This window comes from Mobula birostris, chromosome 7 (assembly GCF_030028105.1).
Source record: "Mobula birostris isolate sMobBir1 chromosome 7, sMobBir1.hap1, whole genome shotgun sequence".
NCBI lineage: Eukaryota > Metazoa > Chordata > Chondrichthyes > Myliobatiformes > Myliobatidae > Mobula > Mobula birostris.
In genome coordinates, this window is record NC_092376.1 from 1,679,100 (window position 1) to 1,921,813 (window position 242,714).

General features: G+C 48.7%; 2 protein-coding genes, 1 long non-coding RNA gene and 1 pseudogene across 4 annotated transcripts; 3 read left to right on the forward strand and 1 right to left on the reverse strand.

Moving 5' to 3' along the window:
• Positions 1-45,098: 45,098 nt before the first annotated feature.
• ilk (integrin-linked kinase) lies at positions 45,099-167,584 on the forward strand. Of its 2 annotated transcripts, none has more exons than XM_072262426.1 (13): positions 45,099-45,192; positions 48,678-48,926; positions 85,571-85,736; positions 89,883-89,978; positions 98,416-98,512; positions 106,066-106,149; positions 118,026-118,111; positions 138,308-138,417; positions 139,601-139,728; positions 154,686-154,807; positions 156,009-156,108; positions 161,159-161,289; positions 166,049-167,584. In XM_072262426.1, exons 2-13 carry the CDS (start codon positions 48,838-48,840, stop codon positions 166,196-166,198), a joined length of 1,359 nt encoding a protein of 452 aa, XP_072118527.1. In that variant the 5' UTR covers positions 45,099-45,192; positions 48,678-48,837; the 3' UTR covers positions 166,199-167,584. The 2 variants fall into 2 exon arrangements, with proteins under 2 accessions (XP_072118527.1, XP_072118529.1); XM_072262428.1 differs by lacking the exon at positions 45,099-45,192 and adding an exon at positions 45,215-45,292.
• On the reverse strand, positions 56,725-84,457 carry LOC140199931 (uncharacterized; annotated as a pseudogene).
• Positions 167,585-180,371: 12,787 nt separating the features above from the next.
• Positions 180,372-214,512, forward strand: smpd1 (sphingomyelin phosphodiesterase 1). Its single transcript, XM_072262425.1, has 6 exons — positions 180,372-180,591; positions 202,136-202,905; positions 203,682-203,853; positions 206,414-206,490; positions 206,590-206,735; positions 212,792-214,512. Exons 1-6 carry the CDS (start codon positions 180,403-180,405, stop codon positions 213,193-213,195), a joined length of 1,758 nt encoding a protein of 585 aa, XP_072118526.1. The 5' UTR covers positions 180,372-180,402; the 3' UTR covers positions 213,196-214,512.
• A 5,124-nt stretch (positions 214,513-219,636) lies between these two features.
• On the forward strand, positions 219,637-226,093 carry LOC140199939 (uncharacterized). The gene is made up of 3 exons (XR_011886532.1): positions 219,637-220,593; positions 224,123-224,225; positions 225,800-226,093. It is a non-coding gene; the product is annotated as an uncharacterized lncRNA (long non-coding RNA).
• Positions 226,094-242,714: the final 16,621 nt, after the last annotated feature.

Below are 242,714 nucleotides of genomic sequence, written 5' to 3' on the forward strand. Positions count from 1 at the left end.
ACCCATCTCTCCCCCAACAGAAACCTCACCCAACTCTCCCCCACAACACAGACCTCACCCATCTCTCCCCCCAACACAGACCTCATCCATCTCTCCCCCGCAACACAGACCTCACCCATCTCTCCCCCCAACACAGACCTCATCCGTCTCTCCCCCGCAACACAGACCTCACCCATCTCTCCCCCCAACACACCTCACCCATCTCCCCCAAACACAGACCTCACCCATCTCTCCCCCCAACACAGACCTCACCCATCTCTCCCCACCCAACACAGACCTCACCCATCTCTGCCCCAACACAGACCTCACCCATCTCTCCCCACCCAACAGACCTCACCCATCTCTCCTACAACACAGACCTCACCCATCTCTCCCCCCACGACAGACCTCACGCATCTCTCCCCAACACACACCTCACCCATTTCTCCCCCAACACAGTGCAGACCTCACCCATCTCTCCCCCAACACAGACCTCACCCTTCTCTCCCCAACACAGACCTGACCCATCTCTCCCCCCAACACAGACCTCACCAATCTCTCCCCCCAACATAGACCTCACCCATCTCTGCCCCCAACACAGACCTCACTCATCTCTCCCCCAACACTGACCTCACCCATCTCTCCCCCCCAACACAGACCTCACCCATCTCTCCCCCAATACAGACCTCACCCATCTCTCCCCGACCCAACCCAGTCCTTACCCATCTCTCCCCAAACACAGACCTCACCCATCTCTACCCCCAACAGAGACCTCACCCATCTCTCCCCCAACACAGACCTTACCCATCTCTCCCCCACAACACAGTCATCACCCATCTCTCCCACAATACACACCTCACCCATCTCTCCCCCCCAACACAGACCTCACCCACCTCTCCCCCAAACACAGACCTCACCCACCTCTCCCCCAAACACAGACCTCACCCATCTCTCCCTCAACACAGACCTCGCCCATCTCTCCCCCCAACACAGACCTCACCGATCTCTCCCCCAACACAGACCTCACCCATGTCCCCCAAACACAGACCTCACCCATCTCTCCCCAACACAGACCTCACCCATCTCACCCCCAACACAGACCTCACACATCTCTCCCCAACACAGACCTCACCCATCTCTCCCCCAACGCTGACCTTACATCTCTCTCCCCCAACACAGACCTCACCCATCTCTCCCCAACACATTGCAGACCTCACCCACCTATCCAACACAGTGCAGACCTCACCCATCTCTCCCCCAACAGAGACCTCACACATCTCTCCCCCCAACACAGACCACAACCATCTCTCCCCACCCAACACAGACCTCACCCATCTCTCCCTCCCAAGACCAAACTCACCCATCTCTCCCCCAATTCAGACCTCACCCATCTCTCCCCACCCAACACAGACCTCACCCATCTCTCCTACAACACAGACCTCACCCATCTCTCCCCACCCAACAGAGACCTCACCCATCTCTCCCCCAACACAGACCTCACCCATCTCTACCCCCAACACAGACCTCACCCATCTCTCCCCCAAAACAGACCTCACCCATCTCTATCCCAACAGAGACCTCACCCATCTCTCCCCCAACACAGACCTCCCCATCTCTCCCCCCAACACAGACCTCACACATCTCTCCCCAAAACAGACCTCACCCATCTCTCCCCCAACACTGACCTCACATCTCTCTCCCCGAACACAGAATTCCCCCATCTCTCCCCCAACACAGACCTCACCCATCTCTCCCCCAACACAGACCTCACACATCTCTCCCCGAACACTGACCCCACCCATCTCTTCCCCCAACACAGACGTCACCCATCTCTCCCCGAACACAGACCTCACCCATTTCTCCCCCCGAACACAGACCTCACCCATCTCTCCCCCAACAGAAACCTCACCCAACTCTCCCCCACAACACAGACCTCACCCATCTCTCCCCCCAACACAGACCTCATCCATCTCTCCCCCGCAACACAGACCTCACCCATCTCTCCCCCCAACACAGACCTCATCCGTCTCTCCCCCGCAACACAGACCTCACCCATCTCTCCCCCCAACACACCTCACCCATCTCCCCCAAACACAGACCTCACCCATCTCTCCCCCCAACACAGACCTCACCCATCTCTCCCCACCCAACACAGACCTCACCCATCTCTGCCCCAACACAGACCTCACCCATCTCTCCCCACCCAACAGACCTCACCCATCTCTCCTACAACACAGACCTCACCCATCTCTCCCCCCACGACAGACCTCACGCATCTCTCCCCAACACACACCTCACCCATTTCTCCCCCAACACAGTGCAGACCTCACCCATCTCTCCCCCAACACAGACCTCACCCTTCTCTCCCCAACACAGACCTGACCCATCTCTCCCCCCAACACAGACCTCACCAATCTCTCCCCCCAACATAGACCTCACCCATCTCTGCCCCCAACACAGACCTCACTCATCTCTCCCCCAACACTGACCTCACCCATCTCTCCCCCCCAACACAGACCTCACCCATCTCTCCCCCAATACAGACCTCACCCATCTCTCCCCGACCCAACCCAGTCCTTACCCATCTCTCCCCAAACACAGACCTCACCCATCTCTACCCCCAACAGAGACCTCACCCATCTCTCCCCCAACACAGACCTTACCCATCTCTCCCCCACAACACAGTCATCACCCATCTCTCCCACAATACACACCTCACCCATCTCTCCCCCCCAACACAGACCTCACCCACCTCTCCCCCAAACACAGACCTCACCCACCTCTCCCCCAAACACAGACCTCACCCATCTCTCCCTCAACACAGACCTCGCCCATCTCTCCCCCCAACACAGACCTCACCGATCTCTCCCCCAACACAGACCTCACCCATGTCCCCCAAACACAGACCTCACCCATCTCTCCCCAACACAGACCTCACCCATCTCACCCCCAACACAGACCTCACACATCTCTCCCCAACACAGACCTCACCCATCTCTCCCCCAACGCTGACCTTACATCTCTCTCCCCCAACACAGACCTCACCCATCTCTCCCCAACACATTGCAGACCTCACCCACCTATCCAACACAGTGCAGACCTCACCCATCTCTCCCCCAACAGAGACCTCACACATCTCTCCCCCCAACACAGACCACAACCATCTCTCCCCACCCAACACAGACCTCACCCATCTCTCCCCCAACACAGACCTCATCCATCTCTCCCCCACCCAACATAGACCTCACCCATCTCTCCCCCACAACACAGACATCACCCATCTCTCCCACAACACAGACCTCACTCATCGCTCCCTCCCAACACCAAACTCACCCATTTCTCCCCCAACAGACCTCACCTATCTCTCCCCACCTAACACAGACCTCACCCATCTCTCCCCCGATGACAGACCTCACCCATCTCTCCCCAACACACACCTCACCCATCTCTCCCCCAACACAGTGCAGACCTCACCCATCTCTTCCCCAACACAGACCTCACCCATCTCTCCCCGAACACAGAACTCACCCATCTCTCCCCCCAACACAGACCTCACCTATTTCTCCCCAACGCAGACCTCACCCATGTCTCCCCCAACAGTGACCTCACCCATCTCTACCCCAACACTGACCTCACACTGACCTCACCCATCTCTCCCCCCCAACACAGACCTCACCCATCTCTCCCTCAACACAGACCTCACCCATCTCTCCCCCACCCAACCCAGACCTCACCCATCTCTCCCCAAACACAGACCTCACCCATCTCTACCCCCAACACAGACCTCACCCATCTCTCCCCACCCAACAGACCTTACCCATCTCTCCCCCAACACAGACCTCACCCATTTCTCCCCCACAACACAGACATCACCCATCTCTCCCACAACACAGACCTCACCCATCTCTCCCCAACACAGACCTCACCCACCTCTCCCCCAACACAGACCTCACACATCTCTCCCCCCAACACAGACCTCACCCATCTCTCCCCCCAACACAGACCTCACCCACCTCTCCCCCAAACACAGACCTCACCCACCTCTCCCCCAAACACAGACCTCACCCATCTCTCCCTCAACACAGACCTCACCCATCTCTCCCCACCCAACAGAGACCTCACCCATCTCTCCCCCAACACAGACCTCACCCATCTCTACCCCCAACAAAGACCTCACCCATCTCTCCCCCAAAACAGACCTCACCCATCTCTATCCCAACAGAGACCTCACCCATCTCTCCCCCAACACAGACCTCACCCATCTCTCCCCCCAACACAGACCTCACACATCTCTCCCCAACACAGACCTCACCCATCTCTCCCCCAACACTGACCTCACATCTCTCTCCCCCAACACAGACCTCACCCATCTCTCCCCCCACGACAGACCTCACCCATCTCTCCCCAACACAGACCTCATCCATCTCTCCCCCAGCCAACACAGACCTCACCCATCTCTCCCCCAACACAGACCTCACTCATCTCTCCCCCAACACAGACCACACCCATCTGTAACCCCAACACAGACCTCACCCATCTCTCCCCCCAACACAGACCTCACTCATCTCTCCCTCCCAACACCAAACTCACCCATTTCTCCCCCAACACAGACCGCACCCATCTCTCCCCACCCAACACAGACCTCACCCATCTCTCCCCCAACACAGACCTCACCCATCTCTCCCCCCACGACAGACCTCACCCATCTCTCCCCAACACACACCTCATCCATCTCTCCCCAACACACACCTCATCCATCTCTCCCCCAACACAGTGCATACCTCACCCATCTCTCCCCCAACACAGACCTCACCCATCTCTCCCCCAACACAGACCTCACCCATCTCTCCCCCCAACACAGACCTCACCTATCTCTCCCCAACACAGACCTCACTCATCCCTCCCCAACACAGACCTCACTCATCTCTCCCCCAACACTGACCTCACCCATCTCTCCCCCAACAATGACCTCACACATCTCTCCCGCCAACACAGACCTCACCCATCTCTCCCCCAACACAGACCGCACCCATCTCTTCCCCACCCAACCCAGACCTCACCCATCTCCCCACAAACACAGACCTCACCCATCTCTCCCCCAACACAAACCTCACACATCTCTCCCCCCAACACAGACCTCACCCATCTCTCCCCCCCAACACAGACCTCACCCACCTCTCCCCCAAACACAGACCTCACCCACCTCTCCCCCAAACACAGACCTCACCCACCTCTCCCCCAAACACAGACCTCACCCATCTCTCCCTCAACACAGACCTCACCCATCTCTCCCCCCAACACAGACCTCACCCATCTCTCCCCACCCAACAGAGACCTCACCCATCTCTCCCCCAACACAGACCTCACACAGCTCTACCCCCAACACAGACCTCACCCATCTCTCCCCCAAAACAGACCTCACCCATCTCTATCCCAACAGAGACCTCACCCATCTCTCCCCCAACACAGACCTCACCCATCTCTCCCCCCAACACAGACCTCACACATCTCTCCCCAACACAGACCTCACCCATCTCTCCCCCAACACTGACCTCACATCTCTCTCCCCGAACACAGACCTCCCCCATCTCTCCCCCAACACAGACCTCACCCATCTCTCCCCGAACACAGACCTCACCCATCTCTCCCCCAACACAGACCTCAAACATCTCTCCCCCAACACTGACCTCACCCATCTCTTCCCCCAACACAGACGTCACCCATCTCTCCCCGAACACAGACCTCACCCATTTCTCCCCCCGAACACAGACCTCACCCATCTCTCCCCCAACAGAAACCTCACCCAACTCTCCCCCACAACACAGACCTCACCCATCTCTCCCCCCAACACAGACCTCATCCGTCTCTCCCCCGCAACACAGACCTCACCCATCTCACCCCCAACACAGTCCTCACCCATCTCTCCCCCAACACAGACCTCACCCATCTCTCCCTCCCAAGACCAAACTCACCCATCTCTCCCCCAATTCAGACCTCACCCATCTCTCCCCACCCAACACAGACCTCACCCATCTCTCCTACAACACAGACCTCACCCATCTCTCCCCCCACGACAGACCTCACGCATCTCTCCCCAACACACACCTCACCCATTTCTCCCCCAACACAGTGCAGACCTCACCCATCTCTCCCCCAACACAGACCTCACCCATCTCTCCCTCAACACAGACCTCACCCATCTCTCCCCAACACAGACCTCACCCATCTCTCCCCCCAACACAGACCTCACCAATCTCTCCCCCCAACATAGACCTCACCCATCTCTGCCCCCAACACAGACCTCACTCATCTTTCCCACAACACTGACCTCACCCATCTCTCCCCCCCAACAGAGACCTCACCCATCTCTCCCCCAATACAGACCTCACCCATCTCTCCCCGACCCAACCCAGACCTTACCCATCTCTCCCCAAACACAGACCTCACCCATCCCTACCCCCAACACAGACCTCACCCATCTCTCCCCCCAACACAGACCTCACCCATCTCTCCCCACCCAACAGACCTTACCCATCTCTCCCCCAACACAGACCTTACCCATCTCTCCCCCACAACACAGTCATCACCCATCTCTCCCACAACACAGACCTCACCCATCTCTCCCCCAACACAGACCTCACCCATCTCTCCCCACCCAACACAGACCTCACCCATCTCTCCCCCAACAGACCTCACCCATCTCTACCCCCAACACAGACCTCACTCATCTCTCCCCCAAAACAGACCTCACCCATCTCTATCCCAACAGAGACCTCACCCATCTCTCCCCCAACACAGACCTCATCCATCTCTCCCCCACCCAACACAGACCTCACCCATCTCTCCCCCAACAGAGACCTCACCCATCTGTAACCCCAACACTGACCTCACCCATCTCTCCCCCCAACACAGACCTCACTCATCGCTCCCTCCCAACACCAAACTCACCCATTTCTCCCCCAACAGACCTCACCTATCTCTCCCCACCTAACAGAGACCTCACCCATCTCTCCCCCAACACAGACATCACCCATCTCTCCCCCCACGACAGACCTCACCCATCTCTCCCGCCGAAGACAGACCTCACCCACCTCTCCCCCAAACACAGACCTCACCCACCTCTCCCCCAAACACAGACCTCACCCATCTCTCCCTCAACACAGACCTCACCCATCTCTCCCCCCAACACAGACCTCACCCATCTCTCCCCACCCAACAGAGACCTCACCCATCTCTCCCCCAACACAGACCTCACCCATCTCTATCCCAACAGAGACCTCACCCATCTCTCCCCCAACACAGACCTCACCCATCTCTCCCCCCAACACAGACCTCACACATCTCTCCCCAACACAGACCTCACCCATCTCTCCCCCAACACTGACCTCACATCTCTCTCCCCGAACACAGACCTCCCCCATCTCTCCCCCAACACAGACCTCACCCATCTCTCCCCCGAACACAGACCTCACCCATCTCTCCCCCAACACAGACCTCACACATCTCTCCCCCAACACTGACCTCACCCATCTCTTCCCCCAACACAGACGTCACCCATCTGTCCCCGAACACAGACCTCACCCATTTCTCCCCCCGAACAAAGACCTCACCCATCTCTCCCCCAACACAGTCCTCACCCATCTCTCCCCCAACACAGACCTCACCCATCTCTCCCTCCCAAGACCAAACTCACCCATCTCTCCCCCAATTCAGACCTCACCCATCTCTCCCCACCCAACACAGACCTCACCCATCTCTCCTACAACACAGACCTCACCCATCTCTCCCCACCCAACAGAGACCTCACCCATCTCTCCCCCAACACAGACCTCACCCATCTCTACCCCCAACACAGACCTCACCCATCTCTCCCCCAAAACAGACCTCACCCATCTCTATCCCAACAGAGACCTCACCCATCTCTCCCCCAACACAGACCTCCCCATCTCTCCCCCCAACACAGACCTCACACATCTCTCCCCAAAACAGACCTCACCCATCTCTCCCCCAACACTGACCTCACATCTCTCTCCCCGAACACAGAATTCCCCCATCTCTCCCCCAACACAGACCTCACACATCTCTCCCCGAACACTGACCTCACCCATCTCTTCCCCCAACACAGACGTCACCCATCTCTCCCCGAACACAGACCTCACCCATTTCTCCCCCCGAACACAGACCTCACCCATCTCTCCCCCAACAGAAACCTCACCCAACTCTCCCCCACAACACAGACCTCACCCATCTCTCCCCCCAACACAGACCTCATCCATCTCTCCCCCGCAACACAGACCTCACCCATCTCTCCCCCCAACACAGACCTCATCCGTCTCTCCCCCGCAACACAGACCTCACCCATCTCTCCCCCCAACACACCTCACCCATCTCCCCCAAACACAGACCTCACCCATCTCTCCCCGCAACACAGACCTCACCCATCTCTCCCCACCCAACACAGACCTCACCCATCTCTGCCCCAACACAGACCTCACCCATCTCTCCCCACCCAACAGACCTCACCCATCTCTCCTACAACACAGACCTCACCCATCTCTCCCCCCACGACAGACCTCACGCATCTCTCCCCAACACACACCTCACCCATTTCTCCCCCAACACAGTGCAGACCTCACCCATCTCTCCCCCAACACAGACCTCACCCTTCTCTCCCCAACACAGACCTGACCCATCTCTCCCCCCAACACAGACCTCACCAATCTCTCCCCCCAACATAGACCTCACCCATCTCTGCCCCCAACACAGACCTCACTCATCTCTCCCCCAACACTGACCTCACCCATCTCTCCCCCCCAACACAGACCTCACCCATCTCTCCCCCAATACAGACCTCACCCATCTCTCCCCGACCCAACCCAGTCCTTACCCATCTCTCCCCAAACACAGACCTCACCCATCTCTACCCCCAACAGAGACCTCACCCATCTCTCCCCCAACACAGACCTTACCCATCTCTCCCCCACAACACAGTCATCACCCATCTCTCCCACAATACACACCTCACCCATCTCTCCCCCCCAACACAGACCTCACCCACCTCTCCCCCAAACACAGACCTCACCCACCTCTCCCCCAAACACAGACCTCACCCATCTCTCCCTCAACACAGACCTCGCCCATCTCTCCCCCCAACACAGACCTCACCGATCTCTCCCCCAACACAGACCTCACCCATCTCTCCCCACCCAACACAGACCTCACCCATCTCTCCCCCAACACAGACCTCACCCATCTCTACCCCCAACACAGACCTCACTCATCTCTCCCCCAAAACAGACCTCACCCATCTCTATCCCAACAGAGACCTCACCCATCTCTCCCCCAACACAGACCTCACCCATCTCACCCCCAACACAGACCTCACACATCTCTCCCCAACACAGACCTCACCCATCTCTCCCCCAACGCTGACCTTACATCTCTCTCCCCCAACACAGACCTCACCCATCTCTCCCCAACACATTGCAGACCTCACCCACCTATCCAACACAGTGCAGACCTCACCCATCTCTCCCCCAACAGAGACCTCACACATCTCTCCCCCCAACACAGACCACAACCATCTCTCCCCACCCAACACAGACCTCACCCATCTCTCCCCCAACACAGACCTCACCCATCTCTCCCCCACAACACAGACATCACCCATCTCTCCCACAACACAGACCTCACTCATCGCTCCCTCCCAACACCAAACTCACCCATTTCTCCCCCAACAGACCTCACCTATCTCTCCCCACCTAACACAGACCTCACCCATCTCTCCCCCCATGACAGACCTCACCCATCTCTCCCCAACACACACCTCACCCATCTCTCCCCCAACACAGTGCAGACCTCACCCATCTCTTCCCCAACACAGACCTCACCCATCTCTCCCCGAACACAGAACTCACCCATCTCTCCCCCCAACACAGACCTCACCTATTTCTCCCCAACGCAGACCTCACCCATGTCTCCCCCAACAGTGACCTCACCCATCTCTACCCCAACACTGACCTCACACTGACCTCACCCATCTCTCCCCCCCAACACAGACCTCACCCATCTCTCCCTCAACACAGACCTCACCCATCTCTCCCCCACCCAACCCAGACCTCACCCATCTCTCCCCAAACACAGACCTCACCCATCTCTACCCCCAACACAGACCTCACCCATCTCTCCCCACCCAACAGACCTTACCCATCTCTCCCCCAACACAGACCTCACCCATTTCTCCCCCACAACACAGACATCACCCATCTCTCCCACAACACAGACCTCACCCATCTCTCCCCAACACAGACCTCACCCACCTCTCCCCGAAACACAGACCTCACCCACCTCTCCCCCAAACACAGACCTCACCCATCTCTCCCTCAACACAGACCTCACCCATCTCTCCCAACACAGACCTCACCCATCTCTCCCCCCAACACAGACCTCACCCATCTCTCCCCACCCAACACAGACCTCACCCATCTCTCCCCCAACACAGACCTCACCCATCTCTACCCCCAACACAGACCTCACCCATCTCTCCCACAACACAGACCTCACCCATCCCTCACCCCAACACAGACCTCACACATCTGTCCCCAACACAGACCTCACCCATCTCTCGCCCAACACTGACCTCACATTTCTCTCCCCCAACACAGACCTCACCCATCTCTCCCCCAACACAGACCTCACCCATCTCTCCCCAACACAGTGCAGACCTCACCCATCTCTCCCCCAACACAGACCTCACACATCTCTCCCCCCAACAAAGACCACAACCATCTCTCCCCACCCAACACAGACCTCACCCATCTCTCCCCCAACACAGACCTCACCCATCTCTCCCCCCAACACAGACCTCATCCATCTCTCCCCCATCCAACACAGACCTCACCCATCTCTCCCCCAACACAGACCTCACCCATCTGTAACCCCAACACAGACCTCACCCATCTCTCCCCCCACACAGACCTCACTCATCTCTCCCTCCCAACACCAAACTCACCCATCTCTCCCCACCCAAAACAGACCTCACCCATCTCTCCCCCAACACAGACCTCACCCATCTCTCCCCCCACGACAGACCTCACCCATCTCTCCCCAACACACACCTCATCCATCTCTCCCCCAACACAGTGCAGACCTCACCCATCTCTCCCCCAACACAGACCTCACCCATCTCTCCCCGAACACAGACCTCACCCATCTCTCCCCAAACACAGACCTCACCCATCTCTACCCCCAACACAGACCTCACCCATCTCTCCCCCCAACACAGACCTCACCCATCTCTCCCCACCCAACAGACCTCACCCATCTCTCCCCCAACACAGACCTCACCCATCTCTCCCACAACACAGACCTCACCCATCTCTCCCCCAACACAGACCTCACCCATCTCTCCCCCCAACACAGACCTCACCCATCGCTCCCCCAACACAGACCTCACACATCTCTCCTCCAACACTGACCTCACCCATCTCTCCCCCCAACACAGACGTCACCCATTTCTCCCCGAACACAGACCTCACCCATTTCTCCCCCCGAACACAGACCTCACCCATCTCACCCCCAACACAGTCCTCACCCATCTCTCCCCCAACACAGACCTCACCCATCTCTCCCTCCCAAGACCAAACTCACCCATCTCTCCCCCAATTCAGACCTCACCCATCTCTCCCCACCCAACACAGACCTCACCCATCTCTCCTGCAACACAGACCTCACCCATCTCTCCCCCCACGACAGACCTCACACATCTCTCCCCAACACACACCTCACCCATTTCTCCCCCAACACAGTGCAGACCTCACCCATCTCTCCCCAACACAGACCTCACCCATCTCTCCCTCAACACAGACCTCACCCATCTCTCCCCAACACAGACCTCACCCATCTCTCCCCCTAACACAGATCTCACCCATCTCTCCCCCTAACACAGATCTCACCCATCTCTCCCCCCAACATAGACCTCACCCATCTCTGCCCCCAACATAGACGTCACCCATCTCTCCACCAACACAGACCTCACCCATCTCTCCACCAACACAGACCTCATCGATCTCTCCCCAAACACAGACCTCACCCATCTCTCCCCCAACACAGACCTCACCCATCTCTCCCCCAACACATCGCAGACCTCACCCATCTCTCCCCCCAACACAGACCTCACCCATCTCTCCCCCAACACAGACCTCACCCATGTCCCCCAAACACAGACCTCACCCATCTCTCCCCAACACAGTCCTCACCCATCTCTCCCCCAACACAGACCTCACCCATCTCTCCCCAACACAGACCTCACCCATCTCTCCTCCAACACAGACTCACCCATCTCTCCCCCCGACAGAGACCTCATCCATCTCTCCCCAACACAGACCTCACCCATCTCTCCCCCAACACACACCTCACCCATCTCTCCCCAACACACACCTCACCCATCTCTCCCCCCAACATAGACCTCACCCATCTCTCCCCCAACACAGACCTCACCCATCTCTTCTCACTGCTGCCATCAAAAGGAAGTTACAGAGTCTGAGGACCCCACCACCAGATCAGTAACAGTTATCACCCCTCAATCAGCAGGCTCTGGAACCAAAGCCGATACCTACCAGTAGTAGTGAGGTCAGCGATGGTATTAAAGAGGAAATTAAAAATGTGTGCAATAAAGGAACAGCAGTTATAATGGGTGACTTCAATCTACATGTAGATTGGGTGAACCAAATTGGTAAAGGTGCTGAGGAAGAGGATTTCTTGGAGTGTATGTGGGATGGTTTTTTGAACCAACATGTCGAGGAACCAACTAGAGAGCAGGCTATTCTGGACTGGGTTTTGAGCGACGAGGAAGGGTTAATTAGCAATCTTGTCGTGAGAGGCCCCTTGGGTAAGAGTGACCATAATATGGTGGAATTCTTCATTAAGATGGAGAGTGACATAGTTAATTCAGAAACAAAGGTTCTGAACTTAAAGAGGGATAACTTTGAAGGTATGAGACGTGAATTAGCTAAGATAGACTGGCAAATAACACTTAAAGGATTGATGGTGGATATGCAATGGCAAGCATTTAAAGATTGTATGGATGAACTACAACAATTGTTCATCCCAGTTTGGCAAAAGAATAAACCAGGGAAGGTAGTGAACCCGTGGCTGACAAGAGAAATTAGGAATAGTATCAATTCCAAAGAAGAAGCATACAAATTAGCCAGAGAAAGTGGCTCATCTGAGGACTGGGAGAAATTCAGAATTCAGCAGAGGAGGACAAAGGGCTTAATTAGGAAGGGGAAAAAAGATTATGAGAGAAAACTGGCAGGGAACATAAAAACTGACTGTAAAAGCTTTTATAGATATGTAAAAAGGAAAAGACTAGTAAAGACAAATGTAGGTCCCCTGCAGACAGAAACAGGTGAATTGATTATGGGGAGCAAGGACATGGCAGACCAATTGAATAATTACTTTGGTTCTGTCTTCACTAAGGAGGACATAAATAATCTTCCAGAAATAGTAGGGGACAGAGGGTCCAGTGAGATGGAGGAACTGAGCGAAATACATGTTAGTAGGGAAGTGGTGTTAGGTAAATTGAAGGGATTGAAGGCAGATAAATCCCCAGGGCCAGATGGTCTGCATCCCAGGGTGCTTAAGGAAGTAGCCCAAGAAATAGTGGATGCATTAGTGATAATTTTTCAAAACTCATTAGATTCTGAACTAGTTCCTGAGGATTGGAGAGTGGCTAATGTAACTCCACTTTTTAAAAAAGGAGAGAGAAACCGGGGAATTATAGACCGGTTAGCCTAACGTCGGTGGTGGGGAAACTGCTGGAGTCAGTTATCAAGGATGTGATAACAGCACATTTGGAAAGCGGTGAAATCATCGGACAAAGTCAGCATGGATTTGTGAAAGGAAAATCATGTCTGACAAATCTCATAGAATTTTTTGAGGATGTAACTACTAGAGTGGATAGGGGAGAACCAGTGGATGTGGTATATTTGGATTTTCAAAAGGCTTTTGACAAGGTCCCACACAGCAGATTAGTGTGCAAACTTAAAGCACACAGTATTGGAGGTAAGGTATTGGTGTGGGTGGAGAATTGGTTAGCAAACAGGAAGCAAAGAGTGGGAATAAACGGGACCTTTTCAGAATGGCAGGCGGTGACTAGTGGGGTACCGCAAGGCTCAGTGCTGGGACCCCAGTTGTTTACAATATATATTAATGACTTGGATGAGGGAATTAAATGCAGCATCTCCAAGTTTGCAGATGACACGAAGCTGGGTGGCAGTGTTAGCTGTGAGGAGGATGCTAAGAGGATGCAGGGTGACTTGGATAGGTTGGGTGAGTGGGCAAGTTCATGGCAGATGCAATTTAATGTGGATAAATGTGAAGTTATCCACTTTGGTGGCAAAAATAGGAAAACAGATTATTATCTGAATGGTGGCCGATTAGGAAAAGGGGAGGTGCAACGAGACCTGGGTGTCATTATACACCAGTCATTGAAAGTGGGCATGTAGGTACAGCAGGCGGTGAAAAAGGCGAATGGTATGCTGGCATTTATAGCAAGAGGATTCGAATACAGGAGCAGGGAGGTACTACTGCAGTTGTACAAGGCCTTGGTGAGACCACACCTGGAGTATTGTGTGCAGTTTTGGTCCCCTAATCTGAGGAAAGACATCCTTGCCATAGAGGGAGTACAGAGAAGGTTCACCAGATTGATTCCTGGGATGGCAGGACTTTCATATGAAGAAAGACTGGATGAACTGGGCTTGTACTCGTTGGAATTTAGAAGATTGAGGGGGGGGATCTGATTGAAACGTATAAGATCCTAAAGGGATTGGACAGGCTAGATGCAGGAAGATTGTTCCCGATGTTGGGGAAGTCCAGAACGAGGGGTCACAGTTTGAGGATAAAGGGGAAGCCTTTTAGGACCAAGATTAGGAAAAACTTCTTCACACAGAGAGTGGTGAATCTGTGGAATTCTCTGCCACAGGAAACAGTTGAGGCCAGTTCATTGGCTATATTTAAGAGGGAGTTAGATATGGCCCTTGTGGCTACGGGGATCAGGGGGTATGGAGGGAAGGCTGGGGCTGGGTTCTGAGTTGGATGGATCAGTCATGATCATAATAAATGGCGGTGCAGGCTCGAAGGGCCGAATGGCCTATTCCTGCACCTATTTTCTATGTTTCCATGTAACTTCACTCGCCCCATCATTGAAATGTTTCTATCAGCTATGGACTCATTTTCAAAGACTGTTCATCTCATTTTCTCGATATTTACTGCTTATATTTTTGTATTTAAAAGTTTTTGTTCTTTTGCACAGTGAACGATCACCCAAGTTGATGCGGTCTTTCACTGACTCTATTATGATTATTTTTCTGTGTCAGTTTCACTGAGAATGCAGGAAGAAATTGAATCTCAGGGTGCCAAACGTGTACTTTGATAACAAATTTACTTTTGAACCACAGTCCCCATACACATTAAACTCACCCTCACCCTCCTCACCGTCTCGCAGTCCCAGTCCCTCAACGTCACCCTCTCCTCTCCGTCTCACAGTACCAGACCCTCCTGGTCTCATCACGATCTCTCACCGTCTCGCTTCAGCCAATTGATTCGGAAATCCGGGATCCACAAATCCGAGACAGCGTGGTTCAACGAGGGTAGAGCTCCGCCACAGCTCTTCCTCAGCCCGGGAGGTCGCACTGCCCCGCTCACAGCGCCACCTCAGCCCGGGAGGTCGCACTGCCCCGCTCACAGCGCCACCTCAGCGCGGGAGGTCCCTCTGCCCCGCTCACAGCGCCACCTCAGCCCGGGAGGTCCCTCTGCCCCGCTCACAGCGCCACCTCAGCCCGGGAGGTCGCACTGCCCCGCTCACAGCGCCACCTCAGCCCGGGAGGTCCCTCTGCCCCGCTCACAGCGCCACCTCAGCCCGGGAGGTCCCTCTGCCCCGCTCACAGCGCCACCTCAGCCCGGGAGGTCGCACTGCCCCGCTCACAGCGCCACCTCAGCGCGGGAGGTCCCTCTGCCCCGCTCACAGCGCCACCTCAGCCCGGGAGGTCCCTCTGCCCCGCTCACAGCGCCACTTCAGCCCGGGAGGTCGCACTGCCCCGCTCACAGCGCCACCTCAGCGCGGGAGGTCCCTCTGCCCCGCTCACAGCGCCACCTCAGCCCGGGAGGTCCCTCTGCCCCGCTCACAGCGCCACCTCAGCCCGGGAGGTCGCTCTGCCCCGCTCACAGCGCCACCTCAGCCCGGGAGGTCGCACTGCTCCGCCACAGCTCTTCCTCAGCCCGGGAGGTCGCACTGCCCCGCTCACAGCGCCACCTCAGCCCGGGAGGTCCCTCTGCCCCGCTCACAGCGCCACCTCAGCCCGGGAGGTCCCTCTGCCCCGCTCACAGCGCCACCTCAGCCCGGGAGGTCCCTCTGCCCCGCTCACAGCGCCACCTCAGCCCGGGAGGTCCCTCTGCCCCGCTCACAGCGCCACCTCAGCCCGGGAGGTCGCTCTGCCCCGCTCACAGCGCCACCTCAGCCCGGGAGGTCGCACTGCCCCGCTCACAGCGCCACCTCAGCCCGGGAGGTCGCACTGCCGCGCTCACAGCGCCATCTCAGCCCGGGAGGTCCCTCTGCCCCGCTCACAGCGCCACCTCAGCCCGGGAGGTCGCACTGCCCCGCTCACAGCGCCATCTCAGCCCGGGAGGTCGCTCTGCCCCGCTCACAGCGCCACCTCAGCCCGGGAGGTCGCTCTGCCCCGCTCACAGCGCCACCTCAGCCCGGGAGGTCCCTCTGCCCCGCTCACAGCGCCACCTCAGCCCGGGAGGTCCCTCTGCCCCACTCACAGCGCCACCTCAGCCCGGGAGGTCCCACTGCCCCGCTCTCAGCGCCACCTCAGCACGGGAGGTCGCACTGCCCCGCTCACAGCGCCACCTCAGCCCGGTAGATCCCACTGCCCCGCTCACAGCGCCACCGCTGCACGGGAGGTGGCACTGCCCCGCTCACAGCACCACCACGGGAGGTCCCTCTGCCCCGCTCACAGCGCCACCTCAGCACAGGAGGGTCCACTGCTCCGCCAATAGCTCTACCTCAGCCCGGTAGATCCCACTGCCCCGCTCACAGCGCCACCTCTTCACGGGAGGTCGCACTGCCGCGCTCACAGCGGCACCTCAGCCCGGGAGGTCGCTCTGCCCCGCTCACAGCACCACCTCAGCCCGGGAGGTCCCTCTGCCCCGCTCACAGCGCCACCTCTTCACGGGAGGTCGCACTGCCGCGTTCACAGCGCCACCTCAGCCCGGGAGGTCGCTCTGCCCCGCTCACAGCGCCACCTCAGCCCGGGAGGTCGCACTGCCGCGCTCACAGCGGCACCTCAGCACCTCCAACAGCGCCAGCTTGGGAAAGGGGGTCCCCATGGCCCTGTCGACAGAAACCGCCTGCGACGTGAGGAACAAGGGAGATGCGGCGTGGTGTTACACCGAGGTCTGTGTGGGACCAATTCTTTTTACATTATGTGTCAATGATTTGGATGTTGAAATTGATGGCTTTGTTCCAATGTTTGCAGACGATATGAAGATAGAATGGAAAACCTAGAGCACAATACAGGCCCTTCAGCCCACAATGCTATGCTAAACATGTCCTTGCCTTAGAAATTATCAAGGGTTACCCATAGACCTCGGTATTTTTCTGAGCTCCATGTACCTGTCCAGGAGTCTCTCAAAAGAACCTATGATATCCACCTTCACCACCACCACCAGCAGCCCATTCCATGCACTCACCACTCTCTGCGTAAAAAACTTACCCCTGAGATCTCCTCTGTACCTAACTCCAAGCACCTTAAAACTGTGCCCTCTCATGCTAGCCATTTCAGACCTGGGAAAAAGCCTCTGACTGTCCACATGGTCAATGCCTCTCATCATCTTATACACCTCTATCAGGTCACCTCTCATCCTCCATTACTGTAAGGAGAAAAGGCCGAGTTCACTCAACCTATTCTCATAAGGCGTGCTCCCCAATCCAGGCAACATTTTTGTAAATCTCCTCTGCACCCTTTCTATAGTTTCCACATCCTTCCTGTAGTGAGGTGACCAGAACAGAGCACAGTACTCCAAGTGGGGTCTGACCAGGGTCCTATATAGCTGCAACATTACCTCTTGGCTCTTGAACTCAATCCCACGACTGATGAAGGCCAATGCACCATATGCCTTCTTAACCACAGAGTCAACCTGCGTAGCAGCTTTGAGTGTCCTATGGACTCGGACCCAAAGATCCCTCTGATCCTCCACACTGCCAAGAGTCTAACCATTAATACTATATTCTGTCATCATATTTGACCTACCAAAATGAACCACCTCACACTTATCTGGGTTGAACTCCATCTGCCACTTCTCAGCCCAGTTTTGCATCTTATCAATGTCCTGTTATAACCTCTGACAGCCCTCCACACTATCCACAACACCTCCAACCTTTGTGTCATCAGCAAATTTATTAATCCATCCCTCCACTTTCTCATCCAGGTTATTTGTAAAAATCACGATGAGAAGGGGTCCCAGAACAGACCCCTGAGGCACACTACTGGTGACTGACCTCCATGCAGAAAATGACCCGTCTACCATCACACTTTGCCTTCTGTGGGCAAGCCAGTTCTGGATCCACAAAGCAATGTCCCCTTGGATTCCATGCCTCCTTACTTTCTCAATGAGCCTTGCATGGGATACCTTATCAAATGCCTTGCTGAAATCCACATACACTACATCTATTGCTCTACCTTCATCAATGTATTTAGCCACATCCTCAAAAAAAATTCTGTCAGGCTTGTAAGGCACGACCTGCCTTTGACAAAGCCACGCTGACTATTCCTAAACAATTTATGCCTCTCCAAATGTTCATAAATCCCACCTCTCAGGATCTTCTCCATCAACTTACCAACCACTGAAGTAATTTCCTGGGCTATCGCTACTCCCTTTCTTGAATAAGGAAACAACATCTGCAACCCTGCAATCCTCTGGAACCTCTCCTGTCCCCAATGATGATGCAAAGATCATTGCCAGAGGCTCAGCAATCTCTTCCCTCGCCTCCCACAGTAGCCTGGGGTACATCTCGTTTGGTCCCGGTGACTTATCCAACTTGATGCTTTCAAAAGCTTCAGCACATCCTCTTTCTTAATAACTACATGCTCAAGCTTTTCTGTCCGCTGTAAGTCATCCCTACAATCGCCAAGGTCCTTTTCCGTAGTGAATACTGAAGCAAAGTATTCATTAAGTACCTCCGCTATCTCCTCGAGTTCCATACACACTTTTCCACACTTGATAGGTTCTATTCTCTCACATCTTATCCTCTTGCTCTTCACTTACTTGTAGAATGTCTTGGGGTTTTCCTTAATCCTGCTTGCCAAGGCCTTCTCATGGCCCCTTCTGGCTCTCCTAATTTCATTCTTAAGCTCCTTACTGTTAGCCTTATAATCTTCTAGATCTCTATCATTACCTAGTTTTTTGAACTTTTTGTAAGCTTTTCTTTTCTTTTTGACTAGATTTACAACAGCCTTTGTACACCATGGTTCCTGTACCCTACCATCCTTTCCCTGTCTCATTGGAAGGTACCTATGTAGAACTCCACGCAAATATCCCCTGAACATTTGCCACATTTCTGCTGTTTATTTCCCTGAGAAAATCTGTTCCCAATTTATGCTTCTAAGTTCCTGCCTGATAGTTTCATATTTCCCCTTACTCCAATTAAACACTTTCCTAACTTGTGTGTCTGACCCTATCCCTTTCCAATGCTATGGTAATGAAGATAGAATTGTGATCACAATTCTCTTATGATCTGTGGAGGGGCAGGTAGTTTTGAGGAAGTAGAGAGGTTGTCGAAGGACCTAGACAGATTAGGAGAATGGGCAAGAAAGTGGCGATAGAATACAGTGTCAGGAAGTGTATGGTCATGCACTTTGGTTGAAGAAATAAAAGTGTAGACTCTAAATGGAGCGAAAATACAAAATACTGAGGTGCAAAGGGACTTGGGAGTCCTCTCGCAGGATTCTCTGAAGGTTATTTGCAGGTTGAATCTGTGCTGAGGAAGACAAACGCAATGTTAGCATTCATTTCAAGAGGATGAGAATATAGAAGTAAGGACAGACATCCCACCTCTCCTGTAAGTTCTGGGAGTCTCCCGCATATCGATAGTGGCTCCCTGATGCCCAGAAATTATATACAATATCCCGGAAATCGATTTTTTTGAGCAGGAGAGGGAGAGGGAGAGGGAGCATCCTGAATTGGTCTCTCTTCATGCTAAGAGTGGTCCCCAACCACCGGGCCGTGAGGAAACAATATCATTTGGCGATATGAGTTAGCTGCACCTTTCCTCATTCCCTGTCACGAACTGTTGAATTTTAATGCACACGAGGTCATCAGTGACCCAAGACGTCCCCGGTGAATCATCCATGTCAGCGCAGGAAAGAGATCAACTCCTCGAGCTTGCAAATGACGGCGGGCTGAAAAGTATGTTTGACATAACATCTCTGCCGGCATTCTGGATCAAAGTCAAGGCTAAATATCCTGAGATAGTCAGGAAAGCACTGAAAACGTTGCTTCCATTTCCAACATATCTCTGCAATGAATGCAACGAAAACCAAATTGCAAATAGACTGGACACAAGGAACCCCCTTCGAGTATCGCTGTCTCCCGTCACCGCTCGATAGGATCGTCTTGTTGCAGGAAAACAAGCCCAGGGCTCCCACTGATTCAGCGATATTGGTGCGTTGCAATGATCTTATATGTTCATATGGGGAAAATATATGCTGTGTGTTTAATATCCAAACGTTACTTAAAATGTTATGATGCTATTGACTTATAAGTGACTTATAATTCAGTGGTCCCCAACCTCCGGGCCGCGAAGAATACAGCGGTACAGCGGTAGCCAGAACGCACCCAGCACATCTTTAAGAAAAAAGCCGAAATAAACAAGCTAATTAATTACGTGCCGGGCGGCATGTAAACGTCGACCCAGATCAGAGACAACGCAATCGGCAATCACCTCTGATCTGGGCCGACATTTACGTGCTGGGCGGCACCTAATTAATTAGCTTGTTTATTTCGGCTTTTTTCTTAAAGATGTGCTGGGTGCGTTCTGGCTACCGCTGTACCGCTGCATTCTTCGCGGCCCGGAGGTTTGGGACCACTGTTATAATTGACTTGTCAGTACATTCATACGGGGAAAATATGAGCTGTGGGTTTAATATTAAATTCGTTAGATAAACCCCTTTAGAAATGAAATTGAGTGTATTAGCCACTTACAAGTGACTTATAGTTGACTTATCACCTATATTCCAGTCCCGTTTAACCCCCCCCCCCCACCGCCGGGTGGGCCAGTCCACAAGAATACTGTCAATATTAAACCAGTCCGCAGTGCAAAGAAGGTTGGGGACCCCTGATTTAAACTAGCTGGCTAGCTGCCAAGGAGCTACACTATTGATGTCCTACGTGATCAGGTCAAACTACCTGTAGACTTGCTTAAGGTTGTAATAGAATAAACATGATAATATAATATAAGTACATATTTGAATGTCACATTTGCTGCATATACCCAACTTGGTTTACAGATTAGACAAAATCACTAAACAAAGTATTACATATCTGGGAGCATGTGGAATCGATATGGGTCGAGCTGCATAACACTGAGGGTCAGAAAATGCTGGTGGGAGTTGTGTACAGGCCACCTAACAGTAGTAGTGAGGTTGGGGCTGGCATTAAACAGGAAATTAGAAATGCGTGCAATAAAGGAACAGCAGTTAAAATGGGTGACTTCAATCTACATATAGATTGAGTGAACCAAATTGGTAAGGGTGCTGAGGAAGGGGATTTCCTGGAATGTACGCGGGATGGTTTTCTGAACCAACACGTCGAGGAACCAGCTAGAGAGCAGGCTATTCTAAACTGGGTATTGAGCAATGAGGAAGGGTTAGTTAGCAATCTTGTCATGAGAGGCCCCTTGGGTAAGAGTGACCATAATATGGTGGAATTCTACATTAAGATGGAGAGTGACATAGTTAATTCAGTAACAAAGGTTCTGAATTTAAAGAAGGGTAACTTTGAAGGTATGAGACATGAATTAGCTAAGATAGACTGGCAAATAATACTTAAAGGGTTGACGGTGGATATGCAATGGCAAGCATTTAAAGATCGCATGGATGAACTGCAACAATTGTTCATCCCAGTTTGGCAAAAGAATAAACCAGGGAAGGTAGTGCACCCATGGCTGACAAGGGAAATTAGGGATAGTATCAATTCCAAAGAAGAAGCATACAAATTAGCCTGAAATAGCGGCTCACCTGAGGACTGGGAGAAATTCAGAGTCCAGCAGAGGAGGACAAAGGGCTTAATTAGGAAAGGGAAAAAAGATTATGAGAGAAAACTGGCAGGGAACATAAAAACTGACTGTAAAAGCTTTTATAGATATGTGAAAAGGAAAAGATTGGTTAAGACAAATGTAGGTCCCTTACAGTCAGAAACAGGTGAATTGATCATGGGGAACAAGGACATGGCAGACCAATTGAATAACTACTTTGGTTCTGTCTTCACTAAGGAGGACATAAATAATATTCCGGAAATAGTAGGGGACCGAGGGTCCAGTGAGATGGAGGAACTGAGGGAAATACATGTTAGTAGGGAAGTGGTGTTAGGTAAATTGAAGGGATTAAAGGCAGATAAATCCCCAGGGCCAGATGGTCTGCATCCCAGAGTGCTTAAGGAAGTAGCCCAAGAAATAGTGGATGCATTAGTGATAATTTTTCAAAACTGTTTAGATTCTGGACTAGTTCCTGAGGATTGGAGGGTGATTAATGTAGCCCCACTTTTTAAAAAAGGAGGGAGAGAGAAACCGGGGAATTATAGACTGGTTAGCCTAATGTCGGTGGTGGGGAAACTGCTGGAGTCAGTTATCAAGGATGTGATAACAGCACATTTGCAAAGCGGTGAAATCATCGGACAAAGTCAGCATGGATTTGTGAGAGGAAAATCATGTCTGACGAATCTCATAGAATTTTTTGAGGATGTATCTAGTAGACTGGATAGGGGAGAACCAGTGGATGTGATATATTTGGATTTTCAAAAGGCTTTTGACAAGGTCCCACACAGGAGATTAGTGTGCAAACTTAAAGCACACAGTATTGGGGGTAAGGTATTGATGTGGATAGAGAATTGGTTGGCAGACAGGAAACAAAGAGTGGGAATAAATGGGACCTTTTCAGAATGGCAGGCAGTGACGATGGGGTACCGCAAGGCTCAGTGCTGGGACCCCAGTTGTTTACAATATATATTAATGACTTAGACGAGGGAGTTAAATGCAGCATCTCCAAGTTAGCGGATGACACGAAGCTGGGTGGCAGTATTAGCTGTGAGGAAGATGCTAAGAGGATGCAGGGTGACTTGGATAGGTTAGGTGAGTGGGAAAATTCATGGCAGATGCAACTTAATGTGGATAAATGTGAGGTTATCCACTTTGATGGCAAGAACAGGAAAACAGATTATTATCTGAATGGTGGCCAGTTAGGAAAAGGGGAGGTGCAACGAGACCTGGGTGTCATTGTACACCAGTCATTGAAAGTTGGCATGCAGGTACGCAGGCGGTGAAAAAGGCGAATGGTATGCTGACATTCATAGCAAGAGGATTCGAGTACAGGAGCAGGGAGGTACTACTGCAGTTGTACAAGGCCTCTGTGAGACCACACCTGGAGTATTGTGTGCAGTTTTTGTCCCCTAATCTGAGGAAAGACATTCTTGCCATAGAGGGAGTACAAAGAAGGTTCACCAGATTGATTGCTGGGATGGCAGGACTTTCAGATGATGAAAGACTGGATCGACTAGGCTTATACTCTCTGGAATTTAGAAGATTGAGGGGAGATCTTATTGAAATGTATAAAATTCTAAAGGGATTGGACAGGCTAGATGCAGGAAGATTGTTCCCAATGTTGGGGAAGTCCAGAATGAGGGATCACAGTTTGAGGATAAAGGGGATGCCTTTTAGGACCGAGATGAGGAAAAACTTCTTCACACAGAGAGTGGTGAATCTGTGGAATTCTGTGCCACAGGAAACAGTTGAGGCCAGTTCATTGGCTATATTTAAGAGGGAGGCCCTTGTGGCTAAAGGGATCAGGGGGTATGGAGAGAAGGCAGGTACAGGGTTCTGAGTTGGATGATCGGCCATGATCATACTGAATGGCGGTGCAGGCTCGAAGGGCTGAATGGCCTACTCCTGCACCTATTTTCTATGTTTCTATACACCCTTGGAGGTCGATGGGGGGGGTGGATATGGGGTTGCGGGGGGCGGGGGTGCTACCTCTCAGAAATGAGTGTTTGCAGGGTGGGATGTCTGTAAAGATGTAATATTGAGACTTTATGAAGCACTGGTGAGGCCTCACTTGGAGTATTGTGAGCAGTTTTGGGTCCCTTATCTTAGAAAGGATGTGCTGAAACTGGAGAGAGTTCAAAGGAGGCTCACAAAAATTATTCCAGGATTGAATGGCTTGTCATATGAAGAGCGTTTGATGGCTCTGGAATTCTCTGGAATGTTCACTAGAATTCAGAATGAGGGGTGACCGAATTGAAACCCATCGAATGGTAAAGGCCTTGATAGAGTGGATGTAGAAAGGATGTTTTCTCTGGTGGGAGAGTCCAAGACTAGAGGACACAGCCTCAGAATAGAGGGGTGTCCTTTTGGAACAGAGATGAGGAGGAATTTCTTTAGCCAGGGAGTGGTGAATCTGTGCAATTCTTTGCCACAGGCAGCTATGAAGGCTGTCTATATGTTTATTTAAGGCGGGGATTGATGGAATCTTAACTGATCAGGGCATGAAGGGATCCCGGGAGAAGGGAGGAAACTGGAGCTAAGAGGAAAATTGGATCAGCTATGATGAAGCAGTGGAGCAGACCCGATGGGCCGAATGGCCTAATTCTGCTTCCATATATTATGTTCTTATAGTCTGTGCTAGCTGGCAGACTCAATGGGCCCAATGGCCTCCTTCAGTGGAGAAGCAGCACTACTCAGAACTCTGGCAGTGTCTGGTCTCTGGGATCAGGGATGAATTGTTTGCGTCCCAGTGTTGTGGTTCCATGGGTCACCGCTCCAGCAGATGGGTTAGGACGGGATGCTGGGTGGGCTGTGCAGATCCAATGATCCGGAGCCAATTACACCAGGCTTCTGTCTGCACTGTCTCTACATCACCTCAGTTACACCAAGCTTCTGTCTGCACTGTCTCTACGTCACCTCAGTTACACCAGGCTTCTGTCTGCACTGTCTCTATGTCACCTCAGTTACACCAGGCTTCTGTCTGCACTGTCTCTACGTCACCTCAGTTACACCAGGCTTCTGTCTGCACTGTCTCTATGTCACCTCAGTTACACCAGGCTTCTGTCTGCACTGTCTCTATGTCACCTCAGTTACACCAGGCTTCTGTCTGCTGTGGTCTCTGTGTTATCTCAATCGATCCTTCTCCATTGGCCATTGTTGGGTCAGAGGTTCCCAGCCATTCTTGGTGGATTCCATTTTTCCAAGGAAGCTCAAAGCACATTTTAAAATATTTTCCTGACAGCCTCTTTCCCCCCATCGGCGCTCAGAAGATGATATGTTCTCAGTGTGGTGACAGATGTGTGAACAATGTGATCGATCTCAGCATCGTAGACTCACAGCACAGACACAGGCCCCTCAGCCCATCTAGTCCATGCCAAGTTATTAATCTGTCTTGTCCCATCAACCTGCCTGCCATACTCCTTCCACCCACGTACCTGTCCAAATTTCTCTGAAATGTTGAAGTCAAACCCCCATCCACCACTTGTGCTGGCAGCTCATTCCACACTCTCACCACCCTCTGAGTGACGAAGTTCCCCCTCATGTTACCCTTAAACATTTCACCTTTCACACTTATAGATTCGTAGAATAGTTCAGCACAGTACAGGCCCTTCGGCCCACATTGTTGTGCTGACCCTCAAACCCTGCCACCAATATAACTCCCCCACCTTAAATTCCTCCATACACCTGTCTAGTAGTCTCTTAAATTTCACTAGTGTATCTGCCTCCACCACTGACTCAGGCAGTGCATTCCACGCACCAACCACTCTCTGAGTAAAAAACCTTCCTCTAATATCCCCCTTGAACTTCCCACCCCTTACCTTAAAGCCACGTCCCCTTGTATTGAGCAGTGGTGCCCTGGGGAAGAGGCACTGGCTATCCACTCTATCTATTCCTCTTATTATCTTGTACACCTCTATCATGTCTCCTCTCATCCTCCTCCTCTCCAAAGAGTAAAGCCCTAGCTCCTTCGAGTATCACTGTCTCCCATCACCCCTCGATAGGACTGTGTTGTTGCAGGAAACAAGCCCAGGGCTCCCACTGATTCAGCGATATTGGTGTGTTGCAATGATTTTATATGTTCATACAGGGAAAATATGCGCTGTGTGTTTAATATCCAAATGTCACTTAAAATGTTATGATGCTAGTGACTTATAATTCAGTGGTCCCCAACCTCCGGGCTGCGAAGAATACCTAATTAATTAGCTTGTTTATTTCGGCTTTTTTCTTAAAGATGTGCTGGGTGCGTTCTGGCTACCGCTGTACCGTTGCATTCTTTGCAGCCCCGGAGGTTTGGGACTACTGTTATAATTGACTTGTCAGTACATTCATGTGAGGAAAATATGAGCTTTGTGTTTAATATTGGAGGTGGCGGAAGTTATGGAGAATAATATGTTGGACCCGGAGGCTGGTGGGGTGGTAGGTGAGGACCAGGGGAACCCTATTCCTAGTGAGGTGGCGGGAGGATGGAGTGAGAGCAGATGTGCGTGAAATCGGGGAGATAAGTTTGAGAGCAGAGTTGATGGTGGAGGAAAGGAAGGCCCTTTCCTTAAAAAAGGAGGACATCTCCCTCGTCCTGGAATGAAAAGCCTCATCCTGAGAGCAGATGCAGCGGAGACGGAGGAATTGCGAGAAGGGGATGGCATTTTTGCAAGAGACAGGGTGAGAAGAGGAATAGTCCAGATAGCTGTGAGAGTCAGTAGGCTTATAGTAGACATCAGTAGATAAGCTGTCTCCAGAGATAGAGACAGAAAGATCCAGAAAGGGGAGGGAGGTGTCGAAAATGGACCAGGTAAACCTGAGAGCAGGGTGAAAGTTGGAGGCAAAGTTAATGAAGTCAACGAACTCAGCATGCGTGCAGGAAGCAGTGCCAATGCAGTCGTTGATGTAGCGAAGGAAAAGTAGGGGACAGATACCAGAATAGGTCTGGAACATAGATTGTTCCACAAAGCCAACAAAAAGGCGGGCATAGCTAGGACCCATACGGGTGCCCATAGCTACACCTTTAGCCTTTCCAGTACTTATCTTACTTATTTTCCAAGCCTTAGCTGTACCCTTTCCAATGCTTCCACATCCTTCCTATAGTGAGGCGACCAGAAATGAACATAGTACTCCAAGTGTGGCCTAACCAGAGTTTTATAGAGCTGCATCATTACCTCGCGACTCTTAAACTCTATCCCTCGACTTATGAAAGCTAACACCCCATAAGCTTTCTGAACTACCCTATCTATCTGTGAGGCAACTTTCAGAGAATCTGTGGACATGTACCCCCAGATCCCTCTGCTCCTCCACACTACCAAATATCCTGCCATTTACTTTGTACTCTGCCTTGGAGTTTGTCCTTCCAAAGTGTACCACCTCACACTTCTCCGGGTTGAACTCCATCTGCCTCTTCTCAGCCCACTTCTGCATCCTATCAATGTCTCTCTGCAATCTTTGACAATACTCTACACTATCTACAACACCACCAACCTTTGTGTCGTCTGCAAACTTTCCAACCCACCCTTCTAACCCCACATCCAGGTTGTTAATAAAAATTATGAAAAGTAGAGGTCCCAGAACCGATCCTTGTGGGACACCACTAGTCACAATCATCCAATCCGAATGTACTCCCTCCACCACGACCCTCTGCCTTCTGCAGGCAAGCCAATTCTGAATCCACCTGGCCAAACTTCCCTGGATCCCATGCCTTCTGACTTTCTGAATAAGCCTACCGTGTGGAACCTTGTCAAATGCCTTACTAAAATCCATATAGATCACATCCACTGCACTACCCTCATCTATATGCCTGGTCATCTCCACAAAGAACTCTATCAGGCTTGTTAGACACGATCTACCCTTCACAAAGCCATGCTGACTGTCCCTGATCAGACCATGATTCTCTAAATGCCTATAGATCCTATCTCTAAGAATCTTTTCCAACAGCTTTCCCACCACAGACGTAAGGCTCACTGGTCTATAATTACCCGGACTATCCCTACTACCTTTTTTGAACAAGGGGACAACATTCGCCTCCCTTCAATCCTCCAGTACCATTCCCGTGGACAACGAGGACATAAAGATCCTAGCCAGAGGCTCAGCAATCTCTTCCCTCGCCTCGTGGAGCAGCCTGGGGAATATTCTGTCAGGCCCCGGGGCCTTGTCTGTCCTAATGTATTTTAACAACTCCAACACCTCCTCTCCCTTAATATCAACGCTCCAGAACATTAATCTCACTCATATTGTCCTCATCGTCATCAAGTTCCCTCTCATTGGTGAATACCGAAGAGGAGTATTCATTGAGGACCTCGCTCACTTCCACAGCCTCCAGGCACATCTTCCCACCTCTATCTCTAATCAGTCCTACCTTCACTCCTGTCATCCTTTTGTTCTTGACATAATTGAAGACTGCCTTGGGGTTTTCCTTTACCCTACTCGCCAAGGCCTTCTCATGCCCCCTTCTTGCTCTTCTCAGCCCCTTCTTAAGCTCCTTTCTTGCTTCCCTATATTCCTCAATAGACCCATGTGATCCTTGCTTCCTAAACCTCATGTATGCTGCCTTCTTCCACCTGACTAGATTTTCCACCTCACTTGTCACCTATGGTTCCTTCACCCTACCATTCTTTATCTTCCTCACCGGGTCAAATTTATCCCTAACATCCTGCAAAAGATCTCTAAACTTCGATCACATGTCCATAGTACATTTCCCTGCAAAAACATCATCCCAATTCACACCCGCAAGTTCTAGCCTTATAGCCTCATAATTTGCCCTTCCCTAATTAAAAATTTTCCTGTCCTCTCTGATTCTATCCTTTTCCATGATAATGCTGAAGGCCAGGGAGTGGTGGTCACTGTCCCCCAGATGCTCATCCACTGAGAGATCTGTGACCTGACCCGGTTTGTTACCTAATACTAGATCTAGTTTGGTATTCCCCCAGTCGGCCTGTCCACATACTGTGACAGGAATCCGAACTGGACACACTTAACAAACTCTGCCCCGTCTAAACCCTTGGAACTAATCAGGTGTCAATCAATATTAGGGAAGTTAAAGTCACCCATGATAACAACCCTGTTATTTTTGTACCTTTCCAAAATCTGCCTGCCAATCTGCTCCTTGGTATCTCTGCTGCTACCAGGGGGCCTATAGAATACTCACAAGCGAGTAACTGCTCCTTTCGTGTTCCTGACTTCCACCCATACTGACTCAAAAGAGGATCCTGCTACATTACCAACCCTTTCTGCAGCTGTAATAGTATCCCTGACCAGTAATGCCACCCCTCCTTCCCTTTTCCCCCCTCTCTATCCCTTTTAAAGCATTGAAATCCAGGAATATGAGAATACATTCCTGCCCTGTGCCAGCCAAGTCTCTGTAATGGCCACTACATCATAATTCCATGTATGTATCCAAGCTCTCAGTTCATCACCTTTGATCCTGATGCTTCTTGCATTGAGGTACACACACCTTAGCCCTTCTACCTTACTGTCTTTACACCCTTTATTCTGCTTCTCTTTCCTCAAAGCCTCTCTGTATGTTAGATCTGGCTTTACTCCATGCAATTCTTTCACTGCTCTATCGCTCCGGGTCCCATCCCCCTTGCAAATTAGTTTAAACCCTCCAGAACCATGCTGGCAAACCTACCTGCAAGGATATTGCTCCCCCTCGAGTTCAGGTGCAACCCATCCAATCTGTACAGGTCCCACCTTCCCCAGAAGAGATCCCAATGATCCAAAAATCTAAACCGCTGCTCCCTGCACCAACTTAACCTCTGATCACTTATTCTTGTCTCACCCAAATGCAGTGGAAAAAGTTTATTTGCATCTACCCTAACTATAGCCGTCATCATTTTGTTATCCTCTATCAAACCTCCCTTTGTTCTCCTATGCTCCAGGAAATAAAATCAAACCTTCCGTATAATTCAGGTCCTCAAGTCTTGGCAACATCCTTGCAAATTTTCTCTGCACTGTTTCAATCTTATTGATAACTTTCCTGCAGGTAGGTGACTCCAAATTACGTCTCACCAATGTCTTCAATAATCTCAACATAACATCCCAACTCTGGTACTCAATACTTTGATTTATGAAGGTCAATGTACCAAAAGCTTTTGTTATGACCCTGTCTACCTGTGACGCCACCTTCAAGATATTAAGGATCTTATTGATATGTTTCTGCTCCGCTGCCTCTGTTTGTAGAACAGCCAGAGCCAGGGGAGGAAGCAGGCACTGCTGAAAACGCCGAATGTGAATGTGAACTTGAATGTGAATCTGAATGTGGAAGTGAATCTGGATCTGGATGTGGATTTGAATGTGAATCTATATCTGGATCTGAATCTGAATGTGATTCTGGATCTGAATGGAAACCTGGATCTGAATCAGAAACTGGATCTGAATCTGAATCTCAATCTCAATCTCAATCTGGCTCAGAATCTGAACGTGAATGTGAATCTAGATCTCAACATGAATCTGAATCTGATCTGAATCTGAATGTGAAACTGAATCTGAATGTGAATCTGGATCTGGATCTGAAAGAGCACGGCACAGAGGGATGAGGAATTTATGCAGGCAGGAGGAATTGGTGCAGGGTTTCCCACAGCATAAAAAAGCTCCTGGATCCACCAGGCACTGGGGTGAATTTCACTGGGATCCACCAGGCACTGGGGTGAATTTTGCTGGGATCCACCAGGCACTGGGGTGAATTTTGCTGGGATCCACCAGGCACTCGAGTGAATTTTGCTGGGATCCACCAGACACTGAAGTGAATTTCACTGGGATCCACCAGGCACTGGGGTGAATTTTGCTGGGATCCACCAGGCACTGGGGTGAATTTTGCTGAGATCCTCTGGGCCTCACAGTTCCAACACTTGCCCAATCCCTCGGCCCTAGTGACTGTCATTTTCTCAAATTCCTCCCTCCCTCCCAATCCCTGGTTGGCAGCTGTTACAGGGATGTTACATTCATCTGTGGCTAAGACTGATGCAAAATTTTCATCCAATGTATCCAGCATTTCCTAGTTTTCCATTAGTCATTCTCTAAAACTGTTCGCTGTCTAATCATTACTCACTCTAAACGTTTTAAATTATTCACAGAAGCTCTTCCTGTCTGGATATATATTTCTGTAAGCTTTATCGTGTTGCGATGTTTCCTTCCTTAGTCATCGTCTTTTTAGTCATTCTTTGCTGTTTTGGTATTCGATCCAACTGTTGACCTGCTAACTGATTTTGTGTCACTATAAGACCGTGAAATATAGGACGAGAAGTCGGCCATTCGGCCTATCGAGACTGTCCCGCCATTCATTCGTAGGCTGATCCAATTCTTCCAGTCATCCCCACTCCCCTGCCTTCTCCCCATACCCTTTGATGCCCTGGCTAATCATGAACCTATCTATCTCTGCCTTAAATGCACCCAATGACTTGGCCTCCGTAGCCGCTCGTGGCAACAAATTCCACAGATTTACCATCCTCTGACAAAGTGATTTCTCTGCATCTCTGTTCTAAATGGACGTCCTTTAATCCTGAAGTCGTGCCCTCTTGTCCTAGACTCCCCTACCATGGGATATAACCTTGCCATATCTAATCTGCTCAGCCTTTAAACATTCAGAATGTTTCTATGAGATCCACCCCCACCATTCTCCTGAACGCCAGGGAATACAGCCCAAGAGCTGCCATATGTTCCTCATACAGTAGAGCTACTAGGACTTGATGTTTCAATCCCTATGGTAAGTTGGCACTCTCGATGTTGGCAGTGGGTTTGGAGTGGTGACAAGGAGGGAGGGTAGGTACGTCATCGGGGTCATCAGGTGGGCACCCTCCTTCTTTGACGTTTCGTTGATAAGCCCACGATGTCTCCAGAGGGCTCAACGGTGCTACCTGGCGTCCCAGATACACCCCCCTCAGTTCCATACCCTCCTGTCTTCATCTTGCAGCCCAGTTGTTGTCTTTCCTTTTAATCCAAATCCAATTGCTGCTTTCTTCTGCTATATTTGACAAGGACTTGATTGCTTGTTGAAGGGAGTGACCCCTCACCCCCATCTTCTTCAATAGACTGGTCATAGATGTAGCAACAAATCCCCTGCATCCCACTTCTACAGGGAAAATCTTGGTCTTCCAGCCGTTCTGGGCAGCTTCAGTTGCCAGTTCAGAGTACCTGGTCTTTTTCCTCTCATAAGCTTCTTCAACACCATCTTCCCATGGTACTGTCAATTCCACAACATATGCCAGCTTGGCTGTTGTGGACCACAGGACCATGTCTGGCCGGAGTGTTGTAGCTGCAATGTCTGGGGGAAACACAATCCTTTTATCCAGTCCACGTCAATTTTCCAATCCCGAGCAACCTGCAGAATGCTTACGTCTTTTGATGTTATATGGTGCTGTGGAGGTTGGTCTGCTGGTACAAATCGTGTGATGTGGACGTTTCCTGCTGATGTTTGTGGGAGAGCATTTGTGGTGATTCGTCTCTGTCCCAAGATTGATGCCAGCTGTCTGAGAACTTGGTTATGCCGCCAAGTGTACCGCCCCTGGGTGAGGCTGGTGGTGCATCCTGCTAAAATGTGCCTTAGTGATCCAGGTGCTTTGGTGCATTTGAATTCTTCCAGAAGACTTGCAATTGGTAATTCTAATTTGCCGTTCCTGTACAGTCCAACAGGACTTAAGCATCGTGGAAGTCCAAGCCACTGTTCTACATGTGTGCTGATCATTCTTTCGAGCTTTACAACCTTGCTGATGGGGATTTCATACGCTGTTAAAAGCCACATGAGTCTTGGGAATATGCCGAACTGGAAGCACCACAACTTGAGTTTTCCTGGCAGTAAGGTCTTGTTGATGTGAGCTACGTACATGATGGTATCCTTTTTGAGTTGTTCAAACTGCTGTGTCCTTGAGCTTAGCATCATACCATCGGCCCAAGCTCTTCACTGGCATTTCTGACACAGCTGGGACAGGTGTTCCATCAGTATGAAATCTTTTATCCATGACTTGACCTTTGACAATGGAGATGCTTCTGCACTTGCTGGGCTTGATCTTCATCCTCGCCCATGAGATGCTTTGATGAAGCTTTTTCAGAAGTCTCTTGGTGCAGGGGACAGTTGTCGTCAGTATTGTTATATCGTCCATATCGGCTCGCATCGGTGGTAACCGTTGACCAAACTGTAGCCCTTTTCCTCCCACAACCCATTTTGAGGCTCTGATAATGGGATCCATTGCCATAGTGAAGGCCAATGGGGAGATGGTGCACCCCGCCATGATGCCTACTTTATACTTCATTGTCGCCAAACAATTGATACTTGAATTTACAATCATCACAGCGATATTTGATTCTGCGCTTCGCACTCCCTGGGTTACAAATATTAAATATTATAAATATTTAAAATAGTTAAAATTAGTAAATATTAAAAATTTAAATTATAAATCATAAATAGAAAATAGAAAAATAGGAAGTAAGGTAGTGCAAAAAACCGAGAGGCAGGTCCGGATATTTGGAGGGTATGGCCCAGATCCGGGTCAGGATCCGTTCAGCAGTCTTATCACAGTTGGAAAGAAGCTGTTCCCAAATCTGGCCGTACGAGTCTTCAAGCTCCTGAGCCTTCTCCCGGAGGGAAGAGGGACGAGAAGTGTGTTGGCTGGGTGGGTCGTGTCCTTGATTATCCTGGCAGCACTGCTCCGACAGCGTGCAGTGTAAAGTGAGTCCAAGGACGGAAGATTGGTTTGTGTGATGTGCTGTGCAGTGTTCACGATCTTCTGCAGCTTCTTTCGGTCTTGGACAGGACAACTTCCATACCAGGTTGTGATGCACCCTAGAAGAATGCTTTCTACGGTGCATCTATAAAAATTAGTGAGGGTTTTAGGGGACAGGCCAAGTTTCTTTAGTTTTCTCAGGAAGTAAAGGCACTGGTGGGCCTTCCTGGCAGTGAACTCTGCTTGGTTGGACCAAGTCAGGTCATTTGTGATATTGACCCTCAGGAACTTAAAGCTTTTGACCTGTTTCACTTGCGCACCACCGATGTAAATTGGGTCGTGCGGTCCGCTACTCCTTCTGAAGTCAACAACCATAAGACCATAAGACCATAAGACAAAGGAGCAGAAGTCGGCCATTCGGCCCATCGAGTCTGCGCCGCCATTTTATCATGAGCTGATCCATTCTCCCATTTAGTCCCACTCCCCAGCCTTCTCACCATAACCTTTGATGCCCTGGCTACTCAGAAACCAATTCCTTCGTCTTGCTGGCATTGAGGGATAGGTTATTGTCTTCGCACCATGCCACCAGGTTCTTAATTTCCTCTCTGTACTCAAACTCATCATTACCCGAGATACGGCCTACAATTGTTGTGTCTACAATTACTTCCAGTGGTTGCCACGCTGGTGTGATGTTGTGAGACAAACTTGCAGATCCTGGAAGTAGTGTTTTACCAGATTTGTTATTGTTGCAGCACCTGAAAGAATTCAAAAGCAGTCCGCAGTAGGGAATGAGGAACTGATCCATAGACGTTGGCCAGGTCGAGGAACAAGACATGCAGATCCTTTCTTTCTTTAACACAAAATACTCTGCAGATGCTGGGGTCAAAGCAACACTTACAACACACTGGAGGGACTCAGCAGGTCGGGCAGCATCCGTGGAAAAGATTGGTCGACGTTCCAGGCCGGAGTCCTGATGAAGGGTTCCAGCCCAAAACGTCGACCGATCTTTTCCACAGCTGCTGCCCGACCTGCTGAGTTCCTCCAGCGTGTTGTGAGTGTTCCTTTCTTTCTTTCTTAGCCATCTGGATTTGATGCCACATGATGCTGGTATGTCCGAGAAGCCTGCTATTCCAGCCTTTTGGATTGACACATCAATGAGATGATTTTGTTTCGGATACTTTGTAAGCCTTTGCGCCAACATGCTGAAAAGGATCTTGAACTCTATGTTCAGAAGGCTTATTTGGCGAAACTTGCTCGATGGTGGACGAATTCTTTTCTTTTGTGATCAGAACTCTCCCCGCTCTTCTCCAGGCTTTGGGGATAATTTGCTTTTCCCATCTTGTGAACCTCATCTGGACCCTCTCCAATCCCAACATGTTCTTTCTTAGATATGGGGAAAAACTACTAACAATGCTCCAAGTGAGGTCTGACCAATGCCTTATAAAGCCTTGGCATTATAGGAAAGATGTTGTTAAACTAGAAAGAGTGCACAAAAGATTTACCAGGAAGTTGCCTGGATTTGGGAGTCTGAGTTACAAGGAGAAGTTGTGTAGACCAGGACTTTATTCTCTGGAATGTAAGAGATTGAGGGGTTTCCTGATAGAGGGATACAAGATCATAAGGGGCATAGGCAGGGTAACTGCATGCAGTCTTTTCTAAGGAAAGGCGTGCTGAAAACAAGAGGCTTTAAGATCAGAGGTCAGAGATTTAAAAGGGACATCAGGGGCAATTTCTTCACACAAAGGGTAGTGCGTATTTGGAAAAAGCTGCCAGAAGTATTGGTTGAGAAGGGCACATCTGAAAAACCATCCCTTAGACATTACACAAATTCTTTCTCTTGTGGTCCAGTACTGGCCTGGTTGTCCCAATCCATTTTCATGTTAAAATCTCCAATGATTATCATGACATTGCCCTTCTGACACGCCTTTTCTATCTCCTGCTGTAACTTGTAATCCACATCCCGACTGCTGTTTGGAGACCTGTATACAACTGCCATTAGGGTCCTTTTACCCTTGTCATTTCTTAACTCAACCAATAGAGACTCTACACCTTCCTATCCTAGGTCATCTCTTTCTAATGATTTCATATCATTTCTTATACACAGGGCCACATACTAACCTGTCTTTCTGATACACTGTATATCCTTGGACGTTCAGCTCCCAATGGCAGCCATCCTTTAGCCAAGTTTCAGAGATGGCCACAACATCATGCTTGCCAATCTGTACTTGAAATTCAAGATTGTCCATTTTATTTCTTATGCGCGTACATTAAAATATAACAATTTTAGTCCAGTATTTTTTGCTTTCTGTTTTAACTGCACCATGCCTCCATTGCCCTGCAACTCATCCCACTGGCTGTGATTTTGCCTCACCTCCTGCCTGTCCTTTCTATCATCTCTGTTGCATGTTATCTTTGATTTATTTCTGTTTTCCCTTTCCTCAGCCCTATCACTCCAGTCCCCATCCCCCTGCCAAATTAGTTTAAACCCTCCCGAACAGCTCTATTAAACCTGCCTGCTAGGATATTGCACCCCTTTGGGTTCAGGTGTAACCCGTCCTTTTTGTACAGGTCGTACCTCCCCAGAAGAGGCCCCAGTGATCCAGGAACCCAAAGCCCTGCCCCGCTGCACCAGTCTCTCAGCCATACATTAATATGCCTGATCATGCTATTGTTGTGCTTGTTAGTACGTGGCACAGGCAGCAATCCTGAGATTACTACCCTAGAGGTCCTGCTTTTCACCTTCCTACCCAACTCCCTGAATTCTCTCTTCAGGACCTCCTCCCTTTGTATACCTATGTCATTGGTACCAACATGTACCAAGACTTCTGGCTGTTCACCCTCTCCCTTCAGAATACTCTGCACCTGATCTGAGACATCCCGTACCCTGGCACCTGGGAGGCAACATACAATGCGGGTATCTCTATCAGGCTGACAGAATCTCCCGTCTGTTCCCCTGACTATGGAATCCCCTATGAATACTGCATTCCTCATCTTCTTCTCTCTCTTCTGCACCATGGAACCAGGCTGTGTGCCAGAGACCTGATCGCCATGGCCGACCTCTGTCAGGTCACTCTCCTCAACAGAATCCAAAATGAGATAACGACTACTGAGGGGGATGGCCACAGGGGTGCTCTCTACTGTCTGAGCTCTTCCCTTCCCTTCCCTGACCGTCACCTACTTATCTAACTCCTGCAGCCTCGGGGTGACTGACTCCCTGTAGCTCCTCTCTGTCTCCTGCTCACTCTCCCTAATAACCTGTAGGTCATCAAACTGCAGCTCCAGATCCCTAACACGGTCTCTCAGGAGCTGCGTCTGGGTGCACCTGGTGCAGATGTGGCCATCCGGAGACTGGAAGATTCCCACATCTGACACCCGGAGCAAAGTATTAATCCTACAGACATGATCTCTATTCCTTCAAAAATGCGAGGGAAAAATGAAGTCGACCTACCCACTGACCTCGCCGAAGCTGGGATGAGCCAAAGCCTGACCAGTCTGACTTAGACCACTGCGTCAATAACTGCTTTTGAGAGCAGCTTGTTGTTGAGCCCACTAGGGGATCGGCTGTGCTGGATTGGGTGTTGTGCAATGATCCGGAGGTGATAAGAGAACTTCGGGTTAAGGAACCCTGAGGGAACAGTGATCACAATATGATCGAGTTCACTTTGAAATTTGAGAAGGAGAAGCTAAATTCCAATGTGTCAGTATTTCAGTGGAATAAAGGAAATTACAATGGCATGAGAGGGGAACTGGCCGAAGTTGACTGGGAAGGGACACCAGCAGGAAGGACAGCAGAGCAGCAGAATCCGAATCAGGTTCATTATCACTGGCATGTGACGTGAAATTTGTTAACTTAGCAGCAGCAGTTCAATGCAATACATCATCTAGAGGAGTAAAAAAATAAACATAATCATAATAATAAATAAACAAGTAAATCCATTACAATGTACATGTATTAAATAGATTTAAAAAACATGCAAAAAACAGTAATACCATATATTTTAAAAAATTGAGGTAGTGTTGAAGGGTTTCAACGTCCATTTAGGAATTGGATGGCAGGGAGGAAGAAGTTGTTCCTGAATCACTTAGCAGTGGCTGTAGTTTCTGTAAGAAATGAGGGAAATGCAAGACAGATATATTCCAAATAAGAAGAAATTTTCCAATGGAGGAAAGACACCACCATGGCTGACAAGTGAAGTCAGAGCCAAAGTAAAAGCAAAAGGGAGGGTATACAAGGAAGCCAGAGCTAGTGGGAAGACAGATGATTGGGAAGCTTTAAAAAATTTCAAGAAGGAAACTAAGAAGGTTATTAGGAAGGAAAAGATGGATTATGAAAGGAAGCTGGTGACTAATATCAAAGAAAATGCGAATAGTTTTTAAGTACATAAAGGGTAAAAGAGAGTTGAGGGTAGATATAGGACCAATAGAAAATGACACTGGAGATATTGTAATGAGAGACACAGAAATGGCAGAGGAACTGAATGTATATTTTGCGTTAGTCTTCATAATGGAAGACATCTGCAGTACAGCGGACATTCAAGAGTGTCAGGGAAGTGAAGTATGTGCAGTGAAAATTACGACTGAGAAGGTGCTTAGGAAGCTTAATGGTCTGAGGGTGGATAAATAACCTGGACCTGATGGAATGCGCCCTCAGGTTCTGAAGGAAGTAGCTGGAGAGATTGCAGAGGCATTAACAATGATCTTTCAAGAATTGATACATTCTGGCATTGTACCAGGTGACTGGAAAATTGCAGATGTTACTCTGTCACTTAAGAAGGATGGGAGGCAGCAGAAAGGAAACTATAGACCTGTTAGCCTGACATCAGTGGTTGGGAAATTGTTGGAATTGATTGTTAAGGATGAGATTTTGGAGTACCTGGAGGCACATGACAAGATAGGCCAAAGCCAGCACGGTTTCTTGAAAGGAAAATCCTGCCTGACTAACCTACTGCAATTCTTTGAAGGAAATTACAAGCAGGGTAGACAAAGGAGATGCAGTAGATGTGGTTACTTGGATTTTCAGTAGGTCTTTGACATGGTGCCGCACATGAGGCTGCTTAGCAAGTATAGATCCCATGGAATTACAAGGGTTACTAGCATAGGTGGAGCATTGGCTGGCAGAGAGTGGGAATAAAGGGATCCTATTCTATCTGGCTGCCAGTTACCAGTGGAGTTCCACAGGGGTCAGTGTTGGGACCGCTGCTTTTTACGATGTACGTCAATGATCTGGACAATGGATTTGTGATTAAATTTGCTAATGATACAAAGATAGGCGGAGGAGCGGGTAGTGTTGAGGAAACAGAGAGCCTGCAGAGAGAGACTTAGATAGTTTAGGGGAATGGGCAAAGAAGTGCCAAATGAACTACAACATTGGAAAGTGTATGGTCATGCACTTTAGTGGAAGAAGTCAATGGTCAGACTACTATTTAGATGGGGAGAGAATTCAAAATGCAGAGATGCAAAGGGACTTGGGAGTCCTTGTGCAGGATACCCTAAAGGTTAATCTCCAGGCTGAGATGGTGGTGAAGAAGGCGAATGCAATGTTGGCATTCATTTCTAGAGATATAGAATATAAGAACAGGGATGTGATGTTGAGGCTCTATAAGGCACTCGTGAGATCACACTTGGAGTATTGTGCGCAGTTTTGGGCTCCTTATTTTAGAAAGGATATACTGACATTGGAGAGGGTTCAGAGAAGATTCACGAGAATGATTCCAGGAATGAAAGGGTTACCATATGAGGAACGTCTGGCAGCTCTTGGGCTGTATTCCCTGGAGTTCAGGAGAATGGGGGGGGGGGGGAATCTCATAGAAACATTCTGAATGTTAAAAGGCCTGAACAGATTAGATATGGCAAAGTTATTTCCCATGGTAGGGAAGTCTAGGACAAGAGGGCACGACTTCAGGATTGAAGGACGTCCTTTTCAAACTGAGATGTGGAGAAATTACTTTAGTCAGAGGGTGGTAAATCTGTGGAACTTGTTGCCACGAGCAGCTGTGGAGGCCAAGTCATTGGGTGTATTTAAGGCAGAGATAGATAGATTCTTGATTAGCCAGGGCATCAAAGGGTATGGGGAGAAGTCAGGGGAGTGGGGATGACTGGAAGAATTGGATCAGCCCATGATTGAATGGTGGAGCAGACTTGATGAGCTGAATGGCTGAATTCTGATCCTGTATCTTATCTTATGGTCTTACTAGCAACATTTAAAATCCAAGTACTTGGATAGGTCAGGTTTACAGAGAACACAGAAAATCTGCAGCACATTACAGACCCTTTGGCCCACAATGTTGTGCGGACCATGTAACCTACCCTCGAGACTGTCTAGAGTTTCCCAACTGCACAGCCCTCTATTTTTCTAAGCTCAATATACCTATCTAAGAGTCTCTTAAAAGACCCTATTGTATCCACCTCCACCACCGTCGCTGGCAGTGCATTCCATGCAGCCACTACTCTGTGTGAAAAACTTACCTCTGACATCCCTCTTAAAACCATTCCCCCTCTTTTTAGCCATTTCAGCCCTGGGAAAAAGCCTCTGGTTATGCACACAATCAATGTCTCTCATCATCTTATACACCTCTGTAAGGTCACCTCTCAATTCTGTCGCTCTGAGGAGAAAAACATAGAACATGGAAAACCTGCAGCACAATACAGGCCCTTTGGCCCACGATGCTGTCCTGAACAAGTACTTACTTTAGAAATTATCTCGGGCTACCTATACCCTCTATTTTTCTAAGTTCCGTGTACCTATCCAGGAGACTCTTAAAAGACCCTATTGTATCTGCCTCCATCACCGTCACTGGCAACCCATTCCACGCACTCACCACCCTCTGCGTAAAAACACTTGCCCCTGACATCTCCTCTGTATCTACTTACAAGCACCTTAAAGCTGTGCCTTCTGGTGTTACCCATTTCAGCCCTGGGAAAAAGCCTCTGACTATCCACACGATGAATACCTCTCATCATCTTGTACACCTCTATCAGGTCACCTCTCATCCTTCGTCGCTCCGAGGAGTAAAGAGCAAGTTCACTCACCCTATTCTCAGAGGGCATGCTCCCCAATCCAGGCAACATCCTTGTAAACTTCCTCTGCACCCTTTCTATAGTTTCTACATTCTTCCTATAGTGAGGAGATCAGAATTGAGCACAGTACTCCAAGTGGGGTCTGACCAGGGTCCTATAAAGCTGTAGCATTACCTCTCAGCTCTTAAACTCAATTCCATGGTTGATAAAGGCCAATGCACCGTATGCCTTCTTAACGACAGAGTCAACCTACACAGCAGCTTTGAGTGTCCGATGGACTCAGACCCCAAGATCCCTCTGATCCTCCACACTGCCAAGAGACTTACCATTAATTCTATATTCTGCCATCATATTTGCCCTAAAAAAATGAACCACCTGACTTTTATATGGGTTGAACTCCATCTGCCGCTTGTGTCCGCTATAACCTGTGATAGCCCTCCACATTATCGACGACACCCCCCTTTGTGTCATCAGCAAATTTACTAACCCACCCCTCCACTTCCTCATTCAGGTCATTTATAAACATCATGAAGAGTAGGGGTCCCAGAACAGATCCCTGAGGCACACCACTGGTCACCGACCTCCATGCAGAATATGACCCTTCTACAACACTCTTTGCCTTCTGTGGGCAAGCCAGTTCTGGATCCACAAAGCAATGTCCCCTTGGATCCCATGCCTCCTTACTTTCTCAATAAGCCTTGCAAGGGGTACCTTATCAAATGCTTTGCTGAAATCCATATACACTACATCTACTGCTCTTCCTTCATCAATGTGTTTAGTCACATCCTCAAAAAATTCAATCAGTCTTCTAAGGCATGACCCGCCTTTAGCAAAGCCATTCTGACTTTTCCCAATCATATTATGCCTCTCCAAATGTTAATAAATCCTGCCTCTCAGGATCTTTTCCATCAAATTACCAACCACTGAAGTAAGACTCACTGGTCTAAAACTTCCTGTGCTATCTCTACTCTCTTTCTTGAATAAGGGAACAACATCTGCAACCCTCCAGTGCTTCGGAACCTCTCCCATCCCATTGATGTTGCAAGTATCATTGTCAGAGGATCAGCAATCTGCTCCCATACCTCCCACAGTAGCCTGGGGTACATCTTGTCCGGTCCCAGTGACTTATCCAACTCCAAAAGCTTCAGCACATCCTCTTTCTTAATATCTACATGCTCAAGCTTTTCAGTCTGCTGCAAGTCATCACTACAATCACCAAGATCCTTTTCCATAGTGAGTACTGAAGCAAAGTATTCAGTAAACAACAGGAATTCTGCAGATGCTGGAAATTCAAGCAACACACATAAAAGTTGCTGGTGAACGCAGCAGGCCAGGCAGCATCTCTAGGAAGAGGTGCAGTCGACGTTTCAGGCCGAGACCCTTCGTCAGGACTAACTGAAGGAAGAGTGAGTAAGGGATTTGAAAGTTGGAGGGGGAGGGGGAGATCCAAAATGATAGGAGAAGACAGGAGGGGGAGGGATGGAGCCAAGAGCTGGACAGGTGATAGGCAAAAGGGATACGAGAGGATCATGGGACAGGAGGTCCGGGAAGAAAGACAAGGGGCGGGGGGGGGACCCAGAGGATGGGCAAGGGGTATATTCAGAAGGACAGAGGGAGAAAAAGGAGAGTGAGAGAAAGAATGTGTGTATAAAAATAAGTAACAGATGGGGTACGAGGGGGAGGTGGGGCATTAGCGGAAGTTAGAGAAGTCGATGTTCATGCCATCAGGTTGGAGGCTACCCAGACGGAATATAAGGTGTTGTTCCTCCAACCTGAGTGTGGCTTCATCTTTACAGTAGAGGAGGTCGTGGATAGACATGTCAGAATGGGAATGGGAAAATTTTAATTCCACATCCCATTCCGGGGCAGGTGTGACCTGTACAAAAAGGACGGGTTGCACTTGAATCCGAGAGGAACCAATATCCTGGCAGGGAGGTTTGCTAAGGTTATTGGGGAGAGTTTAAACTAGAATTGCTGGGGGGTGGGAACTGAACTGAAGAGATGGAGAAAGGTGCTGTTGGCTCACAAATTGAGAAAGCTTGGAGACAGTGTGAGAGGGAGAATAGGCGGGTGATAGAGAAGGGATACAATCAGACCATTGGTTGGAGGTTCCTCTATTTTAATGAAAGAAGCGTCATGAGCAAAGCAGATGAGCTTTGAGCATGGATCAGCACTTGAAGCTATGATGTTGTGGTCATTACAGAGACCTGGATGGCTCAGGGGCAGGAATCGTTACTTAGAGTGCCAGGCTTTAGATGTTTCAGAAGGGACAGGGAGGGAGGCAAAAGAGATGGGGGCGTGGCACTGTTGATCAGAGATAGTGTCATGGCTGCAGAAAAGGAGGAAGTCATGGAGGAGTTGTCTACTGAGTCTCTGTGGGTGGAGGTTAGGAATAGGAAGGGGTCAATAACTCTACTGGGTGTATTTTATAGACCACCCAATAGTAACAGGGACATCGAGGAGGAGATAGGGAGACAGATTCTGGAAAGGAGTGATAATAACAGGGTTGTTGTTGTGGGAGATTTTAATTTCCCAAATATTGATTGGCATCTCCCTAGAGTAAGGGGTTTAGATGGGGTAGAGTTTGTTAGGTGTGTTCAGGAAGGTTTACTGACACAATATGTAAATAAGCCTACAAGAGGAGAGGCTGTACTTTATCTGGTATTGGGAAATGAACCTGGTCAGGTCTCTCAGTGGGAGAGCATTTTGGAGATAGTGATCACAGTACTATCTCCTTTACCATAACATTGGAGAGGGATGGGAACAGACAAGTTAGGAAAGCCTTTAATTGGAGTAAAGGGAAATAGGAGGCTATCAGGCAGGAACTTGTTAGCATAAATTGGGAACAGATATTCTCAGGGAAATGTACGGCATAAATGTGGCAAATGTTCAGGGGATAAATGTTCTGCATAGGTACATTCCAATGAGACAGGGAAAGGATTACATCTGAATCCCTGCCCCCTGCTCCAATCCCTCAGCCACACATTTATCCTCCATCTCACTCTATTCCATAACTCACTGTCATGTGGCACAGGCGGTAATTCCGAGATTACTATCTTTGAGGTCCTGCTTCTCAGCTTTCCTAACTCCCTGTTGTCTGTTTTCAGGACCTCCTCCCTTTTCCTACCTCTGTCATTGGTACCAATATGTACCACCACCTCTGGCTATTCACCTTCCCACTTCAGGATATCATCGAGATAAAGCCAAGTTCACTCAACCTATTCTCATAATAGGTATGCTCTCCAATCCAGGCAACATCCTTGTAAATCTCCTCTGCACCCTTTTTATAGTTTCCACATCCTTCCTGTAGTGAGGTGACCAGAACTGAGCACAATGCTCCAAGTGGGGTCTGACCAAGTTCTTGTCTAGCTGTTACATTACCTCACGGCTCTTGAACTCAATCCCACGGTTGATGAATGCCAACTCCCCTCCTACCATGTGTTCACTCTTGCCCAGACTCAAACCCAGCAACCTGCCGCAGACACAGGGCTCTCAGACCTTTCACCAGTCTGAATAGACACATTTGCAGCCCTAACACAGGTCGTCCATCTGTTCTGTCCGAGCAGTGTGCTCCCTGACTGAACCTCGTCGTGCCCTGTCTGTGATTGTTTCTGTGTCTGGTCGTTCCTGCCTCCGCGTCCAGCTCAGTTTCACTGTCTGTCTGTGCCCTGTCTGTGATTGTTTCTGTAGTTGGTCGCTCCTGCCTCCGCGTCCAGCTCAGTTTCACTGTCTGTCTGTGCCCTGTCTGTGATTGTTTCTGTAGTTGGTCGCTCCTGCCTCCGCGTCCAGCTCAGTTTCACTGTCTGTCTGTGCCCTGTCTGTGATTGTTTCTGTAGTTGGTCGCTCCTGCCTCCGCGTCCAGCTCAGTTTCACTGTCTGTCTGTGCCCTGTCTGTGATTGTTTCTGTAGTTGGTCGCTCCTGCCTCCGCGTCCAGCTCAGTTTCACTGTCTGTCTGTGCCCTGTCTGTGATTGTTTCTGTAGTTGGTCGCTCCTGCCTCCGCGTCCAGCTCAGTTTCACTGTCTGTCTGTGCCCTGTCTGTGATTGTTTCTGTAGTTGGTCGCTCCTGCCTCCGCGTCCAGCTCAGTTTCACTGTCTGTCTGTGCCCTGTCTGCCCTTGGGTGCTGTCTGTCTAGCTCGGCGGCGGCGGCGTTTCTGCGCATGTGCGACAGAGGCAACGGCCGGAGGGTGTGGACGCGGCGCTGAGAGTCGGGCCGGAGCGCGGAGCCGAACCGAGCGGGTGAGAGCGGAGACCGGGGACCGGGAAAAGGGAACTGGGAACTCGAGAACAGCGACTTACGCCCGCGGGAAGCTCGGTCTATGGAGGGGGAAGAGCAGAGGTGGGACCCAGAGCGGGCGCTGCCGGTTCGGTGGAGGGGCCTTGGGGTCCGGGACTAAACCAGGACCCGGCACGGGAGTGGCCGCGGACTCCGGGCCGCCTGCTGGTCCCCGTCCTTTATCGGGCTGGTGGTTGGGTACGTAACCCCCCTCCACTGCTGCGTGGGATCTTTCTGTTGACTATCTGGGATCTTGCCGTGCACTCTAGATCTTATTAACTAATCCAGCGGTGCGTGGGATCTTGCTGTGTACTTGACCGAGGATGGGTGGGATTTCGCTGTGTACTCGTTGACTGGGCGTTTTTGCTCATACAGCTGGTGCCTCCCTCGGGTCCAAGGGGCACCCGTGCTCCCAGCGGGCAGGGCTGCTGTCAGGGGGTCGTGCCTTTTTCCAAACTCCTGGTACAGTATTGCGCGGGATCTGTCCACCTGAGGGTACAAGGTCAGCTCTATAAAGTTCTCCTGTGGCTTCCATCGGTAGGAGAATCCAGGGTGGCTGAGACCCGTGGTATCCCCGCATGTGGGAGATGCCACAGCCCTTTGTTGTCGGATTTACAGCGTGTACCTTGTGTGCCCCGTCTGAACCTGATATGGGTTGTAGGAAGGAGGATGAGGGATGGAGGCACGGTCCTACTTGAGGTCAGGCATGCTGCTGTTGAATGGGAGAGCATCCTTAAGGACCACATCACTGTGTCGTTAAGTTCACTGTCTCCCTCTTAACCTGAAATGCAGGTTTGTTTTGAACTTCAGCTGGCAGCCCAGTCTAATATACACTGTGAATTCAGAGGCACCCTGCATGAACTGTGCCCTCTTCCAATGGGATTCGTTCCTGTTTTGTCTCCCCACACCACGCTATCGAAAAAATGCAGGGCTAGGTGGGAGGGAAGTGTTAGATTGATTTTAGAGTAGGTTAAAAATTTGGCACAACATCAGGAACTGAAGCGCCTGTATTGTGCCATCTGTCACCATCCCTGACAATGTGTTGGTCTGTTCCACTCTTTAAAAAAAATCTACCTCTGACGGGGGCCGAGTACTTTCCTCCAGTCAGCTGAAAATGATGTGCTCTTGCATTAGCCATTTTTGCCCTGGGAAAAGGTTTCTTGATCTTTGCCTTCTATCATCAGATTCAGGTTAATTTCTACACCTTGAGGTAAATTTCTTCGGAAATGTTCTGGAAGAGAAGTGTGGACATGAACTTCCCTCCATTGAGGACATTTACAGCAGCAGGTGCGGAAAGAAGGCCTGGAGGATCATCAGGGACACCAGTCACCCCAACCTTAAACTGTTTCAGCTGCTTCTGTCTGGCAAACTGTACTGTAGCATAAAAGCCAGGACCAACAGGCTACAGGACAGCTTCTTTTTACAAGCCATTAGACTTATAAATTCACATGTCTGTACATTGTGATCGATTCATAACGCAAAGAACTTTACTCCCTCACATTGTGGGATGGATGTAAGATTTTAAGTAAATTCTAAATTCTTTTGAAATATGGTGACGTTGTAGGAGTGTGAATTGAACGATTTTTTTCTGAGGCTCGTGACCAAGCGACAAAACATTGTGTTTTTCTACAATAGAATCTGGGGATTGGAGAAATGGGGTTTAGTACAGGAATGTGGGGTCAGGTAAAAGAGCAGCCATGATCTAATTGTAAGTCAGGAGCAAGGTGCCAATCATTCATTACAAAGAACACAGAACATTACCACACAGTACAGGTCCTTCGGCCCATGATGTGCCGAACATTACAAAGTTCAAAGTAAATTTATTATCAGAATACATATGTGTCACCATATACAACCCCGAGGTTTGTTTTCTTATGGGCATACTCAATAACTTGATAATAAAATATAAACAATAATAGAGTCAATGAAAGACCCCACTAATGTGGGTTTTCAAACAGTGCGCAGAAGACAGCAAACTTACAAATGCCAAAACAAAATCATAAAAAGCAGTAAGTATCAAGAACATGAGATGAAGAGTCCTTGAGAGTGAGTCCATAGGTTGTGGTTCAAGAGCCTGATGATTGAGGGGTAATAACTGTTCCTGAATCTGGTGGTATGTGTCTGCCTGTACCTTCTTCCTGATGGCAGCAGTGAGAAGAGAGCATGCCCTAGATGGTTGCTGCTTTCCTGTGCCAGTGCTCCTGTAGATGTGCTCAGTAGTGGGGAGGGCTTTACCCGTGATGGACTAGGCCATATCCACTGCTGTTTGTAGGATTTTCCATAAGTGTTTCCATATGAGGCTGTGATGCAGCCAGTCAATGTACTCTCTACCTTCATACATTCACATGAGTTTGTCAAAGTTTTCGATGTCATGCTGCATCTTTGCAAACTCCTCAGGAAGTAGAGGTGCTGTTGTGGTTTCTTCGTAATTGTACCTATGTGCTGGACCCAGGACAGGTCCTCTGAAATGATAACACCAAGTTATTTAAAGTTCCTGATGTCTGATTTCCATCCCCCCCCCCCATAATGAGGACTGACTGATGGACTTCTGGTTTCCTCCTCCTGAAGTCAATAATCAGCTTCCTGGTCTTGCTGACATTGAGTGAGAGGTGGTTGTTTTGGCACCGCTCAGCTAGATTTTCAATCTCCCTCCTATATGCTGATTTACTCTAACATCGATCTAATCCCACAGAGTCCCCTATTTTTCTACCATCCATAAGCTGACCTAAGAGTCTCTTAAAAGTCCCTAATATATCGACCTACCACCACCCCTGGTAACGTGCTCCATGCCCCCATCACTCTCTGTGTAAAAGCCTATCTCTGACATCCCCTTATACTTTCCTTCAATCACCCTATAAGTATGCCCCCTTGTATTAGCCATTTCCACCCTGGGAAAAAGTCTCTGGCTTGCCTCTTATCATCTTGTACACCTCAATCAAGTCACTTCACATCCTCCTTCACTCCAAAGAGAAAAGCCCAAGCTTGCTCAATCTATACTCATAAGACATGCTCCCTGATCCAGGTATCATCCTGGTAAATCTCCTCTGCACATTCTCTCCAAAGCTTCCACATCCTTCCTACAATGTAGTGACCAGAACTGAATAAAGTACTCCCATGTTCCTAGAAGAATGCAGATCTTGGTTGAACCAAGATGCTTCTCCAGGGTGTTTCTGAATGTTGGTGAAGGCTGTAGTTTGAGTACTCAGTCAGGGATTAAGTGTGTGGCAGAGGTGGTGGATGATTTGGGGTGGAGAGACACGGCGAGGGTGGGTGGTTAGGGAAGGGTTTTTTTGGGTGCTGCTCGATGGAAGACAGAAGAGGGTGGTGTCTGTCTCCTGTACAAATGGGGTGAAAGGGGAGGGAGGCAGGTGATCAGTTCTAGAGGGCTCGGACTGTGAGCATGGGCAAAGTTTCAGTGCAAGACTCACGATCTCTGGCTTCCTTTCAGGTTGTGCTTGGGACAGGATCTGGTGGCTGTCTCAATCCACTCTGGAATAACGAGTTCAGATTCGCTCCAGATTAACCAGCATCGAATTTGCTCCAGATTAAAGTATCTTACTGCCTGCGACTCTTCGTGTTAACGGGATTGGCTGGGACAAGAGAGTGGGATGGATGACATCTTCACCCAGTGTCGGGAAGGCAATGCGGTTGCTGTCCGTCTGTGGCTGGACAACACAGAGAATGACCTGAATCAGGGGTAAGTGCCGGGGAGGGCTTCCCACCCCTCTTCTGTGCTGGAGGGGGGCCTTCCACCCCCTCCTTCAGCACTTGGGGGGGGGGCTTTCTACTCCAGCCCGCAGCATTGGGAGCCATTTGCCACCCATCTCCCTCAACACCTGGGGGGAGGAATTCCCACGCCTCTCCCTCAACACTGAGGGTGGGGGATCCTCCCAACCCTCTCCCTCAGCACTGGGGACACCATCAGTCCTGGTGCTGGGGTCAGGTTCCCAACCTTCCCATATCCTGTGCTGTCTACTATATGAATTTCAAATTGTATTTTATTAACTTATGGTCATATTTTTTTATTTTAATATTTTAAATTCATTGCTGCAGACGGCTGTGGAGGCCAAGTCATTGGGTTTATGTGAAGGTTGATAGGTTCTTGATAAATTGAGGTGTCAAAGGTTATGGGTTGAAGGCAGGAGGATGGAGTTGAGAGAGATAGTAAATCGACCATGATGGAATTGCAGAGCTATTTCGATGGGCCAAATGGCCTAGTTCTGCTGCTATGTCTTATTGGATGAATAGACGGATCCATTTACTGGGAAGTACAGGAGTATGTGTGAGCACGTGAGCGATGGGTGTGGTGATGGGAGCAACAGGGTGTGTACGACAAACCACATCATGGGCCTTGGGGCCAAATGTTTCTGTGTTGCAGCTCCTGAATGATCCCTTACTGAGGCATGCTGGACTGAAACACGGCTGAGTGTAGATCGCAGCTGGAGATTATGTAACTTGACAGTGATTGGTGGTTCCATCAAATGCTAGGCATTCTGTTAGGAGTGATAAAGGTGCAGTGGAACTTTGAATAGATAGCAGCCAGCATGACAGTGTTTAAAAGACATTTGGACAGATCTGTGGATAGGAGGGTTTTCCAACGATATGGACTAAGTGCAGCATACGGTGCTGGCTTTGGCAGGGATCTTGGTCAGCATGGGCAGTTTGGGCTGATGGGCCTGTTTGACGCTAGGGCTTTTTTGCCAAGGTATTTCAGTACCTTTGTATCGAACAGACCAGATTACTGCAATGCATTGATATTCTTCATCAAGATATTTAAATATCTGTTTATCAAATGGACCAGGTTACTGAAATGCATTTTCTACTGGCCTTCCAAAGCAATCTATTGACAAACTTCACCTCATTCAGAATTCTGCTGCTAGACTTTTAACTAAAACCAGGATGAGGGAGCATATCACTTCCCTCCTAGCCACTCTGCATTGGCTTCCTGTGTCTTTTAGAATTGATTTTAAACTCCTGTTTCTTGTTTTTGTCTGGGACCGGAGTACATCACAGAACTGATTTTGTCTTATAATCCAGCTTGAGCTCTCAGGTTGTCTTCCACTGGATTTAAACAATCTCCCTCAACAGATAATTGTTAGGTCAGCTTTTTTGATAGACTCAGTTGACATTTTTAAACACCAGCTCAAAACCTATTTATTTAACAGCCCTTTTAACTGAAATCTTTTTAATTTTATGTTTATCCCATTGTAAAGCATTTTGAACTACATCATCTGTATGAAGTGTGTTGTTATTATTGTAAGAGTATTTACCTCCACCAGCCCTCAATTCCCTCTGTCCCCGTGTGACTTCAGATCATCAACACCTCTGTGCCCTCCTACTATTACTGTTAAAAGCCACTGTCGCTGTGGGGCAGAGGCTGCTGGTAGCAGCTCATCAATGTCCTCTGTCCCAGGCCGAAGGTTGATGAGCCCTGTAGCTTCTGCTTTTACCACATGACTTTGTAAGTCTTCTAGATGAAGATCTTTCATTTCCCAGGGATGAGGTCTTTGGAGTTTCTGTATTGGTAGGTTTTTATATGATGGGATTGCTAACCCCATACCCAACCCATGGCACCTGAAACCTATGTCCTCTGATTATAAACACTTGCCAAGAGGAAACAATTCTCTTTGCCTTCACTCCTCATTTTAACTATCTGTGTCAGTCTCTCTTTGTAACTGAAATCTTCTATCTCAGGCATTGTCCTGTTGAACACAAGATTCTGCAGATGCTGGAAATCCAGACAAACACTCACAAAATGTTGAAGGAACTCAGCAGGTCAGGCAGCATTTATGGAGAGGAATGAACAGTTGACATTTCGGGCTGAGCTCCTTCATTGGGACTGGAAAGGAAGGGGGAAGAAGCCAGAATAAGAAGGCAGGGAGAGTGAAGGAGGACAAGTCAGAAGGTGATAGGTGAAACCTGGGGGATGGGGAAGGGGATGAAGTAAGAAGCTGGGAGGAGATAGGTGAAAAAGGTAAAGAACTGGAGAAGAAGGAATCTGATAGGTGAGTGGACCATGGGAGAAAGGGAAGGAGGAGGGACGGGGAGATGATAGGCAGGTGAGGAGAAGAGAAGAGGTAAGAAGGGAGTCAGTGCAGGGGATTGAAGAAGAGGGAAGGAGAGGGATTACCAGAAGTTGGAGAATTTGATGTTCATGCCATCAAATTTGAGGCGACCCAGACAGAAGAGGAGACCATGGACCAACACCAGAATGGGAATGGGGATTGGAATTAAAATGATTGGCCATTGGAAAATCCCGATCTATTAATTAATTTATTTTTGCGGATGGAGTGGTGGTACTTGATGAAGAGGACCCTAGTTTGCGACGTCTCGCCAATGTAGAGGAGGCACCGGGTACAGTAGACAATTCCAACAGATCTCTCGGTGAACTGTTGCTTCACCTGGAAGAACTGTTTGGGGCTTTAATTGGAGGTGACGGAGGAGCTGAATGGCAGGTGTAGCACTTCTGCCACTTGCAATTGTCGTCTCCTAGTGAATCTCCTCTGCACCCTCCACATGCTGTCCCATCCATCCCAGAGTGTGCTCCTGGAGCTGTGCTGAGGGGTTGAGGGTTCTGCCTGAGGCTCAGCTAATGTCTTGTGTAGTTATCCTGTGACCTCCCTGCTACATTACCATGCCATGCCATGCCACGCCACGCCACAGTTAACGAAGGCAGTATCCTGTCTCCCTTTTGCACCACCCTATCCACCCATGTTATCTCATCCAGAGGTTCTTGGATTTGTATGCCAAGGTCTTTCTATTGGCCAATAATTCTAGGGCCTTAAATGTCCTGCCCAAAATGTAACACCTCTTATTTTTCAGGATTACATTGATCTGTTTTTTTCTCTGCCTGCTTTGACGTAAAAGAATGGGACAAAGATGGAATGCACTGCCTGGGGTGATGGTAGAGGTAGTAATTATTTATTGATGTAGTGGTGTGGTGCAGGGTAGGTCCTTCGAACCACGCTGCCCCAGCAATCCCACATCCCCAGTTAACCCTAACTTAGTCATGGAACAATTTATATGACCATTTAAACTTTGGACTGTGGGAGAAAACTGAAAACCCACACATTCCATGGGGAGGATGTATCGATTCTCCTCTCAGAATGGCGCTGGAATTAAATCCAAACTGCAGAACACTCTGAGCTGTAATAGCGTCACGCTACTGTGGTACCTCTTTTACGAGACGTTTAGATAGGCGTATGAATGTGAGGGAGGACGTGGACATTGTGTGGGCAGGAAGGAATAGCTAGTTAGCCATTTTAATTTAAATGGCATGTCACAATGTTGTGGGCCAAAGGGCCTGCTCCTGTGCTCTACTGTTAATGACACAGTTAATGGCAGGACCCTCTGCAGTGCTGATGATCCTGGGGTCCAAGCCTACTGCTCCCTGAAAGTGGCTGCACAGCTTGATCGGATGGATAGGACGGCATATAACATGCTTGCCTGTTAGTCGAGGTATTGAGTTCAGGAGTCAGGAAGTATTGTTTGCCTCCTGATGAAGGATGTCAGCCCAGAAAGTTGACTGTTTATTCCCCTCCAGAGATGCTGCCTGACACCTGCTGAGTACCTGCAGCATTTTGTGTGTGTTGCTCTGGATTTCCAGCACCTGCAGAACCTCCTGTGTTTAGGAAGTTACATTACAGCTTTCTAAAACTCTGGCTAGGCTGCAACAACCAGTCTTCTGGAGGGAGTCAGTGGGTCAAGAGGCATCCATGGGAGGAAGGAATGCTTAGGCCACGGGTGCAGAATTCACTCTGTGCTCTCGGATGCACTCGGGATTCACTCTGCATGCCCTTGGATTCACTTCAAGGTTTTGGCATGTGGTGTGTTCTTTCTTACGTGGGGTTTTCCTTAAAAACAGTAGCCACTGCACAGATGCGGGGAGCATCAGCGCCATCGGCGGCAGTGGAAGGCAGGCGGAACACCACCAAAGTTCTTTCTCCTTGCGTGGAGGCCTTTCTGATTTCATAAACCATGAAAGAGAGATAGGGTCTAGCGGAGTAGTCATCATCGGAGTGGGTGCTAGTGTCAAGAGTGGGAACTTGGAGGCTTTGGCTCAAGAGGATTTGGTAAGAAGAGGCTGGGGCCAAAGAAACGGGTAAGAAGTGTAGGTTTTTCCCTTCATTATTGCTGATTTGGTCTTCATTGTTCATTGCGCAGTGCAAGCAGGATGTCAGATATGGCAGTGGAAAGCTCCTCCTGTAGGATGTGGGAATTCATGGAACTCGATGGTCTCCCTGATGACTACACCTGCAGGAAGCGCAGCCAACTCCAGCTCCTGAAAGACCACATTAAGGAGCTGGATTGACTGTGGATCATCCGGGAAGCAGAGCAATTGATGGATAAGGCTTATGAGCAGGTGGTTGCACCCAGAGTGCAGAATTCAGGAAGTAGATGGGTGAGCACCGAGAGAGATAAAGGGAGAAAGAAGTCAGTGCAGGGTCTCCCTGTAGCCATTCCCTCGGCAATTGATGAGGGGAATGACCTATCTGGAAAAGGCAGCAGCCAGACCAATAGCACTGTGGTCGGCTCTGAACCTTAGAAAGGTAGGGTGAAGTCTGGTGGAGCCATAGTCATAGGGCACTCGATAGTTAGGAGGCCAGATAAGAGATTATGTGGCAGCAAAAGAGACGCCAGGATAGTGTGTTGCCTCCTGGGTGCTAAGGTCTAGGATGTCCCTGAACATTTGTAGAATATTCTTGAAGGGGAGGGTGAGCAGCTGGAGGTCGTGTTACATGTTGGTACCAATGACATAAGCAGGAGAGGGGTAGATGTGCTGCGCATGAGGTGGGAGTTGGGAAGGAAGCCGAAGAGCAGGACTTCCAAGGTGGTAGTCTCTGGATTACTCCCAGTGCCATTAGCTGGGGAAGGTCAGAACGGAAAGATAGTGCAATGAATGAGTGGCTGAGGAGATGGTGCAGGGGGCAGGATTTCAAGTTCTTGGATCATTGGAACCTTTTCTGGGGAAGGGGTGACCTGTACAAATGGGATTGGTTGCACCTGAACTAGAGGGGAACCAATATCTTGGGAAGGGTGTTTGCTAATGCTATTGGGGAGGGTTTAAACTAGATCTGCAGAGGATGGGAACCAAAGTGAAGAAACAGAGGATGGGGAGCTTGGTGCACAAGTAGTGACAGCTTGTAGGGAGTTTGTGAGGAAGGATAGGCAGATGATAGAGTAAAAATTCACTCAGCCTGATGGTTTGAGATGTGTCTATTTTAATGCAAGGAGTATCATAAACAAGACGGATGAACTTAGAGCGTGGATCAATACGTGGAACTATGAAGTTGTGGCCATTCCAGAGACTTGGAAGCCTCAGGGACACGAATGGCTGCTGAGTGTGCCGGGCTTTAGATGTTTCAGAAAGGACAGGGAGGGAGGGCAAAGAGGTGGGGCTTGGCATTGTTAATCAGGGATAGTATCACAGCTGCAGAAAAGGAGGAACTCATGAGGGATTGTCTACTGAGTACGTGTGGGTGGAAGTCAGAAACAGGAAGGAGGTAATAACTCTACTGGGTGTTTTTTATAGACTCCCACCCCAATAGTAACAGACATCGAGCAGCAGATAGGGAGGCAGATTCTGGTACAGTGCAGTAATAATAGGGTTGTGATGGGTGATTTTAACTTTCCTACCATTGATTTGCATCTCTTTAAGGTAAGGGATTTAGATGGCATGGAGTTTGTTTGGTGTGTCCAGGAAGGTTTCCTGACCCAGTATGTACTAAGTGAGCCGGATGGAACTCTTTGAGGATGTAACAAAACACATTGATGAAGGTAGAGCTGTGGATGTAGTGTATATGGGTTTCAGTAAGATATTTGATAAGGTTCCCCATGCAAGGCTCATTCAGTAAGCAAGGGGGCATGGGATCCAGAATTGGCTTGCCACAGAAGGCAAAGAGTGGTTGTAGATGGTTTGTATTCTACATGGTGGTCAGTGACCAGTGGTGTTCTGCAGGGATTTGTTCTGAGACCCCTCCTCTTTGTGATTTTTATAAATGACCTGGATGAAGAAGGAGAAGGGTGGGTTCATAAGTTTGCTGATGACACAAAGGTTGGGGGTGTTGTGGATAATTTGGAGGGTTGTCAGAGGTTACAACGGGACATTGGTAGGATGCAGAACTGGGCTGAGGAGTGGCAGATGGAGTTCAACCCAGATAAGTGTGAGGTGGTTCATTTTGGTAGGTCAAATTTGAAGATAGAATATAATATTAGTGGTAAGACTCTTGGCAGTGTGGAGGATCAGGGGGATCTTGGGGTCCGTGTTCAGAGGACACTCAAAGCTGCTGCGCATGTTGACAGTGTTGTAAGAAGGCATATGGTGTGGCCTTCATCAACTGTGAGATTGAGTTCAAGAGCCGTGAGGTAATCTTACAGTTATGTAAGACCTTTTTTAGACCCCACTTGGACTACTGTGTTCAGTTCTAGTCACCTCACTACAGGAAGGATGTGGATGCTATAGAGAGAGTGCAGAGGAGATTTACAAGGATGTTGCCTGGATTGGAGGGCGTACCTTATGAGAACAGGGTGAGTGAACTTGGCCTTTTCTCCTTGGAGCGACAGAGGATGAGAGGTGACAAAATAGAGGGGTTTAAGATGCCGAGAGATATTGATCATGTGGATAGCCAGAGGCATTTTCCGGGCTGAAATAGCTAACACAGGAGGACACAGTTTTAAGGTGCTTGGAAGTAGGTACAGAAGAGATGTCAGGGTTAAGTTTTTCACACAGAGTGGTGGGTGTGTGGAATGCACTGCCAGTGACGATGGTGGAGGTGGATACAATAGGGTCTTTTAAGAGACTTAGATAGGTACGTGGAGTTTAGAAAAAGAGAGAGCTATGCAGTAGGGAAATTCTGGGCAGTTTCTAGAGTAGATTACATGGTTGGCACAACATTGTGGGCCGAAGGGCCTGTAATGTGCTGTAGATTTCCATGTTCTACGTTCACTCTGCTCAGTCTCAGACTCACTCCGAATTCTCTCTGCTCTCTCTCAGACCTGCTCCGAATTCTCTCCGCGCTCGCTTGGACTCGCTCCGAATTCTCTCTGCTCTCTCAGACTCACTCCGAATTCTCTCCACTCTCTATCAGACACATTCCGAATTCTCTCTACTCTCTATTGGACTTGCTCCGAATTCTCTCCGGTCTCGCTCGGACTTGCTCCAAATTCTCTCTACTCTCTATTGGACTCATTCCGAATTCTCTCTACTCTCTATTGGACTTGCTCCGAATTCTCTCCGCTCTCGCTCGGACTCAATCCGAATTCTCTCTGCTCTCTCAGACTCGCTCCGAATTCTCTCCACTCTCTATCAGACACATTCCGAATTCTCTCTACTCTCTATTGGACTCGCTCCGAATTCTCTCCACTCTCTATCAGACACATTCCAAATTCTCTCTACTCTCTATTGGACTTGCTCCGAATTCTCTCCGCTCTCGCTCGGACTCACTCCGAATTCTCTCCACTCTCTCAGACTTGCTCCGAATTCTCTCCACTCTCAATCAGACACATTCCGAATTCTCTCTACTCTCTATTGGACTTGCTCCGAATTCTCTCCGCTCTCTATTGGACTCGCTCCGAATTCTCTCCACCCTCTTGGACTCGCTCCAAATTCTCTTCACTCTCTCGGACTCGCTCCGAATTCCCTCTGCTCTCTCAGACTCGCTCCGAACTCTCTCCGCTCTCTCAGACTCGCTCCGAATTCTCTCCACTCTCTATCAGACACATTCCGAATTCTCTCTACTCTCTATTGGACTCGCTCCGAATTCTCTCCGCTCTCTATTGGACTTGCTCCAAATTCTCTCCGCCCTCTCAGACTTGCTCCGAATTCTCACCGCCCTCTCGGACTCGCTCCGAATTCACTCCGCTCTCTCGGACTCGCTCCGAATTCTCTCTACTCTCTATTGGACTCGCTCCGAATTCTCTCTACTCTCTATTGGACTCGCTCCGAATTCTCTCTGCTCTCTCGGACTCGCTCCGAATTCTCTCCGCCCTCTCGGACTCGCTCCGAATTCTCTCCGCCCTCTCGGACTCGCTCCGAATTCTCTCCGCCCTCTCGGACTCGCTCTGAATTCTCTCCGCTCTCTCAGACTCACTCCGAATTCTCTCTGCTCTCTATTGGACTCGCTCCGAATTCTCTCTACTCTCTATTGGACTCGCTCTGAATTCTCTCCGCTATCTATTGGACTCGCTCCGAATTCTCTCTGCTCTCTCAGACTCGCTCCGAATTCTCTCTACTCTCTATTGGACTCGCTCCGAATTCTCTCTACTCTCTATTGGACTCGCTCCGAATTCTCTCTGCTCTCTATTGGACTTGGTCCGAATTCTCTCTGCTGTCTATTGGACTCGCTCCGAGTTCTCTCTGCTCTCTATTGGACTCGCTCCGAATTCTCTCTGCTCTCTCGGACTCGCTCCGAATCCTCTCTGCTCTCTATTGGACTTGCTCCGAATTCTCTCTGCTCTCTATTGGACTTGCTCCGAATTCTCTCTGCTCTGTATTGGACTCGCTCCGAATTCTCTCTGCTCTCTATTGGACTCGCTCCGAATTCTCTCTGCTCTCTATTGGACTCGCTCCGAATTCTCTCTGCTCTCTATTGGACTCGCTCCGAGTTCTCTCCGCCCTCTCGGACTCGCTCCGAATTCTCTCCGCCCTCTCGGACTCGCTCCGAATTCTCTCCGCCCTCTCGAACTCGCTCCGAATTCTCTCCGCCCTCTCGGACTCGCTCCGAATTCTCTCCGCCCTCTCGGACTCGCTCCGAATTCTCTCCGCCCTCTCGGACTCGCTCTGAATTCTCTCCGCTCTCTATTGGACTTGCTTCGAATTCTCTCTGCTCTCTATTGGACTTGCTCCGAATTCTCTCTGCTCTCTATTGGACTCGCTCCGAATTCTCTCTGCTCTCTCGGACTCACTCCGAATTCTCTCTACTCTCTATTGGACTCGCTCCGAATTCTCTCTGCTCTCTATTGGACTCGCTCCGAGTTCTCTCCGCCCTCTCGGACTCGCTCCGAATTCTCTCCGCCCTCTCGGACTCGCTCCGAATTCTCTCCGCCCTCTCGGACTCGCTCCGAATTCTCTCCGCCCTCTCGGACTCGCTCCGAATTCTCTCCGCCCTCTCGGACTCGCTCCGAATTCTCTCTGCTCTCTCGGACTCGCTCCGAATTCTCTCTACTCTCTATTGGACTCGCTCCGAATTCTCTCTGCTCTCTATTGGACTTGCTCCGAATTCTCTCTGCTCTCTATTGGACTCGCTCCGAATTCTCTCTGCTCTCTATTGGACTCGCTCCGAATTCTCTCCGCCCTCTCGGACTCGCTCCGAATTCTCTCCGCCCTCTCGGACTCGCTCCGAATTCTCTCCGCCCTCTCGGACTCGCTCCGAATTCTCTCCGCCCTCTCGGACTCGCTCCGAATTCTCTCCGCCCTCTCGGACTCGCTCCGAATTCTCTCCGCTCTCTATTGGACTTGCTTCGAATTCTCTCTGCTCTCTATTGGACTTGCTCCGAATTCTCTCTGCTCTCTATTGGACTCGCTCCGAATTCTCTCTGCTCTCTCGGACTCGCTCCGAATTCTCTCTACTCTCTATTGGACTCGCTCCGAATTCTCTCTGCTCTCTATTGGACTTGCTCCGAATTCTCTCTGCTCTCTATTGGACTTGCTCCAAATTCTCTTTGCTCTCTATTGGACTCGCTCCGAATTCTCTCTGCTCTGTATTGGACTCGCTCCGAATTCTCTCTGCTCTCTATTGGACTCGCTCCGAATTCTCCCTGCTCTCTCGGACTCACTCCGAATTCTCTCTACTCTCTATTGGACTCGCTCCGAATTCTCTCTACTCTCTATTGGACTCGCTCCGAGTTCTCTCTACTCTCTATTGGACTCGCTCCGAATTCTCTCTGCTCTCTATTGGACTTGGTCCGAATTCTCTCTACTCTCTATTGGACTCGCTCCGAATTCTCTCTGCTCTCTATTGGACTCGCTCCGAGTTCACTCTGCTCTCTTAGACTTTGTTGTGAATTGACATTGACCTCCCTCAGACTGGGTTTTGCATACTTCAGCCAGCCTGTCATTTTGTTGAACATTTAGAATTTGGCATTCTGCCAGTTGCTGCAGAGTTCCTGCCTGCATTCCTGCGATCAGCTTCCTGTGGCGTACACTTGGGATCTGTCCGACTGTTAGACTGGCTTTGAGGGAAAAGGACTCTATATTTGCTGGGTCGTGAGGCACACAATTTAATCCACAGGACAATTAACTTCCTTTTCATAGACTCTAGCATTCAAAGTGTGCTTAATTATCTTTAAATGTGGAGAGACCTTAAGCCACGCCCAGGATTAGAGATGAGGCAGTATGGAGCAACCTTCCCTCTAAACCCAGCCTGTACTGTATTTTGCATAAAACTATAAGACATGGGAGCAGAATTAGGCCATCTGGCCCATTGATTCTGCTCTCCTATTCCATCATGGCTGATTTATTATCACTATCAGCCCTATTCTGCAGCCTTCTCCCCATAAACTTAGATGCACTGACTAGCCATCGACGTCCACTTTAAATTTACTCAATGACTTGGCTTCTTCAGCTGCCCATGGCAATAAATTCCACAGATTCGCCCCCTCTGCTAAAGAAATTCCTCCTCATTTCCGTTCTCAATGGGCGTCCCTCCATTCTGTCCTCTGGTCCTAGATTCGTCCACGATAGAAAACATCTACACGAGCACTCTATCTAAGGCCTTTCAGTATTTGGTAGGTTTCAATGAGATCCACCTCTCATTCTTCTAATCTCCAGTGAGTACAGGCTCAGAGCCATCAAACACTCCTCATACATTAACCTTTTCATTCCCAAAAAATATTCCTGTGAACGTCCTTTGAACCTTCTTCAATGTCAGCACATCCTTTCTTAAATAAGGGGCCCAAAACTGCTCACAATACTCCCAAGTGCAGTCTGACCATTGTCTTATAAAGACTCAGCATTACATCCTTGTTTTTATATTCTAGTCCTCTCAAAGTGAATGCTAACATTGCATTTGCCTTCCTTATCACTGACTTTAACCTTCCAGAACTCCTGCATGAGGACTCCCAAGTCTCTTTGCACCTCAGATTTTTGAATTTTCTCTCTATTTAGAAAACAGCTTATGTCTTTATTTCTTCTACCAAAGTACAGGAGCATACACTTCCTGACACTGTACTCCACCTGCCACTTCTTTGGCCATTCTCCTAATCTGCCTAAGACCATCTACGTACTCCCTGCTTCCTCAACACTACCTGCTTCTCCACCTGTCTTCATATCGGCCACAAAGCCATCAATTCTGTTATCTGTATCATTGACGACTAATGTGAAAATACAAGGGGTGATTGAAAAGTTAATGACCGAAGGAAGAAGGAATCAATTTTAGAAAACCTAGCACACTTATTTTTCAACACAGCCCCCTCCTGCATTTACACACTTAGTCCAGTGGTCGTGGAGCATATGGATCTTGGACCTCCAGAAAGTGTCCACAGCATCGGTGATTGATAAGTTTGTGGCCTAAGGTAGAAGGAGATGACTTATACAGCTCTCGTTACATGCACAAGCAGTTCAGCTCTTTGAGTGATTATGCAGAAAGTTTGAAGTTAATAACTCATCTCCTTCTACCTTAGGCCACAAACTTATCAATCACCCCTCGTAAGTGGTCCCAACACTGGGAGAGCCTCAGGTTATAAGAAACAGGAGCAGAGGAGGACAGGACTTGTTTCCAAAATGCATCAGGCTTGCTTAGATGTTCCATTGAACTTTTTGAATAGAACTTTTTGGCCGCAATGAGCAAAGGTATGTTTGGAGAAAAAAGGGTGCAGAATTTCATGAAAAGAACACCTCTCCAACTGTTAAGCACGGAGGTGGATCGATCATGCTTTGGGCTTGTGTTGCAGCCAGTGACACAGGGAACGTTTCACTGGTAGAGGGAAGAATGAATTCAATTAAATACCAGTAAATTCTGGAAGTGAACATCACACCGTCTGTAAAAAAGCTGAAGATGAAAAGGGGATGGCTTCTACAACAGGATAATGATCCTAAACACACCTCAAAATCCACAATGGACTACCTCAAGAGGCGCAAGCTGAAGGTTTTGCCATGGCCCTCACAGTCCCCCGACCATCATTGAAAATCTGTGGATAGATCTCAAAAAAGCAGTGCATGCAAGACGGCCCAAGAATCTCACAGAACTAGAAGCCTTTTGCAAGGAAGAATGGGTGAAAATCCCCCAAACAGGAACTGAAAGACTCTTAGCTGGTTACAAAAAGCGTTTACAAGCTGTGATACTTGCCGAAGGGGGTGTTACTAAATACTGACCATGCAGGGTGCCCAAACTTTTGCTTCGGGCCCTTTTCCTTTTTTGTTATTTTGAAACTGTAAAAGATGGAAATAAAAAGTTTTATTGCTTAAAATATTAAAGAAATGTGTCATCTGTAACTTTATGCCTTTTGGAAATCAGTTCATCTTTTACTCCCTTAGCTACTCACAGTAACAGAAATTTTGACCAGGGGTGCCCAAACATTTGCATGCCACTATAACTAGGACTTGTGAAATCCACCATCTGCTCATATGAGCTGCTCCCATGGCTTTGCGTAACCCTAATCAGGGATGAGCCAGTGCTGTACTTTGCCCAAGGGTCACCTGCGGGCTAGCGAAGGTAAGGAGTGCCTTCCAACTCCTGAGGTCGAGACATATCTCTATCCCCGACTCCAATTAGGCCTTTCAATATTTGATAGTTTTCAATGAGATCTCCTCTCGTGAGACCACATCCGGGAAGCTGTGGATAGATCTGGTCTCCTAAGCTAGAGGGAGTGTGGTGAAGGTTCATGAGATGGTGGACTTGCTGCATCAGAGTGTGGAGATTGAACTTCCATTCTGTGGAGTGGAGAAGACCAGAGTTGCTTCTCAACTGCTTGGGTTGAACAGTAATGTCATAAGTAATGACATTTCTGATATAATTTCTGTCTAATGATGCCTTTTTTTGAAAGATGATATTAGAAAATTAGCTTTCAGTTTCTTAAGAAAATCTGCAGCATACCAGAACACTACAATTGCAATGCTAATGGTGGATTAGCTTTTTAAGTAGTTTGACTTTGAAATCGGTTTTAATTAGTAATTAACTCAGTGGAAGTTCGGTTGGGCTGAAGAGCCTAGAATCTGTGCTGTGTGTTAGCTTGAGGAGAAATGTCTTCAGTCGAGGTGGTGAATCTTTAGAATCAGTGCCCTGCAGGCCTGTGCAGAGTGTTGTTGAATTCATTTCAGTGGTATGTTTCTGAATGTTCAAAGAATTGAGGTTTTTTTTTTCTTCATTCGTTCAAGGATGTGGACTTCGTCGGCTGAGCCAGTTTTTATGCCCCTCCCTAGTTGCTCTTGGTGGGGGTGAGCTGCCTTTGTGAATTGGTACACCCATAGTGCTGTAGGCATGGAGTGCCAGGGCTTTGTCCCAGCACTGATGAAGGTACAGCCAGAGACTTTCTCCCAGGATGGAAAATGGCTAATATCAGGGGTATTATTTTAAGGTGACTGGAGGAAAGTATAGAGGGGATGTCAGAGGTAGGTTTTTTTACACAGAGAATAGTGGGTACATGGAACACACTGTCAAGGGTGTTGGTAGAGGCAGATACGTCAGGGACATTTAAGAGACTGTTAGATAGACACATGGTTGAAAGAAAAATGGAGAGCTATGTGAGAGTGAAGGGTTAGGTTAATCTTAGAGTAGGTTTAATGGTTTGTGGGTCGAAGGGCCTGTACCGTTTTATGTTCTATATTTCTGACTCAGGATGATGTGTGGCTTTGATAATTTCAAGAAGGTGGTGTTCCTCATTTTTGTTGTGGCTCATGTCCTTTCTGGTGGTAGAGGTGGTGGGTTTATCTATTTTGGTATTTGGGTAAAATTGTTTTTTAATATATAGTAGAGGTTGATCGGTACTTGGTTAGTCAAGGCAGCAAAGGTTACGGGGAGAAGACAGGAGAACGGATTGAGAGGTATAATAAAACAGCCATGATTGAAAGTTGAAGCAGACATGATGGGCTGAATGGCCTTATTGTGCTCCTGTGTCTTCTGGAAACACATACAAAATGCTGGAAGAGCTCAGCAGGCCAGGCAGCATCTATGGAAAAGAGTATAGTCAGCATTTTGGGCTGTGACCCTTCATCAGGAGTGGAGAAAAAGATGTGTCAGGATTAGAAGGTGGGAGGAGGGGAGGAAGAAGCACAAGGTGATACGTGAAATCAGGAAGGAGGGAGGGGTGAAGTAAAGAGCTGGGAAGTTGATTGGTGAAAGAGATACAGGGCTGGAGAAGGGGGAATCTGAAAGGAGAGGGCAGAACGCTGTGGAAGAAAGAAAAGGGGGAGGGGCATCAGCGGGAGGTGATGGGGAATGGTGAAAGAAGGGGTATTACTAGAATTTTGATAAATTGATGTTCGTGCCATTACCTCCCTCTGGTGCTCCTCCCCATCCTCACTGTCTACATCGAAGTTGCAGTATGCAAGCCAGGGCAGTATGATATGGAGAGTAAGTTGTTGCCCGTGTAACGGGCTCCCCCTTTCTAAGCAGCGGATGAATCCAAAGGAACAGCAGAGACCAATGCAGTTTGGCACCAGGAATGTCGCAGGAGTTGCCAATCAGCATTGAGCTCAACATCGGACTGCTCCAGACTTCTCGGGGCTTACTCCTGAAGTCGACCGCATGAGTGGGCATAGCTACAGCTAGTGGAGCTTTGAGATTAGAGTTTTCCTTCTCCTAGCTGAGCTGCCAACCACAGCTGATAAGCCCCATCTGAGCGAAGCAATTGGTTTTGAGGTGCCAGTAAATTGCCTTTGCCCCTTCTCCTGTCAGCAGAAAAGGAAGCAACACACACAAAGTGCTGGAGGAACTCAGCAAGCCAGGCCAGCATCTATGGAAAAGAGTATAGTCGACATTTCGGGCTGAGACCCTTCATCAGGAGTGGGGAAAAAATGAGAAGTTAGAACAGGGGAGGGGAGGAAGAAGTAAAAGGTGGCAGGTGATGGGTTAGAGAGTGTTAGGGGTGAAGTAAAGAGCTGGGAATCTGATAGGAGAGGGTAGAAGACTATGGAAGAAAGGGAAGGTGGCGGAACACCTGAGGAGGTGATGGGCAAATAAGGAGATATGGTGAAAGAGGGAAAAGGAGATGGGGAATGGTGAAGGAGGGTGGGGGCATTACTGGAAGATCGAGAAATCGATGTTCATGCCATCAGGTTGGAGTACCAGAAGGGAGATCAGTGAGAAGGGATGAATGGAAAAGGGAGTCTGGTAGGGAGTGATCCCTACAGAGAGTGGGGGGGGGGGGGAGGAAAAATGTGCTTGGTAGTGGGATCCCATTGGAGACGGCAGAAGTTACAGAAAATTATGTACTGGATGTAGAGGCTACTGGGGTGGTAGGTGAGGACAAGGTTAGGATTAGTGCGGAGAGAGTGTAGAGCAGGGGTAGGGAACCTTAAGCAGAAGTGATTTACTAGCATGCGTTATTCATTAATTTGAGGCAAAACATAACTAGATGTATTTAAATGGATAATTCCTATATTTCAAGTTTTTTATGGCATTTATCTGGCCCACCATCCGCTCATTAATATACGATCTGGCCCACAGAGGCAAAAAGGTTGCCGACCCCAGGTGTAGAGTAATGCGTTCGGAAAGAGTGAAATTTGAGTTGGAGAGAGGAGTAGTAAAGTTGAGACGGTTGATGTCTGGCTTATCGGTAGTTAGAAATGAAAAGATTCACAGCAAACAGAAGACCAGAGTGGGGTGTCCAGGGTGAGGAGAACAGTTGAAGATGGGAGGGGGTCATCGGTGTGTGCTGGAGGGACCTTGCCAAAGAAGTAGGCAGGGAGATGGAGGCAGCGGGGAAGGTAGAAAAGGATCTGCTGGCCATAATAGCTTGAAGGAATTGATAATGAAGAGCAGGAGTTGTGCCTTTGGTAGAACAGACTAGATGGGCCAAATGTTCTGCTTCTGTTCCCATTGCTGCTGATGTGCCCTCAAAGTGCTAGGTCATTGTAACTGAGTACTGTGTTCTGTTCTGTCAACGGTGGGAGGATATGTCATCAGTCTTTGGAACTGCTTGTTAATTTCAGTGAGATGTGCAGATTACAGTGTTCGTGCAGTTATACTATTTACTCTGGGAGAAAGCTTTTGGCTAGTTTCCTGCTAATTCTCCATCGACCATGCACGATCTTTGCCATTTAAGGATGTTTGGAGAGCTGACTGCCTGAGTTAACTGTGGGCCATGCACTGAGAGAGGTGCTGAACACAAAAAACGTCTGTCCTGCAGGAATGTAATCCACTGTTGAGAATGAGCAGCCCTTCACCCTTCCCTCTGTCTCTATCCCCACCTCACACTCCCTGACCCATCCCGCCCCACCTCAGTGAACTGAGCAGAGGTCAACACCCATTGACCACGGGGCTGAGTTTTCAATATCTGTCGAGCCCTTGGCTGACCATCAATCTGCACAGTCCCTGAACAGCCCAGCACACCTTCACTTAATTTGTCCTCGGGGCAAGACACTGCTGCAATGTATTTAACACAGCAGCCACCATACACAGCAATGCTGCCACAGACAACAGCACAGCCCCTTTTCTAAATGGGGAGAACATTTAAAAATCAGAGGTGTAAAGGGACTTGGGATTCCTGGTGGAGGATACCCTAAAGGTTAACTTGCAGATTGAGTCGACAATGAGAAAGGCAAATGCAATGTTAGCATTCATTTCGAGAGGACTAGAATATAAAAACAAGGAAGTAATACTTGTTATTATCTTAAAAGTTGCTGGTGAACGCAGCAGGCCAGGCAGCATCTGTAGGAAGAGGTACAGTCAACGTTTCAGGCCGAGACCCTTCGTCAGGACTAACTGAAGGAAGAGTTGGTAAAAGATTTGGAAGTGGGAGGGGGAGGAGGAGATCCAAAATGATAGGAGAAGACAGGAGGGGGAGGGATGGAGCCAAGAGCTGGACAGGTGATAGGCAAAAGGGATATGAGAGGATCATGGGACAGGAGGTCCGGGAAGAAAGACAAGGGGCGAGGGGGGGACCCAGAGGATGGGCAAGAGGTATATTCAGAGGGACAGAGGGAGAAAAAGGAGAGTGAGAGAAAGAATGTGTGTATAAAAATAAGTAACAGATGGGGTATGAGGGGGAGGTGGGGCATTAGCGGAATTTAGAGAAGTCGATGTTCATGCCATCAGGTTGGAGGCTACCCAGACGGAATATAAGATGTTGTTCCTCCAACCTGAGGGTGGCTTCATCTTTGTAGTAGAGGAGGCCGTGGATAGACATGTCAGAATGGGAATGGGAATGGGATGTGGAATTAAAATGTGTGGCCACTGGGAGATCCTGCTTTCTCTGGCGGACAGAGCGTAGGTGTTCAGCAAAGCGGTCTCCCAGTCTGCGTCGGGTCTCGCCAATATATGAAGGGCCACATCGGGAGCACCGGACGCAGTATATCACCACAGCCGACTCACAGGTGAAGTGTCGCCTCACCTGGAAGGACTGTTTGGGGCCCTGAATGGTGGTAAGGGAGGAAGTGTAAGGACCATTTCCGACACCTCCCTCCCCTTTCTAGATCTTTCTGTCTCTGTCTCTGGAGACAGCTTATCCACTGATGTCTACTATAAGCCTACTGACTCTCACAGCTATCTGGATTATTCCTCTTCTCACCGTCTCTTGCAAAAACGCCATCCCCTTCTCGCAATTCCTCCGTCTCCGCCGCATCTGCTCTCAGGATGAGGCTTTTCATTCTAGGACGAGGGAGATGTCTTCCTTTTTTAAAGAAAGGGGCTTCCCTTCCTCCACTATCAACTCTGCTCTTAAACACATCTCCCCCATTTCACGTACATCTGCTCTCACTCCATCCTCCCGCCACCCCACTAGGAATAGGGTTCCCCTGGTCCTCACCTACCACCCCACCAGCCTCCGGGTCCAACATATTATTCTCCGTAACTTCTGCCATCTCCAATGGGATCCCACCACTAAGCACATCTTTACCTCCCCCCCCCCCCCCCGCATTCCGCAGGGATCGCTCCCTACGCAACTCCCTTGTCCATTCGTTCCCCCCATCCCTCCCCACTGATCTCCCTCCTGGCATTTATCCGTGTAAGCAGAACAAGTGCTACACATGCCCTTACACTTCCTCCCTTACCACCATTCAGGGCCCCAAACAGTCCTTCCAGGTGAGGTGACACTTCACCTGTGAGTCGGCTGTGGTGATATACTGCGTCCGGTGCTCCCGATGTGGCCCTTCATATATTGGCGAGACCCGACGCAGACTGGGAGACCGCTTTGCTGAACACCTACGCTCTGTCCGCCAGAGAAAGCAGGATCTCCCAGTGGCCACACATTTTAATTCCACATCCCATTCCCATTCTGACATGTCTATCCATGGCCTCCTCTACTGCAAAGATGAAGCCACCCTCAGGTTGGAGGAACAACACCTTATATTCCGTCTGGGTAGCCTCCAACCTGATGGCATGAACATCGACTTCTCTAACTTCCGCTAATGCCCCACCTCCCCCTCGTACCCCATCTGTTACTTATTTTTATACACACATTCTTTCTCTCACTCTCCTTTTTCTCCCTGTGTCCCTCTGAATATACCCCTTGCCCATCCTCTGGGTCCCGTCCCCGCCCCTTGTCTTTCTTCCCGGACCTCCTGTCCCATGATCCTCTCGTATCCCTTTTGCCTATCACCTGTCCAGCTCTTGGCTCCATCCCTCCCCCTCCTGTCTTCTCCTATCATTTTGGATCTCCCCCACCCCCTCCAACTTTCAAATCCCTTACTCACTCTTCCTTCAGTTAGTCCTGACGAAGGGTCTCCGCCTGAAACGTCGACTGTACCTCTTCCTACAGATGCTGCCTGGCCTGCTGCGTTCACCAGCAACTTTTGTGTGTGTTGCTTGAATTTCCAGCATCTGCAGAATTCCTGTTGTTTGCCTTGTTATTATCTTGCTTGATAAGGCGTTGGTCAGACTGCATTTGGAGTATTGAGAGCAGTTTTGGGCTCCTTATCTAAGAAAGGATGTGCTGGCATTGGAGAAGGTTCAAAGGAGGTTCACAAAAATTATTCTGGGAATGAAAGGATTGATGTATGAGAAGCTTTGATGGCTCTAGACCTGTACTTGCTGGAGTTTAGAAGAATGATGGGGGAATCTTATTGAATCCTATTGAATATTGAATATTCCTGCTGAAGGGTCTTTGCCCGAAAGATCGACTGCACTTTTTTCCACAGATGCTGTCTGACCTGCTGATTTTGTCCAGCATTTTGTGTGTGTTGCTTGGATTCCAGCATCTGCAGATTCTCTCTTGTTTGAATATTGAATATAGAGTAGATGTGGAGAGGATGTTTCCTACAGTTTGGGAGTCTAGGACTAGAGGGCATAGCCTCAGAATAGAACATAGAAGTGTACAGCACAGGAACAGGCTACTTGGCCCACAATGTTGTGCTAAACCAGCTAAAAAGCAAATCAAAAACATCCAAACACTAAACCCTCTTCCCTACACCATCTCCATATCCCTCCATCTTCCTTATATCCATGTGCTTATTGAAACATCTGTTAAAAGCCTCTAATGTATTTGCCTGTACCACCATACCAGGTAGTGCATTCCAGGCATCCACAACTCTGAGTAGAAAAAACTTACCCCTCACATCCCCTTTGAACCTACCCCCTCTCACCTTCAATGCATGCCCTCTGGTATTAGCTACTCTCTGTCCACTCTGTGCCTCTCATAATCTTGTAAACCTCTATCCGATCTTTCCTCAGCTTCTGATGCTCCGGAGAAAACAACCCATGTTTATCCAGCCTCTCATGATAATATATGCTCTCAAAACCAGGCAGGGTCCTGGTAAACCACTTCTGCACCCTCTCCAAAGCTTCAACATTCTTCCTAGAATGGGGTGAACAGAACTGTATGCAATACTCCAGATGTAGCCTAACCAGAGTTTTATATCATTGCAATATAACCTCTTTACTTTTGAACTCAATGCCTTGACTAATAAAAACAAGCATTCCATAAGCCTTCTTAACCACCTTATCAACCTGTGTAGCCGCTTTCAAGGAGCTATGAACTTGGATCCCAAGATCTCTCTGCTCAGCAATACTGTTAAGAATCTCTGCTTAACGGAGTGCTGCCTCCTTGCACTTGCTCTACCAAGGTGCAACACCTCACATTTATCTGGATTAAACTCCACCTGCCATTTCTCTGACCATATCTGCAGCTGATCTATGTCCTTTAGTATTCTCTGCCAGTCTTCTACACGATCCGTAACTCCACCAATCTTGGAATTATCCGCAAACTTACTAACCCACCCACCTACATTTTCATCCAGGTCATTTATATACATCACAAACAACAGAGGTTCCAGCACAGATCCCTGCAGAACACCACTAATTACAGATCTTCAGCTCAAATAAGTCCCTTCAACCACTGCCATCTTCCTACACGCAAGCCAATTCTGAATCCAGACAGCCAATTTGCCGCGGATCCCATGCATCTGAATCTTCTGGATTAGCCTCCCATGAGAGACTTTATCAAATGCCTTACCAAAATCCCTGTAGACAAGATCCACTGCCCTATCCTCATCAATCTCTCGTCACCTTGTCAGAAAACTCAATCAAGTTGGTAAGGCACGACCTGCCCCACACAATGCCATGCTGCTCTCCCTAATTAGCCCATGGGTTTCCAAATGCTCATATATCCTATCACTAAGAATTTTCTCCAGCAATTTCACTGCAACTGACGTGAGACTCACTGGTCTATAGTTCAAGGATTATCCTTTGTTCCCTTCTTAAATAGAAGTACAACATTAGCCACTCACCGGTCTTCCAGGACCTCGCCTGTGGCTGGAGAGGACACAAAGATAATGGTCAAGGGCCCAGCAATTTCATCTCTAGTCTCCTCCAATAACCTGGGATAAATCCCATTAGGCCCTGGGGACTTATCCACCTTAGAACTCATGACGAGACCCAACACCACCTCCTCCTTGACCTCTGAGTGCCCTAGTGTATTTATACACTCTGTACTGATCTCCTGGTCCTTCATATCTTTTTCCTTGGTAAATACTGAAGTAAAGTACTCATTAAGTACCTCACTCACATTCTCTGCATCCAAGGAAATGTTCCCCCTTTTGTCTTTGAGTGGTCCTATCTTCTTCCTAGTTATCCTCTTGCTCTTGTATGTATAGAATGTTCTGCTTGCCAAGGACTTTCCTTGGCTCCTCCTAGCTTTCTTAATTGCCATCTTTAGTTTATTTTGGCTTCTTTATACTCCTCGTGCTTCGTTTGATCCTAGCTTCGGAAGCTTTACTCAGTGGAAGGATGTCCATTTGGAACAGTGACAAGGAAAAATGTCTTTAGCCAGAGAGTGGTGAATCTGTGGAATTCATTGCCACAGGCAGCTCTGGAGGCCAAGTCATTCAGTGTATTTAAAGCAGAGGTTGATAGGCTCTTGATTAGTCATAAATGATAATAAGTCAGCCGTGATCGAATGATGGAGCAGATTCAGTGGCCCAACTGTCTAATTCTGCTCCTATTTATTATGGTCTTATTTCTGAAAGTGGGCACGTGGCCAAGTGGTTAAGGCATTCAACTAGCGATCTGAAGATCATGAGTTCAAGCCCCAGCCGAGGCAATGTGTTGTGTCTTTGAGCAAGATACTTAATCACACAGTGCTCTGTGATGACACTGGTGCCAAGCCGTATGGGTCCTAATGCCCTTCCCTTGGACAACATTGGTGTCGTGGAGAGGGGAGACTTGCAGCATGGGCAACTGCTGGTCTTCCATACAACCTTGCCCAGGCCTGCGTCCTGGAGAGTGAAGACTTTCCAGGCGCAGATCCATGGTCTCGCCAGACTAACGGATGCCTATTTCTGAAAGCCTCGTCAGGCTGTGGGACATGTAGGTGATATGACTTTGTTGAGTGTTGGTTACCGGATGCAACCAGAGCCACGGGTGCTGATGTGACTATCTCAAAGTTCAAGGTAGATTTATTATGTGTCAACTTATACAAGACTGAGATTCATTTTCTTGTGGGCATTCACAGTAAACCCAGAATAGAATCATAAACAATAATACAATCAATCAAGACCACACCAACTTGGGCATTCAACCAGTGTGCAAAAGACAACAAACTCTGCAAATATGAAAAACTAATAAAAATAAAAAATCAGTAATAAATATTGCCAGCATGAGAAGAAGAGTCCTTGAAGGTGAGTCCTTAGTTTGTGGGAACAGTTCAGTGATGGGGCAAGTGAAGTTATCCCTTCTTATTCAACAACCTGAAAGTTGAGAGGTAGTAACTGTTCCTGATCCTGGTGGTGGAGGTCCTGAGGCTTCTGACCGTTCTTTCCAATGGTGGCAGTGAGAAGAGAGCACGACCTGGAGTGCTGGAGGTCCCTGATGATGGATACTGCTTCCCTGTGACAGCGCTTTGTGTAGATGTGCTCATTGGCGGGGAGGACTACCTGTGATGCACTGGGCCATATCCACTACTTTTTGTCGGACTTTCCATTCAAGGGCATTGGTGTTTTTGTACCAGGTTGTGATGCAGCCAGTCAGTATACTCTCCGCCACACATCTGTAGAAGTTTGTCAGATTGTGGATGTCATGTTGAATCTTCGCAAACCTCTAAAGAAGTAAATGCGGAGCCCAGGACAGATCCTCTGAAATAACAATGCTGAGGAATTTAAAGTTGATGACCCTCCCCACCTCTGACTCTCCAATGAGGACTGGCTCATGGACCTCTGGTTTCCTCCTCCTGAAGCCAGTAGTCAGCTCCTGAAGGTAACCACAGAACAACTCCACAGACACAAAGCAGTGCAGCTCAGGAACAGGCGGTTTGGCCCAGAATGTCTTGTGTTGAACACAGTGTTAAGTTAAACTAAACCTCTCCCTGAACATGATCCATATCTCCCCATTCCCTGCACATCCATGTGTCTGTCAGACTCTTACGTGTCTCCATCATGTCAGTTTCCACCAGCACCCTGGCGGCTGTTCCAGGAACCCATATTCTCTGTAAAATAATACAAAACATCCCCCTTAAACTCCCCCTTAAACCCTTCCCCTCTCATCTTTATTGTATGTACTCTGATATTTGGCATTCCTACCTTGGAAAAAGATACTGTCTGTCTACTCTATCTATGCCTCTCATAAACTTCTATCTGACCTCCCCTCAGCCTCACTGCTCCAGAGAAAACCAAACCAAGTTTGTCAAGCCTCTCATTATAGCATATGCCCTCTAATCCAGACAATATCCCGGTAAACCCCTTCTGCAACTTCTCCAAATCCTCCACGTTGTTTGTGTAACAGAGCAACCAGAACTGCACGCAGTACTCCTAAGTGCGGTCTGACAAAAGTTTTGTTCAGCTTCAACATAACTTGCTGAGTCATATACTATACCCAGAGTGATTAAGGCAAGCGTGCAGTATGCATTCTATACCACTCTGTCTACATGCACAGTCACTTTCAGAGACCTATGGACTTGGACCCTGAACAACAACGGATGCAGACAGGGTCGTAAGAAGGATTTTTGTCAGCTTCATGAAGTACTGAGTACAGGAGATGAGATGTTATGTTGAAGTTGTGTAAGATGTTGGTGAGGCCTAATTTGGAATATTGTGTGCAGTTTTGGTCACCTGCCTACAGGAACGATATAAATAAGATTGAAGGACTACAGAGAAGATTTACAGGGATGTTGCTGGGTCTGGAGGACCTGGGGTATGGGGAAAGATTGAATAGGTTAGGACTTTATTCCATAGATTGAGGAAAGATTAAGAAGAAATTTGATAGCATATACAAAATGATGAGGGATATAAAAAGGGTAAGTATAAGGAGGCTTTTTCCCACTGTTGGGTGGAACTAGAATTAGAGGTCATGGGTTAAGGATGAAAGGTGAAATGTTTAAGGGGAACATGAGGAGGGAACTTCACTCAGAGGGTGGTGAGAGTGTAGAACGTGGTGGATGAGGTTCGATATCAACATATAATAGAGGTTTGGATAGGTACATGGATAGTAAGAGTATGGACGTCTGTGGTGCAGGTTGATGGGACTAAGCAGATTAACGGATTGGCACAGACTAGATGGGCCAAAGGGTCTGTTTGTGGTTGTAGTGTCCTATGACTATATGTTTATTTCCCTCATGGATGCTGCCTGACCTGCTGAGTTGCTCCAGGATCTTGTATGCATACCCCGAAGTGAAACACCTCACATTTGTCTAAATTAATTTCTTGTCTACCTCTTCTCCGCCCATATCAGTATCTGATCTATATTCTGTTGTATCCTTTGAAAGCCCTTGACACTGTCCATAGTTCCACAAACGTATTGATGCATCCACCTATATTTTCTTCTAAGTCATTAGAGACAGAGGCCGCAGCACTGATCCCTGTCCAGCCAGAAATTCGCCCTTCCTTTCTGCCCTTCGCTGGTAGCTTCCAACTGTTCACCATCCCAAGGCCCCATCCGTCCATCTTGGGAACCGCCATGGACTTGGCGTGATACATTCATGCCAGAAGCATGGTGACACTTCTGCACACAGCTGCCACCTGACGTAACAGTGTAACACTTTGCGCCACCAGCAATCTGGATTTAATTCCTGCAGCTGACTGTAAGGAGTTTCTACGTTCTTCGCATGACTGCGTGGGTTTCCTCTGGGTGCTCAGGTTTCCTCCCACGTTCCAAAGATGCACAGGTTAGCTTTAGTGAATGATGGGCATGTTGTGTTGGGCCCCAAAGCGTGGCGACATTTGTGGGCTGCCCCCAGCACGTCCTTGGACTGTGTTGATGATTGACACAAAATGATGCATTTTCCTGTGTGTTGTCTGATGAAGAGTCTCAGCCCGAAATCTGTGGAATTGTTTATTCATTTCCATAGATGCTGCCTGACTTGCTGACTTCCTCTTGCATTTTATGTGTTCTGGATTCCCAGCTTCTGCAGAATCGCTTGTGTTCACTGTACGTTTGATGTACATGTGCCAAACAGAGCTCATCTCTATAATATCTGTGTCCCTTCCACTCCAGGCATGCCTCCATTCCAAGTGATCGAGCCTAGTTGCAGTCAGAGACCACACTCCACTGCTGAAACCCTAGCTAGTCTCTCTTCTCCATTGCGAATCCATCAAAAATAAATCTAAACTTCACTAGTACAAAAATATCTGACTCTATTCTGGCTGTGACCAGTTGATACTGGGAAAGGGATGTCTATCTATATTGCTTGCTAAACAAGGAGCCGTTGCACAGACACTCTGGCACGCCCTAATCTCATGGTCTTGGTGACCAGTGTCCAGTGACCTTAGGCCTGTGTTGTGTATGTACCTGTCCCTGTGTGCAGCTTTGGGTATGTGACTCTGCAGGTACCTGTGTGTAGCATCATGCACATGTATGCTGCGGGCAAGCCAATAGATCCTCCCCTCTGTCCCCAGCCTCCTCAGTGCCTGCCCCTCTCTCTGTGACAGAGTGTGGGATGTTTCCTTCTATAGATGGGCCGCTGCTGTGAAATTCCATTGTCTGAATTTGGTGTTGGATTTGCTGGAAGTGCAAAGGATTCTGCCCTGCTCTGGGCTGGCTCTGTGTAGCTGGCTGCCTCCCCTTGGAGCCAGTCCTGTACTCCCCATGGCATGATCCCCAAGTGGGAAAGTGACGAGATGGGAGTGATGGATCCAAGTGCTCCGATCTCTGCCTTTCCGTGACGTGATCTCCAAGGGGGCGGGGGCAGTGATGAGATTAGGGTGAAGGATCTGGATGCTCCGATCTCTGCCTTTATGTGACATGATCTCCGGGGGGGGGGGGGGGGGGGGCGAGATTAGGGTGGTGGATCTGCATCACTTTATGTAACAGATGTAAAAGCTGTTGTTTTGCAGCAGTATTACAGTGAAAAGACATAAGAGTTAATTACAATATAAAAAGAGCATAGAACACCACAGCCCAGTGCAGGCTATTCGGCCCACAGTGTTGCTCCAACAATTTAACCGACTCTAAGATCGATTTAACCCTTCCTTCCTAGATAGCCTGCCATTTTTCTTTCATCCATGTCCCCAAGAGTTTCTTAAATGCCTCTAATGTATCTGCCTCTGCCACCACCCAGGCAGCGTGTTCCACGCACCCACCACTCTGTGTTTAAACAAAATCTTCCTCTGACATCCTTCTTATACTTTCCTCTAATATCCTCTGGTATTGGGCACTGTCACCTGTGATAAAGGCGCTGGCTGCCTCATCCCCTCCCCTAAAACCTATCTCTTCCTCCCCTTATCCCTTCCCTGCACACCCACTCTCCATCTCCAGCGAAGCTGAAGTGGTGGAGAAACTGAGTAAGTATTTTGTGTCAGTCTTCACTGTGGATGAGACAAGAAGAATGCCGGAATGCGAGTGTGGCTGTTGCTCAGGAGGAGGTACTTGTGAAGCTGAAAAGTCACCTGGACCAGACGGACTATGCCCAGGGCTCTGGAAGAGGTGGCTGAAGAGATTGTGAAGGCATTAGAGGCATTAGTAATGATCTTTCAAGAATCACAAGATTCCGGAATGGTTCCTGTGGATTGAAAGATTGCAAATGTCACTTCAATCTTTAAGAAGGGAGAGATGCAGAAGAAAGGAAATTAAAGGCCAGTTAGCCTGACCTCAGATATTGGAGGCTATTATTAAGGATGAGTTGTCAGGGTACTTCGAAGCACATGGGCCAAGGTCAGCATGGTTTCCTTAAGGGAAAATCTTGCCTGACACAAATCTGTTGCAATTCTTTGAAGAAATAACAAGTAGGATAGATGAAAGAGAATTAGTGGATGTTTTATACTTGTATTTTTAGAAGGCCTTTGACAAGGTGCCACACATGAGGCTATTTAACAAGTAAAGACCCATGGTATTACAGGAAAGATTCTAGCATAGATAAAGCAGTGGCTGATTGTCAGAAGGCAAAGAGTGGGAATAAAGGGGGCCTTTTCTAGTTGGCTGTTGGTGATTCTAGTGGTGTGCTGCAGGGGTTGGTGATGGGGCCGCTTCTTTTCACATTGTATGCCAATGATTTGGATAAAGGAATTGTGGCCAAGTTTGCGGACCATACGAAGATAGGTAGAGGCGCAGGCAGTGTTGAGGAAGCAGAGAGAGACTACTGAAGGACATAGTCAGATTGGGGGAATGGCCAAAAAAAGTGGCAGGTGGAATGGCCAAAGAAGTGGCAAGTGACAGGAAGTGTATGGTCATGCACGTGGTAGAAGGAAAAAAGGTATAGAATATTTTGTAAATGGGAAGAAAATTCAAAATTCTGAGGTGCCAAAGTGCTCTTATTACAGATTGCCAGGTATGATGTTGTGGCCATCACTGAATCATGGCTGAAGGATGGTTGTAGTTGGGAGCAGAAGATCCAAGGTTCCATGTTGTATCGGAGGGATAGGAAGGTAGGTAGAGAGGGAGGCGTAGCTCCACTGGTAAAGAATGGCATCAAATAAGTACGTTTGTAGAAAGATGTGACATAGGATCGGAAGATGTTGAATCCTTGTGGGTTGAGTTAAGAAACTGCAAGGGTAAAAGGACCCTGATGGCAGTTATATACAGGCCTCCCAACACTGGCTGGGAGGTGGACCACAAATTACAACAGGAAATAAAAAAGGGGAGTCAAAAGGGCAATGTTATGATAGTCATGGGAGATTTTAACATGCAGGTTAATTGGGAAAATCAGGTTGGCAATGGATCTCAAGAGAGTGAGTTTGTTGAATGCCTAAGAAATAATTTCTTAGAGCAGTTTGTCGTTGAGCCTACTAGGGGATCAGCTATACTGGATTGGGTGTTATGTAATGAACCGGAGGCGATGAGGGAGCTTTAGGTAAAAGAACGGTTAGGTACCAGTGATCACAATATGATTGAGTTCAACTTGAAATTTGATAGGAAGAAAGTAAATTCTGACATAGCAGTATTTCAGTGGAGTAAGGGAAATTACAGTGGTCTGAGAGAGGAGTTGGCCAAAGTAAATTGGAGGGAGCTGCTGGCAGGGATGTCAGCGGAGCAGCAATGGCGTGTGTTTCTGGGGAAAATGAGGAAGGTGCAGGGCATGTATATTCCAAAAATGAAGAACTACTCAAATGGCGAAATAGTACACTGTTGCTGACTAGGGAAGTCAAACCTAATGTAAAAGCAAAAAGAAAGAGCATACAAAAAGCAAAAATTAGTGGGAAGGTAGAGGATTGGGAAGTTTTTAAAAACCTGCAGAGAGCAGCTATAAGAATCATTAGAAGGGAAAAGATGAAATATGAAAGCAAGCTAGCAAATAATATCAAAGTGAATAGTAAAATTTTTTTCAAGTATGTGAAAAATAAAAGGGAGATGAGAGTGGATATAGGACTGCAAGAAAATGAGGCGGGAGAAATAATAATGGGGGACAAAGAGATGGCAGATGAACTAAATGAGTATTTTGCATCAGTCTTCACTGTGAAAAGTACTGGAAATGTGCCAGATATTGGAGTGTGTGAAGGAAGAGAAGTGGGTGCACTTACTATTACAAGGGAGAAGTGCTCAAAAAGCTGAAAGATCTGGAAGTACATAAGTCACCTAGACCCGATGAACTGCACCCTAGGGTTCTGAGAGAGGTAGCGTTAGAGATTGTGGTGGCATGGTCCCACAGGACTGGAAAATTGCAAATGTCACTCTACTCTTTAAGAAAGGAGGAAGGCAGCAGAAAGGAAATTATAGACCAATTAGCTTGACCTCAGTGGTTGGGAAGATGTTAGAGTCATTTGTTAAGGACAAGGTAATGGAGTCCTTGGTGACACAGGACAAGATAGGACAAAGCCAGTATGGTTTCTGAAAGGGGAAATCCTGCTTGACGAACCTGTTAGAATTCTTTGAGAAGATTACAGGTAGGATAGATAAAGGGGATGTAGTGGATGTTGTATATTTGGATTTTCAGAAGGCCTTTGACAAGGTGCCACACATGAAGCTGCTTACCAAGTTAAAAGCCCATGGTATTACAGGAAAGTTACTAAGATGTTTAGAGCATTGGCTGATTGGAAGGAGGCAGCGAGTGGGGATAAAAGGATCCTTGTGTGGTTGGGTGCCAGTGACTAGTGGTGTTCCGCAGGGGTCAGTGTTGGGACCGCTTCTTTTTATGCTGTATATAAATTATTTAGATGATGGAATAGATGGCTTTGTTGCTAAGTTTGCAGATGATATGAAGATTGGTGGAGGGGCAGGTAGTGTTGAGAAAACAGGTAGGATGCGGAAGGACTTAGACAGATTCGGAGAATGGGCAAGAAAGTGGCAAATGAAATACAATGTTGGAAAATGCATGGTCATGCACTTTGGTAGTAAAACTAAATTTACAGAATATTTTCTAAATGGCGAGAAAATCCAAAAATCTGAGCTGCAAAAGGACTTGGGAGTCATTGTGCAGAACACCCTAAGGGTTAACTTGCAGATTTAGTTGGTGGTGAGGAAGGCAAATGCAATGTTAGCATTCATTTCAAGAGGTCCAGAATACAAGAGCAAGGATGTGATGCTGAGGCTTTATAAAGCACTGGTGAGGTCTCATCTTGAGTATTGTGAACAGTTTTGGACCTGTCATCTTAGAAAAGATGTGTTAGCATTGGAGAGAGTCCAGAATAGGTTCAGAAGGATGATTCTTGGAATGAAAAGGTTATCATATGAGGAACATTTGATGGCTCTGGGTCTGTACTCATTGGAGTTTGAAGGATGGGGGGGATCTGATTGAAATCTTTCGAATGTTGAAGCCTACACAGAGTAGATGTGGAAAGAGGCTAGGAAAAGAAGGCACAGCCTCAGAACAGAGGGGCGTTCATTCAAAACAGAGATGCGGAGAAATTTCTTTAACCAGAGGGTGGTGAATTTGTGGAACTTGTTGGCACCTGCAGCTGTGGAGGCCAGGTCGTTGGGTGTATTTAAGGCAGAGATTGATAGGTTCTTGATTGGAAACAGCATCAAAGATTATGGAGAGAAGGCTGGGAACTGGGTTTGAGGAGGAGAAAAAAAAAGGATCAACCATGATAGAATGGCAGAGCAACTGGATGGGCCAAATGGCCTAATTCTGCTCCTATGTTTTATGGTCTTATGGACCGAGTCCTTTTCCAGGATTCCCTAAAGGTTAACTTGCAGTTTGAGTTGGTGGTGAGGAAGGCAAATGCAGTGTTAGCATTCACCTTGAAAGGACTAGAATACAAGAGCAGGGATGTAATGCTGAGGCTTTACAAGGCATGGGTCAGGCCGCACTTGGACTACTGTGAGCAGTTTTGGGCTGTCTCATACCCCTCTCGCCCACCACCATCTCCAATTCCTCCAACACTCCATTCTGAGGCATTGACCTGTTCAAGATTCAGGATTCAAGATTGTTTAATGTCACTTCTGGTACTTAATGCAAGAAGTGTCTACATAAGGTGATTCTGACAGGAAATGATAGAGTAGTGGTGGTGGGGGTGTATGGAGGGGTGGGTGAGTGGGTGGAGGTGTTGATCAGTCTTACTGCTTGGGGAAAGTAACTGTGGTGATCCTGGTGTAGATGGTAGGTAGCCTCCTCCATGATGGGAGTGGGACAAACAGTCCGTGAGCAGGGTGGGTGGGATCCTTCATAATGTTACTAGCCCCTTTCTATATATAAAGTTGCCAAAAAAAGTTTGTGAACCCTTTGCAGTTACTTGATTTTCTGCATTAATTACTCATAAAATGTGGTCTGAGTAATAGAAACCACTTAGATGAAGATCAGACTACATTTTAAGAGTAATTAATGCAGAAAACCAGGTAATTACAATGGGTTCACAAACTTTTTCTTGCAACTGTATGTCCTTGATGGTGGGATGTTTCCGACTGGTTTCCAGGCTCTGATCTCTGGAAGGGTACTTATATGAGGAGTGTTAGATGGCTCTGGGCCTGTATTCACTGGAATTCAGAAGAATGAGGGGGGGATTCATTGAAACCTACTGAATATTGAAAGGCCTCAAAAGAGTGGATGTGGATAAAAGATGTTTCCAATCGTGGGAGAGTACAGGCTCACAACAAAAGGCCATCCATTTAGAACAGAGATGAAGAGGGATCTGTTTAGCCAGAGGGTGATGAATTTGTGGAATTCATTGTCACAGGCAGCTGTGGAGGCCAAGTAATTCGGTATATTTAAGGCAGAGGTTAATAGGCCGTTAGTTAGTTAGGGCATCAAAGGTTATAGGGAGAAGGCAGGAGAGTGGGCTCTTTTAAGCCCGTAGATGGAGATAGCTGGCGAGTCTCTGTTTGCAAAAACGTGGACTTTCATTCTACAGTCGATGACACTGTTAGTTACGTCGTTGTCCCTGTAGCACAGAAACCTGAGGTAGTTCTTGTGGTCACCTCAGACGAGAAAACAATGGAACATTTGTGGTACGTCCGCAAGGAGAACAACCTGTTCCTCCCAAAAGCAGATGAAAACCCCCAGAAGGAAATTATTAAAGTCTGAGCCTGTAAGGAGCACGTTGTTGAAAGATATGCCAGAATACTGGGTGTTGGAGTCAGATACCACTTGGACCTGACCAGGCTCTTGAGAATGGTTGACTCCAAAAATTGGTCGGTTTCAGCATTCCTCATTCTGTCTCAGTGCTGGTGCTACCTCAGCATGGTCGTACTCCAAAATCTTGCCCAGAAACTGCTCTGTTATCTCTGGCTTTCTTTTCAGAGTTTGCTGTAGGGAGGTGAGATGCGTCAGGGGCCGTTTGTGATTGTTGGGCAGGTATTGCTGGGGAACTCTAAAGGGGAGAGGAGCAACCCAACAATTTGTTTCATCCCTGTAGACTTCTTTGTTCACTGTTTTCAGGATGGGGGAGGTTTGTTGTCAGACTTTGTCTAGTTAAAAATGGTTTGTCCAAGTGTCTCTTCTCTTACCCTGCTAAGCTTGGACGGACTACTGTGTCACTCTTCATTGTGACTGACTTTCTCCTTTGGCCACATGAAGTTGTTGCAGGGAGTGAAGATAGAAGGATGGACATTTTCCAGAACACTCGTCTTGGACGTGCCCACACTTGGCTTATGTGCGTTTCCCAAATGCACATTGCCCACCAGCACCCAGCCCAGATCCGGCCTCTGTGCAAAAGGGACATTGTGCTGCTGACTGACTTTATGCAGGATCTCTGCACTGCGGCTGAGTGCCGGAATGTGTGCTGCTGCACTTTTCAGATGTGGATGATGAAGAGCTGCATGTGGTGTTGGTATTTCAGAGCAATCATTAATTATCTTGTTGCATTCAGTTAGTGGTGGGAGAGAAAGTCTGACTGAGTGATTCAATCTGGAAGCTGTTTGCCTTCCTCCCAGATATCTCAGTTGTACCAGCTTAGGTTCTGAGTAAGTATGCAGATGAGTGGCTTTTAACGTCAAACAGCGCCAAGAAGTCTGACCTGGCCAAAGAATGAATACTTTGGTCGTTGAGTATGACATGCTGTACATGCTGATAGCTCTTTCACTTTGGTCTTGAGGATACATTATAAAAAGGCAAATCTTTGAACAAGGCCTAGCTACCTGCTCCAGACCACAAACCGCGGTGCATTGGGAGTTAACAGCAGTCTTGATGGGAGGGTTTCCTTCTTTCTCCCTATCATTGTCTGATGAGGGTATAGAAAGCTTGAGGGATGGAGGTGCTGGACGTGGCTGCATGCCTGTGTGATGCTGAGTACCATCACCCTCAGTGCACTTCTCTGTTGCTTTGCAGTTGCTTTGCCAAGAGAGTCACTGAGGCTCAGCACAGAGCAAGTTCCATTCTCTTTGGGAAGAGCCTTTCTTTCATTGAGAGTCTTTGTTCTAAAGCCGGTGCATTTCCTGAGTGGGTGTGGCTTAGTATGAATGGGACAGTTCTTCTCTGGCCCATCGCCCTTTTTGACAGAGTTCACATGCAGAGATCTCTGTCTTGTAGAGAGATGGATCTGTCTAATTTCCCAGGTACACTGCTGCCACTCAGAATGGTGGAGCTAGGATTATTTCTTTTGCGTGCCTCATGGCAGATGAATCTGGCGAAGTAATCGAATGGAGGAAGATGGCCACCATTCACTTTCTTGATCCTTGAGCCAACGGATATCCACTTTTTCTGGAGTCAGTCGGGGAGTATCTCCACTACGGGGCTGACGAAGTGGGCAGTGTCTAGATAGGTCAAACTTAGCAGGTATCCCTCTTCCTTAGCACACTGAAGTTCCATGAGAAGGTCTCCTACTTCCCTTAACTTGACGTGGTCCTTGGCAGAGGTTCCAGAAAAATCATCTAATTTCTTAAATTCAGCCTCCTTAATAATTTCTGGCTGGTGTAGTAGTCCTGGAACCATTCCCTGGCCTTCTCTCGAATGGTAACAGGGCTGCCCATGTGCCCTGAGTGCATCCTCTTGATGTGCTCACTGGATTCTTTGCTGAGCCACTTTGTCAGTAGATCCAACACTTCTGTCCGTGTTGTCCCTGTTCTGGCATTGTTGAATGGTGACTGCCACGCTCCTTAGCTCCTAGGTTTATCATCAAAATGGTAAAAGCTTATGCTCACTAAGTCATGGGGAGCCATCTATCATACAAGATGTTCTGTTGCTGGTACTGGGCTGGTAGAAGCTGCCTTGTACTGGGGAACAAACGATTGGGCTGTAGCATTCGGTTGTGAGCTGCGGTGCTGGCGAGCTGTCTTAGCGTCTGCCCACTGCTCATTCTCCCTTTGTATTGGAATCTTTTGGGAGTGGTGTGAAGGTATCGTCAGCAACAAGTGACTTAATGTTTCTGTTGGATTGTCAACGTGAGCCATCTTCCGAAGGAGATTGTCACGGAATAAAGCTGCCATTGGAAAACACTGAAGTTAGGGACGCGGCAGGAAAAGCTGTTCGGTTCTGTGATTCATGAAGTTCAGGCTGTGCTTTCACATGTTTGCCTCCTCAAAGTCCTTGACACTGCGCTTTGCTGGCCCTTTTTGTCTTCATGGCTCCCTCGCTGCCTGAACCCATCCTGTGGTTGCAGCTGCTTCCTGCTGAAGGGTAAGTGCTCTTTGTTCGGCCTCTAATTTTACATTTTCCATTTCAAGCTTTGTCTCCTCTTCAGCAACTGCAGCATGTGTTTTTCTGCCTCTTCCCTGGCGTGAGCTCTTGCTGCTGCACAAGCAGGTGAGTCTGATGTACGGAAGCTCTTAACCTGGATATGGAAGCAGTATCCCCTTGTTTCTGATCCAAAATGCAGTTTTTAGATGCAAGGAGGTTGTTGAAGCACCAGCTGATCTCTGCTCTTTCACTGTACTGCCCTCGCTGCAGTGTTGTAAAATTCAACAAAGGCATGCAAGTCAGGGTGCAGCCTCCGAGCTTCTCAGGTTTTATTGCAGACTCAGTGGCATGACGTAGTGATTAAAGAGTGAAACTAAAAAAAAACCGACAAAATACCGTGCATTGTTCTTTTCGCACAAGTAAGTGTATGTATGTATGTATATATATATATATATATATATATATATATATATAGAACAGAGAGAACTTAGTTAAGTTTCTTGCAGGTAAATATTATAGGATTCTGACAAGTAAATGCTACAGGCAAATAGTATGCATAAACCTTCAGCATTTAGGTTAGTGTCTAATAAACTCTAAAATAGCATTCTATTTCAGCAAGATCTTATTGATACCTCTAGGTTAACTTCTAAACAATACAGCATCAACTTAGAAGTCCTGCTCCTGCTGGGGAAACAACTGGGTGGCTTTAGATGGGAACTTCTTTAGCTCCTAACGTACACCTCTGGCCTTCTGCCTGCCAAAGTGCTTTACTGCGTACTATGTCCTGACTGCACTGGAAGTGACCTAATACAGATCTGAAACTGTTCATTTCAAAATAAAAGCTGAATGTACTTAATCACATAGTAAAAGCATAAATCGATTGCCCAAAGGGCAGAACAAGACTCCATGGACTGAATGGCCTAATTCTGCTCGTATCTCTAAGGAATCAGATTCTTCGTGATGGATCCTTTAAGCCCTTCACTTGACGTCTTTAGCAACACTCCCCTCTGTGAGCCAGTTGATGTTAATCACCTTGGGAAGTGTGATGTTGGAGATGACTTTCAATGTGCCACTGCCTTTGGGAACAGAGCTGCGACTTTGCAAGTTTCTCTCTGATCCAGGGCCGTGTTTTATCCTGTGGTCAGGTAACTGCAATATGCTTACTTACTTAAGCCCATCACCCCTGCCAAGACAAATCGGCAGTGTCCTCTTATCCTCGGCCAGGCATTCACTTCTGGGTGAAGGTCCTTCCTCTCCCAGCGATGAGGGCTTTGGAGCTTCTGCAGCCATTTTGGCAGCACTGGGCACTGAGCATGGGATGGGGTTACTAGCCCTATGCCCACCCCTCCTCCTTTTGGAGGCGGGCAAAGTTGAGATACGATATGCTCTGTGTTTTCCATAGATGCTGCCTGGCCTGCTGAGTTCCTCCAGCAATTTTTGTGCGTTGCTATGTGTGAGATTGATGTCCCTGTTCCACAGAAACTACTAAATATTGAAAATTAGGATGAATGTAGGGATAATAGTAGGTGAATCTGGGACTAGAGGGCACGGCCTCAGCAGAGAGGATGTCCATTTAGAACAGAGGTGAGGAGGAATTTCTTTAGCCCAATGGTTCCCAACATTTTTTATGCCATGGACCCCTACCATTAACCAAGTGGTTCATGGACCCCAGGTTAGGACCCCCTGCTTCAGGCAGAAGGTGATGAATTTGTGGAATTCATTGCAGCAGATGGCGGTGGAGGTCAAATCATTGGGTATATTTAAAGTGGAGGTTGATAGGTTCTTGACTAGTCAAAGGTTATGAGGAGAAAGCAGAAAGAATGGGGTTGAGAGGAATAGTAAATCAGCCATGATAGCAGAGCACACTTGATGGGCTGAATGGCCTAATTCTGCTCCTATGTCTTACAGACACTCTTGCTGGGTGAATGTTAAACACCCTGCCCGGTGTATGCTGTTCCACCAGAGAGTTCTGTAGCACTGTGCACTTCAAACACATCTCTCTGATCCACCTAGGCTCATCATAAATATGCCTGGCGTCTGAGGGCCTGCGTGTGTGCGTGCATGCGTGCATTCGTGTGTGTATGTGTGTGTATGAGTGCATTTGTGTGTGTGTGATGTTTCTTCCTGGTGGATCAGTCTCGCTGGGACCCTTGAGGTGACTTGGTAGTATAAAACTATTACAGTGCAAGTGACCCTGGATCAGTGTCTGTAAGGAAATTGTAAGCTCCCCCTGTGAAATGCATGGGTTTCCTCCAGGTGCTCTGGTTTGTTCCCACATTCCAGAGATGATGGGTGAGAGGTCACGTCCGTGTAGTGGGGTGGCATTGGCTCGTTGGGCTGAAAAGGCCTGTTACTGTGCTCTATCTCTGAATAAGTAATAAGTAAAGCCTTGTGATTCGGCAGGGATGACCATGGATTCAGTCCCCTACACTGGGCGTGTCGTGAAGGCCGGTCCAACGTCGTTGACATGTTGATCATGCGAGGAGCTCGTATCAATGTGATGAACAGGGGCGATGACACCCCCTTGCACCTAGCTGCCAGTCACGGACACCGTGATATCGTTCAGAAGGTAAGGGTCAGACGCTAGGTCTCAGAGAGCTGGTATGAGTCAGGGTCTCAAAGAGAAGATGTGAGCCAGGGCTTTGGGTGTTGGGCCAAGTGAGAATAGGACCAATCAAGTGTGACAGTGGAAAAGTGTGTATGGAACCTGAGGAGATAGCGGAGGTACTTAATGAATGCTTTGCTTCAAAATTCACTACGGAAAAGAACCTTGGCGATTGTAGGGATGACTACAGCGGACTGAAAAGCTTGAGCATATAGACATTAAGAAAGAGGAAGTGCTGGAGATTTTGGAAAACGTCAAGTTGGATAACTCACTGGGTCTGTACGAGATATACTCCAGGCTACTGTGGGAGGGGAGGGAGGAGATTGCTGAGCCTCTGGCAATGAACGTCTCAATGGGGATGGGAGAGGTTCTGGAGGATTGGGGGATTGTAGAAGTTGTTCCATTATTCAAGAAAGGCTCTAGAGATACCCCAGGAAATTATAGACCAGTGAGTATTACTTCAGTGGTCGGTAAGCTGATGGAGAAGATCTTGAGAGGCAGGATTTATGAACATTTGGAGAGGATTAATATGATTAGGAGTAGTCAGCATGGCTTTGTCAAAGTCAAGTCGTACCTTACTAGCCTGATTGAATTTTTTGAGGCTGTGATGAAGGTAGAGCAGTAGATGTAGTGTATATGGATTTCAGCAAGGCATTTGATAAGGTACCCCATGTGAGACTTATTGAGAAAGTAAAGAGGCATGGGATCCAAGGGGACCTTTCTTTGTGGATCCAGAATTGACTTGCCCACAGAAAGCAAAGTGTGGGTTGTAGACAGATCATGTTCTGCATGGAGGTCGGTGACCAGTGGTGTGCCTCAGGGATCTGTTCTGGGGTGTCTTCTCTTCATGATTTTTATAAATGACCTGGAGGAGGAGGTGGAAGGCTGGGTTAGTAAATTTGCTGATGACACAAAAGTTGGGAGTGTTGTGGATAGTCTGGAGGGTTGTCAGAGGTTACAGCACGACATCAATAGGATGCAAAACTGGGCTGAGAAGTGGCAGTTGGAGTTCAACACAGGTAAGTGTGAGCTGATTCACTTTGGTAGGTCAAATATGATGGCAGAGTATAGTCTTACATAGAACATAGAATAGTACAGCACAGTACAGGCCCTTCGGCCCACAATGTTGTGCCAACCCTTAAATCCTGCCTCCCATATAACCCCCACCTTAAATTTCCCCATATACCTGTCTAGTAGTCTCTTAAATTTCACTAGTGTATCTGCCTCCACCACTGACTCAGGCAGTGCATTCCACGCACCAACCACTCTCTGAATAAAAAATCTTTCTCTAACATCCCCCTTGAACTGCCCACCCCCTACCTTAAAGCCATGTCTTCTTGTATTGAGCAGTGGTGCCCTGGGGAAGAGGCGCTGGCTATCCACTTATTATCTTGTATACCTCTATCATGTCTCCTCTCATCCTCCTCCTCTCCAAAGAGTAAAGCCCTAGCTCCCTTAATCTCTGATGATAAGGCATACTCTCTAAACCAGACAGCATCCTGGTAAATCTCCTCTGTACCCTTTCCAATGCTTCCACATCCTTCCTATAGTGAGGTGACCAGAACTGGACACAGTACTCCAGTTGTGGCCTAACCAGAGTTTTATAGAGTTGCATCATTACATCGCGACTCTTAAACTCTATCCCTCGACTTATGAAAGCCCATAAGCTTTCTTAACTACCCTATTCACCTGTGAGGCAACTTTCAGGGTTCTGCGGACATGTACCCCCAGATCCCTCTGCTCCTCCACGCTACCAAGTATCCTGACATTTACTTTGTACTCTGCCTTGGAGTTTGTCCTTCCAAAGTGTACCACCTCACACTTCTCCGGGTTGAACTCCATCTGCCACTTCTCAGCCCACTTCTGCATCCTATCAATGTCTCTCTGCAATCTTTGACAATCCTCTACACTATCTACAACACCACCAACCTTTGTGTCATCTGCAAACTTGACAACCCACCCTTCTACCCTCACATCCAGGTCGTTAATAAAAATCACTAAAGGCAGAGTCCCAGAACCGATCCTTGTGGGACACCACTAGTCACAACCCTCCAATCTGAATGTACTCCCTCCACCATGACCCTCTGTTTTAAGGTGCTTGGAAGTAGGTACAGAGGAGATGTCAGGTATAAGGTTTTTACGCAGAGGTGAGTGTGTGGAATGGGCTGCTGGCGACTGTGTGGAGGTGGATATGATAGAGTCTTTTAAGAGGCTCCTGGATAGGTACATGGAGCTTAGAAAAATAGAGGGCTATAGGTAACCCAGGGTAATTTCTAAAGTAAGTACATGTTTGGCACAGCATTGTGTGCCAAAGGACCTGTATTGTGCTGTAGATTTTCTATGTTTCTAAGTGGTTTGCAGTAGTGTGGTGTATTGACTTGTCTGGTGCTCTGGGCTGTACTGTCAGGAGTTTAGTAGAATAAGGGGGGAATCTCATTGAAATCTGTCAAATATTGAAAGGCTTAGATAGAGTGGATGTGTTGAGCATGTTTCTGTAGTGGTGGAATCTAGGACCAGATTAGAGGGACATCCATTTAGAACAGAGATGAGGAGGAATTTCTTTAGCTAGAGGGTGGTGAATCTGAAATTCATTGCCACAGATGGCTATGGAGGTCAAGTAGTTGGATATATTTAAAGTGGAGGATGATAAGTTCTTGATTAGTCAAGCTGTCAAAAGGTTACAGGGAGAAGGCAGGAGAATGGGGTTGAGAGTGATAATAAGTCAACTGTGATAGAATGGTGGAGCAGACACAATGGGCTGAATGGCCTAATTGTGCTCCTCTGTCCATATTGTCTTCTGGTCTTGATGAGGACGCACCAGGAGTGTGTGCACAGACTGGTCCCCCTGCCTGAGAAGGGAGAGGGCAGACAGTTACCAAGGTAGTGGGCTTAAAACAGGAGAGCATGAGCAGTCTGAGAGTGTGTTCTGTCTAGTTCAGAATTCATCATCGGAAAGGAGTCTATACCTCCTGTGGATATTCCAGTTTCTTCCCACACTCCAAAGACAGATTGGTTAGGAGCTTAATGATTATTGTAAGTTGTCTTACGATTAAGCCGGGGTTAAATCGGTGGGCACCTGGGCAGTGTAGCTCGTTGGACCAGCAGGGCATGTTCGACACTATATCTCTAAACAAATAAAATATAATTAAAATAAAATGAAAACCTGGCAGGGGTGGGGTGAACCTCTGGGATTCTCCACCATGGATAACGTAGAGGTTCAGGCTTTGAGTTTATTCCGACCAAGGTGAATGGATTTGTGGATACTGAAGGTGGAGGGGTGTGCATGTCATGCAGCAAGGTCAGCCTGAAGCAAGTTCTGCCTGAGCCGACTGCCTCGCTTGCAGGGTTACATTCGTACTTGGATGTCCTTGGAGTGCGAACATGTTCTCTGTGGGTATAGTGGGGCATTTCCAGGAATTGTGGGTCCTCAGGGAGTTCATTGTTTTTTCAAGAGCAGTAATCATATTTTAATTTGAAAGTGTTCACACTCTTATAAATCCCTGATTTTGTTTTTGTGTGAATAAATTGTAGTTTTTTTAAAAGAAAGGCACAGATCCACACAGATTACTTCCGTTCCCTGTTCACAGTATTCCTCTGTAAGCTCCAGGCTGCAGGAATGTTGGACAGAAGCTGTGTGTGTGTGGTGGGGGCAGGCTGACGATGAACATGCCGCTGGTGTCGAGCGTGTGACTGACGTTGGACTTGCCGCAGACTTCGAACGTGTGACTGACGTTGGACATGCCGCAGACGTTGAGCGTGTGACTGAGGTTGGACGTGTCACACACGTTGGGCGTGCGACTGACGTTGGACGTGTCGCAGACGTCAAGTGTGTGACTGACGTTGGATGTGCCGCAGATGGTGAGGGTGCGACTGACGGACGTGTCGCAGACTTCGAGCGTGCGACTGACATTGGATGTGTTGCAGATATTGAGAGTGTGTCTGACGTTTAACATGCCGCAGACTTGTGTTGAATGTGTGGCTGATGATGAGTGGGTGGCATTGCTGGGGACAGACCACATGGTTCTCACTGTCTTCCCTCTCCTGGAACAGAGTGTCGAGAGCTTAGCATGAACCTGTTGTGTTTCTCACCGTTTGTCTTTGTGTTCACAGCTGATCCAGTGTAAGGCAGACGTGTGCGCCGTGAACGAACATGGGAACACACCATTGCACTATGCCTGCTTCTGGGGCCATGACGAAGTGGCGGAGGTGAGAGACGGTGCATTCATTGTGACGTGGCCGTTCGGCATGTTCCCCACCCCATACCTTACCACCACTCTCTGCCCCATCCCCCTCCCTCCCCGCTGCAGGCTGTCCTCTGAGTGGAGACATCTCAGATCTGCCAGCACAGTAATGCAGTCAGAGACCACTACAGCAGGGAAACAGGCCCTGCAGCACATCTCGTCTGGTCCGAAATATTATTCTGCCTTGTCCTATCAACCTGCACCCAGACCGTAGCCCTCCCTACCCTTCCTATCCTTGTACTTATCCAAACTTCTCTTGAATGCTGAAATTGAGCCTCCATCCACCACTTGTGCTGGCAGCTCGTACCACAATCTCACCACCCTCTGAGTAAAGAAGTTCTCCTTCATGTTCCCCTTAATCATTTCACATTTCACCTTTCACCCTTGACCTCTAGTTCTAGTCTCACCCAACCTCAGTGGAAAAACCCTAGTTTAATTTACTGTTTGATACCCCTCATAATTTTGTTTACAGTGGATTTTGGTTAATTTGCGACAACTCTTAAGGAATAAAAACTAATTGAAAAAGTAGCCAGGATTCCCTCTGCTTATTTGGGACACAGTGCCACTTGACTGGGGCAGGAGTCTGTTACCGAACAGTTTCTAACTTGCATCATTCACCTGCGCTTGTGTGGCCATTAGTTACTACAGTTTGCTTGGAGTCGAACGGTTTTTAAGTAGTGTTGGTTTCGTGTATTTGTGGTCTAAAATCAGTGATTTTTGTCACTGATATTCAGCAAGAGAAAAGCAGTAAGACAATTCAAACACAAACAAGGGGAAATTTGCAGATGCTGGAAATCCAAGCAAAACACACAAAATGCCGAGGAACGAAGCAGGCCAGGCAGCATCTATGGGAAAGAGGACATTTGATATTTCAGGCCGAGACCCTTCAGCAGGACTGGAGAAAAAAATCTGAGGAGTAGATTTAAAAGGTGGGAGGAAGGGAGAGAAACACAAGGTGGTGGGTGAAACCTGAAGGGGGAGGGATGAAGTAAAGAGCTCAGAAGCTGATTAGTGAAAGAGATACTAAGCTGGAGAAAGGAGAGTCTGATTAGAGAAACACAGAAAACCTACAGCACAATACAGGCCCTTCGGCCCACAATGCTGTGCCGGACATGTACTTGCTTTAGAAATTACCGAGGGTTACCCATAGCCCTCTATTTTTCTAAGCTCCATGTACCTATCCAGGAGTCTCTTAAAAGACCCTATTGTATCCACCTCCACCACAGTCGCCGGCAGCCCATTCCACACACTCACCACTCTCTGAGTAAAAAACTTACCCCTGATATCTCCTCTGTACCTACACCTAAGCATTTTAAACCTGTGTCCTCTTGTGGCAACCATTTCAGCCCTGGGAAAAAGCCTCTGACTATCCACACAAACAATGCCTCTCATCATCTTATACACCTCTATCAGGTCACCTCTCATCCTCCGTCACTCCAAGGAGAAAAGGCCAAGTTCACTCAACCTATTCTCATAGGGCATGCTCCCCAATCCAGGCAACATACTTGTAAATCTCCTCTGCGCTCTTTCTGTAGTTTCCACATCCTTCCTGCAGTGAGGTGACCAGAACTGAGCACTGTACTGCAAGTGGGGTCTGACCAGGGTCCTGTATAGCTGTAACATTACCTCTTCGCTGTTGAACTCAATCCCACAGTTGATGAAGGCCAATGCACCATATGCCTTCTCAACCACAGAGTCAACCTGCGCAGCAGCTTTGAGCGTCCTATGGACTTGGACCCCAAGATCCCTCTGATTTTCCACACTGCCAAGAGTTACCATTGACACTATATTCTGCCATCATATTTGACCTACCAAAATGAACCACCTCACACTTTGCAGTGGCCTCCTGCCTAGCAGGCCAGACAGTGACCACGCGGCGATTGCTACACCGGGAAAGGAGAGGCGATGTATTGCGCGTACACTTCCCTGGGTGAGCGGGATGTCAGGCCCAGACCTCACCCGCCCTCCAAACCCGGGCAGGTGGGGCTCGTTGCCCTTGTCAGGTCATCCACCTTGGAGAAGAACACTCTGACGTAACTGCTACGACCCAAGGACCTCACTGTCACCGTCCCAGCTTGCTAGGCTATGGCAGATGAACCCTGGGTGTAAAGTGTGGGGCCAGTACCGTGCACACTGCACTCCACCCAAAATACCATTGCGCAGGCCGAAGGACACACCCATGTCTACGACCATCCTCCTCGACCATTCATCAAGCCCTGCAGTGATGGGAAAGGGGCGAAAACGGCAGGAGGAAGATGACACTGGAAGCCGCAATTCCGATCCTGCATGCAGGCGGTTCAGGGGTATGGGTCGTCTGATGTTGACCCCGGAGACGACGATATCATTCAGCAGCACCCTGAACGACCAATCAGCCTTCTCTAAGGACAGCACTGCTTGCTCCACACGGAGAAGGGCCTAGAAAAGGTGGCCTAACCAAAGCTCGTTTCCATTTCCCCCATTTGGCTAGCCACGGTCAACAGGCATCCTCAAAGGCAGTCGAACAACAACAAAAAAGAAAAGATACACACCTGCCTCACAAAAAGTGCAAGGACTAAAGCTCGCATGCTGGAACATCAGAACCATGCTCGATACAGCAGACAGTGGTCGCCCAGGACGACGATCCGCTGTAGTTGCACATGAACTTTCAAGACTGATTGTTGACATCGCTGCTCTCAGTGAAGTCCACTTCCCAGAGGAAGGCAACCTTCAAGAACATGACGCCGGCTACACCCTCTGCTGGTCAGGCAAGGCAGAGACTGAGAGACGCCTTTCTGGCGTTGGGTTTATGGTCAGGAACTTCATTGCTTCCAAACTTGAAAAATTGCCAACAGGTCACTCCGACCGCATCATCTCCATGCGCCTCCCACTTCGAACCAAGCAGCATGCCACACTCTTCAGCGTGTACGCCCCCACTCTTCAAGCAGATCCTGCAGAAAAGGACAAGTTTTACACTGATCTGCGCAAACTCGTATGGAACGCCCCTGCAGACGACAATGTCTTCATCCTTGGCGACTGGAAAGGAGTACTTGGCAAACATGGTGTTGGAAACTGCAATGACAACAGGCACATTCTGTTAGAGTTTTGCACAGAGCAGCAACTCACCATCACTAACACCATTTTCCAGCAGAAAGACAGTCTGAAGACAACCTGGATGCATCCTCGGTCCAAGCATTGGCACCTCATAGACTGAGTCTTGGTGTGCCAGAGAGACCTCCGGGATGTCTTACTCACCCGAGTGATGTCCAGCGCAGAGTGTCATACGGACCATCGTCTTGTTCGCTGCAAACTCAGTCTCCATTTCAAACTCAAGCCGAAGAGAGGAGGTGCTCCAAGGAAGAAGTTTCAGGGTGGCAACCTCCAGTCAGCTGAAGTGAAAGCTGACTTTCAGATGAATCTTCAGTCGAGGCTTCAGGATCCCGGTTTCCCCACAGACTCCTCTCCAGGAGTGCTTTGGGAACACCTAAAAACCACCATCCTGCAAACCTCTGAAGAAGTGCTGGGGTTTTCCACAAAGAAGAACAAGGACTGGTTCGGTGAAAACAACCAGGAGATCCAAGAATTGCTGTTGAAGAAGAGATCTGCCCGCCAGGCGCACCTTGCTCAGCTGTCTTGTCCTGATAAGAAAGCAGCCTTTCGCCTTGTATGCAGCAACCTCCAGCGCAAGTTTCGAGAGATTCAGAACGTGTGGTGGACCAACCTCGCAAAGAGAACTCGGCTTTGCGCAGACACTGGTGACTACAGGGGGTTTTATGAAGCCCTGAGAGCGGTGTACGGCCCTTTGCACCAGGTCCAGAGTCCCTTGCGCAGTGCAGTCAGCCAAACGCTCTTCACAGACAAGGCGTCCATCCTGAACCAGTGGTCGGAACGTTTCCAGACTCTCTTCAGTGCCAACCGCATGGTCCAAGACTCAGCAATTCATCGCATCCCACAACAGTCAGAGAAAACAGAACTGGACAAGATTCCAACCCTAGAAGAGACAGTCAAGGCCATAGAGCAACTAAAAAGTGGCAAGGCAGCGAGAGTTGATGGAATCCCACCTGAGATTTGGAAGCATGGGGGCCCAGCATTACACACCAAACTCCATGAGTTCCTTGTCTGCTGCTGGGAACAAGGTAAACTACCACAGGCCTCCGTGATGCAGTCATCATCGCCCTGTATAAGAACAAGGGGGAAAAGTCGGACTGCTCCAACTACGGGGGGATAACTCTTCTCTCTGTTGCAGGAAAAATCCTGGCAAGAGTGCTCCTGAACAGATTGGTGCCCATCATTGCAGAAGAACACCTCCCAGAGAGCCAGTGTGGCCTCAGAGCCAACAGGAGCACCACCGACATGGTATTTGTTCTCAGGCAGCTCCAAGAGAAATGTAGGGAACAGAACAAGGGATTGTACGTGACGTTTGTCGACCTTACCAAAGCGTTCGACACCGTGAGCAGGGAAGGTCTGTGGCAAATCACGGAACGACTGGGATGCCCCCCGAAGTTCCTCAGCACGGTCATCCAGCTACACGAAGATCAGTGTGGCCAAGTCAGACACAACAACGACCTCTCAGAACTCTTCCCAATAGGCAACGGAGTAAAGCAAGGCTACGTCCTCACGCTGACTCTCTTCACCATCTTCTTCAGCATGATACTCGAAAGGGCCACAGAAGACTTTGATGACGGGGACGGTGTCTAAATCCGATACCGCACCGATGGCAGCCTGTTCAACCTGAGGCGATTACAGTCCCACACCAAGACATTGGAGCAACTCATCCGAGAGCTACTCTTTGCAGATGATGATGCCCTTGTTGCCCACACAGAGACAACCCTGCAGTGTATAACATCCTGCTTCGCAGAGGCTGCCGAGCTCTTTGGACTGGAAGTCAGCTTGAAGAAGACAGAAGTTCTCTATCAGTCTGCACCTCAGGAAGATTACTACCCTCCCCGCATCACCATTGGTGAGGTAGAGCTGAAGACAGTCCACTCAGCTACCTGGGGTGCACCAACTTGTTAGATGCCAAGATTGACAGAGATTGACAACAGACTGGCAAAGGCAAACAGCGCATTCGGCAGGCTGTACAAAAGAGTCTGGAACAACAAGCATTTGAAGAAAGGCACAAAGATCAGCGTGTACAGAGCCATTGTACTGACCATCCTCCTGTACAGCTCCGAGTCGCGGGTCACCTACCGTCACCACCTACGACTCCTTGAGCATTTCCACCAGCGCTGCCTCCACACCATCCTCAACATCCACTGGAGTGACCTCGTCACCAACATCGAAGTCCTCGAACAGGCGGAGGCCACCAGCATTGGGGCCATGCTGTTGAAGACGCAGCTGCGCTGAGCAGGGCACGTCTCCAGGATGGGGGATCATCGCCTGCCCAAGATTGTGCTGTATGGCGAACTCTCCACTGGCCACCGTGACAGAGGGGCACCGAAGAAGAGGTACAAAGACTCTCTGAAGAAATCCCTTGGTGCCTGTCACATTGACCATTGCCAGTGGTCTAATCTAGCCTCCGATCGCGAGGCCTGGTGACACACCATTCACCAGTCTGTCTCCTCCTTCGAGGACGCACGCAGGGCTGGCATTGAGGACAAAAGGAGAAGGAGGAAGAACCGTGACACAGCTGCACCAAACCCAGAACAGAAATTCCCTTGCAGCCGCTGTGGCCAGGCCTGCCTGTCCCGTATTGGCCTCATCAGCCACCAGTGAGCCTGCAGCAGACGCGGGCAGCCCGCTTCCTAAATCTTCATTCACGAAGCCAAGCCATGACTGACATCTACTGCTCTACATTCATCAATGTGTTTAGTCACATCCTCAAAAAATTCAGTCAGGCTCGTAAGACACGACCTGCCTTTGACAAAGCCATGCTGACTATTCCTAATCATATTATACCTCTCCAAATGTTCATAAATCCTGCCTCTCAGGATCTTTCCCATCAAGTTACCAACCACTGCAGTAAGACTCACAGGTCTATAATTTCCTGGGCTATCTCTATTCTCTTCCTTGAACAAGGGAACAACATCTTCAACCTTCCAATCCTCCGGAACCTCTCCCGTCCCCATTGATGATGCAAAGATCATTGCTAGAGGCTCTGCGATCTCCTCCCTCGCCTCCTACAGTAGCCTGGGGTATATCTTGTCCTGTTCTGGTGATTTATCCAACTTGATGCTTTCCAGAAGCTCCAGCACATACTCTTTCTTAATGTCTACATGCTCAAGCTTTTCAGTCCACTGCAAGTCATCCCTACAATTGCCAAGATCCTTTTCCGTAGTGAATACTGAAGCAAAGTATTGAGTAAGTATCTCTGTTAGCTCCTCCAGTTCCATACACACATTTCCACTGTCATACTTGATTGGTCCCATTCTCTCACGTCTTATCCTCTTGCTCTTCATATGTTTTTAGAATGCCTTGCGGTCTTCTTAAACCCTGCTCGCAAGGCCTTCTCATGGCCCCTTCTGGCTCTCCTAATTTCATTCTTAAGCTCCTTCCTGCTAGCCTTATAATTTTCTAGGTCTCTATCATTACCTATTTTTTTGAACCTTTCATAAGCTTTTCTTTTTTTCTTGACTGGATTTTCAACACCTTTGTACACCACAGTTCCCGTACCCTACCATAACTTCCCTGTCTCATTGGAATGTACCTCTGCAGAAAGCCACGCAAATATCCCCTGAACATTTGCCACATTTCTGCTGTACGTTTCCCTGAGAACATCTGTTCCCAATTTATGCTTCCAAGTTCCTGCCTGATAGCCTCATATTTCCCCTTACTCCAATTAAATGCTTTCCTTACTTGGCTGTTCCTATCCCTCTCCAGTACTATGATAAAGGAGATAGAGTTGTGATCACTATCTCCAAAATGCTCTGCCACTGAGAGATCTGACACCTGACCAGGTTCATTTCCCAATACCAGATCAAGTACAGCCTCTCCTCTTATAGGCTTATCTACATATTGTGTCAGGAAACCTTCTTGAACACACCTAACAAACTCTACCCCATCTAAACCCCTTACTCCAGGGAGATGCCAGTCAATACTGGGGAAATTAAAATCTCCCACCACGACAACCCTGTTATTATTGCGTCTTTCCAGAATCTGTTTCCCTATCTGCTCCTTGATGTCCCTGTTACTGTTGGGTAGTGTATTAAAAAAAACAGTGGCGTTATTGACCCCTTTCTGTTCCTAACTTCCACCCACAGAGACTCAGACAACCCCTCCATGACTTCCTCCTTTTCTGTAGCTGTGACACTCTCTCTGATCAACAGTGGTACCCCCCCCCCCTTTTACTTCCCTCCCTGTCCTTTCTGAAACATCTGAAGAAGACAGAAGGCCATGGAAGAAAGAAAAGGGGGGAGGAGCACCAGAGGGAACGATGGGCGGACAAGGAGATAAGGTGAGAGAGGGAATGGGTAATTGTGAAGGAGAAGGGGGAGGCATTACCAGGAGTTTGAGAAATCAATATTGGGTAACCCTAGGTAATTTCTAATGAAGGTACATGTTCGGCACAGCATTGTGGGCTGAAGAGCCTGTGTAGTGCTATAGGTTTTCTGTCTTTCTATGATATTCATGCCATCAGGTTGGAGGCTACCCAGACAGAATATAAGTTGTTGTTCCTCCAACCTTAGTGTGGCCTCATCGCGACTGTAGAGGAGGCCTGGATTGACATATGGGAATGGGAAGTGGAATTGGAATTAAAATGAGTGGCCACTGGGAGATCCGGCTTCTTCTGGCGGAGGGAGTGTAGGTGCTCGGTGAAGCGGTCTCCCAGCCTACATCAAATAAGAGGCCACACTGGAAGCACCGAACACAATGTATGACCCCAACAGACTCACAGGTGAAGTGTCACCTCACCTGGAAGTGCTGTTTAGGGCCCTGAATGGTAGTGAGGGAGAAGGTGTAGCATTCTGGTGCTGCTGGGATGGCCTCCTGTGTATCGGTGACACCTGATGTAGATCGGGAGACTGTTTCGCCAGGAACTGACAGATAATGCCTCCCTCATGTCCTTCACCATTCCCCATCCCCTTTTCCCTCTCTCACCTTATCTCCTTGCCTGTCCCTCACCTCCCTCTGGTGAATTTAATTTAAATATATAATTTTTTACTTGGTTAAATGGCAGTTAGTCTTCGTTAGACATGTTTAACTATTTCCATGCAGCTTCTGCTGATTGGGGTAGCTGCTTATTTAGGCCAAATGTACTGATCCCATCTGTTCCAATTAACTGTAATCCACAGTAACTCTATCAAGACACTCTGTATACCCCATTCTCCTACAGTCCAGGGAATAAGGTCCTAACATTTTCAACCTTTGCCGAGAACTAAAATCCCTGGAGAATGAGTTTTGACTGGGATAAGAAGCCCGACCTGATGTGTGAGCCAGTGACGCTGTGTGACCATTGCCCCACTCACTGTGAATGTTCTCTTTGTCAGGACCTGGTGAGCAATGGAGCTCTCGTCAGCATCTGCAGTAAGTATGGAGAGTCCCCCCTGGACAAGGGGAAGGCACATCTGCGTGAGCTGCTGAAGGGTACGTGTGTGCTGGTCGCGACAACTCATGGCCTGTGTGTCTCCTATAACACCCGTTTTCTCTCATGTACATATTCTGGACACCTGTATCTCTCAGCGTGCACGCCTTTGCATCGCCTCCACAGCTGCCTGTAACAAAGAATTCCACAGACTCACCACTCTCTGGCTAAAGAAATTCCTCCTCTTCTCTGTTCTAAAAGAACACCCGTCTATTCTGACGCTATGTCTTCCAACTTAGACTCTCCCGCCATTAGCAACATCTCCTCCATCAAGGCCTTTCACCACTTGATAGGTTTCAGTGAGTTCACCCCTCATTCATCGGAATTCCAGCAAATACAGGCCCAGAGCCGTGAAACGCTTCTCATATGACAAGTCATTCAATCCTGCATTTTCATTAGCCTCCTTTGACCCCTCTCCAGTTTCTAAGATAAGGGGCCCAAAGCTGCTCACAGCGCTCTTAAGTGAGGCCTCATCAGTGCTTTATGAAGTCCCAACATTACATTCGTGCTTTTATATTCTTGTCTATAAGAGATATGAGCAAAATTAGGCAATTGGGCCCATTTAGTCTGCTCTGCCATTCCATTGTGGCTGATCCTGGACCCCACTCAACCCTATACACCTGCCTTCTTGCCATAACCTTTGATGCCCTGACCAATCAGAAAACTTAATTTTCACTTTAAGTATACCCATAGTCTTGGCCTCCACTGCTGTCTGTGGCAGAGCATTCCACAGACTTACTACTCTCTGCCTAAAAAAATTCCTCCTTACCTCTGTTCTAAAGGGTTGCTCCTCAATTTCGAGGCTGTGCCCTCTAGTTCTGGATACCCCCACCACAAGAAACATCCTCTCCACATCCATCTTACTTAGTCCTTTCAACATTTGGTAGATATAATTGAGATCCTTTAGCATTCTTCTAAATTCCAGAGAGTACAGGCCAAAAGCTGCCAAGTTCTCCTCATATGTAAGCCTCTTTAATTCCAGAATCATCCTCGTGAACCTCCTCTGGACTCCCTCCAATGACAACACATCCTTTTTGAGATATGGGGTTCAAAACTGTTGACAATACTCTATGTGGCCTGTCTAGTGTCTTATAAAGGCTCAGCATTATCTCCTCGCTTTGATATTCTATTCCCCTTGAAATAAATGCTAACATTGTATTTGCCTTCTTTACCACAGTCACAGCGTGTAAATTAACCTACTGGGGGTCTTACACAAGGACTCTTTAAGTCCCTCTGCATCTCTGATGTTTGAATCTTTTCCCCATTTAGATAATAGTCTGCACTATTGTTCCTTTTACCAAATGCATTATCATACATTTTCCAACACTGTATTCCATCTGCCACATTTTTGCCCATTTTTCCAATCTGTCTAAGTCTTACTGCAATTGCATTGCTTCCTCAGCACTACCTACCCCTCCACCTCTCTTTGTATCATCTGCAAACTTTGCCACAAAACCACCAATTCCATTATCTAAATCATTGACTAACAATGTGAAAAGTAGCGGTCCCAATACTGACCCCTGAGGAGCACCACTAGTCACTGGCAGCCAAACAAAAAAGGCCCCTTTTATTCCCAGTCACTGCCTCATGTCTGTCAGCCATTTCGCTATCCAATCCTGTATCTTTCCTGTAACACCACAGGATTTTCTCTTCTTAAGCAGCCTCATGTGGCACCTTACCAAATGCCTTCTGAAAATCCAAGTAAATGACATCCATTGCCTTTCCTTGTCCACCCTGTTTGTTACTTCCTCAAAAAACTCGTAACAGATTTGTCAGGCAAGATTTCTCCTTGAAGAAACCATGCTGACTTTGACTTAATTTAACATTAATCTCCAAAGACCCCAAAACCTCGTCCTTAATAGTAGACTCCAACACTTTCCAAACCACTGAGGTTAGACTAACTGGCCTATAATTTCTTTTGCCTTCCTCCCTTCTTAAAGAGTGGAGTGACATTTGCAATTTTCCAGTCCTCTGGGACCATGCCAGAATCAAGTGACTCTTGAAGGGTTATGACCAGTGCATCTGTTATCTCTTCAGCAACTTCTTTCAGGACTCCGGGATGTAGTCCATCTGGTCCAGTTGACTTACCCACCTTAAGACTTTTCAGTTTGCCTAGCACTATTTCCTTTGTAGTAGCAACATTACTCAGTCCTGACATTCAAGGACCTCTGGCACACTGCTGGTCCTAGTGGCAGTCTTCCACTGTGAAGTTAAATGCAATGTACTCATTAAGTTCATTTGCCATTCTTTGTCCCCCATTACTACCTCACCAGCTCATTTTCCAGTGGTCCAATATCAACGCTCACCTCCTTTTTACTCTTTAAATAACTGAAAAAACTTTTAGTATCCTGTTTTATATTATTGGTTCGTCTGCCATCATATTTCATCTTTTCCATTCTTACTGCTTTTTTAGTTGCCTTTTGTTAGATTTTAAAAGCTTCCCAATCATTCAACTTCCCACTCACTTTTGCTACCTTATATACTGTTTCCATGGCTTTTATGCAGTCCTGAACTTCACTTATCAGCCACAGCTGCCATTAGAGAACTTTTTCTTTTGTGGAACATAACTATCCTGCACCCTGTGAACTATTCCCAGAAACTTCAGCCATCACTGCTCTGCCATCATCCCCACCAGTATCCTCCTCCAATCCACTTGGGCAAGCACCTCTCTCATGCCTCAACAGTTCCCTTTATTCCCTTGCAATAAAGATACATGTGACTTATGCTTCTCCCACTCAAACTGCAGTATGAATTCAATTAGGATCACTGTCTCCTAAGGGTTTCTTTACATTAAGCTCCCTAATAAGATCTGGGTAATTACACAACACCTAACCAAAGATAACCTTTTCCCTAGTAGGATCAAGCACAAGCTGCTCTATAAAGCTGTCTCATAGGCACTCAACAAATTCCCTCTCTTGTGATCCGACACCAATGTGATCTTCCCAATCCCCTTGCATATAGAAGTCCATTACAATTGTGACATTACTCTTATTACATGCCTTTTCCAGCTCCCTTTGCAATCTCAGCCCCGCACCTTGGTTACTATTTGGAGGCCTGTATATGATTCCTATAATATCTGATAGTCATATTGGATACAATAGACTGACCCTTCTGAACATTGGAAAGATGGCATTTATCCATTATGTGCCGCCTTTCCTACACTGGGAACCTCTGCTTGCGCGATCCATGGGAGATCCATCTCTTACACCACCACTACCTTGGAAGAAGCGCTGGAGGCGAGGGAAAAGGGCCGGTGTCCTGGTGAGGCTGAGACGGCGTGCAAATCAATTGCCGCTCCCTAGCATACTCCTGGCTAACGTTCAGTCCCTGGGCAACAAGCTTTGTGAACTGAGAACCAGAATCTCCCATCAGTGAGAAACAAAGGAATTCCACATTTTTGTGCTTAGTGGAGACCTGGCTGATGGAGGAGATACTGGATCACGCCATCGAGCCCTCTGGGTTCTCCCTGTTCCGGGCAGACAGATCGAAAAACTTCTTTGGGAAGAGTAAAGGAGGAGGGGTATGCTTCATGGTCAACAATGCTTGGTGTGACCCCCAGAATGTGCATGCACTCAAATCCTTTTGTTCCCCAGACCTGGAATACCTGGTCCACCTGGTGCTGCTGTGCAGACCCTACTGGCTGCCGAGGGAGTTCACGGCTGTTATCATCATAGCAGTGTACATTCTGCCGCAGGCTGATACTGACCTGGCTCAAGGAACTGTACGAGACCATCAGCACCCCGCAGACTGCACACCAAGGGGCTGCCTTCATCGTCTCTGGTGACGTTAATTGAGCATCGCTGACAAAAATCTCTCCCAAGTTTTGTCGGCACATCCAGGTGAGCACTAGTGGAGATAACACACTTGACCACTGCTACGCTCCCTTTTGCAACGCTTACAAAGCTCTCCTTCGCTCAGCTTTTGGAAAATCAGATCACTCTTTGATCCTGCTTTTGCCGACGTACAGGCAGAAGCTGAAAGAAGAGGAAGCCATAGTTAAAACAGTCCACTGTTGGTCCGACCATTCGGCCTCCATGCTGCAGGACTGCTTCGATGACATCGACTAGAATGTCTTCCATGATGAAGATGTCTCCAAGTTCACTGATGGAGTCATGTGCTTCATCCGGACGTGCATCAACGATGTTGCCCCCAGAAGTCGATCAAGGTCTTCCTGAACCAGAAACCCTGAATCACTAGTTCCGTGCGAGCAGCACTGACGGCATTGCCGGCAATCAGCAGGAGCTCAAGCACAACAGATACAATCTGCACAAAGCTATCGAGCCTGTGAAACAACAATACAGGGACAAGATTGAGTCACGATTCACAACGAATAGCATACATGACTTGTGATGAGGGTTGCATACCATCGCAGACTTCAAAGCCAAATGTTGTGGTGCTGCCAACATTGTGGCCTCTCTCCCAGATGAGCTCAATCGATTTTATGCTTGGTTCGATGTCACTAACTCTGATCCTCCGAGGAAAGCCACCACTACAACCTACAACCTGGTCACCTCTGAGACTGAGGTACGTAGATGTTTCCAACGAGTGGACAGCCACAAGGCTGCGGGACCGGTCGGCATCCCAGGGCGAGTACTCAGGATGTGCGCAGCACAACTGGCAGGTGTATTTACAGACATTTTTAATCTCTCCTTCTCCCAGTGTAGAGTGCCCTCCTGCTTCAAATTATCCACCATTGTCCCTGTACCAAAAAAGTCCAAGGTACCATGCCTGAACGACTGGCGTCCTGTCGCACTCACCTCAATAATAAACAAATGCCTTGAGAGACTGGTCAAGGATTACATCTGCAGCATGCTACCACCCAAACTGGACCCCCCACAATCCACCTACTGACACAACCAATCAACAGATGACGTAATAGCCACTGCTCTACATACCGTCTTTACGCGTCAGGAGAAGAAGGATGCTTATGTGAGAATGCTGTTCTTGGACTATAGTTCAGCATTCAACACCATAATTCCATCCAGGCTTGATAAGAAGCTCAGAGACCTTGGCCTTAACCCTGCCTTGTGCATCTGGTTCCTGGACTTCCTGTCAGATTGCCAGCAGGTGGTAAGAGTGGGCTCTCTCACCTCCAACCCTCTGACTCTCAATACAGGAGCTCCTCAGGGCTGCATACTGTCCCCTTCTTTACTCTCTGTATACCCATGACTGTGTCACCACCCACAGCTCTAATCTGCTAATTAAATTTGCCGACAACACTACATTGGCCTTATCTCAAACAATAATGAGGTGGCCTACAGGGAAGAAGTCATCTCTCTGACACAGTGGTGTGAAGAAAACAACCTCTTCCTCAATGTCACAAAAACAAAGGAGTTGGTTGTGGATTACAGGAGGAATGGAGACAGGCTAACCCCTATTGACATCAATAGATCTGGGGTTGAGAGGGTGAACAGTTTCAAGTTCCTGGGCATCCACATCACTGAGGACCTCATGTGGTTTGTACACATCAGCTGTGTGGTGAAAAAGGCACAACAGTACCTCTTTCACCTCGGATGGTTGAGGAAGTTTGGTATGGGCCCCCAAATCCTAAGAACTTTCTACAGGGGCACAATTGAGAGCATCTTGTCTGGCTGCATCACTGCCTGGTACGAGAACTGTACCTCCCTTAATCGCAGGACTCTGCAGAGAGTGGTGTGGACAACCCAGCGCATCGGGAGTTGTTAACATCCCATGATTCAGGACATTTACTGAGACAGGTGTGTAAAAAAAAAAGGAGCATAGGATCATTGGGGACCCAAGCCATCCCAACCACAATCTATTCCAGCTGCTACCATACGGAAAATGGTACCGCAGCGTAAAGGCCAGGACCAACAGGCTCCGGGACAGCTTCTTCCACCAGGCCATCAGAGTGATGACATCGACTGTTCTACTTATTATAAATTACTATGATTGCACATTGCACATTTAGATGGAGACATAACGTAAAGATTTTTACTCCTCATGTATGTGAAGGATGTAAAAAATGAAGTCAATCAAATTCACAATTGTGTTTAGGAATATGAACTGTAAGTTAGACAGTGAGTCTGGAATGAGCTGTACAGAGAGTCAGGAGCATGTTGTTGGGAATATGAACTGTAAGTTAGGCAGCGAGTCTAGGACGTGGTGTACAGAGAGTCGGGAGCACATTGGGAATATGAACTAAGTTAGACAGAGAGTCTGGAACAAGGTGTACAGAGAGTCGGGAGCACGTTGTTGGGAATATGAACTGTGAGTTAGACAGGGAATAGTTTTTAACTTACCACTGTTTTACGGGACTGCTACAGAGAGAGATTGACTAGATTTTCTGCAAAGTAGACACCCTCTCTGCCTGTGGGTTTGTTAATTTTGTCTGTGCCGGTAGCTCAACTTCCTTCTCTGCTCCATGGAGCATGTTACTGTAGATTGTGGTTTGAAATTGGTTGTGGAGTTTGTTCTGAAGGAACGAGGGATGGAGGGAGTGCTATGTGCTTGCCTGTAGAGGGAGAGCTGAGAAACCCTAAGACTTTTACACAGTACTGTAGGAGCAGAATTTCACCATTTGACTCATGGAGTTTGCTTCACCACTGCATCATGACTGATTTATTATCCCTCTCAAACTCATTCTCCTGCCTTATCAAGAACCTATCAACCTCCGCTTTAAATATATCCAATGACTTAGCCTGCACATTGGTCCATGGGAATGAAATCCACAGATTTGCCACCCTCTGCCTAAAGAAATTCTTCCTCATCTCTGAGCTAAATGGGCGTCTCTCTATTCTGAGGCTGTGCCCTCTGGTCTGGGCTCACCTACTGCAGGAAACACCCTCGCCACATCCACTCCATCCAGGTCTTTCAATATTTGATAGGTTCAATGAGATCCCCCTTTTCTCTTCTGATCTCCAGCCAATACAAGACATGATATTAACCCTTTCATGTTAATCATTAATCTTTTCATTCCTGAGATCATTATCATGAACCTCCTCTGAACCCTCTCCAATGCCAACCCATCCTTCCCTTGATAAACACTAAGGATCGGTGGTGGGAGTTCTTTTCTCACCGCCGTCCATAAAGAGCTTGTTCGTTCTGCCAGTGACTCTGCTGGCTTCCTCCAGATGCTCCTTTTCTCTCACCTTCCACAGACGTACAGGTTAGGGTTAGTAACTTGTGGGTGTTCTATATTAGTGCCAGAAGTACGCCGCCACTTGTGGGCTGCCCAGTACAATCCTCGCTGATTTCATTCGACACAAATGATACATTTCTCTGAATGTTTTGATGTACATGTGACAAATAAAATTAATCCTTAATTTTCTTCATCTTTATGCAACCCCACTCACAGTATACTCTGCTTACTCTGCTCAATACCTCTCTCTCTCTCTCTCTCTCTCTCTCTCTCTCTCTCTCTGCCTCTGCCTTTGTCTCTGTCTCTGAAACATTCAGAGAAATGTATCATTTGTGTTCTCACAACTCTCCCTTTTTCTCTCTCTGTCTGTCCCTCCCCCTCCCCCCACGTCTCTAACCCTCCCTCTCTCTGTCTCTCCATCACACAGCTCTAACTCTGCCCTTCTTTCCCCCACAGAACGTGCAGAAAAGCTCGGCCAGAGTCTAACCAAAGTTCCCTACAAGGACACCTTTTGGAAAGGAACAACTCGTACTCGACCAAGTGAGTGTCCAGTAACCTGTGTTCATACTTAACCTGAGGGTGTTTCACCTTGGGCCATCCACACCACATGGAAGGATTTTACGGATCACTGGGTGGAAGGAGCCTATTTGCTACCTCAGAGGAGCGCAGAGGTGGGGCTGTAGCCTTGCCCTCCCTCCATCTTCTTATTCTGGCTTTTTCCCCTTTCCTTTCCAGTCCTGACAAAGGGTCTTGGCCTGAAACGTTGGCTGTTTATTCGCCGACCTGCTGAGTTCCTCCAACACTTTGTGTGTCGCTCTGGTGCTGTGGACTGATCTATCTCACACAAATGGGAGGTGGCTGCAAACCTTGGGTACCTCACTTCAATTCCTATCATCATAGCTTCTGAAAGCTCTCGTCTTTTTCCTCCTAGATCTAGAGGTAACACACAAAATGTTGGAGGTACTCAGCAGGCCAGGCAGCATCTATGGAAAACAGTAAACAGTCTGTCCTAATGAAGGGTCTCGGGCCAAAGAGTTGACTGTATTCTTTTCCATACACGCTGCCTGGCCTGCTGAGTTCCTCCAGCGCTTTGAGTGTGTTGCCCGGATTTCCAGCATCTGCAGATTTCTCGTATAGAGCTGGACCTCATGGGTTGAGGTGAACCTGAGGGGCAATTTCTTCACTTGGAGGGTGGTGTGAGTGTGGAAGTGGTGGATATGGGTTCAATTGCACTATTTAAAAAAGGTGTGGCTCAGTAAGTACATGGATGATGCAAACACGAGGAATTCTGCAGATGCTGGAAATTCAAGCAACACACATCAAAGTTGCTGGTGAACGCAGCAGGCCAGGCAGCATCTCTAGGAAGAGATAGAGTCGATGTTTCGGGCTGAGACCCTTTGTCAGGACTAACTGAATTTCAGTTAGTCCTGACGAAGGGTCTCAGCCTGAAACATCGACTGTACCTCTTCCTAGAGATGCTGCCTGGCCTGCTGCGTTCACCAGCAACTTTGGTGTGTGTTGCAAGTACATGGATGAGAAGGGTCTGGAGGGCTATGGTCCGGGTGCAGGTCACTGTACTAGGAGTTTTCTGTAACTCTAAAACTCTGTTTATGAGTATGCATTAGGGTTGCAGGTATTGTGAAATTCTTGCAGCAGATTCAAGGGCACATGGGTACACACAACTCACAGAACAGAAATTATCCATAAATAATGCAAGACAGGGAAGAAAGAGAAAAATACCTTAGTGCAAACACAAAACCTCAGTGCAGAGGAAGACACATCAGAGACAAATACCAGGCAGCACCATAGGTGGTCTATAGTGTTGTGGTGCTGAGGTGGTGATCAGGATTGTGTCAGTTAGTTCACCGGTAGGTTCCTGTAGTGATAGAGCTTTGACCAGAGACTGATGCGGTCAGCAGAAGTTTGAAAGGACTTGATTTTTCCAAAGTAGAAAAAGGGAGCAGCAGGATGTGGCAGAGTAATGAATCTTTGACCAGTGACCAATCTGCCTTTGAGGTTGATTAGGAGGAGCAAATGTAAGGTAGAGAGGAGCAAGCACAGCAGCCATTGTTGCTGCAGCTGTGTTCTGAGTGGACAGTCAGAGTGGTGATCTTGACACTTTAGCTCTTGGAAGCTTCAGCCAGAGAAAGAAAAGAAAAGCTCTTGGTTAAGCTTTATTCCCTTCCCTTTTTTATATCTGCTCAGCTGGGACAGTAGAGGTGACAGGCAGGATAGTGGAATGCTCCTCTTGAGGGATGTGGGAAGCAGGGAGACCTCCATTGTCCCTGATGACTACAACTGCGAAAAGTGCATCCAGCTGTAGCTTCCAACAATCGTGTTCAGGTGTTGGAGCTGGAAATGGAGGAACTCCAGATCACCTTGGAAGGGTGGGGGGCTGAAAGGATGATAGGACATATAGAGAGGTAGTTACACCCAAGGTGCAGGACACAGCAAACTGGGTGATAGAAGGGGGAAAGGGTTCAGGGCCAGCGCAGAGTGCTCTGTGGCCATCGCCTCAACAATATCTGTATGACTTTGGATACTATGGGGGAGGGGTGGTGTGACCTAACGGGAAAGTTACAGTGGTTGGGTCTCTAACACTGAGTCTGGCTCTGTGACTCAAGGGAAGGGAGGAGAAGAGGCATACTGTGGTGATAGGAGTTTCATTAGTTAGGGGAACAGACAGGGGATTCTCGGGGTGAGAACAAGATTCCCATATGGTATGTGCTTCCCAGATGCCAGCGCATGGGACATCTCATATCGAGTCCTCAACGTTCTTAAGTGGGAACCGCCAGAAGTCATGGTCCATGTAGGTAGGACGAGTGACGAGGTTCTGCAGAGGGAGTTAAATGCTAAGTTAAAGGGCAGGACCTCCACAGTTGTGATCTCAGGATTGCTATCCGTGCCATGTGCTGGTGAGGCCAGAACTATGAAAATTATTCAGTTTAGCATGTGGCTAAGGAGTTGGTGTGGGAGGGAGGGCATAAGATTTTTGGATCATTGGGCTCTCTTCCAAGGGATGTGGGACCTGTATAGAAGGGACGGTTTGCACCTGAACTGGCAGGGGACTAATAGCCCAATGAGAAGGTTTGTTAATGCTGCACAGTGGGGTTTAAACTAGAGTTGCAGGGGGATGGGAACCAGAGTGCCAGAACAGTTAGTGGAGAGGTTGTGGAGGCAGATTTTGATAAGATCTCGGTCAGGAATCAAAAGGTTGAGCATGGTGCAACTAGTGTCCTGAGCTGTGTATATTTCAATGCAGGAAGTATCGTAGGAAAGGTGGATGAGCTCAGGGTATGGATCAACACCTGGAATTATGACACAGTAGCTATTAGTGAGACGTGCAGGAGGGGCTGGACTGGCAGCTCAGTATTCCGGGGTTCTATTCTTTTAGCTGTGACAGAGCAGGAGGGATGAAAGGACCAGGGGTGGTGTTACTAGTCAGGGAAAACATCATGGCAGTGCTCTGTCAGAACAGATTGGAGAACTCAACTAGTGAGGCATTATGGGTGGAACTGAGAAATGAGAACGGTGTGACCATGTTAATGGGGCTATATTACAGAACACCCATAGGTCCTAGGGATTTGGGGACCAAATTGTAAAGAGATCACAGACTGTTGCAAGAAACATGAGGTTTTATATTAGATGATTTTAACTTTCCACATCTTGACTGTAATTCCCATACTGTAAAAGGACCAGATGGGATAGAGTTTGTTCAAATTTGTCCAAAAAAGTTTCCTTCATCAGTACATGGAAGTCCCAGCCAGAGCGCGTGCAATACTGGATCTGCTATTAGGGAATGAGTCAGGGCTGTTGACAGTAGTTTGTGTAAGGGAACTGTATAGAGACCATGGTGCCATTAGTTTCAAAGTATATTTGAAAAGAGATAGGTCTGATCCAAGTGCTGAAATTCTAAATTGGAGAAAGGCAGTTTTGATGGTTATCAGAAATGATCCAATAAGGTAGATAGTAGGGCACTGAGGAGTGTGGTGGAACAAAGGGATCAGGGAATATAGGTACATCTTTTGTTGAAAGTGGCATCATAGCTAGATAGGGTCCATAAAACCATAGAAACTACAGCACAGAAACAGGCCCTTTGGCCCTTCTTGGCTGTGCCGAACCATTTTCTGCCTAGTCCCACTGACCTGCACACGGACCATATCCCTCCATACACCTCCCATCCATGTATCTGTCCAATTTATTCTTAAATGTTAAAAAAGAACCCGCATTTACCACCTCGTCTGGCAGCTCATTCCATACTCCCACCACTCTCTGTGTGAAGAAGCCCCCCCTAATGTTCCCTTTAAACTTTTCCCCCCCTCACCCTTAACCCATGTCCTCTGGTTTTTTTCTCCCCTTGCCTCAGTGGAAAAAGCCTGCTTGCATTCACTCTATCTATACCCATCATAATTTTATATACCTCTATCAAATCTCCCCTCATTCTTCTACGCTCCAGGGAATAAAGTCCTAACCTATTCAACCTTTCTCTGTAACTGAGTTTCTCAAGTCCCAGCAACATCCTTGTAAACCTTCTCTGCACTCTTTCAACCTTATTTATATCCTTCCTGTAATTTGGTGGCCAAAACTAAACACAATGCTCCAGATTCGGCCTCACCAATGCCTTATACAACCTCATCATAACATTCCAGCTCTTATACTCAATACTTCGATTAATAAAGGCCAATGTACCAAAAGCTCTCTTTACGACCCTATCTACCTGTGACGACACTTTTAGGGAATTTTATATCTGTATTCCCAGATCCCTCTGTTCTACTGCACTCCTCAGTGCCTTACCATTAACCCTGTATGTTCTACGTTGGTTTGTCCTTCCAACGTGCAATACCTCACACTTGTCAGTATTAAACTCCATCTGCCATTTTTCAGCCCATTTTTCCAGCTGGTCCAAGTCCCTCTGCAGGCTCTGAAAACCTTCCTCACTGTCTACTACACCTCCAATCTTTGTATCATCAGCAAACTTGCTGATCCAATTTGCCACATTATCATCCAGATCATTGATATAGATGACAAATAACAATGGACCCAGCACTGATCCCTGTGGCACACCACTAGTCACAGGCCTCCACTCAGAGAAGCAATTCTCTACCACCGCTCTCTGGCTTCTTCCATCGAGCCAATGTCTAATCCAATTTACCACCTCTCCATGTATACCTAGCGACTGAATTTTCGTAACTAACCTCCCATGCGGGACCTTGTCAAAGGCCTTACTGAAGTCCATGTAGACAATATCCACTGCCTTCCCTTCATCCACTTTCCTGGTAACCTCCTCGAAAAACTCCAACAGATTGGTCAAACATGACCTACCACGCACAAAGCCATGTTGACTCTCCCTAATAAGCCCCTGTCTATCCAAATGCTTGTAGGTTCTGTCTCTTAGTACTCCCTCCAATAACTTACCTACTACTGACGTTAAACTCACCGGCCTATAATTTCCCGGATTACTTTTCGATCCTTTTTTAAACAACAGAACAACATGAGCCACTCACCAATCCTCCGGCACTTCACCCGTAGGCAGCGACATTTTAAATATTTCTGCCAGGGCCCCGCAATTTCAACACTAGTCTCCTTCAAGGTCCGAGGGAACACTCTGTCAGGTCCCGGGGATTTATCCACTTTAATTTTCCTCAAGACAGCAAGCACCTCCTCCTTTTCAATCTGTATAGTTTCCATGGTCTCACTTCTTGATTCCCTCAATTCCATAGATTTCATGCCAGCTTCCTTAGTAAATACAGACGCAAAAAACCTATGTAAGATCTCCCCCATTTCCTTTGGTTCCGCACAAAGCCGACCACTCTGATCTTCAAGAGGACCAATTTTATCCCTTACAATCCTTTTGCTCTTAATATACTTGTAAAAGCTCTTTGGATTATCCTTCACTTTGACTGCCAAGGCAACCTCATGTCTTCTTTTAGCCCTCCTGATTTCTTTCTTAAGTATTTTCTTGCACTTCTTATACTCCTCAAGCACCTGATTTACCCCCTGTTTCCTATACATTTCATACAACTCCCTCTTCTTCTTTATCAGAGTTGCAATATCCCTTGAGAACCAAGGTTCCTTATTCCTATTCAATTTGCCTTTAATCCTGACAGGAACATACAAACTCTGCACTCTCAAAATTTCCCCTTTGAAGGCTTCCCACCTACCAATCACATCTTTGCCAGAGAACAACCTGTCCCAATCCACGCTTTTTAGATCCTTTCTCATTTCTTCAAATTTGGCCTTCTTCCAGTTCAGAACCTCAATCCTAGGACTAGATCTATCCTTGTCCATGATCAAATTAAAACTAATGGTGTTATGATCACTGGAACCAAAGTGCTCCCCTACACAGACTTCTGTCACTTGCCCTAATTTGTTACCTAACAGGAGATCCAAAATTGCATCCCCTCTAGTTGGTCACTCTATATATTGATTTAGAAAACTTTCCTGAACACATTTTACAAACTCTAAACCATCTGGACCCCAAACAGTATGGGAGTCCCAATCAATGTATGGAAAATTAAAATCCCCTACCACCACAACTTTATGTTTCCTGCAGTTGCCTACTATCTCTCTGCAGATTTGCTCTTCCAAGTCTCGTTGACTATTGGGTGGTCTGTAATACAATCCCACTAATGTGGCCATACCTTTCCTGTTTCTCAGCTCCACCCATAAGGACTCAGTAGACAAGCCCTCTAATCTGTCCTGCCTGAGCACTGCTGTAATATTTTCCCTAACAAGCAATGCTACTCCCCCACCTTTCATTCCTCTGCCTTGATCAGATCTGAAACATCGGAACCCTGGAATATTAAGCTGCCAGTCCTGGCCCTCCTGTAGCCAAGTTTCACTAATTGCTACAACATCATAATTCCACATGTCAATCCACGCCCTCAACTCATCCTCCTTCCCCGCAATACTCCTAGCATTGAAATATATACACCTCAGAAGATTTTTACCACCACTCACAACCTTTCTATCAGCGGATTTGCTTAAACTTTCAACATCATTTATTTTCACCCCAGCCACACTGTCAGCTCTGGCATTCTGGTTCCCATCCCCCTGCAAATCTAGTTTAAAGCCTCCCCAATAGCACTAACAAACCTCCCTGAAAGGATATTGGTCCCCCTGTGGTTCAAGTGTAACCCGTCTCTCTTGTACAGGTCCCACCTGCCCCAGAAGAGGTCCCAATGATCCTGAAATCTGAAACCCTGCCCACTACACCAGTTCCTCAGCCACTTGTTCCTCCTCCAGAGCATCCTATTCCTACCCTCACTGGCACCTAGCACAGGTAGCAATCCTGAGATTACCACCCTTGAGGTCCTGCTTTTCAACTTCCTACCAAGCTCTCTGTACTCACTGTCCAGGACCTCTTCACTCTTCCTTGCTATGTCACTGGTACCGATGTGCACCACGACATCTGGCTGGTCACCCTCCCACTTCAGAATGTCATGCATAAAGAAAGTCATAAAGAAAGCTTTTGGCATATTGGCCTTCATAAATCAATGCATTGAGTACAGAAGATGGGATGTTAGGTTGAAATTTGGTGGCGTCTAATTTGGAGTATTGTGTGCAGATTTGATCACCTACCAACAGGAAGGTTGTAAACCAGGTTGAAAAACTCCAAAGAAAATTTACAGGGGTGTTGCTGGGTTTGGGGGACCTGAGTTATAAGGAAAGATTGAATAGGTTAGGATTATATTATTAAGAACGTAGAAGATTGAGAGGATATTTGATAGAGGTGTACAAAATTATGAGGGGTACAGATAGGGTAATCTAAGAAGACTTTCCCCACTGAGGTTGGATGGGACTACAACCTGAAGTTCTGGCTTGAGGGTGAAAGGTGAGAAGTTTAAGGGAAACACGACATCCTGATAGGAGAGGGAAAGCAACCAGAAGTCATGATGCATGTTGGCACCAACGACATAGGCAGGAAAAGGGATGAGGTCCTGAAGTGTGAGTTTCGGGAACTAGGCAGAAAGCTGAAGAACAGGATCTCAAGGGTGGCATTCTCAGGATTGCTGCCAGTGCTATGTGACAGTGATGGTAAGAATTGGAGGAGATGACAGTTGAATGCGTGGCTGAGGAGTTGGTGCAGGGAACAGGGTTTTAGATTTTTGGATCATTGGGATCTCTTCTGGGGAAGGTGGGACCTGTACAGATTGGATCGGTTACCCCTGAACTCGAGGGGGAGCAATATCCTTGCAGGTAGGTTTGCTGGCATGGTTCGGGAGGGTTTAAACTAATTTGCAAGGGGGATGGGACCCTGAGCGATAGAGCAGTGAAAGAAATGCATGGAGTAAAGCCAGATCTAACATACAGAGAGGCTTTGAGGACAGAGAAGCAGAATAAACGGTGTAAAGGTAGTAAGGTAGAAGGGCTAAAGTGCGTGTACTTCAATGCAAGAAGCATCAGGAACAAAGGTGATGAACTGAGAGCTTGGATACATACATGGAATTATGATGTAGTGGCCATTACAGAGACTTGGCTGGCACCAGGGCAGGAATGGATTCTCAATATTCCTGGATTTCAGTGCTTTAAAAGGGATAGAGAGGGTGGAAAAAGGGGAGGAGGGGTGGTGTTACTGGTCAGGGATACTATTACAGCTACAGAAAGGGTGGGTAATGTAGCAGGATCCTCTTTTGAGTCAGTATGGGTGGAAGTCAGGAACAGGAAGGGAGCAGTTACTCTATTGGGAATATTCTAAAGGCCCCCTGGTAGCAGCAGAGATACAGAGGAGCAGATTGGGAGGCAGATTTTAGAAAGGTGCTAAAATGACAGGGTTGTTATCACGGGGGACTTTAACTTCCCTAATATTGATTGGCACCTGATTAGTTCCAAGGGTTTGGATGGGGCAGAGTTTGTTAAATGTGTCCAGGATGGATTCCTGTCACAGTATGTTGACAGGCCGACTAGGGGGAATGCCAAACTAGATCTAGTATTAGGTAACGAACCTGGTCAGGTCACAGATCTCTCAGTGGGTGAGCATCTGGGGGACAGTGACCACCGCTCCCTGACCTTCAGCATTATCATGGAAAAGGATAGAATCAGAGAGAACAGGAACATTTTTAATTGGGGAAGGGCAAATTATGAGGCTATAAGGCTAGAACTTGCGGGTGTGAATTGGGATGATGTTTTTGCAGGGAAATGTACTATGGACATGTGGTCGATGTTTAGAGATCTCTTGCAGGATGTTAGGGATAAATTTGTCTGGTGAGAAAGATAAAGAATGGTAAGGTGAAGGAACCATGGGTGACAAGTGAGGTGGAAAATCTAGTCAGGTGGAAGAAGGCAGCATACATGAGGTTTAGGAAGCAAGGATCAGAGGGGTCTATTGAGGAATATAGGGAAGCAAGAAAGGAGCTTTAGAAGGGGCTGAGGAGAGCAAGAAGGGGGCATGAGAAGGCCTTGGCGAGTAGGGTAAAGGAAAACCCCAAGGCATTCTTCAATTACGTGAAGAAGAAAAGGATGACAGGAGTGAAGGTAGGACTGATTAGAGATAAAGGTGGGAAGATGTGCCTGGAGGCTGTGGAAGTGAGCGAGGTCCTCAATGAATACTTCTCTTCGGTATTCACCAATGAGAGGGAACTTGATGATGAGGACAATATGAGTGAGGTTGATGTTCTGGAGCATGTTGATATTAAGGGAGAGGAGGTGTTGGAGTTATTAAAATACTCTAGGATGGATAAGTCCCCGGGGTCTGATGGAATATTCCCCAGGCTGCTCCACGAGGCAAGAGAAGAGATTGCTGAGTCTCTGGCTAGGATCTTTATGTCCTCATTGTCCACGGGAATGGTACCAGAGGATTGGAAGGAGGCGAATGTTGTCCCCTTGTTCAAAAGAGGTAGTAGGGATAGTCCGGGTAATGATAGACCAGTGAGCCTTACGTCTGTGATGGGAAAGTTGGTGGAAAAGATTCTTAGAGAAAGCATCTATAGGCATTTAGAGAATCATGCTCTGATCAGGGACAGTCAGCACGGCTTTGTGAAGGGCAGATCATGTCTAACAAGCCTGATAGAGTTCTTTCCGGAGGTGAGCAGGCATATAGATGAGGGTAGTGCAGTGGATGTGATCTACATGGATTTTAGTAAGGCATTTGACAAGGTTCCACATGGTAGGCTTATTCAGAAAGTCAGAAAGCATGGGATCCAGGGAAGTTTGGCCAGGTGGATTCAGAATTGGCTTGCTTGCAGAAGGCAGGAGGTCGTGGTGGAGGAAGTACATTTGGATTGGAGGGTTGTGACCAGTGGTGTCCACAAGGATCGGTTCTGGGACCTCTACTTTTCGTGATTTTTATTAACGAGCTGGATGTGGGGGTAGAAGGGTGGGTTGGCAAGTTTGCAGACGACACAAAGGTTGGTGGTGGTGTAGATAGTGTAGAGGATTGTTGAAGATTGCAGAGAGACATTGATAGGTTGCAGAAGTGGGCTGAGAAATGGCAGATGGAGTTCAACCTGGAGACACTTTGGAAGGACAAACTCCAAGGCAGAGTACAAAGTAAATGGCAGGATACTTGGTAGTGTGGAGGAGCAGAGGGATCTTGGGGTACATGTCCACAGATCCCTGAAAGTTGCCTCACAGGTAGATAGGGTAGCTAAGAAAGCTTATGGGGTGTTAGCTTTCATAAGTCGAGGGATAGAGTTTAAGAGTTCCGATGTAATGATGCAGCTGTATAAAACTCTGGTTAGGCCACACTTGGAGTACTGAGTCCATTTCTGGTTACCTCACTATAGAAGAATGTGGAAGCATTGGAAAGGGTACAGAGGAGATTTACCAGGATGCTGCCTGGTTTAGATAGTATGGATTATGATCAGAGATTAAGGGAGCAAGGGTTTTACTCTTTGGAGAGAAGGAGGATGAGAGGAGACATCATAGAGGTGTACAAGATATTAAGAGGAATAGAGTGGATAGCCAACGCCTCTTCCCCAGGGCACCACTGCTCAATACAAGAGGACATGGCTTTAAGGTAAGGAGTGGGAAGTTCAAGGGGGATATTAGAGGAAGGTTTTTCACTCAGAGAGTGTTTGGTGCATGGAATGCACTGCCTGAGTCAGTGGTGGAAGCAGATACACTCGTGAAGTTTAAGAGACTACTAGACAGGTATATGGAGGAATTTAAGGTGGGGGGTGAAATGGGAGGCAGGGTTTGAGGGTCGGCACAACAATGTGGGCCGAAGGGCCTGTACTGTGCTGTACTATTCTATGTTCTATGAGGGGAAGCTTCTTCACTCAGAGAGTCATGACAGTGTAGAATGAGCTGCCAGCACAAGTGGTCCATGTGAGCTCAACTTCAATGTTTTGGAGAAGTTTGGACAGGTACATGGACAGTAGGAATATGCAGAGCTGTGGTCCTGGTGCAGGTCATTGGGAAGGTTTTGGCATGGACTAGATGGGCTGAAGGGCCTTTCCCTGTGCTGTACTTATTTATGACTCCAGTTGTTCCTGAATGTGGTTGTGTAGGACTTCAGGTTTCTATACCTCCTGCCCGATGGGAGCTGAGAAGATGGCATGGCCCGGATGGTGGGGATCTTTGATGGTGGATGTTGCCTTCTTGAGGCTGTGCCTCATGTACTGTAGATGCTACCGATGGTCGGGACAGATGTGTCCATGATACATTGGGCTGAGTCCCGTACTCCCTGTTCAACCCACGAGTTCCCGTTTGTGTGGGTCAGTCTGTGAGTTACAAAGTAGGTCTTAGTCAATGGCTGTTGGTTGGTCTTTTGGTGTTGAGTCAGTCTGTGGAGTGTGGGTTGGTCTGTGAATGACATGGTAGGTCAGGGTCGTTCTGTGGGCTGCGGATCAGTCTGTGGTGCAGGTATGTCCATTTATTACATCCTAGGGGTGGTTTGGTCTGCGGGTTGTGGGTCAGTCAGTGGTGTGATTTGGTTGTGGGTCAGTCGGTGGTGTGTTTCGGGTTGTGGGTCAGTCGGTGGTGTGGTTCGGGTTGTGGGTCAGTCGGTGGTGTGTTTCCGATTGTGGGTCAGTCGGTGGTGTGTTTCCGATTGTGGGTCAGTCGGTGGTGTGATTCATTTCGCAGGGAGTGGGTCAGGTCAGCTCGTGGTGTGGATCAGTTCATGGGGTATTGGTGGACTTCTGGGGTGGGGGTGTGGGTAGGTGTAGCCACACTGGGGTTACACTGAGTTGGTGGGTGTGTGTCGGACTGGTTACACTGGGTTTCACCACAGCTGTGGGTCAGACTGCGGGGTGATGTTAAGTATCTTCAGGGTGTGGACAAGTCTCGTTGCACTGGGGTTACACTGGTTGGTGGTGTCACTGTGGGTTACAACACGTGTGGGTCTGTTGGTGGTGTAGATCATTCTCTAGGGTGAGGGTCAGTCTACAGGTTTGGTCAGTGTCTGGGGTGTGATTTGGTCCAACAACACCACAGCGAAGGCAGTGAACATGTACCTGTTGTACTGTTTGCAGGAAATGGAACACTGAACAAACACGCTGGCATTGACTACAAACAGCTCACCCTGAACCATAAACTCAACGAGAACCACTCAGGGGAGGTAACATCTTTCCTCACGCTCCTAAAACCCCGATGTCTGAGTAATCACTGTGACCGAAGCACAGTGTTCGAGTTAGTCCCTGTGACCTCGATACCCCTGCTGTTCTAGTTAATCCCTGTGACCCCGATACCCCCGGTGTTCTGCTTAGTCCCTGTGACCCCGATACCTCCGATGTTCGAGTTAATCCCTGTGACCCCCGATAACCCCGGTGTTCTGGTTAATCCCTGTGACCCTGATACCCCCGGTGTTCTAGTTAATCCCTGTGACCCCGATACCCCCAGTGTTCTGGTTAATCCCTGTGACCCCGATACCCCCGGTGTTCTGTTTAGTCCCTGTGACCCCGATACCCCCGGTGTTCTAGTTAATCCCTGTGACCCCGATACCCCCGGTGTTCTAGTTAATCCCTGTGACCCCGATACCCCCGGTGTTCTAGTTAATCCCTGTGACCCCGATACCCCCGGTGTTCTGGTTAATCCCTGTGACCCCAATACCCCCTATGTTCTAGTTAATCCCTGTGACCCCGATACACCCGGTGTTCTGGTTAGTCCCTGTGACCCCGATACCCCCGGTGTTCTAGTTAATCCCTGTGACCCCGACACCCCCGGTGTTCTAGTTAATCCCTGTGACCTCGATACCCCCGGTGTTCTAGTTAATCCCTGTGACCCCGATACCCCCGGTGTTCTAGTTAATCCCTGTGACCCCGATACCTCCGGGTTCGAGTTAATCCTTATGACCCCTATTCCCCCCGGGTGTTCTAGTTGATCCCTGTGACCCCGATATCCTCAGTGTTCAGTTGATCCCTGTGACCCCGATACCCCCAGTGTTCTAGTTAATCCCTGTGACCCCGATACCCCCGGTGTTCTGGTTAGAGCCTGTGACTCCGATACCCCCTGAGTTCTAGTTAATCCCTGTGACCCCGATACCCCCGGTGTTCTAGTTAAACCCTGTGACCCCGATACCCCCCGGTCTTCTAGTTAATCCCTGTGACCCTGATACCCCCGGTGTTCTAGTTTATCCCTGTGACCCCGATACCCCCGGTGTTCCGGTTCATCCCTGTGACCCCGATACCCCCTATGTTCTAGTTAATCCCTGTGACCCCGATACCCCCGGTGTTCTGGGTAGTCCATGTGACCGTGATACCCCCGGTGTTCAAGTTAATCCCTGTGACCCCGATACCCCCGGTGTTCTAGTTAATCCCTGTGACCCCGATACCCCGTTGTTCTGGTTAATCCCTGTGACCCCGATACCCCCGGTGTTCCAGTTAATCCCTGTGACCCCGATACCCCTGGTGTTCTGGTTAATCCCTGTGACCCCGATATCCCCGGTGTTCTAGTTGATCCCTGTGACACCGATATCTTGTGTTCTAGTTGATCCCTGTGACCCCGATACCCCCTGGTGTTCTGGTTAATCCCTGTGACCCCGATACCCCCGGTGTTCTAGTTAAGCCCTGTGACCCCGATAACCCTGGTGTTCTAGTTAATCCCTGTTACCCCGATAACCCCAGTGTTCTGGTTAATCCCTGTGACCCCAATACCCCCGCTGTTCTGGTTAGTCCCTGTGACCCCGATACCCCCAGTGTTCTAGTTAATCCCTGTGACCCCGAGACCCTCGGTGTTCTGGTTAGTCCCTGTGACCCCGATACCCCCTATGTTCTAGTTAATCCCTGTGACCCCGATACCCCCGGTGTTCTGGTTAGTCCCTGTGACCCCGATACCACCGGTGTTCTAGTTAATCCCTGTGACCCCGATACCCCTGGTGTTCTGGTTAATCCCTGTGACCCCAATACCCCTGGTGTTCTGGTTAGTCCCTGTGACCCCGATACCCCCGGTGTTCTAGTTAATCCCTGTGACCCCGATACCCCCGGTGTTCTAGTTAATCCCTGTGACCCCGATACCCCCGGTGTTCTGGTTAGTCCCTGTGATCCCGATACCCCCAGTGTTCTGGTTAATCCCTGTGACCCCAATACCCCCGGTGTTCTGGTTAGTCCCTGTGACCCCGATACCCCCGGTGTTCTAGTTAATCCCTGTGACCCCGATACCCCCGGTGTTCTAGTTAATCCCTGTGACCCCGATACCATCGGTGTTCTGGTTAATCCCTGTGACCCCGATACCCCCGGTGTTCTGGTTAATCCCTGTGACCCCGATACCCCCGGTGTTCTGGTTAGTCCCTGTGACCCCGATATCCCCGGTGTTCTAGTTAATCCCTGTGACCCCGATACCCCCGGTGTTCTACTTAATCTCCTTGTCCCCGATACCCCCGGTGTTCTGGTTAGTCCCTGTGACCCCGACACCCCCAGTGTTTTGGTTAATCCCTGTGACCCCGATACCCCCGGTGTTCTGGTTAGTCCCTGTGACCCCGGTGTTCTAGTTAATCCCTGTGACCCCAATACCCCCGGTGTTCTAGTTAATCCCTGTGACCCCTTTACCCCCGGTGTTCTAGTTAATCCCTGTGACCCCGATACCCCCGGTGTTCTAGTTAATCCCTGTGACCCCGATACCCCCGGTATTCTACTTAATCACCTTGTCCCCGATACCCCCGGTGTTCTGGTTAGTCCCTGTGACCCCGATACCCCCGGTGTTTTGGTTAATCCCTGTGACCCTGATACCCCCGGTGATTTGGTTAGTCCCTGTGACCCCGATAGCCCCGGTGTTCTAGTTAATCCCTGTGACCCCGATATCCTCAATGTTCTAGTTGATCCCTGTGACACCGATATCCTGTGTTCTAGTTGATCCCTGTGACCCCGATACCCCCTGGTGTTCTAGTTAATCCCTGTGACCCCGATACCCCCTGGTGTTCTAGTTAATCCCTGTGACCCCGATACCCCCGGTGTTCTGGTTAGTCCCTGTGACCCCGATACCCCCGGTGTTCTAGTTAATCCCTGTGACCCCGATACCCCTGGTGTTCTAGTTAATCCCTGTGACCCCGATACCCCCGGTGTTCTAGTTAATCCCTGTGACCCCGATACCCCTGGTGTTCTGGTTAATCCCTGTGACCCCGATACCCCCGGTGTTCTGGTTAGTCCCTGTGACCCCGATACCCCCGGTGTTCTAGTTAATCCCTGTGACCCCGATACCCCCGGTGTTCTACTTAATCACCTTGACCCCGAGACCCGCTGAGTTCCAGTTAATCCCTGTGACCCCGATACTCCCGGTGTTCTAGTTAATCCCTGTGACCCCGATACCCCCGGTGTTCTGGTTAGTCCCTGTGATCCCGATACCCCGGTGTTCTAGTTAATGCCTGTGACCCCGATACCCCCGGTGTTCTGGTTAGTCCCTGTGATCCCGATACCCCGGTGTTCTAGTTAATCCCTGTCACCCCGATGCCCCCTGGGTTCTAGTTAATCCCTGTGACCCCGGTACCCCCGGTGTTCTGGTTAGTCCCTGTGACCCCGATGCCCCCGGTGTTCTGGTTAGTCCCTGTGACCCCGATACCACCGGTGTTCTAGTTAATCCCTGTGACCCCGATACCCCCGGTGTTCTAGTTAATCCCTGTGACCCTGATACCCCCGGTGTTCTAGTTAATCCCTCTGACCCCGATACCCCGGTGTTCTAGTTTATCCCTGTGACCCCGATACCCCCGGTGTTCTGGTTAATCCCTGTGACCCCGATACCCCCTATGTTCTAGTTAATCCCAGTGACCCCGATACTCCCGGTGTTCTGGTTAGTCCCTGTGACCCCAATACCCCCGGTATTCTAGAAATCCCTGTGACCCCGATACCTCCGGTGTTCGAGTTAATCCTTATGACCCCAATACCCCCCGGGTGTTCTAGTTGATCCCTGTGACCCCGATATCCTCAGTGTTCTAGTTGATCCCTGTGACACCGATATCCTGTCTTCTAGTTGATTCCTGTGACCCCGATACCCTCTGGTGTTCTAGTTAATCCCTGTGACCCCGATACCCCTGGTGTTCTAGTTAATCCCTGTGACCCTGATACCCCCGGTGTTCTGGTTAATCCCTGTGACCCCAATACCCCCGGTGTTCTGGTTAGTCCCTGTGACCCCGATACCCCCAGTGTTCTAGTTAATCCCTGTGACCCCGGTACCCCCGGTGTTCTGGTTAGTCCCTGTGACCCCGATACCCCCTATGTTCTAGTTAATCTCTGTGACCCCGATACCCCCGGTGTTCTGGTTAGTCCCTGTGACCCCGATACCACCGGTGTTCTAGTTAATCCCTGTGACCCCGATACCCCCGGTGTTCTAGTTAATCCCTGTGACCCCGATACCCCCGGTGTTCTAGTTAATCCCTGTGACCCCGATACCTCCGGTGTCGAGTTAATCCTTATGACCCCTATTCCCCCCGGGTGTTCTAGTTGATCCCTGTGACCCCGATATCCTCAGTGTTCTAGTTGATCCCTGTGACACCGATATCCTGTGTTCTAGTTGATCCCTGTGACACCAATACCCCCGGTGTTCTGGTTAATCCCTGTGACCCCGATACCCCCGGTGTTCTAGTTAATCCCTGTGACCCCGATACCCCCGGTCTTCTAGTTAATCCCTGTGACCCTGATACCCCCGATGTTCTAGTTTATCCCTGTGACCCCGATACCCCCGGTGTTCTGGTTAATCCCTGTGACCCTGATACCCCCGGTGTTCTCGTTAATCCCTGTGACCCCGATACCCCCGGTGTTCTGGTTAATCCCTGTGACCCCGATACCACTGGTGTACTAGTTAATCCCTGTGACCACGATACCTCCAGTTTTTGTGTTAATCCTTATGACCCCAATATCCCCCCGGTGTTCTGGTTAATCCCTGTGACCCCAATACCCCCTATGTTCTAGTTAATCCCTGTAACTCGATACCTCTGGTGTTCTGGTTCGTCCCTGTGACCCCGATACCCCCGGTGTTCTAGTTAATCCCTGTGACCCCGATACCCCTGGTGTTCTAGTTAATCCCTGTGACCCCGATACCCCCGGTGTTCTAGTTAATCCCTGTGACCCCGATACCCCTGGTGTTCTGGTTAATCCCTGTGACCCCGATACCCCCGGTGTTCTGGTTAGTCCCTGTGACCCCGATACCCCCGGTGTTCTAGTTAATCCCTGTGACCCCGATACCCCCGGTGTTCTACTTAATCACCTTGACCCCGAGACCCGCTGAGTTCCAGTTAATCCCTGTGACCCCGATACTCCCGGTGTTCTAGTTAATCCCTGTGACCCCGATACCCCCGGTGTTCTGGTTAGTCCCTGTGATCCCGATACCCCGGTGTTCTAGTTAATGCCTGTGACCCCGATACCCCCGGTGTTCTGGTTAGTCCCTGTGATCCCGATACCCCGGTGTTCTAGTTAATCCCTGTCACCCCGATGCCCCCTGGGTTCTAGTTAATCCCTGTGACCCCGGTACCCCCGGTGTTCTGGTTAGTCCCTGTGACCCCGATGCCCCCGGTGTTCTGGTTAGTCCCTGTGACCCCGATACCACCGGTGTTCTAGTTAATCCCTGTGACCCCGATACCCCCGGTGTTCTAGTTAATCCCTGTGACCCTGATACCCCCGGTGTTCTAGTTAATCCCTCTGACCCCGATACCCCGGTGTTCTAGTTTATCCCTGTGACCCCGATACCCCCGGTGTTCTGGTTAATCCCTGTGACCCCGATACCCCCTATGTTCTAGTTAATCCCAGTGACCCCGATACTCCCGGTGTTCTGGTTAGTCCCTGTGACCCCAATACCCCCGGTATTCTAGAAATCCCTGTGACCCCGATACCTCCGGTGTTCGAGTTAATCCTTATGACCCCAATACCCCCCGGGTGTTCTAGTTGATCCCTGTGACCCCGATATCCTCAGTGTTCTAGTTGATCCCTGTGACACCGATATCCTGTCTTCTAGTTGATCCCTGTGACCCCGATACCCTCTGGTGTTCTAGTTAGTCCCTGTGACCCCGATACCCCCAGTGTTCTAGTTAATCCCTGTGACCCCGGTACCCCCGGTGTTCTGGTTAGTCCCTGTGACCCCGATACCCCCTATGTTCTAGTTAATCTCTGTGACCCCGATACCCCCGGTGTTCTGGTTAGTCCCTGTGACCCCGATACCACCGGTGTTCTAGTTAATCCCTGTGACCCCGATACCCCCGGTGTTCTAGTTAATCCCTGTGACCCCGATACCCCCGGTGTTCTAGTTAATCCCTGTGACCCCGATACCTCCGGTGTCGAGTTAATCCTTATGACCCCTATTCCCCCCGGGTGTTCTAGTTGATCCCTGTGACCCCGATATCCTCAGTGTTCTAGTTGATCCCTGTGACACCGATATCCTGTGTTCTAGTTGATCCCTGTGACACCAATACCCCCGGTGTTCTGGTTAATCCCTGTGACCCCGATACCCCCGGTGTTCTAGTTAATCCCTGTGACCCTGATACCCCCGGTGTTCTGGTTAATCCCTGTCACCCGGATACCCCCGGTGTTCTGGTTACAGCCTGTGACTCCGATACCCCCTGAGTTCTAGTTAATCCCTGTGACCCCGATACCCCCGGTGTTCTAGTTAATCCCTGTGACCCCGATACCCCCGGTCTTCTAGTTAATCCCTGTGACCCTGATACCCCCGATGTTCTAGTTTATCCCTGTGACCCCGATACCCCCGGTGTTCTGGTTAATCCCTGTGACCCTGATACCCCCGGTGTTCTCGTTAATCCCTGTGACCCCGATACCCCCGGTGTTCTGGTTAATCCCTGTGACCCCGATACCACTGGTGTACTAGTTAATCCCTGTGACCACGATACCTCCAGTTTTTGTGTTAATCCTTATGACCCCAATATCCCCCCGGTGTTCTGGTTAATCCCTGTGACCCCAATATCCCCTATGTTCTAGTTAATCCCTGTAACTCGATACCTCTGGTGTTCTGGTTCGTCCCTGTGACCCCGATACCCCCGGTGTTCTAGTTAATCCCTGTGACCCCGATACCCCTGGTGTTCTAGTTAATCCCTGTGACCCCGATACCCCCGGTGTTCTAGTTAATCCCTGTGACCCCGATACCCCTGGTGTTCTGGTTAATCCCTGTGACCCCGATACCCCCGGTGTTCTGGTTAGTCCCTGTGACCCCGATACCCCCGGTGTTCTAGTTAATCCCTGTGACCCCGATACCCCCGGTGTTCTACTTAATCACCTTGACCCCGAGACCCGCTGAGTTCCAGTTAATCCCTGTGACCCCGATACTCCCGGTGTTCTAGTTAATCCCTGTGACCCCGATACCCCCGGTGTTCTGGTTAGTCCCTGTGATCCCGATACCCCGGTGTTCTAGTTAATGCCTGTGACCCCGATACCCCCGGTGTTCTGGTTAGTCCCTGTGATCCCGATACCCCGGTGTTCTAGTTAATCCCTGTCACCCCGATGCCCCCTGGGTTCTAGTTAATCCCTGTGACCCCGGTACCCCCGGTGTTCTGGTTAGTCCCTGTGACCCCGATGCCCCCGGTGTTCTGGTTAGTCCCTGTGACCCCGATACCACCGGTGTTCTAGTTAATCCCTGTGACCCCGATACCCCCGGTGTTCTAGTTAATCCCTGTGACCCTGATACCCCCGGTGTTCTAGTTAATCCCTCTGACCCCGATACCCCGGTGTTCTAGTTTATCCCTGTGACCCCGATACCCCCGGTGTTCTGGTTAATCCCTGTGACCCCGATACCCCCTATGTTCTAGTTAATCCCAGTGACCCCGATACTCCCGGTGTTCTGGTTAGTCCCTGTGACCCCAATACCCCCGGTATTCTAGAAATCCCTGTGACCCCGATACCTCCGGTGTTCGAGTTAATCCTTATGACCCCAATACCCCCCGGGTGTTCTAGTTGATCCCTGTGACCCCGATATCCTCAGTGTTCTAGTTGATCCCTGTGACACCGATATCCTGTCTTCTAGTTGATCCCTGTGACCCCGATACCCTCTGGTGTTCTAGTTAGTCCCTGTGACCCCGATACCCCCAGTGTTCTAGTTAATCCCTGTGACCCCGGTACCCCCGGTGTTCTGGTTAGTCCCTGTGACCCCGATACCCCCTATGTTCTAGTTAATCTCTGTGACCCCGATACCCCCGGTGTTCTGGTTAGTCCCTGTGACCCCGATACCACCGGTGTTCTAGTTAATCCCTGTGACCCCGATACCCCCGGTGTTCTAGTTAATCCCTGTGACCCCGATACCCCCGGTGTTCTAGTTAATCCCTGTGACCCCGATACCTCCGGTGTCGAGTTAATCCTTATGACCCCTATTCCCCCCGGGTGTTCTAGTTGATCCCTGTGACCCCGATATCCTCAGTGTTCTAGTTGATCCCTGTGACACCGATATCCTGTGTTCTAGTTGATCCCTGTGACACCAATACCCCCGGTGTTCTGGTTAATCCCTGTGACCCCGATACCCCCGGTGTTCTAGTTAATCCCTGTGACCCTGATACCCCCGGTGTTCTGGTTAATCCCTGTCACCCGGATACCCCCGGTGTTCTGGTTACAGCCTGTGACTCCGATACCCCCTGAGTTCTAGTTAATCCCTGTGACCCCGATACCCCCGGTGTTCTAGTTAATCCCTGTGACCCCGATACCCCCGGTCTTCTAGTTAATCCCTGTGACCCTGATACCCCCGATGTTCTAGTTTATCCCTGTGACCCCGATACCCCCGGTGTTCTGGTTAATCCCTGTGACCCTGATACCCCCGGTGTTCTCGTTAATCCCTGTGACCCCGATACCCCCGGTGTTCTGGTTAATCCCTGTGACCCCGATACCACTGGTGTACTAGTTAATCCCTGTGACCACGATACCTCCAGTTTTTGTGTTAATCCTTATGACCCCAATATCCCCCCGGTGTTCTGGTTAATCCCTGTGACCCCAATATCCCCTATGTTCTAGTTAATCCCTGTAACTCGATACCTCTGGTGTTCTGGTTCGTCCCTGTGACCCCGATACCCCCGGTGTTCTAGTTAATCCCTGTGACCCCGATACCCCCGGTGTTCTAGTTAATCCCTGTGACCCCGATATCCCCGGTGTTCTAGTTAATCCCTGTGACCCCGATACCCCCGGTGTTCTAGTTAATCCCAGTGACCCCGATACCTCCGGTGTTTGAGTTAATCCTTATGAACCCCTATTCCCCCCGGGTGTTCTAGTTGATCCCTGTGACCCCGATATCCTCAGTGTTCTAGTTGATCCCTGTGACACCGATATCCTGTGTTCTAGTTGATCCCTGTGACCCCGATACCCCCTGGTGTTCTAGTTAATCCCTGTGACCCCGATACCCCCGGTGTTCTGGTTAATCCCTGTGACCCCGATACCCCCGGTGTTCTAGTTAATCCCTGTGACACCGATACCCCCGGTGTTCTAGTTAAGCCCTGTGACCCCGATACCCCCGGTGTTCTAGTTAATCCCTGTGACCCCGATACCCCCGGTCTTCTAGTTAATCCCTGTGACCCTGATACCCCCGGTGTTCTAGTTTATCCCTGTGACCCCGATACCCCCGGTGTTCTGGTTAATCCCTGTGACCCCGATACCCCCTGAGTTCTAGTTAATCTCTGTGACCCCGGTACCCCCGGTGTTCTGGTTAGTCCCTGTGACCCCGATACCCCCCATGTTCTAGTTAATCCCTGTGACCCCGATACCCCCGGTGTTCTGGTTAGTCCCTGTGACCCCGATACCACCGGTGTTCTAGTTAATCCCTGTGACCCCGATACTCCCGGTGTTCTAGTTAATCCCTGTGACCCCGATACCCCCGGTGTTCTGGTTAATCCCTGTGATCCCGATACCCCCAGTGTTCTGGTTAATCCCTGTGACCCCAATACCCCTGGTGTTCTGGTTAGTCCCTGTGACCCCGATACCCCCGGTGTTCTAGTTAATCCCTGTGACCCCGATACCCCCGGTGTTCTAGTTAATCCCTGTGACCCCGATACCCCCGGTGTTCTGGTTAGTCCCTGTGATCCCGATACCCCGGTGTTCTAGTTAATCCCTGTGACCCCGATACCCCTTGAGTTCTGGTTAATCCCTGATACCCCCTGAGTTGTGGTTAATCCCTGTGACCCCGATATCCTCAGTGTTCTAGTTGATCCCTGTGACACCGATATCCTGTGTTCTAGTTGATCCCTGTGACCCCGATACCCCCTGGTGTTCTAGTTAATCCCTGTGGCCCCGATACCCCCGGTGTTCTGGTTAATCCCTGTGACCCCGATACCCCCGGTGTTCTAGTTAATCCCTGTGACACCGATACCCTGGTGTTTGAGTTAATCCTTATGACCCCTATTCCCCCCGGGTGTTCTAGTTGATCCCTGTGACCCCGATATCCTCAGTGTTCCAGTTGATCCCTGTGACCCCGATACCCCCGGTGTTCTGGTTATTCCCTGTGATCCCGATACCCCGGTGTTCTAGTTAATCCCTGTGACCCCGATACCCCTGAGTTCTGGTTAATCCCCGATACCCCCGGTGTTCTAGTTAATCCCTGTGACCCCGATACCCACAGTGTTCTGGTTAATCCCTGTGACCGCAATACCCCTGGTGTTCTGGTTAGTCCCTGTGACCCCGATACCCCCGGTGTTCTAGTTAATCCCTGTGACCCCGGTACCCCCGGTGTTCTGGTTATTCCCTGTGACCGCAATACCCCTGGTGTTCTGGTTAGTCCCTGTGACCCCGATACCCCCAGTGTTCTAGTTAATCTCTGTGACCCCGATACCCCCGGTGTTCTGGTTAATCCCTGTGACCCCGATACCCCCGGTGTTCTAGTTAATCCCTGTGACCCCGATACCCCCGGTGTTCTAGTTAATCCCTGTGACCCCGATACCATCGGTGTTCTGGTTAATCCCTGTGACCCCGATACCCCCGGTGTTCTGGTAAATCGCTGTGACCCCGATACCCCCGGTGTTCTGGTTAGTCCCTGTGACCCCGATATCCCCGGTGTTCTAGTTAATCCCTGTGACCCCGATACCCCCGGTGTTCTGGTTAGTCCCTGTGATCCCGATACCCCCGGTGTTCTAGTTAATCCCTGTGACCCCGATCCCCCCGGTGTTCTAGTTAATCCCTGTGACCCCTTTACCCCCGGTGTTCTAGTTAATCCCTGTGACCCCGATACCCCCGGTATTCTACTTAATCACCTTGTCCCCGATACCCCCGGTGTTCTGGTTAGTCCCTGTGACCCCGATACCCCCGGTGTTCTGGTTAGTCCCTGTGACCCCGATACCCCCGGTGTTCTAGTTAATCCCTGTGACCCCGATACCTCCGGTGTTCGAGTTAATCCTTATGACCCCAATACCCCCCCCCGGGTGTTCTAGTTGATCCCTGTGACCCCGATATCCTCAGTGTTCTAGTTGATCCCTGTGACACCGATATCCTGTGTTCTAGTTGATCCCTGTGACCCCGATACCCCCTGGTGTTCTAGTTAATCCCTGTGACCCCGATACCCCCGGTGTTCTGGTTAGTCCCTGTGACCCCGATACCCCCAGTGTTCTGGTTAATCCCTGTGACCCCAATACCCCCAGTGTTCTGGTTAATCCCTGTAACCCCAATACGCCCGGTCTTCTGGTTAGTCCCTGTGACCCCGATACCCCCGGTGTTCTAGTTAATCCCTGTGACACCGATACCCTGGTGTTTGAGTTAATCCTTATGACCCCTATTCCCCCCGGGTGTTCTAGTTGATCCCTGTGACCCCGATATCCTCAGTGTTCCAGTTGATCCCTGTGACCCCGATACCCCCGGTGTTCTGGTTATTCCCTGTGATCCCGATACCCCGGTGTTCTAGTTAATCCCTGTGACCCCGATACCCCTGAGTTCTGGTTAATCCCCGATACCCCCGGTGTTCTAGTTAATCCCTGTGACCCCAATACCCACAGTGTTCTGGTTAATCCCTGTGACCGCAATACCCCTGGTGTTCTGGTTAGTCCCTGTGACCCCGATACCCCCGGTGTTCTAGTTAATCCCTGTGACCCCGATACCCCCGGTGTTCTGGTTATTCCCTGTGACCGCAATACCCCTGGTGTTCTGGTTAGTCCCTGTGACCCCGATACCCCCGGTGTTCTAGTTAATCCCTGTGACCCCGATACCCCCGGTGTTCTGGTTAGTCCCTGTGATCCCGATACCCCGGTGTTCTAGTTAATCCCTGTGACCCCGATACCCCCTGAGTTCTAGTTAATCCCTGTGACTCCGATATCCCAGGTGTTCTAATTAATCGCTGTGACCCCGATACCCCCGGTGTTCTAGTTAATCCCTGTGATCCCGATACCCCCAGTGTTCTAGTTAATCTCTGTGACCCCGATACCCCCGGTGTTCTGGTTAATCCCTGTGACCCCGATACCCCCGGTGTTCTAGTTAATCCCTGTGACCCCGATACCCCCGGTGTTCTAGTTAATCCCTGTGACCCCGATACCATCGGTGTTCTGGTTAATCCCTGTGACCCCGATACCCCCGGTGTTCTGGTAAATCGCTGTGACCCCGATACCCCCGGTGTTCTGGTTAGTCCCTGTGACCCCGATATCCCCGGTGTTCTAGTTAATCCCTGTGACCCCGATACCCCCGGTGTTCTGGTTAGTCCCTGTGATCCCGATACCCCCGGTGTTCTAGTTAATCCCTGTGACCCCGATCCCCCCGGTGTTCTAGTTAATCCCTGTGACCCCTTTACCCCCGGTGTTCTAGTTAATCCCTGTGACCCCGATACCCCCGGTATTCTACTTAATCACCTTGTCCCCGATACCCCCGGTGTTCTGGTTAGTCCCTGTGACCCCGATACCCCCGGTGTTCTGGTTAGTCCCTGTGACCCCGATACCCCCGGTGTTCTAGTTAATCCCTGTGACCCCGATACCTCCGGTGTTCGAGTTAATCCTTATGACCCCAATACCCCCCCCCCCGGGTGTTCTAGTTGATCCCTGTGACCCCGATACCCCCTGGTGTTCTAGTTAATCCCTGTGACCCCGATACCCCCGGTGTTCTGGTTAGTCCCTGTGACCCCGATACCCCCAGTGTTCTGGTTAATCCCTGTGACCCCAATACCCCCAGTGTTCTGGTTAATCCCTGTGACCCCAATACGCCCGGTCTTCTGGTTAGTCCCTGTGACCCCGATACCCCTGGTGTTCTGGTTAATCCCTGTGACCCCAATACCCCTGGTGTTCTGGTTAGTCCCTGTGACCCCGATACCCCCAGTGTTCTAGTTAATCCCTGTGACCCCGATACCCCCGGTGTTCTAGTTAATCCCTGTGACCCCGATACCCCCGGTGTTCTGGTTAGTCCCTGTGATCCCGATACCCCCAGTGTTCTGATTAATCCCTGTGACCCCAATACCCCCGGTGTTCTGGTTAGTCCCTGTGACCCCGATACCCCCGGTGTTCTAGTTAATCCCTGTGACCCCGATACCCCCGGTGTTCTAGTTAATCCCTGTGACCCCGATACCCCCGGTGTTCTGGTTAGTCCCTGTGATCCCGATACCCCGGTGTTCTAGTTAATCCCTGTGACCCCGATACCCCCTGAGTTCTGGTTAATCCCTGATACCCCCTGAGTTCTGGTTAATCCCTGTGACCCCGATATCCTCAGTGTTCTAGTTGATCCCTGTGACACCGATATCCTGTGTTCTAGTTGAACCCTGTGACCCCGATACCCCCTGGTGTTCTAGTTAATCCCTGTGGCCCCGATACCCCCGGTGTTCTAGTTAATCCCTGTGATCCCGATACCCCCGGTGTTCTAGTTAATCTCTGTGACCCCGATACTCCCGGTGTTCTGGTTAATCCCTGTGACCCCGATACCCCCGGTGTTCTAGTTAATCCCTGTGACCCCGATACCCCCGGTGTTCTAGTTAATCCCTGTGACCCCGATACCATCGGTGTTCTGGTTAATCCCTGTGACCCCGATACCCCCGGTGTTCTGGTTAATCCCTGTGACCCCGATACCCCCGGTGTTCTGGTTAGTCCCTGTGACCCCGATATCCCCGGTGTTCTAGTTAATCCCTGTGACCCCGATACCCCCGGTGTTCTACTTAATCACCTTGTCCCCGATACCCCCGGTGTTCTGGTTAGTCCCTGTGACCCCGATACCCCCAGTGTTTTGGTTAATCCCTGTGACCCCGATACCCCCGGTGTTCTGGTTAGTCCCTGTGACCCCGGTGTTCTAGTTAATCCCTGTGACCCCGATACCCCCGGTGTTCTAGTTAATCCCTGTGACCCCTTTACCCCCGGTGTTCTAGTTAATCCCTGTAACCCCAATACGCCCGGTCTTCTGGTTAGTCCCTGTGACCCCGATACCCCCGGTGTTCTAGTTAATCCCTGTGACACCGATACCCTGGTGTTTGAGTTAATCCTTATGACCCCTATTCCCCCCGGGTGTTCTAGTTGATCCCTGTGACCCCGATATCCTCAGTGTTCCAGTTGATCCCTGTGACCCCGATACCCCCGGTGTTCTGGTTATTCCCTGTGATCCCGATACCCCGGTGTTCTAGTTAATCCCTGTGACCCCGATACCCCTGAGTTCTGGTTAATCCCCGATACCCCCGGTGTTCTAGTTAATCCCTGTGACCCCAATACCCACAGTGTTCTGGTTAATCCCTGTGACCGCAATACCCCTGGTGTTCTGGTTAGTCCCTGTGACCCCGATACCCCCGGTGTTCTAGTTAATCCCTGTGACCCCGATACCCCCGGTGTTCTGGTTATTCCCTGTGACCGCAATACCCCTGGTGTTCTGGTTAGTCCCTGTGACCCCGATACCCCCGGTGTTCTAGTTAATCCCTGTGACCCCGATACCCCCGGTGTTCTGGTTAGTCCCTGTGATCCCGATACCCCGGTGTTCTAGTTAATCCCTGTGACCCCGATACCCCCTGAGTTCTAGTTAATCCCTGTGACTCCGATATCCCAGGTGTTCTAATTAATCGCTGTGACCCCGATACCCCCGGTGTTCTAGTTAATCCCTGTGATCCCGATACCCCCAGTGTTCTAGTTAATCTCTGTGACCCCGATACCCCCGGTGTTCTGGTTAATCCCTGTGACCCCGATACCCCCGGTGTTCTAGTTAATCCCTGTGACCCCGATACCCCCGGTGTTCTAGTTAATCCCTGTGACCCCGATACCATCGGTGTTCTGGTTAATCCCTGTGACCCCGATACCCCCGGTGTTCTGGTAAATCGCTGTGACCCCGATACCCCCGGTGTTCTGGTTAGTCCCTGTGACCCCGATATCCCCGGTGTTCTAGTTAATCCCTGTGACCCCGATACCCCCGGTGTTCTGGTTAGTCCCTGTGATCCCGATACCCCCGGTGTTCTAGTTAATCCCTGTGACCCCGATCCCCCCGGTGTTCTAGTTAATCCCTGTGACCCCTTTACCCCCGGTGTTCTAGTTAATCCCTGTGACCCCGATACCCCCGGTATTCTACTTAATCACCTTGTCCCCGATACCCCCGGTGTTCTGGTTAGTCCCTGTGACCCCGATACCCCCGGTGTTCTGGTTAGTCCCTGTGACCCCGATACCCCCGGTGTTCTAGTTAATCCCTGTGACCCCGATACCTCCGGTGTTCGAGTTAATCCTTATGACCCCAATACCCCCCCCCCGGGTGTTCTAGTTGATCCCTGTGACCCCGATACCCCCTGGTGTTCTAGTTAATCCCTGTGACCCCGATACCCCCGGTGTTCTGGTTAGTCCCTGTGACCCCGATACCCCCAGTGTTCTGGTTAATCCCTGTGACCCCAATACCCCCAGTGTTCTGGTTAATCCCTGTGACCCCAATACGCCCGGTCTTCTGGTTAGTCCCTGTGACCCCGATACCCCTGGTGTTCTGGTTAATCCCTGTGACCCCAATACCCCTGGTGTTCTGGTTAGTCCCTGTGACCCCGATACCCCCAGTGTTCTAGTTAATCCCTGTGACCCCGATACCCCCGGTGTTCTAGTTAATCCCTGTGACCCCGATACCCCCGGTGTTCTGGTTAGTCCCTGTGATCCCGATACCCCCAGTGTTCTGATTAATCCCTGTGACCCCAATACCCCCGGTGTTCTGGTTAGTCCCTGTGACCCCGATACCCCCGGTGTTCTAGTTAATCCCTGTGACCCCGATACCCCCGGTGTTCTAGTTAATCCCTGTGACCCCGATACCCCCGGTGTTCTGGTTAGTCCCTGTGATCCCGATACCCCGGTGTTCTAGTTAATCCCTGTGACCCCGATACCCCCTGAGTTCTGGTTAATCCCTGATACCCCCTGAGTTCTGGTTAATCCCTGTGACCCCGATATCCTCAGTGTTCTAGTTGATCCCTGTGACACCGATATCCTGTGTTCTAGTTGAACCCTGTGACCCCGATACCCCCTGGTGTTCTAGTTAATCCCTGTGGCCCCGATACCCCCGGTGTTCTAGTTAATCCCTGTGATCCCGATACCCCCGGTGTTCTAGTTAATCTCTGTGACCCCGATACTCCCAGTGTTCTGGTTAATCCCTGTGACCCCGATACCCCCGGTGTTCTAGTTAATCCCTGTGACCCCGATACCCCCGGTGTTCTAGTTAATCCCTGTGACCCCGATACCATCGGTGTTCTGGTTAATCCCTGTGACCCCGATACCCCCGGTGTTCTGGTTAATCCCTGTGACCCCGATACCCCCGGTGTTCTGGTTAGTCCCTGTGACCCCGATATCCCCGGTGTTCTAGTTAATCCCTGTGACCCCGATACCCCCGGTGTTCTACTTAATCACCTTGTCCCCGATACCCCCGGTGTTCTGGTTAGTCCCTGTGACCCCGATACCCCCAGTGTTTTGGTTAATCCCTGTGACCCCGATACCCCCGGTGTTCTGGTTAGTCCCTGTGACCCCGGTGTTCTAGTTAATCCCTGTGACCCCGATACCCCCGGTGTTCTAGTTAATCCCTGTGACCCCTTTACCCCCGGTGTTCTAGTTAATCCCTGTGACCCCGATACCCCCGGTGTTCTAGTTAATCCCTGTGACCCCGATACCCCCGGTATTCTACTTAATCACCTTGTCCCCGATACCCCCGGTGTTCTGGTTAGTCCCTGTGACCCCGATACCCCCGGTGTTTTGGTTAATCCCTGTGACCCTGATACCCCCGGTGTTCTGGTTAGTCCCTGTGACCCCGATACCCCCGGTGTTCTAGTTAATCCCTGTGACCCCGATACCCCCGGTGTTCGAGTTAATCCTTATGACCCCAATACCCCCCCCGGGTGTTCTAGTTGATCCCTGTGACCCCGATATCCTCAATGTTCTAGTTGATCCCTGTGACACCGATATCCTGTGTTCTAGTTGATCCCTGTGACCCCGATACCCCCTGGTGTTCTAGTTAATCCCTGTGACCCCGATACCCCCGGTGTTCTGGTTAGTCCCTGTGACCCCGATACCCCCGGTGTTCTAGTTAATCCCTGTGACCCCGATACCCCTGGTGTTCTAGTTAATCCCTGTGACCCCGATACCCCCGGTGTTCTAGTTAATCCCTGTGACCCCGATACCCCTGGTGTTCTGGTTAATCCCTGTGACCCCGATACCCCCGGTGTTCTGGTTAGTCCCTGTGACCCCGATACCCCCGGTGTTCTAGTTAATCCCTGTGACCCCGATACCCCCGGTGTTCTACTTAATCACCTTGACCCCGATACGCCCGGTGTTCTGGTTAGTCCCTGTGACCCCGATACCCCCGGTGTTCTAGTTAATCCCTCTGACCCCGATACCCCCGGTGTTCTGGTTAGTCCCTGTGACCCCGATACCCCTGGTGTTCTAGTTAATCCCTGTGACCCCGATACCCCCGGTGTTCTAGTTAATCCCGGTGACCCCGATACCCCCGGTGTTCGAGTTAATCCTTATGACCCCAATACCCCCCCGGGTGTTCTAGTTGATCCCTGTGACCCCGATATCCTCAGTGTTCTAGTTGATCCCTGTGACACCGATATCCTGTGTTCTAGTTAAGCCTTGTGACCCCGATACCCCCGGTGTTCTAGTTAATTCCTGTGACCCCAATACCCCCAGTGTTCTGGTTAATCCCTGTGACCCCAATACGCCCGGTGTTCTGGTTAGTCCCTGTGACCCCGATACCCCCGGTGTTCTAGTTAATCCCTGTGACCCCGAGACCTGCTGAGTTCTAGTTAATCCCTGTGACCCCGATACCCCCGGTGTTCTAGTTAATCCCTGTGACCCCGATACCCCCGGTGTTCTGGTTAGTCCCTGTGATACCGATACCCCGGTGTTCTAGTTAATCCCTGTGACCCTGATCCCCCCTGAGTTCTAGTTAATCCCTGTGACACCGATACCCCCGGTGTTCTAGTTAAGCCCTGTGACCCCGATACCCCCGGTGTTCTAGTTAATTCCTGTGACCCCAATACCCCCAGTGTTCTGGTTAATCCCTGTGACCCCAATACGCCCGGTGTTCTGGTTAGTCCCTGTGACCCCGATACCCCCGGTGTTCTAGTTAATCCCTGTGACCCCGAGACCTGCTGAGTTCTAGTTAATCCCTGTGACCCCGATACCCCCGGTGTTCTAGTTAATCCCTGTGACCCCGATACCCCCGGTGTTCTGGTTAGTCCCTGTGATACCGATACCCCGGTGTTCTAGTTAATCCCTGTGACCCTGATCCCCCCTGAGTTCTAGTTAATCCCTGTGACACCGATACCCCCGGTGTTCTAGTTAAGCCCTGTGACCCCGATACCCCCGGTGTTCTGGTTAATCCTTGTGACCCCAATACCCCCGGTGTTCTGGTTCAGGGGTCCCCAACCCTTTTTGAATTGCGGACTGGTTTAATATTGACAATATTCTTGCGGACCGGCCGACCCGGGGGGGTGGCGTTGTTCCCAACGGACGAGAGTAGCAGTCAGATTCGTTGTTTACCCAGAGTAAGACTACAATGACCATGAAGCCTTGCGTGGGCACCTGTGTGCGCATGCGTGTACGTGCCGATTCCCCTCCCCCCCCCTTACAAATTGATTTTAGCTATTCTGTTTGGGTGGGGGAGGGTGTTAATCACAACCGGAATACAGGTGATAAGTGGCTAATGTACTCAATTTCGTTTCTAAAAGGGTTTATCTAAGGAATTTAATATTAAACACAGCGCATATTTTCCTCGCATGAATATAGAGATAAGTCAATTATCGGGGAGCTTGAAATAAATATGGCACGAACTTCCAATAGAAGTGGTAGAGGCAGGTTCGATATTATCATTTAAAGAAAAAATGGATAGGTATATGGACAGGAAAGGAATGGAAGGTTATGGGCTGAGTGCAGTTCGGTGGGACTAGGTGATAGTAGCGTTTGGCATGCACTAGAAGGGCAGAGATCGCCTGTTTCCATGCTGTAATTGTTATATGGTTATATAAGTCAATAGCATCATAGCATTTTAAGTAACGTTTGGATATTAAACACACAGCACATATTTTCCCCGTATGAACATATAAAATCATTGCAACACACCAATATCGCTGAATCAATGGGAGCCCTGGGCTTGTTTTCTTGCAGCAAGACGATCCTATCGAGCGGTGATAGGAGACAGCGATACTTGAACGGGGTTCCTTGTGTCCAGTCTATTCCGCAATTTAGTTTTCGTTGCATTCGTTGCAGAGATAGCAACGTTTTCAGTGCTTTCGTGGCTATCTCAGGATATTCAGCCTTGACTTTGATCCAGAATGCCAGCAGAGATGTTATGTCAAACATACCTTTCTGCCCGCCGTCATTTGCAAACTGGAGGAGTTGATCTCCTTCCCGCGCTGACATGAATGATGTGTGCGTAATGACTGCGCATGTGTTCAAGCTCAACGGGGGGGGTGACAGGGAATGAGAAAAGGTGCAGCTGACTCATATCGCCAAATCATATCGTTTCCTCGCGGCCCAGTAGCGAATGCTTTGTGGCTTGACACCGGTCCGTGGCCCGGTGGTTGGGGACCGCTGTTCTAGTTAATCCCTGTGACCCCGATACCCCCGGGTGTTCTGGTTAGTCCCTGTGACCGCGATACCCCTGGTGTTCTAGTTAATCCCTGTGACCCCGATACCCTCGGTGTTCTACTTAATCACCTTGTCCCCGATACCCCCGGTGTTCTGGTTAATCCCTGTGACCCCGATACCCCCAGTTAGCGAGCTACTGCTGCTGACCCGGGTAGAATGTTGGATGATGGGATAACCTGGGGGTCAGCTGTGTTTGTTGTGTGTTTGGGCCTGGGGTGTGGAGGAATTAGTTATGAGTGGCCGCAGGATGAGGAGTGTGTGCTGGGTACGGAGCGGGAAGCGTGTGCAGCCCGTCACTGGGCCCGGCGCAGGCCGCGTGTGGGGAGCCATTGCAGAGTGGACAGTGAGTGGTCCATTGATCAGGTGGTCTCTTTGTGCCCGCAGCTCTGGAAGGGCCGCTGGCAGGGTAACGACATTGTGGTCAAGGTGTTGAAGGTGCGAGACTGGACCACACGCAAGAGCAGGGACTTCAACGAGGAAAACCCCAAACTCAGGTGGCGGCATGGGGGGGTTTGTGTGGGGGTAGAGGCAGTGCCAGGGTGGTTGTGTGAGGGGGAATGTGGCTGTTGGGAGAGTGATGGAGTCGGGCAATTGTGGGTGTGTAGTGTTCGGGTGGGGACTGTGGGGCAGGAGCAGAGGGAGGGAGATGGAGGTGTGGGCTGGGGGGTGTGGTGTTTGGGCAGGGGACTGTTGAACATTGGGCAGGACCATAGGGGGAGGAGCGGAGGGAGGGTGAGATGAGGGTGTGGTGGGGGAGGGGCGGGATGGTGTGAGGTGTTAGTGTTCAGGCGGGTGGGGCTGTTGAGAATCGGACGGACTGTGGGGGAAAGAGTGGGGGGAGGGTGGATGGGGTTGTGGTGTGGGGTGCTGGGAGATGTTAGTGTTTGGGTGGGGCTGTTGAGAATCGGACAGGGACTGTGGGGGAAAGAGTGGGGGGAGGGTGGATGGGGTTGTGGTGTGGGGTGCTGGGAGATGTTAGTGTTTGGGTGGGGCTGTTGAGAATCGGACAGGGACTGTGGGGGAAAGAGTGGGGGGAGGGTGGATGGGGTTGTGGTGTGGGGTGCTGGGAGATGTTAGTGTTTGGGTGGGGCTGTTGAGAATCGGACAGGGACTCGGGGAGGAGTGGAGGGAGGGTGGATGGGAGTGTGGTGTGGGATGGTGGGAGGTGTTAGTGTTTGGGTGGGGCTGTTGAGAATCGGACAGGGACTCTGGGGGAGGAGTGGAGGGAAGGTGGATGGGGGTGTGGTGTGGGATGGTGGGAGGTGTTAGTGTTTGGGTGGGGCTGTTGAGAATCGGACAGGGACTCTGGGGGAGGAGTGGAGGGAAGGTGGATGGGGGTGTGGTGTGGGATGGTGGGAGGTGTTAGTGTTTGGGTGGGGCTGTTGAGAATCGGACAGGGACTCTGGAGGAGGAGTGGAGGGAGGGTGGATGGGGGTGTGGTGTGGGATGGTGGGAGGTGTTAGTGTTTGGGTGGGGCTGTTGAGAATCGGACAGGGACTCTGGGGGAGGAGTGGAGGGAGGGTGGATGGGGGTGTGGGCTGGGATGGTGGTGTCAGGGCAGGTGAATACTGGACAGAGGGTGAGGCAAGTGTGTGACAGCATTCAGCCCTGTTCGGGTCACACTCTCCATATGTGGAATCATTTGCTAATTATCTCTGATTTCACTCTGACCCACAGAATATTCTCACATCCTAACGTGCTGCCGGTGCTGGGCGCCTGTCAGTCTCCTCCTGCTCCCCACCCCATCATTATCACACACTGGATGCCTTACGGATCTCTCTACAACGTTCTGCACGAGGGAACAAGTGAGTGCAGGTGTGGGCATGGGGATGCCGATCCTCTTTAACCTCTGAGGGTCTGTTCACACACAGCTGACTCTGTATGTTGCCCTTGCCGAGGGAGAAGTGCGTGTCATCGTCTGGGCCTCACTGAGGGAGGAGTGTGTCCTTGTCTGGCTCTCACCGAGGGAGGAGTGTGTGTTTACTGGACACTAGACACTAGAATACTGCAGCACAGTACAGGTCCTTTGGGCCTCAATGTGCCGACCCATATATTCCTTAAAAAACATGTACTAAACCCACACTACCCCATAACCCTCTATTTTTCTTTCATCCATGTGCCTATCCAAGAGGCTCTTAAATACCCCTAATGTTTTAGCCTCCACCACCATCCCTGGCAAGTCATTCCAGGCACCCACAACCCTCTGTGTAAAAAACTTACCCCGATGTCTCCCCTAAACTTCCCTCCCTTAACTTTGCACATATGCCTTCTGGTGTTTGCTGTTCATGCCCTGGGAAACAGGTACTGGCTATCCACCCTATCTATGCCTCTCATAATCATGTAGACCTCTATCAAGTCCCCTCTCATCCTTCTACGCTCCAAAGAGAAAAGTCCCAGCTCTGCTAACCTTGCCTCATAAGACTTGTTTTCCAATCCAGGCAACATCCTGGTAAATCTCCTCTGCACCCTCTCTATAGCTTCCACATCCTTCCTCTAATGAGGTGACCAGAGCTGAACAATACTTTAAGTGTGGTCTCACCAGCAATTAGTAAAGTTGCAATATGACCTCTCTACTCTTGAACTCAATCCCCCTATTAATGAAGCCTAGCATCCCATAGGCCTTCTTAACTATCCTATCAACCTGTGCAGCGACGAGAGATGTATGGATTTGAACCCCAAGGTCCCTCTGTTCATCCACACTCTTAAGTAACCGACCGTTAACCCTGTACTCAGCTTCTGGTTTGCCCTTCCAAAATGCATCACCTCACACTTATCCGGATTGAACTCCATCTGCCACTTTTTGCCCAACTCTGCATCCTGTCTATATCCTCTTGTAACCTTTGACAACCTACAGCTCCATCCACAACTCCTCCAATCTTGGTGTCATAAGACCATAAGACAAAGGAGCCGAAGTAGGCCATTCGGCCCATCGAGTCTGCTCCACCATTTTATCATGAGCTGATCCATTTTATCCTATTTAGTCCCACTGCCCCGCCTTCTCACCATAACCTTTGATGCCCTGGCTACTCAGATACCTATCAATCTCTGCCTTAAAGACACCCAATGACTTGGCCTCCACTGCTGCCCGTGGCAACAAATTCCATAGATTCACCACCCTCTGACTAAAAAATTTTTTTCGCATTTCTGTTCTGAAAGGGCGCCCTTCAATCCTGAAGTCATGCCCTCTCGTACTAGACTCCCCCATCATGGGAAACAACTCTGCCACATCCACTCTGTCCATGTCTTTCAAAATTCGAAATGTTGCCATGAGGTCCCCCCTCATTCTTCTAAACTCCAAGGAATACAGTCCAAGAGCGGACAAACGTTCCTCATATGTTAACCCTCTCATTCCCGGAATCATTCTAGTGAATCTTCTCTGTACCCTCTCCAACGTCAGCACATCCTTTCTTAAATAAGGAGACCAAAACTGCCCACTGTACTCCAAGTGAGGTCTTACCAGCACCTTATAGAGCCTCAACATCACATCCCTGCTCCTATACTCTATTCCTGTAGAAATGAATGCCAACATTGCATTCGCCTTCTTCACTACTGACTCAACCTGGAGGTTAACTTTAAGGGAATCCTGTACGAGGACTCCCAAGTCCCGTTGCATCTCAGAACTTTGAATTCTTTCCCCATTTAAATAATAGTCTGCCCGTTTATTTTTTTTGCCAAAGTGCATAACCATACACTTTCCAACATTGTACTTCATTTGCCACTTCTCTGCCCATTCTTCCAATCTATCCAAGTCTCTCTGCAGACTCTCCGTTTCCTCAGCACTACCGGCCCCTCCACCTATCTTTGTATCATCAGCAAACTTAGCCACAAAGCCATCTATTCCATAATCCAAATCGTTGATATACAATGTAAAAAGAAGCGGCCCCAACACGGACCCCTGTGGAGCACCACTGGTAACCGGCAGCCAACCAGAATAGGATCCCTTTATTCCCACTCTCTGTTTCCTGCCAGTCAGCCAACGCTCTATCCACGTATGTAACTTTCCTGTAATTCCATGGGCTCTTATCTTGTTAAGCAGCCTCATGTGTGGCACCTTGTCAAAGGCCTTCTGAAAATCTAAATATACAACATCCACTGCATCTCCCTTGTCTAGCCTACTGGTAATTTCCTCAAAAAATTGTAATAGGTTTGTCAGGCAGGATTTTCCTTTAAGGAATCCATGCTGAGTTCTGCCTATCTTGTCATATGCCTCCAGGTACTCTGTAACCTCATCCTTGACAGTCGACTCCAACAACTTCCCAACCACCAACGTCAAGCTAACAGGTCTATAATTTCCTTTTTGCTTCCTTGCCCCCTTCTTAAATAGCGGAGTGACATTTGCAGTCTTCCAGTCCTCCGGAACCATGCCAGAATCTATCAACTTTTGAAAGATCATCGCTAATGCCTCCGCAATCTCCACAGCTACTTCCTTCAGAACACGAGGGTGCATTCCATCTGGTCCAGGAGATTTATCGACCTTTAGCCTATTCAGCTTCCTGAGTACTTTCTCTGTCGTAACTGTGACTGCGCACACTTCTCTTCCCTGCCACCCTTGAGTGTCCGGTATACTGCTGATGTCTTCCTCAGTGAAGACTGATGCAAAAATACTCGTTCAGTTCCTCCTCCATCTCCTTATCTCCCATTACAATTTCTCCAGTATCATTTTCTATCGGTCCTATATCTACTCTCACCTGTCTTTTACTCTTTATATACTTGAAAAAGCTTTTAGTATCCTCTTCGATATTATTTGCTTGTTTCCTTTCATAGTTAATCTTTTCTCTCTTAATGACCTTCTTGGTTTCCTTTTGTAAGGTTTTAAAGACTTCCCAATCCTCTGTCTTCCCACTAATTTTTGCTTCCTTGTATGCCCTCTCCTTAGCTTTAACTTTGGCTTTGACTTCTCTTGTCAACCACGGTTGCATCCTTTTTCCACTCGAAAATTTCTTCTTTTTTGGAATATACCTGTCTTGTACCTTCCTCATTTCTCGCATAAACTCCAGCCACTGCTGCTTTGCCGTCTTTCCCGCCAGTGTCTCTTTCCAGTCAACTTTGGCCAGTTCCTCTCTCATGCCACTGTAGTTTCCTTTACTCCACTGAAACACCGGCACATCAGATTTCGGCTTCTCTTTTTCTAATTTCACAGTGAACTCAATCATGTTATGATCACTGTCTCCTAAGGGTTCCTTCACCTCAATCTCTCTAATCACCTCCGGTTCATTACACAATACCCAATCCAGTACAGCCGATCCCCTAGTGGGCTCAACAACAAGCTGTTCTAAAAAGCCATCTTGCAGACATTCTACAAATCCTCTCTCTTGAGATCCAGTGCCGACCTGATTTTCCCAATCCACTCGCATGTTAAAATCCCCCACAATTATCATAACACTGCCCTTCTGACAAGCCTTTTCTATTTCCAGTTGTAATTTGTAGTCCACATCCCTGCAGCTGTTTGGAGGCCTATAAATAACTGCCATCAGAGTCCTTTTACCCCTGCTATTCCTTAGCTCAACCCATAAAGATTCTGCACCTTCCGATCCTATATCACCTCTTTCTAATGATTTAATATCATTTCTTACCAATAAAGCCACGCCTCCCCCTCTGCCTACCTTCCTATCCTTCCGATACACCGTGTATCCTTGGACATTCAGCTCCCAGAGACATGCATCCTTTAGCCACGTCTCAGTGATGCCCACAATATCATACCTGCCAATCTGTAGCTGTACAACAAGATCATCCACCTTATTTCTTATGCTGCGTGCATTTAAGTACGACACCTTAAGACCAGTATTTGATACTTTTTGCTTTGATTTCACTGCAACTTTATTGCATTGCAACTCATCCCAATGGCTACACATTTGCCCCATCACCTGCCTGTCTTTCCTGACATCTTTACTGCTCACTATCTTAGATTTATTTCTGTTTTCCCCTTCCTCCGCTCTATCATTCCGGTTCCCATCCCCTTGCCAAATTAGTTTAAACCGTCCCTAACAGCTCTATTAAACTTTCCCGCCAGGATATTGGTCCCCTTCGGGTTCAGGTGTAACTTGTCCTTTTTGAACAGGTCATACTTCCCCCCAGAAGAGATCCCAATTATCCAAGAATCTGAAGCCCTGCCCCCTACACCAGTCTCTCAGCCACGCATTCATCTGCCTGATCCTACTATTTTTGCCCTCGATAGCATGTGGCACAGGTAGCAATCCCGAGATTACTACCCTGGAGGTCCTGCTTCTCAGCTTCCTTCCTAACTCCTGGAAATCTCTCTTCAGGACCTCCTCCTTTGTCCTATCTATGTCATTGGTACCAACATGTACCAAGACAACTGGCTGCTCACCCTCCCCCTTAAGAATATTCAGGACCCGATCCGAGACATCCCATACCCTGGCACCTGGGAGGCAACACACCATGCGGGTATCTCTGTCAGGCTCACAGAATCTCCTGTCTGTTCCCCTGACTATGGAATCCCCCACGACTACCGCATTTCTCTTCTCCCTCCTTCTCTCCTGCACAACAGCGCCAGGCTCAGTGCCAGAGACCCAGTCACCGTGGGCGTCCCCCATCAGGTCATCCCCCTCAACAGCATCCAGAACAAGATATTTGTTGCTGAAGGGGACAGCCACAGGGGTGCTCTCCACTATCCAGGCATTTCCCTTCCCTCTCTTGACAGTGACCCAGTTTTCTGACCCCCTGTAGCCTAGGGATGACTACCTCCCTGTAGCTCCTGTCTATCACCTCTTCACTTTCCCTGATAAGCAGTAGGTCATCAAGCTGCAGCTGCAGATCCCTAACACGGTCTCTGAGGAGCTGCATCTCGGTGCACCTGGTGCAGATGTGGCCATCAGGGAGGCTGGAAGTCTCCCAGGATTCCCACATCTGACACCCTGAACAAAGCACTAACCCTGCAGGCATGCTATCTAATTCTACACGAATGAAACAGGAAAAATGTGTCTACTCACCCATTTACCTCGCCAAAGAGACAAACTTTTTAAACCGTTAGCTGTGAGAGCCCTGCTGTTCCTGTCTGTCCGGGCCGATTCGCGAAAGGGGTGGGGGGGGGGGAGAGAAAAAAGAGTTGGCGCTTCGCTCTAGCCTCTTCCCGTTTACCGCCAAAGCCCTACACTCTGCTACCGCTCACTCCGCTGCCTGCTCCGACAGCTGCCCGCTGTATTGGGTGGTCGCCTTTTTAAACTCTCCGCACGGTCCTGCCGACGTCACGCGCCTGCGCAGTCTCGCCCTTCTTGCACTCGAAGAAGTTTTGAAAAAAAAACAACTGCCTTCCTTCACAATTCAGCTCCCACGACGCTCTGTAGTCCCGATCCAAAGGAGAGCCGTTGGTAGCAACCTGCCTTTTTAAACTCTCCGCGCGGTCCTGCTGACGTCACGCGCCTGCGCAGTCTCGCCCTTCTTGCACTCGAAGAAGTGCATCCGCAAACTTACTCACCCATCCTTCCACCTCTTCATCCAGGTCATTTATAAAAATCACAAAGAGCAGGGGTCCCAGGACAGATCCTTGCAGTACTCCACTAGTCACCGATCTCCAGGCAGAATACTTTCCTTCCACTACTACCCTCTGCTTTCTTCCTGTAAGCCAATTTTTTATCCAAACGGCCAAGGTTCCACTGATCCCATGCCTCATGACTTTCTGGATGAGTCACTCGTGGGGGACCTTGTCAAATGCCTTGCTAAAATCCATGTAGACCACATCTACTGCCTCATCAATTTCTTTTGTTACCTCTTCAAAAAACTCAATTAGGCTCGTGAGGCACGACCTTCCCTTCACAAAGCCATGTTGGCTATCTTTGAGTAGACTGTACTTCTCCAAGTGCTCGTAGATCCTATCCTTAAGAACCCTTTCCAATAGTTTGCAGACCACTGACATAAGACTCACCGGTCTATAGTTCCCAGAATTCTCCCTATTACCTTTTTTAAACAAGGGAACTACATTTGCCATTCTCCAATCCTCCGGCACCTCCCCTGCAGCCAAAGAGGATTCAAAGATCATAGCTACTGCTCCAGCGATCTCTTCTCTCACTTCCCACAGCAACCTGGGGTATATCACATCCGGCCCCAGGGACTTATCAATCTTGATGTCTTTAAGAAGCTCCAACACTTCTTCCTTAATCTCCACATTGTACAGCACACAGGCCTGTTCTATTTCGACCTCACCCTGATCAAGGTCCTTTTCACTTGTGAATACTGAAGCAAAGTGTTGATTTAGGCCCTCCCCAACCTCCTCCACCTCCAGGCACATGTTGCCTTCTTTACCCTTTAGTGGCCCCACCTTCATTCTTGTCATCCTTCTGTTCTTCACATACGCATAGAACGCCTTGGGGTTCTCCTTAATCCTACATGCCAAGACCTTCTCATGCCCCCTTCAAGCTCTCCTAAGTTCTTTCTTAAGCTCCTTCCTGGCTACCCTATATTTCTCATGAGCCCCTCCTGCTTCCTGCTTCTTATATCTAACATGCTTCCTTCTTCCTCTTGACGAGTTGCCTCACGTGTTTCGTCAGCTACGGTTCCCTTTTCCTACCATTTTTTCCTTGTCTCAGTGGGACAAACCTATCCTGAACCCACCACAAGTGGTCCCTAAACTTCCTCCACATTACTTCTGTGCTTTCACCCTTGAACATCTGTTTCCAATTTACTCTCGCTAGTTCCTGCCTCATCCCTTCATAGTTAGCCCTTCCCCAGTTAAGCACTTTCCCATTTTGTCTGTTTTTATCCTTTTCCATAGCTATGCTGAAGCTAAGGGAGTTGTGGTCACTCTCCAGGTTCATTACCCAGAACTAGATCCAGTATGGCCTCTTCTCTCATCAGCTGGTCCACATACTGTGTCAGGAATTCTTCTTGAACACACCTGACAAATTCAGCCCCATCTATCCCCCTTGCAGTCAGGAGGTGCCAGTCAATATGAGGGAAGTTGAAATCACCCATAACCACAATCCTGTATTTTCTGAACCATTCTAAAATTTGCCTGCTTATCTGCTCCTCGGTGTCCCGAGAGCTATTTGGGGGCCTATAGACTACTCCCAGCACAGTGATTGATCCCTTCCTATTTCTGACTTCCACCCACACCGACTCAGTGGACACTCCCTCTGCAGCGTCCTCCCTTTCTGTAGCCATGATACTATCCCTGACCAGTAATGCTACTCCCCACCCCTTTTCTACCTCTCATCCTATTGCTTTTAAAACACCTAAACCCCGGTACCTGCATCAGCCAATCTTGCCTTTCCTCCAGCCAAGTTTCAGTAATGGCCACAACATCGTAGTTCCACGTACTGATCCATGCTCTAAGTTCATCGCCTTTATTCCTAATACTCCTAGCGTTGAAATAGACACATTTCAACCCCTCTAACTGGCTACATTCATATTTTGTCCCTTGCCTGTCCTTCCTCACCAACTCAGAACACACAGCATCATGCCCTTGTCCTTCCACCCTAATCTCTGTACTCACATTCTGATTCCCACCCCCCTGCCAAACTAGTTTAAACCCTCCCCAACAGCTCCAGCAAACCTGCCCGCCAGGATATTGGTCCCTTTCCAGTTCAGGTGCAGCCCGTCCTTTTTGTACAGGCCAGACCTTCCCCAGAAGAGATCCCAATGATCCAGAAATCTCCCCCTGCACCCTACACCAACTCTTCAGCCACACATTCATCTGCCATAACTTCCTGTTCCTACCCTCTCTGTCTTGTGGCACAGGCAGCAATCCTGAGATTACCACCCTTGAGCTCCTGCATTTTAACTTCTTTCCTAACTTCCTATATTCCTTCTTCAGGACCTCATCCCTACTCCTATCTATGTCATTGGTCCCCACGTGGACCACGACATCTGGCTGCTCACCCTCTCTCCTGAGAATACCGAGAACACGATCCAAAATATTGCGGACCCTGGCACCAGGAAGGCAACAGACCATCCGGGTTTGTCTGGGTCTCACCGAGGGAGGAGTGTGTGTTCATCTGGGCCTGGCCGAGAGAGAAGTGCATGTCTGGTAGTGTTTGGTGTTGTGTCTGTCTGGACATTTACATAAATATTGTTGTGTCGGCTGAATTGTTTAATGCTCTTGTAAGTGTTACTGTCATGAACAACGTTCATATTCCATTGTCCTTCAATTTCCTCTTTTTATTCAGTATATTTCTGGTGTTTTTCATTTCTTGATTTCTGTATGTTATGTGTGTTTGGAAAGTTAAGTAAGTTGTTCTTGCTTGTTTATCCTGTAATATTATATCCAGACGGTTATTATGGATTGTCTGATTTGTAATAACAGATTGGTCGTAATATAGACCATAAGACAAAGGAGCAGAAGTCGGCCATTCGGCCCTTCGAGTCTGCTCCGCCATTTTATCATGAGCTGATCCATTCTCCCATTTAGTCCCACTCCACCGCCTTCTCACCATAACCTTTGATGCCCTGGCTACTCAGGTACCTATCAATCTCTGCCTTAAATACACCCAATGACTTGACTTCCACTGCCGCCCGTGGCAACAAATTCCACAGATTCACCACCCTCTGACTAAAAAAATTTCTTTGCATCTTTGTTCTGAATGAGCGCCCTTCAATCCTTAAGTCATGCCCTCTCGTACTAGACTCCCCCACCATGGGAAACAACTCTGCCACATCCACTCTGTCCATGTCTTTCAAAATCCGAAATGTTGCCATGAGGTCCCCCCTCATTCTTCTAAACTCCAAGGAATACAGTCCAAGAGCGGACAAACGTTCCTCATACATTAACCCTCTCATTCCCGGAATAATTCCAGTGAATCTTCTCTGTACCCTCTCCAACATCAGCACATCCTTTCTTAAATAAGGAGACCAAAACTGCCCACAGTACTCCAAGTGAGGTCTCACCAGCGCCTTATAGAGCCTCAACATCACATCCCTGCTCCTATACTCTATTCCTGTAGAAATGAATGCCAACATTGCATTCGCCTTCTTCACCACCGACTCAACCTGGAGGTTAACCTTAAGGGTATCCTGCACGAGGACTCCCAAGTCCCGTTGCATCTCAGAACTTTGAATTCTCTCCCCATTTAGATAATAGTCTGCCCGTTTATTTCTTCTGCCAAAGTGCATAACCATACACTTTCCAACATTGTATTTCATTTGCCAATACTTTGCCCATTCTCCCAATCTATCCAAGTCTCTCTGCAGACTCTCTGTTTTCTCAGCACTACCAGCCCCTCCACCTATCTTTGTATCATCAGCAAACTTAGCCACAAAGCCATCTATTCCATAATCCAAATCGTTGATGTACAACGTAAAAAGAAGCGGCCCTAACACGGACCCCTGTGGAGCACCACTGGTAACCTGCAGCCAACCAGAATAGGATCCCTTTATTCCCACTCTCTGTTCCCTGCCAATCAGCCAACGCTGTATCCACATATGTAACTTTCCTGTAATTCCATGGGCTCTTATCTTGTTAAGTAGCCTCATGTGTGGCACCTTGTCAAAGGCCTTCTGAAAATCTAAATATACAACATCCACTGCATCTCCCTTGTCTAGCCTACTGGTCATTTCCTCAAAAAATTGCAATAGGTTTGTCAGGCAGGATTTTCCTTTCAAGAAACCATGCTGAGTTCTGCCTATCTTGTCATATGCTCCAGGTACTCCGTAACCTCATCCTTGACAATCAACTCCAACAACTTCCCAACCACCGATGTCAAGCCAACAGGTCTATAATTTCCTTTTTGCTTCCTTGTCCCCTTCTTAAATAGCGGAGTGACATTTGCAATCTTGCAGTCCTCCGGAACCATGCCAGAATCTATTGACTTTTGAAAGATCGTTGCTAATGCCTCCGCAATCTCCACAGCTACTTCCTTCAGAACACACGGGTGCATTCTGTCTGGTCCGGGAGATTTATCTACCTTTCGACTATTCGGCTTCTGAGTACTTTCTCTGTCGTAATAGTGACTGTGCACACTTCTCTTCCCTGCCACGCTAGAGTGTCCGGTATACTGCTGATGTCTTCCTCAGTGAAGACTGATGCAATATTCTCATTCAGTTCCTCCGCCATCTCCTTATCTCCCATTACAATTTCTCCAGCATCATTTTCTATTGGTCCTATATCTACTCTCACCTGTCTTTTATTCTTTATATATTTGAAAAAGCTTTTATTATCCTCTTTGATATTATTTGCTAACTTCCTTTCATAGTTCATTTTTTCCATCTTAATGACCTTCTTAGTTTCCTTTTGTAAGCTTTTAGAAACGTCCCAATCCTCTGTCTTCCCACTAATATTTGCTTCCTTGTATGCCCTCTGCTTTAACTTTGGCTTTGACTTCTCTTGTCAGCCATGGTTGCATCCTTTTTCCATTTGAAAATTTCTTCTTTTTTGGAATATATCTGTCTTGTACCTTCCTCACTTCTCACATAAACTCCAGCCACTGCTGCTCTGCCGTCTTTCCCACCAGTGTCCCTTTCCAGTCAACTTTGGCCAGTTCCTCCCTCATGCCACTGTAGTTTCCTTTACTCCACTGAAATACTGACACATCAGATTTCGACTTCTCTTTTTCAAATTTCACAGTGAACTCAATCATGTTATACAACAGGAGTTCTGCAGATGCTGGAAATTCAAGCAACACACATCAAAGTTGATGGTGAACGCAGCAGGCCAGGCAGCATCTGTAGGAAGAGGTACAGTCGACGTTTCAGGCCGAGACCCTTCGTCAGGACTAACTGAAGGAAGAGTGAGTAAGGGATTTGAAAGGGGGAGGGGGAGGGGGAGATCTAAAATGATAGGAGAAGACAGGAGGGGGAGGGATGGAGCCAAGAGCTGGGCAGGTGATTGGCAAAAGGGATATGAGAGGATCATGGGACAGGAGGTCCGGGAAGAAAGATTGGGTGGGGGGGGGAACCAGAGGATGGGCAAGGAGTATATTCAGAGGGACAGAGGGAGAAAAAGGAGAGTGAGAGAAAGAATGTGTGTATAAAAATAAGTAACATGGGGTACGAGGGGGAGGTGGGGCATTAGCGGAAGTTAGAGAAGTCGATGTTCATGCCATCAGGTTGGAGGCTACCCAGACGGAATATAAGGTATTGTTCCTCCAACCTGAGTGTGGCTTCATCTTTACAGTAGAGGGGGCCGTGGATAGACATGTCAGAATGGGAATGGGATGTGGAATTAAAATGTGTGGCCACTGGGAGATCCTGCTTTCTCTGGCAGACAGAGCGTAGGTGTTCAGCAAAGCGGTCTCCCAGTCTGCGTCGGGTCTCGCCAATATATAAAAGGCACACTCAAGTTGGAGGAACAACACCTTATATTCCGTCTGGGTAGCCTCCAACCTGATGGCATGAACATCGACTTCTCAAACTTCCGCTAATGCCCCACCTCCCCCTCGTACCCCATCTGTTACTTATTTTTATACACACATTCTTTCTCTCACTCTCCTTTTTCTCCCTCTGTCCCTCTGAATATACCCCTTGCCCATCCTCTGGGTCCCCCCCTGCCCCTTGTCTTTCTTCCCAGACCTCATGTCCCATGATCCTCTCGTATCCCTTTTGCCTATCACCTGTCCAGCTCTTGGCTCCATCCCTCCCCCTCCTGTCTTTTCCTATCATTTTGGATCTTCCCCTCCCCCTCTCCCTCCCACTTTCAAATCCCTTACTCACTCTTCCTTCAGTTAGTCCTGACGAAGGGTCTTGGCCTGAAACGTCGACTGCACCTCAATCATGTTATGATCACTGCCTCCTAAGGGTTCCTTCACCTCAATCTCTCTAATTACCTCTGGTTCATTACACAATACCCAATCCAGTACAGCCGATCCCCTAGTTGGCCCCAACAAGAAGCTGTTCTAAAAAGCCATCTTGCAGACATTCTACAAATTCTCTCTCTTGAGATCCAGTGCTGACCTGATTTTCCCAATCCACTCGCATGTTAAAATCCCCCACAATTATCATAACACTGCCCTTCTGACAAGCCTTTTCTATTTCCTGTTGTAATTTGTAGTCCACATCCCTGCAGCTGTTTGGAGGCCTATAAATAACTGCCATCAGGGTCCTTTTACCCCTGCTATTCCTTAGCTCAACCCATAAAGATTCCACACCTTCCTATCCTATGTCACCTCTTTCTAATGATTTGATATCATTTCTTACCAATAAAGCCACGCCTCCCCCTCTGCCTACCTTCCTATCCTTCCGATACACCGTGTATCCTTGGATGTTCAGCTCCCAGAGACATGCATCCTTTAGCCACGTCTCAGTGATGGCCACAATATCATACCTGCCAATCTGCAGCTGTACGATAAATCATCCACCTTATTCCTTATGCTGCGTGCATTTAAGTATAACACCTTAAGACCAGTATTTGGTTACCTTTTGCTTTGATTCCATTGCAACTTTATTGCACTGCAACTCATCCCAATGGTTGCAAATTTGCCCCATCACCTGCCTGTCTTTCCTGACATCTTTACTGCTCACTATCTTAGATCTATTTCTGTTATCCCCTTCCTCCGCTCTATCATTCCAGTTCCCATCCCCCTGCCAAATTAGTTTAAGCCCTCCCTAACAGCGCTATTAAACTTTCCCGCCAGGATATTGGTCCCCTTTGGGTTCAGGTGTAACTCGTCCTTTTTGAATAGGTCATACTTCCCCCAGAAGAGATCCCAATTATCCAAGAATCTGAAGCCCTGCCCCCTGCACCAATTTCTCAGCCATGCATTCATCTGCCTGATCCTACTATTCTTGCCCTCTCTAGTACGTGGCACAGCTAGCAATCCTGAGATTACTACCCTGGAAGTCCTGCTTCTCAGCTTCCTTCCTAACTCCCGGTTAACTGCATCTCGGTGCACCTGGCGCAGATGTGGCCATCAGGGAGGCTGGAGGTCTCCCAGGATTCCCACATCTGACACCCTGAACAAAGCATTAACCCTGCAGGCATGCTACCTAATTCTACAGGAATGAAACAAGGAAAAATAAGTCTACTCACCCACTTACCTCGCCAAACAGACGAACTTTTTAAACCATTAGCTGTGTGAACCCTGCTGTTCCTCTGTCTGTTGGTCTCTGACTCTAACCTGGATCAGACTTGAATTTATGGTGAAGTACGGTGTGTTTTATCAGTTTGTATTTTTAAGCAAGTTTTTGGTGAATGATGTTTGGCATTTGATTGTGCTTGTTTAAGTAATCAGATTGAGTTATGTTAGAGCAATTTTTAGGCTTAGTACATTTACACTTAGCAAATGACTTTGGCCTCCAGTCTTCGGCTCTGAGTATAGATTGTGTATTTAATTTGGAGTGCAGTTCTGAGCAATGGTTCCCTAAAAGCCGTGAACCCCAGACTAGACAATGCTGATTAAAATTCATCTGAATGGCTGTGGTGTGCTTGCAAATCGGGAGGTGTGAAGTGTAGTTTCAAAGAAAGCATTGTCGATACATTGTAAATATGGAATTGTCCTTTGATGTTTAGCACGTAAAATATCAAGCCCCACGTTGGGCCAGCCAGATTTTTTGACTGAAGGTATCTCCATATAATGCCTAATGTACCTTGTTTTGTTGAATAATGAAGCTGCTTTTGTACCTATCAGTTCTTTTCTCCGCTAGCTTCATTCACACAAGTTAAACTGCTGCAGGATCCTGTAATGTGTTGGATTGTTTCTTGTTTCTCTTGGCATTTTCTGCATGTGTCTTCTTGAATTTGTTGGTATTTTATGTATTTTTGATAGTTTTTTTTTTGTGTTAACCATCTGGTCCTGTGTTGCCATAAGAAACCCCTCTGTTTCTGAGAAGATGTCTCCTACTCTGAGTCAGGTGATTGGCGCTTCTTTGTCGATATCTGGTCTGCTCAGATCGTGGGGATGTTTTCCACGGGGGGGTCATGCTCTTCTACTGGTTGACTTTTTGTCCTGCAGTGATAATTTCTTTGTTTTTCTGGCTTGTGCTCTCATTTAGGTTTAGAGATGTGCACTTCTTATCAGAATTGAAATACTCTCATGGAGTGATGAATCCTTTTTTCATTGATGAAGATTTATCTGACTGTTGTAAATTTTTATGTCTGTTATTCCTTCTGTCCCAGGTAGTGTTACTCCAAGCGTGTTTGAGTGTACATCGTGTTTTCTAATAAAATTTCTCATTTCAGTTCTTATTTTTGTTTGTAAGTTTTCCAGATTTGTTGTGGACTAAGCTATTCTGCCAAAAGAATACATTAATATGGGTATAACAAAAGGGTTTATTGCCTTTGTTATTTTTTTACTTTGAGCTCTGTTTGCAGGAGTTTTGGAAGTCTTGAAGTGAATTCTGTTCAAAGTTTTCCCTTTATCACACTATGATCTGTTTTCTTTGCTTGTTGATATCGCTGATGCTTCCATGTTTCCTATTCATCCATCAGTTGTATCCTGCTGCTCGGTTTTATATTCTACTCGCTCTATTGCACCTTTCTTTAAGTTCAATGTTCTGCACTTATCCAGTCCAAAGCTCTTGTTTATATTTTTAGAAAATAGTTCTATTTGAATTGTGTTATCTTTACTGATGAAGGAGCTTGTCATTTCAAATCTGCCACGAGAAGGTGTGTCAAAGTATAATTTGGTTGTCTCTGTTCTCATCAGTAAATTAGATTATTATTATTACTATTATTATTATTTTTGTCTTTGTGACTGTTTTTCTGAAATTGTGACAATATTTGCTGTTTGTGCTATGTGCTGTGTGTTGTTGGTAATGTGTTTTGCTCCTTGGCCCTGGAAGAACACTGCTATATTCATGTGTGGTTGAATGATAATGGAACTTAAACTTGAAATTTGAGACCCCTGACTCTTCTGCACTCTCACTTTCCCCGTCACAGACTTCGTGGTGGACCAGAGCCAGGCGGTGAAGTTTGCCCTGGACATTGCCCGCGGCCTGGCCTTCCTGCACACCCTCGAGCCCCTTATCCCCCGGCAGTATGTCAATAGCAAGAGCATCATGGTGAGACCCCCATCCCTCTGTCAATGAATGGGCCCCTGGGTGGGGCTGGAGTGTCTGGTTATTGCAGGTGCAGCCATGGGCAGTTTTGGGTCCCTTATCTAAGAAAAGACGTGCTGGCGTTGGAGAGGGGTCCAAAGGAAGTTCAGGAGAATTATTTCAGAAATGAAAAGTATAATCTATGAGGAGTCTTTGATGGCTTTGGGCCTGTACCTGCTGGAGTTTAGAAGAAAGAAGATGGATCGCATTGAAACCTATCGAATATTGAAAGGCCTAGATAGTGTGGATGTGGAGAAGATGTTTCCTGTAGTGGGGGAGTCTAGGACTAGGGGACTGGGAGGGTGAGGAACAGGGATTTGGGGACGGATTGTATCAGCTCTCTGGGAACTGGGATGGTGGGGAACAGGGATTGGGAGTGGTTTGTACCAGTTCTCTGGGGACTGGGATGGTGAGGAACAGGGATTGCGGGTGATTTGTATCAGCTCTCTGGGGATTGGGAGTGGTTTTTGTCAATTCCCTGGGGACTGGGATGGTGGGGAACAGGGATTGGGGATTTTTTGTATCAGCTCTCTGGGGACTGGGAGGGTGGGGAACAGGGATTGGGAGTGGTTTGTATCAGCTCTCAGGGGACTGGGATGGTGGGGGTAAAGGATTGGGAGTAGTTTTTGTCAATTCCCTGGGGACTGAGAGGGTGGGGGAGGTGAAGTTAAAAGGGCAGACTCCACACCATGGTTTACCTGGGCTCTTTCTTGGCCAGGTGAGAAGGTATTAGTGGGTAGGGATGATGTCACCCAGCCCTCCCCACAGCATAGTTGCCTCTTTGGGGGGGGAGGGGGGGGGACCAGAGAGAGTACAGGGTAGGGGAGGTGAGCGAACAGGGAGAGTGTGAGGGAATGGGGGTGAAAGGGGGACTGGAGGAAGGGGCAGGTGGGGCATGTCCACAGCTCGGACATAAGGTTGACCCAGGGGTGCGAGCCATGACTGCTGGTAGATTCGAGAGGATGCTCAGGTGTTTGAAGAACTCACTGTGTGCCTCAGCTAAAGAGGAATGGGATCACAGCTGGACATGACTGGGGGCTGCCTTCCCCCCTTAGCCCCACTCCTGGCTGCTTTCTCTGAGAGAGGGCATCGTGGAATGTGGGACGGGCTCCCTCCCCCGCTCTGCCCTGTGTCACAGGAATGACTCTTTGTTCCCCACTCACAGATAGATGAGGATATGACTGCCCGGATCAGCATGGCTGACGTCAAGTTCTCCTTCCAGTGTCCTGGCCGGATGTATGCTCCTGCGTGGGTCGCTCCAGAAGGTGAGAATCAGCCACAGTGTTTGGTACTGTGTCCAGCTGGGGACCGGGTGGAAACATTTCATGGGAACATGACAGAGAGTGGGGAACAGCCACACCTCAAGTGAGGAACAGTGATCAAGGTAACAGCTGGAGATACGGAAGCGATTGAACGTGAGGCCTTTGAATGCAACAGCACTTAAACAGGACTTTTAGCCCAGTTAGTCCATGCCGAACTGTTATTTTGCTGAGTCTCATTGACCTGCACATGGACAATAGGCCTCCATTCCTTTCCCATCTATGTCCCTGTCCAAATATCTCTTAAATATTGAAACTGAACCCATATTCACCACTTCCACTGGCAGCTCGTTCCACACTTCTGTCACTCTCATGTTCCCCTTAAACATTTCACCTTTCACCTTTAACCCATGCCCTCTGGTTCTAGTTTCACCCAACCTCAGTGGAAAAAGCCTGTTTGCATTTACCCTATCACAAGTGTATCGATTCCTCAGAGATTCGGCTGGCACCCCAGGGTGCTGCAACTGAGGAGTTCAGGTTCAAGTTTAATTCTCATTCAACCATAGATGAATACCCATGAATTCAGCCAAATAAAACAGGGCCAAGGTGCAAAACACAGTACCAACGGTCATACACAACTCAAGGCATAAATCGCACATGTAAGATACAGTAAACAGTCACATTACAAAAAAATAAAGTGATGGGATTTATGCTCCTGTCAGTCCATGAAATGTGTGCAAGGTTGAGCAGTGCCTGAGGAGAGTGAGGCACAGTTAACGTCCCAGGTTGAAGCCCTGTTGTCAGACTGGGAATTGTGGGGAAGACATTGAGGGTGGGGCAGGGAGGTGTGGGGTGGACAGGATGGGGTTGAGGGGTAGTGTCTGACAGGGTTAGTGTGAGGGACTGTGGCATCGCTGTTTTGTGGATCTGGTTAAGGAAAAAATGAGGAGGCAGGGTCAGGGAGATGGAGGGGCTGTGGGGGGCGTCAGATCTGTTATGGAAACAGTCTTCAGAAGTGAATGTTGAAACAGGCCCTTTGGCCATTCGAGTCTATGCTGACCCTCAACACTTCCTTCTCCCCACAACTGGCCCCAGATTGCACCTCTCACCCACACCCTGGGGATAACATACAGCGGCCACTTAGCCCACTGAGCTGCGTGTTGTTGGGATATGGGAGGGAACTGTAGCCCCTGGGGGAAGCCCACATGTTCACAGGGAGAGCGTACAAGCTCCACACAGACAGTGCCCGAGCTGGGGATTGAATCCGGATGGCGCTGCCAGCTGCACCACTGTGCTGCCCAGAGGGGAAACGGTGGGAAGATGCCAGCGTTGCTGCTGAGGTGGTCATTCCCACCTTTCGATGTTCCAGGCCTTTTCGGCTCAGAGAGCTCACGCTGCCCAACTACCCCAATGACCCATCAGCCTTCTAACTCGTACACCTTTTGAATGTGGGAGGAAACCGAAGCACCCAGAGGAACCCCACACAGTCACAGAGAACATGCAAACTCCTTACAAACAGCGGTGGGAATCGTGCCCGGATTGCTGGCAATGTAAAGCGATGTGCTAACCACTACACTATTGTGCCACCCAACATCAGAGTAGCCTACAATGAGCATGTTGTGAGCCTTGGGAGATGAGACATCCCTGTCCCTCTATCCCATCGTTAGTGTGCTTGTCACTCTTGAGAGAGCTGGCTGGCTGGCTGAAACTCTGTTCCTGCCCCATTCCTGACTGCGGCCTTTTCCATCGTGCCTAGCCCTGCTTTCCTGTACACAGAATTGTTTCTGTCCTGTCTAACCCCGTCTTCCTGCTCACAGACCCATTCCTGTTCTGTCTAACCCCATCTTCCTGCTCACAGACCCATTCCTGTCCTGTCTAACCCCGTCTTCCTGTTCACAGACCCATTCCTGTCCTGTCTAACCCCGTCTTCCTGCTCACAGACCCATTCCTGTTCTGTCTAACCCCATCTTCCTGCTCACAGACCCATTCCTGTTCTGTCTAACCCCGTCTTCCTGCTCACAGACCCATTCCTGTCCTGTCTAACCCCGTCTTCCTGCTCACAGACCCATTCCTGTCCTGTCTAACACTGTCTTCCTGCACACAGACCCATTCCTGTCCTGTCTAACCCTGTCTTCCTGCTCACAGACCCATTCCTGTCCTGTCTAACCCCGTCTTCCTGCTCACAGACCCCTTCCTGTCCTGTCTAACCCTGTCTTCCTGCTCACAGACCCATTCCTGTCCTGTCTAACCCTGTATTCCTGCTCACAGACCCATTCCTGTCCTGTCTAACCCCGTCTTCCTGCTCACAGACCCATTCCTGTCCTGTCTAACAGTCTTCCTGCACACAGACCCATTCCTGTCCTGTCTAACCCTGTCTTCCTGCTCACAGACCCATTCCTGTCCTGTCTAACCCCGTCTTCCTGCTCACAAACCCATTCCTGTCCTGTCTAACCCTGTCTTCCTGCTCACAGACCCATTCCTGTCCTGTCTAACCCCGTCTTCCTGCTCACAGACCCATTCCTGTCCTGTCTAACACTGTCTTCCTGCACACAGACCCCTTCCTCGCCTGTCTAACCCCGTCTTCTGCTCACAGACCCCTTCCTGTCCTGTCTAACCCCGTCTTCTGCTCACAGACCCCTTCCTGTCCTGTCTAACCCTGTCTTCCTGCTCACAGACCCATTCCTGTCCTGTCTAACCCTGTCTTCCTGCTCACAGACTCATTCTAATCCTGTCTAACCCTGTCTTCCTGCACACAGACCCGTTCCTGTCCTGTCCAACCCCGCCTTCCTGCTCACAGACCCATTCCTGTTCTGTCTAACCCTGTATTCCTGCTCACAGACCCATTCCTGTCCTGTCTAACCCTGTATTCCTGCTCACAGACCCATTCCTGTCCTGTCTAACCCTGTCTTCCTGCACACAGACCCATTCCTGTCCTGTCTAACCCTGTATTCCTGCTCACAGACCCATTCCTGTCCTGTCTAACCCCGTCTTCCTGCTCACAGACCCATTCCTGTCCTGTCTAACCCTGTCTTCCTGCTCACAGACCCCTTCCTGCCCTGTCTAACCCTGTCTTCCTGCTCACAGACCCATTCCTGTCCTGTCTTCCTGCACACAGACCCATTCCTGTCCTGTCTAACCCCGTCTTCCTGCTCACAGACCCATTCCTGTCCTGTCTAACAGTCTTCCTGCACACAGACCCATTCCTGTCCTGTCTTCCTGCTCACAGACCCATTCCTGTCCTGTCTTCCTGCTCACAGACTCATTCTAATCCTGTCTAACCCTGTCTTCCTGCACACAGACCCATTCCTGTCCTGTCTAACCCTGTCTTCCTGCTCACAGACTCATTCTAATCCTGTCTAACCCTGTCTTCCTGCTCACAGACTCATTCTAATCCTGTCTAACCCTGTATTCCTGCTCACAGACTCATTCTAATCCTGTCTAACCCTGTCTTCCTGCTCACAGACCCATTCCTGTCCTGTCTAACCCTGTCTTCCTGCTCACAAACTCATTCTAATCCTGTCTAACCCTGTCTTCCTGCTCACAGACCCATTCCTGTCCTGTCTAACCCTGTCTTCCTGCTCACAGACTCATTCTAATCCTGTCTAACCCTGTCTTCCTGCTCACAGACCCATTCCTGTCCTGTCTAACCCTGTCTTCCTGCTCACAGACTCATTCTAATCCTATCTAACCCTGTCTTCCTGCTCACAGACCCATTCCTGTCCTGTCTAACCCTGTCTTCCTGCTCACAGACCCCTTCCTGCCCTGTCTAACCCTGTCTTCCTGCTCACAGACCCATTCCTGTCCTGTCTAACCCTGTCTTCCTGCTCACAGACCCATTCCTGTCCTGTCTAACCCTGTCTTCCTGCTCACAAACTCATTCTAATCCTGTCTAACCCTGTCTTCCTGCTCACAGACCCATTCCTGTCCTGTCTAACCCTGTCTTCCTGCTCACAGACTCATTCTAATCCTGTCTAACCCTGTCTTCCTGCTCACAGACCCATTCCTGTCCTGTCTAACCCTGTCTTCCTGCTCACAGACTCATTCTAATCCTGTCTAACCCTGTCTTCCTGCTCACAGACCCATTCCTGTCCTGTCTAACCCTGTCTTCCTGCACACAGACTCATTCTAATCCTGTCTAACCCTGTCTTCCTGCACACAGACCCATTCCTGTCCTGTCTAACCCCGTCTTCCTGCTCACAGACCCATTCCTGTTCTGTCTAACCCTGTCTTCCTGCACACAGACTCATTCTAATCCTGTCTAACCCTGTATTCCTGCTCACAGACCCATTCCTGTCCTGTCTAACCCTGTCTTCCTGCTCACAGACTCATTCTAATCCTGTCTAACCCTGTCTTCCTGCACACAGACCCATTCCTGCCCTGTCTAACCCTGTCTTCTGCTCACAGACCCCTTCCTGTCCTGTCTAACCCTGTCTTCCTGCTCACAGACCCATTCCTGTCCTGTCTAACCCTGTCTTCCTGCACACAGACTCATTCTAATCCTGTCTAACCCCGTCTTCCTGCTCACAGACCCATTCCTGTCCTGTCTAACCCTGTCTTCCTGCACAGACTCATTCTAATCCTGTCTAACCCTGTCTTCCTGCACACAGACCCATTCCTGTCCTGTCTAACCCCGTCTTCCTGCTCACAGACCCCTTCCTGTCCTGTCTAACCCCGTCTTCTGCTCACAGACCCCTTCCTGTCCTGTCTAACCCTGTCTTCCTGCTCACAGACCCATTCCTGTCCTGTCTAACCCTGTCTTCCTGCACACAGACTCATTCTAATCCTGTCTAACCCCGTCTTCCTGCTCACAGACCCATTCCTGTCCTGTCTAACCCTGTCTTCCTGCTCACAGACTCATTCTAATCCTGTCTAACCCTGTATTCCTGCTCACAGACTCATTCTAATCCTGTCTAACCCTGTCTTCCTGCACACAGACCCATTCCTGTCCTGTCTAACCCTGTCTTCCTGCTCAGACTCATTCTAATCCTGTCTAACCCTGTCTTCCTGCACAGAGAGCTGTTCCCGTGCTGCCTAACCCTATTTTCTCCACACATAGCCCTTCAGAAGAAGCCAGAGGAGATAAACCGGAGGTCGGCAGACATGTGGAGCTTCGCCATTCTCCTGTGGGAGCTGGTCACCCGTGAAGTGCCCTTCGCTGATCTCTCCAACATGGAGATTGGGATGAAGGTGAAGTGGGCAGCAGTGGTGTGGGAGATGAGTCCACCCCATAGGCAGACTCAGACACATCGATTTGGACACAAGTACACACGCACACACACAAACACGTGCACCATGCAGTGTGATATCTGGTTAATAGATGATGGGGAGGGTCACACTGTTATAGGGGCGGTACTGAGGGAGGGTCACACTGTGGGAGGGGTGGTACTGAGGGAGGATCACACTGGGAGGGGTGGTACTGAGGGAGGGTCACACTGTGGGGGGGTTGGTACTGAGGGAGGGTCACACTGTGGGAGGGGTGGTACTGAGGGAGGGTCACACTGTGGGAGGGGAGGTACCGAGGGAGGGTCACACTGTGGGAGGGGTGGTACCGAGGGAGGATCACACTGGGAGGGGTGGTACTGAGGGAGGGTCACACTGTGGGAGGGGTGGTACTGAGGGAGGGTCACACTGTGGGGGGGGTGGTACTGAGGGAGGGTCACACTGTGGGAGGGGAGGTACCGAGGGAGGGTCACACTGTGGGAGGGGTGGTACTGAGGGAGGGTCACACTGTGGGAAGGGTGGTACTGAGGGAGGATCACACTGGGAGGGGTGGTACTGAGGGAAGGTCACACTGGGGAGGGTGGTACTGAGGGAGGGGTGGTACTGAGGGAGGGTCACACTGTGGGAGGGGTGGTACTGAGGGAGGATCACACTGGGAGGGGTGGTACTGAGGGAAGGTCACACTGGGGAGGGTGGTACTGAGGGAGGGTCACACTGAGGGAGGGGTGGTACTGAGGGAGGGTCACACTGTGGGAGGGGTGGAACTGAGGGAGCGTCACACTGTGGGAGGGTGGTACTGAGGGAGGGTCACACTGAGGGAGGGGTGGTACTGAGGGAGGGTCACACTGTGGGAGGGGTGGAACTGAGGGAGGGTCACACTGTGGGAGGGGTGGTACTGAGGGAGGATCACACTGGGAGGGGTGGTACTGAGGGAAGGTCACACTGGGGAGGGTGGTACTGAGGGAGGGTCACACTGTGGGGGGGGTGGTACTGAGGGAGGGTCACACTGTGGGAGGGGAGGTACCGAGGGAGGGTCACACTGTGGGAGGGTGGTACTGAGGGAGGATCACACTGTGGGAGGGGTGGTACTGAGGGAGGATCACACTGGGAGGGGTGGTACTGAGGGAGGGTCACACTGTGGGAGGGGCGATACTGAGGGAGGGTCACACTGGGGAGGGGCGGTACTGAGGGAGGGTCACACTGTGGGAGGGGTGATACTGAGGGAAGGTCACACTGGGGAGGGTGGTACTGAGGGAAGGTCACACTGGGAGGGGTGGTACTGAGGGAGGGTCACACTGTGGGGGGGGTGGTACTGAGGGAAGGTCACACTGGGAGGGGTGGTACTGAGGGAGGGTCACACTGTGGGAGGGGTGATACTGAGGGAAGGTCACACTGGGAGGGGTGGTACTGAGGGAGGGTCACACTGGGAGGGGTGGTACTGAGGGAGGGTCACACTGTGGGAGGGGTGGTACCGAGGGAGGGTCACACTGAGGGAGGGGTGGTACCGAGGGAGGGTCACACTGTGGGAGGGTGGTACCGAGGGAGGGTCACACTGTGGGGGGGGTGGTACCGAGGGAGGGTCACACTGTGGGAGGGGTGGTACCGAGGGAGGATCACACTGGGAGGGGTGGTACTGAGGGAAGGTCACACTGGGGAGGGTGGTACTGAGGGAGGGTCACACTGAGGGAGGGGTGGTACTGAGGGAGGGTCACACTGTGGGAGGGGTGGTACTGAGGGAGGATCACACTGGGAGGGGTGGTACTGAGGGAGGGTCACACTGAGGGAGGGGTGGTACTGAGGGAGGGTCACACTGTGGGAGGGGTGGAACTGAGGGAGGGTCACACTGTGGGAGGGGTGGAACTGAGGGAGGGTCACACTGTGGGAGGGGCGGTACTGAGGGAGGATCACACTGGGAGGGGCGGTACTGAGGGAGGGTCACACTGTGGGAGGAGCGATACTGAGGGAGGGTCACACTGGGGAGGGGCGGTACTGAGGGAGGGTCACACTGTGGGAGGGGTGATACTGAGGGAAGGTCACACTGGGGAGGGTGGTACTGAGGGAAGGTCACACTGGGAGGGGTGGTACTGAGGGAGGGTCACACTGTGGGGGGGGTGGTACTGAGGGAAGGTCACACTGGGAGGGGTGGTACTGAGGGAGGGTCACACTGTGGGAGGGGTGGTACCGAGGGAGGATCACACTGGGAGGGGTGGTACTGAGGGAAGGTCACACTGGGGAGGGTGGTACTGAGGGAGGGTCACACTGTGGGAGGGGTGGTACTGAGGGAGGATCACACTGGGAGGGGTGGTACTGAGGGAGGGTCACACTGAGGGAGGGGTGGTACTGAGGGAGGGTCACACTGTGGGAGGGGTGGAACTGAGGGAGGGTCACACTGTGGGAGGGGTGGAACTGAGGGAGGGTCACACTGTGGGAGGGGCGGTACTGAGGGAGGATCACACTGGGAGGGGCGGTACTGAGGGAGGGTCACACTGTGGGAGGAGCGATACTGAGGGAGGGTCACACTGGGGAGGGGCGGTACTGAGGGAGGGTCACACTGTGGGAGGGGTGATACTGAGGGAAGGTCACACTGGGGAGGGTGGTACTGAGGGAAGGTCACACTGGGAGGGGTGGTACTGAGGGAGGGTCACACTGTGGGGGGGGTGGTACTGAGGGAAGGTCACACTGGGAGGGGTGGTACTGAGGGAGGGTCACACTGTGGGAGGGGTGATACTGAGGGAAGGTCACACTGGGAGGGGTGGTACTGAGGGAGGGTCACACTGTGGGAGGGGTGGTACTGAGGGAAGGTCACACTGGGGAGGGGTGATACTGAGGGAAGGTCACACTGGGGAGGGTGGTACTGAGGGAGGGTCACACTGTGGGAGGGGTGGTACTGAGGGAAGGTCACACTGGGGAGGGGTGGTACTGAGGGGGGGTCACACTGTGGATGGATGGTACAGAGGGAGGGTCACACTGTGGGAGGGGAGGTACTGAGGGAAGGTCACACTGTGGGAGAGGTGGTACTGAGGGAAGGTCACACTGGGGAGGGTGGTACTGAGGGAGGGTCACACTGGGAGGGGTGGTACTGAGGGAGAATCACACTGGGAGGGGAGGTACTGAGGGAAGGTCACACTGGGGAGGATGATACTGAGGGAGGGTCACACTGTGGATGGATGGTACTGAGGGAGGGTCACACTGAGGGAGGGGTGGTACTGAGGGAGGGTCACACTGTGGGAGGGGTGGTACTGAGGGAGGATCACACTGGGAGGGGTGGTACTGAGGGAGGGTCACACTGAGGGAGGGGTGGTACTGAGGGAGGGTCACACTGTGGGAGGGGTGGAACTGAGGGAGGGTCACACTGTGGGAGGGGTGGAACTGAGGGAGGGTCACACTGTGGGAGGGGCGGTACTGAGGGAGGATCACACTGGGAGGGGCGGTACTGAGGGAGGGTCACACTGTGGGAGGAGCGATACTGAGGGAGGGTCACACTGGGGAGGGGCGGTACTGAGGGAGGGTCACACTGTGGGAGGGGTGATACTGAGGGAAGGTCACACTGGGGAGGGTGGTACTGAGGGAAGGTCACACTGGGAGGGGTGGTACTGAGGGAGGGTCACACTGTGGGGGGGGTGGTACTGAGGGAAGGTCACACTGGGAGGGGTGGTACTGAGGGAGGGTCACACTGTGGGAGGGGTGATACTGAGGGAAGGTCACACTGGGAGGGGTGGTACTGAGGGAGGGTCACACTGTGGGAGGGGTGGTACTGAGGGAAGGTCACACTGGGGAGGGGTGATACTGAGGGAAGGTCACACTGGGGAGGGTGGTACTGAGGGAGGGTCACACTGTGGGAGGGGTGGTACTGAGGGAAGGTCACACTGGGGAGGGGTGGTACTGAGGGAGGGTCACACTGTGGGAGGGGTGGTACTGAGGGAAGGTCACACTGGGAGGGGTGGTACTGAGGGAGAATCACACTGGGAGGGGAGGTACTGAGGGAAGGTCACACTGGGGAGGGTGATACTGAGGGGGGGTCACACTGTGGATGGATGGTACAGAGGGAGGGTCACACTGTGGGAGGGGAGGTACTGAGGGAAGGTCACACTGTGGGAGAGGTGGTACTGAGGGAAGGTCACACTGGGGAGGGTGGTACTGAGGGAGGGTCACACTGGGAGGGGTGGTACTGAGGGAGAATCACACTGGGAGGGGAGGTACTGAGGGAAGGTCACACTGGGGAGGATGATACTGAGGGAGGGTCACACTGTGGATGGATGGTACAGAGGGAGGGTCACACTGTGGGAGGGGAGGTACTGAGGGAAGGTCACACTGTGGGAGGGTGGTACTGAGGGAGGGTCACACTGTGGGAGAGGTGGTACTGAGGGAAGGTCACACTGGGGAGGGTGGTACTGAGGGAGGGTCACACTGTGGGAGGGGTGATACTGAGGGAAGGTCACACTGGGGAGGGTGGTACTGAGGGAGGGTCACACTGTGGGAGGGGCGGTACTGAGGGAGGGTCACACTGTGGGAGGGGTGGGACTGAGGGAGGGTCACACTGGGGGGTGTGGTACTGAGGGAGGGTCACACTGAGGGAGGGGTGGTACTGAGGGAAGGTCACACTGTGGGAGGGTGGTACTGAGGGAGGGTCACACTGAGGGAGGGGTGGTACTGAGGGAGGGGGTTACTAGTCAGAGCTGCCCCTGCTGGTGGGGTGGATCCACTGTAACTGTGTTGCCATCAACAGGTGGCACTGGAAGGGCTGCGGCCCACCATCCCGCCAGGGATCTCCCCCCACGTCTGCAAGCTGATGAAGATCTGTATGAACGAGGACCCGGCCAAGAGACCCAAGTTTGACATGATTGTGCCCATCATGGAGAAGATGCAGGAGAAGTAATGAGGGGATGCCATCAGGGAAGCCCCCCCCCACTCCGTTCCCCTCCGCCTTACAGCCCCAGAACCCTTACGCTGCCCCATCGTCAGGCTCTGTCTTTATCAAGGGGGTGTTCCCCGCTTGCCATCACTGCAGCTCACTTCCCCCCACCCTAGGGCTGTCACATCACCTCCCACGGAGAGCTGTCCACTCTGAACGTTAGCAGCCCGGCCGCCAGACTCCACCCCAATTGTCTAAATCATCGGCCTGGTCACTGTCAGTCTCACTGACCCCTGGGTCGGGGGGGTGTTCACCCAAGGTTCCTGCTCCACTGGCCCAGTAGACCAGAGCATGGTTGCATTACTCCATGGCCTCACTGCTATGCCATCGGTGCCCCTCCTTGCAATGATCAGCCACCTTCAGCAGGAGTCAGAGGGGCAACTCCTTGCCATCAGGGGCTTGTGTCACTGGCAGTGTACCCTGATCCTTCCCTACATCTGATGCCATTCTTTGGCAATATATCCAGTGCCTCCCCACACCCACACCTAGTACCATTTACCTGCAGTGTATTTAGTGCCTCCCTAACCTCACAGCCAGTGCTATTCACTGTAGTGTTTCCACTATCTCTGGAACTCACATTCAGTGTTAATCACTGGCAAAGTATCCAGTGCCTACCTCTGCCCCTTCGTCCAGTGCTATTCACTGGCAGTGTAATTCAGTGCCTACCATTGTCTCTGTATTGGTGCTATTCACTGGCAGTGTTTCCAGTGCCTCCCCAGACCCACACCCAGTGCTATTCAGTGGCAGCTTGTCCAGTGCCTCATGAAGCTACACCTAATGCTATTCACTGCAGTGTATTCCATGCCACTCACTGGCAGTGTAATCCAGTGCCTACTGCTGGCCCCACATCCGGCTGGTGCCCATTACCACTGGGTGCCTGTTAGTGTTGGGGAGGGGGTGTTACACTGGCATTTGGCTTCTTTACCCCCTCCGAGTGCCCAGCATTCTCTTGACCTGAGCCCAGAGTTCCAGGAGCGAAGGTCGCTCTCCCGATCCAGCCCCAACCCCAAAGTTCCAGGGGAGAAGTTTGGTGTCCCAGGTGGAGGGCCTACTCTCTCGGACACTCTCCATTGGATGGGGCCAGACTGCTTCCCCTCCCACTGATGATCACTGTGGTGTTTGTCCCCACAGCCCCTGTGCCTTGAGTGGGATCTGGAGACCTCATGCCGATATCCCTGTCCCTTGCTCTGTCTTCTCTAATCCGTTGTTCTGAACTCACCGCTGTCCTCAAACAGAGCTTGCTGTCGTTTATCTAATTTATAAACCACTTTTATTTCCAATTTCTTATTGTATCACTGCTGTTTTATCGAAAATATAACGCGATTTTGCATTAAAGAGGATAGATTTCCAGATTGTATTGTGCGTTTGTGTATTACAACATTGTCAATAAGGGCAAGACCCTTAACAGAGTTGATGGGGTCCCTGAGAGTGGCTACACACCTAACAGAGTCATTAAGAAATCATCTGGCATGCTTGCCCTTTATTAGTTGAAGAATTAAGTTCAAAGTTAGAAAGTTACGTTCCAGCTTGATAAAACTCTAGTGAGGCCACACCTGCAGTATTGCATGCAGTTTTGGCCGCCCTGTTATAGGAAGGATGTCAAGGCTTTGGAGAGGCTGCAGAAGAGGTTTACCAGGATGTCACCTGGATTAGGGGGCAGGTGCTATACAGAAGGGTTGGACAAAGTTCAAATGTTTTCTCTGGAGCAGCGGAGGCTGAGGGGAGATCTGATAGAGTTTAGAAGATTATGGGAGGCATAGATAGTGTAGACAGCATCTTTTCCCCAGAGTTGAAATTCTAATACCAGAGGACATGCATTTAAAGAGAGAGGGGGTAATTTGAAAGGAGATGTGAGGGGCAAGGAATTTTACACAAAGAGTGGTGGGTGCTTGAAATGTGCTGCCTGGGGTGGGGGTAGAGACTTCTAAGGGATGGTTACATAGGTACATGAATGTGAGGAAATGGAAAGATATGGACATGGTGTAGGTACAAGGAATTAATTTTGTTGGCTCTTTGATGATTAATGTAATTCGTTCTGCACAATATTGTGGGCTGGAGGGCCTGTTCCTTTGCCACTGCAGCACCACAGCCACTGGGACAAGGGGGTGTCCACCAAACCACAACTTTTTCCATACAGGCAGAGTTGGGCTGTATTCTTAACCCAGAATTTCCTGAACTAAAGGACGCTCCTGCCTATTACCGTGTGTTTCACTTCCCCAAGGGTGGAGGAATGGAGGCATGTCGGGGTCTCTCAATGTTGCGAGCACAGGTTGGTTAAGGTGTATGGTGCATGGGCCTTCATTGGTCAGGGGTTAAATCAGAATCATTGAATGTGTCATGATATTTTAAAAATTAAATTAGTGCAGAAAGTGAAAAAAACAGTGAAATAGTGTACATGGATCTGACAGAAACATAGAAAATAGGTGCAGGAGTAGGCCATTCGGCCCTTCCAGCCTGCACCGCCATTTATTATGATCATGGCTGATCATCCAACTCAGAACCCAGCCCCAGCCTTCCCTCCATACCCCCTGATCCCCGTAGCCACAAGGGCCATATCTAACTCCCTCTTAAATATAGCCAATGAACTGGCCTCAACTGTTTCCTGTGGCAGAGAATTCCACAGATTCACCACTCTCTGTGTGAAGAAGTTTTTCCTAATCTCGGTCCTAAAAGGCTTCCCCTTTATCCTCAAACTGTGACCCCTCATTCTGGACTTCCCCAACATTGGGAACAATCTTCCTGCATCTAGCCTGTCCAATCCCTTTAGGATTTTATACGTTTCAATCAGATCCCCCCTCAATCTTCTAAATTCCAACGAGTACAAGCCCAGTTCATCCAGTCTTTCTTCATGTGAAAGTCCTGCCATCCCAGGAATCAATCTGGTGAACCTTCTTTGTACTCCCTCTATGGCAAGGATGTCTTTCCTCAGATTAGGGGACCAAAACTGCACACAATACTCCAGGTGTGGTCTCACCAAGGCCTTGTACAACTGCAGTAGTACCTCCCTGCTCCTGTACTCGAATCCTCTCGCTATAAATGCCAGCATACCATTTGCCTTTTTCACCGCCTGCTGTACCTGCATGCCCACTTTCAATGACTGGTGTATAATGACACCCAGGTCTCGTTGCACCTCCCCTTTTCCTAATCGGCCACCATTCAGATAATAATCTGTTTTCCTATTTTTGCCACCAAAGTGGATAACTTCACATTTATCCACATTAAATTGCATCTGCCATGAATTTGCCCACTCACCCAACCTATCCAAGTTACCCTGCATCCTCTTAGCATCCTCCTCACAGCTAACACTGCCGCCCAGCTTCGTGTCATCCGCAAACTTGGAGATGCTGCATTTAATTCCCTCATCCAAGTCATTAATATATATTGTAAACAACTGGGGTCCCAGCACTGAGCCTTGTGGTACCCCACTAGTCACTGCCTGCCATTCTGAAAAGGTCCTGTTTATTCCCACTCTTTGCTTCCTGTCTGCTAACCAATTCTCTATCCACATCAATACCTTACCCCCAATACCGTGTGCTTTAAGTTTGCACACTAATCTCCTGTGTGGGACCTTGTAAAAAGCCTTTTGAAAATCCAAATATACCACATCCACTGGTTCTCCCCTATCCACTCTACTAGTTACATACTCAAAAAATTCTATGAGATTCGTCAGACATGATTTTCCTTTCACAAATCCATGCTGACTTTGTCCGATGATTTCACCGCTTTCCAAATGTGCTGTTATCACATCTTTGATAACTGACTCCAGCAGTTTCCCCACCACCGACGTTAGGCTAACCGCTCTATAATTCCCCGGTTTCTCTCTCCCTCCTTTTTTAAAAAGTGGGGTTACATTAGCCACCCTCCAATCCTCAGGAACTAGTCCAGAATCTAACGAGTTTTGAAAAATTATCACTAATGCATCCACTATTTCTTGGGCTACTTCCTTAAGCACTCTGGGATGCAGACCATCTGGCCCTGGGGATTTATCTGCCTTTAATCCCTTCAATTTACCTAACACCACTTCCCTACTAACATGTATTTCACTCAGTTCCTCCATCTCACTGGACCCTCTGTCCCCTACTATTTCTGGAAGATTATTTATGTCCTCCTTAGTGAAGGCAGAACCAAAGTAATTATTCAATTGGTCTGCCATGTCCTTGCTCCCCATAATCAATTCACCTGTTTCTGTCTGTAGGGGACCTACATTTGTCTTTACCAGTCTTCTCCTTTTTACATATCTATAAAAGCTTTTACAGTCAGTTTTTATGTTCCCTGCCAGTTTTCTCTCATAATCTTTTTTCCCCTTCCTAATTAATCCCTTTTGTCTTCCTCTGCTGAACTCTGAATTTCTCCCAGTCCTCAGGTGAGCCACTTTTTCCGGCTAATTTGTATGCTTCTTCTTTGGAATTGATACTATCCCTAATTTCTCGTCAGCCACGGGTGCACTACCTTCTGTGGTTTATTCTTTAGAGGGGAAGAAGCTATAACTTCAGGTTCCTGGACCTCCTTGCTGATGGTAGGAATGAGAAGAGGACATGTCCTGGGTGATGGGGGCTCTTTAATGATGGATGCCACTATTTTCAGGGATTGTTCCTTGAAGATGTCCTGGATGCTGGGGAGGCATGTTCCCAGGATGGAGCTGACTGAGTTTACAACTTTCGGCAGCTTATATTGATCCTATGCAATGGACAAACCGCCCCCACTCCCCCTACCAGTGGAATAACATTAGCTATCCTCCAATCCAACGGTACCTCACCTGTTAAATATCTCTGTTAGGACTCCTGCAATTTCTGCACTTGACTTCCCACAGGATCCCAGGGAACACCCCCTTGTCAGGGCCTGGGAATTTGTCCACCCTAGTCTGCCTCAAGACAGCAAACCCTGCCTCCTGTATAGGGTCCATTAAGTCAATGCTGCTTTGCCTCACTTCTATATACTCTGTGTCTGTTTCCTGAGCAAATACAGGTGCAAAATATCCATTTAAGATCTCCACCATCTCTTTGACTCCACACATGAATTACCATTCTGATCTTCCAGAGAACTGTGTGGGACCTAATTAAATGCCTTGCTAAAGTCTAAATAGACAACATCTGCCTTGCCTTCATCAACTTTCCTTGAAGAAATCTATAGGATTGGTTAGACTCGACCTACCATGGACAAAACCATGTTGAATATCCCTAAACAGACCCTGTCTATCCAATAATACTGATCCCTTGGGATACATTCCAGTAACTTTCCCACTACTGATGTCAGGATTATCACCATGTAACTTCTTGACTTATTCTTAAACATTGGAAATATTAGCTATCCTTCAATCCTCTGGTAGCTGACCCATGACTATGGATGATTTAAATATCTCTGCTAGGGCCCATGCAATTTCTGCACCAGAGTCTGAAGGAACACATTATCAGATCCTGGGGATTTATCTACCCAAATCATTGTCGTGGCTATCCCTCAAGGTCAAGGATGATGGTCTTCGTATCGTAAAAGAAAGTGGCCCACAGAGCGAAGACGCCTGTGCATGTATTTGTTTAACGTGTACTTGACGTTGCACTCCAAGAAGCACACGATACTTCACAAATCAACCAACTGATTCCAATGGCATGGAAACCACAACGATTGGAGCTGATGGATTTGTTGCTGTCTTCATTCGCCTTCACAGCTGTTGAGTTCAAAGTGACTTCGTCCTCCTGTACCACCCAAGACAGCAAACACCTCCTCTGTAATCTGTGTAGGGTCCATAATCTCACTGCTGCATTGCCTCACTTCTATAGACTCCTTAGTGAATACAGTTGCAAAAAATCCATTTACGGTATCCCCCATCTCCTTTGACTCCACAGATAGATTACTACTCTGATCTTCCAGAGCACTAAATTTGTCCCTTCCAATCCTTTAATAATATATATACCTTAATATATCTGTAGAATCCCTTGGGGTTATTCTTCACCTTGTCTGCTAGGGCAACTTCATGCCTTCTTTTAGCCCATAAACAAGAGAAAATCTGCGGATGCTGGAAATCCAAGCAACACACACCAAATGCTGGAGGAACTCTGCATCCAGGGGAAAAAGTACAGTCAACGTTTAGGGCTGAAACCCTTCAGCAAGACTGGAGAAAAAGTGTCGAGTAGATTTGAAAGGTGGGGAGAGGGGAGAGAGAACCACCAGGCGATCGGTGAAACCGGGATCAGAGAATGTTGAATCTATGTGGGAGGAGTTAAGAAAATGCAAGGATGAAATAAACCATTATGGGAGTCATATATAGGCCTCCAAATAATAGCAAAGATGTGGGGTTGAGATTGCAAAGGGACTTGGAAAAGGCATGTAATAAGGGTAATGACCCAATTGTAATGGGGGGAGGCTTCAGTATGCAAGGGGATTGGGAAAATCAGATTGGTGTCGGATCACAAGAGGGAATTTGTTGAATGCCTATGAGATGACTTTTTAGAGCAGCTTGTGTTTGAGCCTCTTAGACTGGGTGTTGTGTAATAACCCAGATCTTATTAGGGGGCTTAACGAAAAGAAACATAGGAGTCAGTGATCATAATATGATTGAATTCATGCTGTAATTTTAGAGGGAGAAGTATAAGACACATATATCAGTATCATAATGGAATAAAGGGCATTACAGAGGCATGAGAGAGCAGCTTGCCCAGGTGGATTGGAGGAGGATACTGAGAGGATGATGGCAGTGCAGAGATGGCTAAAATTTCTGGGAATAGTTCACAAGGCGTAGGATAGATACTGTATTTCCCACAGAGAAGTTGTTCTCAAATGGCAGGGATAGGCAACTGTGGCTGTCAAAGGATTGCAAAAAGGACTTATAAGGTAGTAAAAGTGAGTAGGAAGTTAGATAATTGAGAAGCTTTTAAAATCCAACAAAAGGCAACTAAGAATGCTATAAGAAGGGACAAGATGAAATATGAGGGCAAACTAGCCAATAATATAAAGCAGGATACTAAAAGTTTTTTTTCAGTTATTTAAAGAGTAAAAGGGAGGTGAGAGTTGATATTGGACCACTGGAAAATGATGCAGGTGGGGTAGTAATGGAGGACAAAGAAATGGCAGATGAACTTAATGGGTACTTTGCATCAGTCTTCACTGTGGAAGACACTAGCACTGTGCCAGAGGTCTGTGAGTATCAGGGAGCAGGAGTGAGTGCCATTGCGATTACAAAGGAAAAAGTGCCAGTCAAGCTCAAAGGTCTTGATAACTCACCTTGACCAGTTGGACGACATCCCAGAGTCCTGAGAAAGGTTGCTGAAGAGATCACAGATGCATTGGTCATGATCTCCAAGAATCACTTAATTCTGGCATGTCCCCAGAGGACTGGAAGATTGCAAATGTCACTCCACTCTTTCAGAAGGGAGGAAGGCAAAAAAAAAGGAAAATAGAGCCAGTTAGCCTGACCTCAGTGGTGGGAAAGTGTTGGAGTCCATTATTAAACATAGAAACCCTACAGCAGGGGTCCCCAACCTTTTTTACACTGCGGACCGGTTTCATATTGACAATATTCTTGCGGACCGGCCGACCGGGGGTGGGTAGGGTTGCCAACGAACAAGAGTAGCAGTCAAATACGTTGTTTGTACCGAAAGACTACAAGGACCACGAAGCCTAGCGCGGGCACCTGTGCGCATACGCGATTTCTGCATGCCTGTCCGGGCCGATTTTTTCCACAATTTGTTTTTGGCGATTCTGTTCGGGAGGCGGGGGAGGGGGATGCGGTGTTAATCACGACCGGAATATAGGTGATAAGTGGCTAATACACTCAGTTTCGTTTCTAAAAGGGTTTATCTAACGAATTTAATATTAAACACACAGCGCATATTTTCCTCGCATGAATATAGCGATAAGTCAATTATCAAGGGAGGACGGGGGAGCTCGAATTCAGTGTTGAACGAACTTCCAGTAGAAGTGGTAGAGGCAGGTTCGATATTATCATTTAAAGAAAAATTGGATAGGTATATGGACAGGAAAGGAATGGAGGGTTATGGGCTGAGTGCAGGTCGGTGGGATTAGGTCAGAGTAGCGTTCGGCATGGACTAGAAGGGCAGAGATGGCTTGTTTCCATGCCGTAATTGTTACATGGTTATATAAGTAAATCAACAGCATCATATAGTAACGTTTGGATATCAAACACACAGCACATATTTCCCTCGCATGAATATATAAAATCATTGAAACACACCAATATCGCTGAATCAGTGGGAGCCCTGGGCTTGTTTCCCTGCAACAAGACGATCCTATCGAGGGGTGATGGGAGACAGCGATACTCGAAGGGGGTTTCTTTTGTCCAGTCTATTCCGCAATTTAGTTTTCGTTGCATTCATTACAGAGATATGTTGGAAATGGAAGCAACGTTTTCAGTGCTTTCCTGGCTATCTCAGGATATTTAGCCTTGACTTTGATCCAGAATGCCGGCAGAGATGTTATGTCAAACATACTTTTCAGCGCGCTGTCATTTGCAAGCTCATGGAGTTGATCTTCTTCCCGCGGTGACATGGATGACGCGCGGGTAATGACCTCGCGTGCGTAATGGCTCAATAGTGGCCGTGACAGGGAATGAGGAAAGGTGCAGCTGACTCCTATCGCCAAATCATATCGTTTTCTCGCGGCCTGGTAGCGCATGCTTTGCGGCCCGGTGGTTGGGGACCGCTGCCCTACAGCACAATACAGGCCCTTCAGCCCACAAAGCTGTGCCAAACATGTCCTTACTTGAGAAATTACCTAGGGTTCCCCTTAGCCCTCTATTTTTTGAGCTCCATATACCTGTCCAGGAGTCTCTTAAAAGACCCTATCGTATCCGCCTCCACCACCATCGCTGGCAGCCCATTCCACACACTCACCACTCTCTGCATAAAAAAACTTACTCCTGATATCTCCTCTGTACCTATTTCCAAGCACCTTAAAACCGTGCCCTGTTGTGTTAGCCATTTCAGCCCTGGGGAAAAGCCTCTGACTATCCACATGATCAATGCCTCTCATCATCTTATACACCTTTATCAGGACACCTCTCAGCCTCCATCGCTCTGAGAAAAAAGGCTGAGTTCACTCAACCTATTCTCATAAGGCATACTCCCCAATCCAGGCAACATCCTTGTAAATCTCCACTGCACACTTCCTATGGTTTCCACATCCTTCCTGTAGTGAGGTGACCAGAACTGAGCACAGTACTCCAAGTGGGATCTGACCAGGGTCCTATATAACTGCAACATTACCTCTCAGCTCCTAAATTCAATCCCATGGTTGATGAAGGCCAATGCACCGTATGCCTTCTTAACCACAGAGTCAACCTGCGCAGCAACTTTGAGTGTCCTATGGACTCAGATCCCAAGATCTCTCAGATCCTCCACACTGCCAAGAGTCTTACCATTAATACTATATTCTGTCATCATATTTGACCTACCAAAATGAACCACCTCACACTTATTTGGGTTGAACTCCATCTGCCACTTCTTAGCCCAGTTTTGCATGCTATCAATGTCCCGCTGTAACCTCTGACAGCCCTCCACACTATCCACAACACCCCCAACCTTTGTGTTATCAGCAAACTTACTAACCCATTCCTCCACTTCTTCATCCAGGTCATTTATATAAATCAGCCAGTTCTGGATCCACAAAGAAATGTCCCCTTGGTTCCCATGCCTCCTTTCTTTCTCAATAAGCCTGGCATGGGGTACCTTATCAAATGCTTTGCTGAAATCCATATACAGTACATCTACTGCTCTTTCTTCATGTTTAGTTACATCCTGAAAAAATTCGATCAGGCTGGTAAGGCATGACCTGCCCTTAACAAAGCCATGCTGACTATTCCTAATCATATTATACCTCTCCAAATGTTCTTAAATCCTGGCTTTCAGGATCTTCTCCATCAATTTACCAACCACTGAAGTAAGATTCACTGGTCTATAATTTCCTGGACTATCTCTACTCCCTTTCTTGAATAAGGGAACAACATCTGCAACCCTCCAATCCTCCAGAACCTCTCCCGTCCCCATTGATGATTCAAAGATCATTGCCAGAGGCTCAGCAATCTCCTCCCTCAACTCCCACAGTAGCCTGGGGTACATCTCATCCAGTCCTGGCGACTAATCCAACTTGATGCTTTCCAAAAGCTCCAGCACATCCTCTTTCTTAATATCTACATGCTCAAGCTTTTCAGTCTGCTGCAAGTCAGCACCACAATCGCCAAGATCCTTTTCCATAGTGAATACTGAAGTTAAAATATTCATTAAATACCTCTGCTATTTCCTCCGGTTCCATACACACTTTCCCACCGTCACACTTGATAGGTCCTATTCTTTCACGTCTTATCCTGTTACTCTTCACATACTTGTAGAATGCCTTGGGGTTTTCCTTAATCCTGCTCACCAAGGCCTTCTCATGGTCCCTTCTGGCTCTCCTAATTTCCTTTTTAAGCTCCTTCCTGTTAGCCTTATAATCTTCTAGCTCTCTAACATTACCTAGCTGTAGGGAGTCTGACTGCTTCTCAGTTACAATAAGACATAGGGGCAGATATGGGCCATTCGACCCTCTGAGTCTGCTTTGCCATTCCATCATGGCTGATTTATTATCCCTCTCAACCCCACTGGTGTTATAGCCATGGAAGATAAAGCACAGAAATAGACCTTCAGCCCATCTAGTTTATGCCAAATATTTAAACTGCCTACATGCATCGACCTGCACTGGGACCATTACTCTCCATATCCCTACTATCCTATCCATTCTCCTGCCTTCTGCCTGCAACCTTTGAAACCCTGACTAACTAAGAACCTATCCAAAGTCCACCTTAATTACTCCGTCTCCACAACTGCCTGTGGCAATGAATTCCACAATTTCACTACCCTGGTTGAAGAAATACTTCCTCATCTCTGTTCTAAATGGACGTCCCTCTATTCTGAGACTGTACTCTCTGATCCTAGATGCCCCCACCATAGGAAACATCCTTTCCACATCTACTGTATCAAGGACTTTCAATATTTGATAGGTTTCAATGAGATCTCCCCTCATTCTTCTAAACTCCAGTGAGTACAGGCCCAGAGACATCAAACACTCCTCATATGTTAAACCTTTCATTCGCCTCTGGACCCTTCCAATGCCAGCACATCCGTTTTTAGATAAAGAGCCCAAAACTGCTCACAATACTTGTCCTTACCCACGAGCGTCTGCATCCAACACATCATTCTCCGCAACTCGTCATATCCAAAGGGACCCTACCGCCAAACATATCTTTACATCCCACCTTCTCTCCACCCTCTGCAGGGGACGCTCCTTCCATGATCCCCTTGTTCATACATCCCTTGCCACTGATCCCCCTCCCGGCACTGATCCTTGCAACAGCCAAAGTGCTCCTCCTCCTCCCTCACCTCCATTCAGGGCCACAAATCATCCTTCCAGGTAAGGCAGCTCTTCACCTGTGAATCTGCTGGGGTTAGCTACTGGTCCGGTGCTCCTGATGTGGCCTCCTCTATATTGGTGAGACCTGCCATAAATTGGGTGACCACTTCATCAAGCACCTCGCTCTATCCGCCAAAAGTGGAACTTTCTGGAGGCAAGGGTTTTAATTCCAATACTCACGGTCTCCTTTTGTGCCACAATGAGGCCATGCCAAAGTGGAGGAGCAGCACCTTGTATTCTGTCTGGGTAGCCTCCAACCTAATGGCATGAATATCAATTTCTTTTGGTGAAAAAACTCCCTCCCCCCTCATCTCTTCTTTCCCGACTCTTGCCTCTTAACTCTTCTCACCTGTCTATTTGCCTATCTGCCACCGCCCCCCCCCCATTCTCCTATGGTTCACTCTCCTCTCCTGTCAGATCTCCTACGGTCCACTCTCCTCTCCTGTCAGATCTCCTGTGGTCCACTCTCCTCTCCTGTCAGATCTCCTGTGGTCCGCTCTCCTCTCCTCTCAGATCTCCTATGGTCCACTCTCCTCTCCTGTCAGATCTCCTATGGTCCACTCTCCTCTCCTGTCAGGTTCCTTGTTCCTCTGCCCTTTCCCTTTCTCATCCACCTGGCTTCACCTGTCATCTTCCAGCTATCCTTCTTCCCCTCCCCCACCTTTTTATTCTGGTGTCCTCCTTGAAGTACTTGAGACTGACTGTTGTAACTGCAGGTCCATTGGGTCTAACATCTGTGATGGGGGAATGGTAGAGGATGTTACATCCGAGCACTTGGGCAAAGTCTGTGAAGGGGAAGTGGCATTTGACAGTTTATTGGGGCTCTTGGAAGCTGTGACTGGTGGGTTTCCCCAGGGCCCTTTGCAACGTGGATGAGAATGTGCAAGGCACAGCTAGTAAAACCCCACCATGGACGGTCCCAAACCCGGCAGCGGCAACAGGAAAGTTGGATATGGAGCTCGTGACCGTAAAAACCCAAAGCTATCGAAACGCCAACAGAAACCTCACAGACCTCATCCCCTGGAGAGGAAGGGTCATCCCCAAGAAAACTCATAAGTTCTGTGGTTAAAACGGAAGCCACAGGGCCGCCCAGCATCCAATTGGCCAGGGATAGAGGACTCCGGTGACCTTCTGTAAGCAGCTCCTGCCCCAACAGGGGAGATGGGTTAGGATGCCTGGAGGGGCAGAAGAGTCCTGGCCTGAAACATCGCCTGTCTACTCTTTTCCATAGATGCTGCCTGGCCTGCTGAGTTCCTCCAGCATCTCACATCAAAGTTGCTGGTGAACACTGTAGGCCAGGCAGCATCTCTAGGAAGAGGTGCAGTCGACGTTTCAGGCCGAGACCCTTCGTCAGGACTAACTGAAGGAAGAGTGAGTAAGGGATTTGAAAGTTGGAGGGGGAGGGGGAGATCCAAAATGATAGGAGAAGACAGGAGGGGGAGGGATGGAGCCAAGAGCTGGACAGGTGATTGGCAAAAGGGGATATGAGAGGATCATGGGACAGGAGGTCCGGGGAGAAGGAAAAGGGGGAGGGGGAAAAAAACCCAGAGGATGGACAAGGGGTATAGTGAGGGACAGAGGGAGAAAAAGGAGAGAGAGAAAAGGAATGTGTGTATATAAATAAATAATGGATGGGGTACAAGGGGGAGGTGGGGCATTAGCGGAAGTCCCTCCAGCATCTTGTGGGTTGTTTGGATTTCCAGCATCTGCAGATTTTCTCAGAGGATGCAGAAGGGGATCACAAGGGCGAGGAAAGAGGACCGGGTCGAGACAACAGAGACTTATGGAGAAGAGGAGTTTGGTGGGTAATAAAATGGACGAGTTGACAGCGCTAGCCGGGAGTCAGAGAACATTTTGGGAGTGCAGTGTTATGTGTTTCACTGAAACGGGGCTGCACGAGGACATTCCCGATCAAAACTTTTCCATGGAGGGCTTCCAGAACGTTCGGGCTGAACTGAAGTGCACTGAGAGTGGGAAGCGTAAAGGAGTTGGGGGCTTGCTGTTCTGGCTAACAACGGGTGGTGCAATCCTGGTCATTTACGATCGAGGAACGTGTTTGTAACCCGGATATTGAACTTTTTACTGTCGGACCTCGACCACACTCCACCGAGATACAACACTGGGCGGCACGGGAGGTCGTTCCTGCCTGTGGCCATCGAACTTCGCAGCTCCTCCCGTGGAGGGTCAGACACCCTGAGCCAATAGACTGGTCCTGGACTTATCTTCCATCTGGCATAGTTTGCATATTGTTGTTTGATTGTTTGTGGTTTTTGTATTTCTATATTTATGCTCTGTACTTGGTTGGTGCAGCCGTAACGAAACCCAATTTCCCTCGGGATCAATAAAGTATATCTATCTATCTGTTGTCAGACGGTGCAACGTCAATCACACTCTGAATCGCTCCCACGCTCAGACTCCGGCCTGTCAATCAGACCCAGCGCTCAGACCCCGCCCCTCCTGCCTGTCAATCATTGCGCTTGCGCTCGGACCTCACAGATTGTCAATCAGACCCAGCGCTCAGACCCCGCCCCTCCTGCCTGTCAATCATTGCGCTTGCGCTCGGACCTCACAGATTGTCAATCAGACCCTGCGCTCAGACCCCGCCACTCCTGCCTGTCAATCAGACCCCGCCACTCCTGCCTGTCAATCAGACCCCGCCCCTTTGGCCTGTCAATCATTGCGCTTGCGCCCGGACCCCACCGACTGTCAATCAGACTCTGCCTGGTAACCGCCCCGTCAGCGCCGCTCACGTCACGTGATGTGTTGCCGGTATCATGGCGCTGCGGTCGCTGCTCTTTCGGTGTATCGGCTTGGGGTTCCTCAGCCTCGGCCTACGTCCCCTGTACGCTGCTCCTGCCCCGGTATCGGACCCAGTCCACAGCCTTGGTGCCCGGTTCGGCCGGGCCAACCTCACCTGCTGGACTTGCAGAGCGCTCGTCACCGCCCTGGACTTCGCTTTGCAGGTGAGAGTGAGAGGGGATGTGGGGAGAGGAGGGAGAGTGGGGTAGGGGCTGTGGAGTGAGTGGGGTAGAGGCTGAGGGGAGGATGGGTGGGTAGAATGTGGGGAGAGGAGGGAGAGTGGGGTAGGGGCTGTGGAGTGAGTGAGGGAGAGGCTGAGGGGAGGATGGGTGGGTAGAATGTGGGGAGAGGAGGGAGAGTGGGGTAGGGGCTGTGGAGTGAGTGAGGGAGGATGGGTGGGTAGAATGTGGGGAGAGGGGGGAGAGTGGGGTAGGGGCTGTGGAGTGAGTGGGGTAGAGGCTGAGGGGAGGATGGGTGGGTAGAATGTGGGGAGAGGAGGGAGAGTGGGGTAGGGGCTGTGGAGTGAGTGGGGTAGAGGCTGAGGGGAGGATGGGTGGGTAGAATGTGGGGAGAGGAGGGAGAGTGGGGTCGGGGCTGTGGAGTGAGTGGGGTAGAGGCTGAGGGGAGGATGGGTGGGTAGAATGTGGGGAGAGGAGGGAGAGTGGGGTAGGGGCTGTGGAGTGAGTGAGGGAGAGGCTGAGGGGAGGATGGGTGGGTAGAATGTGGGGAGAGGAGGGAGAGTGGGGTAGGGGCTGTGGAGTGAGTGAGGGAGGATGGGTGGGTAGAATGTGGGGAGAGGAGGGAGAGTGGGGTAGGGGCTGTGGAGTGAGTGGGGTAGAGGCTGAGGGGAGGATGGGTGGGTAGAATGTGGGGAGAGGAGGGAGAGTGGGGTAGGGGCTGTGGAGTGAGTGGGGTAGAGGCTGAGGGGAGGATGGGTGGGTAGAATGTGGGGAGAGGAGGGAGAGTGGGGTAGGGGCTGTGGAGTGAGTGAGGGAGGATGGGTGGGTAGAATGTGGGGAGAGGAGGGAGAGTGGGGTAGGGGCTGTGGAGTGAGTGGGGTAGAGGCTGAGGGGAGGATGGGTGGGTAGAATGTGGGGAGAGGAGGGAGAGTGGGGTAGGGGCTGTGGAGTGAGTGAGGGAGGATGGGTGGGTAGAATGTGGGGAGAGGAGGGAGAGTGGGGTAGGGGCTGTGGAGTGAGTGAGGGAGAGGCTGAGGGGAGGATGGGTGGGTAGAATGTGGGGAGAGGAGGGAGAGTGGGGTAGGGGCTGTGGAGTGAGTGAGGGAGGATGGGTGGGTAGAATGTGGGGAGAGGAGGGAGAGTGGGGTAGGGGCTGTGGAGTGAGTGGGGTAGAGGCTGAGGGGAGGATGGGTGGGTAGAATGTGGGGAGAGGAGGGAGAGTGGGGTCGGGGCTGTGGAGTGAGTGGGGTAGAGGCTGAGGGGAGGATGGGTGGGTAGAATGTGGGGAGAGGAGGGAGAGTGGGGTAGGGGCTGTGGAGTGAGTGGGGTAGAGGCTGAGGGGAGGATGGGTGGGTAGAATGTGGGGAGAGGAGGGAGAGTGGGGTCGGGGCTGTGGAGTGAGTGAGGGAGAGGCTGAGGGGAGGATGGGTGGGTAGAATGTGGGGAGAGGAGGGAGAGTGGGGTAGGGGCTGTGGAGTGAGTGGGGTAGAGGCTGAGGGGAGGATGGGTGGGTAGAATGTGGGGAGAGGAGGGAGAGTGGGGTAGGGGCTGTGGAGTGAGTGGGGTAGAGGCTGAGGGGAGGATGGGTGGGTAGAATGTGGGGAGAGGAGGGAGAGTGGGGTAGGGGCTGTGGAGTGAGTGGGGTAGAGGCTGAGGGGAGGATGGGTGGGTAGAATGTGGGGAGAGGAGGGAGAGTGAGGTAGGGGCTGTGGAGTAAGTGGGGTAGAGGCTGAGGGGAGGATGGGTGGGTAGAATGTGGGGAGAGGAGGGAGAGTGGGGTAGGGGCTGTGGAGTGAGTGAGGGAGAGGCTGAGGGGAGGATGGGTGGGTAGAATGTGGGGAGAGGAGGGAGAGTGGGGTAGGGGCTGTGGAGTGAGTGAGGGAGAGGCTGAGGGGAGGATGGGTGGGTAGAATGTGGGGGTGATAGTGGACAGAGTGGGGTAGGGGCTGTGGAGTGAGTGAGGGAGGATGGGTGGGTAGAATGTGGGGAGAGGGGGGAGAGTGGGGTAGGGGCTGTGGAGTGAGTGGGGTAGAGGCTGAGGGGAGGATGGGTGGGTAGAATGTGGGGAGAGGAGGGAGAGTGGGGTCGGGGCTGTGGAGTGAGTGAGGGAGAGGCTGAGGGGAGGATGGGTGGGTAGAATGTGGGGAGAGGAGGGAGAGTGGGGTAGGGGCTGTGGAGTGAGTGGGGTAGAGGCTGAGGGGAGGATGGGTGGGTAGAATGTGGGGAGAGGAGGGAGAGTGGGGTAGGGGCTGTGGAGTGAGTGAGGGAGAGGCTGAGGGGAGGATGGGTGGGTAGAATGTGGGGAGAGGAGGGAGAGTGGGGTAGGGGCTGTGGAGTGAGTGAGGGAGGATGGGTGGGTAGAATGTGGGGAGAGGAGGGAGAGTGGGGTCGGGGCTGTGGAGTGAGTGAGGGAGAGGCTGAGGGGAGGATGGGTGGGTAGAATGTGGGGAGAGGAGGGAGAGTGGGGTAGGGGCTGTGGAGTGAGTGAGGGAGAGGCTGAGGGGAGGATGGGTGGGTAGAATGTGGGGAGAGGAGGGAGAGTGGGGTAGGGGCTGTGGAGTGAGTGAGGGAGGATGGGTGGGTAGAATGTGGGGAGAGGGGGGAGAGTGGGGTAGGGGCTGTGGAGTGAGTGAGGGAGAGGCTGAGGGGAGGATGGGTGGGTAGAATGTGGGGAGAGGAGGGAGAGTGGGGTAGGGGCTGTGGAGTGAGTGAGGGAGGATGGGTGGGTAGAATGTGGGGAGAGGGGGGAGAGTGGGGTAGGGGCTGTGGAGTGAGTGGGGTAGAGGCTGAGGGGAGGATGGGTGGGTAGAATGTGGGGAGAGGGGGGAGAGTGGGGTAGGGGCTGTGGAGTGAGTGGGGTAGAGGCTGAGGGGAGGATGGGTGGGTAGAATGTGGGGAGAGGAGGGAGAGTGGGGTAGGGGCTGTGGAGTGAGTGGGGTAGAGGCTGAGGGGAGGATGGGTGGGTAGAATGTGGGGAGAGGAGGGAGAGTGGGGTAGGGGCTGTGGAGTGAGTGGGGTAGAGGCTGAGGGGAGGATGGGTGGGTAGAATGTGGGGAGAGGAGGGAGAGTGGGGTCGGGGCTGTGGAGTGAGTGGGGTAGAGGCTGAGGGGAGGATGGGTGGGTAGAATGTGGGGAGAGGAGGGAGAGTGGGGTCGGGGCTGTGGAGTGAGTGGGGTAGAGGCTGAGGGGAGGATGGGTGGGTAGAATGTGGGGAGAGGAGGGAGAGTGGGGTAGGGGCTGTGGAGTGAGTGGGGTAGAGGCTGAGGGGAGGATGGGTGGGTAGAATGTGGGGAGAGGGGGGAGAGTGGGGTAGGGGCTGTGGAGTGAGTGGGGTAGAGGCTGAGGGGAGGATGGGTGGGTAGAATGTGGGGAGAGGAGGGAGAGTGGGGTAGGGGCTGTGGAGTGAGTGGGGTAGAGGCTGAGGGGAGGATGGGTGGGTAGAATGTGGGGAGAGGAGGGAGAGTGGGGTAGGGGCTGTGGAGTGAGTGAGGGAGGATGGGTGGGTAGAATGTGGGGAGAGGAGGGAGAGTGGGGTAGGGGCTGTGGAGTGAGTGGGGTAGAGGCTGAGGGGAGGATGGGTGGGTAGAATGTGGGGAGAGGAGGGAGAGTGGGGTAGGGGCTGTGGAGTGAGTGAGGGAGAGGCTGAGGGGAGGATGGGTGGGTAGAATGTGGGGAGAGGAGGGAGAGTGGGGTAGGGGCTGTGGAGTGAGGGAGAGGGGAGGGGAGGATGGGTGAGTAGAATGTGGGGAGAGGAGGGAGAGTGGGGTAGGGGCTGTGGAGTGAGTGAGGGAGGATGGGTGGGTAGAATGTGGGGAGAGGGGGGAGAGTGGGGTAGGGGCTGTGGAGTGAGTGGGGTAGAGGCTGAGGGGAGGATGGGTGGGTAGAATGTGGGGAGAGGAGGGAGAGTGGGGTAGGGGCTGTGGAGTGAGTGGGGTAGAGGCTGAGGGGAGGATGGGTGGGTAGAATGTGGGGAGAGGAGGGAGAGTGGGGTCGGGGCTGTGGAGTGAGTGAGGGAGAGGCTGAGGGGAGGATGGGTGGGTAGAATGTGGGGAGAGGAGGGAGAGTGGGGTAGGGGCTGTGGAGTGAGTGGGGTAGAGGCTGAGGGGAGGATGGGTGGGTAGAATGTGGGGAGAGGAGGGAGAGTGGGGTAGGGGCTGTGGAGTGAGTGGGGTAGAGGCTGAGGGGAGGATGGGTGGGTAGAATGTGGGGAGAGGAGGGAGAGTGGGGTCGGGGCTGTGGAGTGAGTGGGGTAGAGGCTGAGGGGAGGATGGGTGGGTAGAATGTGGGGAGAGGAGGGAGAGTGGGGTCGGGGCTGTGGAGTGAGTGGGGTAGAGGCTGAGGGGAGGATGGGTGGGTAGAATGTGGGGAGAGGAGGGAGAGTGGGGTAGGGGCTGTGGAGTGAGTGAGGGAGGATGGGTGGGTAGAATGTGGGGAGAGGAGGGAGAGTGGGGTAGGGGCTGTGGAGTGAGTGGGGTAGAGGCTGAGGGGAGGATGGGTGGGTAGAATGTGGGGAGAGGAGGGAGAGTGGGGTAGGGGCTGTGGAGTGAGTGGGGTAGAGGCTGAGGGGAGGATGGGTGGGTAGAATGTGGGGAGAGGAGGGAGAGTGGGGTCGGGGCTGTGGAGTGAGTGGGGTAGAGGCTGAGGGGAGGATGGGTGGGTAGAATGTGGGGAGAGGAGGGAGAGTGGGGTCGGGGCTGTGGAGTGAGTGGGGTAGAGGCTGAGGGGAGGATGGGTGGGTAGAATGTGGGGAGAGGAGGGAGAGTGGGGTAGGGGCTGTGGAGTGAGTGAGGGAGGATGGGTGGGTAGAATGTGGGGAGAGGAGGGAGAGTGGGGTCGGGGCTGTGGAGTGAGTGGGGTAGAGGCTGAGGGGAGGATGGGTGGGTAGAATGTGGGGAGAGGAGGGAGAGTGGGGTAGGGGCTGTGGAGTGAGTGGGGTAGAGGCTGAGGGGAGGATGGGTGGGTAGAATGTGGGGAGAGGAGGGAGAGTGGGGTCGGGGCTGTGGAGTGAGGGAGAGGGGAGGGGAGGATGGGTGAGTAGAATGTGGGGGTGATAGCTGGGAGAGTGGTGTCTTTGGGGGAGGGGCAGGGTTGGGTTCTAGGGAAATGGGATGAGGGCAGAGTTTTGGCTGTGCAGGATGGGATCCTGGGGTAGGTTGGGAACCTGGCCTAAAGGGGTGGGGGATGAGGATAGAGAGAGGGAAGAGTGAGTGTGGGAGTGATGTGGTCTAGGGTAGGGGAAAGCGCACTGGGTTTGGGAGACACATGGGTGTGTGTGGGACGGGGTTGAGCTGGTACCAGGGATATGGGTAGAGTTGTGGATAACCTGGTGGTCTCAGTTGGCGGGAAGACCTTGGCTGGACTGGGATGTAGGGGGTCTCTGTGGGGTGTGAGGGTGGGGGTAGAAGGGAAGGGTGGGTGATGGTGACCTCAGAGTGGGGTGGGAGAGTATCCTGCATTGTGGGTGGTGTACATCAGCCACGGGGTTCTTTAACCACACATCCTGACCAGAGGAAGTGTGAGGAGTTTATGACAAGGTAGCTATTCGGCCCGTAATGACCACACGATGGTGGGAGATTCTCACTCAGTACCACCTCCTTTGGAACTCAATACCTAAATCGATAAAACGGATGCAGACACGGTCGACAATTTTAAATGCCAGCTCAAGGCCTATTTATTTAACCTTGCTCTTAACTAACATCCTTGTCTTTTTATGTTTTCACTTTATTCCATTGTAAGCACTTTGAACTATGTAGTTTGAGTAAAAATGGTCCATAAATAAATAATTAAATAATTGTTATTAAATGCAGGGAGAATTCCTGCCTCTCCTACCGTAAGACCAATGTTCCTTGTAATTTGTAATGACCAGTGTGCATAAAGACCTTGTGCTGTGCAATTTTTTGCCCAGTGGCGACAATCTGTGCACACTGAATTTGGTATATAGAAGTATTAATTTTAACAGCTAGCAAAATGCTGTCAATAAGAACTTTGATCTCCTCTTGGTTTGATCATTTGTGCTCTCATTCATCTGCATCTGTAGTGGGTGATGAAGGATTTTCTCACCGGAGCTTTTGCACACTGTCCATATAGTCATAGTCATACTTTATTGATCCCGGGGGAAATTGGTTTTTGTTACAGTTGCACCATAAATAATAAATAGTAATAAAACCATAAATAGTTAAATAGTAATATGTAAATTAAGCCAGGAAATAAGTCCAGGACCAACCTATTGGCTCAGGGTGTCTGACTCTCCAAGGGAGGAGTTGTAAAGTTTGATGGCCACAGGCAGGAATGACTTCCTATGACGCTCTGTGTTGCATCTCGGTGGAATGAGTCTCTGGCTGAATGTACTCCTGTGCCCACCCAGAACATTATGTAGTGGATGGGAGACATTGACCAAGATGACATGCAACTTGGACAGCATCCTCTTTTCAGACACCACCGTGAGAGAGTCCAGTTCCATCCCCACAACATCACTGGCCTTACGAATGAGTTTGTTGATTCTGTTGGTGTCTGCTACCCTCAGCCTGCTGCCCCAGCATACAACAGCAAACATGATAGCACTGGCCACCAAAGACTCGTAGAACATCCTCAGCATCGTCCAGCAGATGTTAAAGGACCTCAGTCTCCTCAGGAAATAGAGACGGTTCTGACCCTTCTTGTAGACAACCTCATTGTTCTTAGACCAGTCCAGTTTATTGTCAATTCGTATCCCCAGGTATTTGTAATCCTCCACCATGTCCACACTGACCCCCTGGATGGAAACAGGGGTCACCGGTACCTTAGCTCTCCTCAGGTCTACCACCAGCTCCTTTAAGCTGAAGATAATTCTGCTCACACCATGTGACAAAGTTTCCTACAGTAGCCCTGTACTCAGCCTCATCTCCCTTGCTGATGCATCCAACTATGGCAGAGTCATCCGATAACTTCTGAAGATGACAAGACTCTGTGCAGTAGTTGAAGTCCGAGGTGTAAATGGTGAAGGGAAAGGGAGACAAGACAGTCCCCTGTGGAGCCCCAGTGCTGCTGATCACTCTAATGACGCTTTAAAACATCAAGTTTCCAAATATCACTCCACTTCTTCCCACTTGCGAATTCTTCAGCAACTTTTGCATTGCAACAATACATGCAGGTAACACCAGTTTCTGTATTGTGCATAAATATTTCTTGTAGCTGCACATTCCTAACCTCATGAGCTTTAGGTGTAATAGTTTCCACTGTTTCATTAAATCATTCTGCTTTAACTGAACTAACAGTTCTTATGTGCTTCATGCACTTTGCTTCTTTGGAATTCGACATAGTGAGTCAATAATTTATTCAATAAAAACGGTATAAATAAGACAGTTCTAAAATCTGCAGGCAAATCATCGCAAACTTCATGTCATCAACACCGTCCGCATCAGAAACTGGAAAAGGAATTGTGATCGTGTATGATCGTGAAATATACTTGTTGGTCAGATAATGTCGGGAATCAAAAAGTTGAACATAGTGTGACAGAATTGAAAACAGTGAATAGAGGATGAAGGTGTTGTATCTGAATGCGCACGGTATATGGAATAAGGTAGATGAACTTGCAGCATTGTTGCAGATTGGCAGGTTTGATGTTGTAGTTACTGAATCGTGGCTGAAAGAAGATTCTAGCTGGGAGCTGAATGTCCAAGGTTACACAATGTATCGGAAGGACAGGGAGGAAGGTGGAGGGGTGGCATTGCTGTGTTGGTAAAAACGAAATCAAATCATTAGATAGAGGTGACATAGGGTGGAAGGTGTTGCTTCCCTACTTCCTCAACACTAGCTGCCCCTCCACTGTAAAGAAATGTCAGGAAGCATACGGTCATGCACTTTGGTAGAAGAAATGAAATGGTTGATTATTTTCTAAATGGAAATGCATAATTCCACAGATTCACCACCTCTGATTTACCAAATTCCTCCTCATCTCTGTTCTAAATGGATATCCCTCTATTCTGAGGCTGCACCCTCTGGTCCTCAGTTCCCCCACTACAGGAAACATCCTCTCCACTCAGATGTGCCGATCCCTTTAGCGATGCTGACCGCAGGCTGTGATATCAAAGTTGCAATGAACATGTTCCCAATTGCTAACTTTGCGGTCGAAACAAGCTTACTCAGTGAAGGCAAGATGAGTCAGTCCCATCGCTGTGGTCTGATCACTGTGGGAAACCTTTCTGTCTCATGTCACACAACGGGAGGAACTGAGCAAGTTGGGCAGCAGCTAGGGAGAGGAAAAAACAGTCATCGGGAATCTTTGTCCTCTTATCTCTTTGATTAAACCTGCTTCTTGACTCATAGAACATTATAGCACAGTACAGATGTTGTGCTGATCTTTTAAACTACTCTAAGATCAATCTAACCCTTCCTTCCTACATAACCTCCATTTTTCTTTCATTCAAAGATTCAAAAAACTTTGTCATTCTAACCATTCTTCAGCTCTGCAGGGCAGAATGAGACAGTGTTTCCCAGGAGCAGTGCAATCATAACATCACAAATGCAACACTAAGTAATAAACATAACAATAAATAGTAAAACACAGCAGCCACATGTCAGTTAAAATCAAGTTAAAAGTGTCCAAAGCAGAATCAGGTACAGCAGCTATTTAGCAGTCTGACTTCAACCATCATAATTAAAGAGTCTCTTATATGCCTCTAATGTATCTCCCTCTACCACCACTTACGTGTTCCACACACCTACCACTCTCAGGGTGAAAAAAAATTCTGACATCCCCACGATTCATTCTCCAATCTCCTTAAAATTAGGGTGCAGAGTAAATTTATTATCAAAGTACGTATACATTATGTCACCATATACTACCCTGAGATTCATTATCTTGCAGGCATTAATAGTAGAACAAAGAAATACAGAACTACATGCAATCAACCAGTGTGCAAAAGAAGGCACGTTGTGCAGGTATCAATACGATTGAAAGAGTACAGAAGAAATTTACAAGGATGTTGCAGGGACTTGAGGGCCTGAGTTATGGGGAACAGTTGAATTGGTTTGGACTTCATTCCCTGCAGTGTAGGAGAATGAGTGGAGATTTGATAGAGGTGTATAAAATTGAGGGGTATAGATAGGGTCAACGCAAGCAGGCTTTTTCCACTGAGGTTGGGTGGGACTACAACTCGAGGTCATGGGTTAAGGGTGAAAGGTGAAATGTTTGAGAAACACGAGGGGAAGCTTCAATCAGAGGGTGGAATGGGCTGCCAGCACAAGTGGTGAATGTGAGCTTGATCTCGACATTTAAGAGAAATTTGGATAGGTACATGGATGGGAGGGATGTGGTCTGGGTGCAGGTCAGTGGAACAAGGCAGATAAATAGTTTGGCATGGACTAGATGGGCTGAAGGGCCTGTTTCAATGACTCTATAATACGTAAATAAATTATGCCCCTCATATGAACTATTTTCATTCTGGGGAAAAGTCAGGCTGACCACTCAAACTCTGCCACATCTCAGAGATAATTCTCACACAAGATAACAGCCCATTGTGTAACGGTCACTATCAGTCTCTCTCTCCTTGTCTTGTTTTATCTCCAGTCTGTTTGCTTTGCACACACCCCTCTCTGCACATAACAATTGATAAAAAATTTCTCGATTTTAGATCAGAAGCTGGGAGTACAATTGGGCCTTTTGGCCTGACAGTCTGCTCTGCTATTCCACCATGGCTGATTTATTATCCCTTTTAACCCCGTTCTCCTGCCTCCTCCCTGTAACCTTTCACCCTGAGTAATCAAGAACCTATCAACCTCTGCTTTAAATATACTCAATAACTTGGCCTTCACAGCTGTCTGTGGCAGTGAATTCCACAGATTCACCAGCCTCTGGCTAAAGAAATTCCTCCTCATCTCTGTTCTCAATGGAAGTCGCACTAGTTTGAGTCTGTCCTCTGGTCCTAGACTTCCCCGCTATAGGAAACATCCACTTCACATCTACCCTACCTAGGCCTTCCAACATTTGACGGATTTCAATGAGACCTAACCCCCTGCCCCACTCACCCCCCCCCACATTCTTCTAAACTCCAGCAAATACAGGCCCAGATCCTTCAATGCTTCTTGTACATTTCTTTCATTCTCGTGACTCTCCTCTGGTATCTCCCCAGTTTCAGCACATCCTTTTTTAGATAAGGGGCCCAAAGCTGCTCATGATACTTCAAGTGAGACCTCACCAGTACTTTATAAAGCCTCAGCATTACATTCTTGCTTTTATATTCTAATCCTCTTGAAATGAATGCTAATGTTGCACTTGCCTTCCTCACCACCAATTCAACCTGCAAAATAACCTTCAGGGAATCCTGCACCGGGTCTCCCAAGTCCCCTTGCACCTCTGAGTTTTGAATTTTTTTCCAAATTTAGAAAATTTTATATTGACTGCTTGCCTTCCACAGTGAGATTAGCAACGGCAGAATAGAGGTTTTGAGCTCAGTATCATACAAAGGAGAAGGTGCGTGTTGCAGTCCAAGCTTGGACTGGGTGTGAATTTGTGATTATCTGTTTCTCTGGCATCTTTTAAGTCCCAAGATCAGTGTGCAAAAGTAATGTTCTACCCTGTTACACTGTGGTCTTTCTCTGGGTTTGTGTGGCATTGTCAGTTCTGCTAACCTCTCGTGATCAGCATCCTGTCGGTGATATAGAACGTAGACCAGTACAGCGCAGCAACCATCCATTCCAATTAAATTAGTAATCAAACAGCTAACTAAGCTCATATCCTTTCATATTCCTCACATTCATAGGGATATCTAAACGCTTCTTAAAATTCCCTAATGTATCGGCCTCTCCTGCCAGCCCAGGCTGTGCATTCCAGGCACCCACCACTTGCTGTGTATTTTTAAAAAAAACAAACAAACTTGCCTCTCATATCTCCTTTGAAATTGTGTTCTCTCATTTTAAATATGTCTCCGGTATTAGAGATTTTAACCCTGGGGAAAAGATAGTGTCTGTCCACTCTGTCTGTGCCTCTCATAATCTTCTAAAGCTCTATCAGATCTCCCCTCAGCTGCAGAGAAAACAACCCGTGTTTGTCCAACCTCTCATTGTAGCACATGCCCTGTGATCCAGGCAGTATCCTGGTAAATCTCTTCAGCACCCTCTTCAAAGCCTCAACATCCTTTAACGGGGTGACCAAAACTGTATGCAGTACTCCATATGCAGCCGAACTGGAGTTTTATAAAGCTGCAACACAACTTCCTGAGGTTTGAACTCACTGCCTTGACTAATAAAAACAAGCAATTCCATAAGCCGCCTTAACCACCCGATCAACCTGTGTAACCACTTTCCGGGAGGTATGAACTTGGATAGGGTCCTCTGCTCATCTTTGCATTTGGCTGGGTTAAACTCTGCTATTACTCTGCCCATTACTGCCGCTGTGATATCCATTCTCGTCCACTGCCTTAAATTCTGTAGCTTTAAAGCCCAGACATGCTCTTGGTTCTGCTTGTTTTGATCTCCTGGTGTATCTGTAAACAACAGCCAAGGCAAAGCACAGCAACTTTCAGTCAGTTTAACAAGCACCTCTGTCGCTTCACACTCAGTTACTCAAAGACCTCGGTGTACACTCAGTGGCCACACACTGTACCTAAAGCCCATCCACTTCAAGGTTCAGCATGTCGTGCGCTCAGAGATGCTTTTCTGCACACCACCGTTGTAATGTGTGGTTACTCGAATTACTGTCAGTTTGAACCAGTCTGCTCTGATCCCTCTCATTAGCAAAGCAGTTTCGCCCACAGAACTGCTGCTCACTGGATTTTTTTTGGTTTTTGCACCAATCTCTGTAAACTTTGGAGACTGTTGTGTGTGAAAATCCCAGAAGATCAGTTTCTGAGATACTGAAACCACCCTATCTGGCACTAACAATCATTCCGGCCCGCTGCCCCGGGATCAGTAAAGTATGACTATGACTATCAGTCACTTAGATCCCCATTCTGATGTTTGTTCTGAACAACAACTGAACTCTTGACCATGTCTACGTGCTTTTGGGCATTGAATTGCTGCCACATGATTGGCTGATTAGATATTTGTATTAACGAGCAGGTGCACCTAATAAAGGGGCCACAGTGTATCAGTGATTTGGATGAAAATGTCGATGGATGGATTAGCAAGTTTGCAGATGACACCAATATGATGGAAATATGGACTGTTTGAAGGACTGGCCATAAGACATGGGAGCAGAATTAGAGCATTTGGCCATGGTCTCCTCCACCATTCCATCATGACTGATCTATTTCACTCTCAATCCCATTGGCCTGCTTTCCTCGTAACTTTTCACACCAGGAGTCCCCAACCTTTTGCGCACCGGTTTAATATTGACAATATTCTTGCGGACCCCGCGTGCGTTCAAGCTCAACAGTGGGCATGACAGGGAATGAGGAAAGGTGCAGCTGACTCCTATCGCCAAATCGTATCGTTTCCTCGCGGCCCGGAGCACACATTTATGGCCTGGTGGTTGGGGACCACTGCCCTATCTAATCGAGAACCTATCAACCTCCACCTTAAATACACCCAATGACTTAGCCTCTGCAGCCACCTGTGGCATTGAATTCCACAGATTCACCACTCTCTGGCTAAAGGGATTCTTCCTCATTTCCATTCTAAGTGGAATTCCCTGAAAAGGCTGTGCCCTTTGGTCATAGACTCACTCACCTCAGGAAGCATCCTCTCCATATCCACTCCATCTAGGCCTTCCAATGTTCGATAGATTTCAATGACGTCCCCTCTCATTCTTTTAGATTTTAGCGAGTAAAGGCCCAGAACCTTCAATTGCTCCTCATATGTTAACCCTTTCATTCTTGGAATCATTCTCCTGAACCTTCGGGTTCTCTCTAATGCCGCTACATCTTTTCTTACAAACCCCATTTCCAGAAAAGTTGGGATATTTTCCAAAATGCAATAAAAACAAATATCTGATATGTTAATTCACGTGAACCTTTATTTAACTGACAAAAGTACAAAGAAAAGATTTTCAATAGTTTTACTGACCAACTTAATTGTATTTTGTAAACATACACAAATTTAGAATTTGATGGCTGCAACACACTCAACAAAAGTTGAGACAGAGTTAAAATAAGATTGAAAAGTGCACAGAATATTCAAGTAACACCGGTTTGGAAGACTCCACATTAAGCAGGCTAATTGGTAGCAGGTGAGGTATCATGACTGGGTATAAAAGTAGCGTTCGTCAAAGGCTCAGTCTTTGCAAGCAAGGATGGGTTGTGGCTCACCCCTTTGTGCCAAAATTCATGAGAGAATTGTTAGTCAGTTGAAAAGGAACATTTCTCAACGCAAGATTGCAGAGAATTTAGGTCTTTCAACATCTACAGTACATAATATTGTGAAAAGATTTAGAGAATTCAGTGACATCTCAGTGCGTAAAGGGCAAGGTCTGAAACCACTGTTGAATGTGCGTGATCTTCAGCATTACATCCTTGTTTTAGTATTCTAATCCTCTCGAAACAAATATGAACATCACATTTGCCTTCCTCACCATCTACTCAACCTGCAAGTTAACCTTTAGGGAATCCTGCACAAGGACTCCCAAGTCCCTTTGCACCTTAGATTTTTGAATATTCTTCCCGTTTAGAAAAGAGTCTACACCTTCATTTCTTCTGTCAAAGTGCATGACCATACACTTCCCAACACTGTATTCTATCTGCCACTTCTTTTCCTTTTCTCCTTGCCTGTCTAAGTGTTTCTGCAGCCTCCCTGCTTTCTCAACAGTACCTGCCGCTCCACCTATCTTTGTATTGTCTGCAAACGTGGCCACAAATCCATAAGTTCCACCATCCAAATCATTGACCTACAATGTAAAAATAAGCAGTCCTAACAATGTCTGATCCCTGTGGATCTCCGCTAGTCACTGGCAGCCAATCAGAATAGGCTCACTTTTCCCCCACTCTTTGCCTCCTGTCAATCAGCCAATGGTCTATCCATGCTCTTTCCTGTAATGCCATGGGATCTTACCTTGCTAAGCAGCCTTGCCCAGCATCTTGTCATAGACCTTCTGAACATCCCAAGTACACAAAATCCACCAATTCTCCTTTGTCCTGCTTGGTATTTCCTCAAAGAATTCCAACAGATCTGTCAGGCAAGATTTTCCCTTAAGAAAACCATGCTGACACAGACCCATTTTATCATTAGTCTCCAAGTACCCCGAAACCTCATCTTTAACGATTGACTGCAACACTTTCCCAACCACTGAGGTAAGGCTAACTGGCCTACAATTTTCTTTCTTCTGCCTCCCTCCCTTCTTAAAGAGTGGAGTGACATTTGCAATTTTCCAGTCCTCTGAAGCCATTCCAGAAGCTATTGATTCTTTGAAGATCATTACTAATGCCTCCACATTCTCTTCAGCCACCTCTTTCAGAATCCTTGGGTGTCGTCCATGTGGTGCAGGTGACCTACCTTTGTTCAGACTTTTCAGCTTCCCAAGCACCTTTTCCTTTGTAAGATCAACTGCACTCAACTCTGTCCCCTGACTTGTTTAAACTTCTGACATATAGCTGGTGTCTTCCACAGTAAAAACTGATGCAAAATACTTAGTCAGTTCGTCCGGCATTTCCTTGCACCCTTACAGATATTTATGTCTGTAAAAAGAAGTTTTGGTATCCTCTTTGATATTATAGGCTAACTATATTTCATCTTTTCCTTCTGACTTTTTTTAAAAAGTTTCCCAATCCCCTAGCCTCCCAATAGTCTTTGCTCTGTTATTTGCCTTCTCTTTTGCATTTATGTTGGCTTTGACTTCCCTTGCCAACCACTGTTGCGTTATTCTGCCTTTAGAATACTACTACTTTGGGATGTACCTGTTCTGCGCAGTTTGAATTGCTCCCAGAAGCTTCAGTCATTGCTGCTGTGCCATCATCCCTGCTCGTGTCCCCCTTCAATCAACTTTGGTCAGTTCTTCTCTCATGCCACTGTAATTCCCTTTACTTCACTGTAATACTGATTCGTCTGACTTTAGCTTCCCCTTCTCAAATTGCAGGGTGAATTCTGTTATGTTATGATTGGCTCTTGAGGGTTTCTTTACCTTAAACTCCCTAATCAAATCTGGTTCATTACACAGCACCCAATCCAGAATAGCAGATTCTGTAATGGCCTCAACCACAGGCTGCTCTAAAACGACATCTCATAGGCATTCTACAAATTCAGTCTTGGGATCCAGCACCAACCTGAATTTCCCACTCTACCTGCATATTGACTATTGTAACATTGTCCTTTTTACAATGCCTTTTCTTTCTCCTGTTGTATTTTGTAGGCTACATCCTGCTACTGTTTAGGGCCTGTATATATCTTTCATCAGGGTCTTTTTACCCTTGCAGTTTCATAGCTCTACCCACAAGGATTTTATATTTTCCGATCCTACGTCACCGCTTTGTCAGGATTCGATTTTATTTTTTACCGCCAGAGCCATCCCACCCTCTCTGCTTACTTGACTATCGAAGGATACCGATGAGTTACAGATAAGGGCAGAGAAGTGGCAATGGAATTTAATCTGGACAAGCGTGAAGTGTTGCACTTGCGGAGGTCAAATGAAAGGAGAAAGTAGACCCTTGCTGGCACTGAGGTCCTGCAGGATGGCGGGCTCCGGGTCTGTAGTGGCTGTCGGTATGCTACACCATCACTGGTAGAGTTGTTGAGTCAGGAAGCCACGCTGCAGCTGGAACACGCATGGAATATTGTTGCAGTTCTGGTCACCGTATTATAGGATGTCGGGGGTGGAGCAGTTCACCAGGATACTGCTTGGATTAGAGGGTATGAGCTGTAACAAGAGGTTGGACAAAGTTGGGTTTCTCTCCTGGAGCACTGGAGGCTGAGGAAAGATCTGGTGGAAATTTATCAGATTGAGAGGCGTAGACAGACTATCTTTTTCCTGGGGTTGGAATGTCTGATGCCAGATGGCACACTTTCAATTTGCTGATGGTACCAAGTGGTGGGGCTCATCAGCAAAAATGATGAAACAATGTACAGGGAGGAGATCAAACACCTAGAGAGCTGGAGCAGTGATAACAACTTGATGCTTAACGTCACCAAAACCAAGGAGATGATCGTCGATTTCAGACGGTCTCAGCCTGAGCACACACCCCTCAGCATCAGCGGCTCCACAGTGGAGAGAGTGGAAAACATCAAGTTCCTTGGGGTGCAGTTCTCGGACAATCTCACCTGGTGCAGGAACACCACTGGGATTGTGAAACGGGCCCAGCAGAGATTGCACTTTCTGAGGAAGCTTAAACAAGCATCACTCCCTACTAACATCTTAACTACATTCTACAGAGGCGTGGTTGAGAGTGTGCTGACCTTTTGCATCACAACCTGGTACTCCAGCTGCAATGCTGTCGACAAAAAAGCCTTGCAGAGGGTGGTTAAGGGAGCAGAGAAGGTTACTGGGGTCTCCCTACCTTCTGTCCAAGACCTCTTTCAGAGTTGATGCCTCCAGAAGACACGATACATCATTGAAGACCCTTCACACCCTCTCCATGAACTGTTTGTTCTTCTGCCATCAGGCAAACGTTACAGGAGCATCAAAACTAAAACCACAAGGCTACTAAACAGCTTCTTCCCACAGGCAGTCAGACTGCTAAATAGCTGCTCTACCTGACTCTGCTTTGGACACTTTTAACTTGCACTGGACACTTGATTTTAACTGACATGTGGCTGTTGTGTTTTACTATTTATTGTTATGTTTATTATTTAGTGTTGCGTTTGTTATGTTATGATTGCACTGCCCCTGAGAAACGCTGTCTCATTCTGCCCTGCAGAGCTGAAGAATGGTTAGAATGACAATAAAGTTTTTTGAATCTTGAATGCTTTAAGATATATTTATCTAGAGATACAGCACAGTAACAGGCCCACACCCAATGGGCCCAAATACACTTGTGACCAATTAACCTACTGGCCTGTTCTCCTTTGGAATGTACAAACTCCTTACAGACAGCAGTGGGAATCAAACCTGTGTTGCTGCGCTATAAAGCATTACGCTAACCCCTACTCCACCGTCCAACCCCATGGTAGAGGGGACAAGTATTTCAGGTAGAGTGGTGGGTGGTAGATTTTTCAATATGTTAAGAGTAATAGGCGAGAGTAGATATCAGACTGCTCTGCAAGAAGAGAGGGAGGCAGAAGAGAGGAAATTATAGGCCAGTTAGTCTGATCTCAGTGGCTGGGAAATGCTGACGTCAATTGTTAAAGATGAGGTTTCGGGGTACTTGGAGGCACGTGATAAAATTAGCTGTGGTCAGCGTGGTTTCCTCAAGGGGAAACCATGCCTGATAGATCTGCTAAAATTATTTGAAGAAATAACAAGTAGGATAGACAAAGAAGAATCGGATGTTGTTGTCTACTTGGATTCTCAGGAGGCCTTTGACAAGGTGCTACACATGAGGTGCTTAACAAGTTAAGAGCCCATGGTATTACAGGAAAGATACTGGCAGGAAAGAGCATTGGCCGATTGACACGAGGCAGGGGAGTCTAGGGGTAGAAAGCACAACCTCACAATAGATGGATGTCATTTTAGAACAGAGATGAGGAGGACCTGTGGAATTCATCGCCACAGACGGCTGTGGAGGCCAAGTCATTGTGTATATTTAAAGTGGAGGTTGATAGGTTCTTGATTGGTCAGGGTGAGGGCAGGAAAATGGGGTTATTCGTAAGGCCAGTGGTGTTGTGGGGATGGAACTGGACTCTCTGATGGTGGTGTCTGAAAAGAGGATGCTGTCTAAGTTGCATGCCATCTTGGACAATGTCTCCCATCCACTACATAATGTACTGGGTGGGCACAGGAGTACATTCAGCCAGAGACTCATTCCTCCGAGATGCAGCACAGAGCGTCATAGGAAGTCATTGCTGCCTGTGGCCATCAAACTTTACAACTCCTCCCTTGGAGGGTCAGACACCCTGAGCCAATAGGCTGGTCCTGGACTTATTTCCTGGCATAATTTACATATTACTATTTAATTATTTATGATGTTATTACTATTTAATTATTTGTGGTTTTATATAGCTATATTTATACTTTGTTCTTGGTTGGTGCAACTGTAACAAAACCAAATTTCCCTCGGGATCAATAAAGTATGACTATGACTATTAAGTGACGGTAAGTCGCCATGATGGAATGGTGGAGCAGACTTGATTGGCTGAATGGTCTAATTCTACTCCAATGTCTTATGGTCTCAATATGATGTGAAACAAGGTATATGGATGACACACACAAGGTGAACAGTTTGTATAAATGTCAATGCTGCCACAGTAGCGTAGTGGTTATGTCGTGGTGCGATTCCAGCCCGGGGCTTTTGCAGTACAGAGTTCAGTTCCAGCTCACTCTATGAGCAGTGTGATCGTTCTCCCGGTGAGCTAGCTGGGTTCCCACCAGGTGCTCCGTTTGCCTGCCACAGTCCAAAGGCATACTGGTTAGAAGGTGAGGTGGTCATTGTGTGTTCTCCTGTAATTACGTTGGCTTTAAGTAAGTGGTGACAGAGCACAGTGACTCTTTGAGCTGGAAGGGTTTGTTTCATGCTGTTTCTTTAAAAATGAAATAAATAAAAGAAATTGACATCAAGATTGGCATGGCATTGCTGGCTGAATGGACACTCCAGTGCTGTACTCTGTTCTGTGACTGGCCGTCCTGGTTCATTACCCTGCCCAGTGCTGTACTCTGTATAGGGTAGCAAGAAGGGAGCTTAAGAAGGGGCTGAGAAGAGCAAGAAGGGGACATGAGAAGGCCTTGGTGAGTAGGGTAAAGGAAAACCCCAAGGCATTCTTCAATTATGTGAGGAACAAAAGGATGACAGGAGTGAGGATAGGACCGATTAGAGATAAAGGTGGGAAGATGTGCCTGGAGGCTGTGGAAGTGAGCAAGGTCCTCAATGAATACTTCTCTTCAGTATTCACCAATGAGAGGGAACTTGATGATGGTGAGGACAATATGAGTGAGGTTGATATTCTGGAGCATGTTGATATTAAGGGAGAGGAGGTGTTGGAGTTATTAAAATACATTAGGACAGATAAGTCCCCAGGGCTGGACGGAATACTCCCCAGGGTGCTCCACGAGGCGAGGGAAGAGATTGCTGAGCCTCTGGCTAGGATCTTTATGTCCTTGTTGTCCACGGGAATGGTACCGGAGGATTGGAGGGAGGCGAATGTTGTTCCCTTGTTCAAAAAAGGTAGTAGGGATAGTCCGGGTAATTATAGACCAGTGAGCCTTACGTCTGTGGTGGGAAAGCTGTTGGAAAAGATTCTTAGAGATAGGATCTATGGGCATTTAGAGAATCATGGTCTGATCAGGGACAGTCAGCATGGCTTTGTGAAGGGCAGATAGTTTCTAACAAGCCTGATAGAGTTCTTTGAGGAGGTGACCAGGCATATAGATGAGGGTAGTGCAGTGGATGTGATCTATATGGATCTTAGTAAGGCATTTGACAAGGTTCCACATGGTAGGTTTATTCAGAAAGTCAGAAGGCATGGGATCCAGCGAAGTTTGGTCAGGTGGATTCAGAATTGGCTTGCCTGCAGAAGGCAGAGGGTCGTGATGGAGGGAGTACATTCGGATTGGAGGGTTGTGACTCGTGGTGTCCCACAAGGATCGGTTCTGGGACCTCTACTTTTCATGATTTTTTTATTAACGACCTGGATGTGGGGATATAAGGGTGGGTTGGCAAGTTTGCAGACGACACAAAGGTTGGTGGTGTTGTAGGTAGTGTAGAGGATTGTCAAAGATTGCAGAGAGACATTGATAGGATGCAGAAGTGGGCTAAGAAGTGGCAGATGGAGTTCAACCCGGAGAAGTGTGAGGTGGTACACTTTGGAAGGACAAACTCCAAGGCAGAGTACAAAGTAAATGGCAGGATACTTGGTAGTGTGGAGGAGCAGAGGGATCTTGGGGTACATGTCCACAGATTCCTGAAAGTTGTCTCACAGGTGGATAGGGTAGTTAAGAAAGCTTATGGGGTGTTAGCTTTCATAAGTAGAGGGATAGAGTTTAAGAGTCGCGAGGTAATAATGCAGCTCTATAAAACTCTGGTTAGGCCATACTTGGAGTACTGTGTCCAGTTCTGGTCACCTCACTATAGGAAGGATGTGGAAGCATTGGAAAGGGTACAGAGGAGATTTACCAGGATGCTGCCTGGTTTAGAAAGTATGGATTATGATCAGAGATTAAGGGAGCTAGGGCTTTACTCTTTGGAGAGAAGGAGGATGAGAGGAGACATGATAGAGATGTACAAGATATTAAGAGGAATAGAGTGGACAGCCAGTGCCTCTTCCCCAGGGCACCACTGGTCAATACAAGAGGACATGGCTTTAAGGTAAGGGGTGGGAAGTTCAAGGGGGATATTAAAGGAAGGTTTTTTACTCAGAGAGTGGTTAGTGCGTGGAATGCACTGCCTGAGTCAGTGGTGGAGGCAAATACACTAGTGAAGTTTAAGAGACTACTAGACAGGTATATGGAGGAATTTAAGGTGGGGGGTTATATGGGAGGCAGGGTTTGAGGGTTGGCACAACATTGTGGGCTGAAGGGTCTGTACTGTGCTGTACTGTTCTATGTTCATTTCAGATCCCCCCCTCCCCCTCCCACTTTCAAATCTCTTATTATCTCTTCTTTCAGTTAGTCCTGATAAAGGGTCTTGGCCAGAAACGTCGACTATACCTCTTCCTGTAGATGCTGCCTGGCCTGCTGCGTTCACCAGCATTTTTTTGTGTGTGTTGCTTGAAATTCCAGCATCTGCAGATTTCCTCGTGTTTGTGAATACAAAATCCAAAGTAATTTATAAAATCTCAGTACATGGATGTCACCATCTACAGTATGACCCCGAGATTCATTTCCTTGCAGTCGTTCACAGAAAATACAAAAAGAAACAGGAAAAATAAACAAAATCAGAATTGGAATCAGAATCCTTTATTATCGCCAAGTATGTGGACACGTACGGGGAATTTGATGCTGGTTTCCCTGAGCTTTCGCTGTACAGAATCAAAAAGCAAACAAAACAATAGTGCAAATAATGGTGAACTATATACAATGAGGTGTACCTGTGTATGTACAGGTGGACTTGGTTTATAATAGACTAAAATTCAAATAATAAGAAGAAATACTGAAAACATGAGACGAAGAGTCCTTGAAAGTGGGTCTATAGGTTGTGATAACAGTTCAGTGTTGGGGTGATTGAAGTTATCCCCTTTTGTTCAGGAGCCTGATGGTTGAGGGGTACTAACTGTTCCTGAACCTGGTGGTGTGGGACCTGGGGCTCCTGTACCTGCTTCTGGATGGCAGCAGTGGGAAGAGAGCATGTGCTGGGTGGTGGGGCTCTCTGATGATGGATGCTGCTTTCCTGTGACAACGCTTCATGTAGATGTGCTGGGTGGTTAGGAGGGATTTAAATGTGATAGACTTGGCCGTACCCACTACTTTTTGTAAGCTTTTCCATTCTCGGTACATTTTCCTATAATTGTGGTCCGTGTAGATGTGCTCGGTGGTGGAGAGGGCTTTGGGCTGTATCCACTGCTACTAAAGGTTGGTTTTATTGGTGTGTCTGTCCTGCAGCTGCAGACCGGTGCAGATGAGGTGGGGTTTGTGGCCACAGAGCTGTGCATTCACCTGAAGCTCGCGCCCCAGAACATCTGTGCCCAAGCCATCAAACTCTTTCAACACGATGTGATCAGTGCTTGGGTCAATTCCATCCTGAAACCATCAGAGATCTGTGGACTGCTGGTGGGCAGTGATTGTGGCCACTGGGATATCTACTCCAACTGGAGTGTGCCTCTCCCCGGCACTCCAAAGCCTCCTGTTGTCCCTCCGAAACCACCCCACCCAGGAGCACCAGTCACCAGGGTCCTGTTCCTCACCGACATTCACTGGGACAGAGATTACACCGAGGGGAGTAACCCAGACTGCAGAGACCCTCTGTGCTGCCGGCCCGGATCGGGAAGGCCCCCCTCGCACCAGCGGGGTGCCGGCAGGTGGGGGGAGTACAGTAAGTGCGACCTCCCCCTGTGCACCATCGAGAACCTCCTCCAGCACCTGCAGTCTGAGCACTTCGACGTGGTGTACTGGACTGGTGATATCCCAGCCCACAACATCTGGCATCAGACCCGGGAAGACCAGGTCCTGGCCCTCAATACCATTACTCAGCTCATCCACCGTTACCTCGGCAACACTACCGTCTACCCATCCGTTGGCAACCACGAGAGCACACCAGTCAACAGCTTCCCACCACCCTTTATCCATGGCAACGAGTCCTCTGCCTGGCTCTACAGTGCCATGGTCCAGGCCTGGAAGCCCTGGCTACACCAGAGTGCCCTGGAGACCCTCAGGTAATTGGGGGGGGGGGGGAGAGAGGGAACATGCATTGACATTGATTGAGTTTGTGGGAATGAAAGGGTTAACATATGAAGAGTATTTGATGGCTCTAGGCATGTACCTGCTGGAGTTTGCAAGAATTGGGGGTGGGTGGGGGGAAATCTCATTGAAACCTATTGAATATTGAAAGGCCAAGATAGTAGATGTGGAGAGGATGTTGCCTATAGTGGGGGAGTCTCGGACCAGAGGGCACAGATAGAGTGGATGTGGAGAAGATGTTCCCTATGGTGGGGAGTCTTGGACCAGAGGACACGGATAGAGTGGATATGGAGAGGACGTTTCCTATAGTAGGGGAATCTAGGACCAGAGGACACAGAGAGAGTGGATGTTGAGAGGATGTTTCCTGTGGTGGGGGAGTCTAGGACCAGAGGGCACAGCTTCAGTAGAGTCCTGACGAAGGGTCTTGGCCTGAAACGTCGACTGTACCTCTTCCTAGAGATGCTGCCTGGCCTGCTGCATTCACCAGCAACTTTGATGTGTGTTGCTTGAATTTCCAGCACCTGCAGAATTCCTGTTGTTCAGTAGAGGGATGTCCATTTAGCACAGAGCTGAGGAATTTTTTCAGTCAGAGAGTGGTGAGTTTGTGGAATTTATTCTCACATCAGCTGTGGAGGCCAAGTCTTGCAGTAAATTAAAAACTTGACGTCCTGCCTGATGGGGTCATGTATAGAAGAGGGTAACTGCGTTGTGTCCGCGGCCCCTGGTTCTGATGTGTGTTTCTTGCTCAAAGGCGCGGAGGCTTTTACACAGCAAAGGTGCAGCCAGGACTCAGACTCGTCTCCCTCAACATGAACTTCTGCTCTCATGAGAACTTCTGGCTGCTGGTGAACTCAACTGATCCAGCTGACCAGCTGCACTGGTTGGTCAACATCCTGCAGGAAGCAGAGCAATGTGGCGAGAAGGTATGTGAGCCTCGCGGTGCTGGTGACCTCCAGCTTGGCCCTGCACCCCAGCCTGGGGAGTGGTCAGAATCCATCAGCCTCTGACCTCCAGCTTGTCATAGTCATACTTTATTGATCCCGGGGGAAATTGGTTTTCGTTACAGTTGCACCATAAATAATTAAATAGCAATAAAACCATAAATAGTTAAATAGTAATATGTAAATTATGCCCCAGACTTTCACAGGGGAGGGGTCAGGCGTCACACTGTGACCTCCAACACACAGCCAAGGTCTCTCCTCCTCAGCATTACACACTCACTCCTCCGCCCCAGGGTTGTGGGGGTGGTGCTGGGGCAGTGAGGAGCGGGTGGCAGTGACTACCGCATGATGTCAGTCTACTGCTGTGGGTGGGAGGTAAGTCCATTCCAAACCACCACCCCTGCGTGGTTCACAGAGGGCCACCCACACTCCTCACTCTCCCGCAGGAGTGGATCCATGTTCCCTGTATGGAACCGGAGGAAAGGAGCTTGGAGATTGCAGTGGCCAGGGCCTGAGGTGAGGCCCCACCGCTGTGCCCACCAGTGGGGGTGAAGAGGAAAGATGATCACGGAGGTTCAGACCCCTTGAAAGAACTCTCTCCCTAGGGCCCTGCAGACCACTTCAGATGCTAACTGCTGTGTGAACCTGCCTCTCCTTCTCTCCACTGGCCATTTGCTCTCTCTCCCTGCTGTGCTTATGAAAGAAATTCCCATTCCATTGATGGTCCTTTTGCTGATGGTTATTGCACATCCCCTACGTGATCACCAGTGGGTACAGCTTCCATACACACCCTTCATCTCAAAGGTATTCCTTGCTCCTCACCTTTCCCTGTCCTCCATCCCCATGCTGCGCTCCTGGCCAAATTCCCTTGCTCTTCCAAATCTTCCGAGTACCATTTCTCCCGTCCCTGGGACACAGACAATTGCTCCTCATTCCCTCAAAGTCAACTTTATTGTCACAGGCACCATGAAAATCTTCCTTGCAGCAGCATTGTGGGCACACAGTAGTATACGTGTCAGCCGCCCCCGTCACGCGGTGTTAAGTGTGTCGGCCGGTCACGCGGTGTTAAGCGTGTCGGCTGTGTTCATAGGAACTATTTTATTTCAAGATACAGCACAGAGTGGGTGCTTGTGGTTGTTTGAGCCCCCCTGCCTGAGCAAACTCATAACCCCAGTGATCACAGGCTGCACCATTTTACAATGACCAAGTAACCTGCTTGGTACATCACTGGACTGGGGGAAGAACCGGTTCACCCAGGGAAACCCACACATTCGATGGGGTGGACGTACAGAGTCTCCTTACAGAATGGCACCAGAATTGAACTACAAACTGCCCTGAGCTGCAGTAGTGCCACGCTAACTGTTATGCTACAGTGGCACCCATTTTTACACAAAAGAACATTTGAACCAAAAGAACACCAAACAGCATTGTCGTGCCCAGTGGTACAGTAAGGCCGTGATTAGGGTTGAGGTGGTTGGTTTAAGAAGCGTATCATTGAAAGGAAGCGACTGTCCTGGAACCTGGTGATGTGGGATCACAGGCTACCTGATGGGAGCTGTGACAAGGTGGCACGGTCCGTGGCGTGAGAAGATGGTGGGAACTGCGGATGTTCTAAGATTAAACGTGGAACAGTACAGGCCCCAAGGCCCACAATGTTGTACCACCTTTTTAATCTTCTGCAAGATCAATCTAACCTTTCCCTCCTACACAGCCTCCATTTTTCTATCATCCATGTGCCTATCTAAGGGTCTCTTAAATGCCTCTACCCTGGCAATGCTTTCCACAGACCCATCACACTCTGTACAAAAATCAACAAATAAAATTTAAAACATCCTATCTCCGACACCTCCCCCACCCCCACTCTTTCCGCCATTGCCTTATAATGACTCCCCCCTCATATTAGCCATTTCTGTGAGAAAGTCTGGCTGTCCATTTGATCTTATCATCTTGTACACCGTATCAAGTCGCCTCTCGTCCTCCTCCACTCCAAAGAGAAAAGGTGAGAGTGGAAAGATTTAAAAGGGACGTGTGGGGTAAGTTCTTCATGCAGAGGGTGCTGACTGTGGAACTGGTCGAGGCAGGTGCAATAGTGTAAGAAGCATTTGGAGAGGGTCATGGAGGGGTGGGGACTGGAGGGATATGGGCAGAACACAGGAAACCAGGTAGTATTCATTTGTTCACTGTCCCAGTTCAAATTTGTCATCACCTGACTGTACACATACACAACCAAATGAAACAACGTTCCTCTGGACCACAGTGCACCCACAAAACATATATCTCACACAGTACAGAAAACAAAATATTACCACAAATAAGCTAATAAAATATTATTCCAAATGCAAGTCGTGTGCAGCACAGGACGTGGGCTACATGTATGAAACAGCTGGATGGGCACTGTGGTCGGCATAGACAGGTTGGGCCGAAAGGCTGGGCACCTGGGGTGATATGTCAGGTGTGCTGTGCCCAGGGGTAGTAGTGTTAGTGAAGGTGAGTGCTGCCTCTCCCTCTTGTATCCACGCTGTGCTGTGTGTCTGTCCTTCAGGTTCACATCATCGGCCACATCCCCCCCGGCCTCTGCATGAAGGTCTGGAGTTGGAATTACTATCGCATTGTTAGCAGGTGAGTGTGGTAAGGAGCGAGATCTGCCCGTCATTGACCCCTCTGCCACTGTGATTCCTGCCAGTTCACCCTTCTCTCTCCCCCCATCCCACCATACAGGTACGAGGGGACCATCGCCGCCCAGTTTTTCGGCCACACGCATGTTGATGAGTTTGAGGTGTTTTACGATGAGGAGACCTTGAGCCGTCCGCTCTCCGTAGTGTTCATCGCCCCGAGTGTCACCACCTACATCAACCTCAACCCCGGTAGGTAAGCAGAGGGGCTGCGACCCCCGGGTCCCGGGACTCTCCTGAAGTCCACAATTAGTGTGTAAGGTTTTAAGCATTGAATTTGTCTCACTCGCGAATGATCTTGTGTTGTGATAGAATTATGCCTCGTTCCTCCCCAGTGAGTAGATTTCCAACCTGTTTAACCCACTTTGGCTCTGTATGGTTTTTCATTCTTCTGAATTCTAGTGAATACAGGCCCAGAGCCATCAGACACTCTTCATATGACAAGCCATTCGATCCTGGAATCATTCTGGTGAACCTCCTTCAAACCCTCTCCAGTTTCAGCACATCCTTTCTAAGATAAGGGGCCCAAACCTGCTCACAATACTCCAAGTGAGGCCTCACCTGTGCTTTATAAAGTCTCAACATTACATCCTTGCTCTTACATTCTTGTCCTCTTGAAATGGATGCTAAGATTGCATTTGCCTTCCTGGGCCAAATGGCCTAATTCTGTTCCTATATCTTATGGTCTAGGATAACATTGTAGGCCGAAGGGCCTGGTTGGCACTATAGTGTTCTATGTTCCAATAAAAAGAAAGGGAATTGTAGGCCAGTTAGCCTAATCTCAGCGCTTGAAGTCCATTATTAAGGATGAGGTTTCGGGATAGTTGGAGTCTAATGATAAGTCAAAGTCAGCATGGTTTCTGTAAAGAGGAATCTTGCCTGACAAATCTGTTAGAATTCTTCGAGGAAGTAACAAGCAGGGTGGACAAAGGAGAGGCCGTGGATGTCATTTACTTGGATTTTCAGAAAGTATTTGTGCAGGTGCCACACATGAGGCTACTTAACGATAAAATCCTATGGTGTTACAAGAAAGATATTGGCATGGATAGCAGAATGGCTGACAGGCAGGAGGCAGTGAGTGGGAATAAAAGGGGCCTTTTCTGGTTGGCTGCCAGTGACCAGTGGTGTTCCTCAGGGGTCAGTATTGGGACTGCTACTTTTCACAATATTTGTCAGTGATTTAGATAATGGAATTGATGGTTTTGTGTCAAAGTTTGCAGATGATACAAAGATAGGTGGAGGGGTAGGTAGTGCTGAGGAAGCAATGTGATTGCAGCAGGACTTAGACAAATTGGAAGAATGGACAAAAAGTGGCAGATGGAATACAGTGTTGGGAAATTTATGATAATGCATTTTGGTAAAAGGAACAATCGTGCCAACTATTATCTAAATGGGGAGAAGGTTCAAACATCAGAGATGCAGAGGGACCAATGAGTCCTCATGCAAGACTCCCAGAAGGTTAATTTACAGGTTGAGTCTGTGGTAAAGAAGGCAAATGGAATGTTAGCATTTATTTCAAGGGGAATAGAATATAAAAGCAAGGAGATAATGCTAAGCCTTTATAAGGCATTCGTCAGGCCGCACTTGGAGTATTGTCAACAGTTTTGGGCCCCATATCTGAGAAAGGATGTGTGTCATTGGAGAGAGTCCAGAGGAGTTTCATGAGGACGACTCTGGGAATGAAGGGGTTAACGTATGAGGAACATTTGGCAGCTTTGGGCCTGTACTCACTGGAATTTAGAAGAATGCGGGGGGATCTCATTGAAACCTACTGAATGTTGAAAGGACTGGATAGGGTGGATGTGTAGAGGATGTTTCCTGTGATGGGGTATCTAGAACTAGAGGGCACAGCCTCAATATTGAGAGGCGACCCTTTAGAACAGAGGCAAGGAGGAATATTTTTAGCCAGTGTGTAGTGAATCTGTGGAATACTCTGCCACAGACTGCGGTGGAAGTCAAGTCTGTGGGTATATTTAAAGTGAAAATTGATAGTTTCCTGATTGGTCAGGGCATCAAATGATATGGTGATAGGGCAGGTGTTTGCAGTTGAGTGGGATCTGGTATCAGCCATGATTGAATGGTGGAGCAGATATGATGGGCTGAATGGCCTAATTCTGCTACTGTCTTATGGTCCTCTGCCTCCCTTCCTTCTCAAAAAGTGGACCTTACAGTTATGCCTCTTGTATGAGACATTTCCACCCTGGGAAAAGTCTCTGGCGCTCTAATCCAGGCAGCCTGCTGGTAAATTTCCTCTGCACCCTCTCTAAGTCTTCCACATCCCTCCTATAGTAGATGACCAGAAGTGAACACAGTACTCCAGGTGTAGTCCACACAGATCTGTTGGGGGTCTGTATTTGTCTTGGACGTGAGTCAGTGTTATTGGTTGTGTACAATGCAGGCACTCACCAGCCAGATACATTCCCAAGGCAAATGGGTTCACCCTGTAATGGGTCGGGATGAGGGTGTGGGAGGACAGATGCGTCCAGTTCAGCTGAGGGTTTGAGTTTTCTGAGAACATAGAACAGTACACAAGAAGGCACAGTTTTATGGCTAACATGAAAGGGCACAGGTTTAAGGTGCTTGGAAGTAGATACAGAGGAGATGTCAGGGGTAAGTTTTTTACGCAGAGAGTGGTGAGTGTGTGGAATAGGCTGCCAGTGACGGTGGTGGAGGTGGATACGATACGGTCTTTTAAGAGACTCTTTGACAGGTACATGGAGCTCAGAAAAATAGAGGGCTATGGGTAACCTGAGATAATTTCTAAAGTAAGGACATGTTTGGCACAGCTTTGTGGGCCGAAGGGCCTGTATTGTGCTGTAGGTTTTCTGTTTCTAGTACAGCACAGGAACTGGCCATTCATCACATAATGTTGTGCCGAACCAATTGAATTAGTAATCAAATGGCCAATTGAGCTGATCTCTGCCTACACCATTTTCTTCATGGTCATGTGCTTATCAATAGGTTTCAAAGGTACATTTAATGTCAGAGAAATGTATACAATATTCATCCTGAAATTCTCCTTCTTCACAGACATCCACGAAAACAGAGGAGTGCCCCAAAGAATGAATAACAGTTAAATGTTAGAACCCCAAACACCCCCCGCTCCCCCCTCCCACACATAATCAGTAGCAAAGCAACGATCCCCCCCAGCAAAAAAGTATCAGCCCCCCCACCGAGCACTCAAGCGTGCAGCAAGCACCAATAAAGATACAGACTTGCAGTACCCCAGAAACTACCCCTTCACCCGGTATTCGACATACCACAGGCTCTCCCTCCCTAATAAGGGAAAAGAGATGTCCCCGATTCACAGCGAGAGGGGAGACATAACAAAAAAACTCGCTGATTTATGCTGTTAAAAGTCGCTTCCGAGCTCTGTGCCCAAAGAACTCGGGTCTGAGGGCACACAACCAGCAGCCAGCTTGCTGCTTTCAATCCTCTGTCTCCCACAATGCATCAAGCGGCAGCGGCCTGGAATCCACCCACCTCCAGAGCCACGAAAATCTGGCACTCTGAAGGCGCACTAGTCGTCCAGGCCGCATCCTTGGCATATCGAAAAGCAGCCGGTCGCGAGGCCCCGAGTGTGGGTCCCATTTCCGCAAAGAACTGAAGTCAGTGTGCAACTCCAGGTCAGGGTCCTCAAAAGAACCCTAAAAAGGAAAAAAAGAGATATATAATATAGAAATTGAGCTGTTTCCGAAGATGCAAGCAGAGTTGTCGTTAGATGCCATCTTAACGTTTTTGAAAGCCCCTAATGTATCTGCCTTTACCAGCACCCAGGCAGTACATTTCAGGAACCCACGACTCTGTGTTTTTTAAAAAAAACTTGCCCCTCACATCTCTTTTAACAATTACCCCCTCTCAATTAAATGCATGCTTTATAAAGGGAGCCTTTTCTGTGTGTCTGCTGGTGACTAGTGATGGTCCACAGGGGTCTGTGCTGGGACCGATTCTTTTTATGTTATATGTCAGTGACTTGGATGATGGAATGGATGGCTTTGTTGCAAAGTTTGCAGATGATGCGAAGATAAGTGGAGGGGCAGGTAGTTTTGAGGAAGTTGAGAGGCTACAGAAGGATTAGACAGATTAGGATACTGGGGGAAGAAACTGCAGATGGAATGCGTTGTCGGGAAGTGTATGGTCAAGCATTTTGGTAGAAGAAATGAAAGGGCTGACTATTTTCTAAATGGAGAAAAAATACAAAAAACTGAGGGCAGAGGGACTTGGGAGTCCTTGTGCAGGATTCCCTGAAGGTTAGTTTGCAGGTTGAGTCTGTGGTGAAGAAGGCAAATGCAATGTTAGCATTCGTTTCAAGGGGACTAGAATATAAAAGCAAGGATGTAGGGCTGGCTGGTGGCACAATGACATCAGTGCCAGACCCGGGAGCGGAGGTTCCCGGGTTCGAACCCAGTCGGGGCCGCTCCCGACTACGCTTTCCATCCGTGCCGGGTTGGGTGTTGAGATCGCAACTCGACCTTGTAAAACAAAGGGAAAAATACTGTGAAAATGTCTGTGTGAGGAGTGGCGTGCCACACAGTCTCTCTCTCTCTCTCTCTCTCTCTCACTCTGCACCTTGTAAAGGCATGAAAAAGACATCGTCCTGCCAACATCACGCACGCAGACACACAGACGCGCATGCACACACCAAAAAAAATTTTTAAAAAAGTAAGGATGTAATGTTGAGACTTTATAAAGCACTGATGAGGACTCAGTTGGAGTATTGTGAGCAGTTTTTGTATATAATTAAGGCAGAGGTTGATAGATTCTTGATTGGTCAAGGGCATGAAGAGATATGGGGGAAGGCAGGAACCTTGATGGGCCAAATGGCCAAATTCTGCTCCTATATCTGATGGTCTTATGCTCTTGTATCCTCTGGTGTTAGACATTTCAACTCCAGGAAAAAGATACGGTCCATCTATCCTATCTAAGCCTCTCATATTCTTACAAATCTCTGTCAGATCTCCCCTCAGCCTCTGCTGCTGCAGAGAAAACCACCTCTTATAGCACATACATCAAAGTTGCTGGTGAACGCAGCAGGCCAGGCAGCATCTCTAGGAAGAGGTACAGTTGACGTTTCGGGCCGAGACTCTTCGTCAGGACTAACTGAAGGAAGAGCTAGTAAGAGATTTGAAAGTGGGAGGGGGAGATCCAAAATGATAGGAGAAGACAGGAGGGGGAGGGATGGAGCCAAGAGCTGGACAGGTGATTGGCAAAAGGGATACGAGAGGATCATGGGACAGGAGGTCCGGGGAGAAGGAAAAGGGGGAGAGAGGAAAAAGAACCCAGAGGATGGGCAATGGGTATAGTCAGAGGGAGAAAAAGAGAGAGAAAGAATGTGTGTATATAAATAAATAACGGATGGGGTACGAGGGGGAGGTGGGGCATTAGCAGAAGTTAGAGAAGTCAGTGTTCATGCAATCAGGTTGGAGGCTACCCAGACGGAATATAAGGTGTTGTTCCTCCAACCTGAGGGTGGCTTCATCTTTACAGTAGAGGAGGCCGTGGATAGACATGTCAGAATGGGAATGGGATGTGGAATTAAAATGTGTGGCCACTGGGAGATCCTGCTTTCTCTGGCGGACAGAGCGTAGGTGTTCAGCAAAGCGGTCTCCCAGTCTGTGTCAGGTCTTGCCAATATATAAAAGGCCACATCGGGAGCACCGGACACAGTATATCACCCAGCCGACTCACAGGTGAAGTGTTGCCTCACCTGGAAGGACTGTCTGGGGCCCTGAATGGTGGTAAGGGAGGAAGTGTAAGGGCATGTGTAGCACTTGTTCTGCTTACAAGGATAAGTGCCAGGAGGGAGATCAGTGGGGAGGGATGGGGGGGACGAATGGACAAGGGAGTCGCGTAGGGAGCAATCCCTGCTGAAAGCAGAGAGGGGGGGAAGGGAAAGATGTGCTTAGTGGTGGGATCCCGTTGGAGGTGGCGGAAGTTATGGAGAATAATATGTTGGACCTGGAGGCTGGTGGGGTGGTAGGTGAGGACAAGGGGAACCCTATTCCTAGTGGGGTGGCGGGAGGATGGAGTGAGAGCAGAGTTCGTGAAATGGGGGAGATGTCTCATAGCACATGCCCCCCTCCCCCCCAATCCGGGGACATCTTCTGTGCCCACGCCAAAGCGTGACATCCTTGTTACAATGGGGTGAGCAGGACTACATTGAGCCGTGTTGACCCTCAGTGGTCTGAGCTTGTACCCTTGACAGTGTGCCATGTCGTTCTGAGTCCTGTCCTTGTGTTGTGTTGCAGGGTATCGGATTTATCAGGTTGACGGCAATTACCTGGGGAGTTCGCGGTCGGTGCTGGATCACGAGACTTACATCCTGAACCTGACGCGGGCCAACGCAAGTGGGCGTCCCAGCTGGACTCTCCTGTATCGACTGCGGGAGGTCTATGGCATGGACTGGGCCTTCCCCGCTGACTTCGATAACCTCATCACTCGCTTCCAGAAGGACGAGCGCCTCTTCCAGCTGTACTGGTTCCTGTACCATAAGGGCCACACTGCAGAGCTGTGCAGGGACGCCTGCAAGACCGCCACCATTTGTGCCCTGCGCACTGGCCGATCAGACGATCCCGAACTTTGCCAGGATCTGCTTGAGGAGCTGGAGTACGGACAGATTCAGAGGGCCTGGAAGCTTCGGCGAATGTGCTGAACCCTGTCAGTCCAACCAGTGAACCTCAGGACCTGCCAGCCTCCAACCATATGTACGATAACAGGGGCAGGAGCAAGGAGAGCGGGCAGGGGAGAGGCAGCAGGCGTCCAGGCACTGGGCTCCAAGCTCTTGCGGTTCCGGGGGTGGTGATGGTGGAAAATGGGGGATGAACAGATACTTAACATCTATGAAACACACAACCAGTGTGTTGACGAGACAAAGCATCTTGCGGTCCATTCACCCCCACCCATACCCACATCCCTCTGCACCCAGACCAGCTTCATCCCCACGCCTTGGCACCCAACTAGCCTCTCCCCACAAACTCTTCTGTCTCCCCCTGCACCCAGATCAGTCTCTCTTCCCCCCGTGTCTCCCTTTCTTACCCCCTGCACCCAGATCAGTCTCTCCTCCCCCCCGTGTCTCCCTTTCTTACCCCCTGCACCCAGATCAGCCTCTTCCTGCTACCCACTCTTCGTCTTCGGCCTTCACCCCGCTCACTTCTCTCGCCTCAGCCTCGCTCCATTGAAGGGATCGGTTCCACCGGGTTCCCCTGCGGTGATTGTCCGTGCATTGGTCCCAGGCTCAGGGACAGTGCAGAGGGTGGGAGGTGTTTGTTCCCTCGCATCACCTTCATCAGGATCAGCCCGCTGATCTGCCCTGAATTCTACAGGCCAGAGGGAACTTTTTGTACGTGAGACAGTTCCAGATTTTCACTCCTCTGTGTGTAGGTGTGAAGATCAGAATAGTTGAACTGTCCTGTCAGAAACATTTTTCACTGCAGAACCTGCAGATGTTCTGAGAGTGGAGCTGAGGTGACCTAGCTGTGTGTGATGGGATGCTGTAGAAGGAACTTCACTCCATGTGTGACCCCGGGAGTATGTGATGGGACAGTGTGGAGGAAGTCTCACTCTGTGTCTGACCCCGGGAGTGTGTGATGGGACAGTGTGGAGGAAGTCTCACTCTGTGTTTGATCCCGGGAGTGTGTGATGGGACGGTGTGGAGGGAGCTTCGCTCTGTGTTTGATCCCGGGAGTGTGTGATGGGACGGTGTGGAGGGAGATTCTCTCTGTGTCTGACCTGTGTAGTTCCTACGCTGCTGTGTGTTCCTTTGTTATACATGTGTGATAACTCTGTTCTACCTGCACTAATGTATTTCACTTTAATGAACTTGAATTTGTGCCAATAATTTCAGATTGAAGCCTTGAACCGTAATTGTGAATGTTTGAGTGATAATCTGATGAAATCGAGTGCAGTGATGATTATACTGATCAAATGGTGTGTCTTCCAGACTGATGCAATAAACACTCATTACCTCTGTTTCCCGCTGATCCTCAGTGATTGATTTACACATCTTGTTGGTTGGTTACAGTCTGTGATGGGAAATGGACAATCATAGTGACGGACAGCAAAAAGCCCCTTCCCCAAGGCAGTGACCCTACACCCAAGAAGGCCTACAGCCTGCAGGCAACGTGTCTTTGTGGGATGCCATTCTTTGGCACACTTCCCTGACTAATCAAGATCTGGTGATCTAGGATAACTGATTGAGCCTTATTCATTTGCATCCAAATCATTTATATAAACTACAAATAACAAGATCCCAACACTGACGGCTGTGGCTTACCGTTAGTCACCAGCCTTCATTCTGAAGAACACTCTTTAACCCCCCTTCTGCTTCTTACCTCTGAAACAATTTTGAATCTGCCTCACTTGCTCTTCCAGGATTTCATGGGACCTAACCTTCTTGACCAACTTACCATGTCGGACCTCATTGACCTTGCAAAAGTTTACATAAACAACATTCACAGCCCTACCCTCATCTACTTTTTCAGTTGCATCAGAAAAACTCAATGATTCGTAAAGCACAACTCAGTGATGCCCACAACATCATACCGACCAATCTCTAATTGCACCATGAGTTCATCCATCTTATTCCAAATACTATGAGCATTTAAATACAGCACTTACAGTCTTGCATTCTTTGCCCTTTTGAATCTTGCCTCTGTGGTACAATTTAACTCTTAGCTCTGTCTGCATTTGTACCCAATCATTGGCTTTTCCTTCCTTACATTCCTGTTACACCCATCATCTGCTTGTAAACCCACTGGCTCATTCTTAGCTCTATCACACCGGTTCCCATCCTCCTACCGTATCAGTTTAAACCACTCCCAACAACTCTAGTAAATCTGCCCACAAGAATATGAAGAGACGGAGGAAGGAGCGTTTGGCTCGGATATAGAGAAAGCTTGGAGACAGTGCAAGAGGGAGGGTAGGCGGGTGTTAGAGAGGGGATGCGCTCAGACTGATGGTTTGAGATTTGTCTATTTTAATGAAAAGAGCATCATGAACAAAGCGTAGAGCATGGATCAGCACTTGGAGCTATGATGTTGTGGCCATTACAGAGACTTGGATGGTTACTTCGAGTGACAAGCCTTAGATGTTTCAGAAAGGACAGGGAAGGAGGGAAAAAGAGATGGGGTCTTGGCACTGTTGATCAGAGACAATGTCACGGCTGCAGAAAAGGAGGAAGTCATGGCAGGATTGTCTACTGAGTCTCTGTGGATGGAAGTTAGGAACAGGAAGGGATTAATAACTCTGGGTGTTTTTTATAGTTGTTGTTGTTCGTCCTTCGTAGTCGAAGATGACCATGGCTTCAAAGTCAAATGGGAGATTGGTGGCTGTGGGTCCGGAGGTGACTGATGAGGCCAATCCGGAAGTTAGGAACAGGAAGGGATTAATAACTCTGGGTGTTTTTTATAGACCACCCAATAGTAACAGGGACATTGAGGAGTAGTTACGGAGACAGATTCTGGAAAGGTGTAATAATAATAGGGTTGACGTGACGGAAGAATTTCATTTCCCCAATATTGATTGACATCTCCCTAGAGCAACGGGTTTAGATCGGGTGGAGTTTGTTAGGTGTGTCCAGGAAGGTTTCCTGACACAATATGTAGATAAACCTACAAGAGGAGAGGCTGTACTTGATCTGGTATTGGGAAATGAACCTGGTCAGGTGTCAGATCTCTCAGTGGGAGAGCATTTTGGAGATGGTGATCATAATTCTATCTCCTTTACAATAGCTTTGGAGAGAGGTAGGAACAGACAAATTAGAAAAGTGTTTAATTGGAGTAAGGGGAAATATGAAGCAATCAGACAGGAACTTGGAAGCATAAATTGGGAACTGATGTTCTCAGGGAAATGTACGGCAGAAATGTGGCAAATGTTCAGGGGATATTTGTGTGGCGTTCTGCATAGATATGTTCCAATGAGACAGGGAAGGGATGGTAGGGTATAGGAACAGTGGTGCACAAAGGCTGTTGAAAATCCAGTCAAGGAGAAAAGAAAAGCTTACAAAAGGTTCAAAAATCTAGGTAATGATATGAATTTAGAAATTATAAGGGTAGCAGGAAGGAGGTTAAGAATGAAATTAGGAGAGCCAGAAGGGGCCATGAGAAGGCCTTGCGAGCAGGATTAAGGAAAACCCCAAGATATTCTACAAGTATGTGAAGAGCAAGAGGATAAGACGTGAGAGAATAGGACCAATCAAGTGTGACAATGGGAAAGTGTGTATGGAACCAGAGGAGACAGCAGAGGTACTTAATGAGTACTTTGCTTCAGTATTCACTAAGGAAATGGATCTTGGCGATTGTAGGGATGACTTACAGTGGATTGAAAAGCTTGAGCATGTAGACATTAAGAAAAAGGATGTGCTGGAGCTTTTGGAAAGCATCAAGTTGGATAAGTCACCGGGACCGGATGAGATGTACTCCAGGCTACTGTGGGAGGCGAGGGAGGAGATTGCTGAGCCTCTGGCAATGATCTTTCCGTCATCAATGGGGACAGGAGAGGTTCCAGAGGAATGGAGGGTTGCAGATGCTGTTCCCTTATTCAAGAAAGGGAGCAGAGATAGCCCAGGAAATTATCGACCAGCAAGTCTTACTTCAGTGGTTGGTAAGTTGATGGAAAAGATCCTGAGAGGCAGGATTTCTGAACATTTGGAGAGGCCTAATATGATTAGGAATAGTCAGCATGGCTTTGACAAAGGCAGGTTATGCCTTACGAGCCTGATTGAATTTTTTGAGGATGTGACTAAACACATCGATGAAGGTAGAGCAGTAGATGTAGTGTAAATGGATTTCAGCAAGGCATTTGATAAGGTACCCCATACAAGGCTTATTGAGAAAGTAAGGAGACATGGGATCCAAGGGGACATTGCTTTGTGGATCCAGAACTGGCTTGCCCACAGAAGGCAAAGAGTGGTTGTAGATGGGTCATATTCTGCATGGAGGTCGGTGACCAGTGGTGTGCCTCAGGGATCTGTTCTGGGACCCTTACTCTTTGTGATTTTTATAAATATCCTGGATGAGGAAGTGGAGGGATGGGTTAGTAAATTTGCTGATGACACAAAGGTTGGGGGTGTTGTGGATAGTGTGGAGGACTGTCAGAGGTTACAACGGGACATTGACAGGATGCAAAACTGGGCTGAGAAGTGGCAGATGGAGTTCAACCCAGATAAGTGTGAGGTGGTTCATTTTGGTAGGTCAAATATGATGACAGAATATAGTATTGATGGTAAGACTCTTGGCAGTGTGGAGGATCAGAGGGATCTTGGGGTCTGAGTCCATAGGACACTCAAAGCTGATGCGCAGGTTGACTGTGTGGTTAAGAAGGTATACAGTGCATTGGCCTTCATCAACCATGGGATTGAGTTTAAGAGCCGACAGCTATATAGGACCCTGGTCAGACCCCCTTGGAATACTGTGCTCTGTTCTGGTCACCTCACTACAGGAAGGATGTGGAAACTACAGAAAGGGTGCAGAGATTTACAGGGATGTTGCTTGGATTGGAGAGCATGCTTTATGAGAATAGGTTGAGTGAACTTGGCTTTTTCTGCTTGGAGTGACAGAGGATGAGAAGTGACCTGATAGAGGTGTATAAGATGATGAGAGGCATTGATCGTGTGGATAGTCAGAGGCTTTTCCCCAGGGCTGAAATGGCTAACACAAGAGAGCAGAGTTTTAAGGTGCTTGGAAGTAGGTACAGAGGAGATGCCATGGATAAGTTTTTTACGCGGACAGTGATGAGTACGTGGAATGGCCTGCTGGTGATGGTGGTGGAGGTGGATACGATAGGGTCTTTTAAGAGACTCCTGGACAGGTACATGGAGCTTCAAAAAAACAGAGGGCTATGGGTAACCCTCGGTAATTTCTTTTTTTTTGTAATTTATTTTTTATCGAATTTCATCATCAAACAAATATTTCCATAAGATGTATTTCAGATACTGTACATATATATCATATAATCATATTTGTCACAAATCTCCACATAATATTTATCTGAGGTATACACTTATAGAAAGCAGAGGCAAGAAAGAACAATCGAAAGAAGAAAACTATGTACAGAGTAGGGAGTGATCTTTTTAAACAATATATTCATTGATTTGTGAGAATAAAATCAAGGCCTACAAGATGTTATGTAGCTGAACCATTTTTTCCAGTATGAATCAAATTGTTCCAACTTATGATTAACAGATGTTGTTATCTTCTCCATTTTGTAAATGTCCATTGTCATTTCCATCCATGCACTTAAAGTTGGGCTCTCCTGAGATAACTATTTCCTGGTAAGGGTCTTTTTACCAGCCACCAGAGTACATTCATTAAATATTTATATTTATCTCTTTTCAACCATTCTTGAGGTGTATACCCAAAATATATGGTCTTACTCTCTAAATTAGTATATCATTGAAATTTGCAGAATATAACTTAATCGATCTACTCCCTGAACAAATAAGAACCAAGAAACGCGAATAATAAAAAGAAAGGTAACGAAGTTGTGATTCCAAGGCTGGGGTCTCTAGATGACCCTGGGTTGAGCTAGAGGAAACGTCTATCCGTGGGGAATAGCCCCTCCTACCCGTGGGTTGAGAGCCCCCGCTGCAGTACCTATAAAAGTAAGTTTAAAAAAAACCTATCTCCATTACACAGAAATGATTTCCCTGTGTATTCCTCCCATGTATATATTCTCATTTAGGTGGGGGAAAAAGGAATGAATAAATGAATTTTTAAAAAATTGTGTAATATAAAAACCGCATTATAACACGTATTTCTCGAGATTGGTATATCACCGTCTATTTTTGCTTCCGTTTAGTTTATCAGCACTTTTAAAGTCAGCCAAACCTTATGGCTCTTCTGGAGGAGGTGAGGGCTGCCCTCGGAGAACTCACAGTCTCTTCCTAATATCCTTCTCTCGTCCTCCTCCCGTCCGATGCTTTCTCGCTTCTCTCACTATTTCCCCAGCAGATCAGGAAAACTGCTCAGCCAGACTTTCCCTTAGTTTAGTCATAGTCATACTTTATTGATCCCGAGGGAAACTGGTTTTCGTTACAGTTGCACCAACCAAGAATAGAGTATAAATATAGCAATCTAAAACCATATGACCACGGCAATGGACAGTCCTCTGTTATTCATGTCTGTAGTCGCCTCTCCCGCCGTCTGGTACAATCTTCTTGGTAAAATACTCTCAGTTTAGCAGGGTACGGGGTTTGGAATTTAATCTTTTCTTGCTTTAATGTTCGTTTCGCTTCAGAATATTCCTTCCGTTTCTGTAGGACCGCCAGGGGGTAATCATGATTGAAGTATATTAACTTCCCATTCCAAACCACCCCCTTCTTACCCCAGGCCCTTCATAGAATCTCCGCCTTGCTCTTAAATCGAAGGAATCTCAGTATTAATGAGCGCGGCTTACTTCCTCTGTCTCTGGGAGGCCTCGGGATGAGCGCACAATGCGCCCTCTCAATTTCAATCTCCAGAGTCGAGGGAACCTCCAGCGCTTCCCTCAGCAACTTTTCTACAAACTTCGTCATCGACATCCCCTCCGCTCCTTCGGGAACATTATAAATCCTGATATTTTAACATCGCGATCTTCCCTCCTGGTCAAGCAATTTACTTTCCTGTTGATTTAATATTTTTATCGTCTTACTTAGTATCTGTTCCACGTTTTCCACCTTCTCAATTCGAGACTCTGCCGCCGCTATTTTCTGATTGACGTTGGCGAGCTCTGACTTTATATCATTTATTTGCTGTTTTATATCTTTTTTGACTTCCTTTATCTCTTCCAAAATCCTTGTCATATTTGCCGCTTCGCCTGAACGAGGCCCCGGGTCAGCCTCGCCGCCGCACGCACCTGTGGAGAGCCGCTCGTCGTGCCTCTCACTTCCATAGGCTCCGCAGCGATGCTTTTCTTGATCTCCATTCTTGCCCCCCTTATCAATTCAGAGATGTTCGAAAGATCTTAGACTTGATGGATTAACGGGGCAGAATATCCGTTTTTCCAGAGGAGCTGTTGATTTAAGCTGCCATTCTGAACGACGGCGTCACCAGAACCACCCTAGGTAATTTCTAAGGTAAGGACATGTTCGTCACAGCACTGTGGGCCGAAGGGCCTGTATTGTGCTGCAGGTTTTCTGTGTTCTAATATTGGTCCCCCTGGGATTCAAGTGCAACCCGTCCCTTTTGTACAGGTGACACCTGCCCCAGAAGAGGTCCCAATTGTCCAGAAATCTGATTCCCTGCCCCCTGTTCCAGTTCCTCAGCTGCACATTTATCTGCCACCTCATTCTATTCCTATCCTCACGGTCGCTCGCCTCAGGCAGCAATCCTGAGGTTACCACCCTTGAGGTCCTGCTAACATTTAGGATGTGCTGAAATTGGAGATTGCTCAAAGGAGATTCAGGAGAATGATTCCAGAATTGAAAGATTTTTCACATGAGGTGTGTTGAACAGGTCTGGGCCATTGCACATTGGCATTCAGAAGACTGCAGGGGGAATTCATAGAAATCTGTCAAATGTTGAAAGGCCTTATTAGAATGGATGTGGAGCGGATATTTCCTGTAGTCAGGGAGTCAAGGACCAGAGGGCACAGCCTCAGAATAGAGGGGTGTAATTTTCGTACAGTAATGAGGAGGAATTTCTTTAGCCAGAGAGTGATGAATCTGTGGAATTTGCTATGGATGCCAAGCCACTGGGTACATTTAAGGCAGAGGTTGATAGATTCTTGATTAGTCAGAGCATGAAGGGATACGGGGAGAAGGCAGGAGACTGCGGCTGAGAGGGAAATTGGTTCAGCCGTGATGAAATGGCGGAGCAGACTTGATGGACAAAATGGCTTCGTTCAGCTCCTATATCTTATGGTCTTGTGATTTAAGGTCAGAGAGTAAATTAGTCACTTGGAGCCCATGGTCTACACCCCAAGATTCTGAAAGAGGGAGCTGAAAAGATTGTGGAGGCATTGGTGATGATCTTTCAGGGAGCAATAGTCTGGCATGCTTCCGGAGTACTGGGAGTTGGGCTGCGCCCAAACAGTGAGTGGGAACACAAAAAGAAGCAAAGATTTCACTTAGGTCCGTGGTTGAAGATTTTAAAAGGTTGTGCTTTGGTGGTAATTTACAGAGTTGGTCTGTGCCCAATCAGTGAACGGGATTTATTAGAAAGGGCAAATAAAAATAAGGCAGGGGTAAGCAGAGCAGCCATTGTGTGAGTGGGCCAGTATTGGAGTGGCTTTGGCCCATCAGGCTTGGGCAAGGCAGGTACAGTGGCATGCAAAAGTTTGGGCACCCCGGTCAAAATTTCTGTTACTGTGAATAGTTATATGAGTAGAAGATGGACTGATCTCCAAAAGTCACAGTTAAAGATGAAACATTCTTTTCAACATTTTAAGCAAGATTAGTGTTTTTGTTTTGTTTTGTACAATTTTAGAGTGAAAAAAAAAGGAAGGAGCACCATACAAAAGTTTGGGCACCTCAAGAGATTTGAGCACTCAGATGACTTTTACCAAGGTCTCAGACCTTAATTAGCTTGTTAGGGCTCTGGCTTGTTCACAGTCATCGTTAGGAAAGGCCAGGTGATGCAAATTTCAAAGCTTTATAAATACCCTGACTCCTCAAACCTTGTCCCAACAATCAGCAGCCATGGGCAAACTCTCAGCAGCTGCCTAGCACTCTGAAAATTAAAATAAATGATGCCCACAAAGCAGGAGAAGGCTATAAGAAGATAGCAAAGCGTTTTCAGACAGCCGTTTCCTCAGTTTGTAATATAATGAAGAAATGGCAGTTAACAGGAATGGTGGAGGTCAATTGAGGTCTGGAAGACCAAGAAAACTTTCTGAGACTTGTCCCCCTCACTATACCCCTTGCTCATCCTCTGGTTCCCCCCTCACCCTTTTCTTTCTCCCTAGGCCTTGGCTCCATCACTCCCCATCCTGTCTTCTCCTATCATTTTGGATCTCCCCCTCCCCCTCCCACTTTCAAATCTCTTACTAGCTCTTCCTTCAGTTAGTCCTGACAAAGAGTCTCGGCCCGAAACGTCAACTGTACCTCTTCCTAGAGATGCTGCCTGGCCTGCTGCGTTCACCAGCAACTTTGATGTGTGTTGCCTGAGACAACTGCTTGTAGGATTGTGAGATAGGCAAATCAAAACCCCCGTTTGACTGCAAAAGACCTTCAGGAAGATTTAGCAGACTCTGGAGTAGTGGTGCACTGTTCTACTGTGCAGTGACACCTGCACAAATATGACCTTCATGGAAGAGTCATCAGAAGAAAACTTTTCCTGCATCCTCACCACAAAATTCAGTGTCAGAAGTTTGCAAAGGAACATCTAAACAAGCCTGATGCATTTTGGAAACAAGTCCTGTGGACTGATGAAGTTAAAATACAACTTTTTGGCCAGAATGCGCAAAGGTATGTTTGGAGAAAAAAGGGTGCAGAATTTCATGAAAAGAACCCCTCTCCAACTGTTAAGCACGGGGGTGGATCGATCATGCTTTGGGCTTGTGTTGCAGCCAGTGACACAGGGAACATTTACTGGTAGAGGGAAGAACGAATTCAACTAAATACCAGCAAATTCTGGAAGCAAACATCACACCATCTGTAAAAAAAGTCAAAGATGAAAAGAGATGACTTCTACAACAGGATAATGATCCTAAACACATTTCAAAAACCACAATGGACTAGCTCAAGAGGCACAAGCTGAAGGTTTTGCCATGGCCCTCACAGTCCCCCTACGTAAACATCATCGAAAATCTGTGGATAGACCTCAAGAGCTAAACCTCCATTCTTCTTAGATTTTTGAAGATGAATTTTATTTAGCCGAGAGTGTTTGTTTTTCCATATATAAGAAGATATAATAGAATCGAGAGAGTCAAAAAAAAGATTTAACTTTACCAAATTTTAGGTTGTATTATTGGGCAGTCAATATACGAAACCTTATGTTTTGGACATATTATATTAACTGTGAGGACTGTCCAATACGGGTTTCTTTAGAAGCTAACTCTGTTAATAAATTTTCTATTAATTCTCTTCTCGGATCCTCACTTCCTTTATCCTTTAGTAAACTAACTGAAAATTTGGTAGTTAAACGTAATTTGAGGATCTAAGTACAATTTAGGAAATTCTTTGGTCTATTGAGATTTTCTTTGTCTAGTCCCATTTGTTCTATTTTTTTAAACCTTTGATGACCGATTCAGTTTTTAAAGAATGAGATAGATTAGGTATTAAATGCTTCCAGGATTTGTTTGTTGGAGGAAGTTTTCTTTCTTTTGAGCAAATGTCAGGTAAATATTGGTTACCCAAAACTCACTTCTTTCGTTATTTGCAAATGAGAGACTTTCTACATTCTCAATTATATACACTTCCTTTAAGTTCCGATAAGGACTTATGAGATGTAATTTTTAATCTGAAACCTTTTTATAATGGTTCAATATTCAATATTTATGGTATGTTGTTAGGAATGAGAAATGTTCCTATAGACATCTTTGGTGAACACTTCATCATTATGTGCCAGTCATTCCCTCTTTCAGTTTAAAGTTGTTCATAGGGCTCACATGTCTAATGATAAGCTATTTCCTTTTTATTCAGATATTTCTCCTTTCTGTGACAGATGTAATAACGGAGAAGCTTCATTAATTCACATGTTTTGAACATGTCCGAGCCTTGAAAGATATTGGAAGGAAGTATTCCAAACTTTCTCGGTACTTTTCAAGGTAAATTTTAAGCCTAACCCTTTGACCGCATTATTTGGTATTGTCGGAGGAAAAGACTTTATTTTGGAGACACGTGATTTGCATATTTTGGCTTTTATTTCTCTTATAGCTAGGAGGGCGCTCTTGCTTAAATCTTGCCATCTTCAGAAGTTTTCTGATGACTTTGCCATAGTTGGATGCATCAGCAAGGGAGATGAGGCTGAGTACAGGGCTACTGTAGGAAACTTTGTCACATGGTGTGAGCAGAATTATCTGCAGCTTAAAGGAGCTGGTGGTAGACCTGAGGAGAGCTAAGGTACCGGTGACCCCTGTTTCCATCCAAGGGGTCAGTGTGGACATGGTGGAGGATTACAAATACCTGGGGATACGAATTGACAATAAACTGGACTGGTCAAAGAACACTGAGGCTGTCTACAAGAAGGGTCAGAGCCGTCTCTATTTCCTGAGGAGACTGAGGTCCTTTAACATCCGCCAGACGATGCTGAGGATGTTCTATGAGTCTGTGGTGGCCAGTGCTATCATGTTTGCTGTTGTGTGCTGGGGCAGCAGGCTGAGGGTAACAGACACCAACAGAATCAACAAACTCATTCATAAGGCCAGTGATGTTGTGGGGATGGAACTGGACTCTCTCACGGTGGTGTCTGAAAAGAGGATGCTGTCCAAGTTGCATGTCATCTTGGACAATGTCTCCCATCCACTACATAATGTACTGGTTGGGCACAGGAGTACATTCAGCCAGAGACTCACTCCACCGAGATGCAACACAGAGTGTCATAGGAAGTCATTCCTGCCTGTGGCCATCAAACTTTACAACTCCTCCCTTGGAGGGTCAGACACCCTGAGCCAATAGACTGGTCCTGGACTTATTTCCATCTGGCATAATTTACGTATTATTTATTTATGGTTTTATATTGCTACATTTATACTCTATTCTTGGTTGGTGCAACTGTAATGAAACCCAATTTCCCTTGGGATCAATAAAATATGACTATGACTATTAAATGGAAGGATGCTGCTCTGGCTACTCGTGCTCAATGGTTACGTGATGTTATGTCATGCTTAAATTTAGTCATAGTCATAGTCGTACTTTATTGATCCCAGGGGAAATTGGTTTTCGTTACAGTTGCACCATAAATAATAAATAGTAATATGTAAATTATGCCAGGAAATAAGTCCAGGACCAGCCTATTGGCTCAGGGTGTCTGAGAGAAGATCCGCTGTTCAGTTTTTGAATCTAGCCAAGACTTTTTTACATTATGGGGACCATTTTTGAGTTATTTTCAAAACCTTTGATTTGTTGTAAAAGTACAGATGGTGGCTAATAATACATTTTACTATATGATAAGGGGTTTTTCCCCTTTTTTCTTGCTTTTCCTAACAGCTCTGACTTTGGTAGTGGGTTTAGATTTTTTTTCTGTATAACAAAATTATTATATTTCAATATTACGATTTAATCTAATTTTTTATGAATACAGGGTTTTGTGATTAACTGTGTTTTTAATATGTATTTGGTACTATTATTTTCTTTTGACTTATAATATATATCTTCTTGGACTCTGTATTCCTTTGTGCAGTTACTAATAGAAATATTGAAAGAGACATCAAAAGAGCAGTGCATGCAAGACGGCCCAAGAATCTCACAGAACTAGAAGCCTTTTGCAAGGAAGAATGGGCGAAAATCCCCCAAACAAGAATTGAAAGACTCTTAGCTGGCTACAGAAAGTGTTAACAAGCTGTGATACTTGCCAAAGGGGTGTTACTAAGTTCTGATCATGCAGGGTGCCCAAACTTTTGCTTTGGGCCCTTTTCCTTTTTTGTTATTTTGAAACTGTAAAAGATGGAAATAAAAAAAGTAATCTTGTTTAAAATATTAGATTAGTTTCATCTGTATTGTCATTGTACCGAGTACAGATACAAAGCCAATGAAATGCAAGTAGCATCTGACTAGAAGAGCAAAAGAATAGTGTTATTTACAAAATAACTGCAAATAAAAAGTAAGTGCTACAGCACACAAGTATAAAAGTACTGAGACAGTACAATATGGATGCAATACTGCTTAGCGCTGTGATGTGAGGTTCAGCAGGGTCACAGCCTCAGGGAAGAAACTCTTCCTGTGCCTGCTGCTGCGGGAGCGGAGGCTCCTGTAGCGCCTACCGGATGGGAGGAGAGTAAAAAAGTCCATGGTTAGGGTGAGATGCATCCTTGATAATGCTTTTCGCCCTGCCCAGGCAGCGTTTATGGTAATACTCACAATGCGCTGGAGGAACTCAGCAGGTCAGTCAGCATCAGTTGAAAAGATTGATCAACGTTTCGGGCCGAAACCCTTTGTCAGGACTGAAGGAAGAACTTTGGGGAGGGTTTGAAGAATGCTGGTAGTTGAAAAAAACAGTAATTTGAAAGACAAAGGGGTGGGGGAGGGGAAGCAGGGAGGTGATTGGCAGGAGAACAATGCGAAGTAGTAGAAGGAGGCGGAACTATGAGGGAGGTGATGTGAAATAGGGATAGAGGAAGGGAGGGGGAGGGAATTACCGGAAGTTGGAGACTTCTATGTTCATACCAAGGGGCTGGAGACTACCTAGATGGTATATGAGGTGTTGCTCCTCCAACCTGAGTTTAGCCTCGTCATGGCAGTAGAGGAGGCCATGTATGGACATATCTGAATGGGAGTGGGAAGCAGAGTTGAAGTGAGTGGCTACCGGGAGATCCTGTCTGTTGTGGCGGACGGAGTAGAGGTGCTCGATGAAGCGGTCCCCCAATCTGCGTCGGGTTTCCCCGATGTAGAGGAGGCTGCACCGGATGCAATAGATGACCCCAACAGATTCGCAAGTGAAGTGTTGCCTCACCTGGAAGGACTGTTTGGGGCCCTGAATGGTGGCAAGGGAGGAGGTGTAGGGACAGGTGTAGCACTTACGATTACAGGGATAAGTGCCGGGTGGGACATCCATGGGGAGGGACGTGCGGATAACTGAGTTGCGGAGGGACCGATCCCTGCAGAAAGTGGAGAGGGGTGGAGAGGGAAAGATGTGCTTAGTGGTGGGGTCCTGTTGAAGATGGCAGAAATTGCAGAGGATAATTTGCTGGATCCGGAGGCTGGTGGGGTGGTAGGTGAGGACAAGGGGAACTCTGTCACGTTTATGGTAGATGTTCTCAATGGTGGGCAATTGGGTGCTGATAATCCGCTGGCCTGTTTTCACCACACACTGGAGTGCTTTGTGGTCCGATACAGGACAATTGCCATACCACACTGAGATACGGTTGGTGAGTATGCTCTCAATGGTACAGCGGTAAAAGTCCATCAGTATCCTGCGACAGAGGTGAGCATTCTTGATGCTCTGCAGGAAATAAAGGTGCTGTTGCGCCTTTTTGACCAGGATGGAGGAGTTCGGGGACCAGGTGAGATCCTCGGAAATGTAGACACCAAGGAATTTGAAGCTTGATACATGCTCCACTACAGCTCCGTTGGTGTAGATGGGGATGTGTGTGTGGCTCCTAGCATGCCTGAAGTCCACAATGATCACCTTGGTCTTTTGGGTGTTAAGGACCAGGTTGTTGTCGGCACACCACGTGGCCAGGTGCTGGACCTCATCCCCGTAGGCCGTCTTGTCATCCTTCCTGATCGGGCCAACCACCGTGGTGTCGTCTGCGAACTTGATTATGGAGTTAGAACCATGTACAGGAACGCAGTCATAGGTGAAAAGGGAGTACAGAAGAAGGCTCAGCACACAGCCTTGAGGCACGCTGGTGTTCGGGGTGAGAGTGGAGGAGGAGAGATTGTCTAACTTAACTGATTGGGGTCTGTTAGTCAGAAAGTCCAAGGTCCAACTGCAGAGGGATGAGCTGATACCAAGCTGGTGAAGTTGGCGATCAGCTTGGAGGGGATCACAGTATTGAATGCCGAACTAAAGTCAATGAACAGCATTAACTTTGTCATCTTTAACTTTATGCCTTTTGGAAATCAGTTCATCTTTTACTCGCTTAGCTATTCGCAGTAACAGAAATTTTGACCGGGGTGCCCAAACCTTTGCATGCTACTGTATCTGGTAAGTTTCTTCTTTATTCCTTTAATCTGTGACGTTGCCGTTGGTGTGGTGAGAATGGCTCTAGGGGCTGTTTTGTTCTGTGTGAGAAATGTGGAACCTCCAAGCTGCAGCTCCTGGGAGAATTTGTTGCGGAACCGGAACTGTAGCTGTCTGACTTTTGGCTCCTGTGGGACAGTGAGGAAGTGATAGATAGGAGCTACAGGGCAGTTGTCACCCCTAAGCAGGTAACTAGGTGACTGTCAGGAGAAGAAAGGGAAACGGACGGTGTTCCCCTCAGTAACAGGCATACCACTTTGGATACTGCTGAGGGGGTCGACCTGCTGGGGAAGCCCCTGTGACCGGGTTTCTGGCACTGAGTCCAGTGCTGTGGCTCAGGAGAGGAGAGGTGACGAGGACTGCAGTGTGGATTAGGAGGTTCCATAGCCAGAGGAACCGAGACTACGTTCTGTGGGCGTGATTGAGACACCCAGATGGTGTGTTGCCTCCCGGGTGCTAGGGTCAGGGATGTCTCAGATCGGTCCATGGCATTCTAAAGGGGGAGGGTGATTAGCCAGAGGCCTTGGTGCATATTGGCGTCAATGGCGTACATAGGAATGGTGAGGAGGTCCTGAAGAGAGATTTTAGGGAGCTGGATAGAAAGCTGAAAAACAGGGCCTCCAGGCTAGTAATCTCTGGATAGCTGCCTGTGCCACGCCCCAGTGAGGGTGCGAATAGGATGATTTGGCAGATAAATGTGTGGCTGAGAACTGGTGCAGGCGACAAGGGTTCAGATTTCTGGGGAAGGCATGACCTGTACAGGAGGGAGAAGTCACACCTGAACCCAAAGAGGACCAAAATCCTTGCGGGCAGGTTCACTGGAGCTGTTTGGGAGGGTTTAAACTAATTTGGTAGGGGGATGGGAACTGGAGTGATAGGACCGAGGGTGGGTAATTGGTTTACAAACGGGCAGAATGTAGTGAGACTGCTGGAAAGGAGAGGCTGATGACAGGGCAAAGGTGCAGTCAACAGGATGCCTTGCCTTGCCTTGCCTTGCCAATTCCAGAGATGAGGGCGCTAGGCTATGAGGAGAGATTGAGTCACCTCAGACTGTACTTGCTGGAATTCAAAAGGCTGAGAAGAGATCTTATGGAAACACAAAAGTATGAAAGTGATAGAGGCAGGAAAGTTGTTTCCATTGGTAGGTGAGACTAGATCTAGGGGACATTGCCTCAAGATCCGCGGGGGGGGGGCGGTAAATTTAGGACGGAGATGAGGAGGAACTGCTTTTCACAGAGAGTGATGAATCTGTGGAATTCTCTGCCCAATGAAGCAGTGGAGGCTACCTCAGTAAATATATTTAAGACAAGGTTGAATAGATTTTTGCACAGTAGAGGAATTAAGAGTTATGGGGAAAAGGCAGGTAGGTGGAGATGAGTCCATGGCCAGATCAGCCATGATCTTATTGAGTGGCAGAGCAGGCTCAACGGGCCAGATGGTCTAATTATAGAATACAGACAGACCAGTATAGCACAGGAACAGATCCTACAGCCCACAATATTGTGCCAACCCAGAGGCAAGGCGAGGCGCTTTACAGGATGGGTATAACCGAAAGGCACTGGATCAGAATTCGGCCAGACAATTGAGTCTGCTCCACCCTTCTATCATGTCTGATTTATTATCCTCTCAACCCGTACACCAGCCCCATCACCATATCATTTAATGCCCTGACTGATCAGGAAACGATCAACTTCCGCTTTAAATATACACATGGACCTGACCACCACCATAGTCTGTGGCAGAGAATTCCACAGATTCACTGCTCTGCCTAAAAAAAAATTCTTGTTACCTCTGTTCTAAAGGATCCCTCCTTAATTTTGAGGCTGTGCCCTCTAGTTCTGGATACCCCCACCAGAGGAAACATCCTCTCCACATCCACCCTATCCAGTCCTTTCAACATTCAGTAGGTTTCAATGAGATCCCCCTGCATTCTTCTAAATTCCAGTGAGTTCAGGCCCAAAGCTGCCAAACACTCCTCATACGTTAAACCCTTCATTCCCGGAATCATCCTCATGAACCTCCTCTGGACTCTCTCCAATAACAACACATCCTTTCTGAGATATGGGGCCCAAAACTGTTGACGATACTCCAAGTGTGGCCTGATGAGTGCCTTCTAAAGCCTCAGCATTATCTCCTTGCTTTTATTTTCTATTCCCCTTGGAATAAATGCCAGTATTGCATTTCCTGCCTTTACCACAGACTCAACCTGTAAATTAACCTTTTGGAAGTCTTGCACGAGGACTCTGAATTCCCTCTGCACCTCTGATGTTTGAATCTTCTCCCCTTTAAGATAACAGTCTGCACTTTTTGACACCTTTGACACCTTTGACACCCTGATTAATCTAGAAACTATCAAACTCTTCTTTAAGTATACCCAATGACTTGGCCTCCACAGCTGAATGTGGCAATGAGTCCCACAGATTCATCATTGTCTGACTAAAAAAATCCCTCCTTATCTCTGTTCTCAGTCTCTGATTACTGAAGGCCAGCATGCCAAACATCACCTTCACCTACTATCAGGGAAAGTAGAGAGTGTGATACTTTCAGGGAACCATGTATGTGAACTCCTTGGTTCCTCTGTTCTGTTCACTATGTAAATTCTAGTCTGGCCTAATCTCCCAAAACACCTCACATTTATTTGGATTGGAGGCGATTTGCCAATCTGCAGCCCACAGATCCAGCTGCTCAAGATCACCCTGTGATGTTTCATAACCATCTACAACACCATCGTATTTTAGTATTATTGGAAAAATTACTAACCATGCCTTGTATGTTCACACACAAAATGCTGGAGGAACTCAGCAGATCAGGCAGCATCAATAGAGAGACTTTCCATCCTGCCCTCCCTCCCCTCCCACTTTTTGCTTTCCGTGGGGATCACTCCCTACGTGACTCCCCACTGTTCTCCCTCCTGGCACTTACCCTCACAAGTGGAACAAGTGCTACACCTGCCCTACACCTCCTCCCTCACTACCATTCAGAGCCCCAAACTGTCCTTCCAGGTGAGGTGAACCACCTCACACTTATCTGAGTTGAATTCCATCTGCCACTTCTCAGCCCAGTTTTGCATCCTGTCAATGTCCCACTGTAACCTCTGACAACCCTCCACACTATCCACAACACCCCCAACCTTTGTGTCATCAGCAAATTCACTAACCCATCCCTCCACTTCCTCATCCAGGTCATTTATAAAAATCACAAAGAGCAGGGGTCCCAGAACAGATCCCTGAGGCACACCACTGGTCACCGACCTCCATGCAGAATATGACCTGTCTATAACCACTCTTTGCCCTCTGTGGGCAAGCCAGTTCTGGATCCACAAAGCAATGTCCCCTTGGATCCCATGCCTCCTTACTTTCTCAATGAGCCTTGCAAGGGGTACCTTATCAAATGCCTTGCTGAAATCCGTATACACTACATCTACTGCTCTTCCTTCATCAATGTGTTCAGTCACATCCTCAAAAAATTCAATCAGGCTCGTAAAGCACGACCTGCCTTTGACAAAATCATGCTGTCTATTCCTAATCATATTATGCCTCTCCAAATGTTCATAAATCCTGCCTCTCAGGATCTTTTCCATCAACTTACCAACCACTGAAGTAAGACTCACTGGCCTATAATTTCCTGGGCTATCTCTACTCCCTTTCTTGAATAGGGGAACAACATCCGCAGCCCTCCAATCCTCCGGAGTCTCTCCCGTCCTCATTGATAATGCAAAGATCATCACCAGAGGCTCAGCAATCTCCTCCCTCGCTTCCCACAGTAGCCTGGGGTAAATCTCGTCTGGTCCCGGTATTCCAAAAGCTCCAGCACATCCTGTTCCTTAATATCTACATGCTCAAGCTTTTCAGTCTGCTGCAAGTCATCCCTACAATCGCCAAGATCCTTTTCCATAGTGAATACTGAAGCAAAGTATTCACTGAGTACCTCTGCCATCTTCTCCGGTTCCATACACACTTTTCCACTGTCACACTTGATTGGTCCTATTTTCTAACGTCTTATCCTCTTGCTCTTCACATACTTGTAGAATGCCTTGGGGTTTTCCTTAATCCTGTCCGCCAAGGCCTTCTCATGGCCTCTTCTGGCTCTCCTAATTTCATTCTTAAGCTCTTTCCTGTTTGTCTTATAATCTTGTAGATTCCTATCATTACCTAGTTTTTAGAATCTTTCGTAAGCTCTTCTTTTCTTCTTGACTAGAATTACAGCAGCCTTTATACACCACGGTTCTTGTACCCTACCATCTTTTCCATGTCTCATTGGAACGTACCTACTCAACCTCATGCAAATATCTCCTGAACATTTGCCACATTTCTTCCGTACATTTCCCTGAGATCATCTGTTCCCAATTTATGCTTCCAAGTTCCTGCCTGATAGCCTCATATTTCCCCTTACTCCAATTAAACGTTTCCCTAACTTGTCTGTCCCTATCCCTCTCCAATGCTATGGTAAAGGAGATAGAATTGTGATCACTATCTCCAAAATGCTCTCCCACTGAGAGACCTGACACCTGACCAGGTTCGTTTCCCAATACCAGATCAGGTACAGCCTCTCCTCTTGTAGGCTTATCTACATATTGTGTCAAGAAACCTTCCTGAACACAACTAATAAACTTCCCCATCTAAACCCCCCACTCTGGGGAGATGCCAATCAATATTTGGGAAATTAAAATCTCCCACAACAACCCTGTTATTATTACTCCTTTCCAGAATCTGTCTCCCTATCTGCTTCTCGATGTCCCTGTTACTATTGGATGGTCTATAAAAAAAACACCCAGCAGAGTTATTGACCCCTTCCTATTCCTAACTTGCACCAACAGGAACTCCATAGACAATCCCTCCATGTCTTCCTCCTTTTCTGCAGCCATGACACTTTCTCTGACCAACAGTGCCACACCCCCACCTCTTCCCTCCCTCCCTGTCCTTTCTGAAACATCTAAAGCCTGACACTTGAAGTAGCCATTCCTGCCCCTGCACCATCCAAGTCTCTGTAATGGCCACCACATCATAGCTCCAAGTGCTGATCCACGCTCTAAGCTCATCTGCTTTATTCATAATACTCCTTGCATTAAAATAGACACATCTCAAACCATCTGTCTGAGTGTGTCCCTTCTCTATCACCTGCCTATCCTCCCTTTTGCACTGTCTCCAAGCTTTCTCTATTTGTGAGCCAACCTTGTCTTCCCCAGTCTCTTCAGTTCGGTTCCCACTCCCCAGCAATCCTAGTTTAAACTCTCCCCAATAGCCTTTGCAAACCTCCCCGCCAGGATACTGGTCCCCCTGGGATTCAAGTGCAACCCGTCCTTTTTGTACAGGTCACACCTGCCCCAGACAAGGTCCCAATGAACCAGAAATCTGAATCCCTGCCCCCTGCTCCAATTCCTCAGCCACACATTTATCCTCCACCTCATTCTATTCCTATTCTCACTGTCACGTGGTACGGGCAGTAATCCCAAGATTACTAGCTTTGAGGTCCTGCTTCTCAACTTCCTTCCTAACTCCCTGCAGTCTGTTTTTCACCTTGTCTCCTTACCTGTCCATCACCCCCTCTGGTACTCCACCCCTTTCCCTTTCTTCCATGGCCTTCTGACCTCTCTTATCGGATTCCCCCTTTTCCTGGTTTCACCTGTCATCTACCACCTTGTCCTTTCTCCCCCCACCTTCTTGCTCTGACTTCTAATCTTTTCTTTCCCCGTTCCTGATGAAGGGTCTTGGCCTGAAATCTTCTCCGTAGATGCTGCCTGACCTGAGTTCCTCCTCTATGTGTTACTCTGGATTTTCAGAGCCTGCAGTACCTCGTTTTACATTCACTTCCAAATCCTTTACATAACTGTCGAACAAGAATGCCAGCACCGGCCCCTGGGGAACACCACTAGACAGGCCTCCAGTCTGAGCAACATGCCTCGACCGTCACCCTCTGCTTCCAATCATCGACCATCTCCTCCTAGCTTCCATATGATCTAACCTTCCAGACCACCCTGCCATGCGGGACCTCGCAAAAGTCCATATCGACGACATCTACTGTTCTATCCTCTTGGTTGCCTCCTTGTAGAAATCTGAGAGAGTTATCAGACACAACTTCCCCACACACAAAGCCATGCTGACCATCCCAAATCAGATCCTGTCCCTCAGGATCCCTGCTAGCAAATTACCCACCCACCACTGATAGCAGACTCACCAGCCAATCATTTCTTAGATTGTTTTTCCTACTTTTAATACTTATTATTTATTATTTAAAGACACAGCGTGGAACAGGCTCTTCCGGCCCAACAAGCTGCACTACCCAGCACCCCACCTATTTAACCCTAGTCTAATCACAGGACAAGTATAATAGTCCAATTACTAACCGGTAATTAGACCAATTACTAACGGGTACATCTCTGGACTGTGGGAGGAAGCCAGAGCACCTGGAGGAAACAATCAGTCATGGGGAGAACGTACAGATGGTTCTGGAACTAAAACTCCAAACCCCATGCACTACTGTGGAGTTCCATTTTTTAACTAAATAATGCCACGTTAGCCACTCTCCAGTCCATAAGACCATAAGACAAAGGAGCAGAAGTAGGCCATTTGGCCCATCGAGTCTGCTCCACCATTTTATCATGAGCTGATCCATTCTCCCATTTAGTCCCACTCCCCCGCCTTCTCACCATAACCTTTGATGCCCTGGCTACTCAGATACCCATCAATCTCTGCCTTAAATACACCCAATGACTTGACCTCCACTGCCGCCCGTGGCAACAAATTCCATAGATTCATCACCCTCTGACTAAAAAAATTTCTTCACATCTCTGTTCTGAAAGGGCGCCCTTCAATCCTGAAGTCATGCCCTCTCGTACTAGACTCCCCTATCATGGGAAACAACTTTGCCACATCCACTCTGCCCATGCCTTTCAACATTCGAACTGTTTCTATGAGGTCTCCCCTCATTCTTCTAAACTCCAAGGAATACAGTCCAAGAGCGGACAAACGTTCCTCATATGTTAACCCCCTCATTCCCGGAATCATTCTAGTCCCTCAGAACCCCAACTGTGGCCGGAGATGAAGCAAAGTCTTTACGAGGGCCTTCCCAATTTCTTCCCTTGCTTCCCAAGAGCTGAGAGTGCAGTCGGTCAGGACTTGGGAAAATCTCCACCTTAACGCCTTGAACAGGGCGCCATGGTAACATAGCTGTTAGAGATGCTACTGCAGTTCGTGGAGCTGGAGTTCAGAGTCCAATCTGATGTGCTCTGTAAGGAGTTTGTACGTCCTCCCCATTCAATGTGTGGGTTTCCTTCCACAGTCCAAGGACGTACCAGATAGTAGGTCAATTGATGATTGCAAGTTGTCCTGGGGTTAAATTGGTGGGTTGCTGGTGGCGTGGTTTGTTGGACTGGCAGGGCCGTCCCTCACTGTTTATCTAAATAATGCCCGTCCTTGTCTGAGTTAAACTCCATTTGCCATTCTTCTGCCCACTTCCCAGTTGCCTGAGGTCCTGCTGTAACCTGAGACACCGTCCTCCTGCTGTCCAGTAGATCACCGATGGTGGAGACATCTGCAAACACACTGATCATGTCACTGACAGTAGCGCTCCATCATTTGATGCTGTTGTAGGTGAGAAAGCAGTTTGTTCAACTAGCTGTGAAGATTCCAGTCTGGTGTGGTGTTAATCTGCGTTGCTTTTAATAAATGTGTTGTGTGGGTTGGAACCGAAATGCATCTGTTGGAGGTGTTGCCATGAGATAAGGGGATGTTCTAGACTCAGCAAGGAAGCTTCAGCCTACAGAAGTGATTCCCTTGGGGTGGGGGTGGGGGGTCAATGTTTCTCATCCTAGGAAATGTTGGTAGCAGAACATTATGTTAGTTGTTTTTGAAATGGGAAGTATAAATTTTGTGATAGTGGACACAGCCCTTCTCATCACGGGTAAAGCCCTTCTCATCATTGGGCTCATTTACACGGAGCGCTGTCACAGGAAAACTGCATCCGTTAACAGGGACCCCACCACCCAGCTCACGCTCTCATCTCACTGCTGCCATCAGGAAGAAGGTACAGGAGCCTCAGGTCTCAGCCATCAGGCTCTTAAACCTCGGGCAGTACAGGAGACCTGAGTTCAATTCCCACCACTGCCTGTAAGGAGTGTGTATGTTCTCCCTGTGATTGTGTGGCTTTCCTCTGGGTGCTCCAGTTTCCTCCAGCAGTCCAAAGATGTACCAATCGGTAGGTTAATTGGTCATTGTAAATTGTCCTGCGATTAGGATGGGGTTGAAAGAGGGATTGGCTGGAAGGGCCTGTTCCACAACTCGTCTTCACTCGCCCCATCACTGAACCATCCCCACAACCTACGGACTGACTCTCAAGGACTCTTCATCCTCATGTTCCTCATGTTTATTAGAACAGAGAAATTTACAGCACCTTTCAGGCCCTTCGGCCCACAACGTTGTGCCGACCATGTAACCTACTCTAGAACCTGCCTAGAATTTCTCTACTGCACAGCCCTCTGTTTTTCTAAGCTCGATGTACCTAAGAGTATCTTAAAAGACCCTATTGTATCCGCTTCCATCACCGTCGCCAGCAGCCCATTCCACGCACCCACCACACTCTCTGTGAAAAACTTACTCCTGACATCTCCTCTGTAACTACTTCCAAGCACCTTAAAACTAAGCCCCCTTGTTTTAGCTATTTCAACCCTGGTAAAAAGCCTCTAACTATCCACATGATCAAGGCCTCTCATCATCTTGTACACCTCTATCAGGTCACCTCTCATCCTCTGTTGCTCCAAGGAGAAAAGGCCAACTTCACTGAACCTATTCTCATCAGGCATGCTCCCCAATCCAAGCAAATTCCTTGTAAATCTCCTCAGCACTCTCTCTATAGCATTCACATCCTTCCTGTAGCGATGTGACCAGTACTCCAAGTGGGGTGTGACCAGGGTCTTGTATAGCTGTAACATTACCTCACGGCTCTTGAATCAATCCCACGGTTGATGAAGGCCAACACACCATATGCCTTCTTAACCACACAGTCAACCTGTGCAGCAGCTTTGAGTGTCCTATGGAGTCAGACCCTAAGATCTACCTGATCCTCCACACTGCCAAGAGCTTTACTATTAATATTATATTCTGTCTTCATATTTGACCTACCAAAACGAACCACTTCACGCTTATCTGGGTTGAACTCCATCTGCCACTCCTCAGCCCAGTTCTGCATCCTATTGATGACCCGTTGTTACCTCTGACAGCCACTATCCACAACACCCCCAACCTTTGTGTCATCAGCAAACGTACTAACCCACCCCTCCACTTCCTCATCCAGGTCATTTATAAAAATCACAAAGAGCAGGGGTCCCAGACAGATCCATGCAGAACACCACTGGTCACTGACCTCCATGTAGAATACGAACCATCCACAACCACCCTTTGCAAGTTGCAGATCCACAAAGCAAGGTCTTCTTGGATCCTATGCCTCCTTACTCCTTGGAGCCTTGCATGGGGAACCTTATCAAATGCCTTACTGAAATCCATATACACTACATCCACTGCTCTACCTTCATCAATGTGTTTTGTTACATCCTCAAAGAATTCAATTAGGCTTGTAAGGCATGACCTGCCCTTGACAAAGCCATGCTGACTACCCCTAATCAGATTATGTCTCTCCAAATGCTCATAAATCCTGCCTCTCAGAATCTTCTCCAACAATTTGCCCATCACTGATGTAAGACTCACTGGTCTATAATTTCCAGGGATATCTCTGCTCCTTTTCTTCAACAAGGGAATAATGTTTGCAGCCTTCCAATCCTCTGGTACTTCTCCCATCTCTATTTGCTCCTCGATGTCTCTGACTACTGGGGGGGGGGGGTCTATAAAAAAAACCCAGTAGAATTATTGCCCCCTTCCTGTTTCCGACTTCCACCCACATGGACTCAGTAGACAATCCCTCCATGACCACCTCCTTTTCGGCAGCCGTGATACTATCCCTGATTAGCAATGCCACACCCCCACCCTGTCCTTTCTGAAACACCTAAAGCCCAGCACATTCAGCAGCCATTCCTAAAACTGACTCTGCACCTCCATCTAGAACAAAGAATATTTCAGCACAGTACAGGCCCTTCAGCCCACAATTTAACCTACTCTGGCCCTTCCCTCCCACCTGGCCCTCAATTTTTCCATCATCCATGTGCCTATCCAAGACTCTTTTGAATGTTCCTACCTGCCATCAAGGACATCTATACAGAGGGATGCTGGAAAAAGGCCAGTAACATCATGAAGGATCCCACCCACCCTGCTCATGGACTGTTTGTCCCACTCCCATCAGGGAGGAGGCTACGTAGCATCCACACCAGGAACACCAGACTCAAAAGCAGTTACTTTCCCCAAGCAGTAAGGCTGATCAACACCTCCACCCACTAACCCACCCCTCCACACCCCAACCACCACGACTTTATCATTTCCCGTCAGTCACCGTATCTAGAGACACTCCTGTGCCTAGCGTCACTTTATGGACATACAATCAATCTGTGTATATAAGCCATTTTATGTATTTATATTTACTATTTTCTTTACCTTATTGTTTTTTTGGTGCTGCATCGGATCTGGGGTAACAATTATTTCATTCTCCTTTACACTTGTGTACTGGAAATGACATTCAACAATCTTGAATCTAATATAACTGCCTCTACCACCACCCCAGCCTCCCCACCCACCGCACTTGGTGTAACAAGACCATATGATACAGGAGCAGAATTAGGCCCCTTGGCACATCGAGTCAGCTGCGCCATTTCATCACGGCTGATCCATTTTCTCAGCCCCAGTCTCCTGCCTTCTCCCCGTAACCTTTCACGCCCTGACTAATCAAAAGTCTATCAACCTCTGCCTTAAATATACCCAATGACTTGGCCTCCACAGCTGCCTGTGGCAATGAATTCCAAAAATTCACCACTCTCTGGCTAAAGAAATTCCTCATCATCTCCGTTCTAAAAGGATGCTCCTCTTTTCTGAGGCTGTCCTCTCTGGTCCTCGACTCTTCCATCACTGGAATCATCCTCTCCACATCCACTTTAACAAAGCCTTTCACCAGTTTTCAATGAGGTCACCCCTCATTCTCCTGAATTCAGGCCCAAAACCATCAAACACTCTTCATATGACAAGCCATTCAATCCTGGAATCATTTTTGTGAACCTCCTTTAAACACTCTGCGGTTTCAGCACATCCTTTCTAAGATAAAACTCCAAGTGAGGCCTCTCCAGTGGTTTTAAACTCTCAACATTACATTCTGGTATTTATATTCTAGTCCTCTTGAAATGAATGCTAACATTGCATTTACCTTTCCCACCACAGACTCAACCTGCAAATTAACCTTTGGGGAATCCTGCACAAGGACTCCCAAGTTTGTTTGTACCTCAGATTTTTAAATATTCTCTCAATTTAGAAAACAGATTATCCTTTTATTCCTTCTACCAAAGTGCATGACCAGACACTTCCTGTTACTGTATTCCATCTGCCACTTCTTTGCCCATTCACCTAATCTAAGTCCTTCTGTAGCCTCTCTATTTCCTCAAAACTACCTGTCCCTCCACCTATCTTCATATCATCTGCAAACTTTGCAACAAAGCCATCTATTCTGTTACCAAGTCATTGACGTATAATATAAAAAGAAGTGGTCCCAACACAGTCCCCTGTGAAACACCACTAGTCACCGGCAGCCAACCAGGAAAGGCTCCCTTTATTCCCACTTCTTGCCTCCTGACAATCAGCCAATACCCCATCCATGCTAGTGTCTTTCCTGTAATATCATGGGAATCTTGTCAAATGGAACAGCTTCTACCACCAGCCCAGATTCCACACACCCACCCCTCTCTGTGTAATGTGTCTGTCGACCACCAGCCCAGATTCCACACACCCACCCCTCTCTGTGTAATGTGTCTGTCGACCACCAGCCCAGATTCCACACACCCACCTCTCTCTGTGTAATGTGTCTGTCGACCACCAGCCCAGATTCCACACACCCACCTCTCTCTGTGTAATGTGTCTGTCGACCACCAGCCCAGATTCCACACACCCACCCCTCTCTGTGTAATGTGTCTGTCGACCACCAGCCCAGATTCCACACACCCACCCCTCTCTGTGTAATGTGTCTGTCGACCACCAGCCCAGATTCCACACACCCACCCCTCTCTGTGTAATGTGTCTGTCGACCACCAGCCCTGGTTCCACACACCCACCCCTCTCTGTGTAATGTGTCTGTCGACCACCAGCCCTGGTTCCACACACCCACCTCTCTCTGTGTAATGTGTCTGTCGACCACCAGCCCTGGTTCCACACACCCACCTCTCTCTGTGTAATGTGTCTGTCGACCACCAGCCCAGATTCCACACACCCACCTCTCTCTGTGTAATGTGTCTGTCGACCACCAGCCCTGGTTCCACACACCCACCTCTCTCTGTGTAATGTGTCTGTCGACCACCAGCCCTGGTTCCACACACCCACCTCTCTCTGTGTAATGTGTCTGTCGACCACCAGCCCTGGTTCCACACACCCACCTCTCTCTGTGTAATGTGTCTGTCGACCACCAGCCCTGGTTCCACACACCCACCTCTCTCTGTGTAATGTGTCTGTCGACCACCAGCCCTGGTTCCACACACCCACCCCTCTCTGTGTAATGTGTCTGTCGACCACCAGCCCTGGTTCCACACACCCACCTCTCTCTGTGTAATGTGTCTGTCGACCACCAGCCCTGGTTCCACACACCCACCTCTCTCTGTGTAATGTGTCTGTCGACCACCAGCCCTGGTTCCACACACCCACCTCTCTCTGTGTAATGTGTCTGTCGACCACCAGCCCTGGTTCCACACACCCACCTCTCTCTGTGTAATGTGTCTGTCGACCACCAGCCCAGATTCCACACACCCACCTCTCTCTGTGTAATGTGTCTGTCGACCACCAGCCCAGATTCCACACACCCACCTCTCTCTGTGTAATGTGTCTGTCGACCACCAGCCCAGATTCCACACACCCACCTCTCTCTGTGTAATGTGTCTGTCGACCACCAGCCCAGATTCCACACACCCACCTCTCTCTGTGTAATGTGTCTGTCGACCACCAGCCCTGGTTCCACACACCCACCTCTCTCTGTGTAATGTGTCTGTCGGCCACCAGCCCTGGTTCCACACACCCACCTCTCTCTGTGTAATGTGTCTGTCGACCACCAGCCCAGATTCCACACACCCACCTCTCTCTGTGTAATGTGTCTGTCGACCACCAGCCCAGATTCCACACACCCACCTCTCTCTGTGTAATGTGTCTGTCGACCACCAGCCCAGATTCCACACACCCACCTCTCTCTGTGTAATGTGTCTGTCGACCACCAGCCCTGGTTCCACACACCCACCCCTCTCTGTGTAATGTGTCTGTCGACCACCAGCCCTGGTTCCACACACCCACCCCTCTCTGTGTAATGTGTCTGTCGACCACCAGCCCAGATTCCACACACCCACCTCTCTCTGTGTAATGTGTCTGTCGACCACCAGCCCAGATTCCACACACCCACCTCTCTCTGTGCCTCTACTACCAGCCCTGGTTCCACACACCTTCCACCCTCTTCGTAAAAAAAAACCTGACATCGCCATTATATTTCCCTCCAGTCACCTTAAAATTAGCCCTTTTGTATTAGCCATTTCCACCCTGTAAAACAGTCTCTGAGTGTCCACACAATCTATCAAGTCACCTCTCATCCTCCTTCACTCCAGAGACAAAAGCCCCTGATCACTCAACCTCTCCCCATGACACGTAAATCTCCTCTGCACCCTCTCTAAAGTTCCACATTCTTCCTCTAACAAAATGACCAGAACTGAACACAATATTTCAAGTGTAGTCTAACCAGGGTTTTAGAGTATTAGCTGTAAATGGTGTTCATTCACACATTGCCCACCAGCCCCTTGTTTATGCACGGATTCAATCTCTCCATTTTCATCTTCCTTTCAGACTTGTTTGCTCCTCTTACTGAATCACAGAGTTATAGAACACTGCAATACAGAAGTAGGCCATTATTCCCAAAATGTGTCTGCATTAAATTCCATCTGCCATTTCTCAGCCCCTTTTTCTTGCTGGTCCAGATCCTGCTGCAAAACATGAGTCTTTTTCACTGTCCACTATGCTCCCAATCATGGTGTCATCTGCAAATATGCTGATCTAGTTCACCAATCATCTTCAAATTATTGAAATGGATGATAAGTAACAAACCCAGCACCGACGCCTACAGCACTCCACTAGTCACAGGTGTCCAGTCAGAGAGGCAACCATCTACTACCACTCTCTATCTTCTCCCACGAACCCTGCAGCTAACCCAATTTGCTACCTCATCCTGACTGCCAAAGGACTTACATTTCTTGACCAACCACCCACGCAGGAACGTATCAAAGACCTTGTTAAGTCCATGTATACAA

Excerpts from the sequence above, each read along its gene's own strand:
- ilk (XM_072262426.1), top strand. The coding sequence starts at position 48,838 with ATGGATGACATCTTCACCCAGTGTCGGGAAGGCAATGCGGTTGCTGTC. Across the intron at positions 48,927-85,570 it reads GAGAATGACCTGAATCAGGG|GGATGACCATGGATTCAGTC; the intron begins GTAAGTGCCGGG and ends GTGATTCGGCAG. Across the intron at positions 154,808-156,008 it reads TCAATAGCAAGAGCATCATG|ATAGATGAGGATATGACTGC; the intron begins GTGAGACCCCCA and ends CCCCACTCACAG.
- smpd1 (XM_072262425.1), top strand. The coding sequence starts at position 180,403 with ATGGCGCTGCGGTCGCTGCTCTTTCGGTGTATCGGCTTGGGGTTCCTC. Across the intron at positions 206,491-206,589 it reads TACTATCGCATTGTTAGCAG|GTACGAGGGGACCATCGCCG; the intron begins GTGAGTGTGGTA and ends CCCACCATACAG. Across the intron at positions 206,736-212,791 it reads CTACATCAACCTCAACCCCG|GGTATCGGATTTATCAGGTT; the intron begins GTAGGTAAGCAG and ends GTTGTGTTGCAG.